Source organism: Ambystoma mexicanum, chromosome 5q (genome assembly GCF_040938575.1).
Source record: "Ambystoma mexicanum isolate Mex_15411 chromosome 5q, UKY_AmexF1_1, whole genome shotgun sequence".
Classification (NCBI taxonomy): Eukaryota; Metazoa; Chordata; class Amphibia; order Caudata; family Ambystomatidae; genus Ambystoma; species Ambystoma mexicanum.
In genome coordinates, this window is record NC_090933.1 from 994,539,281 (window position 1) to 994,808,401 (window position 269,121).

Consider the following 269,121-nt stretch of genomic DNA (forward strand, 5'->3'; position numbering starts at 1 on the left):
CTTGGAGTTAGGAGCAGGAGGAGGGCCAAGAGAGGCTGGCCAGAGAGCTGCAGGGAAGGAGGGAGTGGGTGTGCCGATGAGTAGAATCTCAGTCTTACTGGCATTAAGGCAGAGGTCATTGGCGGCACACCATTCCTGAATAGCAGACAGACAGTCCGAGATGAGAGAAGGAGAGGAGGAGACCGAGGGTAGCCTGAAAATGAGCTAGTGTAACGCTCACCTGACTCCCACGGAGGCGCTGGCCTGGTTCGCGCTGCTGTGACCTCTTCTAAGGTGATGCGCAGGGTTCAGAAGACGGACTGGACCGGGCCCCCAAATCTGGCTTGTCTGGCTCGCAGAAGTATCCTTCTGTAGGCGAAAATAGGGGATTAACTGTCTGCGGGGTAATGCAATCGGCCTCCCACTTTCCCCTCTCACCCTCCTCGAAACTCTTCTGTGATTCCCAGTAGCGTCTCACCTTAGGGTCTGGAAGGACGAGCTCTCCATCCTGCTTCTGATGCAGGGGCGCGTTGGTATCCAGTTACTTCACTGGATTTTCGGATTGGTGAGAACCAAACTTGCTTGGCTTCCAGGTAAGTTTTTTGATAAGAGATTCCCCTTGTGTCCATGCATTAATGTACTAATGCTAGTGTCTTTTTCCCCATAGGGGCCGGGGTACGGAATGCCGGGGAACAGGCACCGACCCGAGACGAGAGGTGAAATCCTTGTAGAAATCAGGTAAGTCTTTAATGAGCGTTTTTTTGGTAATGTCTTTTCATTCGCTCATTAACGCTGATGTCTCTTTTTCCTCTTAGGGGCCGGGGTCCGGGAATGCCAGGATGCTGTGCGGATCCGAAATGAAGAGGGAATGAATCGACAGGTAAGTCTTAACATGGAGATTTAGCTTTCCTTATTCCCTTCTCTCTCTCACCTTTTGTTCTGGTCTTTTTCTCCCTAGGCGCTGGGGCGTGACTGCGAATCCGGATGATCGCTGCTGAACATGGAGGCGCCCAGAATAGGTGAGTGGAATGCAATGCTGCAGCGATCGACGCGAAGAGCTTTTAATTAAAAGTCTTCCTTTTCAGGATTGTCTCCGGGATGAGGATTTAGCAGGTAAGGACTTTTCCTTCTTCTGTTCTCTTCTTCTCTTCCTTTGCAGGTGATCCAGGATGCTGGCAGGCGTGGCAGAAGTCAGGATGCAGGAGCAGACACAGTGAGCGTCCAGCTGCTAGATGCAGAACAACGCGAAGCACGTGTGGCTGTTCGGGTGGGGTTTAAATAGCCTTGGAAGAAGTTCCAGGTATGTATCCTTCCTCCAATCAGGTGTGTATCCTTCCCCGACCACGCCCGGATTGTAAATTAGTCCCACAGGTAAAGTAGTTCCTTTCAGGCCTCAAGGAGGCTGGGATCCTGCAGCATGGTCTGCATCAGGTAAGTATAATACAATAAAGAGTAAGATAACACGTCTTGTTTTACTTACATCCAACCCCCTTTACACAGGAACTCTATAAGGTTTTCCGGCATCACTAGTCCTGAAAAAATGGACCGTCTGCTATGATTGATTAAAAAATGTGTATAACAAATTTTTATTCAAATAATTCGAACTGAATTTAAACATAAAACACTACCCTCACCTAACACAGTGTACTAAACACTAAAAGACAGTTACTAAAACATGAAATACAAAGTTCACTTATTTGCATGACACAAAAGATATCACATAACATAACACAAAAAAATCTCAATGTGTCTCTAAAACAACAACCATCCCAACATGTTTCTGTTCTTCACTGCCCAGTTCGGGCGAACATTCTTCAGGGGAAATTTTTTTAAAAAAAAGCATCCACTAATCTCTTCAACACCGTGCTGAAAGGGTAGATTCAAACTTCTATACAGGCAAAGGAAGGAAAGAACCTCCGAGCCTGTAAGAGTAAAAGGAAAAACTAATGAGTTCCAAAAAGAGGGAAAGGAAGTACTACAAAATGTAGAAAAAGAACATGGCATAGAGGTTATGCCACACTCACACGGGTCCCAACAGGGCACCCACAAATTTACCTTTAAATGGTGAAACTTCAAAGCGCGTCACAGGATGACAAATTCGCTGGTTTCTCGCCAAATGAGAGACCACTACTTCACAAAAGCGTCATAGTCCGCTAAAGTATCGCCACACCTAAATGAGACAGAACCAATACACAGAGACCACATGCTCTGTTATATCCCGAAAGGGGCTTCAAAATGCAATTACACATGAAAACAGGGCTCCAAATATCATAAAATAAATTACCTTCACAGATGTAGGGATCAAGACTGTAACAAGCAAAGCAGCAATCAACGTGTTTGCAAAGGAGAAATCCACACAGTCAAGCCGTAAAGTATCAATCTGGAAAACAATGGATGCATGGCAATGAACACCATATGTCTGGCATCACCCTTCAACATGTACCGATGGGAGTGCTTTTATTTCACCCTCGTGATTAAGACTAAGTGCCCGTACAATATATAGAATGCAGAAAAAACTTCCATGCTGTCCATCCTACACAACGTGGGAAACCCATGGCAAAAGATAACCAAACTACCCCACGCGTACAGGAAGGGAATGTACCGGCAGTGGGAAAATTATCACACACAGAACCACAATGCTAATGACTCACCTGTACACTCAGAGGGATTAAATCACTCTAATGGCAGCTTCCAAACGCACACAGCCAACACTGAATTCAGTGAAACCAAAAACTGCTGCACACTAACAGTACGTCTATGGTCGTGCGGCAACACAAAGAAAGGACTACACTACTCAGTGTAGGAAGGAAAATCCATCAAAAGGAAGGGCCATGTTGGAACGGACCCGGCAACATAGAAAAAGGACTACACTACTCAGTGTTGGAAAAAAAGTCCATCAAAGGGAAGGGCCATATTGGAACGGACCTGAAGCCTACTGGTGTAGAACAGATTAGTGGACACCACGAGCACTAAACAGGTGTTTTTTAAAACAATGATATGCTGGCACCAACACAATATGGTATATGCATCTCACACTGTCAAAAATCATACTTGGCTGACCAAATGCCAATCAATGCTTTCGTTGAGACCTAGCACATTACTCTGTAATTTAAAAATAATTTTTTGCTCTACATTCAATAATTTTCGATCCGTTTCAATTTTGGTATGTCCATGCACCTTTTTCAAAATCAGCCATGTGAAATCATTAAAACCATGTTTCTTTTCAATAAAGTGTTTGACAAGGGGAGCAGTAATCACCTGGTTTTTGAGACAGCTGCATTGCCTATTCGTTTTTCCCACATAATGTAGGCCACACGGGCAAGTGATTAAATATACAACATTGGCTGTGTTACAATTTGTCATTTCACTGAAGACCCACTTTACATCAGGTAGAATTTGCAATACTCTAGTTTCTTTTGTTTGTCCACACATGCTGCAATTCCCACATGGAAAATGTCCTTTCACTTCAGGCATACCCCACAGTCTAGTTTGTCTAACCTGTGGAGTTCGCATTTCTGTCACATCATTTCTGATTAGAATATTCCGTAGATTCTGACTTTTTCTAAACGCCACTAAAGGAGGCAACACTTCTTTACCACAATAGACTTTCTTCCAAGTTTTCATCACAATGGTTTTGATTTTATAGGACAAATTCGAAAAAGTGTTAACAAAAACAGTGCCAATCTTTTTAGTAGTCTTGTTACTTTTCTCCAGCAATGCCTCGCGATTGTTATTGTAGGCTCTTTTTGAAGCATTTCTTATTACTCTAGACGGATAACCCTTGGCCAACAGTTTGTTGGTCAATACATCCGCACTTTGAGCAAAATCATCTTTTAGACTACTGTTACGCTTCAGCCTCAAAAATTGTCTGAATGGCAAATTATTCTTTAAATGTTTGGCATGATGGCTGTTGAAGTGTAATAAAGAGTTCCTATCAGTGGTCTTATTGTAGGGCTTCACTTTCAAAAAACCATTGTGATGAAAAATGGTAATGTCTAAAAAATGGGTCTCCAAATCACATATAGACCCAGTAAATTTCAAAAACCGGTTTTGTTGGTTGAGCCATGTCACAAAACTATCAGCCTCTTCTCTTGAGCCATCCCATACAATCAGTATATCATCTATATACCTCAGCCACTTCCTCAAATGATGGGTAAAGGGGTTGGTGGCTGGGTATATCACTGCTTTTTCAAAATACTCGACGTAGAGATTAGCTAAATTGGGAGCCATGGCAGCACCCATAGCAGTACCCTCAATCTGTTGAAAAAAAGTACCTTGAAATTGAAAAAAGTTTTGGGTCAAGGCAAACTCCGTACACCACAAAATAAATGCATTGCTCACAGGATGACCATCCTCTCTATTCATCAACACTTCTTCAACCACCTCTAGTGTGGCTCTTTGGGGTATCACAGTGTACAAAGATTGAATATCCAAGCCTATCAGTAGAGAATGGCCCGGAATAAACTCTATGCTTTCTATTTTGTTAATAGCATCAGTGGTGTCTCTCAAATAACTTTTCATTTTCAAAACAGATGGTCTTAGATAAAAGTCTGCAAATTTAGACAAGGGTTCCAAAATTGAATTAACACCAGATACTATGGGTCTGCCAGGGGGATCAACAAGTCTCTTATGTACTTTGGGCAAGATGTAAAAAACAGGTACCCTTCCGTGATCCCTAATTAGAAATTCACATTCCTGCTTACTGATCATTTCAGCGTCAAACGCTGAAGTCACCTTTTCTTTGATAATATTCATAAGTTTAGCAGAGGGGTCATTAGCAAGTCTCAAATAGCTCACATTATCTGATAGTAGTCTTTCACATTCTCTTACATAATCACTACGATTCATCAACACAATCGCTCCTCCCTTATCCGCTTGTCTGATAATCAAGTTATTATCTTTTGCTAACTTTAGTGCCGATGCTTTTTGTAGCCTACTAAAGTTAGAGTTGCGAGACTTTTCACTGGATTCTAACTTCTAACTTGAGAACCAACAAAACCGGTTTTTGAAATTTACTGGGTCTATATGTGATTTGGAGACCCATTTTTTAGACATTACCATTTTTCATCACAATGGTTTTTTGAAAGTGAAGCCCTACAATAAGACCACTGATAGGAACTCTTTATTACACTTCAACAGCCATCATGCCAAACATTTAAAGAATAATTTGCCATTCGGACAATTTTTGAGGCTGAAGCGTAACAGTAGTCTAAAAGATGATTTTGCTCAAAGTGCGGATGTATTGACCAACAAACTGTTGGCCAAGGGTTATCCGTCTAGAGTAATAAGAAATGCTTCAAAAAGAGCCTACAATAACAATCGCGAGGCATTGCTGGAGAAAAGTAACAAGACTACTAAAAAGATTGGCACTGTTTTTGTTAACACTTTTTCGAATTTGTCCTTTAAAATCAAAACCATTGTGATGAAAACTTGGAAGAAAGTCTATTGTGGTAAAGAAGTGTTGCCTCCTTTAGTGGCGTTTAGAAAAAGTCAGAATCTACGGAATATTCTAATCAGAAATGATGTGACAGAAATGCGAACTCCACAGGTTAGACAAACTAGACTGTGGGGTATGCCTGAAGTGAAAGGACATTTTCCATGTGGGAATTGCAGCATGTGTGGACAAACAAAAGAAACTAGAGTATTGCAAATTCTACCTGATGTAAAGTGGGTCTTCAGTGAAATGACAAATTGTAACACAGCCAATGTTGTATATTTAATCACTTGCCCGTGTGGCCTACATTATGTGGGAAAAACAAATAGGCAATGTAAAGTTCGAATGGTGGAACATCGCAGCTGTCTCAAAAACCAGGTGATTACTGCTCCCCTTGTCAAACACTTTATTGAAAAGAAACATGGTTTTAATGATTTCACATGGCTGATTTTGAAAAAGGTGCATGGACATACCAAAATTGAAACGGATCGAAAATTATTGAATATAGAGCAAAAAATTATTTTTAAATTACAGAGTAATGTGCTAGGTCTCAACAAAAGCATTGATTGGCATTTGGTCAGCCAAGTATGATTTTTGACAGTGTGAGATGCATATACCATATTGTGTTGGTGCCAGCATATCATTGTTTTAAAAAACACCTGTTTAGTGCTCGTGGTGTCCACTAATCTGTTCTACACCAGTAGGCTTCAGGTCCGTTCCAATATGGCCCTTCCCTTTGATGGACTTTTTTTTCCAACACTGAGTAGTGTAGTCCTTTTTCTATGTTGCCGGGTCCGTTCCAACATGGCCCTTCCTTTTGATGGACTTTCCTTCCTACACTGAGTAGTGTAGTCCTTTCTTTGTGTTGCCGCACGACCATAGACGTACTATTAGTGTGCAGCAGTTTTTGGTTTCACTGAATTCAGTGTTGGCTGTGTGCGTTTGGAAGCTGCCATTAGAGTGATTTAATCCCTCTGAGTGTACAGGTGAGTCATTAGCATTGTGGTTCTGTGTGTGATAATTTTTCCACTGCCGGTACATTCCCTTCCTGTACGCGTGGGGTAGTTTGGTTATCTTTTGCCATGGGTTTCCCACGTTGTGTAGGATGGACAGCATGGAAGTTTTTTCTGCATTCTATATATTGTACGGGCAGTTAGTCTTAATCACGAGGGTGAAATAAAAGCACTCCCATCGGTACATGTTGAAGGGTGATGCCAGACATATGGTGTTCATTGCCATGCATCCATTGTTTTCCAGATTGATACTTTACGGCTTGACTGTGTGGATTTCTCCTTTGCAAACACGTTGATTGCTGCTTTGCTTGTTACAGTCTTGATCCCTACATCTGTGAAGGTAATTTATTTTATGATATTTGGAGCCCTGTTTTCATGTGTAATTGCATTTTGAAGCCCCTTTCGGGATATAACAGAGCATGTGGTCTCTGTGTATTGGTTCTGTCTCATTTAGGTGTGGCGATACTTTAGCGGACTATGACGCTTTTGTGAAGTAGTGGTCTCTCATTTGGCGAGAAACCAGCAAATTTGTCATCCTGTGACGCGCTTTGAAGTTTCACCATTTAAAGGTAAATTTGTGGGTGCCCTGTTGGGACCCGTGTGAGTGTGGCATAACCTCTATGCCATGTTCTTTTTCTACATTTTGTAGTACTTCCTTTCCCTCTTTTTGGAACTCATTAGTTTTTCCTTTTACTCTTACAGGCTCGGAGGTTCTTTCCTTCCTTTGCCTGTATAGAAGTTTGAATCTACCCTTTCAGCACGGTGTTGAAGAGATTAGTGGATGCTTTTTTTAAAAAAAATTTCCCCTGAAGAATGTTCGCCCGAACTGGGCAGTGAAGAACAGAAACATGTTGGGATGGTTGTTGTTTTAGAGACACATTGAGATTTTTTTTGTGTTATGTTATGTGATATCTTTTGTGTCATGCAAATAAGTGAACTTTGTATTTCATGTTTTAGTAACTGTCTTTTAGTGTTTAGTACACTGTGTTAGGTGAGGGTAGTGTTTTATGTTTAAATTCAGTTCGAATTATTTGAATAAAAATTTGTTATACACATTTTTTAATCAATCATAGCAGACGGTCCATTTTTTCAGGACTAGTGATGCCGGAAAACCTTATAGAGTTCCTGTGTAAAGGGGGTTGGATGTAAGTAAAACAAGACGTGTTATCTTACTCTTTATTGTATTATACATATTGATATCCCTGTCAGTAGAGTAGGATGTTATTATAGGGACTGTTTATACCTATTTGAACATACTGCATCAGGTAAGTGCACCCAAGCACTTCCATAATGAGCCTGGCGCCTATGGCGCCAGGACTGATGTCTTTTATGAGCCAGGCGCCATAGGCGCCAGGACACTGTCCAAAGGGCCCCTATATGGGGTTGCTAGGTCCTTCCTTGAGGACTGGATGTCCGCTTTCGGGGACGCAGGGCTTGAACCGGCACCCCGGGAGCGGGCATCATGACAGCTAGGTATCGCCCGCATAGCACTGAAAGTTGGGGCAGAGAGCGGCGATGCGGTGGGCAAGGAGTGCCAGATACTGGTTGAACAGCCAGGGAGAGAGATTAGATCCCTGGGGGACACCACAGGTGGAGAGAAAGATGTCAGAGAGGAAGGACCCCAGTTGGACCTGGGAGGGTCGATTGGAAAGGAAAGAGGTCAGCCACACCAGAGCCTGACCAGTGATACCCTGGTTATCGTGGAGACGGTTGAGCAGGATGGCATGGTTGACAGTGTCAAAGGCAGCAGAGAGATCGAGCAGAATGAGAAGGATAAGTCACGCAGTCCTGTTCTGGATAAATTGAAAAGGGCAGGAGGAGGAGAGAGGCAGATTGAGGAAGAGGCTGTTGCAGTAGTCAAGCCTAGAGAGAATCTGAGCTCTGGAGACACTGAGTTTCTGGGGGGAAGCGAGGAAAGAGAGAATGCCCCTCAGGAGGTGACGCTGAAAGTGAGATTGTTTGACAAGGTCAGCAATGTGAGGTGAGAAGGAGCGAGAGAAATCAAAGATTTAACCCAGGTTTTTTGTCTACAAGAGGATGAGGGGAGGGGGCCCAAGGAGGCTGCCAGATAGTAGGAGGAATGGAGGGGGCAGGAGTCCCAATAAGAAGGATCTCTGTCTTACTGGCATTAAGGCAGAAATCGTTAGAAGCACACCATGCCTGAATAACAGTCAGACAGTCAGGTATGAGAGAGGAAGTAGCGGAGGAAGAGGAGGGAAGCTTAAAGGAGAGCTGAGTGTTGTCAGCCTAGCATTCAAAATGAGGAAAGACTGGAGATCAGGTGGGCGAGAGGGGCAAGGTAAATGTTGAAGAGCCATGGCGAGACGGTAGAACCCTGAGGCGCTGCAGGTGGAGAGTGAGACAGAGGACAGGAGCAAGCCCAATTGAACTTGAGAGGGCCTATCCGAGAGGGAGGCGACCACCAAATTCAGTGCCGGTCAGTGATGTCTAGGGTTTCACAAAGCCAATTTATGATGGTGGAATGATTGACCTGTCGAAAAGGCGGAGGATAGATCGAGGAGGATGAGAACAGAGGGAGAGTTGGAATCAAGGTAAGAGAGCAGGTCATCACGGGTGTTCAGGAGAGCAGTTTCCGTGACTCTGGCTGCTCAGAAGCCATGGTGGTCGTGAAGACAGCCAACAGATTTAGTGTGATGGATTAGTTGGGAGATGACCAGCTTCTCCAGGAGTTTCACCAAGAAAGGGGTAGTGGAGATAGGGCGGTAGTTAGCCAGCCAGCAAGGGTCTGCAGATGGCTTCTCTGGCTATCTCTGGACCCTGACTCCTCCCGGCATAACAGTCAGGGGGCTTCCCATACTTCCGCTCTTCTCCGTGTGCTCGCACTTCTCCTTGGCTCTGTTTGCTCTCCTCTCCCAGCCTCCTCGTCTCCATTATTTCTGTGTCTCGTCTTAAAGAGACATACCCTTCTACTTGTGCATAACAGGTTATTTCAGTTTCACCTTCAGTCAAGTCTTTGGCCCTTGCAATATTTTTCATATCTGATAGTTCCATATATGCCACGATGGTGGAGGGTTTAGGGAATTCCTTACAAGAACGGGAGTCCTTGCCCCCTAAGGGAGAGTCTCTCCTAGTGAGGTCCGATTTGCCCAGACCTCTAGGGAGGGGTTTGCGGAGTGAACTCACCTCCCCAGCCTCAAAGGGGGAGGCTCCCCCTTGGGGAGAAGGTATGAATAACTGTGATTCGTCACACATTATATCAAGTGTTTTATCACATTAATTAAAACAGAGCCTCATTTTGGAGACCTGTCACTTTGTAATCGCATAGCCTTACATGCTCAATTATTCTGACTGCCAACCAATGGAGTTTCAGGATGTGGAGCACATCCACTGTAGCTACCTTGAAAAGGAAAGTACTGCAGCTTCGTGAAAGCTTACATATGATTAGTTCCTAGTACTCTGATCATTTGGAGCTAGCTTGTTTTCGCTCTTGGGTTCCCCCATAGGACAACAAACTGTTGTTACAATAAGGTGATTGATTTTAAACCCATTCACCAATCTGTGGTCCTCAATACGAGTTTGCCGGTATTCCTGCAGTAAATCCGCCAGAATACTGCCAAGTGGAATTACTGTTACTACCACTTGATCTGGCGGATTTACTGCCGGATTACAAGTGGTGGTAAGTGGAGTTAGTACCCATTTTGTGGAGTCCATAGGACTCCATGGGTATTTCTGTGGATTTTGCTGATTTTTCAACAGAAAGTTGTAGGTTTTACCTCCAGCACGATGCTGGACGTAAATCCTACACTCCAAGGCCAAACTTAGTATATTGCAGGGTGGTAAAAGTGGCAGTAATTCCATTACTGCCACTTTTTTACTGCTCCACAATACCCATAATGAGGGCCATATGTCCTTTACATCCTGGTCCTGGAGGACCTAGTTTATGGATGCTGAAGGTTGCCAGCAGACTATGTGTCTATATTTAGGATATCTGGGGAAAACTCTACTCACTCTCGATATACCAGCAAATGGAGCGGATGTTGCCACTGCGTTTTAGAGAAGAACTTCGCCCCTTATGGTGTTCAATGGACTCGTGTTTGTCCCTTGTTTTTCTATTGGACAGGACAGGGATTAAGCTAGAGTTGGGCAGTACCAACCTTTCAGCCATATGAGCATATATGGGTTCAGATTGTCTAATCCTGTTGCTAAGCGATACTTTGATGGTGTTGCTAGTCTGTGCTCACTCTCACAGAAACATCTGATGTGAGATCAAACAAACAAAAACAATTACGTGCCTTAAATCATTTCCAAAAATAGTCATGCTAACAATTTAACAAGGTACATTTTTAAAACATTTGATTTACTTATCATGCGCAGGCGAGTCTTAAGTATCAAAGTGCAGACCTCCAATACATGATGTGAGGCAGCCAAGGACGTCCCCATTTCCTCCTTTCCAATCAATAATATCATATAATACAAGCAATTCCAGTTGCCTATCAAGAGGAATTATGATACTTATTCTAGACCTTAGCCACGCTTGCTGTGACCAGGCTCTACACAAAATCCCACAGGCCACACGCATTGCCAATTTACCTCAATAACTCAGCCGCCTACATAGTAGGTTTCCCCCATATTACTGAGTAGCAGGACCAGTCACGTCTTCCTAAACGAAGAGGAAGAGACTGTGTGATAGTGTGACAATTGCACCACTCCCTCAAAAGCCCTTCTTTGAAACTGTGAAGTGTTGTTAAAACAGAGGCCACTTTCTCCAATGACCTATTTTCAAGAGGCGTCATTCAGGGATGTGATTAAGTTTGTATTAAAAATCAGACATATTGGGAGTATTGACAGAACTCAATGTGACCTTTGCCTGTCCCCAGTGTCTAGTTGACTCCTAATCATGGGATCGAGGGCAATTAGGGGCTGATTTCGTGCTGACCTTCCGCTCACACCAGAATTCTAAAAGGCCAGCTTTCTTCAGGCTATTTCGTATCATAGGCAAGCCATGGAACCTTGCTTGATAGATCTGACTATATTGTTCCTTTCAGAGCTCGATGATTGAGATAAAGTGAAGGCGCAATCTATTCACAGAGCCTAAGCTGTACCTCATCATTAAATGCCCCGAGTACATTTCGAAGGGTTTCCACAGTTAGGCAGTGAAGGATAGGCACATGTTCTTGTGTTGCAATAAGATGGAGAAATCTGCACCTCACATCCCAGCCACATGGATGCCTGGCCCAGTTGAATGAAAAGCTTTTATGAGGCAAACACTACTCCAGGTGGCTCTGTCGTCAGGTCTTAGAGAAAGCAAGATTTAAACTCAGTAGTGCAATGTTTTTTATTGTAATAAAATCCTCTCCCATTACATGTCGAACCTTTTTTTCTCCCAGCACCTGTGGGTTTACATCCGGTCTCTCAATTGGTGTATGTTTTGCAAGGTCTTGCCTAAACTAGCATATTCCTCCAGCCACTCTCCACAGAAACTGTGATTGGAAATGTCACTTTTTGACATTTTATCTTCACAATGTTATTCCTGCATAAAATATTACTGCGCACAGCAACCATATTGCTTCTCTTACTGATGTTGTGTCACTTCACATAACAATCCACTTGCAATTGCATTCTTCTAAACATAGTAGAAATGCTTTTAACTGAGTTAGTTGTAAACGTCTTTGGCAAATACTCGAATCATGTTGCCATCACTGCACCATTTATTGACAGCAATTGCAGCTGTATATATTAAGATCTGAAAAAGTCCCAATTCAGCTTGGCACATGCCAGGGTTGCTGATTCTCTTATCTTCTCTATTTTTCCTCTCTACTCATTCCCCAGCTGATTGCAGACCGAATATTCAACCCTTGTCAACACCGAACACCCAGCTAATAGCATGGACAAAGGAGTTTTATGATACAATTACCATTCTTTAGATCCGGATATCTCACTAAAAGGAGGTGCATTGGTAACGTCAGCTGTTGCCTCTTCGTGCCCGTTTACGAGCTTAATCTTGAAAAGCACATGTCCTCACTGGCAAATTACCGACCTACGAAGCACCCAATCCTCAGAATTTGGTAGGATATTTAGGCATAATGGTATATGCCAACCACAGTGATTGCTAGTTCACGCATTGTTATCCTTTCCGGTGGTAAACTGTCACACAAGTTACTGTGCGCCACCCAATGGCTATGACTGGAAGTTCAACTCCAGTTCAGAGCCACATGAGCAGTGTGGGTATGCAAATTTGCTCAAATGCAAACTTTTCGCTCCAATTTTCTTTTTCATTTAGAGCATTGCTATTTTAAACATAGCATCTTCAACTCGTAATAAACAACTTTCAAAAGTGAACGGCTTATTCCACTTACACATTTCACGTGCAAAGGTTTTATTTCAAACTTTTCTGAAACTTTCTGATGCAAAGTCAAGCACTTTCTGAAAAAACATCAGAACCTCAATCTTTCACTTCGTGGCCAAATTCATTTTATGAAAATGGATATCTCACATTCACTTCTTTAGTTGTTTCAGGCAACTTGCTATAATATTCCCAGTTCTGTTTAGTAAAGTCACATTCTCTAACAGAATGATCACATTTCTTTGAAAGAAACCACCAGTTTTTCAAATGGTTACCATCCATTCATCAATGCGGTGGGGCGATATTTACCTGATTTTCTGTTGTTGCATTGGGCCCTAAGGGGAGCTGAATTGCATGCACACTGAGCCGGGAATGGCAACTAGCATACATATTTTGTTATCTAATAAATGTATTTTAAAAAAATATATATTACTATATGCACAGTCTGAGCTGGCATAATCTCAACATTATAAATAGATTACCTTAAACTAGCCAGAAAGCCGGTATCACAGCAATTAAACTGTTGTTTGTGACAGACAAATGCAATATTTTCAAACTGTCCAATCTATCTTTTGACAGCCAGGTAAAGATTTATTTAAAAATATGCAACTACTCTATTGTGGCCTGGCTTATTCTCCTTAGATTGAACTGAATATTAGTCCAATCCATGATTTTTTCCTACTAATCCTATCCAATTTGTAATTTTTACCATTGTATACTTAATTATACACCACATGATTTAGGCAGTAGTGGTAGCAAATGACCATGCGCCATCTCTCCTTCTTGACTGATAAATAATTATTACTGGTGATCTTTCCAATGCAACCCTACAACGTGCTCTTTACCTTATATGAAATGCCCATGATAATCCTATAATGGAGCTGATAATACTAGCAACAAGTGTAAAGAAAGTGGGGCAGATTTGCCAAATATCATGGCAGCATGTCCAGCACTGGTGATCTATTGGGGGCTAATGTTCTCCATTCTTAGCGTTATTTTTCAGGTTGCAATCACATTGTCTAATCATTTGCTTATTTTGTGATACTCTTCTTGATTGAAGTAAATGTTTCATATATGCATGCTGTATTGTGCCTGGCATAAATGCAGGTGCTTGGTGATGTAAAAGAGAGTGTAGGTGTGTCAGAGAGAATGTTATGTTGTGAGTGAAGGACATCTTTAAGTGAAGGGTATATACTAGGTCAGTTGAAGGGCTTCTGCCTGGGTGATGGTAGTCCGTGGTCATCTCTGGAGTATCTCTGTAACATCTCATGTTACTAACTGAAACTTAATAAAGAACTGGTGCTGGAACCTACTTGAAGTGCTGAGGATCCTACTTTATTTCAATTCCTCTGCTATATTCATTATAATCAGTACTGCTAGACATTTGATCATTAGTGCCCACATAGATGTTAGTGCTTCAATCAATGCTACTAGCTCTGCTAGTTGTGCAGAGTAATGGTTTGGTAGTCGTGTGTGTGTGTGTGAGTACACTATCAATTCCTCCCATTTTTGTATTCCTCGTCCATACCCTACCATGGCACACCCCGAGTCCCTATGCCCTGTGGATTGATCAATCCTGGAACTCCCATCAATGAAAATCATGACCCCCCTTTGATCACTTTTTTCTTAACTCCTGTTATTGCATGCTACACTGTCATGCACATAGTCTCCATCTTCTACATTTTCTGCAATGAACTCTGCTGGGTTTACTGTCCTGCCCCTCACCACTTCTATTGCTGGGTTTGTTACTATTACCTCATACCCTGAAGACCTCTGTGTTGTCAGACTGGATTTAGTTTTTTCCGGTATGGCAAACAATGCATGCTCCATGTACAAATCTACTGGGCACCCTATGGTTATTGTGGAAGCCTTTTCAATAGTGAATGCAGCACAGCAAGTGCCTTCTCACATGGGAAGTGACCCTGAATAACTGCATCCAATGACCCATTGTAATATGCAAGTGGCTTGTGTCCCTGTCCCTCTTTCTGTGTCAGTACTGCAGTCATTACTTTTCCATCTGAGTGTGAAAACAGGTGAAACTTCTCTTTGTAATTGGGAGTTTCTAGCACTGGTGCATGCGATAACTCGTGTTTTAGCTCATCAAAACTTTCTCCCATCCCAGATGTCCATTTTATATGTGTTTTGTTTTTCTGTGCCTTTTTAATACCTGCAACAATGGCCTTGTATATGTAGAGTAGTAAAACACCCATGCTTTGCAATAGTTGCAAAAACCCAAACATTGCTGCATCTCTTTCACTCTTTGTGGTCGTGGGGTCGTGTGTATGGCCTCTAGTCTCTGTGACATTATTTTTCTCCTGTCTGCTAACACAATCTGACTCAAGTACACCACCTCCTTCTGACAGTATTGTAACTTCTCTCTTTCCACTTGTATCCTTTGTCTGTTAATAAAGTCAGTAATGTCACTGAGTCCCCTCAGCACTCCTCTTCTGTCTTGCTGCACGCCAATAAATCATCAACATACTACATTACTGTGCTAGCAACCTGCAAATTGCTCAGATCCATTTGTATCACTCTGTTGAAGATACTAGGCCCTTCGCAGTACCACTGAGACATTCTAGTATGTTCGAACTGCGTCCCACGATACATAAAGAGGTGAGATACCTGTAATCTGGGTATAATGCAACGGAGAAAAGTGTGTTCTTTAAGTCAACCACTATAAAAATGGTGTGCTTCTGTGGGAACACTGAAAACAATTATTGCAAGTTTGGGAACCAATGGATACTCTGCCTCAATAATGGTATTCAGAGGGCGTAAACCCTGTATGAAACACCATGCCCTCTCTTTGCTTTCTTAAACAGATAGAAGGCTGTGTTGCAAGGTGATGCGCACACCTGTGTTATGCCTTGTCGCCATATGGCATGCAGTGTCTCATATATGCCCTCATCTGCTTCTCATGAGAGTGGGTACTGCTTCACTCGTGACAACAGTGATCCCTCTTTTAAATTGATGTCTGCCGCCCCTGCTCATTTAAGTATTCCTACATCATGGGGTCCTGCTGTCCACAGATTCTTGGGCACTTTTTCCAAATCCTCCTGTAAATATTGTGCTTTTGTTATCAGGGTCATCTGGGGGCACTGACCTCTGTTATGTGTACTGGAAAAGGTAGGCTCAGTTCGAACACTGCCTCTCCTCTTCATTGTCTTTTGTTGCAAACTCCTGTAAATGTCAATGTGGGATAGATACATAATATTGAGAACCACTCCATGTTGTTCTCATCAGTGGCAACTAGTATAATCATGTCTTTTCGTGCCACTACTTCCTCCAAGTACAGTAGAGTGTGTATGTCTGAGTTAACTGAGGAGGGACAATGAGGACTGAACAAAAACCCGTTGGACAGTCGAAACACCTTCCGTTCAATCCCTGGCAACCATCCCAACAACACGTGAACTCTGTACACAAACACCCCTATGGGGTTCCATGTATTAATGTCCCCGCAAAAATGTCCCCTGGCAAAAATGTCACCAAATAATTTCTTAGTTTTTTGCAGGGACATTATTACATTTAACATGCGGGGGGACACCCCCGCAACTCATAACCCCTTTTTTTGGTTCAAAGGGAGCGGGGGATACCCATGTAACCCCTTGCCCTCTATATATGGTCACCATATATACTGTTGCCACAGCCTTTTCCTGGTGACATTATTATGGCGACCATATATATGGGGACATTGTTACCTGATACCCTCTATGTGTGTGGGTATCCCTTTGATTGTGCTGTGTGCATAGTATGCCTGAAACAGTACTGCCACCCAAGCTGGATACATCCTGGGTGTGGTACACACCATCCCCTTCTCTGAGAACGAAATTGTGGCATTCAATTTGCTGATTAGATCCATTCCCAGAATATTGATGGGAGTGTATTTTGAATACAGCAGAGGTGCTACAATATGCTGTGTCCCTATCGTCAAGGGTAAATCTTTTGTCAGAGGAACTTTCAAAATTGTCCCCAAAAAGCCTTGTGTGTCCAAACCTTTGTTAGATAATGGAAATCCTTCTTCCTCTATGCACAATCTGGTTGTATCTATAAGAAAGGAAAATTATTTGCTCTGTCCTATCGAAAATGCTACCTCCAATTCCTACTCTGGGTCTTCAGTTACTATTATTTTATCACTCACACTGTGCACTTGGCAGGTCTTAAGACGGACTCAAAGGAGGTTCTGGGGATAACTAAGTTTCACAGAAACATTTCACTCACCCCCTCCCTTCACACACGCCATCCTGCCCCAAGGTCTCCACCCTCGTTTTGAACTATAATTTATCCCTCCCAGCACCTCGCAATACAAATCACATGATTGTCACTTCGCTGATATGCCCTGTGTGTCCTTCTTTGAAAATGTCAGGACTTGTTACTTTGAGGTTGATGGTCAAAGGGCACCTGCTCTCATGAAATTCAGGGGTTTTAGGGTTTAGTGAGTTATATGGGCTATAATTCATGGTCACCCAGGAGTGAGCCAGGTCATGCTTTGGCCAGTGTGAGATAACATGCACACCAGGCACCAGTCTCTGATTGCGGCCTTGTAGGGCACATTCCTCGTGGGTGAAATAACTCATCCTGGCAACACTTTTGGAACAATGAATAGACGTAGTGGCGATTGGGGGTGTGAACTGTCCTTCTGGGAGCTCGGGCATGGCTGGAGATTTCTGTGGTCTCGCGAATTTGGGCCTAGTGCATGCAATGCCGCATTTACTGCGCCGGCCTTCCCTTCTACCTATGATTACTAATAACTACGCAAAATTGCGATGCCGCTCGCCCCTTATACTGTACTATGTAGTTAAACTATATTTAGTTATACTGAAGTAAAGCCCTGTTAAACGGGAAGACGTCCCTCTCACCGTCCCACCATCCCCCTAGCCCATCATGGTGCTTTGAATGCATCACGCCTCACTCTGAAGCTCCTAGGGGGGTGGGATGGGGCTGCCCCCTTCCCAACATTCCCCCCTTACGTTACTTCTACAGTAAACAATTCTTGAATGCTTCTGCGCTCCCCGTCTCTGCATTCACATAGGGCTGAGTCCCCTTCATTGGCAGCCAAGTCCTACAAACTGATCGCAAACTCTCCCCTCTACGCAGTTGTGTGAGAAGGTGGACACCTACCATAGACTACTTTTGTGTCCATACCTGCTGCCTTTGAACACTGACGAGCATTTGCATTCAATTTCATTCATTATTTCTACAACCCGCCAGCCTGGGAGCCTCGGAGCACTGATTGCTCGGCTCTGCGTTTCACGGCTTGCTGCGTGCATGACTGCTGCAGACATAAATAGTCTGCACAGGCGCGAAGCACGTGCAATGTCTGGCAAAGTCCACGAGAGCAGCAGTTGTGCAGTTGTAGCAGAGGTAGCGAGTCGCGGGTCAGATGCTCTACGTTTGACGGGTAAGTGATCTGATTTACACAGTAATCTATGTAATCTGTATACCTGTTGACTGTCTGACCTCATGTCACGCTCATATAATTTAAAAAGTACCACCCTGGGAGATGATTTCAGGGCATCTGAACCTGATGAACCTGCCAGTGGGATAAAAATCCCATTATCATGGAAAGAGCTATATTGAAGCCATATTCGGCCGGCGGCGGCAGGTTTTACCTGCTGAAAAGTATATTCCCCAAATGATAATCAAATACCTATAGGGTCAGGAACTGGGATATCAGAAAAGTGCTCAATCAAGAGTGATAGCAGAATCAACATCCTCACATCAGATGGTTGGAGATACATTAATACCAATACTGGAATACACCGTAATGGCCTCCACAATGAAAAATACAATATCTGTGTTTTTCTCAATGGGAGACGTACTGCGTGAGAAAGACGCTCCATTACGCCAATCTATAGGCCACCACTTGAACCCTAATATGGGTGATCAACACAATATGACCTACGGAATCAACCTCCAGGGGACAGGAGGAGAAGTGGAGAACCTAGAACCCTATCTACTGCTGGACTACTCTTTTGAGCTGAATGCAATCTAGGACCTACTAGACGTGTCCAAGGTAGCAATGGAGCACCGGGCCAAACCAATGCAAAGAGAAATAAGATCTTCCCCTACATCTAACATAGTGGAAACTGACCAGATACAAGGGATCACAACATCAACATTAACAGCCTTTAATTTCATCCTTAGCGCCCTAGTAAGAGTATTTGGAAACCTAAACACAGAGGTGCAACAACATTTGGGCATATTCCTGGAACACACAAAGGATTTAGAGATTAATTAATCTTCATTGGTAGCCTTAAAGTCTGCAGTAAACGACTCATTAGGCGAGACCCTGGCAGAGTTCTGCTCTATGTCCGAGGAACAATCTGGAAAAATGGATCTTCTCATTCAACAATGGGAGGAAACTAAGGAGGAGTTGATAATATTAAACTCAAATTTGGGAGAAGGAGTTAACAGTGTCAATCAGGGTAGATGCCCGCAATGTCTACTACCTTCGGCATCAAATGGTACCAGTGATATTATGGAAGACACTCCTTAATCCGCATCTACACTAGAAGAACATATTCATCTGGCTCAATTGGCTGAGGAAGAGGAATACGTTGTCACTGATACAGGGATGCCAGAGGCGAGACCTGACCAGAAAGAAATGGAAACAATCGATAAGCAAAAAAATCAAATGGGAAAACTAAAAAGAAGAGGAAGAAACGTATCTTGGATGTGAAGGAGGCTCTGTTCAATGCTTCAGGATATCTGAAGGCAACTAATTTCCAGAAACTTAAAAATAAACAAATTTAAAAAATCGGTGTGCTGACACAAATAATTCATTCGAAACCTAAAAGAGGTGGCCCTAGATGAAGTAAATAAAGCCAAGAAGAAGGGGTATACGCTTGCATCAGAATTAAAAAGAAACAATAAAGCGAAGCATTTTAAGGCTAAAATCACGGAGAAAGAGGTTGGTCGACTTGAGCCACTTAAAGTTACAGTGGGGATTTAAACGGAAACCCACCAAGAACCATTAAAGATAGCTCTGAATTTTTTAAGGGGCACACAACGGGCTGAAAGTCAGATTGTGACAGGGATTGTTCCATGGGCAGGGGGGTCACCAAGAAAAAAAATCATCTATTGGATTGACCTCGATCAGCCCACAAGAAATCATATGTCCCAACAGCCTCAATGATCCACCCCATAGACCGTGTCAGATTTCCATTCACTCCAGATACAGACATTGTTGAGCTGGACTTGAACTCAAGATTGGGGGTGGAAGCCATTCTGAGAACTGGTTTGGAATGGTCTAAGAGGGGCTATACAGTTTCCTGTGATCCACCAACCATGTCAAATGTAGGCAATCTGCAGGCAGCTAAACACGACGCGCTGCAAAGCAGGTGAAATGATGGAAAAAAAAAATTACTCCCCAAAATGTATGGGCTATGGTACCAGAGATAGTTTTCCAAATCCTCCTTAACCTGGGATGTCCGGAGCAGCCACTCTAGTTAGGGATACAATTAAAGTGCTATCTTGGAATATGAGGGAGCATACATATTTTTGTGATATAGCCAAGAGGGGCCAGATTATTGATAAATTTGATTTGGTTTTCTTTCAGGAAACATTATTAAAAGCCCCATTTGGGCTAGATGGATTTTTAATGTTTCACCAACTGGCCTTGGGGGAAGGGGTAGAACGGCCAACAGGAGGTTTATGTGTTGCATGTAGAAATGACTTTTTTTTTCCACTCAACCTTGCTGTTCAATGGGGTCCTGGTAATATTGGCTATTAGAGTTGAATCTGGGTTGGGAGGGGACAATCAAAGTAGGATTGTAATAGTACTGGAATCCTCTGAAATGTCCTTTGTTGGACTTCCTCCAGAGGTTGGCAGATTTGCTTCTTCATCTTACCACCCTATTTCCCAGAGATGAAATCTTGATTGTGGGAGACTTTAAACTTCCAATGCATAAAAGGTACCTCTCTAGACTCTGAAATATGCAAGTTTCCCATGAACAATGGTGACACATGGTGTAATTTTCTGGTGGGATGGGACTTATTGATGCTTTATGGAAACCTCAGTGGGGACATTCATCCAGCCCCTACTTGGACAAGGGACGGAAGTCTTTCAACCCTTGATTATATTTTTGTTTCAAAGGGCCTTTTTGATACATGTGTACATTTCTCAGTAAATAATGGGGCTCCAAGTGACCATGCAATCTTGGAAGCCACATTTAACATCAAATTGGGAAAGCGGGTGTACAGATTCACCCAAGAGTTGGTATCAAATAATGCAGGTAATAGATTGGCAAAGTTAAAAAAAGGGGGTTGTGTTCTCGTTAAAGAATTGGAAAAGACCATTGGCCCTATGACTGAGGGGGAATTGTCAGAATTCTGCCAACCAACCCACTTTGTCGAGTTTCTATGGGATCCTAATCTGCCAAATCAGTCCTCCGCCCGTCAAGTGGTCAAACACAAACACCTGTTTGATGCACAGATTTGTGAGAAAAAAAGAAAGAGGAGAAGGATTAGGCAACTAAAAATTGTAAATGAAGATCCAAAAGAGTACAAAAGGTAAGTAAGTCTGGTTAACAATAACTATAGAAATTGGGCCAGATTGCAAAAATTCCTCAGACTCCAAAGAGAGGGGGAAGAGATGCTGAAGGCGGTATGTCAGAAGAATTCCCACAACTCCTGGTCAATAATTTCTTCAATGGAGAGGCCTCTTAATACAGAACAGGATGGGGTCTTCCAGGAGCAAGTTTGGGTTGCCCACTTTTCTAACCTATATGGTGCCACAGGTTCTCCTATCCTAAAATCACAGTAGATTCTGGATGGTCCTTGAATACATCACTAAAAGAGGTGAGCATTTTAAATTTAAAAAGAATCATCCTCACTGAGATCGTCAGGACCAAATGCTCTTAGTAATGAGATACTCAAATTAAATCCTGATCTTTGGGCCGACTTCTAAAATTCCTCTTTGACAGAATAATTGAGGCACAGCAGATCCCAGAATCTTGGAGAAGATTGATTATCATTCCAATATACAAGAGGGGAGATCGTTTGGCTGCAATGAACTATCGCCCGATCTCTCTCTTGGATGCAGATAGTCAAATCTTCACCGGTTAGTGTTGCAGGATCGAGAACTATGTGCAAAAACCAATGGCATCATTCCTAAACAGTAGATAGGCTTTAGGAGAGGCTTTTCGAACCTCCCTTAATGGCCTGGTCATCAGCTGTCTTACCTGTGGCACTTTCTCCAAGGGCAGTATTCTGTTATTTGGGGCATGGGTCGATCTGTCCCAGGCTTTCAATACTATTAACAGGGATTGCCTTTGGGGGAAACTGAAACAATGGAGTCTATCAAATAGTCTCCTAGCTATTCTTATAGAGCTCCAGAATAATTCAGAACTCCTCATTAGAAGGAGTAGATCCAGAGAATTATCTGAAACCATTCGAATAGAAAGAGGAGTCCAACAGGGGTGTCTGGTGGCCCCATTTTTGTTCAATCTTTACTTATCGGACCTGGTCTTATGGCTACAAGAGGTGGCCTTGGCAAGCCCAAAAATAGGAATGACTAAGGTAAATTGGTTGGCATATGCCCATGATATTGTGATGCTGGACCACACGCAAACTGGTCTACAGTGGCTTCTCACTGCACTTCAAGAATACGCCAATTTAAACTATCTCAAAATAAATACTGAGAAGTCGAAAATTGTGATTTTTAAAACACCCTCTAAAGATCACTAAAACATTCACCTGGCATTTGAATGACCAAAAAAATCCCCATTGTTAAGGAGGTTACCTACCGGCACTCGCAAGTCAGAGCATTTCCAACAAAAGGCCTACTAATATCGACACTTGAGGAAAAAATTGTGAATTTGGGTTCGCAAATGAAAAACATTGTAATTAGAATTTGTGTGTAAATTCTCCATTGTCCCAGTCATAAAATTCTACATTGGCAAAGTGAACCCTATCCTGCTTTATGGATTGGATGCTAACTTTCAATTATTTGCTATTGACTGGGACATAATTGAAGGGAAGTTATGGAGGCGAACCCTGTGCCTCCACAGTTGTGTTCCGATTGCTTATGTCCATTATGAACTGGGCCTCACTTTGCTTAGAGCATGGTTGCAGTGGAAATGGATCTCTGTATATAGATCGATCCTTGATCCAACCAAGCCATCCCTATACGAAGACGTGGCAGTCATATTAAAGGGGTACACTAATCTTTTCTTAAATAAGCTGACAGGAAAAATATAGTGATATCTTCATACAGTCGGGTTGTACATTGGAAACATTGATTCAAAATCCCCTAAATGCCAAAGAGTCAGTGAAAAATATGGACTGGATTAGGACCATTGAGAGGATGGGATCTGATAAAATATCTGCATCAATGACTCCGACTGACAAACCAAGGTCTTTTTTACCAATCCATCTAAGGAAGTCTCCAGACCCCATGAGTAGATCTTGGGCAGATATTTTGATGATTATGTATCAAAAAATTCTGAGATCTGGAGTCATTCCTATCTCCTGGAAAACCTCTATAACGATACCCATCTTCAAAAGTGGGAACAGAAATCTTGCAAGCAATTATCGCCTACTGACACTTACGGATGTACTCAGCAAGATTTTCTGTATGCTAACCCTTAAAGAAATCAATGCCTCTGTGGCAAGTAAAAACATTCTTAATAAAGCCCAAACAGGCTTTCAAAAAGGCCACTCCACAATTGACAACATACTTATGGTTAATACACTTATTGAACAGGCAAAAACCTCTAAGGAACTACCACTATATATTTTATATGTAGATTTCTCCTCTACATTTGATATGGTCAATAGACAGGTGTTGTGGGAGAAATGTGAACGAATGAGGATGCCCACACATCTGCTATACATCTATAGACTTATGTATGAGAATAACACCATGGACTGAGTAACATGGGACATATGTCAGACCCCATTGAAGTTAGATTGGGGTTGAGACAGGGATGCTCCCTGGCACCCATGTTCTTCAATCCTTTCTTTGCAGACTTGCTTTGTTGAGGGGATGAATGCCTTCCCATGTTTTGGTACATAGAAGATGGGATGGATCTGTTATGCGGATAACATTGTTATATTTGACAACACATACATTTGCATCTGCAACAGTGCAAAAGCAGTTTCCTCCTATGCTAAAAAGAACAGGCTAATAGTGAACATTAATAAGACAAAATGTATGGCCTTTGGAACAAAAATGTAATAAAACCACTATCCATTGTGATATTGGTGTTATTAGAAGGGTGGACTTGTATAAATACCTAGGCCAGGAGATTGAGTCAAATAAAATTGGGGGGAAGGGACCCCTACAAGCTAATAAGAGAGCTAAGCCTCTATCTACAATGGGAGTTGTCTCCTCTTTCTCTAGAAAAACGGCTGTATACAGCCTATGTGGAATACTAACTATCTACAAGCAGAAACTGGTCGCTGCCTTTTTGTATGGGTTAGAGGCTTCCTATAGAGATTGGACAGTATGGGCTAATAAGATTGAAGGCTGTATCTGGCATAGAATCATGGGACTGAGTAACTACACCCCTATAGAGGCTATCCGGGTGGAAATGGGAATCATTTTCCTTTCCACCTTGATTACCCTCAATAGAGCAAAGCTATATATAAAGATTATTTTCGCTCCTCCTGATTCTTTCCTATCAATATTCAGTACGACCTTGGAAAGTGGGATGAATAGGACCTTGAATAAGTTAAAAGCTATCAATGAATGTTATTTGAAGAATTATGTTGGACCCCTAAATGGGAATATGGTGAAGGCGTGATGCAGAAATCATTGAAAAAGGCTGCAGAGGAATTTGACTGGTGTAAAAGCCACGAGAAGGTGGCTAGAATGAAATCATAGACCACATTTGCTAAAATGCCTTGTAAATACAAAGAAATGGAAGGTTATTTGAATCGTCGCCCGTCATTAATAAGGCAAAGGATTTTTATGGACATTAGACTTAACAGACTTAATGTCCTGGAAATTAGAGGTATGTGGATGGGCATCCCAGTGGGTGAAAGAACATGCCGAATCTGCTGTGATAAATGAGAACTTGAATCGGCTCTACATGTTCTAACTAGCTGTACTGGAATGACCACCATATAGGAACAGCATTACTCTAATTATGTGGAAAATATGTATGAAATCACTAGCGAATCATTTTGGCTTAGATGTTTAGCAGGATATAGTCGTAGTAAGATTGTTGCAATAACACAAGTATGGAGATAGGCTGACAAGAAATTGCGTAATTTTGAGACTGATGTCAGGCTGCCTGAAGAGCTTGATAACAACTGATTCCTCCATATAATTGAGACATCCTACTTCTTCTCCTAATTTAAGATGGTAACACTTTTGTTTCTCCCCTTACTATTGCCTTATCATTATTATGGCTAGATGAACTCTGCCACCTTTCCATTTCTTTTGATCCTTAGTATTTTTTTTTAAAGATTTTATGGATGAATATGAACAACGTGATGTAATATGGAAGATGTATTTATTTAATGTGTAAAAGTTTGTTTGTTTTGTCTTGTTCAAAACTGTCTACACAATACAAAAATAGCTTTTGGAACCCCAATTCATGCCATCATTCTTGTGCTATCAGGTGCCACAGTGGCACAGCATCGAAGGACCCGCTGACAAGTACAGAAAATGACCAGGATGAACACAATGATGGGCATTAACATCTTCATGATTGCTCATAGCCACGACGAGGCCCAGTTAAATGCCACAGTTAGCCAATCACTGTCCTGTATTCCTCCCTCCTCCTTCATGTGAACAACCAGGCCATGAAGAGCTGCAATGATGTAGGATAATGATGCATTCTCTGCATCCTCTGCGTCCTCTGGAGGCACGAATGTACAGCAGGAATCACAAAGGTTTTTGCAAACCCCACCCTCCATCGCTGTTAACATGTCCAGCACGCAGCGATTTTGCATTTTAATAAGTCTCAATGCGTACACCGGCCAGTGACCACTTCGTGGGGTGACAAATGGTGGTCTTTGCTTGGCTGCGTGCATAAACTGAAAAGGGCCAGGGGCAAACATTGCACCTCGTTTTTTCCTCAATGTGGTACACAGTTTGGATAATTTACTTTTAAGGAGCCTAATTATTCTCTCCACAACGCCTGTGGGTGATAAATTGAACACATCGGTGTTTGATGCCAAGTAGTGCTGTAACGTGTTGAAATAATGCATTGAAAAATGCATGCCGTTGTCGGAACTCAACATCCACACACACCGCATTGCGGGAATACGTCCCACACTAAGAACCTCACAGCACACTTGGAATTCGGGTGTGTACATGGCCCTACTTCCACCCACCTAGAGAAAGGACAGACCACCACAATGAGGTATCTAGATCCATTACATCACTCACTTATATCAGCATAATCTATGTGTAATTCATGGAACGGCCCAGTAGGGCGGGGCAAGGTGCACCGTAACATCTGTAGCGTCACCCCTCTGCTGAAACATTGACATGTGGTGCAATGTATGACCATTTCTGTAATACTTTCTTGGATGTTTGGTATAAACCAGTCCTCCTGTAGGTCTGCAGCTATGTGCTGCCTCGAACTGTGGGATGGATAATGTAACTTAACGCACTACTAGGTCCCACCCATCTTCCTGTCTGTTGTGAATCAAAGTGTCTCTCTGGTTATTTGAGCTCTCTGTGAGTCCTGATCAAAGCACGGGTCTCACTGCATCGGTTGCCTACTGAAAACAGTTGTCTCAGACATGACCATTCACTGCCCTTCATACAGAGGGGTGGGAGCAAGATTCAAGTTGACACATTACATATCAAAGAGGTGTTGGTGTTTCCTGTCCCTTGTGTTCTGTGAACAAGTTCCTTCACAGGCCTGCTTCAATTAACTCATCAGTATGCACTGTCACCACACAGAACTACAATAGAGCAGGGCGGATCCATGGAGCCTTTGATATTTTAATTAGCCTAGCCATGGCCGGAGGAAGGTGTTGCCGTCCCCCTTCCTGAGATGCTTTGTTACGGATCTACGTGATCCGAATGTGGCTGAATGTCCTGAGGCTCAAAAGTTCGCATAAGAAAGGTGAAAACTACCAAATGTTTGCACCTTTGTCATGCGAACACACATACATACCCACACCCCCACCCCCACCCACAACACACCCCCATCCACACCCTCAACACACTCCCACCGACACCCCCAACATAAACATACCCCACTTACCTTCTTCTTCACGCTGGGAACCAGCGCCGCAGGGTCCTTTTATTTATTTTCTATTTTTGACATTTTTTTATGCAAGGCTTTAGGGGTTTCCCCCCCCCCGTAACCCCTGCTCACTATACTTTGAAGTATAGTGAGCAGGGCATTTCGGGGGGCACGCCCGCAGCCCCCATTTTATTTTATTATTTTTTTAACGGAAGACTGCGGGGTGTCCCCCTCAACCTCCGATAACTATACTGTAAAGTATAGTGAGCGGGGCGATGCGGGGGACACCCCCACAGCCCCTGTTTTTTGTTTTTTTTTACAATGCTACCACCAAAGGATCGAACTTTTGGTGTTCGAACCTTTGGTGGTAGTATTTTTAAAACTTTTGGTTCATGCAAACTATTATATTTGGTGAAAAGGTACAAACCCTTTGATACACCTGTGGCTGTCACATTCCAGCTAAATGTGACAGGGATGACTGCACCTGTAGGCTGTGTCCCCCTCCCCGGAGTACACATGACTATGTGTTTGTTATGCGGTGAGCAGAGGAAAATGTGTGTGGCTTAACACCACACATTTTCTGAGGTGGATCTTCCATAATTCATTTTCATTACAAAACTACAAAAAAGCCCATGCGAGGGCACGCTCCCCATGTGGATGGTGGAATTCCTCACATGCCCCCCAGCCTCAGCAGGTGAACCGCCACCCTACTGAGGGTCTTGTTCATGATCAAGGCGAAAGTACCGGCTGAGGCCCTCTGCATTTCCATGCTGGGAGCCTGGCTTCTGCAGGATGTCAATATCTGAACCCTGTAGGGATATGGCCCAATGCAAAAGCTTAGGGTTCCCCCCAGCATGGCCATTAGCCATTGCAGAGGCCGGTGGCCTGTTTGGATCGTAAAGTGAGGCCCAAAGATGTAGGGTTTCAACTTCGTTATGGCCCACATGACCATGTACACCTCTTTTTCTACGACAGCCCAGTTCCTTTCCCTTTTTGTTAACCGCCTGCTAATGAAGGCGACAGGTTGCTCTACCCGTTCAGAGTTCAGCTGCATGAACACTGCTCCAATCCCAAAACCACAGGTGTCTGTCTGGATAATGGACACCTGACCATAGTCTGGCACTTTCAGAACTGGGAACCTGCACAATCCACCCTTTAAATCCTGAAAAGTTTGACAGGCGGAAGGCCAAGTTACCTTCTTCGGCATATTCTTGGAAGTTACATCATTCAGGGGCATGGCAATGGGCCCATACCCTTGGATGAACGACCTGTAGTACCCAGTGAGACCTAGAAATGCTCTCACCTGTGTCTGTGTGGTGGGGATGTCCCAATCCTTCACAGCCTGCACCTTTGCTTCGAGAGGTTGTTTCTTACCTCCACCGACCAGGTGGCCTAGGTAAGTCACTGTGTCATGTGCTATCTGGCACTTCGTGGCCTTGATAGTCAGACCTGCATTCTGCAGCACCTGGAGCACTTGTTTTAGGTGGGATAAACTTTCCTCCCAGGTGTGGCTGAAGACAGCAATGTCGTCTAAATAGGCAACACTGACGTTTTACAGGCCCGACAAAACCTGGTTAACCATCTGCTGAAGAGTGGCAGGGGCATTCTTCAATCCAAAGGGCATCACAGTGAACTGATAATGTCCTTCCACGGTTGAGAATGCTGACCTCTCTCTCGCTCCATCTGTCAAGCCGACCTGCCAATAACCTGCAGTGAGGTCAAAGGTACGCCATGTAGTTGGCAGTGCCGAGCTTGTCAATGAGCTCATCTGTCCGTGGAATGGGGTGAGCATCTGTCTTCATGACAGAATTGAGCCTCACACAAAAGCGAACTTCAGTCCTCCCACCACTGGTCTCTTTGGACCTGTACCCCTGGGCTAGACCAGGGGCTATAGGATGGCTCTATCCCCCCCCAAAGGGACAGCATCTTGGAAATATCCTCCTTGATGGTGTCCCTGACCATATCAGACATCCAGTGACTCCTACTCTTCACCGGCTTACTGTCTCCAGTGTTCACATCATGGGTGCACCAATCTGCGTGACCGGGAGTCAGAGAAAACAGACCGGCAAACTGTCCCAGTAAACGGCGACAGTCTGTCAGTTGCAGTTCTGACAGGTCCGTTGTAAGGTTGACACCTTCAACTTACCCATCTGTGGCTTTAGTGTGTAAGAGGTCTGGGAGGGGATCGGTCCCCTCCCCAGTCTCTCCATCAGTCACTAATGGCATGACTAAGTCGTCCCGGCTATAATGGGGTTTTGGCCAGTTGACATGTAAGACCCTACACACCTGTTTAGGTCTTTTCACGTCAATGAGATAATTCACCTCACTGACCTTTTCTAGCACACAGTAAGGCCCGGTTCACTTGTTCTGAAGGGCAATTGGTTTGATAGGCTCCATAATACACAGCCACTGGCCTGCAGAATAGACTGTTACTGTGGCCTTCTGGTCATGCCAGAGCTTCATCAGTTCCTGACTGGCCTCTGGTTCTTTGATGAATGTACTTTGCCATTTTAGCCCAAAGGCCGAGTACATAGTCCACCACATCTCGTGTAGGGGATCAGGGTTTGCTTTCCCATCCCTCTTTCACTAGACTGAGGGGACCTTTTACAGGGTGTCCAAACAGAAGCTCAAAGGGGCTAAACGCTACTCTGTTCTGTGGCACCTCCCTGTAGGCGAACAGAAGGTATGTCAGGAGAATATCCCATTTTCTCTTGAGGTTCTCTTCCAAGTCACCTATCATGCCTTTCAGGGCCTTGTTGAGCCGTTCAACCAGCCCATTTGTTTGTGGATGGAAGGATGTCAAGGGCCTATAGGTCACTCCACACTCTTCCCACATGGCCTTCATATACGCTGATATTCAGTTTCAGAAATTACTTCCTTGGGGAATCCAACATGGGAGAATATCCCAAACAGACCCTTGGCAACCACGGGGGCTTTGATGCTCCTCAGAGGGACCGCCTCAGGGTATCTTGTGGCCTGGTCTTCCACCACCAAGATATATCTGTTCCATGAGCTGGTTTGAGGCTACAAAGGACCCACAATATCCATGCCTATTCTCTCGAGAGGCCACCCAACCATGGGTATTTGACTAAAAGGGGGCTTTTGTGGCACTACCTGACTTGCCAGATGCTTGACAAGTCAGGAAGGACTGGACAAATTCCTTAACCTTTACGCCAAACTGCAGCCAGTAAAACTGCACAGACAAATGGTCTGATGTCTTAGTCACTGCCAAGTGACCCGCTAAAGGAATTTGGTGAGCCAAATCCAAAAGGAACTTTCTGTGGCATTGGGGAATCACCAACCTCCTGGTGCTCTCGCCCTTAGTCTTTTGGCTCCCAGAACACTTTGCCAGGGGCCTCACCCATAGCGTCCTCCTCCTCCTCCTGCTTCTGCCGAACCGCCAGAGTGGGACACTCTTTCTGGGCTGTGAAGAAGTCAGTCTGATCTGGGCCCCCAGCTGATGCAAACTCATCCAGTTTGGACAGGCCCTTCAGATCTGCCTCCACCTGGTCCTCCACCTCAGGTGCCTGCACAGCGCCAGGCAACTCTGAAGTACCTCAGTCCCCTGCTACCAAAGTACATTCCTCAGTGGCTATTAGCCCCTTTCCTGCAGGAGTAGGCGACTCAGTATTCTGTGGAACTGGAGTAGGGGCTACCAACCACGCCGGTCCTTCCAACAAGCCATCTGGAACCACTCCAGGCCGTAAGGCTCTCAGAGTGTTCAATCTGGTGCTCTCATTGGCCCTCAATCGTGTAGCCATTGTGACTATTTTGGGATCAGGAAGATCATAACCCAAAAGACATGGGACAGGAATGGAGTCTCACCGCTACATGGCGCTGGGTCATTTCATCTTGTCAGCTGAACTCTACTATCGCCAAGGGACACTTACTCTTTCTGTAAAATCCACTGACGCACAATCCGGACCATCAATATACTGGCTTGGCTGTTCCCACTGCTGGGTGACAGTAGTGGCGCTAGACATGGTGTCTCAGACAACAGGAGTTTTGTGTCCATTGAAACGAGCCTAGTCGATTCATGGAGACTTTCTCATCCAATGCAATTAGAATGCACCTTTCACTCGCCTCCACATGACACATTCTCAAACCTAGATGACATCTTTTCCTCTAAATCTCTTACTGGTACCATCATAGATTCTACTATCTCTAATATCATTATTTCTGATCATGCCCCAGTTTGCGCCTCCTTTAACTTTGCTGACATTAGAAAGCCGTCGCCTAGATGGAGGTTCAATAACTATTTGCTGCAAGATCAGCAGTTTATCCAATCCGTTCAATCATTTCAACAACAATTCTTTGCTGAAAACCTGGATTGTGACCCTTCAGTGGTCACCAATTGGGATGCTTTTAAAGTTGCGCTCAGGGGCCATATTTTTGCTTACTCGGGCAGAAAAAAGAAACAGCATAAAAAGCATCCCGATGATCTCCATATCCAACTTTCCAACACAGAAAAACAGTTCCATCAAGCCTCCACTGTAACAAATCTTCGTTCAGTCAAGGCCTACTTGAGGAAAAACATCTTCGGTTCCAGAAACTTCTCAAGACCTTCCTCTTCGCCTCTGCCTTTGCCCCCCTCTCCCCTGTTGATCTGTTTCTTCTCATGGCATTGTGCACCTGGCCACCCTCTGTTCTTTCGGGCCCAGGTATCTGCTCACCCTGCCAACCTCCTGCATTGCCTCCAGGCCCCATCTGCACTAGGGTTCTGTATCTGTACCCATACAGTCCCCCTCCCACGTTTCATCTCCACTTATCAGATATACCTTTCTGACTAACTTTCACCTGCCACTTACTGGCTGCACTACCATGTTTTAAAGCCCTTATTTATTATTTATTCTATTTAATATTTATTTATGTTTTCTCTCCTCTGCTTCGCACCTTCCACCCCCCTCCGCGCTCCTCCTTGCACTTTTCCCCCATTTTCCTTTCCCATGCACTGGCGCTTTCTTAAATGTCACTGGGCCTAGTAAGATCGCTGTTTTTTTATGTTTTTTCTCTCCCATGTTCCCCTCCCTTTTTGCCTGGTCGCGTTCTCTGAAACACTTGTGTACGAGCGCGATATAAATAAAATATCATTTCATTTCATAATAATGAGCTCACTGAGTTAGCGGCTGGGACTCTATTAACATATAAAACTAAGATTTACCAGACTTCCAACAAATCTGGGCAGTCGCTTGCCTCTTATCTAAAGACCAAGAAGGAAAAAACATGTATCTCACACATTAAAGACAAATCTGGCGCCTCCCTTAATAATCCTGATGGTATTTTAAATTGTTTTAAACAGTTCTATTCTGACGTATATACTCTCGAAACCACAGTCCCCTCTGCGAACATTGAATCCTTTCTCAGTAGGATCGATAGACATTCTTATCCCCAGATTGATTTTACTTGTTTAGATAGCAATATTTCACTTCCTGAAATCATTTGTGCCATTAAGCGGCTGGGTAAAGGAAAGGCCCCCGGTGCAGATGGTCTTTCTATTGAATTTTGTGATAATTATAGCCTATTCCCTTACCCCCCAGGACTTAAATCGTTATACTCCTACCTTGTCTCCCAGGAATCCTCTTTTTGCTCCTTTTCTGAGGCTTTACTCATCCTATTTCCCAAAGCTGATAAAAATCCTGCTCTTCCCACCAATTATAGACCAATCTCCCTCATTAACGTTGAAAGTAAGAATTTTACTAAAATTCTCGCTAACAGAATCGAATCTTCTCTACCCGCTCTGATCAAACCCGATCAAGTAGGCTATGTTAAGGGTCGGAACATCTCTGCAAATGCTACATTACTGCTTGACACCTTTCATGTAGTTTCTAAGGATAAGAAAGATAAACAGGGCTATGCTGCAGTTGCACTTGATGTGGAGAAAGCCTTCAATCGGGTGAACTGGGACTTTATGTTTCAATCTCTCTGGTGAGCATTTTATCTCCCTTATTAACCTCTTAAATGCCAAGGACGAGCTAGAGGAGGGCTTCAGCACTGAAGCCTGCCAAAGGGCATCGCACAAAGGGACCAAACCTGGTTTGGCATGCAGAGACAAACACTAGAAAGACCTTTCCTAAAAAACAGCGAAAAAAGATGACCAGAGTCTTACAGAGGGGTCATGGGCACCATATTGAAAAACATGGCTGACCCGATTTTTAGCTACCGGTGTTCGCGGTCGGGAAAAATCATGGTAGTTTGTTCTAAAACCACTACCACCAGCCATTTCAAGAGGAAAGGGTAACATTTGACTGTTATAGGAGTGTTTAGACACAGGGGATGCTTAGCAACTCCTCCAGCACAGCAACCCCTCCAACACTAGGAAGATAGTGTGTGCTGGGTCTATGAATTTAAAAGGACTAGTAAAGTCAATATAACTTCACATGCTCTGGGAGATGGTAGTCATTTCCAGAGAAGGTATTTAAACCTTGGGGAGTCTGAAAGACACCCCTGTGCCACTGCACTGAAGGTGCTGGGTGACGCACAAGAAAATGATGATGCCTATGGAGTTTGTCTAAAAACTCCATATCCAAAATAACACAAAAGTAAAACACACATTAAAATACATGAGAGTGGGAAAAGAAGGCTCACACTCTTTCCAGGTATAAATTGAAATCCTAGAAATCCAGCTGGGATTCTCAAAAGGTAAGGGACATTAGCACATTCTTGAGAATTCTCCCGAACAGAAGGATCGCTCGATACGTGCCCAGCAATGCCACTAGACCACCAGGGATCTGTTTCTGAAGTGGGGATACAGTATTGTGCCCATCTGCCCCTAAGGAAGGGGCACAAAGAAGAAGAAATAAACGGGGAAAAAAACGTTTGTTTGGTGGGGGTGGGCCACTACACCACCAGAGATTGAGGGAATGAAAAGGGAGGTGGCCCTCTCCCCCCACCCCAAGTGGATGGGGGACACCTCATGTAGCCCTCCCTGGGGGCATATTTATGCCCCTCGGAAGGGGTACAGGAGATGCCCCCCATCCATTTGGGTCAGGCCACCAGAAATAGTGCCACAGGTCTATCCCAGCATGGGGCAGTACGTTGGGGCAGATGGGCACACTATTGTGCCCATTTTAGGAAAGGGGCAAAAACACAATAATAACTTGTTTTGGGTGGGGGAGACACTAAACCACCAGTGATTATATAGAATGGCTATCTCCCCCCGCCCCAAATGAATGGGGGCATCTCATGTAGCCCTACCGGGCAATATGCCACTAGGAAGGAGTACATGAGATGCCCCCCATCCATTTGGGGTTGGGCGGAAGAAGGCCACCAGAAAACATTGGAATGGCTCCCCAATGCATGGGGCAGTATGCTTTTTCCTTGGTGGCTTTGACACCCTAGGCCCAAATCTGTAGGTTGTCCACATGAGCAAAATCCCACAAAATTTGCTCTGCCGAAAGACTTGGGGTTACTTACCAGTGGCTTAGTATTTTTTCCCTTTGCGCCCAGATAGGTGCTCCCAAACATGTGAGGTACCTTTTTCGTCAGGGCACCTATGGGAACGCGGGAAGGTAGGACATGTGGTGTTGGCAGCGTGTTTTGGTGGGTGGGCAGAGGGAAATCTCTGAAAATTGTGGGTTTTTTTGCCAAATCTTTGACTTTGCCAGGGATTGTGGGTAATACATTCTGGGGCAATTCACACAAGTCAGACCTCTGTGGATTCCCACAGGTGTCTTATTTTAGGAAATGCATGGGGTTCCCCATTTTCCTTGGTGGCTTCGACACCCTAGAAACAAATCTATAGGTTGTCCACATGAGCAAAATCCATCAAAATCTCCTCTTCCGAAAGACTTGGGGTGATCAGTAGTTTAGCCTTTTCCCTTTGTGCCCAGTTAGGTGCACCCAAACATGTGAGGTACCATTTTCGTCATGACATCTGTGGGAACGCGGGAAGGTAGGACATTTGTTGTGTTTGCTTGGTTTTGATAACGTTTCGACACATTTGCTGCTGCACTTTGTCACACAACCCTTTCATTTCTCAAATGTGACCTACATTTAGTCGCGGCTTTAGGCACTATCCACTTTTGTAACCTGCACAAGTCACCTACCCTTCAAAAGGTCTGCCTGTGCTCTTTCAAAAAAAATGTATGCTTGCCCTTGTGTTATCCTTATTTACACATGCTAGGTACATCTGTTTAGGCCATAAGAATAAAACTCCTGTTTACCATGGCTCAGTTTTTGGCTTGTGGTAATGCTTGTTTTGTGAAACATTACAAGCAATGTGTGATTTCCTAACTGTGATTTCCTAACTGGAAGAGTAGGGGGAATGTAGGGGGGTATTGCTTTTCTCAAAATTCACAGAAGCCATTGCCTTAACGGGCCAACCATGTCCACCACATACCTTTTTTTCTGTCATTTTCCCAATTTTTCCCCAAACTATGGAATTGTTCCCTGCATAGTTGTTGCCTGACCTGCTTAAATCACCCCTTCCTAAACTTGGAATGTTGTCTACTTTTCGGAAATGTATGCCTTTCTGTCTTCCCATTCAGCTTTCCTACAGTTCTCTTCAATTTCGCCTACGTATGTCCTATTGGAAAAAAAAGGCAAAAATTTTGATTTCCACTCAACCTGTTCTTGAAAGCCTGGAAAACGGCAAATTTAGCACAGCAAACCATTTGTTCCTAGCTCTTACAAGGAAAAACCACAGGCTTCTTTGTACATCATTCTATTGGCATTTTCTGGAAAAAAACGAAAATGTTCTCCCTTTTTGGTTATTTTCTCTCACCCCCTATAGCAAACTAGGATTCCTGGGTGGCGTTCTGTCCGCCTACATGTGGGAAAAAAAGAGGCCATATTTGGCCGAGATATCTCATGTAACAAAAAAGTCACAAGGAGTTGAACGGCGACATACCGAAATCACCAACAAAGGCCTTGGCACCCTGGGGGGTGGGGGACCCTTTGGCAGTTAAGGGGTTAAACTTCTTTACTCTTGTCCAAAATCATCTTCTAGTATTAATGGCCAATCTCTCATATTCTTTACATTCTCTCTCTAGAACCTCTGTTAGAACTCATCAGATCTAACAGAAACATTCCTGGAATGTCCTATGGGAAATCCAATATTAAAATCGCTGCATAGGCTGATGATATTCTTATCCTTATTAAGAATCCCAAACTTCATCTCCCTCATCTGCTGAATAGACCTCACCAGTTTTCCTTAGTCTCTGTTTATAAGCTCAACAAAGATAAATCTGAGATTTTACCCCTCAACTCTTTTTGTATTAAACTCAGGTTTATTAACCTTAGTGCTGTGGGGAAGTCCCCTCTCTTGACAAAAGACACACAGGACATCCTGGTCCTTCCTTTTACAGTCTCCATGTCAAGATTCATGACTCTGACTAATACCTATCAGGGACTAAATGTTGCCTGCAACAGTATTTTTATTGTTGGGTGGCTACGCTGTGCGCAAGACTTCAAACTGATACAACCGCTTGCCACCAATGTGATGAATCAACTTCCAGGGCACCACACCTCTAGCACACCAAAAGGGATCCCAACAGATTGGAAACACAAGTAAATTATAAACCTCATTGTCCAATTTTGGTAACATGGACGGAACGGCAGGCTTATCTCTGCAAGGTTGTGTATCGTTGGTTAGTTGCAATACAGCGAAAATACATTACCCAATGATAAAAGGGACTGTCCAGTCAAGGTTGTATACAAATATCTACTTTATAATTAGGGTTTCCTGTTTTAGGGGTTTATTTTGTTTTTACTTCCAGGGATATTTTTCCAGTGTTTACCCAAAATTTCAGAAATCTGGGTTTATCAGTGTTTTCCCATTTGCCCCTTTCAAAAAAACACGGATACCTGTCATTTCCGGGGTAAACACAGAAGAACAAGTTACTCTCTTACCTGGTAATGTTCTTTCGATGGGATGGTCCGACAACGTATTCCATATCTATGACAGTAATCACCAAAGCTGTGCTGCTTTGGAAAAATGTTCGGCGTCTGCGTCCTGCGTCTATGACATCGATATGCTGTCCTCAAGGACCTCCTCCGACGGCTGACGTCACCAGATGTTGTAAGGAGGACGAATGACGCCCGTAGCCTCAGTTGTTTTTTTTACCAGAACGTGTGGCACCAATCTTCTGCCAGTATGACCACAGAAAGCTTTGCGGAAACGAAAGCTGCAATCGCATAAGAAATTCTGTAGCGAGGTAGGCAGGGAGGGAGCGATATGGAATACGCCGTCGGACCATCCCAGCGAAAGAACGTTACCAGGTAAGAGAGTAACTTGTTCTTCGAGGGGATTGGGTCCTCCGACGTATTCCATATCTATGACAGACTCCCAAAGGAGTACCAACTTAAGGAGGAGGGAAAAGAATTTAGAATATACAAATTTAGAATGTCCAATCAAATTGCAGAGTAAAGGATCGCCTTGCAAAAGGCCAGATCCTGCCCCCGGATACAATCGAGGGAGTAGTGACATACAAAGTATGGACCGAAGACAAGGTGGCTGCATCACAGATGTTACGAATGGGAACACCCCTCTGCAGGGCACTAGAGGCAGCCATAACCCTGGTAGAATGGGCCCGTAAGCCTACCGGAGGGTCCTTACCCGCCAAGCGGTAACATTCGGAAATTGCCAAGATGATCCATCAAGAAAAAGTCTGCTTAGTAACAGCTAGTCCCAAACGCCTTCCAGCGTAACCAATAAAGAGTTGATTGTCCACTCTGACCCGGGACATGCGTGAAATGTAGAAGCTTAAAGCTCTCATAGGATCCAGTTTATGGAGCCTCTCCTCTTCCTTACCAGGATGTGGAGGAGGATAAAATGCTGGAAGAATAACCTTCTGGCTTAAATGAAATTCCGACACCACCTTCGGAAGAAAGGAAGGACGAACTCTAAGGACACAGTGAAGGGTGGCTTAACCGAAAGTGCTTGTAACTCACTCTGCGAGCGGAAGTAACCGCAACTAAAAACACAGTTTTAAGTGTAAACAGTCTCAAAGGACAAGAAAGCAAAGGCTCAAAGGGAGCACCCATTAGAAACTTGAGAACAAGGTTCAGATCCCAACCGGGCACCTGAAAAGGTGACGGAGGGAACACATTAGTGAGCCCTTTCAGAAACTGAGAAATCAAAAGGGATTTTAAAATAAGAACACTCCTCGGACGAGCGCTTAAATATAGACAGCAGCGCCAGGTAACCTTTAATGGTACCCACTTGCAGGCCCTTGTGGGCCAAAGAAAGCAAAAAAGACAGAACGACAGGAATGTCACATGAAAAAGGATCCACATTCTGAACCTTGCACCAGTCGCAGAACTTCCTCCAACGGCAACGGTACAGGGACTTTGTTGCCGGCCGTCTGGCCAAAAGCAACACCTCCATCACGTCTTCAGGGAGGTCCCAATCCTTATACCTCAACCTTTCAGAAGCCAAGCGTGAAGGTTGAGGGATCTGACCTCTGGATGGAGAACCTGACCCCCCTCCCGTGAGAGCAGATCGTCTCGGTAGGGAAGACGACGTGGAGGGCAGATGGACAAGTCCAGAAGGTCCGGGTACCACGTCCTCCGGGCCCATGCCGGAGCAATGAGGATCATCTGGGAACCGAACCTCCGTAACCTCTGCAGATCTTGCGGAATGACAGGGACTGGAGGAAATGCATACAGCAGCAGGAAGGACCACTCCACCACGAACGCGTCCCCTAAGGCTCTGTTTGGAGGAAATTCAAGCGAGCAGAACCTTTCGCACTTCTGGTTGACGCTGGAGGCAAAGAGATCCACTTGAGGGGTCCCCCAAAGGGAGAAGATCTCCAGGATAATCTCCTGAGCCAGCTCCCACTCTTGAGAGATCGTGCTCTGCCTGCTCAGAGCGTCCGCCGTCTCGTTTTCATCTCCGGCCAGATGAACTGTTGAGATCGAAATTTCCTGCTGGATGGCCCAGAACCAGAGCTGCATCGCCTCCCTGCACAGAGGAAGTGACCCTGCCCCCGCCCCCTTTTTGTTGAGGTAGTGCATGGCCACTGTGTTGTCCCTCAGAATCAGGACATTCTTTCCTCACACAGTCAGCAGAAAAGCCTTCAGGGCAAGCCAACAGATTGATATGGAGTCTGGACTCCGACGGAGACCAACGACCGCTGACTGTCAACTCATTGGCATGAGCTCCCCATCCCGTGAGGGATGCGTCCGTCACGTTCATCACCTCTGGCCAGGGTAGCCAAAAAGATTCAGATTGCCTTCGACAGCCCACCACAGAAGGTCCTGGGCAACCGAGGACGGCACCTGAACAGGGTCCGACATCCTGCCGCAGGACTAAGACCACGGGAGCTTGAGTGCCCATTGCAAAGATCTCATCCGCAACCTGGCCTCTGGCACCAGAAGAATGCAGGATGCCATGAGGCCGGGCAATCTCAAGAACTCGAACGCAGGGAGACTCTGGGCATGTTGGAACTTGTGCACCATCTGCTGAATGTGATGAGCCCTCACCTGGGGAGGAAAACACTGCCCCAGGGACGTGTCGTGCACTGCTCAGATGTACTGGAGCCGCTGAGTTGGTGTCAAGTGGGACTTCTTTAAGTTGAGGGATAAGCCCAGCCTGTGAAGGGAGCGGCAGGTGACGGACCGATGATCCAGGACTTGCTCAGGAGAGCGCGCCCTGATCAACCAATCATCCAGGTAGGGGTAGATGTGAATGCCCCCTTTCCTGAGATACGCTGCCACCACCACCATGAGCTTGGTGAAAACCCTCGGGGCGGAGGTCAATCCGAACGGCAGGACCCGAAACTGAAAATGCGAGTTGCCAACCGCGAACCTCAGGTACTTCTTGTGCTTGGGATGGATCGGCACATGAAAATAAGCGTCCATGAGGTCTAGAGACACCAACCAGTCCTGAAGTTGAAGGGCCTGGAGGACTTGAGAGAGAGTAACCATCTTGAACTTGTCCTTCCTGAGGAGTTTGTTCAAACCGCCCAAGTCCATGATGGGTCTCAATCCCCAGTCCTTCGAAATCAAAAAATAAGGGGAATACCATCCCTTGTTCCTCTCTGCTACAGGCACCAGTTCTATGGCGCCTTTCTCCAGCAGGGATTGAATTTCCTGTGCAAGGAGCGGATCCGGACTCTTCAAAGAGAGATTCCCTGGTGGATTGTCGTGAGGCCTCTGCCGGAAAGGAAGACAGTAGCCGTGGGCTATGATCTCCAGAACCCACACATCTGAAGTAATGGCACTCCATTCGACAAGATGCTGCACCAGCCTTCCTCCAACCGGCGAAGCATGGGCCTCATGACTGAGCAGAAGCGGCTGCGGCGTTGCCTGAGGGCAAAGAGGCAACTGCTCGCACGGCCTTGGCACCTCGAGTACCTTGTTTTTTACCTCTGGCACTCCTACGGTTGCCCCTTCGACTTGCAGCTCCTCTCGCTTTACTAAAAGATGAGTAATAAAGAAAGGAACCTCCCCTCCACTGCTGTCCCCCAGGACGAAAAGGCAGAGGTTGGCGGACTGCAGCGGCCAATGATTTTGCTGCAGCTTTGGAGATCTGCAACCTCTCAAGGCTCTCGTCAGCCTTGCTGCCAAAAAGATGTTCACCATCAATGGGCATGTTGAGGAGCCTGGCTTGCACATCAGGAGCAAACCCCGACTTCCTCAACCACGCAAACCTGCTTATCACGGTGCTCGCCGCCATGGACCGGCTGACACAGTCAGCCATGTCCAAACCCGACTGAACGGACTCACACATGGCATCCTTGCCATCCTGAATAATAGCAAGAAAACCATCCTGTTCGTCCCCTTCGGGAATATGTTCAGCCACTAATTAAATACAGTTCCACAGAGTGTGCGTGAAACGTGACAAGGCACATACGGAGTTGGCCGCCTGAAGAGCCACATCCCCTGAAGAAAACACTTTCTTCGCCTAGCCATAAAAACGTTTGTCGTCCCTATCAGGAGGGATGGTAGGATACGACGCCTGCTTTTCTGGGGCCATAGCCACCTGCACCACCAAATTCTCCAGGGGTGGTGCGTGGTCAAGTTGCAGGGTTCACTACTGGCTGGGTGGTATTTTCACAGCAAAGACTTGCCCGCTGCTGGTAGACTCTCCGGAGCAGTCCAAGCCGCTGCCACCCTTCTTTGCAGAGCCATATGGAATGGCAGTACCGGGTCAGTGGGTGGACCTTGGTCGAGGATATCCGTCAGGTCATCCTGCACAAAATCAACTTAGGGCGCCGACAACCCCAAGTAGTCCGTGAACCTCGACATAAGGCGCCGGTACAATGACTCGGCATGGGTACCAGGCTCAGGCCTACAGAACTCCACCTACGGAGAGGTGTCCAGACCACTGGCATCATGCAGTGACTGACGCAAGTCCTCAATCTGGCTATGACCAGAAAGAATCTCATCTGGTACCGTGTCCGGAACCAACCCATCTTCAGAACCCTCTTCCACCTCGGAAATATACTCCATAGGCTGGAAAGGATGCAAAGAATACGAGAGAAACGCACGTTTTGCCATGGCCAGAGCCTTTCTAGGGGGTTCCCCCGTGCCACGGGGTACCTCCGACACCACAGCCTCGAAATGCGTCAAGTGAAACGGTGTAGACGTCGAGCTCGGCGCCGACAATATCGACGGCTTCAACACTGGCCTCGAGGGCAGAGCCGCCAAGCGTGTCCTTCGACAGCCTGGGCGCCGATGGCGTCGATGACTTCCTCGGAGGCGGAGCCTCGAGAGAGTCTGTCGACGACCTTGGCGCCACCGGCATCAACGTCTTCTACTAAGACTTCACAGGTGCACACGGGCTCGAGCGCGTCGAGGACCGGGACCTGGAACGGGCATGACTGGAACGAGTCCCCTTGTCCGAGCGGGACTTCTCCAAGCGGTGTCTATAGTACGGTCACGACCGACCCCTCTCGGAGGCGTGGACGGACCAGAGCCCTGCGATTCAAGAATCGCCAACATTTTCTTCCCGAAGGAAGCCCATTCCTCCGGAGAGGAACGCTTGGTGGGATAAGAAACCTGCCGACGGGCGGAGTCCTCGGACGAGGACGGGGAAGGCGACTGATGACGGCGCTTCCGGGAGTGCCACGAAAAGGCAGAGGAGTGGCGGGACCCACTCCGGGATCGAGACCCCCGAGACTTATGATGCAGAGAGTCGCCCCTCGAGTCGTCCATCGATAGCCCAGTGGACCTCGCCTTCCGGGGCTTGGACACATTACCGACCGACAGCTTCTTCTTACATTCCCGCAAGGCCTTGGACGTAAGCAACTGGCAGTCAACACAATCATCCATGTCGTGGGCCTCCCCGAGGCACCAGAGGCAGGCGTCGTGCGAGTCCGTCACCTACATCTTGGACCCGCAGTCCCCACACTTCTTGAAGCCCGGACGTGGGGTGGAAGAAGAGGAAGACATCCCGACAATACTTCACAAATGAACAGGTTCGAAGAGCAGAAAGAACAGAAACTCCAAAGAGTCGAGGCGCGCCGGGATCTCCGAAGCGAACACGTTTGCGGAAAAAACATAACTGAGTTTGCGGGCGTCGTGCGTCCTACATATAACATCTGGTGACGTTGGCCGTCAGAGGAGGTCCTCGATGACGGCGTATCGACCTCATCGACGCAGGACGCAGAAAGATTTTCCAAAGCAGCACTGCTGTGGTGATTACTGTCATAGATATGGAATACTTATGGACCCAATCCCCTCGAAATGTTCTTTAATTGTTTAATTGCGCGCATATGTAGGGTAATCACTCAGTGCAAGATGTTCTAATCGCTTTCATGGTAATCCAGTAAGTTGTACAAACCTTTGCCAACCCAAAATCTCCACCCTCGGCATTCAAGCCGCCCCAACCTACATTTCCCCAACAAAGGCCCAGCATGCCACTCCCCCAATTGAAACTACAACCCCCAGCATACACAGCCCAGTGATTCTGTGTAGCCTGCATTCGGAAATCTGGCACCCATCTTTCCCCTCACTCTGTTTACAATGGTAGTATAGGTACGTCTTAGCATACAGGATCATGTAATTTGCTTTGCAAGTACTTACATACTTTAATAAGTCTCTTGAAAGCCCGCACCCGATCATGGAGAAACTTATTCCGAAAAATAATTCCTTTTGTTCATTTCCCATTGTTCCATTTTACTGCTAATGATATATAAACGCATCATCAAATGAATAGTGAACATCATGGGCAGTGTGACATATAATTTGCACTAGTGCAAGCGTTTCTTTCCACTTGTAATGTGCAGACATTGTCCCCCTAAACACCAGTTGTACGTTTTGCCATGCAGTCTTCTGATGATGTCCAAGCAGTGATTGTCGGCGACATGCAGACTCTGTAATATAATATGCTATATTGCACGAACTGGCACGTGAACAACAACACAGTGGGATTCTTACAAGATGCTTGTGGGAAACGTTACAAATGTTACACTTTGAAATTGCAATGTTCACTCTGAAAATAATTTGTGTTTATGTGCTAGGCTTCAAGACAGGCAATTTTCTTGCTTCATTTCATTGTGTAGGACCACCAACATTTATTGGGATGTCCTGCCTCCAACCATCTAGTCCCCACAGCTGTTTCTCTGCCATAATTGTTAGTTTTGCCTCTGAACCAAAGTAAGCACCTGCATTACTTGTCTTTTTGTTCCAATTCGCCTCAAAGTACAGCAGGTTTGAGTGATTGACCAAAATCACGTCAATGCAACCTTCTGCCACAAGGTGGCAATAGTGGATAATGAATGCAGGCTACTACAGTTACAATGTCAATCCCAATAGCAGCTGAAAAGTAGAGCTCAGAAGATAGCTCACCGGCAACGTTTCTGTCTACAACGCCTATCAGTATTTTTCGTTAATCACCGAAAACCGGACCCCCTATTTATAATTATTACAACAGACAGTTCTAGCCCACTACAAAATACTGCCAACCCTGTAAATGAACACAGAGGACAGACAGTTTCACGAAGGAAAGGGATGCACTCTGGGTAGTTGGTTAAGCAATCAGTCTTAACTGTTCAAGGTTATTTGGTTTCAGCAGCAAGGGAGTAAAGGGTCGTATATGTCACTTGGGGCCTTCGGAGAAGGACAAGGCAGACAGAACCACAATGTACTTGGTGCTTGAGATGATCTTGATGCTCGACAGCGTTGAGTCGGTTCCAGGATGCTTTGCAGCTCCTGCGACAGAGTTCAAGATGGGAGACAGCTGCTGGTATCAGGCGGCAGGCAGTTCGGCAAGCAAGGCTGAACGGACGGCTGCAGGCTGGCCGCCACGACGGCGGTCAAGAATTGTTGTCTCTGTGTTGGTTGACGGATCTGAAATGCTGGTTGAGGTGTCTCAGACGGCTTTAGTGGCTGCAGCGTGACAACAGTCAGTTGTGCAGCCGGTCGCGGTTTGAGGGCTCGACTGCCTCGAAAAGGTCCTTAAAAGATGGGCGCTGGTTGATGCTTGTTATGGCACTCTCATTTTAATTCTCAAATTAAGTTTCATTTTCTTTGTCTTCTTTTCAAATCTCTTTACGGTCTTGCTCCCAACTATCATACTGAACTCTTATCTTTCTAAACTCCAATTGGCTCTTCTGCACATTTTAGACTTTTGGTTCCTTGCCAACCCTGACTCAATCTTGTTTCTGATCCTTATGAACTTCTGGCTCCTCTCCATTGGAATGCTCTTCCACTCTCTCTCTGCTCTATTATTGTCTACTCTGTTTTCCGCGCTTCTCTCAAAACGCACTTACTTCTACACCCTTGAGTGATTGTAATCTGACCTCAAAGGTCTACCCATTTTATTGTACTGTATTCTAGTTTTTATTGTACAGCGCTTTGGCTTAAGGCGCTCTATAGAATACAAATACAAAATACACTCCTCCAAGTTTCTTCGCAGGGCTCGTGTTGTCCTTTAAGGAAGACGGCCCAAAGCTGAGGAGAATGTTTGCAGGCAATAGCCTTGTCCTTTGTTCAGAGACTCTCTGGCACTTCCCACCTAGGAAGCTTGCTGGCAAAACATAGCAGGGCACTCTCTGTGCTTGCTGGCTACCAGTTCTAGTGCTGCTGGATGGGTCCTCTAAGTCCAGTATCTCCCTCTGTTCTCTGGGAGATGTTTAGGGGAGGGATCTGGCTTCTCTCTTGGAAATCCTGGCCTTTCATCACTGGCGGAAGCTGTAAGACGACTTTACCTTCAGCCAGGGTCCAAATGAGTCGTCCTTCTTACTCCGTTCGAAGTCATCGGATAATCAGCTAAGTGAGGGGATCAGCCCTCTTTTAAAGTCAAATGGGCCCCAGTGATTGGTGCAGGCTAAGCCTACCTTAATGAACCAATCCCGAGCCCCCACCAACAATCTTCTGTTATATGTGAGTTCATAACCAGAGTGCTTTGCAACAGGAAAGGTAAGGGGTGACAACATGTACTACTAAATCCCACCCATCTTCCTGTCTGTTGTGGATCACAGTGTCTCTCTCTGGTTAATTGAACTCTGACTCCTGATCAAAACGCAGGTCTCTCTGCAGGGGTTGCCTACTGTAAACAGTTGTCTCAGACATGTCATTCACTACCCTTCATACAAAGCAGTGGGAGCTAGCTTCAAGTTGACACATTGCATATCAAAGAGGTTTTGGAATTACCTGTCCCTTGTGTCCTGTGAATAAGCCCCTTCTCAGGCCTGCTTCAATTAACTCTCATCAGTATGCGCTGCCACCACAAAGAACTATAGTAGAACAGGGCCGACCCATGGAGCCTTTGATATTTTAATTAGGCTAGCCATGCCCGGAGGAAGGTGTTGCCGTCCCCCTTCTTGAGACGCTTTGATGTACCCAGGGTGGTCACATTCCAGCTAAATGTGACAAGGAGGACTGCACCTGTAGCCTGTGTGCCCCTGGAATACTCATGATTATGTGTTTGTTATGCGGTGAGCATAGGAAAATGTGTGCATAATTACCCCACACATTTTCTGAGTTTGATCTCCCATCATTAATTTTCATTACAAAACTTCAAAAAAGCCCAGCGTGCACACACTCCCCATGCAGATGGTCAAATTCCTCACAGTCCTTCCATCCCCTGTGCTCTACTACTCTCCCCATTGTACTACTCTCCACTCTACTCCACACCTCCATCTACCACACTCTTCCTTCCTTAACTTTCTCATTCACCTGGTACAACATACACCCCCTTCTCTTGCCCTTAATCACAGTCACTCTTCACTCGTATATGCACTCACACTGAAGTACCACTTTCTCTCACCAACCAATACCTCACCTTGCACAGGCTCCTCCTGCCTCCTCTTTGGCTCTTGTTCTGCCTCCTCCTCCTTTGGCCTCACCCAAACAACACCTCCTGCCTGATTTCCTGTGTCCCCCTTTCGATTCTTCCTTTCATTGATTCTGGAGCCTACCTGGTTCCCCAGGCAAACAGCTATCATGTTTTTCCCTGGGGTCATGTCATACAGTTATGAGGTTTTAAAATTCCTCTGAGGCCCCACTCTCTCCTCGACATTAAAGTAGTCTGCTCAGGGCCTGTTTTGCTACATCAACAGAGCAGTTGCTAGGGCTCAGTGCCTGGAATATCTTGTGTAGCATAGGATAAAGTGAAGATTTTTCATATTTATTTATGCTTGAGAAAACAGTGTTAGAAGATTTGAAGAAGCTACCGTTCAACAATAATTTCTCTAATCGCGTGAGACAGGTCCTCCGTAAATTACTGGACAATGACAGCATTATCTTTAAAGCAGTGGATAAGGGAGGAGCATTGGTCCTCCTGGATAATTCAGACTATCTCCATGAGATGCAGAGACCACTATCGGATTCCGAGACATATAGAGAAATTCCCTGCAACCCAACTGAACAGATTCGAGCACTCATTCACCATGTTCTCGATGAGGCACTTGACAGAGATGTCATCTCGGTGAAAACTTATAGATTTCTGGAAAATAAACACCCTATCACTCTAGTACTGTATATTCTTCCTAAGATACATAAAGGATTAGAGAAACCACCAGGAAGACCTATAATTGCTGCAACAGACAGCATTTTGGAACCACTTGCAAAGTATATGGCCATTTGAGTAGGCCCACGTTAAGAAATCATTTCTTGCTGAAAGCTCATGAGAAAAGAGTTGCATACCCTTGTGTGACAAGCAGAATGTATTTCTTGAACATTCAGCAGAAACAGTGTACTGAAATGTTGCATGGCTGAAGGTTCCTAGGAGAACGCAGCCACAGCGAAGTTATTCTGAAAGATACTTTCGAGGCCATTGAGCTAGACACTGGGGTGCACAAGGAGAATTAGCAGAGAAAGAGAAATGAAATAAAGGTAATTAAACTCCAGCCACGGTGTGGTCAGACTGCACTTGGCAGCAAGGCATGAGAAGGGTGCTGGGGGCCGGAGTATTGGGGTTAGGGCTATGGGGAGCGGGGCAGGGAGCCAATCAGCGGACTAAGGTTTTGGTGTCCCTTGTCCCATTGTACAGTGTCCTCGCTGATGTCTGTGGGGCACACCATTAGTCAGATTCGGTGTGAATGTCTTGCCCCTTGCCAATTTTGGGAAGGGGGTAACCCCGTCCCACCACCCTAAGCACTTTAGAGTAAGGCGAACTGCCTTCGAAGCACTATGATGAGCCAGGGGGAGGGCGGACGGTGGTAGGACCCAACCCCAATATAATGACCCCACATAGTGTAGCGCAGGGCGCGAGCAAGACTGACATTTTGCGTAGAGGTTAGTAACCATAGTTAGGAGAGAAGGCCTCCACGGGAAATACAGCATTTCATGCACTAGGCTCTAATTGCAAGACGGGGGAAACCTCCACCAATGCACGAGCTCCCATGTGGACAACCCATATCCCCAACTGCCATAAAACTCATTCATTGATCCAACAGTTTTGCAAAAGTGTTCTTTTACCCGAAAGAAATGTGCCCTACAAGGCCGCGATCATAGACTGGCGCCTGGTGTGCATGTTATCTCACACTGGCCAGAGCATGACCCGGCTCACCGGTTCCATGTAATGAAGTTGTGTTTTTGTGCAGAGACATTATTGCATTGAACATGTGGGGGGCACCCCTGCAACCCCCAAATTATTATTATTTTCTTTTTTTAATAAGGGTTCAAGGAACATCCCTGAAACCCATCCCCATACATAATGTCACCATATATAATGTTGACAATGGCTTTTCCCGGCGACATTATTTATGCCTTCTATTGGTGACCCAGACATGATCCCAGCTCCCCCCGTATTTGCGGAGGCTTCAAGGCTGCTTCCCCAGAAGGAGTCGCGCCCACCTACAGCCACCTGTCCCAAAAGAAACACGTGTTCCTAGTAGTTTAGCAGGAGCCATTTTAAGAGAAGTCCTCTCTGCTCTTTGAAGCGGGGTGTGGCTCCAAGGAGAGTGAAGGCCGGTGTTGGAACCCTGTGATGGAGGAGTTTGGGTGAGCACGCACATGTGAGTATCTTGTAAGCGATATCAAGTAGGGGACAGATGCATGGGGAAGTGTGAGAGGTATGAACACGTGGAGAGTGAGGTTGTTCATGTGACATGGGTGGGGTTTGTTTTATTTCTTATTGGTGGCTGTATTGTAAAGAGATTATTTTGGTAAGGCATTATAAAGGAGGCAAAAGGAAGGTGGTACCACGATAAAATATATTATTTAAAGGCGGAATGCGGAAATAAAAGTAGTGGTCCTGTGCAAATAGTGGGCCTGGAAAAAGTAGTGGTTGTTATTTTATCTTGTTCTTTTAGTTTATTGTATTTGTGTTTTACTGGATGAAGAACAGGCCCTAGGAGGGGCATTAATTGTGTCTGTCGCGGCGTGGTGTGGCATTGGATGGTTGTGTGAAGTAGTGCGTGGGGGAGGGGGACAGAAAAGGGCAGGGGTTGATTTTCTTTTTATGTCACAAGCAATGGCAGCCTGCACGGCACATCAGCAGGGCTTTGTGGAGTCAGTAAGACACAGACATCACCACCATGGGGGGAGAAACACCAATAGAGTATATGTACAAAGCCCTGCCACTGTATCATGACAGAGTGAAAAAATACCATAAGCAGTGGATCGCGGAGACTGTAGGAGGAGGGATGGGATGCCCTGTCCATGACCATAGCAGTGCTCCCACAATAAGAGCCTCTTGTAACATATGGCCACATCCTTAGTAGCCAAGTTAAAGGGGAAACAGCTACAGAAGAGAAAAGACATTATGTACCTCTGCCGAATGTTTAAGGATATAGAGGACAAAGGGGACGGAGTGGGGGCAGAGACACAGAAGGAAGGAAAGTGTAGTAGGGGAGAAGGAGAGGGTGGGGCCCCATTAGAGCGCAGGGAATTATATTGCTTGACAGCGTGTCCTGCAGAAGGGTACACTAATCCAACCTATGTGCCCACCGTGATAGGGATCCCTTCAGCATCAGTAACTCCACAGGCTACCGCCCCCCCCACCCGCACTTGCACACACGCCTGAAGTATTAGCACACACAGGTGTCAGGCAAAGAGAGTTTGAAGAAATGTTAGAGTTGAACTGGGGTGGGTATCCTCAGGAGAAGTGAGGGGATGTAAGGGTGTCAGAACAGGGATCAGAAAAATGGAAATCAGGGGACTTCTTGCTCAGGATGGATGACAGAATAAGAAATGTATGTATTGAAAAGGAGGGAAAAGAGGGTGAGTGGATACTCTTGGGACAGGAGAATACGGTGTTGGGAAACGATGAGGGGGAGGACGACAATGGACGTTTGATGAGGGACAGGGTGAAGGAGAAGGAAGAGGTGAAGAGGCAGCTAAGAATACCCCGCCCCCCAAGTAGAAGGCTTGTGGGGGGGAAGGTTGAGGAATAGGGTCGGCCGGGTGGTGGTAGCAAGGAAAATGGAATTATGAAGGAGGGTGTGGGAATTGGGGCAAAGATGCAGATGCCCCTCATACATAAGGGGGTAGGGAGGTCACAGTATGTGCTTTGGCCCCAGATGGATACAAACAACTTCATTAAGGCTCTCCCACAGGTCACAGCAGGGGCGATTAAGTGGATATATGAGTTTGAAAAGCAAACAGCAGGGATGCCCCTGAGAGTGGGTGATATCAAAAGCTTGATGGTTGCTATAATTAGGGACCAAATGTGTGGATGAAAGCTGGGTATCTGGAAATTACCCTGGGGGATGAGGCACATGATGGAGCATCGTTCAACTGAATTAAAGCAAAAGGTGTGGGGTGCGCTACGAGGGGCTTTCCCAGAAAAACCCAGATTTACAGTCCCTGATGCAGTGTACAATGGGTGATGATAAGGACCCAGCTAAATGAATTCTTAAAATTACAAGAGATGTGGAGAGCTGAAACGGGAGAGCCATGGGCTCGTTCAACACTGTTTGTCTATTTTATTGTAAAGAGGGGCTTGCCAAAGGAAGTGCAGAAGGCGAAGGTAAGATTGTAAGTATCGAAGCAAAGGAGTGGCCGGATACACAGAGTATAATAGTGCACCAATGCAAAAGAATCAAGGAGCGGGACAGGGAAACAGCCCAAAAGGGGTCAAACGGATGAAGTGAAACTGCTAGAAAAGAAATTGGCAAACGTTGTTGTCCAGGCACCTGTTTGGACGCCAGGACATGTGGAGGGGACAGAGAGCACCCAACAGGTTGCGAGTGCCACTATTGCTGTGCTCTGGCCTGAAGGAGGACAAAGACAGTGGGGCGGAATGCAACAGTATCCTGGCCTTAGGTAACAGTAAGGAGGACCGCAGCGAGGAAGAGAGGGCTTCCGAGGAGCAAGAGGTGGGGGATTTGGACCCAGATGGGGTGGGTTTGGCCCATCACAATGTTGTAATTGTTTGAAGTGGGGGCATTTTTCAAGGGAATGCATGAGCAGGTCCACAATGGGGTATAATTATGGGTCACAGCAGGAGGGCCAGAGGCCACAAGGGCTAGGGTATCCATAACAAGGTCAAGGGTATCGGAATCAAGGGTATCTACAGGGGCAACATCAAACCTATAATGAGCAGTCTCATGCATCTGACATGCAAGTGCAGCACCCACACAGCAACAGCAGGGCAGTGTTGCCCCAATCAACAGGGGTTCGAACAGGACCGCCACCTCCTTTGGCGGAGCAACAGTGATGGGGTAACCCCATCTTGTTCCCGGGAATGAAACACATATCCGGATTACGACAGACCACAGAGAGCACTCGCTTGTCCGGTCTTGTCAACGGCCACCCATCCTGAAGAGGAACCCTTAGTTTGGTGGGAGATAGGAAACAAACACTTCAAATTTCTGGTGGACTCAGTTACAATGAAATCACGCAACATAGAGTGGATTTTGCCATTATCAGGCAAATATCTTGACACGCAGGGATTCTCTGGTGCTATTTCCACAGTTCCATACACTGAGGAGCTGGACATAAAGGTGGGAGGGAAGGTGGTGTGGGCTCCCTTACTATATTCTGAAAGTTCCCTTGTTAATTTGCTGGGCAGGGGCCTGCTCATAAAATGAAACATGACAATTACATTCACAGATCACTGTATAGTTTGCTCCACACCTGCGATGTGCGCAATAAAAGCAATGCGGATAATAAACACAATGACAAGGGAGGTGGTGGTTCACGGGACTCCCGTGGGCCTGGACATGTTCATTTATGGTATTACTGTGCTGGTGGAGGTGGTGCCTTAGATCGCTAAGCAGTGTTGTTGAGTGCCCACAGGTTTCAACTTTCGCCCAGTTGTGTCACCTGAGGTAGTGGCAGGAACAATATTGTCACTGGATTTACAGGGATTGTTGGTCGCTGAAAAGAGGGTTGTCGTACTAGGAATAGACAAGGACGGGTGTGAGTGTCTCACAGTGCTCTATATAGATCCAACAGTACAGTTAAAGGAAGGGACGGATGACAAGCTGTTTGAGAACAATGACAAAAATGTGGAAATAATATTAAAAATGTGTATCCCCTGTGACATAATGGTACAGTACCGAAGTGTGCAGTGCCCCTGCTGGCAGTATTAACTCCACCTCTATTTCATGGTGAAGACTTACAACACGTGCCTGCAATTTCATGTACTACAAATCCACATGATGTGGGACTACTGAACAACGTGATCCCTGTGAGTATAAAACTGAAGCCAGGTGCGGTGCTACCCAGGGTAAAGCAATAGTCATTATCAAGGGAGGCAGAGGAGGGTATCAGAAATACAATACAGGCTTTACTGGACCAGGGGATCATCGTGCCATTCACGTCTCCATGTAATACAGCGATCTACCCTGTTAAGTAATCAACATGGGGCAATTGGAGAATGATTCAGGACTTAGGCCCCCTAAATGATGTGGTACAGAAAGACTTTCTGCTTTTTCCCAATCCCGCGACAATTCTATGCAGTATCCCAAAGAAGCCACATACTTCACTGTAGTGGACTTGGAGAATGCATTCTTCTCGATTCCACTTCTTGATTCAAGGGACCTCACAGCATTTACGCAGGGTCAAATGCATTTGGAGCACACCGTTACCTCAGGGGTAGTGTAAGAGACAAGCATCTTCAACAGAATACTGCACGCTGATTTACAGAACATTCAGGTACCCAGCATGATCATCCAGTATGTGGACAATCAGCTAATGTGTAGTGACAGTGAGCAGCACTGCCAAAGGGATTTGATTATACTCCTACAATTGCTGGTCCATAAGGGGTACAAGGTTGACAAAGCTAAATTGTAATACCTCCAGCAGGACATGCTCTATCTGTGGTTGTTCATATCAGCGAATGGTAAATGAATACTACCATATAGGGCAGCTTCAGTACCTTCCACCCCTAGACCCACCTCAGTTAAAGAAATGCAGAGGTTTTTGGGGCTGTGCAACTACTGTGGGTCATGGAACTTAGATTATGCGGCATACACGAGACCACTTCTGCAGGCCCTCAAGGAAGCACACAAAAAAAAGGATCCTAAGCTACAGTTGTCTGCAGATATGAGCAAACAAGTCAAGGATCTAAAAAAAAAAAGTTTCGTTGAGTACCTGTACTGGCCACCCTAGACCACACACATTAATTTTATCTGTTCTCACATTGAGATGGCCAGCTCATGACCACAGTGTTATGATATGAAATGATTGTTTATTTATATAGCGCCTATACAAAATGTGTTTCAAAGCGCTTCAAGGCAAGAGAGGGAACAAGGGAAAATACAACCACATTCCTACAGGCCATGAACAGTAAGGATGTGAAATTAACTATCGTGCTCGGCTTGACGACATTTCAAATAGTGCAAGAGCTAAGACCTAGATAAGGAAGGGAGGGGGGAAGAGTGGGAAGGAAATGGAAACAGACAGGCGACTACCGTACTAGGCCTGACGACATTTCTGGTAGAGCCGGAGAAAAACAAAAGATGAGGGAGAGGGATGCAGAAAGGGAGGGGAGGAACAAAACAAGCGACTATCATACTAGGCCTGACGACATTTCAGATAGTGCTGGAGGGGTGGTGGGGAGGGAAAAAAACAGTAATGGGAGGGTGGAGGAAACAGACGAGGTTGCTATCATATTTGGTCCAGGGACAATTCTGATAGAGTAAGTGCATAGAAGAAAGTAAGGGAGGAGATAGGAAAAGGGAGAAGGGAAAGGAGGAGAGAACAGAGAGTAAGCAGTCACAAAGAGTGGAGAAGCAAGAGTGGAGAGGGAATACAATTGCAGAGGTCAGTAGTAACACATAGGGCCTCATTACACGGTAAGGGTTTACCGGTACTGGTATTTTACCGGTACCGGTAAACCCTTACCGCCTTACTACAAGGTCCCTTTGCGGGTTGGGGAATTTAACGCCTGCTTTTTGCAGGCGTTAAAAAACTAACCCGCAAAGGGACCTGGGTACTAATTACGGTACCACAATTTGCGGTACCGTAATTAGCGCCTTCCCCATTCCCATTATGCCCTATGGGGCAAAAATGGGAATGGGGAAGGGCAATGGAGGAAGGAGGAATTACTGCCTTCCCAACCTTGGAATAGGGCGGTAATTCCCCTTTCCTCCAAGGCGGTACCGGTAAATTTCCAGCATGAACCATGGCGCTAATAGCGCCATGGTTTACTGCCTACCGTGTAATGAGGCCCATAATGTTGCAAGCCAGGATACAAGATGAAGATGGGAATAGCATGATTCAGGCCCACCATGAGTACAAGATGCAAAGGAAGTCCAGCATGAGAGTTGAGAAAGAGTGACGCACCGTGAATGAATGAAGTCCATAAAAGTCAAATACAGCATTGGCCACAAGACGGTGATAGTGAAGGAAGGCACCAGGTGGGTGTTGCTTGCTAAGTGGTGAAAAGGAGCAGGAAGCAGGAAGGCACCAGGTGGGCGGGGCTTGCTAAGTGGTGAAAAAGAGCGGCAGACAGGAAGGCACCAGGTGCGCGGGGCTTACGCCAGGTGACCTACATCCACTTGCACCTGCTCCCCATCTGCAAAGGAAAAGAAGCTGGAGGGCTCCTTGAGTAGGGAAACAGAGCGGCAAGCAGAAAGGCACCAGGTGGACGTGGCTTGCTAAGTGGTGAAAAAGAGCGGGAAGCAGGAAGGCACCAGGTGGGTGGGGCTTGCTAAGTGGTGAAAAAGAGCAGCAGGCAGGAAGGAAGGCACCAGGTGGGCGGTGCTTGCTAAGTGGTGAAAAAGAGCAGCAAGCAGGAAGGCACAGGTTGGGCGGGGCTTGCTAAGTGGTGAAAAAGAGTGGCAGGCAGGAAGGCACCAGGTGCGCGGGGCTTACGCCAGGTGACCTACATCCACTTGCACCTGCTGCCCATCTGCAAAGGAAAAGAAGCTGGAGGGCTCCTTAAGTAGGGAAACAGAGCGGCAAGCAGGAAGGCACCAGGTGGACGTGGCTTGCTAAGTGGTGAAAAAGAGCGGGAAGCAGGAAGGCACCAGGTGGGTGGGGCTTGCTAAGTGGTGAAAAAGAGCAGCAGGCAGGAAGGAAGGCACCAGGTGGGCGGTGCTTGCTAAGTGGTGAAAAAGAGCAGCAAGCAGGAAGGCACAGGTTGGGCGGGGCTTGCTAAGTGGTGAAAAAGAGTGGCAGGCAGGAAGGCACCAGGTGGGTGGGGCTTAGGCCAGGTGACCTAAATCCACTTGCACCTGCTCCCCATCTGCAAAGGAAAAGAAGCTGGAGGGCTCCTTGGTAGGGAAACAGAGCGGCAAGCAGGAAGGCACAAGGTGGGCGTGGCTTGCTAAGTGGTGAAAAAGAGCAGGAAGCAGGAAAGCACCAGGTGGGCAGGGCTTGCTAAGTGGTTTATTTGTTTGTTTGTTTATTATTTGTAATGCGCTGGAATACCCTAGGGTAACAAGGCGCAGCAGATACAGGAATTTACGAAGCTTAGTTGCAGACAATAAAATATATACATGGCATATGCACAATAATAATAAAAGAAAAGCAAGGAGTATATACATATATACAGTTAATAATTGTGTGTACGGTATGTCCAAATGACAAGAGTGGGAAGCGGAGCATGGCTCAGTATGTTTAGACAACAGCTGCCTTCAGCCAAGACATCATTTTGGAACGGAAATTTTGGTAGGGCAAGTCCATTCTAAGAGTGGGTGGTAGGGAGTTCCACAGTATAGCCGCTTTCACTGGGAAGCTGTTACCTCCTATGGTAGAGCGTTTGTAGTTGGGGACGGAGAGGCAGTCTCTGTATGCTGTCCTTGTCGGTCTCAAGGATGTCAGTCTGTGAAATCTGACGATCAGGTAGATAGGGGCCGCGTTATTGAGGGAATTGTGGGTGGGTGAAGCAGTTTTTAGGGAGTTTTTGTCTGTGATAGGGGTCCAGTTGGTCTGTTCACTGTGTTCTGTGATGTGGTCTCTTCTGGAGATGCCCAGGGCCGCTTTGAGTGCATTATTCTGGAGGATTTGTAATTTGTTGGTGGTGGTTTTGGAGGACCCAAGATAAAGGGCGTTACAGTAGTCCAAGTGTGATAGTATGAGGGCTCTGGCCAGGGTCAGGCAGCTGGTATCGGATAGAAAAGGTTTGGCTGCACAGATCAATTTACACATGTAAGCCGTGGAGAAGGCTAGTGAGTTCACCTGTCTGTGAAAGGAGAAGTTGGAATCCAGGTAGAAGCCCAAAGCTTTGACTTCGTGTCCCACTCTGATAATGTTGCCATTGATCATGAAGGATGAGTAGGCTGGGCTTAATTTCTTTAGGCTGGCAGTGGTACCCAAGGTGATGAGTTCAGTTTTATCATCATTCAGGCATAGTCCATGAGTGGCCATCCATGCCTGGATGATGATGTAAACCCTATTCACCAAGGCCAAATCCTTTCCATAATTTCCTGAAAGCAGAAGGAGGATCTGGGTATCATCTGCATAGTTAGTGTAGGTGATACCGAGATGATCCAGATCATCGAAAAGGGGCTTGGTAAATATGTTACACAGTGTAGGGGAGACACAAGAACCCTGTGGTACGCCACAGGTGATTGGTATGGGGTCTGCAGCATCTGTAGGCGAAAAAACCCTCATGGTTCTGCCATCGAGGAAGGATCTAATCCATGTAATGGCCTCAGGGGAGAAGTGGGCGGCCGTGTGTAGGTGAGTGCATAGAACCGAGTGGTCGACCAGGTCAAATGCTGCAGAGAGGTCGAAGGAGGAGGAGTAAGGCTGCTTGACCATTGTCTCTGAGCCGATCGATCTGTGTTTTAAGGTCGATAAGAGCTGACTCACTCCCATGTTGGGGTCGGAAGCCTGATTGTCTGGCTCCTAACAGGTGGTGTTCTTCCAAGTGCTTCTATATTTGAACATAGGCGACCTTGTCCAGGATTTTTAGGAGGAATGGTACAGTTGTTATGGGTCTGTAATTAGTAGGGGTAGCTGGGTCAAGTGTAGTTTTGTTTAGTAATGGTAATACCCAGGATTGTTTTAGATTAGTTGGGATAGATCCAGTGGTGAAAGAGGCATTGATTAGCTTCTTGATAAATGGGGAGAGGTCGCAGCAGCGTCTTTTATGAGCTGTGCTGGACACAGGTCTCCCTGGCAGTTAGAGGGCTTCAAGGACAGGATCATTTTTTCAACTTCGAGTATGGTTACTTTGGTGAAATTGAATCGGGTATATTCACTTGTAGTCTGCTTCTCCGGTGGCTTGGACAAGACAGGGTTGTTCAAGGATGCATTTTTACAAGAGATTTTATTTTGTAGAGTAGCGATTTTGTTGGCCAAGGCATTTTGGATTTCGGTGCAACAGTTCTTGTCTTTAATGCAAGTGTCCTGTGGTGCTATGGGGGTTTCTACTTCTTTCAGAATAGAGAATAGTTCCTTCATGTTTGAACTGGCTTGGGAGATACGGGAGTCAAAGGAGGTACTTTTTGCTAGGAGGATTTCTTTTTTATACAGGACCGCTAGTTTGGTGAGTTTGATTTTATTAGCTACTGATGGGTCTCTTTTCCAGGTGGTTTCACAGTTTCTTTTTTGTTGTCTTAAGTTTTTGAGGAATCGTGTGTACCATTTGTTCAAGTGTGTTTTCAGCTTGCTTGGCCTGAGTTTGAGAGGGGCGATTAAGTCCAGGGAAGTGGACATAATTTTATTGTATTACTCAACCAGGGTCTCAGGATCCAGGCTGTCAGGGAGTGTGTTGAGTGTGGGGAGTAGGTTGGGGATAAGTCTCTCCACCATGATGCTCTTTTTGTTTCTCGCGAGTGTGGGTGGGGCCCTACTGGACTGCATAGGAGGAGGTCTAGTGGTGGACAGCGAGAACGATACCAGGTGGTGGTCGGTCCAGGCTAGTGGTGAGATGACTGTGATGTTAGCTAAGCAGTTGTAGTCAGCCACCCAGTCAAGTATTCTGCCCTTGTCATGGGTGGGTTTCAGGCTTCTTTGAGTAAATCCTAATTCGGTGAGGGTGTTAAGCGTGGTGATGGCGGCTTGGTCTTCGGGGTCGTTGAAACCCATGTTAAAGTCTCCAATGGCGAGCACCTGTGTGGCGTTTTTTAGGTTAGTGGATAGGATAGTGTTAAGATCCTCATTGAATGTGCCTAATGGGCCTGGAGGGCGATAGATCACATGGATGTTGAGGGTTTGGGCATTGGAAATGGGAACTTTGACAGAGTAGTTCGCACGAAAGGACACTAATGGTGGTAGCTATTCTTATAGGAAGGCTACATTTATGAATGATGGCAACACCACCTCTTCTAGAGTTAGGTCGGTCTTGTCTCAGGATGGTGTAATTATCAGGGACTGCTAACCTAAGAATGGGGCCTGCTGCCGGATGGAGCCAGGTCTCTGTGATAGCAAGGAGATCCAGGTCTTCATTGATAATTAGGTCTGAATTTCAGTTGCATGAGCTACTAGTGATCTAGCGTTGATTAGAGCTCCCTTGATTTGGGGGCTCACTATGGGTGTAGTGGTAGTAGAGGCCGACAATTTCTGTGTGGATTTAGTACTTCTCTGGTTAGTGGGATAGGGTAGAGATTTATTATGGTGGTTCAGAGATAATTTAAGTTTGAGGTTGTTTGGGCTGGTGGGAGTGGAGCTAGGTCTCTTTGTGGTGGGCATGGAACGGGCGAGTGGCTCGTGGATTTTGGCTAGTCTAGCTCTGAGTCTTATGTTCATGTCTATAGTGGGGCAAGGGACGGTAGTCGGTAGCACTAGAGGTGCCTCAATTATCATTAGTGGTGAGCTGTTAGTTGAATTGGAGTTAGGTAAGGTTGCACACATGTTAGTTGGATGTTGAGGCAGCATGTTGGACTGTACTATGGTGATTAAGAGGAGCAGGGAGCAGGCAAGCCAACTACTGAACAGGGGAGACATGCTAGTTAGTTGTAGCAAGGTGTATTCCTAAGGTAGGTGGTCTGGCGCTTAGGAGGGATGTGAGGGCTAGATGTAGGAAAGGAATTTATGTTCAGAACAAGGACAGATGGTAGGCTGAAAGGTGGCAATTGGGATAGTCTAAGGCAGGGTACTATCAGGCGGTATTGACCTCTGATGCCAAGTGGGTATTCATCATAAGCAGTCAGGCTCAGATAGGCAGTTATCTAGCATGTTGTAAGCTAAAACATTATCTAGAGTGAAGCTAGAGTAGTGGTAGATACATAATAGTGGCCTAGTGTAGGTCGAGCAACCTAAGCGCACATTACTAAAACAGGCACGCTCGATGCAAGTTTGCAGGGTGCAGGGAGCAGGCAAGAGTAGGCGGGCTGGAGGCTAGTGGACAGATACAGGCACTTGCAAGTCAGTTACTGTAATAGGCAGGGGTGAGTAATAGCGAGTAGATAAGCGATTAGTCAAAAGAGTTCGCCTAGATTCAGAGTTAACGCAACGGTTAAGGATGGTTGTGTGAACAGATACAATTGAGTAAAGGATTCGCCTAGGTTTAGGGTTCACGCTAAGCTAGAGGAGGCATATACGAGCAGGGTTCACCTAAATACATGATTCACACTAGGGCTAGAAAAGCATGTGCAAACATTGGGGTTCTGTAGTGTAGGGCTACTGGCAATTAGCATATGTGTCAGCGTGAGTCTAGCAATTCTGGTGGAGTCGGATGCATAAGAATCAGGCGCTATACTATGGGCGCTAAGCAGATACCACAGAAGTGTTTGTAGTAGGAGCCAGAAAGGCATTACTTCAAGGTACACAAACAATAGAACACCTAGATTCGAATTGGTACTGAGGAATGAATAAAGTGTAAAGGTACATGTACAACAGAATGCAGAGTGCACAGTTGAGGGTGCATCAGGAGTGAAAAAGAGCAGCAGGCAGGAACGAACAGAAGAGCACTATGGGCCATAGGCCATTGGCCTATTACAGTGGCACACTGAATTCAGTGATGCAAGTGCAGTTCACGTGTGAACAAGCACTAGCAGCTGCTGCATTAGCAATAAAAAAAGTTCTACTATTGTAATGGGGTGCTTGGTTACATTGTATGTAGAACGCTCTCTATTTGCCCTGCTGTAGAGGTCAAAATCCACCCTAACTACACAGAGATCTTCTGCGTACAAGATTATTATTTCAAAGCCCCACATTCATGTTGTAAGATTTCAAACAGTGAGTCCTGCCACCTTCCTAACAGATATGCCCACTGCAGAAGATCTAACTGTACATGACTGTGCCACATACGAGGGGGAGGTGGATGACATCCCAAAAGCAAAGGAGTGCATGTTGACTGAGGGTGAGGTACTGTTCATTGATGGGTCATCCACAATTGACAGAGACTGGACAGAGACATACAGGGGCAGCTGTGGTATGACTTGAGGAAGGGGAGTATGAGATGTGGTTATGAAAAGGATTGCCCATGCATTATTCAATGCATTGAGAGGGTCCCAAAGGTGCCATGTCACAATATATTCAGAGTATGGCACAACAACTGTGCACACCGGTCTGTCCTGCTGGAAGAGGAGGGGTTTTCAGATAGCGGATGGATCTCCAGTACAGCATGCAGCACTGCTAGAAACACTGATAGAAGCATTATTCCAGCTATCTGTTGTGACGTTGTCAAGTGTGTTGCCCACACTAACGGGACAGACGAAATATCAATGGGGAGCGCAGCCCCCAATGCAGCAGCCAAAAAGGTGGCGTATCTGCCAAATAAATTGCCTGCTAAGTACATCGTGTCCACTCCACCAGCAAGTGAACATCCAGTACCTTAGTACCTTACACAGCATTTCCTATCTCCAAGATGATTGAGTTACAAGGAAAGGCACCAGAAAGGGAGAAAGAAGTGTGGCTACGAAGTGGATGCAAGCAATCCCCAACAGATCTATTGTAGAGACAAGAGAGCTCTGGGAAGACATTAATGCCCCAGTAGCTGCCAGCAGCAGCATTTGAACAGTTACACTACCCATCCCACAGTTCGAAGCAGCACATTGCAGCAGACATACAAGAGGACTGGTTCATACCAAACATTCAGGAGAATATCACAGAAATGGTTGTACATTGCACCACATGTCAAAGTTTCAGTACAGGAATGACACTATGGACATTATGGGGCACATTGCCCTGCCCTACAGGGCCAATCCATGAATTATACATAGATTATGCTGACATGGTTGATCGTTGCAATGGCTCCAGGTACCTCATAATAGTGGTATGCCCTTTCTCAAGGTGGGTGGAAGCAGGGCCTTGTGCACATGTGGATGTAAAATGTGCTGCTAGATTCTTGGTATGTGTGATTTTCCTTCGATGTGGCGTGTGCGAGGTTTTGAGGTCAGACAATGGCAAAAATGTTTTCAATGCACTGTTTCAGCACATCACAGCACTACTTGGCACTAGGCACTGGATGTTTTCAATTTATCACCCACAGACCAAGGGCGTTCTGGAGAAGATCAACGGGCTCCTCAAAAGCAAACTGCCCAAACTGTGTACCATGCTGAAAAGGAACTGTGTACACTGCGTACCCCTGGCCCTCTTCAGTTTACCCACATAGCCAAGCAAAGACCACCATGTGTCACCTCACAAAGTGGTCACTGGTCGGCACATGCACACCCTCATATCTCCTGTAAGAAAATCTACAAATGCACATAGAGCAGCAGAAGTGTTAGGGGACAAGTTCAAAGATTATTTGACAAAACTAACATGGGCAATAAATGTGTCTCCCGACAGATTGTGCCTCCCAGAATTGAGACAGCAGACACACCGGATGTAGCAAACACAATGCCGACAGATCCTGAGTGCGTGACCAAACAACCATTTCTGCCTGGTGATTTTGTGTACATTCGCAATTTCGTGCATAGGTGGAACAACCCTAGGTTCCATGGGCAATACACGGTGGTGTTTTGCAGGTAAAGGGCTTGCGATATTGGGTCCACCTCTTATATCCGCAGGGCACCTCCAGACAGCATGTCAGCACTTGAATTATCTTAGAGTAGTGGCAGTAGTACTTGTGCCCTATTTACCTCACCGGCCTGTGTAGGCACAGTAGGTGTGCAGTGTCACACTCCTCCAATGGGCAAAAGCCCAGCTGCTAGTTCTGCATATCTCTCTCTCTCTATGTAAAGTTACCTTTTGTATGTCTCTCTTTGTGCGTAGTTCTGTGAATTCTGCTTCCATTTCAGGAGAGAAGATGATGAACTTCACCAATGTAAATAACAGTTCGTTAAGTAGGGATTCAAAGTGTAGATGCACAAATGATAATATACGGGCCTATGCCTATTTCTGTGGCATGACCGTTATTGCAGGTTTATGTATGATATTGATGGTATTCATAGGGTTTAATTGGAGAGTCTGTTATAGGGGGAGGTCATATAAACGGGGAATGGGACTGCATACTTAAACGGGACAGTACATATAAATGTTAACAATATTAGTGGAATTACATATTAGTAGCAACATGAATGTTAACAATAATAATGGATATACATATAGGAGTATCGATGTCGGTGATGCAAGTATTGGTGATGATTACAGCAGGAACTACATGACAGCGAGCGTGTGTGCACAATTGGCAATTAGGGTAATAGTAAAGCGTTTGTTTCTAGCAATTCAGGGACCGTTTAATAATTCAAAACAATGAGGACATTCTGGATAGCAAAGTTAAGGCTGGCACCCCTGTGAGCGTGTATAGGAGAATGAAAAGAGAAGTATGAAAGTAGTATGATATGTATCAGGGGCTAGGTTTGGATGCGATTGAGGATATACATCACCCAGAGTTTATCAACTGTTGGTATACTGACATGAGTAGCATGGGAAGAAATGTTGCGAATGGAAGCAGTTGTGTGTGTTCTCTCATTCCACACACGTCAAGAGTTACCAAGGTGTTAGCGCTGCAAGAAGTCCCAATTATCGAAGCACAATGCCTAGTTCATATTGCGCTATGCAGAATAAAAGAAACGTTCCAGGCACACAGTCTGCAACTGCAAATGGTGGGTCAAGATCTTGTGAAATGCAACAATGATCCAAAAAACATCAAGTGTGTGGAGCTACCCTATTTGATGGTGAAAAAGCATAAATATGTTAATAACAAATGTCAGGACAACACACAAACTTTCCTGGCAGAAGGACTGGTAGCATATGACAAGGAATGACAGCAGGGGTGGACAATTTCTGTGCACAGATATGGACAGAACACATCATGAAGCGGACGTGGATTGCAACAATGGAAAAGCCAGTGCGAGTGCACAGGGAAGAAGTATATGAACTTTGTTTCCGCAGCGAGGGTACAGTCTTCGTAGGCTCAAACGAACATTGCAATAAGACTCCCGATTTCAGACATGAAGAAGGGAACAGTGGCTGTGATAGATTACTACTGGGTCTGTGGAAAACAAGCTTACTTGCACCTGCCACCATCATGGAAAGGGCTATTGTTTGCTAGCCAAGCTGCACTCAGTGCTACTAGTAATCCCAGAAGAACACTGAAGTGGGGAGCACTGCCTGCCGAGGAGCCAACTTGTCCCCCTGTATTCGAAAAAGAAGAAAAGAACGCGCTGTCCACACAAAACCTCTGCATCCTGCCAGGGAAAGGACAGTTCCAACAACCAAAGAGGAAGAAAAGACAGAATTACATATCCAAAGATTCCTTTGCATTGCTTGCTGAAATCCCACAGGAGTACCGACTCTTCAGCTCAGCAGAATCCTTTTTCACATTTCTACTGTTGCGGGGAGAGTATGCCGCAGTAAATAGCAAAATGGCTGTAGATCATGCGTTGGGAGCTGGTCCAGGTTGCAAATGACAGAACATGTTCAACGTGATCAAGGTTGAGTTGCGTGCATTGAGACTTATGACGATGCAAAGCTGCTACCTGCTGGACATGTTAACAGCAATGGAAGGCAGGGTTTGCAAAATGTTTGGAGATTCCTGCTGCACATTCGTGTATTCGGAGGATGCAGAGAACACGTCATTATCCCACATCATTGCAGCTGTCCATGGCCTGGGTGTTCGCATGAAGGAGGGAGGAGTACAGGAGAGTGACTCGTTCACCCTAGCATTTAACTGGGCCCTGTCTTGGCTCGGAGCGATCATGAAGATGTTGATGTCCATTATCATGTTCACCCTGGGTATCTTCTGCACCTGCCAACTGGGCCTCCGATGTTGTGCCAACGCAGCACCTAATAGTGCAAGAATGATGGTATCAATTGGGTTTCAAAAGCACCTCACGAGACAATAGTTAGTGAAGTACAGATTGATATCCCACAGAGTGAACCCAAATATGAAATGCTCCCCATCCCATATGGAGATGAAGTTGACCGCATCTACCACTATCATTAATCCATCCCTGGATCTAGAGAACTACAGAGGTTTGGGTGGAACTGGCGGGGGACGCGGGATGCACCTTTATGACCTGCTTACCTGAGGAATATGCGCATAAGGGGGAATAGCGTATGAGCAAACAGGTTGAGGATCTAAAAATAAGTTTTGTTGAGCACCTCTACTGGCCACCCTAGACTACACACATGAATTTTACTTGTTCTCGCATTCAGATGGCCAGCTCATGACCGCAGTGTTGACACAGAAGAACACTATAGGCGATAAGCCATTGGCCCATTACAGTGGCACACTGAATTCAGTGATACAAGTGCAGTTCACGTGTGAACTAGTAGCTGCTGCATTTGCAATAAAAAGGTTCTACTATTGTAATGGGGTGCTCGGTTACATTGTATGTGGAACACTTTCTATTTACCATGCTGGAGAGGTCAAACTCCACTCTGACTACACAGAGATCTTCTGCGTACGAGATTATTATTTCAAAGCCCCTCATTCACGTGGTAAGGTTTCAAACAGTGAATCCTGCCACCTTCCTAACAGATATGCCCACTGCCAAAGATCTAACGGTACAGGACTGTGCCACATACAGGGGGAGGAGGATGACAGCGATACAAGTATTGGTGATGATTATAGCAAGAACTACACGACAGCGAGCGTGCATGCACACTTGGCAATGAGGGTAATAGTGAAGAGTTTGTTTCCAGCAATTCAGGGACTGTTTAATAATTCAAAACAATAGGAGGACATTGTCGATAGCAAAGTTAAGGCTGCCACCCCTGAGAGCGTGTATAGGAGAATGAAAAGGGAAGTATGAAAGAAGTATGATATGTATCAGGGGCTAGGTTTGGATGAGATTGAGGATATAAGTCACCCTGAGTTTACCAACAGTTGGTAGACTGGCATGAGTAGCGTGGGAAGAAACGTAGCGAACTATCATTAATCCACCGCCGGATCTAGAGAATGACACAGAGGTTTGGGTGGACCTGGACGGGGGACAGGGGATGCATCTATATGACTTGCTTACCTGAGGAATATACGCATATGGGGGGGGAGAGTTTGCAGTCAGTATGCAGCGCTTGGATGCCAATACGTTCCAGCCGGACGTAGAAGCAGAGAGGAGACAGCGGGAGTTCAGGGGTATTGAGGAATTTGTTACTGCAGAAGTAACGAAAGGGGGGAATGTTGGGAAGGGGGTAACCCTGTCCCACCCCCCCTTAGCGCTTTAGAGTAAGGCAAGTTGCATTCAAAGCACTAGGAGAGGCCAGGGGGGAGGAGGCAGTGGTAGGACCCAACCCCAATATAATCAACCCACATAGACTGCCATTGTGCGTAGATGTTAGTAACCACAGTTAGGAGACAAGGCCTGCACTGCGAATGCAGCATTTCATGCACTAGGCCCGAATTGCGAGACGAGGGAAACCTCCAGCCATGTCCGAGCTCCCATGAGGACAACCCCCAACCACTATGAAGCCAATTCTTTGTTCTAACAGTGTTGCAAAGATTTTTTTTACCCAAAAGGAATGTGCCCTACAAAGCCGTGATCAAAGACCGGCACCTGGTGTGCACGTTATCTCACACTGGCCAAAGCATGACCCGGCCCAACCCCAGGCAACCACGAGTTATAGCCCATATAACTGACTAAACCTCAAGGTCCCTGAATTCCATGGCACCAGTTGACCTTCGACCACCAACATTAAAGTAACACGTCTTAAATGTTCAAAGAGAACAGACATTCCACATCTTTGAGCTACAAGCATATGATTTGTATTGCGAGGTGCTGGGAGGGATACAATATAGTTCAAAACGAGGATGGAGACCTTGGAGCTGGATGGCGTGAAAGGGAGTGAGCGAATTGTGTGTGTTAAGGTCAGAGTGCCCCAGAACCTCCTTTGTGCCAGTAGTCTTAAAGCCTGCCAAGTGCACAGTATAATTAAAAAATATGCATTTTGTTAGGAGTGTAGTTAATTTTTTCTTTGACCTTCATCGGTGAGAAAATGATGATCTCTGCTGTATCCACGTAATGGAAGATGGATGGACTGGGCTAGAACCAATGACCTGGCATCCCTTATGGTGCACGCAGATCCTATATAGGCACACACCAACCAGCCACGCAGGTTATTACTGTAAGATATTGCATCACAATGACGATGTGTCTCCTATCAAGACTCTGCTTGTACCCTTTTTCGGCCGAACGTTCTTGGCAGCAGAGTTCTTTGCTCTTGCTCTCCTTTTTGTGTGAGATAAAAACTTATCCTCCTTACAAGATCGACTTGGGCCTTACTCCCCTAGCGGGTTGTATTTCTTCTGGTGTGACCGTTCAGGGGCGTGCCTTCACCATCTCAAGCTATTTTGAATATTGTCAACCAATGGCAAACAAATGTTTTTTTGACTATTCAGCACAATGACGTAATTGAGGGGTGGTGTGGGAAAGTTGGTGACATCACGAGGGGTGTTAATGCAATTGTGGCCAAAAGTTGTAGCAGCCAATTAGGCTAATTCAACATATATTTGTATATAGGTGACTGATGTAGTCCCACCACTCAGCTTTAGCGACCTGCCTTAAAAATGCAACTAAATTGTTGTATGACAATTTGACAAACTTCATATAAAAAGTACAGCCACAGTGGGCAGCATTGACAGCTCACGCCATTCAGTTCAGCTCCACTGGGATGTCTGAACCGTGCTTCTCAGCTCTTTGGGTCCAATAAATGTGTGTTACTTCCTGCTTGGTGTATGCTCCTTTTTTGGAATACTTTGCCTTTCCTTGGATTAGTTTCGATGGAGGTCCCCTGGTACAAGGGCACAGAGTGTGCAGCAATAAACACTCTAGCACTGGATAAACTCTGATAATTTCCTGCCTATGCACAGGAAATGCTTTCACTTTTTTCCCTTCAGTGACAGGGACATCATTTGGGGGTGACCAGGGGTTGCCAATGCGACCCCTGAGGTCCCCCCTTGCCACCCCTGAAGAAAACAAAATAGTGAGGGTTTAAATGTTAGCTCCTGGGCTGTGGCCAGCAGCATGTGGGTCTTCGTTTCTAGAGAGGCTAGATTTCTTGTTTAGGCCTCTTAAAAAAACACAGGGTTCCACAAGTGTAACATGTATATCCAATTACAGTGATATTGTAACCATATTTCTTTGTAGTGGACAGGAACAATGCTATGTGATACCACTTCCTGTTTTGTCAAGGGGTGAAAGGTCATGTTCGATCGCTTCCTGTGATGTCACTTCAGGGTCGGGTCAAATGACATCACTTCCTGGGATGTGATCAGAGGTCAAGGGTCATGTTATGTCACTTCTGCTACCCCTGGCATTTTGGTGAAATGACGTCCATGCGCAGTGACGAATACCTGGGATCACCAGAAGTGCCAGACCTATTCATTCAACTATTTTTATTTGTGATAAATTGCCATCTGCAAAGGCGTGAAATACCTCATTTTTATAGCAAGAAATAATGCAAATATTCTGTTTCTGAAAAGGTGGTTTGCTAATCAGAGCACCCCTCTTTCATAAAGCTCCATGCCAAAAGCATAGTGCATGCATATGCCTTTTGCAGTGGCAAAGGGCAGGTTCAAAGGTCACACGTGATATCCTGAAACCTGCTGGAACATGAAATTTAAAAATGCAGAGGCGGCTGTGCAATCTTCTGTACCTCCGTTTCCAAATGCAATACTTTTATGCCCTAGTCATTCCGGTGTGTCAGAGTGTCTCCACCACAGCCAATATACTGTCTTTTGATCCTCATACAAGAAAGGGAACAGCTTTCACTGAGGGCCCAGGAACAATCCCCAGAGGATCTCCTGGGAACTAGTGCCTCAAAGGCAACACAGCATAACAAAACCTCATTCGCACCAGGGTGCTAATCACTGGAGTCCTATTGAAGTTAGTAGGCATGGAAAGGAGGTGCAGTTAGACCAGCCAGAAGGGAGAGAAGGGTTAAGAGTGGGGTTCCACTCTCTTGGTTTCTGTAAGGGCTCTCTTTCAACCAATACCTGGCACTCCTTGCCCACCACATCGCTGCTCCCTGCCCCAATTTTCAGTGCTATGCAGAGGATACCGAGCTCATTTTCAGGCTACCCTCGGCCTCCTCCTCTCCTTACCTCATCTCCGACTGACTGACTGCTATCCAGGAGTGGTGTGCCGCCAATGACCTCTGCCTTAATGCCAGTAAGACTGAGATTCTACTCATCGGCACACCCACTCCCTCCTTCCCTGCAGCTCTCTGCCCAGCCTCTCTTGGCCCTCTTCCTGCCCCCATCTGCAAAGCTAAAAACCTCAGGGTCATCTTCAACTCCACACTCTCTTTCTCTCCTCACATCTGGAATGTCTCTAAGAATTCACACTACCAGCTGCACCTCTTGAGAGGTATTCTTCCTTTCCTCTTCTTCCTGCAGAAGCTCAGTCTCCAGAGCCCTGGTTCTCGCTAGGCTGGACTATTGTAACAGCCTCTATCTAAATCTGCCTGCCTCTACTTTCCGCCCTCTGCAAATTATCCAGAACAGGACTGCCCTTGGCCTCAAGCCCAGGAATTGTATCTCTCCAGGACTGAAATCTCTGCACTGGCTCCCAGTGGCAGCGAGGATTAAGTTCAAAACCCTCTGCATTGTACACAAGGGGACCGCAATACCTTCAACTCTCTCTTCCTAAATACCTTCCTCCTCAAGCTCTTCGCTCATCCGCCTCCAACTCCCTCAGGGTCAGTCGCTTCTCCAAGCAACGAGTTGGTGATAGATCTCTCTCTTCGGCAAGGGCCTTCCTCTGGAACAGCCTTCCTGCCTCCCTGAAACTTGAGGAGAACCATCTCCGGTTCCGGAAGCACCTCAAAACATTCCTCTTTGCTTTGGCTTTCTCTCCCCCTCTGCCCTGCTGAATTCCTGGCTTAAACTGGCCACCCTTTCTGATCTCGTGCCCAAGCCCCGCCAGCTGCACACCTGCACTGCCTCCCTGGCAACTCCGGCACCTGGAGACTTTTCTGGATCCCTACAGTCCCCCTACCAGCACTTATGTTTACACTTACCTTGCACTTGCCACCAGCTGGCCGTTTTTATACGTCTTATTTATTCTACTATCTCATGTACTGCACTTTCCCCTATCCCTTCCCCCACACAGACTTTCTCTTTTCCCCCTTCCCATGCACTTGCGTGATCTGAATGACACCTTGGCTAATAGGATCGTTGTCTGGCTTCCCTTTCTTCCCCATCCCTTGCCTCGTCGTGCCTTGAAACACTTGTACATAGACGCGTTATAAATGCCATATCATACCACTGTTTGTCCCCCAATTTCCCACAGAACAAGTCACCCTGGGTGTAGTATCACAATGCAAAGGGAATTTATTGAAAAGGACACGATTGGATCCCTTCAGCAGGGTTGCTTTTGATCAATCACCTGTCACATGTTGCCTTAAGAAGTAGAAAGGACCCTCATTCTATTATTCATCTGTGGATTCTTACGAAGACAAGTAGGATTCACTCGACCCCTACAGTGAGCACAGCATGATCTTGCTGTACTACTGTGAATACAGCACGCCCCAGAAGTGCTTTGCAAGTGCCCGTTGGCCTGGTGAGATGAGGAGCTGCCGTCTATCAACTTTCTATTGGATGTTACATTGTGTGCCTATTGTTGGACATTGTGCTCATTACTGGTCTCTGCAGTCCGGACTCTGCTTGGACTTCGTACCTCATCACTTACTTTGCTTTCTTATTTTAGTGTACGTCACTTTGAAGTCCCGCCTACCTGCTACGAACTTTCCCTACATCAGGCCCCAGAGGTGCCTTGCAAGTGCCTGCTGGCCTGTTCGCTGTATTGCAGGCGGTTAGGGCAGATTGGCGAGAAAGCCATTAAGACGGTAGAAGAGCGAAAGTAGGTCAACATCATAAATTAAATATTGCTCTGCATACGATTTGGTGATGACTTACCTTCAGGCAACTTAAAGTTTATTTGCTATTACTGTAAGGATGTCTGGGCCTAGGAGTTTAAAACTACAAGGGGTGCAGATGTATGACTACATCCTCTCCGCGCCCCTTGCGTTTACTCCTGTAAAGAATACATATAGGATGGCTCTGACAATGCCATTACCGCCATCACCACCACAAATCAGTGACTCTCTTATGTTGGAGCAAGACGTGGGGTGGGGTCTCCAATACTAATTGAATCGGCAGAACCCTAAGACTCCAAATAGCTTATTTCTTTGGGGGAGAAATAGAGGGCGCGGGGGGGGGGTGTCGGTGGTTGATTGAAGGGATCTAGGGAAACAGTCTTTCCTGGACACCCCGCCAGTTTTTCAGGAGGGCAAAGTTACATTGCTAGCCTTGTCACAGTATCCTGCGAGTCAGGTTGAGGGCGAGGACGACTTCTTGCCCTCGACACAGCCTGCGACGCTTGATTCAGTAAACAGGGGGCTCTATTCGCAGGGCAAATTATTATCCCATTTTTTGCTGGAACTGAAACCTCACACCTCATGTATGAAAGATATAATGGTTCATCTAGGGAAATTGTCTAACACTATGAATGTGACGTCTGAGAAGGTAGGGGCTCAGGTGGTGCCATCCACAAACAGAATTTGCATTCCTGGCTGTCTTGTGGTCGATAAGTTGATTCCAAGGGCTGTTTGTAGTGATCTCAAAGGGAATCACAAGGGGGCGGGGTGTTATCTGAAAAATCTGTTGAAATGGAGAGGCCTGAGCAAATACCTGTTTATAAAGCGAATACGAGGAAAAAATCTAAAATAAATTCGAGGAGTCAACTCCCGCTCTTAAATAAGGGTGGTCATAAGCCATCTAGGACAAATTGGCAAGCTCTTGTCAGAGAGGAAGGAGATGAAATATCTTCTTTTAGAGTCGGCTTGGACACAGACTCGGATGTTGAAGTAGTAGTTGATCAGGTAGGGGGTAAACTTGTACTTAACGGTACAAAAGATAATAAAAGGACAGGAAGGAAAATAACAATCGGAAAACATTTACGGTAAGGGACAAAGGAAATCCCTTTCCCTCAATCCAAAATAAGGCAATGCAAACAGAAGGGAAAAGTACGTACCATCTATTTTCTAAAAATGTATGAAATCAATCAGTTCCCCTAACATCTCCTCTTAAGGGTACTGCAATTACCTCGGTCAGTAATATTAACAAAACAACTAAACAAAAGGCAATTCAATCTTTTTCGGAAGTAATCAGAAGGGGCCTGCCCAGGATTTTCCTAGTAGTTACTCCAGAAGGCAATCTCAAAATAAAGGTATGCAGACATCTGTTAGAAGGGGCAGATAAGGACCAGCAAATGTGCCCGACTACCTTCTCGGAGGGGTTTCACAATCTTGTACTGTTAAAAAAAAAAAAAAAAAATGAATGGCAAAAAAAACAAAACGTTGAAACGTGATTTAAGAGAATTCTAATTTTAATGTAAAGACTGACAGTATTCGTCAAGTTGAGATGGAATATTTTTGCATATATTTTATGGAAAGATGTATTAGTTATTAAATAAACTTCTGTAAAGGTTTTTGGTAAGAAACCAAAAAAAATAATAATTAAAAAATTACAGCATGGTCAAAAGGTTCTCTGTCCTAGACAGAAGGCAACCTAGGCAGAGGTATGCTATGTCTCCTAAACATCCACAGGGAACAGTGGGGGTGAACTGCTGTGGGCCAAGGTCTCTCCGCTGATTGCACTGGAACCAGAACCCTGTTGATTGGAGTCAAGGATCCCCTTTAGGTGGCACCCAAGCTCTGTGGAGTGGGAATGCAGAATAGGAGGATTCGCCTTGTGCCGGGGACCCACACTGGGAATCCCAGCAACTTAAATGCCCAGAAGTGAAACCGGAAGCCTGTTTCATCACCACCAGACATGTTCAAGCTGTTTTGACCCACTTGATGCTTTTGGCAAACTTCAAACTGCTGGCTGTATTTCGAGCCATTTCAGATGCTGGCATGATTCATTGAAGGGACGACTCATCTCGACCTGATCCCGGGTTCATGGGAGCAACTACCTGGAGAACCGATTTGACAGCTGGAAGCCATAAACGCACCCGTCTTAAATGCCTACTCGACCCAGTAGAGCATCCTCTCGAAGTAAAATTGACCGCTGCTTCAAATCATACCTGCCAACATTTTGGAGCACATGGGAGGAAGATTTAATCACAGAAAGCAGGAGGCCTGAATACTCCCAATGGATTGCTTTGGAGTTAGAATAATTTTAGAAGGGAGAAAGAAAGATGGTAGGAATATATGCCCCAAACTGTTGGAAGCAATAGTTTTGTGGTCAGGAACACTAACTTGACTCATCAGGAGCACGCACCTTCATACCGACTCATCGTTGACCGCCAGTGGTATTGCATCGACTTGTACGTCTCGAAGCCGGCTCAACCTTGGGAAAAGTAAATAGAAGCCCAGCTCAATATTGTTGAGCGTCAAAGCCAAGAATAAAACGTACTTTGAACATGCCCTGCCACCCGGTCCACTTATTGGGACCATATATATTAAGCTTGTTCTTCAAAGTCATATCATCGAACTACCCAAAGTACTCTTTCACAAAAGTCTAAATTCTCTGTGTTTCTTTTCTAAGGGGGGGCTTTTCCTCATTAGTTGAGATTGCATTTTGTTGTTTGATTAAATTTCTAAAGTTGTATAAAACTTTGATTGGACACTTTTATATCGTACCATTGTACTAAATGTATTTTGGGGGATGCTAATGTTATCAGCTTACACCCCTCCTGAGATATAGCCTGCCCTCGGCAAGCGCTACAGGCTAAGGAGGCATACCTTTAGGATTGTGCCTTTTCACCTATATGATTGGGAGTGCAATATCATACATGCCAGCATTTTTAATTCCGTTTGGGAGATGCTAGTCCACTCCTGGTTTTAACTTTTTAAGCTGGGACCTGGATTTATAACGTGGAAATTCAAGACAAAAAGTCTGAGAATGGGAGTTAAAACCAGGACTGGTCTAGCATTTCCTGAATGGAATCACTCCACCTAGGTGCAAGTACAAAAACACAGTCTTCTAATAAAATTATCTACAATTATCGTATTCTTGATCAGTGCACGATTTTCACCATACAAACAGTAGACCTATCGTTTTTGTTAAAGCTCGATGTTTATTCAAGCCGTCAGTGTCTGTCAATGTCTTAGCGCACCACTCGCACACCGCTTGTCCATATTATATCCTCGCTACCCTCCTCCCTTGGAGCCCCTCCTTCCCCCGGCCGATACCCAAATGAGAGGCAGGACCAGATGACTGAGTGGAAGTAAATATTGCCACAGCAAACTTTATTAACATACTTAAAGTCAGGAGTAAACTTACAGGTGTTCCGTTTTGCCGCTATCCTCAAGGATTCTGCACTGAGAGGTAGCATCCTAAGACCCCCCCCCCTTTTCAGGTCCTTGCGGACCCATCGAGGGCCCCGTCCTCTACCACTGGCCAACATTTTCTTTTCATTTGTTATCGTGCATTTTCATTCCTTTTTGTTTTCTCTTCTTTATCTCCTTTCATTCTATCCATCCACTTATCCTTTGCACCCCATTAATTCATTTCACTCCCCTACCTTCCCTCTACTTCACCCTCTTCTCCTTTCCCCTTGGTCTCCCTTTACCTACCAATTCCTGATCCCCTTGTGTTCTTTCTTTATCCCGCCGTGTTCCCCCCTCCACCCTTTCATCGAACCCAGTGCTGCCCCAACGTCATCCACCTTGGCTGTCCCACCCTCCTCAGGCCCCGCTCCTTCCCCTTTTCGCCATACTGTTCTGTACCGGGCCCCCCCATTTGCTACCTTCCCCTGGAGTCCAATAGTCATACCTTCCCCATCCTCCTCCCCTTACCCATCTCCTAAATGGTCCTCCCCTGATCTCCCACCCTGCTCCTCTTAGCCCACTTCCCTCCACATGCCAAAGACCAACCCTCCCAGGCATTACCGTTATCTCCCTAAGTTGACCCTTGTAAACTCTCCAGTTTTATTCCTATCCCCCCACCCGTAGCCATCCCATCTTCCCAGGTTCCCCTTCCCATCCTCTCCCTGCCACCAATCTTTTTTCCTCATTACTTCCCAGAGCCCCGTTTATCTCCAACTCCTGCCATTCCTTCCCCTCCTCTTGTTGGATTAATTATTACTCTCCTTCTCCATCGATGCACTTCCCACCTTCCCCCACCCACGTTTGGGGTTGGAAGGTCTTCCAAGCCCCCTAGCCCTCCCCTTTATAATGGGCCTCCCCTGAGTCTAATACTCCTGGGTACCATTCATTCTAAGCTGATGGCTGTGCAGTCTCCTTGCAGTATCCGCCAGTACTTTCTAAAGGGAACACCATGTAACATCTGCTGGGCGTGTCTGAAAGAAAAACATAAGCATAAATACCACAAAATGACAAAACAGGTGCAGGAAACACGAGGCCGCCCCCACATGCCGATGCCCTTTTATAAGTGCTCCCAGGCTACTGCGCACTCCTTGGCGGCCTTTGTTGATGCACCCCCCTCCTCTGGGCGGTGTCTTGCGTGGCCGTGCCACTGCCCCCCGACCCCCATTCCCTGCTGTGCCCAGTGAGGGTGTCGGCACTAAGGGAGGCCGCCGCTGATGCCGATTCTCCGAATGGTGCGAGAGCCTTGCGTAACGCCAACACACGCAGTGAGGGCCCGTCTCCAGATGCTGCGCAACACTCACACACCGCTTCCTCACTACCCTCCTCCCTTGGAGCACCACCCCCGCCCCCTGATACCCAAATGAGAGGCAGGACCAGATGGCTGAGTGGAAGTAAATATTGCCACAGCAAACTTTATTAACATACATAAAGTCAGGAGTTAAGTTACAGGTGTTCTGTTTCGCCGCTACCCTCAAGATTCTGTGCTGAGGGGTAGCATCCCAAGACCCCCCCCCTTTCAGGTCCTTGCTGACCCATCAAGTGCCCCATCCCTCTCTAGTCGTCCCTCTCTACCCCATGCCAACATTTTCTTTTCAATTTTTCTTTCATTTTTTATTGTGCATTTTCATTCCCATTTTTGTTTTCTCTTTTCCTTTGTCTCCTTTCATTCTATCCATCCACTTATCCTTTGCACCCCATTAATTCATTTCGCTCCCCTACCTTCCCTCTACTTCACCCCCTTCTCCTTTACCCTTGGTCTCTCTTTACCTACTAATTCCTGATCCCCTTGTGTTCTTTACTTATCCCATTTTGAATCCCCCCCGCCTAAATCGACCAAGTGCTGTCCCAACTTCAACTGCCTTAGCTGTACCCACTCCCCTCAGGCCTGCTCCTTCCCCTTTTCGTAATACTGTTCTCTACCGAGCCCCCCATTAGCTACCTTCCCCCCCAGAGCCCAATAGTCATACCTTCCCCATCCTCCACCCCTTCCCCATCTCCTAAAAGGTCCTCCCCAGATATTCCACCCTGCTCCTCTTAGGCCACTTCCCTCCGCATGTCAAAGACCCCCCTCCCAGGCATTACCATGTTATCTCCCCAAGCTGACCGTTGTAAATTCCCCAGTTTTCTTCCTATCCACCCCCGCCCCCCCAGCCGTCCCATCTTCCAGGTTCCCCTCCCCATCCTCTCCCTACCACCAATCTTTTTCCTCATTACTTCCCAGAGCCCAGTGTATCTCCAACTCCTTCCATTCCTTCCCCTGCCCTTGTTGGATTCATGGTTACTCTCCTTCTCCATCGATGCACTTCCCACTTTCCCCCACCCAATTTTGGGTTTGGAAGGTCTTCCAAGCCCCCTAGCCCTCCCCTTTATAATGGACCTCACCTGAGCCTAATACTCCTGGACACAGTTCATTCTAAGCTGATAGCTGTGCAGTCCCCCTGTGGTATCCGCCAGTACTTTCTAAATGGACCACCATTTAACATCCGCTGGGCGTGTCTGAAAGAAAAATTATATAAGCGACCAGTGACTCTCCCATGACTCTCTGCGGACAACTGGCAGCAGACAGTTCCCCCTCAGGCACCTGGTCGCCAGTACTGCAAAAACCTTGCTAGACCCCATTCCGTGCGCATTCAACACCATTCATTCCTTTTACGCAACCAACAAGCTGGCCTTCCGGACTCGACCTGCGGCGTGATTTGTGCTGGGGATCCCTGTCCCCGACAGTCGCCCCTGTGTGACAGCATTCGTTGAAGATTGCTGCTCCATTAAGTCTGAGCTCCATTGCAGGAGGGCCTACTGTCCAGACAGTGGCGTGCTGTACTGAGGTCTTCCCTTGACCGCATCGTCCCTTTTTGTTGGAGGCCCCCCACCACCAATGGGGGAGGAGCGTGTTGGGCCATGCTCGGCCATTGTGTTCCCTTACAAGAGTGCCCCCGCTTGTAGGCATTGCTGTATTAATCTTCCCCTGTTCCGCCCCTCAATCTTGTCTATTTGCAGCCCACTCCTTCCAACGTGTCCTTTAAATCTGCCAACATCACCCCCACCCGACCTCAGACAAGTGCACTTTGTCAGCCCGAATGCAACCCGGCATATTTAAGGTAATCAGCGTGTGTCTGATCCAGCCCAGACCCCTGCTTCTCAAAAATGTTCCCATTTTTGCAAACTCCTGGACTCCTCCACCGCTTTATGCAAATGCGCCCCCTGCCATGATTGGCTGGGTATGATTTCCGACCACAATAGCTCCGTGCCCCTGAACCCATTCTCCACCTGAGTCCGCGTGGCCCTCATTCTAGCCAGTAACCCCCTTCTCCCCAATGTAACCAAGTCATTTCTCCCTAAGTGGATAACTAGGACATGAGGACGTGCATTGTTCTGCCTGTAATTGTCCAGCACCCTCCACAAATCATCCCATCTCATCTCATGCCTCCTTTAGCGAGCCATGAGATCTGTGTCTTCGAAAAAGCCCATGTGAGCGTCCTTGTACTCCTTTTCTGTTCCCTCTGCTGCCCGGGCCATGAATGAGTGGCCGATGACCCATACTGACTTGCAATCTGTGGAGAGATGAATGGCGTTGTTTGATGAATGACCGGTTCCCTAGCGCTACTCTCATCCTCCCGCACCCCCCATCGCCCGCCCCATGACCAAGATCGACTTGGGCCTTACTCCCCTAGCGGGTTGTATTTCTACTGGTGTGACCGTTCAGGGGCGTGCCTTCACCATCTCAAGCTATTTTGAATATTGTCAACCAATGGCAAACAAATGTTTTTTTGACTATTCAGCACAATGACGTAATTGAGGGGTGGTGTGGGAAAGTTGGTGACATCACGAGGGGTGTTAATGCAATTGTGGCCAAAAGTTGTAGCAGCCAATTAGGCTAATTCAACATATATTTGTATATAGGTGACTGATGTAGTCCCACCACTCAGCTTTAGCGACCTGCCTTAAAAATGCAACTAAATTGTTGTATGACAATTTGACAAACTTCATATAAAAAGTACAGCCACAGTGGGCAGCATTGACAGCTCACGCCATTCAGTTCAGCTCCACTGGGATGTCTGAACCGTGCTTCTCAGCTCTTTGGGTCCAATAAATGTGTGTTACTTCCTGCTTGGTGTATGCTCCTTTTTTGGAATACTTTACCTTTCCTTGGATTAGTTTCGATGGAGGTCCCCTGGTACAAGGGCACAGAGTGTGCAGCAATAAACACTCTAGCACTGGATAAACTCTGATAATTTCCTGCCTATGCACAGGAAAGGCTTTCACTTTTTTCCCTTCAGTGACAGGGACATCATTTGGGGGTGACCAGGGGTTGCCAATGCGACCCCTGAGGTCCCCCCTTGCCACCCCTGAAGAAAACAAAATAGTGAGGGTTTAAATGTTAGCTCCTGGGCTGTGGCCAGCAGCATGTGGGTCTTCGTTTCTAGAGAGGCTGGATTTCTTGTTTAGGCCTCTTAAAAAAACACAGGGTTCCACAAGTGTAACATGTATATCCAATTACAGTGATATTGTAACCATATTTCTTTGTAGTGGACAGGAACAATGCTATGTGATACCACTTCCTGTTTTGTCAAGGGGTGAAAGGTCATGTTCGATCGCTTCCTGTGATGTCACTTCAGGGTCGGGTCAAATGACATCACTTCCTGGGATGTGATCAGAGGTCAAGGGTCATGTTATGTCACTTCTGCTACCCCTGGCATTTTGGTGAAATGACGTCCATGCGCAGTGACGAATACCTGGGATCACCAGAAGTGCCAGACCTATTCATTCAACTATTTTTATTTGTGATAAATTGCCATCTGCAAAGGCGTGAAATACCTCATTTTTATAGCAAGAAATAATGCAAATATTCTGTTTCTGAAAAGGTGGTTTGCTAATCAGAGCACCCCTCTTTCATAAAGCTCCATGCCAAAAGCATAGTGCATGCATATGCCTTTTGCAGTGGCAAAGGGCAGGTTCAAAGGTCACACGTGATATCCTGAAACCTGCTGGAACATGAAATTTAAAAATGCAGAGGCGGCTGTGCAATCTTCTGTACCTCCGTTTCCAAATGCAATACTTTTATGCCCTAGTCATTCCGGTGTGTCAGAGTGTCTCCACCACAGCCAATATACTGTCTTTTGATCCTCATACAAGAAAGGGAACAGCTTTCACTGAGGGCCCAGGAACAATCCCCAGAGGATCTCCTGGGAACTAGTGCCTCAAAGGCAACACAGCATAACAAAACCTCATTCGCACCAGGGTGCTAATCACTGGAGTCCTATTGAAGTTAGTAGGCATGGAAAGGAGGTGCAGTTAGACCAGCCAGAAGGGAGAGAAGGGTTAAGAGTGGGGTTCCACTCTCTTGGTTTCTGTAAGGGCTCTCTTTCAACCAATACCTGGCACTCCTTGCCCACCACATCGCTGCTCCCTGCCCCAATTTTCAGTGCTATGCAGAGGATACCGAGCTCATTTTCAGGCTACCCTCGGCCTCCTCCTCTCCTTACCTCATCTCCGACTGACTGACTGCTATCCAGGAGTGGTGTGCCGCCAATGACCTCTGCCTTAATGCCAGTAAGACTGAGATTCTACTCATCGGCACACCCACTCCCTCCTTCCCTGCAGCTCTCTGCCCAGCCTCTCTTGGCCCTCTTCCTGCCCCCATCTGCAAAGCTAAAAACCTCAGGGTCATCTTCAACTCCACACTCTCTTTCTCTCCTCACATCTGGAATGTCTCTAAGAATTCACACTACCAGCTGCACCTCTTGAGAGGTATTCTTCCTTTCCTCTTCTTCCTGCAGAAGCTCAGTCTCCAGAGCCCTGGTTCTCGCTAGGCTGGACTATTGTAACAGCCTCTATCTAAATCTGCCTGCCTCTACTTTCCGCCCTCTGCAAATTATCCAGAACAGGACTGCCCTTGGCCTCAAGCCCAGGAATTGTATCTCTCCAGGACTGAAATCTCTGCACTGGCTCCCAGTGGCAGCGAGGATTAAGTTCAAAACCCTCTGCATTGTACACAAGGGGACCGCAATACCTTCAACTCTCTCTTCCTAAATACCTTCCTCCTCAAGCTCTTCGCTCATCCGCCTCCAACTCCCTCAGGGTCAGTCGCTTCTCCAAGCAACGAGTTGGTGATAGATCTCTCTCTTCGGCAAGGGCCTTCCTCTGGAACAGCCTTCCTGCCTCCCTGAAACTTGAGGAGAACCATCTCCGGTTCCGGAAGCACCTCAAAACATTCCTCTTTGCTTTGGCTTTCTCTCCCCCTCTGCCCTGCTGAATTCCTGGCTTAAACTGGCCACCCTTTCTGATCTCGTGCCCAAGCCCCGCCAGCTGCACACCTGCACTGCCTCCCTGGCAACTCCGGCACCTGGAGACTTTTCTGGATCCCTACAGTCCCCCTACCAGCACTTATGTTTACACTTACCTTGCACTTGCCACCAGCTGGCCGTTTTTATACGTCTTATTTATTCTACTATCTCATGTACTGCACTTTCCCCTATCCCTTCCCCCACACAGACTTTCTCTTTTCCCCCTTCCCATGCACTTGCGTGATCTGAATGACACCTTGGCTAATAGGATCGTTGTCTGGCTTCCCTTTCTTCCCCATCCCTTGCCTCGTCGTGCCTTGAAACACTTGTACATAGACGCGTTATAAATGCCATATCATACCACTGTTTGTCCCCCAATTTCCCACAGAACAAGTCACCCTGGGTGTAGTATCACAATGCAAAGGGAATTTATTGAAAAGGACACGATTGGATCCCTTCAGCAGGGTTGCTTTTGATCAATCACCTGTCACATGTTGCCTTAAGAAGTAGAAAGGACCCTCATTCTATTATTCATCTGTGGATTCTTACGAAGACAAGTAGGATTCACTCGACCCCTACAGTGAGCACAGCATGATCTTGCTGTACTACTGTGAATACAGCACGCCCCAGAAGTGCTTTGCAAGTGCCCGTTGGCCTGGTGAGATGAGGAGCTGCCGTCTATCAACTTTCTATTGGATGTTACATTGTGTGCCTATTGTTGGACATTGTGCTCATTACTGGTCTCTGCAGTCCGGACTCTGCTTGGACTTTGTACCTCATCACTTACTTTGCTTTCTTATTTTAGTGTACGTCACTTTGAAGTCCCGCCTACCTGCTACGAACTTTCCCTACATCAGGCCCCAGAGGTGCCTTGCAAGTGCCTGCTGGCCTGTTCGCTGTATTGCAGGCGGTTAGGGCAGATTGGCGAGGAAGCCATTAAGACGGTAGAAGAGCGAAAGTAGGTCAACATCATAAATTAAATATTGCTCTGCATACGATTTGGTGATGACTTACCTTCAGGCAACTTAAAGTTTATTTGCTATTACTGTAAGGATGTCTGGGCCTAGGAGTTTAAAACTACAAGGGGTGCAGATGTATGACTACATCCTCTCCGCGCCCCTTGCGTTTACTCCTGTAAAGAATACATATAGGATGGCTCTGACAATGCCATTACCGCCATCACCCCCACAAATCAGTGACTCTCTTATGTTGGAGCAAGACGTGGGGTGGGGTCTCCAATACTAATTGAATCGGCAGAACCCTAAGTCTCCAAATAGCTTATTTCTTTGGGGGAGAAATAGAGGGCGCGGGGGGGGGGGTGTCGGTGGTTGAAGGAAGGGATCTAGGGAAACGGTCTTTCCTGGACACCCCGACAGTTTTTCAGGAGGGCAAAGTTACATTGCTAGCCTTGTCACAGTATCCTGCGAGTCAGGTTGAGGGCGAGGACGACTTCTTGCCCTCGACACAGCCTGCGACGCTTGATTCAGTAAACAGGGGGCTCTATTCGCAGGGCAAATTATTATCCCATTTTTTGCTGGAACTGAAACCTCACACCTCATGTATGAAAGATATAATGGTTCATCTAGGGAAATTGTCTAACACTATGAATGTGACGTCTGAGAAGGTAGGGGCTCAGGTGGTGCCATCCACAAACAGAATTTGCATTCCTGGCTGTCTTGTGGTCGATAAGTTGATTCCAAGGGCTGTTTGTAGTGATCTCAAAGGGAATCACAAGGGGGCGGGGTGTTATCTGAAAAATCTGTTGAAATGGAGAGGCCTGAGCAAATACCTGTTTATAAAGCGAATACGAGGAAAAAATCTAAAATAAATTCGAGGAGTCAACTCCCGCTCTTAAATAAGGGTGGTCATAAGCCATCTAGGACAAATTGGCAAGCTCTTGTCAGAGAGGAAGGAGATGAAATATCTTCTTTTAGAGTCGGCTTGGACACAGACTCGGATGTTGAAGTAGTAGTTGATCAGGTAGGGGGTAAACTTGTACTTAACGGTACAAAAGATAATAAAAGGACAGGAAGGAAAATAACAATCGGAAAACATTTACGGTAAGGGACAAAGGAAATCCCTTTCCCTCAATCCAAAATAAGGCAATGCAAACAGAAGGGAAAAGTACGTACCATCTATTTTCTAAAAATGTATGAAATCAATCAGTTCCCCTAACATCTCCTCTTAAGGGTACTGCAATTACCTCGGTCAGTAATATTAACAAAACAACTAAACAAAAGGCAATTCAATCTTTTTCAGAAGTAATCAGAAGGGGCCTGCCCAGGATTTTCCTAGTAGTTACTCCAGAAGGCAATCTCAAAATAAAGGTATGCAGACATCTGTTAGAAGGGGCAGATAAGGACCAGCAAATGTGCCCGACTACCTTCTCGGAGGGGTTTCACAATCTTGTACTGTTAAAAAAAAATAAAAAAATGAATGGCAAAAAAAACAAAACGTTGAAACGTGATTTAAGAGAATTCTAATTTTAATGTAAAGACTGACAGTATTCGTCAAGTTGAGATGGAATATTTTTGCATATATTTTATGGAAAGATGTATTAGTTATTAAATAAACTTCTGTAAAGGTTTTTGGTAAGAAACCAAAAAAAATAATAATTAAAAAATTACAGCATGGTCAAAAGGTTCTCTGTCCTAGACAGAAGGCAACCTAGGCAGAGGTATGCTATGTCTCCTAAACATCCACAGGGAACAGTGGGGGTGAACTGCTGTGGGCCAAGGTCTCTCCGCTGATTGCACTGGAACCAGAACCCTGTTGATTGGAGTCAAGGATCCCCTTTAGGTGGCACCCAAGCTCTGTGGAGTGGGAATGCAGAATAGGAGGATTCGCCTTGTGCCAGGGACCCACACTGGGAATCCCAGCAACTCAAATGCCCAGAAGTGAAACCGGAAGCCTGTTTCATCACCACCAGACATGTTCAAGCTGTTTTGACCCACTTGATGCCCTTTGAGATGCAATGCTTATTTGGGCACTCTTGCTTTTGGCAAACTTCAAACTGCTGGCTGTATTTCGAGCCATTTCAGATGCTGGCATGATTCATTGAAGGGACCGACTCATCTCGACCTGATCCCGGGTTCATGGGAGCAACTACCTGGAGAACCGATTTGACAGCTGGAAGCCATAAACGCACCCGTCTTAAATGCCTACTCGACCCAGTAGAGCATCCTCTCGAAGTAAAATTGACCGCTGCTTCAAATCATACCTGCCAACATTTTGGAGCACATGGGAGGAAGATTTAATCACAGAAAGCAGGAGGCCTGAATACTCCCAATGGATTGCTTTGGGGTTAGAATAATTTTAGAAGGGAGAAAGAAAGATGGTAGGAATATATGCCCCAAACTGTTGGAAGCAATAGTTTTGTGGTCAGGAACACTAACTTGACTCATCAGGAGCACGCACCTTCATACCGACTCATTGTTGACCGCCAGTGGTATTGCATCGACTTGTACGTCTCGAAGCCGGCTCAACCTTGGGAAAAGTAAATAGAAGCCCAGCTCAATATTGTTGAGCGTCAAAGCCAAGAATAAAACGTACTTTGAACATGCCCTGCCACCCGGTCCACTTATTGGGACCATATATATTAAGCTTGTTCTTCAAAGTCATATCATCGAACTACCCAAAGTACTCTTTCACAAAAGTCTAAATTCTCTGTGTTTCTTTTCTAAGGGGGGGCTTTTCCTCATTAGTTGAGATTGCATTTTGTTGTTTGATTAAATTTCTAAAGTTGTATAAAACTTTGATTGGACACTTTTATATCGTACCATTGTACTAAATGTATTTTGGGGGATGCTAATGTTATCAGCTTACACCCCTCCTGAGATATAGCCTGCCCTCGGCAAGCGCTACAGGCTAAGGAGGCATACCTTTAGGATTGTGCCTTTTCACCTATATGATTGGGAGTGCAATATCATACATGCCAGCATTTTTAATTCCGTTTGGGAGATGCTAGTCCACTCCTGGTTTTAACTTTTTAAGCTGGGACCTGGATTTATAACGTGGAAATTCAAGACAAAAAGTCTGAGAATGGGAGTTAAAACAAGGACTGGTCTAGCATTTCCTGAATGGAATCACTCCACCTAGGTGCAAGTACAAAAACACAGTCTTCTAATAAAATTATCTACAATTATCGTATTCTTGATCAGTGCACGATTTTCACCATACAAACAGTAGACCTATCGTTTTTGTTAAAGCTCGATGTTTATTCAAGCCGTCAGTGTCTGTCAATGTCTTAGCGCACCACTCGCACACCGCTTGTCCATATTATATCCTCGCTACCCTCCTCCCTTGGAGCCCCTCCTTCCCCCGGCCGATACCCAAATGAGAGGCAGGACCAGATGACTGAGTGGAAGTAAATATTGCCACAGCAAACTTTATTAACATACTTAAAGTCAGGAGTAAACTTACAGGTGTTCCGTTTTGCCGCTATCCTCAAGGATTCTGCACTGAGAGGTAGCATCCTAAGACCCCCCCCCCCCTTTTCAGGTCCTTGCGGACCCATCGAGGGCCCCGTCCTCTACCACTGGCCAACATTTTCTTTTCATTTGTTATCGTGCATTTTCATTCCTTTTTGTTTTCTCTTCTTTATCTCCTTTCATTCTATCCATCCACTTATCCTTTGCACCCCATTAATTCATTTCACTCCCCTACCTTCCCTCTACTTCACCCTCTTCTCCTTTCCCCTTGGTCTCCCTTTACCTACCAATTCCTGATCCCCTTGTGTTCTTTCTTTATCCCGCCGTGTTCCCCCCTCCACCCTTTCATCGAACCCAGTGCTGCCCCAACGTCATCCACCTTGGCTGTCCCACCCCCCTCAGGCCCCGCTCCTTCCCCTTTTCGCCATACTGTTCTGTACCGGGCCCCCCCATTTGCTACCTTCCCCTGGAGTCCAATAGTCATACCTTCCCCATCCTCCTCCCCTTACCCATCTCCTAAATGGTCCTCTCCCCTGATCTCCCACCCTGCTCCTCTTAGCCCACTTCCCTCCACATGCCAAAGACCAACCCTCCCAGGCATTACCGTTATCTCCCTAAGTTGACCCTTGTAAACTCTCCAGTTTTATTCCTATCCCCCCACCCGTAGCCATCCCATCTTCCCAGGTTCCCCTTCCCATCCTCTCCCTGCCACCAATCTTTTTTCCTCATTACTTCCCAGAGCCCCGTTTATCTCCAACTCCTGCCATTCCTTCCCCTCCTCTTGTTGGATTAATTATTACTCTCCTTCTCCATCGATGCACTTCCCACCTTCCCCCACCCACGTTTGGGGTTGGAAGGTCTTCCAAGCCCCCTAGCCCTCCCCTTTATAATGGGCCTCCCCTGAGTCTAATACTCCTGGGTACCATTCATTCTAAGCTGATGGCTGTGCAGTCTCCTTGCAGTATCCGCCAGTACTTTCTAAAGGGAACACCATGTAACATCTGCTGGGCGTGTCTGAAAGAAAAACATAAGCATAAATACCACAAAATGACAAAACAGGTGCAGGAAACACGAGGCCGCCCCCACATGCCGATGCCCTTTTATAAGTGCTCCCAGGCTACTGCGCACTCCTTGGCGGCCTTTGTTGATGCACCCCCCTCCTCTGGGCGGTGTCTTGCGTGGCCGTGCCACTGCCCCCCGACCCCCATTCCCTGCTGTGCCCAGTGAGGGCGTCGGCACTAAGGGAGGCCGCCGCTGATGCCGATTCTCCGAATGGTGTGAGAGCCTTGCGTAACGCCAACACACGCAGTGAGGGCCCGTCTCCAGATGCTGCGCAACACTCACACACCGCTTCCTCACTACCCTCCTCCCTTGGAGCACCACCCCCGCCCCCTGATACCCAAATGAGAGGCAGGACCAGATGGCTGAGTGGAAGTAAATATTGCCACAGCAAACTTTATTAACATACATAAAGTCAGGAGTTAAGTTACAGGTGTTCTGTTTCGCCGCTACCCTCAAGATTCTGTGCTGAGGGGTAGCATCCCAAGACCCCCCCCCTTTCAGGTCCTTGCTGACCCATCGAGTGCCCCATCCCTCTCTAGTCGTCCCTCTCTACCCCATGCCAACATTTTCTTTTCAATTTTTCTTTCATTTTTTATTGTGCATTTTCATTCCCATTTTTGTTTTCTCTTTTCCTTTGTCTCCTTTCATTCTATCCATCCACTTATCCTTTGCACCCCATTAATTCATTTCGCTCCCCTACCTTCCCTCTACTTCACCCCCTTCTCCTTTACCCTTGGTCTCTCTTTACCTACTAATTCCTGATCCCCTTGTGTTCTTTACTTATCCCATTTTGAATCCCCCCCGCCTAAATCGGACCAAGTGCTGTCCCAACTTCAACTGCCTTAGCTGTACCCACTCCCCTCAGGCCTGCTCCTTCCCCTTTTCGTAATACTGTTCTCTACCGAGCCCCCCATTAGCTACCTTCCCCCCCAGAGCCCAATAGTCATACCTTCCCCATCCTCCACCCCTTCCCCATCTCCTAAAAGGTCCTCCCCAGATATTCCACCCTGCTCCTCTTAGGCCACTTCCCTCCGCATGTCAAAGACCCCCCTCCCAGGCATTACCATGTTATCTCCCCAAGCTGACCCTTGTAAATTCCCCAGTTTTCTTCCTATCCACCCCCGCCCCCCCAGCCGTCCCATCTTCCAGGTTCCCCTCCCCATCCTCTCCCTACCACCAATCTTTTTTCCTCATTACTTCCCAGAGCCCAGTGTATCTCCAACTCCTTCCATTCCTTCCCCTGCCCTTGTTGGATTCATGGTTACTCTCCTTCTCCATCGATGCACTTCCCACTTTCCCCCACCCAATTTTGGGTTTGGAAGGTCTTCCAAGCCCCCTAGCCCTCCCCTTTATAATGGACCTCACCTGAGCCTAATACTCCTGGACACAGTTCATTCTAAGCTGATAGCTGTGCAGTCCCCCTGTGGTATCCGCCAGTACTTTCTAAATGGACCACCATTTAACATCCGCTGGGCGTGTCTGAAAGAAAAATTATATAAGCGACCAGTGACTCTCCCATGACTCTCTGCGGACAACTGGCAGCAGACAGTTCCCCCTCAGGCACCTGGTCGCCAGTACTGCAAAAACCTTGCTAGACCCCATTCCGTGCGCATTCAACACCATTCATTCCTTTTACGCAACCAACAAGCTGGCCTTCCGGACTCGACCTGCGGCGTGATTTGTGCTGGGGATCCCTGTCCCTGACAGTCGCCCCTGTGTGACAGCATTCGTTGAAGATTGCTGCTCCATTAAGTCTGAGCTCCATTGCAGGAGGGCCTACTGTCCAGACAGTGGCGTGCTGTACTGAGGTCTTCCCTTGACCGCATCGTCCCTTTTTGTTGGAGGCCCCCCACCACCAATGGGGGAGGAGCGTGTTGGGCCATGCTCGGCCATTGTGTTCCCTTACAAGAGTGCCCCCGCTTGTAGGCATTGCTGTATTAATCTTCCCCTGTTCCGCCCCTCAATCTTGTCTATTTGCAGCCCACTCCTTCCAACGTGTCCTTTAAATCTGCCAACATCACCCCCACCCGACCTCAGACAAGTGCACTTTGTCAGCCCGAATGCAACCCGGCATATTTAAGGTAATCAGCGTGTGTCTGATCCAGCCCAGACCCCTGCTTCTCAAAAATGTTCCCATTTTTGCAAACTCCTGGACTCCTCCACCGCTTTATGCAAATGCGCCCCCTGCCATGATTGGCTGGGTATGATTTCCGACCACAATAGCTCCGTGCCCCTGAACCCATTCTCCACCTGAATCCGCGTGGCCCTCATTCTAGCCAGTAACCCCCTTCTCCCCAATGTAACCAAGTCATTTCTCCCTAAGTGGATAACTAGGACATGAGGACGTGCATTGTTCTGCCTGTAATTGTCCAGCACCCTCCACAAATCATCCCATCTCATCTCATGCCTCCTTTAGCGAGCCATGAGATCTGTGTCTTCGAAAAAGCCCATGTGAGCGTCCTTGTACTCCTTTTCTGTTCCCTCTGCTGCCCGGGCCATGAATGAGTGGCCGATGACCCATACTGACTTGCAATCTGTGGAGAGATGAATGGCGTTGTTTGATGAATGACCGGTTCCCTAGCGCTACTCTCATCCTCCCGCACCCCCCATCGCCCGCCCCATGACCATTGACTTATGTAGCATACCCCCTCCACCCCGCCCTGGCCTAATGTACAGCTTGTACTTGTCCGAGTCCCACCTCCCAATTCTCTTTATGACTTCTTCCCCAACCCTTCCTGGGGTGCTGTTGTAGCCACCCCTATGTGGAATAAGTGGGGCGTATAGTGGCCCTGGATACCCATGATGCCGGCTAGCGTTGTAGCCATTACCTTCTTAATTGGAATAGCGTCAGGGGGGAGCCATCTATATGCACAAACAGGTAACCTGGCCCGCATGTCCTGACCCCCAGGAAAGCACTCATGGACGTTACTGGGCACGCACCCAAGGACCAGCGTTCTGCCCTCCCCTTGATCGGTCTTGGAACTCCTTATCTTCAAACACAGGGAGCCCTCTGAAATGCTTATATCTTCCCTCAATAACACCTTGAATTCTCCATCCTGTCTGGAGCATGCGATCAACTCGCTGGGTCGCAGGGCCCCAAAGAATGCCAGTGTGAAGCAGGCTTTAAACAGGAGATACTCTATTACGCTCACCTGGTCTCTGCGTGGAAGTTGGTGCACGGTTGCAGCCCTCCCTGGAGGTGAATTCCCCTAGTCAGGCTTCTTCCCCTGCTCATATGCTGTGGGCTGCGCTGATTGTTGACACTGCTCCTGCGTGGTTATGAGAGATTGTGAGAATGCTGCTAAATGACTGCCGTCTCTCTCAAACCCTTCTTCCTAGAATGTGGTGAGCATGCGCCGACCCATATAGTCTCACCTGTAGATCATGCAAATTAACAAGGGGGTCCTGGTTACGAGAGACTTACCCAGAGTCTTTAGCTCACTATCTTTCACAGAGAAGAAATATCCCAAACATATCAGTCTTTCTCCTGCCCTGGGGCAGTCCAGCACCGAAATGCTAGGCAATTCTTCTCTGAACAAGAGTACCAACAGAAACCCCTGACACGTGTTTCGGTCTGGTTGGACCTCATCAGTAGGGTGGATCTGTGCCTCTCTAAGAATAGTGAGCAAGGGGTCCACGTCTGGATTCCCCTAGTAACTTAGGGTGAGACCCAAAGTTACTTAAATATGCAAATTAACAAGGGGGTCCTGGAAGTCCCTCTGCCAGACATTAGGCAACAGAAACCCCAGTAAGTCTCTCGTAACCAGGACTAGGCTCCCCAGAATGTCACCCTGCATGAAGGTTTGAGAAGCAGGATGGTGCAGGCGACGAGAAACACAGCATGGAAAGGCGCAAAGGCAGTGGTAAATTCCTGTGCCCCGCTGTCATGGTGCAACAATCCAAAACGTTAAATTAATAATGCCTCGCAAAGAGGCAATACAGAAAAAGCGGAAAACCACTAAAGGCTTGCAAGAGGCAAGATAAAAAAAAAGGGAAAGATGAGTAAGCCGTTAGCTAATTAATTACGATAAGGGCAAAAATGGATCCGCCATTTTAAATCACAGAGAAGGACCGCAGACGGGAAAAAGACTGCGGGTAAGTAGAAACATGTGCAATAAACTGCATTTAAAAACGTAGCACTGCAGTCAGTGCCTGCATAAATGATTGCGCTCCTCTTATACAGAGCTGGGGGAAAAGAAATTAATTAGTACTATTTGGGCGGGAATTTTCAAACTGGGTCATGACCATAAATGCCTAGGCTATACTGTTAATGAGGCTGATCGACAGCGGCTAAGTTTCACTAATTAGCTATGCAGTTAAATAGCTCTAGGCAGCAAGCTGCATTACACCATACATTTACCTTAGGTAACAGGCATCCTGGTTGACTAGCATACAGGAGTAAGGGGAAATGCGCTTGCCGGTTTGTGTGCTACAAATGCATTCTCCGTTTAGGCCGTTATACACAATAAGGTGCGGTACATTTCGGTACACACAACACAGGTTACAGGAGAAAAAATATGTGGACAGGGGAAAGCAAAAATGGAGGGATAGTAGGCAAGTCTAACATATGTAGACTGCTGGGCGGCACAGCTCGGCCCTGGAGACCTTTGCGTTTTCACTGCTGGGGGGGAGTCCTTCGCCACTCCTCAATCTATTGTGAAGATGAGTAAGGGGGTTGACATTTAACATGCCCCCCAGGCACCACTAGTACAAGCAAAGCTTGCCTCACACAGCTTTCCATCTTCACGATGGAGGGGGAGAAATGTAGCTCAGGGGCCGCCCCACGACCTTTTGGAAGCAAGTCAGTGGCCCAACACAGGAGCAGATTCCGGACCTACATTCAGAACCAGCCCCCCCCCTGCTGGGGTAAACTAGTTATGAATGGACAAATTAACAAATAATACAAACCACTTACTGCGATGTTGCCAAATAGGCGGGGTACCATCCGGCTGAAGTAAAACCAGCGTTCAGAGCCACAGTCGTATTTTGAATATACGGACGCATGTCCAAGGCATCCAACCTGACACCGGCCATTCACACTCTGTGATGAAGTTACAGTTAACCAGAGTTACTAAGAAAGGAGAAAAAGTTTATGTACAATGCGCCCTGGCCCCCAGGCAAGTGTTTGCGTGAAACACAAACACATCCATCAGATTTAGCCAGTGAGATTATTCAATGGAGGGCATGTTTAAGATATGCACTGATGTCTTTCGAGGTCGCAAAAAAAAAAAAAAAAATTCCTACCGGTCAGAAAGCACAGCAAAGAGAGCACCCGCCTTGACAGCGGTGCAGATTCTGCCGACGCAGTTTCGCACCCTGGCAGGGTCCAACTCAGCCTTTCATTCCTTCTGAGGTCAATAAATGAGTACCACACACCGTGGATAATAAGCAGCTCCCAGATGCTTGAGGTTTCGTAGCACTATATAATGCAAATTATAGTAAGTATTGTGCATGGTTTAAGCTTATATACATGCCCAACAAGTTACCCACCTAAGGCATAAAGGAAGTAGGCTAGTAAGGGCGCAGTGTGACCCTGGAGTTCATGAAGCATAGTGGGCACGGTCACAAGGTTACAATCAAAATAATACCACAGAGGGCAGCAAAAAACAAATCAGATACAAAATCACTTGAACTCCACTCTGTCAAATAATCTCCCTCGCCCCGTTTGCCCGCGCTCCACTTAGGTTGCAATTGGTTACACATTGTTAGGTTAACAATATGGCCATACAGCTTGGCAGGGGTGCAGGTTGAGTAAATGATGTGTTTAGGCCATAGACAGAGTTTTAACTTATATAGTACAGATGCGGAAGTGCACTGCACAACAGGCATCATCAGGCCATCCTTGAAAGTGTCAGGTTGAGAAGGCCCCTAAAAAAAGAAGAGGTACCCGCCCCCAGGGCATAGCAAGGGGGGGTGGTTGGTGGGGGGAACATATCCCGGGACCACACATCAACAGATGATCCCAGGGGGGTCATAGGCGACTTGGCCAAAAAGGCGCTGGCCCAAAAAACAGCTAAAATGTACAAGTGCCGGACTGACTTTGGCAACATTACAAAAGTCACCAACATCAGAAACATTCAGGAGAGCCATGTCAATTATTTTATGGAGTGGGCCGTCAAACAGAACAATAAGAAAGCATTGGCTTCATCCCACTTGGCAGCAGTATCCTAATATACTAGGTTAGGGGGGCCACCGATCCCACACAAGGCGCTTTAACTAGGTATGCACTCAAAGGATGGCCACAAATTTGAAGGGGTGAAGAGACACCAGGCGCCCTCTCAATTTTGCAAAGTTAAAAACCCTGTTAGACACCCTCCCCAAAGTATGCAACAATGCATATGAGACCTCCTTATGTTAAGCAGCATTCACGCTCATCTACTTAAGGGCTTTCAGGATTAGCGAGATAGCTTCCAAAAACACAGGATCCGAGGGAGGGCTGGACGTAGGCGGCATCCACCTGGGGAAGGAGTCCATGGCAGTAAAACTCAACAGATCCAAAACTGACCAACTAGTAAAATGGAGGATTATCAATCTTTACTGCATAGAAGAAACAGAGTACTGACCTATCTGCAATACTTTTCTGAGCAAATGACCCGGCTGGGATGGGAAGGGAAACCCTTTTCACACACAAAAATGTGTCCGCTCTCAGCAGATTTCAATTAAGGTCAATACTCAAAAAGACAATAATTGCAATTGGATGGAACCTCTCCGAATGTGGGTCCCACTCCTTTAGGATAGGAGCAGCCACATCAGCCTGGATGGGGTGTGGGGGGGGGGGGGTTGCAAGAAAAAGCCATAAAGGGTATAGGGGTCTCGAAATCTGGGGCTTATAAAAGATACTGTAGTAAACACCAGCTAACAGTCTTCTCCCTACTGGGGGAATGCTCCCCTCCCCCCGATTTCCTCATCATCCACCTCAGGGGCAATGATTTGCCCCACCTTGGCAGGAAGCTCTTCCTGGCGGAGATCTGCACCTCTCTCAGATCCCTGGCTCACATGTTGAGACTACGGACAGAAGTGATGATGTCGGAAATCATCCCTCGCCAGCACTGTCAGGGCACAGAGTCTAATAAAGCCATGGAAATATCCAGGTCCAAATTGAATAAGGCAGTGGCCTAATTTTGCCTATTTTCAGGCCTCAAAATCATAAAGCATGGGATTTCGGTGCACAACCAGGCCATGTTCTGCAGTGACAGGGTCCACTTGTCCATTGAAGGCATGGACATCTTCACCAGAAATATCTTCTGAACCCAGGGCTGCCAGAGGATGTGCCCAAGTTATGTCATCTATTTTGGGGGGACCTGGGGGCTGCCGGGCAGCACCCCCTCAGGGTGACAGCGGGGATCAGCCTCGAGCAGGCCCCCCGATCACCTGATCCCTCTGTCCCCAAAATGTATTCTTGTTATTCTCTATATGATGTTGTTAGGGTTGGTTTCCTTTCGCACCATGGCTTGTACTAAAATAAAGCTTGTGGCCAAAGTTTTTCCACCTCACATCCTGTTTGGCCTCCCCATTCCTGACGCGGTCATTACTGTCATGTCATACTTGTCACCTGCATGCCACCCCCGCACAAAAACACTTGCAGGTTTATAAACATGGGCCCTCCCGGATGGGAGGCCCGAGGGTGTAAGCTGGGAGGTGGGGGGTTTTGTTGGGAGTCCGGTAGGGCAGCACCTCCAGGTGCTGCCTCTACTTGGCATGCAGGTGCAAGGGCAGGCAGCCGAGTCCCCAGAACAGGAAAGAGGTGGCAGGGGCAGGTGACTACAGGTAGTCCCCGTCACCTCACATCATAGGTCCCCCTCCCATCCGGACGAACGTGGAGCCTTTGATGATCGAAGAGGGGCTGCCTTGGTCTCAGGCAAAACTAGGTCTATAACCAGGGAGGGCAAGATAGCCCCTCTCATTCATTGCCCCTCTCCTGACAGGCTCCAGCAGGCTCCCGGACCTGCGGACAGGAGCAAAAATACCTCCCTCCCACCCTGCAAACAGCCTCTAGGAACCCCACTAACAGGGGACAGGTATATCCTCAATAATAGCGAAAAGTTAATTGTTAAATCATCTTAAACCCAAATAAGTATAAAGAAAGGCTAAAACTCCTGCTTAAAAACAAACACAACCGCCAGGAAGGGCTTTAAACCTGTCAAGGGGAAAAATATTAAGTTATTTAAGACCCAGGCCCACAGAAACCACTGACTAGGAAAACAATGCAATAAAAACCCAGAGGGGGTCCAAACATAGTGGATCATGAGTGGAGAGAAATCCAATTAGGCTCAAAGAACCCACCCCCGACGGGAAACAAGCCAATAAAAGCGCTTAAACACAAGTGGATCATGAGCAGGGAAAAATCCTAGAAAGGCGCTAAGAACCCACCCCTGTGATAAAGCAATCCAATAAAAGCGCCCAGGAGGTTTCAAAACACAATTGGATCATGAGCAGGTTATATTCCTAGCAAGGCTCTAAGAACCCATCCCCATTAAAAAAGAATCCACTAAAAGTACTTGGGGGGGGGGGTTAAAACACAAGTGGATCACATGCGGTGTAGATTCCTAGTAAGGCTCTAAGAACCCACCCCGTTGAAAAAGAATCCAATAAAAGCGCTTCGGGGGTTATTCAAAACAGAAGTGGGTCATGATCAGGGTAGTCCTAGTAATGCTCTAAGAACCCATCCCTGTTGGAGAATAATCAAATAAAAGAGCATAGGGGGTCTCATAACACAAGTAGATCAGGAGCAGGGGAAAGTCCTAGTAAGGCTCCAAGAACCCACCCCAGTTAAAAAACAATTCAATATATGCGCTTATTTTTTTTTTCTTTTTTTTTTAAACACAAGTTGATCAAGAGCTGGGAAAATGCCTCCAAAAACCTGTAAAACACAGGATCATACAAACGCAACGGCTCAGTGAACCCACTCCAAGGAGTATCATATGCAAGAATATTGTGGAAGGGGTTTCAAACATAATTGGATCATGAGCCGCGAGAACAAAGAGAAGTCACCCTGTGAGCATGGACGGGCACAAATCCCAAACCCGGATCAGGTGGGACACATGTGGAAGATCTATAAACCACCTCGGAGGATGGAAAATAATAACACCTTAACAAGCGCATACCTCTCCACCTCACCCGGAAAAGACAAGTGAAAGCAGGGAAGACCTACTGCGAAGCCAAGTATGTAAGAAACAAGACAGCTCACAAGCTAGGTCCACTGAATACACTGACACAGCTCACACAATGGGTCCACCAAATGTCACAAGCATGACTATGAAGGGCGGCGGGGATCAGCCTGAAGCGGGCCCTACATCATAGTAGGCCCCCCCCCCCCTCACCCCTCACCTGATACCTCTGTCCCCAAAATATATTTTTGTTATTCTCTATGTGATGTTGTTATGGTTGGTTTTCTTTCGCACCATGTCTTGTACTAAATAAAGCTTGGGGCTAACGTGTTTCCACCTCACATCCTGTTTGGCCTCTTCGTTCCTGACGCTGTCATTACTGTCATATCATACTTGTCACCTGCATCCGCACCCCCAAACCCCCAAAAACACTTCCAGGCTTATTTGTAAAGACGTCCCCGATCCAGCCAAACCAAAAACACGCTGCCTGTGCGTCTGTTTATTCCGATATCCACCTTTGCTGGCAACAAAGCGGCACAGGGACCACAACATCATGAATATAAACAATTCGATTATGCTGGCTACACAGAGGCATGTCCACCGCACCACCCGCAATTACATCCTGCAAGCACCCCCCATTTAGTTAATACCGCAGCGCGGCCCCCGGCCCCCCCACGCTTCATTAACCAGCTGTGTGCCTGTGCCTCGTCCGCTAACCCTGCGGTCCGGCATATATACTAACCCCATCATGTACCTGCGTGGCAACTGCACGTTCTCCTCATAGCTCCCCTACCATTCATGCGCAAATCCCACCGATCAACACGGTCCTGGTCCCGCCTTAGCCGCCAGCACTAATCATGAACCCCACCCGGCGCACTGTACTCCAAACCCCCCGCCTCCCGATCGGATCGGATTGGATTTGATAACCTCCCTCAGCTCGCACCTTCTCCCTCTCTCTCTTTCCACGACCGACGCTCCGACAGTACTGGAAACCGAGAGAGAAGGCATCCCATTCCAAGATGGCGCAGCAGTTGGTCCTCCTACTCCGTTTGTGCTTCCGGGTGCTGTCCCCCAGCCGGGCCTGCGCTGTTTACACGCTGCTACACCGCGCCATGGCGTCCCCGAGCGGCGGCCTGTGCTGCACCCGCCGAGGATAGGTGGTGGTAGGCTGCAGGGGGAGCACCGCCCCGTTTCAGGTTGGCAGCAGGTAAGGAAGGGCGTTGGAAGAGGTTCTAGTTCTGCACCCATAACGCAGTCGATGTACCCACATCATGCCGACTAGATGACCCTTTATACCATAATGAATCACCGAACTGTCATACTATTACAAGGGTCAGTTGATTTATTCCCCCAACCACACGCTAAATGTGGCCTAGATGCAATGATTCTTTTTCAAAATTACACTACACGCAGACGGTTCAGGTCATTTAACAACAGTCTAGTGTAATTTTAATAAACAATAATGCCTTCACATTTCTTTTTTAGAGTAAGAACACCGCACAACCTTAGATAACCTGATTGTGCAATGCATTCCCAAAACCTTTTTTTGGTAATGCATTGTACAATCATTCTTTTTTTGATCTGTAGACGTGTTTTCATAATTCTGAGAGGACATTTTATGTAATGAATGCAAACTTTGTAAAGTGGTCACCACTTGACGCTAGTCCATTGAATGTGGCGTCCATGGAATATTCATTAAATAATTAGGTTACTAGTTTTACTCTTTTGATCGCACTTGTTAGTAGACACTGTTGTTGCAGGATCACAAGACTTTGGTGAGGCAAGGAAGCTGTAGTGTCCTTAGTGATCACAGGAGACTTGTATAGTGGAAAGGGGTGTTTATTTAGACACCTGACACTTATAGGATAGCGGGATGTTTGAGTCCAGTACAGGGGTTTGGCAGTACTTACAGTTCAGTCCTTCTAGCCCCAGGCAGTTAATTTCACTGTCTGGTGGGAATGTAGAGGTACCAATATCCCCTGCCAGCCTGAGCTCCCAGGAGGCTGTCCTCAGCCAAGGAGTTATGCTCAGGCTGTGTGCAGGGACCTGTAGATCACTCAAGCAGTCTCAGGAGGGCTGATTCCCCTTAATCAGGAGGAGTGCCGAGGCCTGACTGTGTCCTCTGCCTGGCTCTGCTTCTGGCACAAATCCCCGTCTCCTCGCGTGCAAACTCTCGAGATCTCGCGAGGCGAGTCTCCACACTAAGATTGGAATACATGCCTCATGGTCGCAAATTGTAAGTGGTAAGTGTGCTACGCAAGTACGTTGCTAAAATATGATGCACATTCGGTTGCATAATTGCACTGCTCTTCATTCAGAAATGGGGGAAGTGACTTTTGTGAGTAGCAAGCAGCTTTCAACCTGAAATTTTGCACCCTGACCTCCCATGTTGATGGCTTTCTCTCAAGGGAGGCTCAATTATACGCGTTCTACATTACCTCCACGTCCAATCTTCCTCGTCACAGTACTTACTTCATGCCTCCAGCACAGGACCTTCTTCTATTTCTTCTTTTGTATAAACTCCTCCCCTTTTCGTCAACCCTCATTTTAATTTTTACCTATTCTGGGTGCGGGGCACCATGGAGCTCCATTTGCTGGCCCCCTGAAGGGGCTGAGTGGAGGGGCCTTGGTTTCCTGATGGCGCAGTGTGCTCCCAGTTCCCCTGCAGGGTTTGGGCTCTTGAGCATGGTGCTCTCCCATTCGTGTGCAGAGCATCGTGGCTGGTGTGAGGTGTCGCCGCTCCCTGGTCGTTCGGGCCCGGGCCAAGGTAAGGGGCTGCCACTTGGCGAGAAGATTTCCATGCCCTGCTTTATAGTCAAACTCTACCCAGTAAAGGGGAGTGAGAAGTTACTCTTGGACTTTGTTGAAGTTGATGATATGCTCGCTAGTCTGGTGGGTCGCTCCTCTGTCAGCTGAAGAGGCGGCTGTCCGAGACCCGGTGGACCATAGGGCGAGTTCCAAGCTGAAGAAGGTTCATGCTGGTGCGCATCTGGCCCTCAGTGCGAACGTCTACGACTCCTAACAATGCAGAGACGGTACTGGGTGGTTTCAGGAAGTTACGCAAGGCCGTGGAAGGGGGCTCTGACTGTGCCCCGCTACTGGCAGACATGCAGCGACAGGTTGAACTCTTGGGCCCAACCATGGCTGTGGGAGCAGCAGTGTCAGCCCATATGCATGTTCCATTGCAAGATTGGGAATTGGAGGGTTCGCAGAAGGTGGCTGCCCTTAAGCTTCCTTTTGATGGTTCCAAATTGGTGATTTACTTGAGGATAAAGTACATAAAGTGTTTCATGCTGACAAACACGCTGATAAATTACGACAGACTTCTTCCTCGACATTCAAGAAGTATTCTGCTGCGGATGTAAGGGCTGGACAGTTGTTCGCTGGTGCCTCCTCCCTCTCCTTTTGGAGACCGAGGCGGCCGTGGTCCTCCCTGCTCTTCTCCGGAACCGGCTTAGAAGTCCTGACGGTTTGGGCAGGCTGGTTGGCGGACGTCTCTGGCAGTTTATTTCCGATTATGGGACCGGTGGTGCTTGGATTTGTGGGCTCTGGACACTGTCTGAGTGGGGTTATCATGTGAATTTCCTGTCTACCTATTAGGGAGAATTCTCATTAATGTGCTAATTCCCTTCAACTTAGAGACCCCCAGCAACTTTGCTGGATTTTGAGGACTTGATTTTTTTTTACCTGGAAAGAGTGTGAGCCTTTTTCCCCACTCTTTCATGTATTTTGATGTGTGTTTTACTCTTGTGTTCTTTGATTATGGAGTTTTGGGTAACTCCATAGGCATCATCTTTTCATGTGTGTTACACAGCACCTTCAGTGCAGTGACACAGGGATGTCTTTTAGACTTCCAAAAGGTTTAAATACCTCAACTAACATACTGTTTTCCCAGAGGATGTAAGGTTAAATTGACTTAGTGTGTGCTGGGTCTAGGAATTTAAAAAGACAATCTTCCCATAGAGTGCTGGAGGGGTTACCTAGCATACCCTATGTCTAGAAACTCATATAGCAGTGAAATGCTATCCTTTCCTATTGAAATGGCTGGTGGCAGTGGTTTTACAACAAAACTACCATGATTTTTCCCGACCACGAACACGGTAGCTAAAAATCGCGGGAGCCATGTTTTTCAAGATGGCACCTGAGCCCCCTTTGTTTAAACAGGTCCCGGTCTTCTTTTTTCGTTGTTTCTTTTTGGAAAGGTCCTTCTAGAGTTTGTCTCTGCGCACCAAACCAGTTTAGGTGCCTTTGTTCCTACGCCTTTGGCAGGCTTCAGGACTGAAGACCGCCTCTGGCGCCTGAGTGTCTGGGGTGGGCAGGAAGTGAGGGAGGTGCCCGAAACTCCCTGTGCTTAATCTCCTAGGAGACCCAAATGCACTCTGCCGTGGCTGGCTGGCTGGCTGGCTGGGCAGCCAGCCTGCTGGGTGAGTGACAGCTAGGCTGAAATGAAAGGGAGAAAACTGTTTAAAAGGCAAGTCCCTTGGCTTGGAAGGCCGAGTCAACCACTGGAACAAAAGAACCGAAGACGAGCTGGAAGAGGACACCTGCTGCAACTCCTGGACCGTTGGTTTGCCCAGTGAAGCCCTGCTGCAGGTCCGAATTGCCAAGTTCATCTCGACAGAGAAGCCCATTCAAGGACGACTTCTTCCTTTGAGTTGGTGGAACCAGTCAACTCAGCAAATGCCTGGACACCATTCTCAAAGCTGGTTGAGGTTAACCAGGGAGAAGGACACCAGCTTGTGTGCTTGACTACAGCTACTTGAACCAAAGATCTTCCATTTGACAACTTTTTTGACCAGTCCCCGTGCAGTGCAGGAGTCCTCCGACGTCCTCCCTCTTGCCCCACGACTGAGGCTCAGGAACAGGGAGATCTGCAGGAACTGCCAGGAACCAATGTCTTCAGCTGCATCTTTTCTTCATATTAAGGTACTGTGCCAACCAGATTGAGGGAACTTACCTCTCGGAGTGAAAGTTTATGAAACTTTCCCAGCTTGCAGGCCTAATCAGCTTGTGACCCAACATATGATTCTTTTTCCTACAAACTATTTGAGAACTTTGGCAAAGACTTTACCGTTTACCACCAGAACTGCCCTTTCCTATCCAAGACACTAGCCCATTGACTTTGGCGTAGGCCTATTGAATTGAATTGACTTTTTTAGTGAACTAAAACTATTTGCACTGCCTAAGAAACTATTTGTGATCCATTTTATAAACATGTGCCTTTTTACTCCCATTTAACGTGACTGAAATGCCATTTTGCTCCTATTCCCGGGGAGCCTAATTTACTCAGAAAATTATTGGTTTGGTACGTGTTTGTGTATAATCTTTGCCTCCTTCTAGTGAATGTTTCCTAAATGACTGTGTAATAAATTAATAAATGTTTTACCAAGAAACATTGAGTGTAAGTGTCTACTTAAACCACTGTGATTGTAAGACCTCTGTGTACCATCATTTACTGCTCACATTCCCTCTTGAGCTAAGCCTGGCTGCTCAGCTTGCTACCAAAAACTGTGTAGTACAGTCTTATACCAAGGTTGGTTTTGCTTACACCTGTAGTCCTAATTGTGTGTGGTGGTCCCAGAGGGTACTGCATGCAATTCTGCCTAACACTACCCCTGTCCAAGGTTTCACATTTCGGACTGCTGTTCCCAGCTCTCTGCCCCAGAGATTGGCTATGTGAACGGCTCTGTCGGAATTGTTGCTGAAGGTGGCTATAATGCCGGTTCCTCTTCCACAGCTGGGTCTAGAATTTGACTCAAGGGTGTTTCTGGTCCCTAAACCTTTGGGAACATTTCGCCTCATTTTGGACCTCAAGGCTCTGAACTGCTTTGTCCTGAAGGAAAGGGTCAAGATGGAGACTTTGCAAAACATTCTCCCGATGTTGCACAGAGGGGACTGGCTGGCATCCTTGGTTCTCCAAGATGCATAGCTCCACTTTTCTCTCCGCCCCTGATAGTTGAAGTTCTTCGTTTGCTGTGGGGTCTTGGCATTTTCAGTTCTGAGTACTTCCGTTTGAGTTGCGGTCAGTCCCCAGGGTGTTCATCAAACTGGTGGCTCCCCTGGTGGCACATCTCCACCTGGGGGGCATTCAGATTTTTCCCTCCCAGGATGACTGTTTGGTCAAGGCGGCCCTCTGGCAGACAGTCCTGGAACATGTCCAGCTGGTTTGCTAGGTATTCCGGGACTGGGGGTTTCTGGTGTACTGGCAGACGTCTCAACTGGAGCCCTCTCAGGATTTGGTATTCATTGGAGCTCAGATTTGCACCAGGATGTGGAGGGTTTTTCTGTCCCAGGTGAGGGTCCAGCGCCTGCTGTCTGTCCTTGGCAGGGTTCTCGGGCAGCAAAGTTTCGCAGCTCGCCAATTTCTCATGCTTCAGGGACACATGGCCTCTGTGTTTTCCTGGTCCCTTGGGCTTGTCTTCATTTGAGTTTTTCTGGTCTCTTATCTGCTGACCCACTGGCTCCCGGCTTCTCAGGCTTACAAGGCCTTGATCCCGGTGTTGCATGCTCTCAGGGCTGATTTACTGTGCTGATTGCGGGTTCCAAATCTCTGGGCAGGGAAGTCCATGATCCATCCCAGTTTGACCACTCTTACTACAGATGTCAGCGGGAGGGGTTGGGGTGCCACGTTGTGCGTCCTCTGGAGTTCCGGAGGATGTTTGTCACTCATCCAGTTGTAGGGAGTTGTGTGCTATTCTCCGGGCACTGCCCACCAAGTCCCCTCCTCCTCGGAACTGGGTCTGTCGTTTGCAGAGATCTGCCTCAGGTTTGGGCGCCTGGTTCTAGATCTCTTTGCCTCTGCAAAGGTACCTCTCTTCTGCTCCCGGTTTCCGGCCGAAGAGGCTTGGGAGGGTGGATGCCCTGACTGTGGAGTACCCTTGGTGTATCCTTTGTGTTCTCTCGTCAGCCCTTTCTTCCCCCCTGGTTCAGCGCATCAGGGAAAGCAGGGCGACAGTGCTGTTGGTTGCTCCGTTCTGGCCTCGTCTGAGCTGGTTTCCCGCCTTAATGGAACTTCGGTTCCAGGAGCGTTGGTTATTTCCGAGGTGGCCTTGTTCCCTGCAGGCGGGTCTGGGGTTGGGGATCAAGCAGATTCTATGGGCGGTTAGTCTCCCAAGGTTTTCCGGGTCCTGTGGTCGAGTCTTATCCTTAATGCTCAAAGGCCTTCTACTCTGAAGGCATATGACGGGCACTGGGGCCACTTTCGGGCTTGATGTGGGCGGTCTGGGATCCCCTCCCCTATGGTCTGGTCGGGCAGCTGTTCTGCAGTTTCTCCGGGAGGGTTTTGACAAGGGCCTGGCCATCTATACGCTTCGCTCCCCATGGGCCTTCATTCAAATCCTCCTGGTGGACTCTGATGGCCACCTTGAGGGGGTGGTCTTGGTGGGGAAGTTTCTTCGGGGTCTGTTAGGGAGAGAATTCTCAGAAATGTGCTTATTCACTTCACCTTAGAGACCCCCAGCAACTTTGCTGGATTTTGAGGACAGGTTTTTTTCCCTGGAGAGAGTGTGAACCCGCCCCCCCCACCTCCTCCCCAGGTATTTTGATGTGCATTTTACTCTTGTGTTCTTTGGTTATGGAGTTTTAGATAACCCCATAAGCATCATCTTTTTATTGTTGTCACACAGCACCTTTCGTGCATGGCCTTTGGTAAGGCGGTCCTTTATTCTGCCATCTGATTGGGTATTCTAAATTCTTTTCCCTATTCCATTTTCTGGTACTGCTTTGGGAGTCTGTCAAAGATGTGGAATACGTTGATGACACAATCCATTCGAAGAACAAGTTACTTACCAACTCTTAACGTTCTTTCGACTGGATGTTCCTCCAACGTATTCCACATCGCCCTCCCAGCTGCCCCTCTGGAAAATGTCCTATGCTATTGCAGCTTAAGTTCCCTCAAGGCTATGTGCAGTTAAGCAGGCATGGTGTACGAGCATGTCACACGTTATGGAGGAAAAACATAAACGAAGGGTACGGGCGCTGTGCGTCCTATTTATAAAATCCAGTGACGCCGCCCTTGACAGAGGCTTTCGAGGGACATCAACCAGACGCCATCGACGCAGGACGCCCTCTGTATGATCAGTTATTGCAATTTGATTCTTGGAAAAATAGTTAAACAGACACCAATATTACATACAGTCAACATCTGCAATCACTGTTAAAGAAGTGGAGAGCATGTCTGTAAAGATCCACATAAGATTACAGGTAAGTGCTATACATCTAGGTCTTGGTGTATAGCTTTCTGAACCCCAGTGGAGTACAGAAACAACGTCCAGGGATAGGCAAGTAATCCCCAAGTCACTTTAAAAGAATTCCATTGTGCGTAGTTCCCTAGAGTTAAACGGAACAAAGTTGGTTCACCAGTGGGTGCATGGAGAAAATGAAGGAGCATCTCTGTTTTACCCCACAAGTGCAGATTCACCAGAAAACCACCCAAAGGAGTGCTAGAGGAAACCCTGATGAAGGGTTTGAGGTTGGTTCGAAAACCAGGTTCCCTAGAGAAGAAGCAGCAAAGCGGAAAGACCAGTTGGAAATGAGGTAAAGATTAGCACATGAAAGTCTTTTCCTCAGACCCGAGGGCGAGTTTCTCAAACAAGTGCCCACCCCGTGACCTAGAGTAAATGCTCAAGGCAGTAGTTTTGAGGACTAAGAGCAGGTTCCAACGGTCCAGTGTCCAGGGGCTTAAACGCATAACCCGTGGAGACCATGATGACCAAAAGGAAGAACTGGCCTTCCTATGATAGAATCCCTCAAGCCAGCAGTGTAAATACCAGTGAGGAAGAGCAGGGACCCCAGCAATGAATTTTCTGGTGGCTCGGTAGAACAAAGGAGCCTGGCCCAGCCACAGAAGGCAGGCCCCTGGTGAAGACGACTGTGGAGTTGACCTGGCTCAGCCCAAGGAGCAGATGAGGTGGGGGTATTGGTGTACAACCACTCTTCGAGGTGATGGCAGCTACCTGCACCAAGGCGGGCGACCCTGTTATTAAACAGCGTTCGGTGACTGTAAAACAGCCTCAAGGTAGTCCCAGCAGGGAATGCCTGACTCCACACACAAGTGGAATAAGCAGGATGATGCAGGAAAACCCCTAACCAGGATGTGTCAAAGCCACTGAATAGCCAGATGAGGGCCTACAAATGTAACAGTGGTAAATCCTCCAACAGGTAATTAACCCTGCTTCTTCCAAAATCCAGCGACATGAGTGAGCAGATCCTTTAGTATCGCTACTCTTGCCAGCCCACCAATCGCAGGAGGGGAATAGGGACATAGTGGTTAGGTTGGCTGATAGAACTGCCACTCAGCCGAGACCAGCCCCACAGAATGTGAGGCAGAACCCAGAGATTCCTACTGGTCCAAACCAGTAAAACCCAACATGGATTAGACCGGTAAAACCGAACATGGAGACCCCCTGTTGGCTTACTAAAGAGCCCATGTAAGTAGAACCCTAGAACCAAAAACGCCTGAAAATATTAAATGGATGAGAGCAGGATTTAAAATATACTTTGGTACCCCAATGGTACATTGGTCTACCATTGCGGTTGTTAAGACAGCTTTTCTGAAGTTCTACCCAACTTCATCAAAACCATTCAACTGAGACAGTAGAAGACTCCACGCTTCGTATAAGGCTGTACCACCCGAGTTTGTTGGTAGCATAGACAGAGCAGCCGGGCTTATTTTATGAGGGAGAGAGGGCTGTACAATCAGTACAAAAGAAATTGTAATACAACTGGTCCAAAGAAACACTGAAACTCAATGTATTGTAAAAAAATAAATGGTTTATTTAAATGCAAGTAGGCCCAAATAAATCTTGTAATTGCAATTATAAAACTCAACACTATGCTTGAAGCTACACAGACCAAAGCATAAACCTTATTTGGAACACCTAACAGAAGTTCTAGGGAAGTCAAACCTTTTCATACACATCCACTACAGGTCTCACCTATTCTTGGGTAGTAAAAACCAATGGTTACTTTCAGATTACATTCAGTAATTCAAGAGTAGTAAACCCTACCAGTTGTACCGTGACGCTCCGCAACAAATCACATACTCAAGTCAACTGGACAGTAAATGTCTTGTGAATAGTGGAACACTTGTTCTAGGTACAGTAAAAGCCTATAACTACTTTTGTGGTAACACAGTTATGCTAGGTGAGTAAAACCGAAGGATGTAATTTTCAATTACAGGTGCTTTTGAGATCAATGAAACACAGATTGAGATAAGCAGTAACTCTTGTAACATTTTTTAGGATGGCACACAGCTAACACCAGGTATGTAAAACCCATATACCTTTTGTGCCTGTCTAAAACAGACCAGGGAAAGTAAAATCCAATGTTACTCTTTATAAATGACTCTAGGTTATTCTAGTTAGGTAAAACCTAATGCAGACTTACTCTAGACAGGCTAACAGCAAGTCAGGGGAAGCAAGACCCGCTCATACAATTATCATAACAGGAATAATAAAGTGAAACCAACAGCATTAGTTTTGGGAAGAGGTACAACCAAATCACAGGTGAGTAATATATCCTTACATCTATTTTCTATTAGAATGGGGAAACAGTTTCTAAGGAAAGAAAGATGTTACATATACTCTTCAGAATAGTGCAACACATATTCAAGGTAAGTAATAACTTTTGTAACTCTTCACTCTGAGTTAGTTACCAACCGGCTCTTTTACAAGTAAGTAGGCCCAATCCTTTGAAAGTCTTTCACCCCACAACTACACAGGAATCACTTAAGGTAAGTAAATACCCAAGCCAGCAGAGCAGCTTAGCACAGAAGATTTTGCAGCAGGACGACATCAGGATTTGCAGCCAAAAACCCGGTTGGTGAATTCCTTGTCGTGGTGACTCAAAACAGGACCTTGGAAGGGATTTTGGAGCAGGGGTCCATGTGGAAGGCTCTAGGCAAGGTTTTTCCTCACGGCTGGATACGGCTCTGTGGATTTGGTGCCTTTTACAGGAGCACAGAAGAAGACAGAATATCTCCGGCCGGATTCTCGTTACAAAGGTCCAGCACTCTGGTGAGAGCACTTTACGGAATTGATTTGTGTCTCTGGAGAACCAGCAAGATGCCCACAAAGCTTCAGCGAGATTCGGAATTCGGAAGATCGTGCACCACACAGTGGCTCGAGGTCCCAGGGTATTTAGAATAGCAGCCTTGCACGGTTGCAGCATGGCGTGGGATGGGTCAAAATGCAGGTCTTCTTGAGTCTAGTGGGTCTTGCCAGGCACTGGGTCGGGGTTCGAAGTCCCCAGGTCGATTTGGAAGGAAGGGCTACAGCAGGCTCAGATTACACAGCAGACTCTCCGGTCGCTGGAATTTGTCCCAGCTGCTTTTCCATCATGCTCTTCGGTTTTGCTTCCATTGATCGACTTGTCTTCAGCTTCCAGGTTCGGAGTATTTAACAGGAACTACATCATAACTTCTGCATTCTCTCCCTGCATTTTACAAGGAAGGGCGGTCTGGTTGTCCAATCAGGACAGCCAACCCCCCACTGGTATTTGTCCCCATTCAGTCAAGGGGAAAAACAAAGGGCTCTAGAGTTCTGGAGTTCTGGACTCCTCCCTCGCTTCCTGCCTTCACAGACAGACTGGAGCCTGGGCGGGGAGTCCAGGGGACTCCTGCCCAATATAAAAATCACACTAAGGAATTTCCCACCCTGGATGTCAGGGAAAGGAAGAAGAAAGGACAAACGCTAAAATGGCAAAAAAACAAGACACAGGCCATTTTGGTAAAATGAGCATCCTTGGGTGCCTTTACTGCAGCTGTGAACGCAGCCGGCTGTAAAGGTGCACCGAATTAGTAAAAGGCATCGCTGCCACCAGCCATTGAAGATAAGCTTATCCATGTAACAGAATTGTTAGTTTTAGTGTGAATGGGGATACATTGTATCTCCCCAGCACTCCACACAAGGTGGGGTGTGCTGGTTTCACCAAATAAAATGAAAAAGGGATCCAAAGATCCTTTCTACACTTGGGAACTGTAGTTCTCTCATGTTTAGGCAGAGGAATTTAAAAGGGGAGCCCCTAGGGCAACCCTGCAACAACAGGCACTTATTGCTAAAAAGTTGTCAAAGAGGATACCGTTTAAAAAGACCCTATGCCGAGTCTAAAAAATGACACCAATAAAAAGAGTAAAAGATTATGTGGGTGTGGAAAAAGGTTCCCACTGAGAAGTATAAGGAAAAATAATCCACCTGTAAGACAATGTTCTGGGGTTGACGCAGGTCAGGAAGATTTACCATTACTATGAAAATCTTAACTAACGGTAGTAAATGGCTTGCACCCCCAAACCCTGACGCTAGCAGCCTACAGCCTAAAGCTAGTGTGGGGTGGTAGAATCACCCTAGGGCTGAAATAGAGGCTTGGTATCCATCCCTGGGACTGGGAGGACTATAAACTCTAAAAGAGTGAAAAATGGTTGCAGTTTCAAGGGGACTTCAGTAGAACTCCCTCTGACCACCAAAAATCGGTGTGATCCAAAAATAAAAGGGTGGAAAAACCAAGATGTTCGAGTGACCCTAAAAAGGTTTCCCAGAATTCCCCAAAAAACAAGAATTCTGTCTGCCACCCTGCACTCCCATTTCCTTAGTCATCCGTATGGTCCTGCTCAATCGCACCCCCTTGCTGTCCCATCATGTATAATATGGCCGTCTTTGCCTGTCTTCTTGTTCTCCCTCCTCCCCTGGCCTGCCCTCCTCTTCCACCTCCATTCAAGCCGTCCTGCGCTCAGTATTCCGGTACATGGCTGCTAATAGCAATAAGGGCCGGTGGAAGGGAGCGGGTTTGTACTGGATGGCTGTACCCTTTGGCAACGACCAGCCGATCTTCTATTGCCCTTTCTTTACGTGGCCAAAAAAGCAATCCAGTTCTGGCTTTTCCCTTGAATCCATTATTTAATCCTTCACTCTCATGCAAGACTAGATCATGGATAGAAACTCAATAGAACCTTGGACGCTGGAGCACATCTCATCCATCAAGTAACCCAATATAATACGATCACGGTGTCGGAGGTGGCCTCACGCAACGCAGTTCCTTATGCGCTGTATCGAGGTGCGGCTTCCTTCACGGCATCCTGCGCTCGCGTACTCACGCCGCAGGGTCCTTTCCTCGAACTGACCGACCACAGCTCCATCACAGAGCAGATCCAGTCTCTCTCTCTCTCTCTCTCTCTCTCTCTCTCTCTCTCTCTTTCTCTCTCTTTCTCTCTCTTTCTCTCTCTTTCTCTCTCTTTCTCTCTCTTTCTCTCTCTTTCTCTCTCTTTCTCTCTTTCTTTCCCCCCCCCCGTGCCCACGGGAGCTGTCGCCGGTGCTGTGCCACGCAGAGCAGGTGCTGATGTGGCTGAGGACCTGACCTGCGCGGCCCTACGCACGGTCTCTACACAACGGTAGAGCACAGAAATGTGATCCTCTTTTGGGCTGGCTGGGAGTCTGCGGCGGGCCGTGGGAATGCTTTCCTCAGCCGGCTCTTCTTCTGTAGGGGCTGTCTAGCGAAGCCTTGGAGGTGAGTGGGGAGCCGGGAGTGATACCTGCAGGGCATCCCTTCACTCTTTCTGGTTTCCACTCCGAGTTTACTGTGGCCCATTGGCTTTGTGGATTGCTATATTAGCGTAGTGTATAGTTAGATAATACTACATACTGCTGAAGCCCTGGCTTCCCACTGATCCCTTGCTGACTGTAACCTATATTATCTCTGGCTCGCGCTGGAGGATAGTAGGGCTTCGCATCAGCACTACTGTACCATCTTGCTGTACTAGAGCAGGTTGGATACTATTGCCTTTGATATTTAATTTGGTCCCAAGGAGACACGTCCAGGAGACTGTGGGCTTAGGCCTTTGATCCTGGGCGCCCAGACACATCGACTCTAGGTCAACTGACTCAATTGTGTCACCCTTACGGTCTCCGGGTGAGAGGAACTGGTTGGATATCCACTGAGAACTGTGGTTAATTCTCCTCTACCTTTTTGGGATTAAAGGGATCATTAACCCTCTCTTCATAATCCCTGTGCCTACCACTAAATTAAGTAGTGGAGAGCTCCCTCTTGCTGAACAGAGGACCTTGGCTGACCCAGATCTTTACTTTCCAGCTGATATGCAGCAGAGGAAAAGGTCCTCCCATTCGAAATATAACCTGCGGAAAATCAAGACCCAACCCATAAATGAGAACAGAGAGACTTATACGAAGGGTGCCAAACCTAAGAAGTAAGCGAAGTACTCTAAGCCGGTGGACCAAGGCGCTATCACTGAGTTTTTTTTTTCAGTGAATCCACCCCCGGAAATAAACTCGACTACAATCGAGGAAACTGCAGTTCCAGGCCCTAGTGGCAGTATCTTATTGAATTCTACCAATTTTGATACATAGATAACAACTCCCTATTAGACCTGTGTTTAAATATACAGAGAGGGATGTCATCACAAACACCATTGACGGTAGTAAGTGGCACACTACACCATAATGAAAGTAACACGAGTATCCCACATGGTCTACATAACTTCTTTGGAAGCAGTGGACGACTGTCTGCTTACCCTAATTTAGCAATGGCTTCTATGGAGGATGTACTCGACAAAGAGGATGATGACTTTGATTGTCAATACCCTGGCTCAATTGAGTTTGCTGAGCTTCAGTCATCAGTTGCTGCATTACAATTTGCGCTTAAGATCTTACTACAAATGTCAGGCCGTATCTTGACAAACACTAACACCCTCACTATGGCACTAGATCAGAAGGACTCCCTCCGAGAAGAGGCAGAAGTTAATCTATCTGACGCCTTACACATAGTGGAAGGAAGTGAAGAACAGGAAAATACGGAAGAAGCGGAAGTTAATCCATCAGAATCCATTATCAGCGTTGAAGCCAACAGTGCACCCCAGGAAAATGCAGGTGACTGAGACTGAACAAAGCCCCCAAGTTTTCTTCTCACGGAAGCAACGTAGACTGGCGAAGAAGGCACTTAAAATCAAAACATCTAAAATAAGTGCCCCACCCACTATTGCTGTTCCAGGGATAGTGCTGGACACACGCTAAAAAAAGCCTAGAAAAGACCAGCTTGAGCGGAAGCACAGGCTTCAATGACCAAGGGCCGCCTTACCAGCTGGCTGTTGCTGGAAGAGAAACCGATCTGTCCGGTCGAAGACGAGGACCTCTTGGAGGTAATGGACCAGGGGCCAGAACTAAGTTTGCCAGTATGCCCTGAGCAACCTTTAGCATCTGCAGACGAGGGAAACATTCCGGTGTCTACATCGCCTAAACCAGGAAACGATCTTAAGGACATCAATGAGAATCGGATTTGCCTCATTAAGAACTTATATCAGAGTGGCAAAAACAGTTGGCTTGCGAGATCTGAGCTATTAGTCAGACTCCACTGCGTTTCTCCAACTCCGAGTATTGAAATCGGATGACTTCCTGTTTGTTGAACCTCTGAAAGGCCCAAATCCCAATGTCTCTGCCCTACATTGGACTTTTCTGTCGATAGCGCGGATGATTAGGAAATATAAAGAGGAACTTGGGGCAGTTGATGTTGACATCGACGTGGATCTGAATGAGATTGACCCTAGCATCGGCCCAGAAGATATTGTAACTCCAGTTCCCGAACCTAATTATCTTAAGCCAGCCGAAGTAAAAAGTCTTGAACTCGCTTGAGTGCAGCAAGTACTAAAATGGTTGATTGGATTCTCTCCCGGGATCCTTGCACAACCATTGAGCCTTTGCATTTCTTACCTGGAACTGTAGAGGCTTTGCCCATCTATTGAGATCGGAGGGTTCCATCAACCTTTTGGCTAAACACAGCTGTATTTGTTTGCAAGAGACTTGGGCAATGGACACTCTGTTATTGGACGGATTTGTTGTATATCAATCATTTGCATAAAGGGGCACAAGGGGCCGCCCCTGTGGGGGACTACTCATGGGGGTGGTGAACACGGTGGTCTCTCGAAGGATTCATTGTAACTTAGAGGACTACCTCATGGCAGTGGAGGGGGAGTACGGCGAGGAAAGCTGTCCCCTTAGACTCCTCCTTATAAACCTTTATAATCCACCAGGAGCAGTGGTTAGAGAATCCTTACAAGAAGCATTCCAGGATTTAATGTCATCTTGAACAATGAAACCTGGTAATGCAGCAGCAGTTGTTATCGGGGACTTTAACTGCCATATGACAGGCGAGGGGCATATCTTGTCTAACACTAATCTTAACGTAAAATGCCTGATGATCCATGAGAAAAGGGAGGTCGAGGGGGCTTGGGTTGATTACAATTGTTTGATTCCTGGGAACTAGAGATGATTAATGGCCGTACGCCTAGTGATAGGCTGGGGAAACATACCTGGACAAATGGGACAGCTTCCAGCACTTTGGATAGGAAAGTGATTAATAACAACTGGAGTGACCATGCGATACTCCAATGTTCTCTCCATCTACCAAGTAATGCCTTACCTACAATGAATATTGGTAGAATAAACCCTAATAGTGCAGGGGTCAAGAATCATCTGGTCATAAAAGAACATTAGATCAGCTACGGAAGCCCTCGTACCCATTTCCTCTGCTAGCTTTTTTTGGATTTTAACATCATAACCATTAATGCTGTTGACAAATGGATTCAGGCATTTTCCGGCAAACATGCTGCGGCTAAAATGGGCTATATGTTGAGAACAGAGGGCGTTATTCCTCCCTACAATAAAGAAATTAGAGATGCTAAGAGGGTTGAGAGCTGAAATCCATAACATTAAGATCTTGAACCTGCCAGCAGTCCTATACTGCAAGAGAGTAAGAAAAGATAGAAATAGTTATAGAACCAGCATTAAGAATATAAAAAAGGCAGATAGTCTGCTCTATCTGCTCTAGGAACTCTCGCAGTATTTGGTCACTCTTAAACGAGACTAGGGACAATGGTGAAGGACAATTAGCCAACCCTATTAGTGAGGAGGTTTGGGTAAAAATGTTAGAAGGACGTAACTCAGGGGACGTTGAGTCCCTCATTACATCCCTGCATAAGGCCCCCATCTATCCTCCCTTTGAAGTATCCTCTGTGGTTATCCTGAATAAAATAAAAGCCCTTAAGTCTTCGAGAGCCCCTGGCCCAAATGTGCTGGCTAATGTAGTAATTAAGAATTGCCCTGAATTTTGGGCAGATTTATTCTCCGTGCTTTTTGAAAAGATCTTGGCGCAGGGGAGAATCCCCCAATCCTGACAAATGGGAATCCTCATTCCAATTTTTAAAAAGGGCAACCGTTCTGATCCCAATAACTATAGGCTTCTCTCTATGTTGGACATAACAGGAAAATGTTTTGCTTCACTGCTGTTAAGTGAAGTGCAGAAATGGGTAGATGAGGCAAACATACTAAGCAAATTCCAGTGTGGATTTCGGCGGGACTACTCTACTTCACACAACCCCATGGTGATGGACATATTTCGTACGCGGGCGCTTAATAGGGGGTAGCCTCCATTGTATGCTTTATACATTGACTTTAAGGCTGCCTTCGACTCCATCCCTAGAGACAGATTGTGGTCAAAACTTGAAGCTATGGGCTGCCCGGAAGGTCTCTTGTACTATCTGAGACTCTTGCACCAGAACACCACGGCTCGACTCAGACTAAATCAAGAAGGCAATATGACTAAAAAGGTGATTCAAAATGGGGGGGGGGGTGAAACAGGGATGTGTTACCGCACCCCTCATCTACAACCTTTACGTCTGTGACATACCGGCAGTACTAGCAGAAGTAGATAATTGCCCGCAGGAAATTGGTGAGGCCCCTTGTGCAATACTAGCATATGCCGATGACTTGGTAGTGTTTGATAACACCATTAGCAGACTTTGGCATTCCGCTACCACTGTATGGGAATATGCTAGCTCTAATGGTCTTACTATCAATTTAGACAAGACCAAAGTGTTCAGATTCACCGGGAAAAGAGCATCGCGAGTTAACCTGATGGTGGGTAAAATAAATATACCTTATGCACCCTCCTACCGTTACCTCGGAGTAGAAATTGAGCTTAACAGTGTTTATCGCTACTGCAGACAAGGACGCAAAATCAGAGCGGCGCAAGTTACTGCACCGATTTCCACATTTTCAAGTAAGCAGGGTGGCTTCACACTTTGGGGGACATGACATCTATATATCCAAGTGTTTACACCTATGATCACTTACGGTCTTGAGGTCCTTCTCTCTTTTGACTGACTTGGCTCCTGGTGATGGAAGGTACATTTTGGCGTCGGATACTGGGTTTGCCCCAGGGGTGCCGATGGCCTTAATAAGATTAGAACTGGGACTTCCATCACTAAAAGCGACAGTTCTTAAAAAGAGGGCCGGGTTCTACCTTAATATGACTTGTTGCTGTACTAATCCCTTATTGTCCGTGATACACCAGGAAGTGGCCAATAAACATACTACTTCACCCCTATTTAAATCACTGACAAAATTCCTAGCAGACATACTGGACACATAGAGGGGTGGCTTATACGAAGGAAGTTCAAAATGCACTTGGGAAACGGGTGGAGCTTTGGGACTGGCTTGAGAACTTTGCCCATCTGAGTACTTTAAAGAGCTATCAATTTATCAAATATAGACTATACAACTTCATGAAGCCCCAAGCGTATTTGAATCTCTGTCCTACCAAAAGACTCGGGCCCTGATTCATGGATTATTTGCGCCGAAAAAAAACGGGATTTGTGCGCCATTCTGCCCGCAAATCCCCATTTGTTACAAACAGGGATTTGCGGGCAGAATGGCGCACAAATCCCGTTTTTATTTTCGTCGCAAATAATCCATGAATCGGGGCCTCAGACGTTTCATCACCTTGTTTAGACTGGAAGAACTACCTACTTTGATGAATCTGGGAACCAGGGAAAATATTCCTATCCAAGAGCGAGTTTGTCGCCTTTGTAACTTATCTGCATCCTTGGAGACAGCCAAACATCTATTAACGGAATGCCAGATATTGACTAGTACAATTGTATTACATCTTGGCAAATTTGTACATAACCCCGAAACCATCAGCGAAATGTCATTCTGGCTATATTGCACAAACACTAGTAACATGCACTTGTTCATAGCCCTTTATAATATATGGCTAAAAATCGAATCAAGGTTGGGCTCTCTGATTTGAGCAATTTCAGAACTGCAACGCTAAGAAAAACAAACTCCACAGCGGGGCTAATTATTGGTACATTGCGAATCATTTTTACCACATGATCCTGATGTGGGTAGCTTTGGACTCGTGTATATTACTATCTCAAGTGTCTAAGCCTGTACAGAACTTTGGGAAAAGACAGTATTGCTTACTTTTTTTGGGCTATTTTTGAAATATTTTTACGGCCTAAGATTTTATGCATAGTATCATTTTGGTATATTATTATTAGTTTATTTAAAATATTCTCCTTCTTCCCTTAATAATATTTGCTCATTTGTGTCTTTTGAATTAAAATGTACCTAGTTATATTATGTGTAAAGCTTGAATTCTTTCAAACTAAATCACATTAAAGAATAAATAAATAAATATGTTAAAGCTTCACTTGCGTCAACTCTGTGCCCTTGCTCTCATCTTGGAATGACTAACATGGTCTTTGTCCACAAAATAGAGCACAGTGGTGCTTGCTTTAATGCTGCAGTACAAATCTCCCTGAAGAAGAATCCTTAACATTGTTGCTGGTGACACACTTGACCCTAAAACTCTAAGAAAAATATAGTTAGAACATGTTTTGTGGATTAACCTAAAATGTTCCTAAAACCATGTAGGTAACCTGCATACTGCAGCGTTGCTAATGGAGTGGTTAATGGAACAGCACATTGTGCCCTCGTCAATGTGGGGACCATTGCATGCCATCATCGTTCCACCTCTTCCAGTCCATGTTTATCAATATAGTGTAGACTAGCTATATTCATACTGTATAATACTATTGGCTGCGGTAGTGATTCATTTTGTTTGTTTTTAGGTGCAGTCCCTCATCATGGCTATTGCACAGTTTCGTCTTTTTAAAATCTGCACCTGCATTGCATCGCTCTGCTCCTTCTTCAAGAGGTTAATTTGCAGGTGAGTTTTTAATTTACTCGGTCAGCTGATTCTCGGCGTGTGTATAAACGATAAGCCTTTGAGTTTTAATTCAAGCATATCGTTCTCTTAACTGATGCATGACAAATGCACACCTTACTTGAGGGCGTACGTTTCTTTGGCGCCTTGGCCTATGATTTGTTTAATGTGCATTGTGCCCAGATCATGTATTGTTTAAGTTTAGGCAAAGCTAGGGCCAAGGTGCCAGAGCTGCCAGCAATGCGCATTGGACAATGATATAGTTGGTCCTTCGCAGTAGTTGAAACAGTTGAGTTTTAACGAGGGACCTCTGACTTTGAAGTTCTGGTGCAACTAATTATTCATGAGGCACAGGGATAAAACATGTTTACTTTTTCTTTGGATTTTGTTTCATGTTCGTTATACTGCAAACTCCTGCCGATGCATTGCCTAAACTGCTTTGGTGAAGTGCTTAGCGTGGACTAATATGGCAATGTGTGATTTAAAACATCCCAAAAAAAGAAATCCTGACTGCCACAAGATCAATTAATAATATTGGTGTTATTGGAAGCAGAGGAAAGCCCCAATATATGGCCGAACTCGGCCCACAGATACGCTTTATCTTTGCAACTGCGAGACTGTGCTGCGACTCACAACATGCTGCGACATCATGCAGATGGGTTAGAGCTAACAGGGGCTCTGGGTGGTTATGATTGGTCAAGGGGGGGGGCGGAAGAGTGCGAGGACATGTGGTTAAGACTTCACGACCCATAAAGCACTGAACCCCAACCTTTACCCCCAAATACACCTTCAAGCACACCCCCAAATATACACCCTCCATCCCTAGTGCAAATTGCGACAGAGCATTTGCACGCCGCAAGACAGCACTTGATGGCAACAAATGTGGCAACATACGTGGCAAAGGAAATCAATGCAGCATTAGTTTTTAATGTCGACGACCATGGCGACAACGCTTCCACTAACAAAGCTGGAAGCGCCTCGCGGGCTTAGGCGGAGGTCTCGAGCAGCGAGGTTGCTGAGGCAGCTGAGGCTGGCGGCGAATTCAGCATGAAGGGAGACGGCAATACTAAGACACATGCCGACAAAACTACGGATGCAACCTCAAATGTGATTGAAGTCAACATTACTGCCTTTCAGTCTCCATTCGACGTAACCGATACCGAGTTGCTGGAGATAGAAGTGCCTACAATTCACACTGACACAAGACTCCTAAAATTTACTTTTCCAGAGAAAACAAAGGTGGCTAACATAAACCTTGCTAACAGCGTAAATAGCGCTGTCTCACAGCCTTCTGTTACGGGGAAACAGGTTAAAATGCTGACGCAAATAAACATTAACAAAACAAATGCCGTGCTTCCAGAGAGAGGCACGAAAGTCCTACCGGAAAAAACCTTCATCAATGCACAGAGTAATATATATAAAATTACTCCACAGCCGCACACAAAAACAATAACAGTGCAGCCAAGAGAACTAAGCACATACCCTAACGGGCTTGATCTCGCTAGGCGGGAAGCTCACCTCACAGAGCGTCTCAGAGCAGACTTTGAAACAGTGAAGGAGCGTATGTCTGAGAGCTTCGTAAATACCAGTAAAAAAACACTGGGTTTGGTTCCTGAAAAGTCGCAGACGGCAGAAGAACGCAGTCTGTTGCATAATTCAAACTCGGATAATGTAGCACAAGCACAACATGAAGATCTGACCCAATGCGAGGAGTTGGGGGCCGTACGATATCCCGTACAGGGATCAAAGAACAAAACAGTGTACAATCGAGACAACGTGCCCCTTCAAAACATTAAAGATAAAATCTTACCGGCAAGGCCCCCGTCTCATTGCTCTACCCCAAAGAGACAGTCTGATTCGAACGGTCCCGTCCAGCGGTCGCAAGGAGTTGTGGGGCTTGGAGTCCAAGGCGACCACGAACCAATTAACACGAGCAATGAAAATGACTTCATGCATGTTCTCAAAGAGGCATCTGCTGCTCGGAAATCAAACCTGTCGGCAGCTGCTTCCATACAGATCCACAATAATGTACTAGCAGCGACATCGCTGGCGCTAATCCCTTTGTGGGTCAACTAAACGAAAAGTTAACAAAAATGGAAAGCCTGAATACAATACTACAAGGACGTTTGGATAATGAAGCCGCAATCTCAACATTGTGGCACAATAGACTGAACGAAATAGCTGTGAAAGACATTTTGGAAAAAAACACTGATGGACGCCATGATCGAGTGCATGAAACAATTCCAGAGTTTGGGTGCAATGTGGGGGAAACCAATGCCTCCTGCTTTAGCTCTGCGAATGTTGGGGATGCGTAGTTTATTGGCATGGTCAGATCTTTTAGGAGAGGCGAGATGTCTCTGGCAATGGTTTCTGAGAAGTAGGGAGGGGCGGTGAAGTAGAGGCATTTGTGTGTTAAGGTAAGGGTCTTGAAGGTGATTGTTTGGGAAGCCAGTGGGCATCTCGTCTGGCATGTGAGATATGGTCTCTCTTTGGGATTCTGAGGGCACCTCGGAGAGCATTATTATGGACAGTTTGAAGGCGTTTCAAGTTTTTAGAGGAGGTGCCAGCCAAGAGGACATTACAATAGTCTAGTCTTGCCCCAATGGTGGCTCTAGCTAAACGATAAGCAGTTCTGGTTTTTCGAGGAAGGGAGCGACAGCGTTAATGAGTTTGGTGGTGTGAGCAGATGCAGAGGCAATGGCGCTAACTTGCCTGGACATGGAAAGCGTGGAGTCTAGATAGACCCCCAACGTTTTGACTGAGGAAGAGACCTAAATTGCAATGTTGTTGGTTGAGTTTGGCTAGTGTTTCTTTTGGGCCCAGAATGATTCTCCGTTTTGTCTCCGTTAAGGCACAGACCATTGGCCGCCATTCAGGCTTGGATGATGGTTTAGATCCTGGAGAGTGCTGTGGAGTCTTGGTCATAAGAACCTGAGAGAGGCAGGAGTACTTGCGTATCATTGGCATAGTTTGTGTAAGCTATGCCGAAGGAGTCTCATTGGTCAAAAAGAGGCTTGGTGAATAATTTGTCGGGGCTGTGCAAGTGCCTTGTGGGACTCCACAGTGGATGGTGGAGGGTTCTGCGTTAGCTAGGTCAGAGAAGACCTTCATGGCTCTGCCTTCCAGGAAGGAGGTGATCCATGAAGAGGCATTGTGGGAAAAGTGTGCGGCCTCGGTGAGGGGTTTGGTGGGAGTTTTGTGATCTACAAGGTCAAAGGCGGCCGAGAGGTCCTATAGAAGGAGGAGAGCCGGTTTGCCTGTATCCATAATAGTAGTATTTTGGTTTTTAAGGTCTAAGAGGGCTGTTTCCGTGCCATGGCCTTTGCGGAAGCCAGATTGCCTCTTCCCCAGAATGGTGTTGGTTTCTAGGAAGTGCTGGATCTGATTGTGGGCTGCTTTGTCCAAGATTTTTAGGAGGAAAGGGACAGTGGTAATGGCTCTATAATTGTTGGGGGAGGAGGGGTCTAGGATGTATTTTTTAAAAAAAAAAGATTTTAAGAGTGGGCATACCCAAGCTTCTTTGATGCTGGAAGGGATAATGCCTGTCGAGAATTAAGCATCAATGAATGCTGTTAAGAGGAGCTAGAGGTTTGGCGTAGTCCTTGATGATGGCAGGGGGACAGATGTCACCTTTGAAGGTGGAGCATTTAAGGTGGGAAAGGAGATCGCAGACTTCCTTTTCGGTCACGTCATGGAAGGAGAAGGGACTTGGTGTCTGAGTATGGGGGGAGGGAGTATGCTGCACAGGTAGGTTAGGCTTGGGTAGTGCCATAAATTGCAAGTTAATTTTTTGTTGAACCAGTTCGATTTTGCTAAGTAGGGCGGTCTGAATACTGGAGCACCAGGCTTCTATTAACTATCTCGTCCGGGCTTGTGGATGGGGTAATGAGGTCTCACAAGATGGTGAACAGTTCTTTGGGTTGCGAGTTGGCCTTGGAGATCTGTGTGTTAAATGACTTGGATTTGGCCAAGAATATGGCGTGTTTATATTGGGAGGATATATTTTTGAATTCTGTTTTGGTGGAGCCGTTGGGGTTGGATTGCCATTTAGCTAGGGCGGTGCGTTTGCTGGAGTGTAAAGCCAGTAGTTTGTCGGTAAACCAGGAGTTGGTGTGCATATATATATATTTTTTTTTTCTCAATTCGGGCTAGGGCGTTAACAGCCTTGGTGAGGGTGTTTTTATATATGTTGGCGAGAATGTTGGGGTCGCTAGAAAAGGGGGCTTGAGTTCAGCGATGTCAAGGAAGGAAGGGTCTGAGACTGCCCTTGGTTGTTTTTTTTAAGCTTCTGGCTTGGGCTGGGGGAGCATAGGTGAGAATCTTAGTGATGTGTGTGGTTGGGATGGAGAAGTCTGTGCAGTTGTGGTCAGTCCAAAGGAATGCCACGTTAGAGATGTCGGAAATTGAGCAGTTGTGGTCTGCCGCCCAGTCGAGGGTGCAGCCTTTGCAATGTGTAGGGTTGTTTACTTTTTGTGTGAAGCCAAGATCTTTTAGTTCCTTATTTAGGGTGGCAGCTGCTTTGTCTTTGGGGTCACCCAAGCATAGGCTGAGGTCACCAAGCAGAATAAATTTAGTGGAGCTTTTAAGGTTATTGCTAAGTAGGTAAAGGTGTCCTTGGAACTCGGGTGCTGATCCTGGGGGCCTGTATAAGAGGTGAATATTGATGGTGCAGGTAGGTGATATGGTAAGTTTGGCTGATAGGTCTGTGTTCCCTTTCCAGGGGTGATGGCATTGTCTGATGGATATGGGATCTTTGGTGATGATGGCTACACCCCCTCCTTTGGAGAGTAGTCTGTCTGATCGGAGAATGGAGTATCCAGGAGGGAGAGCTAGTGATATGGCATGACCTGAGGCTTTGTGGAGCCATGTTGCCATGTTTCGGTGATGGCTAGTATATCTAGGTTGTGCGTGGAGATGAGGTAATTGATTTCTAGTGCGTGGGCAGTGAGCGAGCAGGCGTTTACGAGCAGGTGCTGGCTTGTTGATGATTTGAGGAGAGGGGGGAGGTAGTGGAGTGGGCGGTGGGGGAGATCTGTGGGGGATTGCGGGTGGGAGGTGTTTTTGGTGTATGGGGGGCGCTTGTGGTGAGGAGTAGGTGAGCCTAGCCCGAGGTTTCTGCTTGCCGTGGTATTAGGTAGGCTATGTATGGGGGCAGGGATAGTGTGTAATCGGAGTCTGGTGAGTCTGGGGTTAGGATGGGCAGGAGGGATGTGTGGGGGGGTAGGACATGTGGTACCTGTATGATTAGCTGGGATAGAGTGCAGATAGTGTGTAGGAGGAGTGTCTGCTATGTTGGAGGTCAGCAAGGGGGGGGGGGGGGGCTTGCCGTAGGGTGTGAAGGTGGCTCGGAGTAAAAGTGAGAGAGCAAAGAGTGTTAGGAGGAGAGTGAGCTGTTGAATGGTAGAGAGAGTGAGCGGATGCATGGTGAGGTAAAACTGGCTGGTGACCGGTAAAGGTCTAGACAAGGCTACAATGGCAGTGACTGGCGACCAGAGGGTCTGTGCAATACAACAATAGCAGTGACTGGCGACCAGAAAGGTATGAACAAGACTACAATGGCAGTGACGGGCGACCAGGGGGTCTATGCAATACAACAATAGCAGTGACTGGCGACCAGAATGGTCTTAACAAGGCTACAATGGCAGTGACTGGCCACCAGGGGGTCTGTACAATACAACAATAGGAGTGACTGGCGACCAGAAAGGTCTGTGCAATACAACAATAGCAGTAACTGGCGACCAGAATGGTCTGAACAAGGCTACAATGGCAGTGACTGGCGACCAGAATGGTCTGAACAAGGCCTCAATGGCAGCGACTGGCGACTTAAGGGTCTATACAGTGCAGCAATGCAAGTGACTGGCGACCAGGGGGTCTGTGCAATACAATAATAGCAGTGACTGGCGACAAGAGGGTCTATACAGTGCAGCAATGGCAGTGATTGGCGAGCAGGGGGTCTGTGCAATACAACAATAGCAGTGACTGGTGACAAGAGGGTCTATACAGTGCAGAAATGGCAGTGACTGGCGATCAGGGGGCTCATTCATGGCAGTTTGCAGAGGTTTGTATGCAGGAGCTTGTGCCGAGTTATGACAGTTCAGGTGGTGGCAGGCATAGAGTCCGCATTTGAAGAGTTAATCTACGCTGGCGTGCAATGGTGGCGTAATGTTCATAGCCAGTGGGCGTATTATCGCATTTGGGAAGTTCAGTGCTGTAGAGATGGGGAACGTGGAGAGAGGGATTCAACTAGCGTTAGTAGTGCACGGTGGGAGGAGAGGAAAGTATTACTCATGGTGCGTCTAGCGGTCCGGATCATAGGAGGGCTGAGCTGGGACGTAAGCCACGGATAGGCAGACGGTCACGTTGTGTGTCTTTTTATGGGTGCCTTTTGGTGGGCCCTGATGCACGGCTCATGCCTTCTGGTCAGTGGCTGGGAAGGATGTAGGGCCAGGCAGACAATCGGGGCCTCGTACACTCAGGGTGGGCTGTTGCCTAGCAACGCCCAAACATAAACAAATCGGCTGCCATTTTGTGATGGATTCTCGTTCCACGCGGTGGAGGCCGTTGTAGGGCGGCCATAATGGACCCTGCTGGGGCTAGAATATTAAAGTTGCAGAAAGGTGGGTCCTCCGGGACGGGCCTGGCGGGCGGGTGAAAGAAGTGAAGCTCTGCTTCTTAGGGGCACGACACCCGGTGGATGCAGGCTCCTGCCCTTGCTCTGCCGCACACTGGTGCGGGCTCTGTTCAGGGGCAGTGAAATCTCACCTACCTACCAATGGTGTGAATGGCACTTTTGATGGGTTGTTTCTCTCTGAGAATGGTATGTTGACTGATTTCTGTTGGCACTGTTTCCTTGATCTGATCTGCTGGGACACTGACGTCTGTGTGGTCTTGAGTTAATAAAAGGCATACTAACGGGTGAATACCTTTTTTTATAAAACACTGTTTCCATATTTAAATAGCTATTTGTGAAATAAATATTTTTTCCACACTTCCCCTTTTGATGAGATTCAATGAAATGTTGCTATGCTGTCTGTATTTGGATATTGTTCTCTAAAAAGTGGGAATGTACCCAATGTAATAAGTCTGTGGATGGAAGTCATCCATAAGATCAAATGGCATGGTTCAAAATTGAGGGTGAGATGGGAGCTATTTAGCTCCTGCTTGTATCCTAGAAGAGCCTAGTTAGCCTGACACCAACGGCTACAAGGAGTTACTCCGGCTCTCCAGGCCAAATTATGCTGAATAAAAACACATACCTGAATTTAATTCTGTGCATTTCGGACAGTCTATAAATACACATTAGGGCACATCAATTAGACATTTTAAAGCCTAAGCGGTCATAAATTTACATCTGTTGTGGAAGTTAGAGTTGCAAAATGTGATGTACTAGCTCCTCATTCCCCAGTAGTGGCTCCTGGCCAATGGTTAATGCAGGATGCCCAGGAGCTGCTTTGTGCTCCTGCTTATCCAATCTTAATTTCCATCCCTCAACTAGCTATGCATGGTAAACTCAATCCCCACACACAGCTCCACAAATCACTCTCGAGATGGGTTCCCATCATAAGAAACGACTGTTACATTCCATGTTCTTTTCAGGTCACGCAAGCGATTGGTAACTTCATTAATGATCTTTCCATCTTTCTCTCCTCAGCAGTAAACTCCTACTCTTATAATGTCCTCCTCAGACACTTCAGTGTCCCGATTCCTAACCAGTAAAACACCTACGTCGCTCCCTATTCTCTCTGACCATTCCATGGGCCTTAAGAAAATGATACTCTTCCTCCATACATGTCGAAGGCCACATTTTCGACCTACTCTTCCCCCTTCTCCCTGCTCCTCTCGTGCTTGGTCCCTCTCCCCCAACCCCCCTCAACTGGACAGACCAAGCTGCAATACCCCATCCCATATTTCACACACAGCAGCCCCACAAAGGCCCGTCTAAAACCACTGTGATTGAGTGCTGCTCTTTTTAAGAATTGCTCACTAAACGCACTACAGGCAACGCTCACAACATTTCCCACTATGCCTCATCCTTTGTGTGGATACTTTTAACCACTTCGGCAAAGAACTAGTGGGGGTCTGCAACCTGGGGCTCTCAAGATGTTTTGGACTAGGACATGATCCTTCACCATTGACTATGCTGGTTAGGGCTGATGGGGAGTAGTAGTCTAAAACATCTGGCAAGCCAAAGGTTGCAGCCAACTGAACTAGTGGATTTCCAAGTGCCAAGCCTAAAGCAAAATAAGAGGTGATGGCTGGAAGGTCTAGAATGAATCTTCACCTCTGACATTGCTCTGGGCAACCATCCAGACCATCATTGTTCGCCTGCCAAGCCATTACAGAAAGGGGAAAGACCATATGCAAATCGGGCTTGGACCACCCCAAAAGGGGCAGTCTAGCCAGAACTTCTAGGTCACATCCCTTCTGCACGGGACCACAAGCATGCTTGGCCTCATTGGGTGTCATCAGTGCGGAGTAGCTGTTGGGTAAGATTTTCGTTTATCAATATTCCTGACCTGTGTAAACCCCAGGACTTTTGCTGCAGTTTGTGATTATTTTTCCCTTATTCCTAGGTGAGTGGGAATCTTTTTTTCCCCCTTCAGAGTCTTTTACTCTTTTTACGTGCAACCTTTTTATGTCTCTCCATAGCGTGTGATTGGACCGACTAAAGTACTATGGCAGCACACAGTATTTTAAATGCAGTGGCTTCCTTTTAATTCCCTTATTATTTCTTGGGTGAACAAATGTTCCCAAGAAGTAAAGTGGGATTCCCATCCCCTTAGCATTGATTTTATTGAGCCAGCACACCCCAACTTATGTGGAGTGCTGGGGGGATGCAATGTATCCCCTTTCTTATTTACCTGCTAAAATTTTTGTTACAATGGCACGGTCACTTGAATGGCTGGTGGCAGTGGTTTTACCTTCATGACTTGATTATTACTCGCAGGCTGTCAAATCAGTCCTAATTAAAATAAACATTGAGGGTAAAAAAAAAGAAAAAAAAAACGGTTTAGAAAGACCGCTCTGTGACTGCACAGAGCAGTCTTTCTAAATTGAACTGTCACAAGTGTGTGCAGGAGCTGACTCGCATGGCAGGACCGGAAAGCAGCCTCAACGGAGAACGGGTAAGATTATGTGTTCGTTATGGTGGGGGCAGAGTCTTGAGGGGAGGGAGGCAGTGGCGTCTGAGTGAGTGGGGTTTGGGGGCTGAAACCAACCCCCCCCCTCGATTTCGAGCAAATGCAGAGTGGGTGGCGGTTGGGGGGTAGAAAAATGTCCTTTTTTCCGATCTGTTTTTAGTTTTATTTATTTTTATTTTTTTTAATAGGCCACATAAATCAGTCAAAAAACATTGGTCTTTACACAAATCGAGAAAATGACAGAACAGTCAAATCAGCCTCAGTAATACAGAGGAGGGCCACCATTCTGCTAGAATAGTGGGCTCCTTCTTATTTGCCATTTCTTGTTTGCTCGTTGTTTGAGGTCTTCTGCCATTCTAGGCAGGAATGACCTCGGTGGAAGTTTTGTCTTCGGCGGGAATCCTTTGTATTCCCCGCAGAGGCTCCAGAGTGTCTGAGAAGGCACAAAGCGAGGGAGGAGTGAGGAGTACAAAACTCTGCAGCCATTTGTCTTTCACCTTGCCTCAAAGGAACCAGTTGGGGGCTGGCTGTCCTGATTGGACAGTAGAAAAAATTGGGGCAAAAACCCTCCTTTAAAAAAAGAAAAATGTATTCATGTCGAGCCTGACACCAGGGGGTAAATAAGTAGCAGAACACAGGGAGGGAGAGTCAAGGCTACCCCTCTATGACACACTAGGGGTGTGAGAAGACCTACCGAAGGCTAGGAATTATTGTAAACCAACCATTTTTTTGGATTACACAAACGGAGTGAAGATAACACTGATAAAACAAAATGTATTTACAATAAAGATACATACTAAAAATAGAGACAGGGGTAGCCTTGACTCTCCGTCTCTGTGTTCTGTCCTGATTGGGCAGCCAGATTTCCCCATTCTATAAACTGCAGGTAAAGTTCTCAGAAGTTGTGCTGTAGTTCCTGATAAAGACTTTGATTCCGGAAGCTGCTGACAAGTCGACCACTAGAGCTGAATCCGAAGAGAGAGGTGAAGAAATGATGGCTGTAACCATTTCCAGCTACCGTAGACCCTGCTGTGGAACCGGAGCCTGATTCCCGAAAACGTCGACTCCTACCAAGAGGCTGGGGGAACCCACTAGAGTCAAGAAGACCTGCATTTTAACTCGACATGCTGGGACCTTGCAGGGCTGCAAACCGCCAATACCCAGGGACCTCGGCCCTGAGTGGCGTGCATGGTCTTCCGAAGTCTGAAACCATCCAAAACTTTGGTGGATTCCTGCTGGACCTCCAGAGACACTATTGGAATCCTTTACGTCCTTGCACCAGAGTGCAGGACTAGATTCGTGAAGAGAATTCGACCAGCGATATTCATTCTTCATCAGGTACCTATAAAAGGACGCCAAATCCACGATGCCGTGAGAAGCCTCGAGTAATCCTTTCTTTGAAAGCCTTTTCTGATGACTGTTGCTGCAAGTTCCCACCCAAGGTCTGTTTCTTTCATCACCAAATCGAGATTCCAGGGACCGGGTCATGAGTTGCTGCACCATGAAGCCATCCATCCAGGAGCTCTTCTTTCCCCCTAAGGGACTCTACTAGTTTGGGTAATACTTACCTTAAGTCTTGTGTGAATCTTTGGAGCTTGCCCATACCATTCGCCCAGGCCTAATGAGGGAACGCATATAGGGTGCCTTCTGCGAAGTGCCTGAACACTTTAAACTAACTCTAAAGCTAATACGTACTAGTTTAAGAGGATATCCTCTGGAACTCTGACTTTCCTGCAACTGAACCGTTCCTGACCTGCCTACAGCTGGCTCCTAGACCACTAAGGTCCCTCTTCTGCCTCGGAGACCACTCATGCTTCGAATACGGAAAGACTACAAAAGATTAGGGCTTCTGTCTTGAAAAGTACAATGGTGTAAAAGTACTTGCTTGTAAATGAGTTAGTGTTGTAACTGTATCCCTGGAAGAGAATAAGTTACAAATGTTACAAAAGTTATTACTTGCCTTTAGGTCGATGGTTGCTCCTTTAAAAAATATATATGTTGCTTTATTTACTTTGAATAGTGTCCACTCTTCTTAAAAGGAATAGTGTTGGCACTGTTGTATTATTCTTAACTGAATGAGTGTAACATCTACCAATAGGGTTTACCTAGCTTGAATATGAATTCTTCTTAAAGTGTACCTTTGGGTTTTGCTTTCCCTGATCTGCCGAGTGCATTTCTAAAACAGTCTAGTAGTTAATACTTAGCTATGAATTGCCCTTCTTAAAGGTAGACTATGTTCCTTACTTACCTTGAAATCCATTGTGTCTTTCTAAATGTGTATAACTGGGATGTGCTTTCCCTGAAATACTTTAGAGCACTTCTAAAATAGTCATACGAGTCCTTGCTTAACTTAGAATGGTATAACACACTCCTGAAAAGTATCATTGGTTAAACTGTCTACTCCTATGCTTAGAAATAGTGTAATAGTTCAGTTATCAGCTATTGGGTTTAAACTATCGGTTGCCCGTTAATTGCCAGTGCAAGCCACTACTACTACTACTTAAGCAGTGGAGCTGTCATTTCTGTCATTTCTGTGTAATAATTGGTGGCACGAGCCACTACTAGCCAAGTTACTCCCTCTGAACTGTGGTTTGTAACTATATCCATTCTTAAAGGAAGAAAGTTACATATGTTACAAGATTAACTTGTTATTCAGTTTAAGAAATCACCCAATTAGACCAACACTTGTGACAAGTTAATCTTGCAACATATGCAACTTTCTTCCCTCACTTCCTAAAATGAACCTGGCTGCTCTGTCTACGCTACCAAATGTTCTCAGGTGGTGCAGCCTTACACTAAGAGTGGAGCTTTGTTCTGCCTCAGATATGGTTTTATGAATCCCTTAGTCGGATTCTATCCACAAAACAAGTTATTGGATAATCTTTCGATATGCTTCTTACACAATTCCTACACCCTGAGGGGACTTCAATCACAATCCATCATGTGGTCTCTGAAAAGGATTGTGATTGAAGTCCCCTCAGGGTGTGGGAATTGTGTAAGGAGCATATCCAAAGATTGTACACTAACTTTTTGATTATGAAAGGTACGTTTAAAGTATATTTACATTGTTACATGAATGCCCTTTTAAAGAACGCTTATTTGAAAATTGATAATTAAATTAATAAGTATTCATAACCGAAACCTTGAGTTTAGTGTTGCTTGGATACTTGTATTTACTAATTTCATTTGTTCAGCTCTACAGCTCACATTTAAACCTCTTGAGAAAGGCTTGGCTGCTCAGTCACACTACCAACTTGTGTAGTACAGACTTATACCAAATGGTGGGTTACCTAATACCAAGCAGTTAAGTGTTGTGTAGTCTCACAAAGAGTGACTACATCAATTCTTACCTAACTGAGGTAGAGGAAGACCAGTAAAATCGAGGAGAGTAGAGGAAGAGTGGTAGGAGACCAGTAAGATCGAGGAGAGCGGAGGTAGAGGAAGAGGAGTATTTGCCAGTAGGTGAGAGCGAGTGGGAGGGACAAAGGAAAGGGTGTGGAGAGAATCTGAAGTCGTTCAGCGGGAAGTGTCCCTTCAAAAAATTCCAGGAGGGAGTTGGAGAAAGCCACAGCCTTTAAGTTATCCATATCAGTTCAGAAATACAGACAGTAGGGATTTCCGTTCATTTGTTGAACATTGGGGACATGTGGATTTGGGGATGCCAGGGGCTGGAGTGGAGTGAACCCACAGGAAGGCGCAACACTTGAAACAGGACAAAGATTATAATCCTGATTGAAATGTAGGGGAAGATCTGGGACCAAGTGGGAATCAGCGACAAGGAACAGCAACAGAGTACATGCCCTAAATTCTGTAGCCCACATGTATGCAGCGCACTCCTGGAATGCGTCTGTCTGGACTAAAACGTTTGATTCCTTTCAAAAAAGTTCTTTGCCAGGCTTGTCCACATTCTTGAAGACTTTATTTTGGAATGTATTTTTCCGTTGCTAACGTATATACATACTTTCAGTGATTGCTTATTAACGCTCATTAAGATGTTTCTTTTTGCAACATTTTTTTTTAGCAAGGCCATAGTAACACTACCCCTATTTTCAAAAATGTCTTTTGTGAGCTATTTACTAAAAATGTTTGCTCTTTTTCAGGTCAGGAAGAGGGAGGAAGCTCAGTGGAGACCAAATAACTCTACCAACTACTGTAGATTTTTCATCTGTTCCCAAACAGGTAGGAATGATTGCAACGGTTAGCATTATTCTTCCATTCCGTTGTATGTAAGCTTACAGTGGTAGCTCAATTGGCAGGAATATGTAATTTTGAACGCTGTAATCTTTGGTATTTCCGTAGTTCCTTAAGAGCTATAAGTTACATATAAGTACATGAGACACCCACTGACTACCTCATTCATTCAGGCTCATCTCCCAAATGACTCAGAACATTTATTAAAATACACTCGCAAAACACCATTCACCAATATTCTAGCCTTAAGTCCGAAATGGCCAGCAGTAAAGGCAGACCACGGCACGATGATGATAATGTGTTATTTATACAGCACTTTCACCAAAGTGCTTTGCATGAAACGTATTTACATGAAATATCACCCAATTGAGTTGGTCTTGCTGGGATTCGGACCTCCGACCTGCAGATCACACAAAGAACGCAACAGCGAGTGCTGAACTCGAGGAGCTATTTTAATAGCATACATCACCGGCACATCTATTTGCCCCTTACACAAACAACGACAAATTCATTCATCCGTTCAATCGACCCCAGGAACAATGCTGCCCTGGCACCAGATAATCCGCACACCGCTAACCAAAAAGGAAATGGGAGACAAAACAACTCACTTATTTCATAGCATATGTAAACCTGATTCCGAAGCTTGAAACACAATGCAGAGGTAGGCTTTAAACACATCATTCATTACTCTCACTGAGTAATGAATGATGAAACCTACACAGACATTCAATTAACTAGAAAACAGGGTAACGAACGGCTACTTGCGACCATCCAGCTCAAATAGTCACCAGTAAGTATCGGACCCTTAATGTATCCATGCTAGAGGAAGGATCTCATGTGCATAATCTCATCTCCCACACTAGGAGGATTGCATGGAAAAGAAGGGTGCTTGCTATCCATTCTAGAGCACAAGTCACTAACAGACGCCCAGAACGCCCTCAAAGAAAGGAGGCTTGAACAACTTATTCTGGATCTGCCATGCCCAGGAAACCATCTGCACCTCTCGCTCCCATGCCTGCCTCACCTAGGTGCACATCCTACACAAGAGACCAGTCGTGTCACCCCACATACTCTCTAGGACAATGCATTTGACCCTGCCACGCTCAGCACCACCTTAATCCCAAAGGAAGGCACTTCTCAAGGATCACCCGCGCTGTAACTGTGCTATGTTAACTGAACCAGAACCCAAGTGAGAATACTCTGAGCCATCCTTCACTGCACTCACACAGCACTGTCTTAAACCCCACACTTTCACACACCAAAACTCGTAAGTACAAAAAACCTTCAGCAAACATGGCTTACAGAGAAGCTGGGTCCGACACTTTGTTCTCAAGTGTATACATATTATTTAGGTCACAACAAGCAGACAAACAATGCGCACAAGGGTACTTCATGACATTACGCCAAGACAGGCATTAAACATCACTCTTCTAACTAAGCATTGACCTTTGATCATAAATTTGAACAATAGAAAAATAGAACTTTCCTGAAAAAAATAAGTAATTTGTCACTCGTACATGAGCCAAGTGAGCATTCTGCGGCACAGTACAGTAGAATGTCACATACCCTCAATGTATCACTAGTTTGTGGTATAGGGCAAATATCACTCAACCATGTATCTGGTCTGATCACTTTATCATATTTCAGGTTCAATTCCAACATCCGACCTTGAACAAAAGAAATCCTCCAAAACGGGTCTTAAAAAAGTAACTATAAAAAAGTTACCACTGAAAATATAAAAAACTCTAAACCTGATAATGAGCAATACCAAGTACGAGATACCCCTTTGACCTTTGTGGACACTTTTTTGCTCCTCTTTCAATCTAATGCTAGACTTAGTGGCCCCTCTCAAAAGTAAACTTGTTAGAGAGAACACCAGACACCAAAAATGGTTCACCCAAGACTTGGGTACAATGAAAAGGCTCAAAAGACAGGCAGAAACAAGATGGCTAAAATGTCCTTCTGAGGCCTCAACATTTATTTGGAAGACCCTAGATGAAGACTACAAAACAGCCATCTGCAATGCAAAGAAGACCTTTCTCAACAGATTCCAAAAACAATAGATTTGTTTAGTTTATTTATATAGCGCACCAAACCCTCGGGTACATAGGCTCATTAGGTGGGTTACATAATTACGGTTACAGAACATAGATGCAGCGTGAGAAGAATAGATACAAGAACACAAATACAATGATATAGATACATAAATTATGTACAATCCTGTGACCGTAAGAAATGGCAAAAGGCAACTCCCATATTCAGTTGAGTTCTATACAACATATGAGCAGGTAAACCAGCGACAGTTCACTGCAAAGATGTCAGTTGGTTGCCGATTAACAAGGCTAAACCACCGTTATGGAATCTCCTGGGTGAGAAGCCAGTTTTTTACTTTTTTTTCTGAAACTCATGAATGAGGGTTCTGCTCTTAGGTCTGTAGGTAGGGAGTTCCACAGTTTCGAGGCTAGGACGGGGATGCTGCTACCCCCTGATTTCTGAAGGTTAAATCTAGGGACTCCAAGGCAATGTTGTTGAGTCGATCTAGTTGGCCGGTCTGATTGGCTTTTTGTAAATCTACATGTCAAGTATTTAGGTTTTAGGTTCTGAATTGGATAGGAATTTGTGAGGCCTAGCGTTTTGAACGAGATTCTGTTCTTGGCAGATGGCCAATGGTAGTTGTGTCTGGCGTCTGAGATGTGATGAGATCTTGGTATATTCAGGCAGATCTAGGCGCATTATTTTGCAATATTTGTCATTTTTAAAAAATTTTCTTAGGTGTTCCTAGATATAATGCATTACAGTAGTCCGTTTCTGAGACAATAAGTGCTCTGGCCAAAGTAGAGCAACTTATTGTAGGTAGGAACGGTCTGCAGGCGTTTATTAGTTTACAGGTGTATGCTGTGGCGGAGGCTGTCACATTCACTTGTCTGTTCATGGTCACGGCTGAGTCGAGGCAAAAGCCCAGTGTTTTGACTTCTTTGGACACCAATATGGTGATGCTGTCTATATTGAAGGCTTTAAACTTGTCAAGTTTATTTAGTATAGATTGGGAACCAATAAGTAGTTGTTCAGTCTTGTCATCGTTCAGGCAAAGGCCATGTGTGGCCATCCATGCCTGGATGACCAGGTGGATTTTATTCAGAAGTTTCAAATCGAGAGCATAGTTCCCAGTGATGGGGATGAGAATTTGGGTGTTATATGCATAGTTAGTGTAAGTAACACCCACATGGTCAAGGTTGTAAAACGAAGCGTTGGTGAAACACAAGACCCCTGAGGTACTTTACAAGTCACCGCAGCTGGATCAGCTGATGCGCTAGGTGCAAAGACCCTCATTGTTCTATGGTCCAAGAATGATTGGATCCACACATTGGCTTTGTCAGCGAAATGAGCTGCAGAAGATAAATGATTGCACAGGACTTCATGATTGACTAAGTCGGATGCAGCAGATAAGTCTAACGGAAGTAAGAGGGATAGGTTTCCTTTGTCTTTTTGGTCGTCCATTTGGGTCTTCAGGTTTATTATGGCAGTTTCAGTACCATATCTAGGTCTAAGCCCTGATTGCTGCAGGTAGTAGATTGTTAGTTTTTAGGTGGGCCTGTATCTGTAATTAGGCAGCCCTGTCTAGCATTTTCAGCAGCAAAGGTATTGTGGTGATAAGTCGGTAGTTTGTGGGGACTTTTTGATCCAAGTTACTTTTTTTCAAAAGAGGGAGTACCCAAGCATATTTTAGATTAGTTGGGACAATACTAGTTTTGAATGATAAAAGGTAGTGATGAAAGGCGCGAGATCTCTCGCTGCCTCTTTAATAATATCTGCAGGGCAAATGTCTCCCTTACAACTGGCTAGTTATTAGGTTTTTGACTTCCTTAACAGAGAGGCATGAATTTGAATTGGCTACAAGGATTTGTGGTGGTAGGCTGGGCTTTGTGTGCCAGTGGCTCGGTGGAGATACTATGTTTTTTTATATTCTATTTTATCTTGACGCATTGATATTTTATAGAGTAGGGGTTCTTGAATCTTGGAACACCAAGTTTTATCTTTAGTATGTGTTTCAATAGGTGGTATAGATGACTCGTGCTCCCTAAGGATGGTAAATAGTTCCCTAGTACCTGATTTGGTGTTGGTGATTCTGTTATATGTATCACTTTTGGTTTTGAGGATAGCTGCTTTTGTAGCAGCTAGCAGCTTTTGAGAGCAAGTCTTTAGGGCGGTAGGGTGGTTTTTCCAAGAGGTTTCTGCATGTCTTTTGGTGTTGCATAGAGTTTTGAGGGTAGCGGTGAACCAAGGGTTTAGGTGAGCATGCAGCTTGGCTTTGCACATCTTCACAGGAGTGATTGTGTCAATAGCTTGGCCGAGAGTTGAATTGTATAAATCAACTAATGTTGTAGGGTCCGTGCTTGTGCTTGAGTGGTTCAGAATAGGTTTTAATAGAGGCAGTACATTCTCTACTGTGACATTATTATTATTTCTGGTAAGGGACGATGGTGCCAGAGCATTGGTGAGGTTGGGTAGAGTGCTAGATTGCAAGTTAAGAGACAATATGGTGGTCCGACCAGGCACATGGTGTATTAGCGAGTATATTGATCTCACAATTCAATTCCGCAATCCAGTCTAGGATTCTACCTTTGTAATGAGTGGGCTTCATGATACAATGGAAGAAACCTAGTTCTGAGGTTGAATTATCTACAGTAGTGGCAGAGTCATCAGTTGTATCTTGGAAGCCTAAGTTGAAGTCTCCAAGTAGCAGGATTTGAGATCCTGGTTTAATGTTGGCGGATAGGAGTAATATCTTCCTCAAAGGTAGAGACAGGGCCCGGGGGCCTATACACAAGATGCATTTTTAAAGTACGTGTAGCAGAGAGAGGGAGCTTCATGGATAAAAGTCCAGCTGAAGGGAAATGGTGATTAGGCGAGGCTCTTAAACCGATATGAGTTTTTAGAAATAACGGCGGCGACTCCACCTTTTGGATGATTCTCTGTCTAATCAGATGATGGTGTAGTTATCTGGAATGGCTAAGGATATAGACTGGCCTGCTGCAGCATGGAGCCATGTCTCTGTAATGGCCAAAATGATGTAATAAGGTCAGCAATGTCTAACGCATGTGCTGTCAAAGACCTTGCATTGATAAGAGCTCCCTTGATGGGGACAATGTTATTCGGTTTGTTTAAAGGTACTATAGTCTTAGTTTGGAGGGTGGGATCGTTTAAGGGCATGCAGAGGTGTGGTTTGAGGGTCTTTTTATTGTTAGATATAGATTTCGTGTTAATTACCTCTAGGATTAGAAGATGGTTATTGTAGTACATGGTTGGTTAGGAACAGGTCTGGGAGCGTAACGCTGGATCCATTGGATGGGCTCAGTGGGTTAGTATAATTTGTTGTACTGGTGGCCAAGGAGTTAAGTATGGTGGGATGTGCTGGCCAAGAAGGCAAGAGTTTTGTCGGTGCTATTGTGTCATGAGGTAGTGAGGTGGACATCATAGGGGAAATACTCTGCTTACTTAGTGTGGTAATGAAGACCTGGGTTGGTTGCAGAGTAACATACTCCTCATTTCTGGCTATAGTGCCTAGGGCGAGGGGGATCATTATGAGTAATAGGGCATCTCTGATTATAAGCCAAGAATACGTAGGAATGGTCTTCTTCATAGGCATGATTAACCGACAATATTTGATGGCTAATGGGCAGTATTTGATACAGGTCGGTAGGCAACAGTGCATCAATTATACTAGGAGCATCAAATGATGCATAGGGCACAGAGGTAGGCAAGATGCAACAGTCAAGCAGGTGCCGTAATTATACTAGGAACATCAACTGAAATACGCGGGTGGAGCAATTGGGCACAGTCTACAATACTAAGAGTATTTCTTTTGTACTGATTCCTGGAAATAAGATGGAATTATTCAGGTTAATTCTGTCCATTACTGTACTTATCCGTACATGAAGCTATTTGGTATGCATATACTAGGGATTTATCACATTGCTTACCCTCTTTGTGCCTTTAACCTGTGAGTTCTTTTAATGTTCTGTAAAACTGGCTGTGCTTAAACAGAGAAAAAAACAGAACTACTCCTAATTGGATCCTCAGAACTCCCTGCCACCCCACCTCAGAGGAATATCCCACCTAGCTTCCGCAAAGCAATCAAAACTATGCTTTAGGTCACAACCTGCCACACGTCCCACCCCTCCCACCTTTACAGGTTACCCATTGGAATTGACTCGTGTAACTAAACCACCTGTAAGTACTGTGCACTGTACCCATGTATCCTAACTTTGCTACACTGATTGTAACCTGTAAGCAAAGCATGTACCTCATAACTCAGACACATTCTTGTAACAGCGCTTTGATGCCTCTGGGCTGCCAGTGCGCTCTATGAATGCAAAAAATAAAAATAAATATATCTATAATATGGTCTTGTTCCTATCGGATTGGTCCTATGTGAAGTAAAGACATTTTTTTGTATAAGAAACAGTACGTGTAATTGCCATTTAACTTGTATTTTTAGTACCAGTTCAAAGCAAACTTAATCAAAACACGGTGTATAGAAATGCTGAGCAGTCATTGCCCCCTCTCTTTCTCACACATAAAAGATAATAACTTTTTGTGTTGCCCCGTGTGATCCCAGACGTTCCAGTCAACTCTTAAGTGTACCTCTGATCTAATGAATAAATAAGTAAAAATACGGGCTCTCTGCCCAATCTCTCACCTTTAGAAAACAGTTCTGTAGTAATCGGGCTCTAGCCCGGGTGCCACGCGTGTGTTGTGCAGGCCAGCGCCATGTTAATTCTTTGTTTATAATTCGTAGCGTGCATGTGACGTCATACGCCTAATGCACGTGAAGTCACTGCTACGTTTGCACTGTCATCAAAATGTGTTCTGGAGGGCCTATGACTGCTCTCCCAGATGACCAATTGTACGGTTTACATTAAATGGCCATTTGCCACTTATCACAAGGCGGTGTAGAAATATTCTGATTTGAATGAATCTGGCCACTTTTAAGATGCGTACTGCACACAACCCTTCTGCTTATGCCAATCACCTATCCCCATACATTGTTAACATGAGAATTCATGATCAGAGTATCGGGTGGGGATTAGGAGTTAAATTAGTCTGGTGTGGTCACCATTGATGAGTGCTTAACTAACCTCATATTGTTGCGAAATGCCGTAGGGCCTTCACTATGCACTTCCCCATATTTAAAATTTCTCGTAATTCACAATTAACATTTGTTGTATTTTGTGATAACAGGGTTTATTCCATCACCTGTTATATATATGCTGAAATTCTATCTGACAAAAGTGAAATGTGTACTTCACAAAAACCTGCTAGTCAATTGTTCATTCGTTTCAATACATTAATGAGGGTGCAAAGTGATTATCGTATATCGTCTCTCAAATGGCACAATAGTTTTTCATCACAAGGGCGGCCTTCGATGAGGACTTGCTGCGGTGGTTGCTGGGAGAAGAAAGTTTGGTGTATCAGTGTAGGGCCAGGAAAGTGACTATGGGGCTCACACCAGAGTCACAGCCCAGGACTTTGAACTTTTTTCTTGTTCATGCTGGGCTCCTCCTGGCTATGTTAAATCATGAACCCGCTCACCTAAATTTTAGAACGCAACTGGCTCTTTGGTCTGCCGCCCTGTTCATCAAGCTCTCGTAATATGAGGTCACTGGTGGCATGTAGAGCTAGGCAAATACAATGGATCCAAGGCCCTCTAAAGAGTAAAATAGGCACACTAAGAAGTGACCCAACTTGTATCATATACAGTGTGTTCACATTTTTTATTGGCCCCTTCATTTATTCTCTGATTTTGTATTGCACTTCAGGGCTTACAAAAGCTACCGGCCCACTAGCATTGTCGAGGAGATTTTATGAAGGGCTAGTACCATTTGCATGGTACCAGACCTTGCGGGTGAGCATGGGGTTGTTGGAAACTTTAGCTTGACATTTACTGAAAACAAACTTTGTTTGCAGCTAATGTTTCACTGTTAATGCCTGGCCTCTGTGTGGCAGCATTGCACTAAATATGTGCTTGTGGTGACGTGCACCTTTTTACATAAAGCACTGGCAAATATTTTGTCAGCCGGTCATCGTGGGGCGAGTGCCTTTCTCTTAGGCATAATATGTAAACTAAGGTGTAGTGAGATTTTTAAGAATTTGCAAGGACTGCGCTTGCATAATTGATTAAACATGCATTATAGTGGAAACCTCACAGCCCAGCCTTGTCCCCTCTTTCATGATCTTGTATCACATTAATAGATTTTGTTGTACAGTGCTCCATCAGTTTCCCCTTGTTTTGGACTATATAAAAAAAACACACATACTCTAGTGAATAGTATGTTAATCCTCCAAAATTAAACTGTGTTTATTTTCTGTACTAAGGCAGAAGTAGAAGAATGGAGCTCCTGGGATGAAGATGCACCTACAAGTGTTAAGGTGGAAGGTGGTAATGGAAATGTGCTGTCACAAATGGATGAAAACGAACCAGACTATTTTAGGGATATGACGCCAACCATAAGGAAAACACAGAAAGTAGGTGCCTGCACTGCCATTTAATGCCATTGGTTTGTCTTGTGACATGAAAATACTTAATTGAAAATGCTGGGATTGCCAAAAACGACCAGCAATATTTTACCTTGCATTCACTAATTTTCCGGACCTGCCGTTGAAAAGTGTACTCTTCAGCAATGTACTTTCTGGATCGAAGACCAATCTAGGTTGCATGTGTGTGCCACCTATACTGACTCTGCATTACCCTACTGCTGCCACCCTTCAAGATGGGGTTGGCCATCATGTTTATGCCACCAGATTTGACTCTGTGTTACTTGCTGCTGCCACTCTCCTAGATGGACTAGGCAACATGTATGTATGTCTGTTCCTCACAAGCACTTATGTAACTAAAGTAAGCCTTCTTAACAGTGCCACGATGCCTGAGTGCAGTTGTGCGTTTTACAAATGCAAATAAATACATTTTCAAAGTATCAAAGCACACAAATCTGAGAATCGTTATCTCCACCAAAATAGGTCTTCATTATACTACCAATATGAGTTCAAATGCATGAGATTTTTTATTTTTTTATTTATTTAAATTTATATAGCGCGCTAGCAGCCCATGGGCTTTGAGGCGCTGTTACTTGCAAGAGCTTAGTTTCAGGAATAGTGGCATTCAATGGTACATTATGAATTCTACAAGGCATAAAACTAATATTTTGGTTGGTACAGTTAGTCATTACAATACAGTTTATGCAGTAGGAACATATGCATATGATATGGATACCACTGGTGCGGCACAACTTATGTGAATAAGATGGTTTTCATGGTTTTGCGGAAGGCACTGAGGGAGGCCTCACCTCGCATTGTGGGAGGTAGGGCGTTCCAGTGGGTGGGTGTGAGATATGGGAAGCTGGATCAGCCCGCTCTAGCTTTTTTTTTTACTAATGGCACAGACAGCATGTTTGTATATGGTGATCTGGTTGGCCTAGTAGAGGAGACGGGGTGGATCCTTTGAGAGAGGTAGTCGGGGGCAGAAAGGTGAATGCACTTGTGGGTCAGTGTCAGAGTCTTGAAGATGATTCTTTGTTTTATTGGGAGGCAGTGGGCTAGTTTTCTGGCCTCTGATATGTGTTCTCTTTTGGCAATGCCTTGGGCTGCCCGGAGAGCACTGTTCTGTATGATTTGTAACCTCTCTAGGTTTTTGTTGGAGGTGCCTACGAAGAGTACATTACAGTAGTCACGCCTAGATCCAGTGATTGCTCTGGCTATGTTTGTGCAGTGTTCTTTGGAGAGAAAGGGCCTGACTGCGTTGATTAGTTTGGCATGATATGCATGATATGCAGCCGCAGAGGCTATAGCGTTGACTTGTCTATCCATGGATAGGTTGGAATCCAAGTAGACTCCAAGGGTTTTGACTGATTCTGAGACAGGTATTTTGATGGAATCTATGGTGAAATGGCTGAATTGGGAGTCTCGGTTTTTCAGCGTGTCGGGTGAGCCTACCAGGAGGAGTTCAGTCTTGTCGGAGTTGAGGCATAGTCCATTGTCTGCATCCAGGCTTGGATGGTGTTGTTGAGGGTCATGGAGTCAGTGTTATAGTCGCCAGTGAGGGTGAGGAGAATCTGTGTGTCGTCGGCGTAGTTAGTATAAGAAATGCCCATGGCGTTGAGGATGAGGAAAAGGGGTTGTGTGAAAATGTTGTAGAGGGTGGGTGGGAGGCAGGAGCCTTGGGGCACACCGTAGAGTATATTTGGTGAGGCGGATGCTAGGTCAGGGAATACTTGCATGGTTCTGTCTTGTAGAAAGGAGGTGATCCATGCTGTGGCTTGAGGGGAGAATTTGGCAGTAGAGGAGAGGTGGTGGCATATGACGTCATGGTCAACGAGGTTGAAAGCCGCGGATAGGTCAAGAAGTAAGAGAAGTGCAGGTTTGCCCATGTCTCTGGCATCGTCCATCTGGATTTTCAGGTCAAGTTAAGGCAGTTTCAGTCCTGTGTCTGGGGCGGAAGCCAGATTGGCGGAGTCCTAGGAGTTTGTTCTCTTCAATGAAGTGTTGAAGCTGCAGGTATGGTGCTTTGTCCAGTATTTTGAGGAGGAACGGGACAGTGGTGATAGGTCTATAGTTGTTGGGGGATGTGGGGTCGAGAGTAGATTTTTTTTTTTGAGAGGGCGGACCCAGGCTTCCTTGAGGGAGGCGGGGACTTTCCCTGTGGCAAATGAGGCATTTACAAAGGCTGCAAGGAAGGGAGCAAGCGCTTCAGTGCAGTCTTTGATAATGGTGGCTGGGCAGGCATCACCTTTGCAGTTGGAAGGTTTGATGTTCCTCATTATGTTGATGTCTTTTTCTAGAATGGGTTTGAATGAAAAAGGTTGGGGGGTCCGGGGCTGGTGGTGGGATGGGGGTGTGGGTGTTGGGTAGGGATTGCTTGGTGGCTAATATTTTGTTTTGGAGCAGGCTCAATTTATTTTTCATGGCTGTTTGTATATCATCACACCAGGCTTTGTCTTTGGTGAAGTTCTGGGGGGCAGGGGTAGGTGTCTCTAGCTCCCTGAAAATGGCAAAGATTTCTTTGGTGCTGGATTGGGCTTCCGAGATTCTGGATTCAAAGGATTTGGCCTTTGCTTGGGTGATTGCTTTTTTATATTTGGTGGAGCAGGATTTAAAGGTCATTTTGTCTTTGTCAGAGTGGGACATTTGCCACTGAGTAAGAGCAGCCTTTTTTTCGTTGCGGAGTGTGAGGAGGTCTGGGGTGAACCAGGAGTTGGAATGGGTGGCGGGTTTAGACTTGTGGGGTTTAAGGGGGGCAATGGAGTTAATAGCTGCTTTGATGGCAACTTCGTAGGCTGTAGCGAGTGTTTCTGGGTCAGTGGAGAAAGGGGGTCTGAAGGCTGGGCCTTGGAGGAAGGACAGTAGCCTTTCCTTAGTGAGCTGGCGGGAGCTTCAGGTGAGGCAGGGTGGCAGTGGTTGGGGTGGGGGTGGTGGAGCAGGTGATGAGGATGCTGAAGGTGATGATGTGGTGGTCGGACCATGGGGTGGGAGTGTTCCCAGTGATGAGTGGGCAGTTATGTTGTGCGATCCAGTCGAGAGTTCTCACCTGGGTGTGGGTTGTGCTAAAGATGGTATTATTGTAGCCCAGAGCCTTGAGGGCTGAGTCAAGGGATCTGGCTGCTGGGTCCTTACTGTCCTGGAGACCTAGGTTAACGTCCCCAAGGAGAATGGCTTTAGATTGTTTTTTGAGGTTGTCGGAGAGAAGGTGGATAAGAGAGGCTTGGAACTCGCCTGTTGGGCCTGGGGGGCGGTAGACAATGTGGATAGCAATGGTACATTGGGGAGAGAGAGAGGTTGATTTTGACTTGGAGGTAGTCACTGTTGTTATGCAAGGATTTCTCTACCTTCCTGATAGAAAAGCAGTCTTTGGCAGTGATTGCTACGCCTCCACCTTTGGATAGACGATCTTGTCTAGTGATGGAGTATCCAGGGGGTAGTGTGAGCGCCGGGCCGGAGGCCCCGTGTAGCCATGTTTCTGAGATCATGATCAGATCGAGATCATGGGTGGTTAGGAGGTCGTGGATGTCTAACGCGTGGGCATTGATGGACCTAGCGTTGATCATAGCGCATTTAAGATGGGGTTCCATAGTGGCTGTAGGGGGTTTCATGGGGAGAGTAAGTGGGGTGGTGTGCACGGGTGCGCTATGGGAGTTGGCGGAATTGCAAACCACAGAGTTTACACTGGGGGCTCATTTTCAGTGGTGGTAGACACAAGTGGTAACACATTTGGCACAGTAGCATTCAAAATGGGGGTAGAAGAATTGCAAACGACAGATTTTACACTGGGGGGCTCATTTTCATTGGTGGTGGACACAAGTGGTAACACATTTTGTTTGGGAGTGGCACCATTGTGGGTGTGGTAGAGTACTTTATTAGCCACCAATTAGTCCGTATTCGTGGTTGCTGTAGGCTTTGGATTAGGGCGGCAGAGTCTAGCCGTGATCATAAGTGGAGAGGGCGGCAAGGTGCGTGAGCTTAGCCGGGCATTGCGGGAGCTCGTGGGGAGGGGCTGGGAGTTGTAGCTAGCCTGTAACGTGCGGGTGCGTAATCTGAGGCACCTGGTAGTAAAGCATGGGTATGAGCGTGCTGAGCCAGCCTGAATGGTAAGGAAGTGTATTCTTATTAGGCACAAATGACAGCTGAGATTTGGAGAGAGTATTCACAATAAGTCACATGGAGTTGTCAGAAACCTCTCTGCCCATTACATAGAAGAGGCAGCTTATATAGAGAGATCGATAATATGAAATCACATTGGCCCGAATTCAGGTGTGCCCTACCAAACAGGTTTGCATTACGGTAACGTTTCCTTGCAACAGATGGCCGGCATTTAGCCTTGTGGTTTCTTGTACCCTTTCGCAACATAGGGTTCAGCCTATCACTTCTATGGAAAAACAACATAACTGCAACAGTATACCAAATGCGGTAATGATGGAGAAAAAGAGATGCCGTGTACTGAAGTGACGTTGGGTTGCTGGGCTATGGAAGAATCTGCCAGGCCGGAAGTGTGTGCAACATGTAAAGCTGATTATACATGGTACTCAGAAAGCAGTTAGGTGTGATACCCCAAAACTCAAAACATTTTAAGAGTGACATCACAAAAAATAGGCAAAAAGAGAGACGCACTGAAAACACATTAAAAGACATAAACCTCACACATTAGAGTATAGTGAGATGGCCATCCATGTCAGTAGCCATGAGGCCGGATATTTCACCCTGCAGAGCCCTTGCTAACTCCTCTGGGTATTTGGTCACCTTGACAATCATCATCCTGATGTCTGGGGGCATGCCAGAGGCTCGCTGAACACGGCAATGTATCAGACGGCTCACCAAGCACCCTACATGGTGAGAGCAACAAGGAGGGCCAGGAAGATCCTACCATGTAATATGGATGAACCAAAAGAGACAAAAACACGCTGGATCCATAAGAAAAGGGACAAGGATGCAGCCCCGTTAGTGGCATGGAGAGTAGACCCAATATCTCTGAGGTGAAGCACAAGTGCAGAAATTAGGAGGAGACCCCAGTACCAGAACATGTATGCAGGAGTACAGGATGCAATGAGATATAAGACACCCACAATAATAACCCATCTGGTACAACAATCAGGGCAGTATCTTCTCCAAAAGGAAGAGTCCATCTGTGTCGCCCCTATGCGATGCAAATATGTGGTGATCTAGAAACAAAAGAATGAGGACCACCAGCATGTAAAGTCACAATGCACTTTGAGGGCAGTGATTGTGAAGGCAAAGTTCTCTATGACAGCTGGTACAATCAATATGGTGTAGAAATTGAACAAATCTGGCAGACGAGACACGATATTGTAGCACAATGGCTGCCAATGTTCCAGTATAGATGGGTGTACCACACCGTGTCAGCTAAGTGAAGGACCACTGCAACGAGTATCGAGGTAAATCAGGTGCGTGTGGCATAAAGAACAGCAGCTGCTGAGGCGCTGGGACCTCTTTGCAAGCCATACATGCCCTCTTAGGCAAGGTGGATGAGGAGGTTCTTTGTCCTGGACCCCTGTAGTTGCCTCAGTCTAGGTTGTGCCGCCTTGATGCACTGGGTGTCGTAAGCTTGTCGGACAGTCAGCCAGCCAATCGCGCCAGAGTGCATTTGGGTCTCCAAGGAGACTAAGCACAGGGAATTTCGGGCACCTCCCTCACTTCCTGCCGACCCTAGACACTCAGTCCTGAAGCCCGCAAAAGGCCCACGAACAAAGGGAGCCACACAGAGACAAACACAGAAAGGACCTTTCCAAAAAGAAATGGTGAAAAAAGAAGACCGTGAGCCGTTTAAACAAAGGGGCTTAAGGCGCCATCATGAAAAACATGGCTCCCGTGATTTTTAGCTACCGGTGTTCGCGGTCGGGGAAAAAATCATGGTAGTTCATTGTAAAACCAGTGCCACCAGCCTTTTCAATAGGAAAGGGTAGCATTTGACTGCTACATGAGAGTTTAGACACAGGTGATACTATGCAACCCCCGCCTCCCCCCAGGACTCCATTGTAAAATGGTGTGTGCTGGGTCTATGAATTTGGAAAATACTAATAAAGTCAATTTCACTTTACATTCTCTGGGAAACAGTAGTTTATCGTAAAGAAGGTATTTAAACCTTTGGAAAGTCTAAAAGACATCCCTGGGTCACTGCACCTAGGGTGCTGTGTAACACACATTAAAAGATGATGCCTATGGAGATATCTAAAGCGCCATAATCGGAGAACACAAATGTAAAACACACATTTAAAATACATGGAAGAGTGGGAAAAAAGGCTCACACTCTTTGCAGGAAAAAAAGTCTTCAAAATCCAGCAAAGTTGCCGGGGGTCTCTAAGGTGAAGGGAATTGGCACATTTCTGAGAATTCTTCCTAACACTCGTCCCCCCCAGACTAAGGGACAGGAGGATTTAATCCACCCCTGGATGAATCTCCTTACTCCAGTTGGTCAAACATTCTGGAGAGACCATAAGCATTTTGGTGATTACACCCTGACCTGTGTTCAATGGTAAAATCAAACCCCTGTAGACTGATTGACCATCTTAACAATTTAGGATTTTCCCCCTTCATCTGCATTAACCATTTCAAGGGTTGGTGGTAAGTCTGAATAACAAAAGTAGATCCATACAAGTATGGTCTAAACTTCTTCAGTGACCACACAATAGCAAAACATTCTCTTTCAATGGTTGCCCACCTTGTTTCTGGTTCCTTCAGCTTCCTGCTGATGAAGCAGATGGGGTGCTCCCTACCTTTCTCACCCAGCTGACTCAGAACTGCTCCTATACCAGTGGTGGGAGCATCTGTTTGCACAATGAAGGTTTGGTTGTAGTCAGGAGCTCTTAAAAATGGAACTTGACAAAGGGCTTTAAGTCCTTCAAATGCCTTAGTGCACTCATCATTCGACCTGACCTTTTTAGGAAATTTGGGTGAGGAGACCACATTTAAGGGAGAAGCTATGGACACATAGTTTTCAATGAAGTTCCTATAATAACCAGTGAGACCTAAGAAGGCTCTCACCTGGGTTTGAGTAGTAGGGGTGGCCCATTCTTGTACAGCTTGTACTTTGCTAGGCAGTGGCCTTATTTCACATCCTCCTACCTGATGTCCAAGGTAGACCACTTTGCTCTGACCAATTTGACATTTACTTGCCTTTATGGTCAGATGGGCCTGCTCAAGAGCCTGCAAAACATATCCTAAGTGGTCAACATGTTCTTTCCAAGTAGGGCAGAACACTGCTATGTCATCCAAGTATGCCAGGCAGAAGTCCTCCATCCCATTCAGAACTCGATTAACCATCCTTTGGAATGTTGCAGGTGCATTCTTTAATCCAAAAGGAATTACCTTAAACTAGTAGAGGCCTGCTGGGTTTGAAAATGCAGTTTTCTCCTTGGCATGGTCTGTCAGGGCTATTTACCAATAGCCTGACGTTGGGTCAAATGTACTGAGGTACTTGGCTGAACTAAGTTTGTCCACCAAATCATCTGTCCTAGGTGAAGGATGGCCATCAGTCTTTGTGACTGCATTTAGAGCTCTATAGTCCACAACTAATCTCAACTCCTTGGATCCTGCCTTTGGCACTAGCACAACTCAATTCCGAAGGAACCACCATTGGTTGCCCGTACAGCAGAGGTTGCTCTTTAAGACCCTCTGTTTGATTTTAAGGGGCATCCAAGGGACTGCTCCAAGATATCTTGTGTCAAAAATGTCTATCACTCAGAATGTTGTCTTCAGTCATCACGGCACCAGTTATTGGTGGTTCTGTATTCAAATTCTGTGACCTGGGGTGATGGACGCTTTTCCTGTGCAGGGCCAAGAGCTTGGAATGCTCTACTCTATGAACTTCTTAACATTGAGTCCCTGCTGGAATTCAGGAAAAAATGAATACCTATCGTTTTGATTAAAATAGAGACAATGCTGGCTTTCTGGTTCTGTGCTGTTATTACATCTACGTCCAGATGAAATCTTTTTTGCCCGGTTCCTTTTGTGGATATGCGCTATATGTGTAAAATACGTAAAACATGCATAGTGCATTGAAAATGCATACAGAAATGATTGTGCTGCATTTGGAAATGAATCTAAAATCAATCTCCCATGCTATTTAATCTTTACCTTGCCGATCTTTGGAGTGAGAGTCAAGAGTGGAAAAGTTATCCACCTAAGTGGAGGGATTTGACTGTGAATATTTTGTCATATGATGATGATTTAGTATTGTTGGATTACACTCGGGGTGGTCTACAGAGAGCATTGGAGGGGGTCAAAAGATATTTGGATAAAAACAAGCTGTCAATGAATACTTTGAAAACTTTTGTTCTCCAGCATGGGGTCTGGCATGAATTCACATGCTCATGAATATTCCCCGTCGTCAGGCTGGGAATCCTCGGGAAAGAAAAAATCTATCATTTTCGTTTCTGTTTTGTCTTTCTTAGTAGTAGCCAATGACTGGTCTCTGGGTCATACTGCCCCCAGCCAATGACTGCCCTCTCCCTAAGCCCCGCCACTGGCAGCCATCCTCAGATTTTTACCGCACGCTCAAGTGTTGGGAGTCCTCGTGCTATAGCTCTCGAGCTTTTACTGTTTTTTGGCTTTTTCAAAGAGATTTATCTCATTTTGTGGTTTAATCGTGGCTCAAGCTCCACCGTTTCTACTTCCGATCAACGGGACCCGTTTCGGATTTATCTACGCCCCTCAAGGGTGAAGTTTTCGTCGAGTAAAGCTTCTTGGAGGATTCCAGAGGTTTCTGAGGCCTACCTCGTTAACGAGAGGAACATGGCCCAGGAGAAGGGAAGCTCGACTCCCGGCAAACTGTGCAGGATCTGCCCTGGATGCAACCTTCAAAATGTGTTCAAGGAGGACGAAATGCCTTTACTGCCTCCACGAGGACAAAACGCACGTGGAGAAGGACTGTGCATTTTGCTTTAACATGACGGATCGGACAATGAGGGATTGCTGGACCCGTCTCTCCAACTGGCTGGAAGGCAAGAGCCCAGCAGGTGAGAAGAAGTCGTCTGGGCGGTCTTTCAAAGTCCTGTAAGGGCGCCCCGGCAACGGGGGCCCAACAGAAGGCAAAGCACTGCGAGTCCGCGGGCACCGGGAGCATCGAACGGTCGGGCTCCTCGCCTGCCAGGCTGGGCGCACCTTCACCGACGCCATCAACCGCGAGCCAACGCTCTGGCTCGGGGAAGAGAAAATCCGAGAACCCGGCTAAGCTTCTGGAGAGGCCCCAGTCGATCTCGGAGGAACCGGCTGAGGGGGAGCGAGGCAGTGACCCTCCCCCTAAGGTGAAGGCCTAAAGCGCGCTCAAGGCGGTTAAGGCCTCGATTCACCCGGCTAAGGCCTCTATCGAGGGAGTCACTGCGGCCCTGGCGAATCCCGAGGAGGGGGACGACGAGAGCGAGGGTGGCAACGACGACGAGGTTCCCGAGCAACCGTCACTCCCAGCACGCCCGTCGCAACCCGAGCCTCAGGACAACTCGGCGGCAATTTTGACGGCAATCCAAGCCTTATGCATGGAGATAAGGACGAGACTGCCCCTACCCCCGACGGACGACCCAGCTGAACCGGGTCCATCGGGAAGCCCTCCGAACAAGAGGAGGAGAATCCATCCAGTTCCCTTTCAGCCCTCACGGCCTTCTCAGCCTTTGTCGCCTTCCCCAATCCGGAGGGACGACACGGGAACACACACGGCCACGACGGGGACGGATGACAACGGCGGTGACGATGGGACTGTCCGCCCTTCACCGATTCCTTGGGCGTACCTGCCCGTTGAAATTGGCTCCTTCCACGCCATGATTGCCAGGGCATTTGAGCTTTTTCAACTCTGCCCTAAGGAGAAGGAAGGCTTCATCTACCAGCGCCGCGAGGCCAAAAGGAAGACGGTCTAAGCGGTGCCGTTGCTGGATGACATCTGGGACGATGGACTTGCCCTCCTCAAGAACCCGTCCACGACACCTGCCAAAAGGGACCGGTACGAGAAGTAGTACCGGGTCCCCGACACCGCCCCGTTGTGCCTTAGGGCGCAGCCGACCCCGGATTCAGTCGTCTCAGCGACGGCCAAGAAGAAAGCTGGGAGTGCATCGGCTTCATCCTCAACTTCGCCACCGGACGGCGAGGGAAAGAAGCTGGATGCCGTGGGACGACGAGTCATCTCATCGGCGGCAACAACGATTAAGGCGGCCAACGCCCTAGCGATTGTGGCCCGCTACGACGGAATTGTGGTATAAGGTCGCCCCCCTGTTGGGCTTCCTCCCGGACGACAAGAGGGCGGAGGCCCTGGCGATCCTACAGGAGGATGAGGTGGCGTCGGACCATGCCATAACTGTGGCCACGGACATTGCCGACACCGGTTTCCGCCAGTTGGGCAACAGTGTTTGCCTTCGACGGCGGGGGGTGGCTCAAAGCGACGTATTTCTGCCAGGACATGCAAGCCAAGGTTTTGGACATGCCCTTCGACGGGAACAATCTGTTTGGAAAGACTGTGGATGAGTCGCTGCAGGCCATCAAGACCGACACGGAGACGGCTCGGGCCTTGGGAGTTCTGCAACAACGGCGGCCGCCCTTTCGGAACTCCGGAGGCAAACAAGGTGCCTCCAAAGGATTCGGCGGTGGCTCCTTGACCTACCGTTAAGCGGCCCGTTCCTCTTCGCAGGAAGCCTACCGGGGAAGAGGCAAGTCCGGTGGATCTCTCCGTCGTTGCCAGGGAGGCCAAGGAGGCAATACTGCTTCCAAACAAGACTGAACCGGCCGTGGCGTCGGGCCCCCAATGAAGCACCTCGGTGAGAGGCCAGCTGGCAAAATTCGTCAGCGTGTGGGAGTCCATCTTCACCGACCGTTGGGTGCTGGATTCCTTGGCCCACGGGCACACTCTGGAAATCCTAAAGAAGTGCCCCCGAATTCCTCCAGTGGCCAGGAAGGAAAACCACGTCCCTCAACTGCTGTTAGAGGTGAGGGCGATGCTCAAGAAAGGAGCCATCGAGCTCGTCCCAAGCAGGCTCCAGGGCTCCGGAGTATACTCAAGATACTTCCTCGTCAGAAAGAAGACAGAAGGTTGGCGTCCCATTCTGGACTTGGATCGGCTGAACAAATACATCAAGGCACAGAAGTTCGGGATGGTCGCCCTCCAGCACGTGCTGGGACAGCTGGAGGAGGGCGACTTCCTAGTGTCGTTGGATCTGGAGGATGCATATTTTCACATCCCTATCTTAAAAAGACACCGAAAGTTTCTCAGGTTCGTAGTCCAAGGGCGGCACTACCAGTTCAAGGCCCTCCCATTTGGATTGAAGTCGGCGCCCAGGGTGTTCACCAAGTGCCTGGCACCAGTGGCGGCGCGGCTGCGCCTGCAGGGGATCCACGTCTACCCATACCTGGATGACTGGCTCATCCGAGCAGGGACAAGGGAACTCGCCGTCAAACACATGGCATAGACCGTACAGCTGCTCACGGACCTGGGATTCTCCCTCAACTTCCCCCAAATCCCACCTGGTTCCGTCGCAGGTCGCGCTGTTTCTGGGAGCCAAACTCGATACAGTAGCGCAGTTGGCCTCATCGTCGGAGGAAAGAACGCAGGCCATCCTGGGCAAGGTACAGCGTCTGCTGGCCACTGACGTGGCCAGAGTGAGGTCCATCAAGTCCCTTCTCGGGATGATGTCCTCTTGCATCTACCTGGTGTGCCTGTGCAGGCTTCGGATGCGTCCTCTGCAGGAGTTCGACGCCCGTTGGACAGAAGCGACGGACAGCTTCGAGGACAAGATCTCGCTCAACGAAGTATTCCGCCAAGCATCTCGCCGCGTGCACAGACTTTCAGACCCCAGCATACCAGGTGACGGTGACGACGGATGCCTCCCTGGAGGGGTGGGGAGCACACATCGGAGATCTTCACGCGAGAAGGGCAAGGTAGTGAGGATTTTCACCGACAACACCACCACGATGTTCTACATCCTGAAGCAGGGAGGAACCAGATCCCCAGCCCTATCCAAGGAAGCCCAGGATCTGTGGCACTGGGCCGTTGCCCAGGGGATGTTTCTGGTGAGTTCATCTAGCAGGGATAAAAACACCATTGCGACTCGCTCAGCAGGGAGCTGCGCTCTTGCCACGAGTGGGAACTACGCCAGGATCAAGTGGATCAACTCTTCCGGCGATGGGGCAAACCCCAAATCGACCTGTTTGTGGCGGCGACGAACTCCAAGTGCCAGAGGTTCGCCAGCAGGTTCCCCCAGCCGAGGAGCATGGGCGATGCTTTCTCGTTTCCCTGGGACGGCCTGTTCCTGCATGCGTTCCCGCCGTTGTTGCTCGGGCTCATCAACCAACTCAAGAGGTCCCGGTGCAGGATGATCCTCTTTGCACCGAGGTGGCCGAGACACATATGGTTCCCGGACCTTCTGGACTTGTCAGCGTCACCACCAGTCAAACTGTCGCCGGACGCAGTTCTTCTCTCCAGAGAAGGGGGAAGGGGGCGCCATTCTTCATCACGACCCGGAGTCCCTGAACTTGCAGGCGTGGCTCCTGCAGCACTAGAGTTTGGAGAGTACGATATCACGGCTGACTGCAGAGAGGTTCTTGCAAAGGCCATGGCGTCCTCAACTAAGTGCTACGGACACAAGTGGAAGAGGTTCTCTGTCTGGTGCCATGCACAGAAGGTTAACCCTCGATGGATTACAGCCCCTCAAGTGCTACCGTATTTACTGTTGCTGGCCAAAGCCGGACTAGCTCACGCTTCCATCAAGATGCATCTGGCAGCGATTTCCCGATACACCAGAACTGTGGGACGGTCGTCCCTGTGGTCTCATCGCCTGGTGAAGGAGTTTATGAAAGGACTGTTCCGATCGTTCCCGCCGGTGAAGGCTCCTGCCCCGGCTTGGGAACTCAACGTGGTGCTGACCAGGCTCATGGGCCCGCCATTCGACCCCTTGCATTCGGCCCCGTTGAAGTTTCTGTCGTGGAAGACAGCATTCCTTATGGCCATCACCTCTGCATGACGTGTGGGAGAGATTCATGCCCTTTCCTGCAAGCCTCCATACTTGACTTTCCACAAGACGAGGGTGGTGCTGAGGACGCACCCCTCCTTCATGCCCAAGGTGCCGTCGGACTTCCATCTTAACGAGCCCTTGGTGTTACCAGTCTTTTTCCCGGCGCCTTCGTCGCCGGCCGAGAGGACTTTGCACACGCTGGATGTAGCTAGAGTGCTGAAGTTCTACGTGGACCGAACGAAGAGTTTTCGGAAGACATCACAGCTGTTTGTGAACTTTGTCTCTCGAAGGCTTCCATTTCCAGATGGCTCTCCGGCTGCATCATGCACTGTCATCGGTTGGCGAACCGACTGTTGCCCGGCCGTCCGAGAGCCCATTCGACCAGAGCGATCGCTGCTACCATGGCGTTCTTGTCTGGTGTGCCCCTGCTGGACATCTGCAGGGATGCTACGTGGAGGTCGAAGCACACCTTCACAACATTCTACTTCATCGACCGGTATTCCAGGGAGGAGCCAGAGTCGCCCAGGCAGTGCTGCGCAACCTGTTCGCTTAAGGTGAGCCTGGTGAGGAGGTAAGAGATGCTTAATGTTGAGTTTTATGTAATGCTTAATGTTGAGCCTTGCCACCTCCCGTGGTTGTGCATGTGTGTACTGCTATGTATTCTTATATTCATGAGCATGTGGATCCATGCCAGACCCTATGCTGGAGAAGGAACAAGTTACTTACCTGTAACTGTTGTTCTCCAGCATGGGTCTGGCATGGATTCACATGCGAACCCTCCCTCCTACCCCTCTGAGGCTCTTCACTTGGTCATACAGCCACTTTACGTGCTACCAAATCTGAGGATGGCTGCCAGGGGCGGGGCTTAGGGAGAGGGCAGTCATTGGCTGGGGGCAGTATGACCCAGAGACCAGGGATTGGCTACTACTAAGAAAGACAGATCGGAAACGAAACTGATGCTGACTTTTTTCTTTACCGAGGATTCCCAGCCTGACGGGGAAGAAATTCATGAGCATGGGAATCCATGCCAGACCCATGCTGGAGAACAACAGTTACAGGTAAGTAACTTGTTTCTTATGACTTTTTCTAAGAAACGCAAAGTCTTATGCCTGGAGACTAAACGATTTACCTGTTACTAGAGTAAACCCTTTAAGTTACTTAGTGGTGTCGGTTTCAATCATCTCCTCTACTCTGCAGCAAAAAGGAAAAATTAGGGAAAAGGTATTGCCATGTATTTCTATGATGAAGGTGGTTAAACCTAAGCTGTGCATGCTCTATTTGCACATCGTATTGAGTTGTATAAACTAAAAGTAACAGCGATGGTATTATATGGCTGTGAATTGACCTAATTTAAAAATCGGAAGTTCCTCGAACGAAAAATCTGGAGTCCGTCTTGGGGCTTCCAAAGACTACTCGAACGTAGTGCATTTCGCCTTGAGCTGGGGTTAATATCGTGGTGGGTCCAGCATATAAAACCTAGCCTGACATTATTTTATAAACTAACCATGGCAGAGGGCACTAGTCTGGGGTCGTACCTGTATGAATGTCTAAAAGATAGGTTGAAATCTGTCCCATTCTTGAGGGTTTGAGGAACGGTGTATGGCATTCGAAGAATTTACCCTGATTAAAATAACTCATTCTGATTGTATAAATAAGAGAACGATTTGGCAATGGCACAAGATTTCGGATATGACAGACATGGATAGACTGAAGCTGTATAGGTGGAGTTATATTACATTCCTAGGTCAACCCCCCGGTCGTATCTCCTCAGGTTTCCGTCTCAGAAACGTAGGGATTGGTACTTTAAATTTCTGTTGAATATTTTACCTACTATGGGGGTTATTCGGCCTAGGGTGAAATTCCCCAGAACCCTGCAGGGCTGTTCAGCCTAGTCACAATAACTGCCATAGTAGGTAAAATATTCAACAGAAATTTTAAAGTACCAATACCTACATTTCTGAGATGGAAACCTGGGGAGGTACGACCGGGGAGGGGGGGGGTGGATGTTATAGGAATGTAATATAATCATCTGGTTCTAAGCTGTACCTCCTTTAGGGAAAGTAGGATTGCTTTACTGTGTCCTTGTATGCACTCCAAGGATCAAGTGATCACAGCTTTGCTATTGAACAGGCTTATGACGACTTCTTTTCAGGGCTTTATACTGGCATTATGTCAACTCTTGGAAAATGTCTTCTTGAAACTGAATCTGATTGTGCAACAGGAGAAGGATTGGTGGGCCATTTGGGATTAACTGTGCCTACCATGGTGTAATTAATGGTGTAATCATTATGATTGGGAAATGAGGACTAGCTTGATTTTTTTTTTTTTTGAGATTTTTTTAAAAAAAATGTATGTTCTGATTTAATTGAGATTTGTAAATAGAAGTGTAAATGTTTAAATGTAAACTAAAAACACTTTTTCTAATAAATATATAAACTATCTTACATGTTTAAACACAAATATCTAGCGATTTTGCAGGCTGCGCCCACGGTCCCATCCGAGATAGCGTAAAGAAATCGTGGTGAAGTGACTGCAATCATGTCGGCGTTCTTTGAGAAAGTGGATCTACATATGTTGTAACAATAATAACATCTTACATAGCAAATATTGTTTACCCATCAGCCATTTTAGTCGTGGAGCTATGCAGCTTGGTTCACATCAGCACTGCAGGCAAGAGGCACCCACTGCCCCACATCACAACCAAAGTAAGATTTTGGCAGTTTCTGTGAAAAAGGTATGCTAAGCATTTAGCTGCTCTTACCTTTGAGTGAAGAAGGAAACTTCTTGGGCCCCACTGTGATGTTGCAATGGAGGATGAGGGTGTCGACGAGCAGTTGTGATGTCCAAGAGATCACAGCATCTGTGGAAAATGTATGTTTGGCAAAAATGACAAGGAAACAATGGTACACACTGAGCCAGCATGAAAGGGAAACCAGTGTATTCTTATTGGGCACAAATGACAGCTCAGATTTGGAGAGAGTATTCACAAGTCACATGGAGTTGTCAAACATTACACAGAAGAGGCAGCTTGTGTAGAGAGATCAATAATATGAAATCACATTGGACCGAACCAGGTTTGTACAACAGTAACGGTTCCTTATGACAGACGGGCCGCAGTTAGCCTTGCAGTTTCTTGTACCCTTTCGTAACATAGGGCTCAACTTGCATAGCTATCACTTCTATGGAATAACATAACAGCACCTGTATACCAAATAAGGTAATGATGGAGAAAGAGAAGCGCAGTGTACCGAAGTGCAACATTGGGTTGCTGGGCTATGGAAGAATCTGCCAGGCCCCGGAGTGTGTGCAACGTGTAAAGATGATTATATATGGTTACTCGGAATGGGCCCAATGAAGGCCAATGATACCATATAGATAATCTGCCACAACAACTTGGTAATTAATGTTCATCAACACGCAGTATCCTCACCTATGTTCAAGGTTTTGTAGCAAGTTTTCAAAGCAAGAAAACTATCATTTGAAACTACACTGCACAATGCCTACCTGGCATTCCTTCTTTTAAAATAAACAAGAAAAAAAAATCCCAAACAAGGAATGTTAACTAAATTAAAGACTGTCCCAGCTCCAAAATCCCACAAGTAGTGCATTGCCCTTAGTTTAGTTTCATTTCACTTTTCTACTGTTTTGGGTAAGGGTCAATGAATGAGGCTTAAAAAGCTCTTTTTCGGCACTTTTCCACTCTTTTATTCTTTTTTATTGGTCAACAACTGTTAGTGTTTTATGGAGGAAAGGCATTTAGTTTATCCTTTTTTACTCTAATTCTCCCCCTCTCTTTAATCATTATTCACTATAGAAACACTTTTTGACAACTGTGCATCCTGTTGGGGGGAGGGGGGGGCAAGAAGTCAGTTTGCCCCATTTGTAAAAAAAAAATTAAAAAAAAAATGGCATCAGGAAATGATGCTTGGGGTAAAGTTAACACCATTCCTGGGCCGTTCCAGAACTCTTCCAGAAGCCACCGCTTCAAGGCCACAGCCCTCGAAAAGGAAACTACGAGGTTTTTACTATTCTTAGACAAGTATGTGGACCGATTGGCACTGTCATTGCTAAATGTTGAGGCTCGCCTGCAACATGTTTGAGATTGAGGTCTTGTTGTCGAGGCTCACCAGAAGGGTTAGACAATGAGACACTCGAGGAATCTTCTTTTATTTTTATATATTTTCTTTTCTTTTCTGCCTACTCCCATTCATTTTACCATATAGAAAAAGGCAGAATTTCTGCGCAGCGCACAGCAAAACCTGCTGGACGTAATTGGAGCGAGTACAAAACAACTTGAGTATGAAGTGTATATTTCCAGGAGGGGTCTGCGGTTGTTCCGTCCAGTAATTGTTTAAATATTTGACGGATAATGGTGCTTTCCATCAGAGGCTTTTCAAGAATGAAAAGAACGCCCTTTTTTTCTTTTCAATGTGAGTGATAACCCAGGGTTATTTATGGGTGTAGCTAAAATTGAAAAGTGGAACAAAAGGGATGAAAGTGCATCAGGCTAGAGATGGGGAGGGCGAAAAGAAGGCGTCATGTGAAATTGTTTGCGGCTAGTGGTGGAGGGCCAGGGGACTGAGGCCAGAGCCCAGACGTTTTCGCATAACCGGGATTATAGCGGGAAGAACCGGGGTTATAGCAGAAAACGGGATTGGAAATGAAAGTGCATCAGACTAATAACCAGGGTTATCTGAAGTGCATTAATATCGGGGTCCGCGGAAGTGTGTCCGCGGAGCGGACATAGATATCACAAATTTTTTTAGCGGTATGCTAAGGTAGCATGCGTTGGAGGACCTAGATATCGCCAAATAAATAAAAGCACGCTTTCGGGACCAAGCCGCCGCTCCTGCCACAAATTTGGTGAAAATCCATCCAGCGGTTTGGGATATAGGTGTGAGCAAAGGTTTCTCCCATTATGTCTATGTAAAAAATAATTTTGGGACCCCACTCACCACTTTGCACCCCCCCCCGCCCCCCCCCCCACCTTGCTTCTTGTGTCACCAAACTTGGCCAAAAGAAAATCAGAGTGGGCCATATACTTATTTTGCAAAGTGTGGTGAGCAAAGTTTTTTACTTTTCTTTTCTGACCAGAGGGGCTTCTACTGATGGCCCCCTATCAGCACAACCTTTATTTATGTGCTCCCTGCATTAGCCTTTATGGCCACCGGCACAGGGTTGCTCTTTAATCACCCCATGTTTGTCCTAGAGTGATTCTCACCCTGAACATGTGTTGAGTGAGCTGGAAGTAGCCTTGGTAAAGTTTTGGCTGCACTAGGGTGGTAGCCACTTTCAGCACTCTGGTTGCACACTGCATCTATATGGTAGCTATTGGTATATTAAGTTATTTTTCTGAGTCCTTTTCCTGGCTATTCTGTTTTTGGCCATTCCTATGTCTGCATGGACCATAAGGCACTGGCAAAATGGAAGTTTTTAATGTTGCTTATCCTGAGTCAACAAAGGTACCCTTGGTGTTGGTTCGAAGTGGTATACTGGTTTAAAGTCCTCCACACTTCCCAGTCTACATCCTTTCTGGAAGTGCCTGTATGATTGGTGGATTTTAGGTATGCCAAAGTCTTTGTGCTGTCTAACGTGTGATTCATGGGCTGGCTTAGACCAGCCTTTGAGTCCATGTGTTATCAGCAAGAGGCCCTGTGCAATCCTCAGAGTTTTATCACAAAACTGCTTGATGATGGGCTGCTGCTAACCATCCTAAGATCAGATGATTAGGATCAAGGTACAACCTATAGTCAAGCATCCTGAATGTCGGCAAACTCAAAGTAAGACACTCATAGCTGTCACTTTTAATTCCTCCAAAAGATTCTTGCTGTGTGATAGAACACAAAAAGCATTTCCTGTCATCTTCCTTCACATCCTTTGTACTCTTTAGTTCATGAATTCTGAGGTGATGCTTTGAACTTCAACTTGGGCCCCATTGGGCCACACTGATGGCCAACAAATTCTAATTTTCCAGTTCAAATATCTCTGCATGCTGCACAATCGGTAACCCTGAATATGCTCCCCTGCTGAGGTGTTATTGCTGCTTTGTGGAGAAAGTCAGCTCTGAGATTAATATAGGTAATACAGCACATTAAAATACTCTACTTTTAGGAATGACTGGGCATGTGATGGTGTTATTGATTTAAAGCATACATTTCTTTGTTTTCATGTTGCAAGCCTCTTTTCACCTTTTTTTTTGTTTTATCTTTGCAGATTATTATTAAAAAAAGAGAACCACTAAGTTTTGCAATACCAGATGGCAATACACTGTTCTCAAGTAGACTTGCAGCACCTACACAAGATATTCCATTTATGAATCAATCAGTAAGTATCCAACATTTTGTTATTTTCTTAAACTATTTCTTTCTTTTGTAAATCGTGATCTTTATATCTAAAACATGGACCAAAAAAAAATCTTGGGGACACGAGTGATAAGGAGCCATATTAAATTATTTTGCTTCACTACAAGAAATAACCTGACCGGATGACGACTTCAGTTTATGGAGTACCAGCAATGCGGGAAACGGCGATACACTGCGGAATGTGAAATGTTACGGTGTGGGTATCTAACACTAGCTCATGTCCGTCGGTTCGTGGGAACCGGCTCTCAGCGGATCTGCCAGAGAGCTGCGGCCACAGGGATAATTGAAACTCTCCAAGGGTGGGGGCCGTGCTGCGGTGCACAGGGCTCAAACCATCTTTATTTCCCAAAATGGTTTCCAGGGCCTAGCTAAATTCAGTAGGTTTGGTCAATGTTGTCAGCCAGTGGCCCACCCACCACCTGGGCCCTGGTGGCAGGGAGGACCCCTGACGAGCCCTGGACTTCACCGGGGGAGAGGATGCAGGGGAGGGGGGCCTCTTGGACCAATCCTCCCATACACCCCGCAACATGTAGGTATTACAGCAGAGAGCTTCCCTCTTGCATCAAGTCTTATTCTTACAGTTGTATTGCTATATAGCAACATTAGAATCTTGGAGTCCTCTGGGAATGTCCCAGGCTTGGAGCTTCAGCCACAGACGATTTCTCAGCACAGTATAAAACGCGGCTGAGAAATCAATCGGGCACAATATGTATTTAAGTTCCTACGTTTGCCTGCATATTCAATGCTAGAGATTAGTACCATAAAATTATGGTTTGTGCAAGCTTTTTCCCTGAAACCAATTTGATTAGGTGGTAAAATGTTCTTTGTTTTAATCCAGGAATTAAGTTCCACTAAAAGTACTCGTGCCAACATTTTAGAAGGGATATCTTGCATTGTCAACAATCTAAAGTTCTTTGGCTCGGCCCAGGAACCTTTCTTATACAGGGTTAGAATGTGGCTTGTGTGCCATGATTCTGGTATTAAGCCGAACTTGCCGATTTCTGTGAACAGTGAAAGGAAGACTTCGGCCCAAAGATGGGGATTAAGTTTAAACAAAAGGTTGCAGGACCCATCTGGACCTGCTGCACGAGAGATTTTGAGATTGGCAATAATTGATGCTATATCTGATATAGTTGATTTGCACTGCCAAATATCCTTTGTATAAAACATCTCTGACTGATAGTTTCAGTACGGCCCAATGTAGATCCAATATAAGAACACCATACTTCCTCCTGATATACGATTAATTGTAATGTCCCTTTTCTTATTTTTCCTGATGACATCCCATATCTTAGCAGATTCATTGGACTGGGCCAACAGTGCAATTTCCTTCCATCTTGCATTTTCCAAACTCTTCTTATAGGCACTGAGCCAAAGACAATACTTCTTCTTGATAAATTTAACTTTTGTAGCGATAGATGATGGTTGAACCCTCGGCACTACTTCGCGTACAGCCATTGCTATCTCACATCTTACCTTCTTTTTTTCATTACTTATATTTTTGTCATAATGTTTGTATTGACCCTTATTGGTTCGTTCAAATGAGGACTTGTATGTAAGAAACTCCCTAACTTCCTTCTGTATTTTTTCGATCATTACAGAGAAATCACTAATTAAACTACTTCCTTCTTTATTTACCACTACCTTCCTTTCTAGTAAAAAGTTGGAAATAAGAGTTTACGCAACTATGTTAGCGCGGGACAGATTATTGGAATGCCATTGTATTGTATTATTACCTGAGTTCACAAAAAGCTGCCCATTACTATCATATTCCGTTAATGGTACCTCTGTGTATGGCATTTTAAGGAGGATACTCAAAAGAAAGTGGTCACTCTCTTCTCGATAAACCAAACCCATATCTACAATTAATTCCATGCCCGCATTGACATAAGCATAGTCTAAAACAGAGGCAGCTTTTCCAACCACCCTTGTAGCCGCCATTGTTTCATCGCCGGGCATATTGCCATTTAGCATGGTAAGCCCATGCTTAATTAACATACTATACCATAATCTCCCCTGCCTGTTTACCACTTTTACGGGGGAGGATTTTTAACTCCTTGAAGGTGTGGTTTGCAATTTTCGCATTAGTCTCCTACCAATATTACCGGAAATGTAGAACTATATTTCATCAAACTATTGTTGACCACATTTATGTTTCTTTTTGATTCCACTGTGTTGGGAGCATCATAGATATTAATTAGAATTACTACATGATTCCAATGGATCACTTTAGCAGCCAACACATTCAACGTTGATTCATCTAGCATAGCCGCCACCCATGGATGTTTTACAGTAATCCCTAAAGTCCCTTTGGTTGCGACCTGATGGACTGTGCTCCGACCATCAAACAACACTTTGTCCATTAACCAAGTTTCTTGTAGGGCTACAAAGGTTACATTTTCAAGGACAGATACAAGACCCTCTTCGGCAAATAGATGACAATGACCCCAAGTATTCCATGACAAAAGACAATCTGATCAACTCAATTCCTTAGAAAAATATTGTTTGAATGTGATTGGTAACCACTGAAAATAACCATTTTCGCAATCGACTGGCTGAGCTCCATCCGATTTCATATTAAACAATTTAGATGGAGACGCAGTCGCCACAAGATGTACCTTTCCACTTTTACCTATAGGTGGTACAGTATTTGCTACTTTACCTATGCTGGGTTCTAGGTTAAGACCAGCCCTTACACTATTATCTTTAGTGCCGTTCACGTTAGAAGTGATTACACGTTTCTTCACTGTTGTCGATATGGTAGTAGTACAGCAGGTATAACCCATGCGCACAAAATCCTCTTCAAATTGCAATACATATGATAGAATGGAGTCACTGTTGAACCATATATTTGATATGTATGTGTTGGGCTTCTCAATTTGATCTACCAATTTGATGTCACTGGCCTTAATAGACCTCAACGGTAGAATACATTGAAATACATTTATTATTGCAGCTCTGTTCAATGGCGCTTGGTCCTTATAGTGCAATATTTTCTGTAATTGCAGTACCTTGACCATATTATCACTATTGTTCTTATCGTTGTTCACTTTTTCACATGCGTGATTATGGGTTGGCGTTGGTGTGTCAATGATAGATTTAGCTTTCCAAATCTCTGCTAAAGTACCTTGTTTATGCTTTGAAGGCTCAGACAAGGCTAATTTTAGTATAGTCGGATGAGATTCTAATTGCGGCATTGATATAGGTTGGGCATTCCCCTCCTGACTGCAGGCAGTAGAATCTGCAGAAGCAACAGCACATGCTAGTACATCAACATCACTAATTAGTGGAACTATTATAGGCTTAATATTCATCTTTAATTTTTGTTGGCCTTTTTTGTTCTTTCTTAGTATGGGTTTATTTCCATACTTAAACGCATGATGTGTTTTATTTTTAGATTTAGGCTTATGGCGACACACGTATTGTATTTTAGCCTTTTCAGAGATTAAGTCATCTATATTCTCTATACCACATACACTAGTACTACGTTCACATAGTACCTTTTCCCGAGCCATCATGCATTTATGTATGATAAGTGCCTGGATATCCATTTTCACACCTCTAAGCGCGTACATTTTGCCACTATATCTGTTAATAAATTCTCAAATGCAATAAACATCATAGACGAAGACATGCTAGTATCACCAATACTTTCATTTCCCACGTCATTCAGGATAGAAGCAATCTGTTATACGAGCTTTAGTAAAATCAGATTGTTTCATCACCTTTTTTGTATCACCAAAGAAGAACCCAACTTTCTCATCACTTTTCTCTCCTACACCACACCCCCAAATTTATTGGCACACATAAGGGCAAACATTCCAATCCTGATGGTGATTTCTTCATATCACATAGAGGAGTGGAATATTCACCAAAGGAAGCTGCCAAATCTTGACCCAAATAAGCCACTTCATCGTCTTCCAAATCATTGAGGCAGATCTAAACACTCCCCTTCAACTATAGTGCATATTACTTTACCCGCTATATATTGCGGGCAATTAGACATAAGACGCTCCTTTCCTGCTTGTAAATCCATTTTGTTTTCCACACCTTCAGCACAAGAAGAGGCAGTTACGGTAGTTGCATCCAATGTAACAAGATGACCCTCATCAATACTATCAACAACTCGGTCAGCGGACTTGGTAATCGAATGCAGTACTTCTCCACATATATCTAGCAATTTGGCACTGAGGCAGCCCAAATCACTCGTTAACTCGGTGGCAAGTTCTTTTGCCGCTACCACATTTTTATGGATGCTATGCCCGATTTCGGGTAAAAATCCATTAGTTGTTTACTCAAAACGTTAGGGTGAGATATTAGCTTGGGCATACAGATACGCCGCCCCCGCAATGTTTTGACACAGCCCAACTCGGGCATTATAGAATCCTTCATTATAAAGCATGCAAGAGGGCATATATCCTAAGAGTTGAGAGTCAGCACTTCTCAAACGCTTTACACTTTTCCACTAACAGCCAGTTCAGAAATACAAATGCACAGTGTAACACAACTTCGTTTTCAGCTAACAAACCTTTGAATTAAACCTGTGACCACTAGATGGTAGTATTTTATAGCATTAACTATATATGTTCTATGTATTTTCTACGCACTTTCAACTCAGCAAGGTTCAGCAAAGATCAGCCTAAACGTATATTCCACCTACACATATGCAAGTGTATTTTGCAAATCGCATTCATTCGCATTCAATCAGATTTAATCTGTCATTTCTTCAGCACAGCTCGGCATTTAAAACAGAAACGCCAGCTGAAACACTATAGTTAAAAGTATATAAAGAACCTGCGAAGCAGTACAAATCCCAGTCTTACCCACACCACGCACACAGCAAACAGCCAACAGCTACTTCACAAGCTACTTGCTTTATAACTTTTGAACCGTTTGACGAATGTGTCCCAAAACCTTCATTCCAGATCTTTCCAGCCAGTCAAAAGTTATCAGCAATAGACTTTTCGGAAAAGTCAGTACTCATTAAATCATTACATTTTAAAATGTTAAACGAAAATGCCTTTTGCTGAACAAAAATGTGTCGGCCCTGTCCCGATTAGATTGACAACCATGAATATGGAGGAAAAGGGGGCTATAGACTAAGAATACAGTAGCCACTAAAGTCATTAACATTTGTCTCTAGAAGAATGTATTTTGTCTGATAACATTGATCATAAGGAGAGCTAGGATTCTCTATAGGTTTGCGATGGTGGGTATAAGTTGGATCACAAAGAAAAGCAATTTAATGCATGTTCTTTATATATTATGCTCTCTTAAGATTACCTTATTGAGATGTTATGTTATATGGACAGCTACAGAAGATCTAAGTAGTTAAAACGTTTTTTTAGTATATTAAAAATTGTTCTAGCATAATGTTCACCTTGATGCCTTGTAAATAAAATCTAAATTGGCCTTCACAATATTTGGAAAGATTCTTGGTGTGCAATTTTAGGTTCAATAATTTCAAGCTAAATAGCATAATACCCTAATGACACAAACGTTAGATGTAATGTTATCAGACAAATGACCTCACTCCAAAACGTTAACCAGTTGCAACCATGTGCCACTGTTTAGATTTGTCGGTGTGATTAACATAGTTTGGGAGTGGCATGTGAACAAAATTGCTGTACATGGACACGTACATTCTCCCTCAAATTCTCCAATGTAAAATGCAAAAAAGAATACTTCAGTTTCTATGCACATTTGGCCATGTCTTAAATATAAAGGTACTTGGACAACTCTGTCATATACACAACTTTGTTTCAGCTTCCCTGCTGTAAATGTTTTCTTCTCATTCACAGCCTGAGTTGGGAGATTTGGAAACGTGGCAGGAAAACACAAATGCCTGGGAGGAAGAGGATGATGCATTTCAAGCTGAGGAAGTGCTACGGTATGTATTGCATACAACTTTGACTAGATCTAATATGGAAGGATCCAAATGTTCCATAGTTTTACATATGTTTAGGATGCCAACCAGCTCCTCCATAGTGAGTAAAGAAAATGAGGATGTTTGAACCACATAGTTGCATCCTTGATTTAGGATTTCTTTGGTATCCAGTGATGTTGCCTGGAAAAAAGTCGCCAGGGAGCAACATTTCCCCAAATTTGCACTCCTAGGAAAATCAAGCACTTTCCCCATATATTCTAGGACTAGAGTTAGAAAGGAAAATGGTGCCTGTCCTTAAATATTCAGGGAAAGGCTTTTAGGGGTACAAGCAAAAACGTCACCTACCTGGCGACATTTTCGCATGGGACATTATCACTTGGAACAGATTAGTTTCCTTTTTCATTCTATCCACAATTGTTGCGATAACTAGACCTCACTACTAGCGTGACTTTTTTGATTGATCATGGAGCCAATGCTGCCTGAAATTTATTTTCCTGGTTTGTTACCAGCGTGTACAGTAGCACAAACCTTGCTGCAGATTTTTCCATCTTTCTTGGGGTTGTTTATGTTTATAGTATTTCTCCCTCCATCCCATCTTTATTTTTCTTCGTAGACTTCAAAGCCTTACCTCCTCCAGCGTGCTTCATAGTTTGAACGACACCTGTTTAACATCGAATTCAACAGTGTTGGTGACGGAACACTTTTCTTTAGTCAAAATAACTCAATGTGAATTTGCCAAAAGAAGTCAACATAACGTATAATTGTGCGAGACTTCAAATGTGCAAGTTGTAAACAAACTGGAAGTCTGGAGCAAACTGTTGTTCATGTGCGCTACCTCACTGTTGGGTAAGAATTTCATAGTAATGATACATCTTCCTAACCTGTGTCAACCCCGGAACGTTTTGCTGGTCTGGTAGATTATTTTTCCTTATACCTCCAGTGAGTGGGAGTCTTACTTTTTTTATGGGCGTCATTAAGACTCTACATAGTGGCTTTTAAAAGTAATCCTCTTTGACAACATTTTGGCAATAAGTGCCTATTGTTGCTGGCTTGGCTTAGGGCTCCCCTTTTAACTTTCTCTGGTTCATGAGAACCATAGTTCCCGAGAGTAGAAAGGATCTTTGGATCCTTTTTACATTTTATTTGGTGAGACCAGCACCCCCCACCTTATGTGGAGTGTTGGGGAGATGCCGAGTATCCCCTTTCTCATTTTAAATGTAACATTAATGTTACAAGTTCAAACTTACCTTTAATGGCTGGTGGCAGAGAACCTTTTTATTAATTCGGTGCACCTTTACCGTGGGATGTTTCCAGAGCCCCGATCAAGACACCAGTCGGTGCTCATTTTACCAAAATAGCCCGGTTGTCTTTTTTCACCATTTTATTGTTCCTTGTCCTTTCTAGTTCCTTCCCCTGACCTCCAGGGTGGGCAATTCCTTTGTGTGATTTTTATCTTCGGCAGGAGTCCTGTGGCCATCTCACCCAGGCTCCAGAATGTCTGTCAAGGCAGGAAGCAAGGGAGGAATCCAAAACACTGCAATTGTTTGTCTTCCTGCCTATGTGTGGGAATCCAGTTCAAACTGGGAGGCTAGCTGTCCTGGAAGGATTGCCAACCCCCCAAGTTTGAATGTTGCAAGGCTGTTTGATTGGCTCGATTCCTGCCTAAAAGTCTTATCCTGGAAGCTGAAGAGGTAGTCAACCACTGGAACCAAAACTGAAAACTCTGAAAATGACGGGCCGACCCAGAGTCTGGTGAGGCCCACTAGACTCAAGAATACCTGCATTTTGAGCCATTCCCCGCCGTGCCGTGACCTTGCAGGGCTGCAATACCCCAATACCCTGGGACCTCGAGCCATTGTGGGGTGCACGGTCTTCCGAATCTCTCTGAAACTTGGTGGGCATCTGTTAGGGAGAATTCTCAAAATGTGCCAATTCCTCTCTACCTTAGAGACCCCCAGCTCGTTTGCTGAACTTTGGGACTCTGTACTTTTTTAATTCTGTTTGTTTTCTGTGTTTATTTTCTTTGGTTGTGGAGTTTTAAGATAACTCCATAGGCATCATCTTTTCAGGTGTGCTACACAGCACCCTCAGTGCAGTGACACTGGGATGTCTTTTAGACTTCCCAAAGGTTTAGCTACTTCCTCTGGGATAAACTACTGTTTCCCAGAGAATGTTAAGTGAAATTGACATTACTAGTCTTTCCAAATTCCTAGACCCAGCACACACCATCTTACAATGGAGTGCTGGAGGGGTTACATAGTATCCCCTGTGTCTAAATACTCATATAGCAGTCAAATGCTACCCTTTCCTATTGAAAAGGCTGGTGGCAGTGGTTTTACAACAAACTATCATGATTTGTCCCGACAGCGAACACCGGTAGCTAAAAATCACGGGAGCCATGTTTTTCAATGCATCTCTCCCTCCCAAGATAAGCCTGGCTTCTCTGTCTACGCTACCCTGAACTCAAGAGGTACCGCCTTCTACTAAGAGTGGAGTCCTGTACTGCCTCAGTTGAATGGTTTTGTAGCGTTTTTAGTAAGCAGGTGTGTGATTTGTGAGAAATAGATGGAAACGGGCAGGAGAAGTCAGAGAATGGTTTGTGAAGGTGGCTTGTCAGTGAGTGGGTGTCGTCTGATAAAGGGCTGCAACATGGGGCTTGAGAAGTATGTGACAGCTGGGGCCAGGTCATAGATGCAGGTTAAGTCTGAAAAAGGTTGCCAGGGAGGAGCACAGGCTACACTACCTAGGACAACTATTCTGTTAAAAAGTGTTAGGATGATGAATGATTAACTGGGGCGAGTGACGAGGGAGCGATTTGACTGGGTTACACCGCTGTAAAGGAAGACTACCAAGTCACACCCTCAAGTAAATGCATGCAATATTAGGTGCTGAATTTATGTGCAGTTATTTTTAAAAAATACTGAGTGTATTGCTCATAGTACAATTTTGATTCTCATGGCATAGAAGATTACTCTTTTGGTCTTGAATATGCTACACTAACACTTTTTTTCCATTGCCAATCGACATAGTTGAAATCTGTGTGTGTGTCGGTCTCTTTTAAATAGATCATTCATTTTTGCGATAGATGATCAGTTCCCATTTTAACAGACAAATGTTATTTCTTTCAACTATTTTCACACATGTGCTTTGTGGACTCATCCAGGAATTTTAGTTCTGTGCGTTTTTTTCCTCCTTGCGATATCTTACAAAACATTTTGCTGTTTGAATGCTTGTTTCCGTTTAACAAAACAACATAAAAATGTTTTAAATAGTTCATCATACTACTTGGTTTATAGTGACTGTTTCGACAGTCAAGTTTCTACATGCAAAGGTTTTGACACAAAAGCATCGAAAACAAAAGTTTTGAATGCATTGTTTAATTTTTTTTTTTTTTTAATGGGGGGGGTTCCCCCTAAACCCTGTTTTCCTTTTAAAACAAACTTTTTTTTCTGTATGAAAAAAAATAAAACCTGTAACATGTACAGGTTTTTCATATAGAAAAAAAGTTTGTTTTAAAAGGAAAACTGGTATTGGGGGAACTCTCCATTAATTTCTTTTTTTTAAATGCATTAGAAACATTTTTTCGATGCTTTTGTGTCGAAACATTTGCATGTAGAAACTATTTTTTTTTTTTTTGAAACTATGACTGGACAGCTACTACTTTTCACTTTTTCTAGTGAGCTCATTAATTTTTCCATTCTTGTGTTCCACCTTTAATCTATATTTTTAATCCCATCATCTAGAGACAATAATTTGACTAAACCAATGCTCAAGTCCCCCACACGTAGGTAGGGCCTTGCCAGAGTCTAAATGGTGGAACCAACATCCCTCTAGATCTGAAACTAGAACCCAGCTACCTGAATTTTAAAAAAGGAACCTGAAAATCTGCTAAAACCACCCCAACCAAAAAGAACCTGCTGCTCAAACAGTTTATAAAGATCCCTACCCAGGTGAGTTGATGGTTTAGCGGGTCGCACCCCAAACCAGTAGTTGCCCGCCCACTGTGCTGAATAGAAGGCACTTCATGGCTGCCCGCCATTCTACATGCTTACCAGGAAGCTGCTCCCCACATGCTGTGAATGGGTATCTGAACTGTTCAATCGCTTTTCTTTTTTCTTCGAGACTGACTGATGTATGCACCTGTGGGATGTAATTGAACACTGTGTTCCTCTCTACCCTGTCCATCTGTAGCTCCATACCCTATTATTGTGCTTGGAAGTGATTCCTCCATGAGTTGGCACATTGCTGAGATGCACACTGCCTTATTTCCTAACTTATTTCGTGCATCTGCAAACTAAGAACTTAATTTTCTAAAATGCACACTGCATCACAAACAACCACTCCCTTCACAGAACTCCAAGTCCCAGAATACCTGATTCACTCAGTAATTATTAACTCACATGACTATTTTAGAGAATATACTGCTCCTCAGTTATCAGTGTGCTGTACTCTGTACTATGTCCTCGTGCACACCCTACTCGGGCAGAATTCCTCCAGGATTACATTATCAAGAATGTTTTTTTCATCACCCACAGAAGACTATTCTGATCAAAGTACGTCGCAGAGTGCATTCTAACACCCTCACGTATTTCACCTCATTAACTTTATTTACGTACCCTTTTAGGTTCTTGCCTCAGATGGGAGGTCTGCAAACAAAGCCCTTCCAGCAGCCAGCTTATGCTAGTTCATTTTCACGCCTGCATGTACTGCACCATAAAGCCAACTACTCACTTGCATGGACGGCACCATAAAGCCAACTACCTCACATATGTTCAGATATAATGTTGGACCGGTACATGCATTAATGTATGCTTCTCAATCATACCAGCCAACTCGCGCGACATTTGTCAGTGTCACCCACCCGTTAACTTGGTTCCCATACACGGTATGCCCAGTACCATCTAGACACCAAATGATCGAACATCCGCCAAAAGAAGTCTCATTTCACCCACCTTTGCAACTCAAAAGGTTGAGAGGCGTGCAGCCTACAGAGATCCCAACACGGCAAGGTGTTCTAGAATGCACGCTTCCTCAACTAGTACACGTAACGTCATGGAAATTCATGTGCTCTCACAAGCCCCTCTGCCTTACTTAGTGTAGCTTTGCACAGAGGACTATTGACACAGAATGTAATACGCCTCGCCCATTATTCATCAAGAAAGAACTACTTGTGTCTGAATCAACTTTGCATTGCCCAGTGTCGACGATCTGCCCACGATCTTACCTGGAAACGGAAGTGTGACTGACACCTGGTCCGAAAAGCTGAACAGAGGACTTGGATATCCCTCTAGTATCAAAGGTCAGGAATTTGCTGCAAGAGTGGCTATTGCTGCACAGTAATACTTTGATATGTGACCGCCCTCCGCAAGTCGTGATTGTGACTCTTTTTCAGCCAACGTGCTTACCACTGTACTTGCATTTTATCGCGACTCATTTGGTGGCTGAGTGACATGCAGGCCCACTACGAACCGAAAGCTATGCAATTCATCTCATTCGTTTAATTTTTCAAGGTGTATTTCGGTAAAACAAAGCATACCTTAAAAACATTTTTTTTAAAAAGAGGCGAGCCTCGTACTCCAATTGCTGGCCAATATATTACCCCAACAAGTGTCCAAAAACAATCACAGGGTTAAATCCCAATCACAGGGTTGATTCCCTTTTTGCACTGTTGTACTCCTCCAAGCGCTTTCGTATCTGCAATACTTATCAGGGAGGCTGAGTTGCCATTCAATTCAGGTGAAACCAATATAAATGCAGTTAGTGTCTAGGAATTATGGTCAATGTAGCAAACCCATTTAAACAATTCAGGTGACCCCAGGGTGATTTAATCCTGTGAATATTTTGGACACTTTGGCATTTAACCCTGTGATTGTTTTTGGATACTTGTTCAGGTAATATATTGGCCAGGAATTGGAGTGCGTGCCTCGCCCCTGCTTTTTTGAACAATTAACTTGTGGAGATCCGGACTCCAGAGGCTGCAGCACCAGGCTTATTTTGCCCTACACTGGAGATCTAACTGATCTTAATAGAGCACTTTTTAAAATCAGTCAATACAGCCCAACCCGCTTGTACAGAATCCACCCGCAGCAAATACAATTTAGGCTTGTAACAATGAACTCAACAATACATGTTTCAGAGTATGTTCTCTAATGATTGGAAAAGATGAATAAAACAAAGTGTTCCAAGTCCTCCTTAGGTGCCCCACAAAGCAAACCAGATTGGTTCACAGCCCCCTGGAGCCTTGCTCCCACCACAGCTCTTAAATGAATACAGTTAAAACGTGCCATAGAAATAAAGATATGTTGAAACGGATGCTGAGCCCAGCTCAAATACTCTGGCAGGCCAGGAGACAAAATGATGAAATGTTTTCTATTGGCAGACTTCATGATCTCCAAAGAGATTCTTGGTCTGAAGAGACCAGAGCACACTGTTTTTTGCAGAGTTTACATCGTTCTTAGAAAGGAGGACTGCTGTAGAAAAACAGTGACCCACACCCGCCTACAAAAACACGGTTTTCACATACCTCAGCAATGAAGTCCTCAAAAGGGGATCCCTGCACACAAGATAACTAACCAATTCCTGGGTTAAGGTAGTTTTGGTGTTACCCCAAATTCTTACCCAATGACTGGCAGGTATACCTGCAATCAGATCAATAAGAAAGCAGCAGCCCAGTTCTTGACAAACTGCGAAATTAGGGGCAGACCCATGTAACTCCAAAGTACTGAAGTGTTCTCGGCCTCCAAACCCCCACAATTCCATGCCATATCTTGCCACAGAAGAAGTTTTGCCCTGAAACACTGAGTACTAGATCAATCTGTTTTATTTTAAATTACCCCAAAGCTCTGGCTATAGCGCCCCCTGCCCTAAATTGCCTGCATAAATCTTAGGATCTGCTTTTCCACATGTGCCTTTGCCCCAAAATTCAATGAGAATCTCACTCTGAGGTAATGAAAATGAGCCACTCTTGGAATTGGCTCCCCTTTACAAAAATTGCTGAAACCCTTGGAGGGGGTTTCCCACTGTGACGGACCATCACAGCGGACCTCTGAGCAGTTAACCTTTTAAATCCATACATTGGGCATAGTCATCAACGAGGCACTGAAGAGTAAAACTGTGTTGTCTGCATAGGCAAGTAAGGGCAAATGCTAGTTGCCCAGCCCAGGAAAGTCAGAGTTAGATTTAAGTAAATGGTCATAAAGACAATTTATATAAAGCCAACAAAGCAAAGGGACCAAAACACAGCCCTGACATACCCCAGTTCATCTCTGCACTTTAGGGTTCTAAAAGCACCCAGAGAAAAGGGGATTAGGGCACAGGTGTGGCACCAAGCTGCAGGAAGAGATTAAGGACTGTTGCAGGATTTTGTGGAAGCAAAGATTCCACCAGCGCACATGCAACATTAGAGAATATGAAAGATGCACAGCCCACTTGGGTGCCTTTGTCATATTTGATCAAACGCTGATAGGCCTTCAACATAGTCGTAACCTTATTTGGTCCTACGATTTGTCTAACTCTTTAGAAATAATGAAAAGTCTAAGGTTATGCAGATTACCGCTGGGTGCAAAACCTTTGCTAAACGTTGTAAATCTCTGAATGACTTTTTGGCGCACGTAGAAGAGATTGTGTACTTGGGTCTGTTGATTACCAATCATAGGTCCCACCAGCATTCTAATTTTAGCACCAAGAATGTGTGCCTATGACTAATATTAAAACATGTTAACATATGTGATCCGATTTATGGTGTGTGCCTATGAACCAGTGATTAAAGTAAATTAGCAGGTGGCCGTTTCTTCCATCCTCTTTGACTCTCAAGCATTGTCCGCCTTTAGCTTTAGTCAACCCAGTCAGCTTCAAACTGACTGGGTTGACTTTGGAAATCTCGGTTGAGTTTGCCCCAATGCATGCCTAAAGAGGCCATAGGGATTAAGTTTGTACTGTTGACTCCAAAAATTGAGGGTATACTGAAAAAGCTCCACATGAACCAAAAACCAGAGACCGAAGGTTATTATGTATATATGCACCATCCTACACTCAGCTTGCATATTGGGCAGTGGTGAAATCCTGTCCTAACTCAAATTATACTGATCTTAGTGTTTTAGACACATGCTTCTGAAAGTAAACCCTACAAATGGGAGAGATTTAAACCATGTTGGGATTTAAGCACTCTGCTGTGTTAATGTGGTAGCTTTTTACCCTGTTTCGGCGCTATACTGAAATATGTAACCCTTTGCCCGTATAAGTTACATGAGGTTTCGGTTTAACCCTTGCAAGACTAACGAGATCCATGGAGCTTGAAAAGCGGCCCTTACTAGAAAATGTCGGCTCTGCAGACTGGCAGTGACGACAGGGGGTCCACTCCCTCGCCCCCCCCCCCCATTTCATGAGGCACACGGATAACAGGGCTGTGTCCCTTCCCTCCCCCCACTGTTGGGGGATGCAGGAAAAGCCTGTGAAATCGGCCTTCAAGCCCGCAAAATCATTGGGGGCACGAAAATGCGGGAACACGGGCTGCAAGCCAGGAAAAGGGGGAGACAAAAGAAAGGGGCGTGAGCCAGCATGAAGCACCAGCAATATAAGGAGCCGGCCGTTGGCAAACAGCAAACATCAGTTTGATGCAGACTAGGGATGCAGAGAAACGTGGATCATTTTCATTTTCTTCATTTAAGTGCCGAATATTCTTTAGGTTGCCGCGCAGGGCAGTCCGTCTGCCTGCAAGGCCGCTGCCAGGGACGTCAAACTGAGTCTCGGTTGGCGAGTTCCTGCATCAGGAGGACAGTGAGAGTGCAGTGGAGGCTGCTGCAACTTCACACAAGGCATTGACATTGTGTACATTTGTGTATAGGCGCGTTATAAATGCCATATCATATAATTGCTGCATGAGTCCTGAGCTCCAGTACGAGGACCCCGGAGTGCCCGGTGCAGGTGGGGCAGTGGCGACCAACCTGAACTGATAACGTGGAGAGGGACGCTCGCCACCGCTCGGTAAGCGTGCTGGCAGTGAGGGACGCAGTGCAGCACAGCACCGGGCACAGTTGTGTTGACGGATGCTTCCTCATGTTGGAAGCGAGGCAACGCAGCGCAATGCATTTGGGAGCCTAAATCTGCACCAACGAAATTGGGGAAACCTAATAGCAGGCAGGTAGCCCCAAAAGGCAGCAAGGATCAACGTAACTGATGAGCGGAACGACACAGGCCAGTTGTAGACTTTGCTAACTACACACAGTAGGATCCAAAAGAAGGCTCTGAACAGTGCGGGATGTGCCAGGGGGAGCTGACTTTACTCCTACTACACACAGTAGGAGCAGAAAGGATCTGAGCAGTGCATGTGCCAACGGAAACTGCAGATTCCCAGAGGCCGCTGCAGGATAATCAAACAAATGGAGACACGTGGCAGAGACCCCAGGAACAAGCAGCGTGGAGAGGGACCTAGAGCAATTCCTCCAAATGGCAATGATGGCCGCGTCCAGGCATGGCCCCAACTGGCTCCTGAAGGTCACAACAGAACTGGAGGGCGGCATAGAAAAGCCTTCATGGGACTGGTCACAGTCAACATTACTGTTCCCAGCATCCACGGAAGAGCAAGTAGTGGAGGAGCTGTTTTCATTGGTGGAAGAGGAGCTGGGTGCCAACAGAAGGAGGACCTTAACAGGAAAAGAAAGGCAATCCGACAGCAAACGGAGGCAGCAAAAAGAAGCGAGAAGCAGCAAAAGCGGGAGGGAAAAAAGCGGAGGGAAGAGGCAGGGACCTATAGCCACCCTGGCGGTGCCTGCCACTGAGGGACCAAGGGAGAGCAGCAGTGAACCCGACAGGCGTGCAGCCTGGCGCAGGGGGACATTTCCCCATCAGCAGCAAGCACTTACATTGGCAGGCAACGGGCAGGGGCAAGGGGACAGTCCAGGAAACCGTACTAGATATGGGAGAGGGATTCCAGGGTTTGCACCATTGCGGGCCAGAGGTAACGCGTTGGTATGGCACATCCCTGTCCACATTAAAGAAAGGTTATGGCAGAAAGAATTCATATATTAAGAAAGGGAAAGCTACACATGTAATTCACATTTAAGGATCACAGTGATATTATATATGATAAGGCATTTGTAACGCGTCTATACACAAGTGTTTCAAGGCGCGACGAGGCAGGGGGAGGGGGGAACAAGGGGAGACAGACAACGATCCTACTAGGCCAGGTGTCATTCAGATCGCGCAAGTGCATGGGTAAGGGGAACGGGAAAAGTGCAAGGGGGAAAGGGAGAGGGGAAAGTGCAGTACAGGGTTAGTAATGAACAAGATAAATAATAAGGGCCAGCTGGTGGCAAGTGCAAGATAAGTGCAGACAAGTGCTGGGAAGGGGGGCTGTAGGGATACAGAGACACTCCCACAGTGCAGGGGTTGCCACGAAAGCAGTGCAGTGGAGAGTGGCTGGGCCAAGGACCGAGATTGGTGAGTGGCCCAGTTGCTGATTGGGTACAGTTTCAGTGATTTGGCAGGGGAGAGGGAGAGAGAAAGCAGAAGCAAAGAGGAAGGTTTTGAGGTGCTTCCGGAACCGGAGATGGTTCTCCTCAAATTTCAGGGGGGCAGGAAGGCTGTCCCAGAGGGAGGCCCCTGCTGCGGAGAGAGATCTCCCCCCAACTCGTTGCTTGGAGAAGCAGCTGACCCTGAGGGAGTTGGAGGCGGAAGAGCGAAGTGCTCGAGAAGTAAGATATTTAGGAAGGGAGAGTTGAAGGTAATTTGGCCCCAGGCCCCAGAAGGCCTTGTGGACAATGCAGGGGGTTTTGAACTTAATCCTCGTTGCCACAGGGAGCCAGTGAAGCGATTTCAGTCCTGGAGAGATACGGTCCCTGGGCTTAAGGCCAAGGACAAGTCTCGCAGTCCTGTTCTGTACCACCTATTCAATTTCTAAAACACATATTTAATATACAAAATAAATGTTTTTCAACATTTAAGCACACACAGACACAATATAATAAATATACAGATAAAATCCATATAGTAGAACAATTAATCTCAGAAAACACATATTAAAACCAATAGTATCATATTGCACTCCTTTGTTTTTAGAAAAAGGAGCAAACTACAAACAGTATGTAATTTTATACTCCTCCTCGAGCCCAAAGAATTCATAGACATTTTTACCCTGCTGGAGTTGGAACAGATGTGCCTCGACATGTGTCAAATATCAGAGAAGGAGAAAAAAGAGAGACAAGGTTAAAAAGGAGAAGACAATTCATAATTGGTTAGCTGGTTTCAGGATGCTGGCATCCATCATGGTAGAAAAATACCCGGATGCTTTATGGGCACATGAGCAGTACATGCACATCGCTTATCCGACATATGGGGGGAGATGCCTGGTTGAATTATGACATGGGTTTCAGGCTTAAAATGCTGATTGCAAACGGCACCCCCCCCAGCCTGTGATCGTCTGCAGGGGCAGGTGGATCACGAACAAGGGTGGTTGGGGGAGCTATGGCCTAGAGTAGAGTTGGTTGGAAATGTGGGGGAAGCAAGAACGAGATGAGGCAGTCGGTTGGTTGCCGCACCAGTAGAACAGTTCCACAAGAGTACTATGACAATCATGTAGTGTTGAAGTGATGAGTGATGTTTGTTATAATAAACCTGCAGCCTTGTCTCCAGCAGTTATGTGATACAAATGTGTACGAAATGGAGATCTGCAAGTGTTCTGGTATAATATGTGGACAAGTGCCCAGGTTATGTTCTTGGCTTGGCCTGTTCAATTTGAAACGTTGTCACGTGGGGGTGTAGGTTGTTCTGTTGCACAGGACCCATGTGAGGGCATGCATGTTTACTTTGGTCACTTCGTTCATAAATCTATGACGAATTCTGGGCCCGATTTAAGCAGGGGTATCGGATTGTATTAATCCTTGCTCTGATCGCTTTTTACAATAAATTCAGATAAATGTTTTATGTTTCTCTTGTTTTAATGCTGGTGTTGTGGTGGGTGTGTGTGTATATATATATATATATATATATATATATATATATATATATATATATATATATATATATATATATATATATATATATATTCAGTAAAAAAAACGTTGTTAAAGGGACGTTATGGTTAAGTTGCGCTGCTAAAAACCTATGAAATTCACTAAAAAAACTTTAACAGGACGTTATGGTTCCAAGTAAAACCGAAAGACCCTTGAAATTCGCCAATTATGGTAAGCTAAGCAAAACAAGTTGTTTTTTATGCCACGCCTGAAATGTACTCCTGGTCGCTCAGCGCCTGAGGGGCACTTATCAGGTAGTATAAGACGTTTGTCAGTGCTGCCCCAGAACCATTAGGGTGTGTTTATAGAATTAGGATATGTGTAAAAATATACGTCCTGGACCCAAGAATGGTTCAAACGAAAGAGCGATTATATACCTTTTCTAGGGGCACATGAATCCAAAGCATCGTCGAGGCAAGGTTTAATTTGTGAAAAATGCGCCACGCCTTCTATCTGTATGTGTGTTTGGAGGAAAACTATTTGTATGTTTTTAAATAATAATTATGCGTAGGCAGGAGGAATACTGTATATATTTAACATTTGTTATCTCTTCGGCTTGTATGGCAAGCAAAAACCTTACGCTAAAATTTCCTACAGATGGAGCAATTGACTCATATTTTGCAAGCAACACCTTTATATATTACATAAGCTTCAGGTTTTGTATTGGTGTTGTTTTCTGTACAGGTCAAGCGATGTAGGGTGCTTGCATAGTAAGAGCACTTTAAAGTGACCCATGCCTACTTAGATGCCACTCTGTGTATTTTGACCTCTAAAGGGTGAAAGGTCAAGTTAGCGTGCCGGGTTTCTTTCTCGTTACCTGTAGGCTATACTGCATATACACGGATCACAAGCCTCCTAAACCGCTGACTTTTTTGCCACTTTGAAACGCAGCGCCTGGTACAGAGCACGTCAGCAAAGCTAGTGGCTGGCTTGAATAGCTCCTACATCCTGTGTTCAATGTCCTTCCTCGAAAGCTAAGCTAAACTCGCCCGGTTTTCTGTGTAACCACTGACGGTGTAAATAACTCGCCTTAAGATCACCTACCTAGTTCTGGAGGAGCAGGGGAGAACCTGCTTGGATGACACTTTAATAGATCAGCCTTGTCTAGAAATGTCATCGGAGTGATCACAGAAAAAGAGGAGAAGAGGAGGGGAGAGGCAGCCAGATGGGGGCTAGTAGGCGAGGAAAAGGGAGGAGAGGACAGGATGTCCTGGGTTTTAGCGGTGAATTGAGGCGCCAGAGCTGTGCAGAGGGCCTGAGAGGGAACAGGAGAGGTGGAGACTGCAACAGGATTCACCAGCTCTTTGCAGAGTGTTGTTAGAGGCGGCAGAGACATGGGCTTGGATGCAGGCTCTCTTCTTGGAAAGAACAGAGTCTGTATTGCCTTTGGAGCAGGCGACCGGCCAGTTTGTCAGAGGATGTGCCCGATGCCCTCCACTTCCTCTCAGCCACCCTACACTTGCGTTTTAGAGTGACTCGGTCGGAGTCGTACCAAGAGTTGCACTTGAGGGTAGGCTTCAGGTGGATTCTCATGACAGGGGCAAGGACATTGATAGTGTTAGTGTTAGAAAGATGCAGGCTAGAGAGGGCTGTGGCAGAATGTGAGTCAGCCGCAGGAGTAGGAGAGAAAGTAGCGGCAAAGGCCTCCACTGACAAATGCTTCATGGGCTGGATGACAGAGAAGGTAGGTGGCAGTGCTTGGATATATGTGTACAAAAAGGGGGGTTGTCCTGACTGGAGAAGTCTAAGCTGGCTGCAGTTTATTCATTGCAGTATGGTTTTAAAGGCAATCTGCTATCTAAGGGTGTCACAATTTATATCGTTACCAAAGATAGCAGTACATGAAAAGAACGGTAATAAACCACTTGTGCTCAATCATTGGATGTCGACAAGGCGTGTCTGAAACACTATCCCTATATTGACGTGCGTTGTACCCACAATCCCTCACGCGTCGAGGTCCCTCTGTTTGTATTTTTCTGCCCTGAGGGAGCCTTCTAGACGTGAGTGAGTACAGAAAGAGAGATATAAAAGGAAGTCTATGTTTCTTCCATCCGAGGGGGGAGAAAGGGTGGGCGCATGTGAATCTAAGCAGATACAACCATCAGAAATGCTTTTACGGTAAGTAATGCATTGTCTTCTGATGTTTGTTAATCTGCTTAGAATCACATGCTATGCATAGGTCCGACAGTATGAAACAAAAAGTAGAGTCAGTACATACAGGCACGTGCTGTGTGTTAACATTGATCCAAAACAAAATGATATTACAAAGGCATGTTTGCCACTAATACATTCTATTTTGCTGTTTTTCTAATTAACAGGTTTTACCCAATGCAACGTGTAACTGGTGTAACCACAATAATCCTAAAAAGATGTAAAGACCCTTGGTTTATTGTGGTTACACCAGTTACACGTTGCATTGGGTAAAACCTGTTATAAATCCTGTTGGGTAGAATCATTCGACAATTAGAAAAACAACAAAATAGAATGTATTAGTGGCAAACATGATGCCTTTGTAATATCATTTTGTTTTGGATCAATGTTAACACACAGCACGTGCCTGTATGTACTGACTCTACTTTTTGTTTCATACTTTGCACCGATACATGTTTGTATTTTGTTGTCATTTGGGTGAAATATGTGCACCCTGATATGATATTTACAATTCTTTCGCAAAATGTTTAAAGAAATAAGGACAGCCACTTAATAAAAGCTGGTCCTTTACAAACCAATGATTGAGCACAAGTGGTTTATTACCGTTCTTTTCATGTACTGCTATCTTTGGTAACTATATAGATTGTGACACCCTTAGATAGCAGATTGTCTTTAAAATCATACTGCAATGAATAAACTGCAGCCAGCTTAGACTTCTCCAGTCAGGACAACCCCCCTTTTTGTACACATTTGTTAACAGCCCTTAGTCCTGAGTCTGGTTCGGGCTCCCCCTCCTGTATACATTGGCAGTGCTTGGATAGGCTTCACTTGGGGAACAGAGAGCATCGGGTGGGAGGAAAGCAGAAAGTGGTCAGTCCAAGAGAGAGGAGTGGTGAGGTAGGCACCATGCTTATATACCTAGAAAAAATTCTCCACCTGTGAGACCAGGCATAATTATATGAGGGAAAAATTTAATTTGGATCCAACTGGGGAAAATATTGGGGCGAGAAAGTATATTCTGAGAGCCTCTCAAACGTGTCGGTTATGTAAGACCTCTAATCTTGAAAGCCTTGGGCATCTGCTGACTCAGTGTAAATAACTAGGCTCCCTTCGTAATAGATACTTGAGGGCATTTGTTATCCAAGAGGTGCGCCTATGATGGATTTTCGCTGTTAGGTAAGCATTAATATAGTAACACTGTGTGAGACTACACAAGACTTATCTGCTTGGTATAGGTCTGTACTACAGAAGTTGGTAGTTTGACTGAGGAGCCAGGCCTATCGCAAGAAGGGTAAATGTGAGCTGTAGCAATGAAATTCGCAAATACAAGTAACCAAGTAGCTTATACTCAAGGTTTCAGTTATAAATAGTTATTTATTCATTTAACATATAAATACGCAGCCTTTAAAAAGGGCAAGATTAACCCTGTAAAAATACTTCAAAATATATTTCAGAATCCAACAAGTTAGCAGATACTCTTTGGGTATGCTTCTTACACACTTCCTAGACCCTGGGGTGATTTCATTCACAAGGACAGTAATGACATTTATATATCACTAGTTATACTAGCAGATTCCGAGGTTGCAGACAGGAAAGGTTTAAGGAAGGAAACGGGTTAAACAGGCTCTCATTATATGTGAGGACAACTAAATCTTCCAATGAAATCTAGACAAGCCTTTTCCATCATTAACAGTCTAAAACAAGTACCTATGAGGGACAAACAATAACAGTCAATGGGCTAGAGGAGTCTGCAGGGAGCAAGGACAGCCAAAATCAATTGGAGCATAGTCTATGGAGCTGAGGAACTTCTTAGATAAAGTCTTGCACAAAGTTAGAGAGTTTGTAGAAAAATCACTTGTCGGGTTACAAGCTTTTAAGCCTGTGAAAAGCAGAGTTGGAATCGACTCTAAGGGTAAGCCACTGCAAATCTCAACTGAGAAAAGCACTGCTCAAAGACACTGAGGTAAGTACCCCAAGTCTAAACAGTACCTCTGGTGTTTGAAAAAGAGTGGTCTAGCTGAGTTCTGTCCTGTTGCAGCGATGCAGACCCTGGGTTCCTGAGACTCAGTCATGGGGACAAGAGGGTGGATGTCTGGAGGGCTCCTGATGCGGCAATTTGAAGGATGTCGCAGATACCGAACTGGCTTCCTTCACTTCTTGGCTCCTGCGCTCTGCTGATGCGACTCTTCCTCTCCTACTGGCCCCCATTTGGCTGCCTCTCCCCTCCTCTTCTCTTTTTCTGTGATCACTCCAATGACATTTCTAGACAAGTCTGATGCGACTCGGGCTCTGGTGGTCCTGCTTCTGGAGGGTCCTTAGGAGACTCATGGAGCATCTGGCCGGATTTCAGACGTTGCACTCGACCACAGATTTCTCGACCGCTGGCACTCGGTTCTTGCAGCAGCGAAGTACAGTCAATCAGGGAAGATGGTCCAGTGGAGTACGTCTCGGGGTTAGTTGGTCCCACTAACCCAAGGAAAGAAGTTGCCTCTTCCGAAAGCTTCTCTGTCGAATTTGAATTGAAAAGGGAGTTTTAATACAGCAGCGGGGCTTCACCAGGCAATTCAAAGGTCTAGGAGGCTGCAGCAAGCCTTGTTGGTTTCTTTGTCGGGTGTCCCAGTGTTTGACTCTGACTCCAGTCCCAAAATCCTCACCTTTTAAGCAGGTTTCTCCCATATTTCTTTTTAATTTTTTTTTTTATTCTTATTTATTCCACTTCCCATGTACGGCACTTTCCCCTCTCCCTTTTCCCCCTTGCACTCTTCCTTTTTTTTCCCCCCCTCCCCATGCACTTGCGTGATCTGAATGACACCTGGCCAAGTAAGATTGTCTGTCCTCCCTTTGTCCCCCCCCCGACCCCTTGCCTCGTCGTGCCTTGAAACACTTGTTTATAGGCACGTTATAAATGCCATATCATATCCCATTCATGCACATCCTAGGCTGTCCATCACATAGCAGGGGGGCTGTCCTAAAAGGACAGCCAGCCAGCCAATCAGAACTGATTGCATTCAGGCATTCCTAGAGACAAAGGACAATACTCTGAACACCGGACACTTTGATACATTTTAGTAGTTTATTCTTTCCCTCCCTTTTCTGTATGAAAAGCCTAATTGGCTGTATTACACAAAGTTTTAAAAAACACAGTAAGACTGAAAGAGTGATGGTTTTGGAAGTCTTTCTAAAATAATGTGTATACCTTCAGTAAATGCTGAAAAATTACGGAATGTGCTGTTAGAGGAATTAAAGACCACAGTTACCAACCTGTTTAGAAACTCAGTTAACCCAGTCAGTTTACTATGTTATCCACCTCTGCGAATCCACGCTCATTCATAACGGATTCTGAAATGCTTACAGGGACACCCGTGTGTCCAAGATGGATGTAGAATGTATGTCACCACCCCTGATAATGGAGGATAAATAGGCAATATAGCAGGTAGTAAACACTGACTGAATGACCACTTGCAGAGATACTATACAGGGACTACCTGACCCGATAGGCCATCATCCTACATATTACTGCTGGTAGATGATGGGTGTTCAGTTCCTATGCATCAGAACCTTGCACAGATGTCCTACAGTAACGGATGTGATGAAAAAAATCATTCAAGGTAATGCCTAAGAGGACATTAAAACTGTACAAGATGCTTCTGACTTCAGAGGGCAGTTAAACAAATATATTTGTCCTCCTTTGAGGATCCCTTCTAAACCGCCAGTGGCCATCAAAGGGCCTATCATCCTTGAGTCCACTAGTTGGGACTCCTTCCTCCCCACGCCTCCTAAAAGGGAACTTGAATGTAGTGGAAGTGGCATCTGTAGTAGGTGGTGCCTGACATCTGGTACTTCTAGAGCATACTCAATATGTCTTATTGCAAGCACTGGTCCTCTCCCACCAGGATGCCAGCAATGACCTGCCTTCTGGATACCACCATAGCACCCCTGAGATGTGTCCTACATGCTGCAGCAAAACTCAACAAAGACTGCAAATTCAAACACATCACCCTGACCCTCCTTGAACTGCACTGACTACCTCTGCAAGTATGCATCTCCTCAAATTCTGCTGAATCATCTACAATGCCATCGCCCTAAAGTCCCCAAGCTACCTCACTGAGAAGCTCGGTCTCTTCCGAGGCCCATTATCCACCAGAAGAACTGCGGCGGTGCAGGAAGGAAAGAACCAGAAGAAAGGTCTTCTCCGTCTATGCCCCCTAGACTCTGGAACCTCCTCGCTGTCAACATAAAGCGCTCCCCCTCACTTCTACATTTCAGGTAGGTGCTGAAGACACTCCTCTTCCTGGAATGGCCCCTCCCTAACATCTAGGTCCACACACCCTCTACTCCCCACCCAACCAGACACTGGGTGATACGTTCACCCCCCGTATCCTCCGCTAGTTGCTTGTAGATCCCTTGCTGCCAAATTGCGTGCCCTCCCCTGTTGTTTGATCCCAGCTGCTTTGTGGATCTGCTTCACTCACTGTACACTCCCCACGACTTGTAAAGTGCTCTGTTGCTTCCTGAAGCTCGGTCCATCCTCAGTAAATGCCCTAATAATAATCTCAGACCCTCCTAGAGCCAAGAGATGAGATTCAGGAAGCCCATAGCCATGATTACTGACTGATCCCCCTCCTCGGAGAAAGGCAAGCCATATTTCCCACACCTCTCTGGGTTTTCAGGAGGAGGCTCCTATGGATAAAAGCTGCCTGTGGCCCAGCGAAGTTCCAAACCAGCAAGCTGCATTTATGGCAGCGTACTCCAAGGGTTAGGGACAAGTTGAAGACACCCTTGCTGAAACTCTTTTGGATTCCGGGAAGCTAGCAGGCAGATTTCCTAGCAGACCTGGTATTTTTCCATTAGTCTTAGTTCATCATGTGCTGGATCACAGCACCTAGCATTCCCCTGGTGGTGTGATGAACGCACTGATGCAAACCTTGTTTGTACCAGTTTTGGCCATTTCACCAGGCATGCTGTGCATTGTCTTCTTTCCTGTGGTAAGTGGGGACTTTGGTCCTCACTCTGTTAGTTAATCATGTATCATTTAGAAGTTCTCGGCCAAAGGCTTTTTAGAGCATTTTTATTTTTTGCCAACATGCTCCCACGTATTTTATACGTGAGCGCAAACCCAAGACTAATAAATTCGGAGAATCTAACCACATCCACCCAGCCTTGAACCTCCCATAAAATGCTTCTGAATACTATTGGGAACAAGAATTGTTTTTTTTAATTCTCCAATAAGAGCCCCTTCTAAGCAAATATTGGATTCCGTGGATGTATAAAGAAATACGACTGTCCATCTAAAACTGCTTTGGAAGAGAAGCCCATTCTAAAGTATACCCTCAATCTTTGCAATTTCCTGGCTAAACTATGGAAAGCCTGAATCTATTCGTACAAACTCAAATTTTAGTACTACTGTACTAATAATCGGAAATAATACAAAACAGCAATGCCTTTAAGCAAAATGGGCATTCTTCCTCTCTTCTATTGAACAAGCAGCAAATTGGCATTCTTCCTAACTTCTATTGAACAAGCAGAAAATTCCACTAAACCCATCTTCTCAATCTTTAGAGAATAAAACTGCAGTTCAGCTTTCATATCCAATCACAATAGATTGATCCCTCTGTTCATGGTGTTGGATACCAAAATTGCAACAATCTGAAGTAACATGGCTTAGTCTACAAAGAGAATTATTGTCTATGCTACATGAGAACACATATCCCAATACTTTAGACGTTGACGCCCCAAAGTTTGATTTCTTGGTCCTCAGAAAGGAGATATGTAGGCCTATATTAAAATCTACGAACGTCACGTCCAAGCACTCACTGCCCTGCCTGTATACCCCAAGATTGCCTAAAAGAATATCTACCCTATGACATGGCTTTTGTAAACAATTCGCTCATCCAGGACTCGTACCAGATAGCATACTTTCGACCTCAAAGTACCAGTGCGTTATCGACCAAAAGAAAATGCCCTTTTCCTGATTGAGGTCCTGGAAAATGTGGTCACATTACCGCTCCTGGATTTCATCAAACATCATAACCTCTTTGAAGGCAGGCACTCTGTATGCTGAACAGATAGAGGTACAGAATTGTCTGTGATAGACGTCCAAGAGAATCCATTATGGAACATTGATGACCATCCATGCATGCTTGTGCTCTAGCTTTTGGCAGCGTTCCACATCCTAGACATGGGGTCTGGAACCTGTGGCTCTATAGATGATTAGGACTACAACTCGCATGATCCGTCACAATTGACTATGCTGGCTAGGGCTGCTGGGAATTGCACTCCAGAACATTTGCAATCCAAAATGTGCAGGCCACTTCTTTAGACCTACAAACTATCTGTAAAATACTTTCAACAGTGGCCAGGGTATCTCACACTGCTAGAGATGGTTCACTTCATCCCTCTTGAATCCCTATTGATGCCTCACTTTAAATTCTCTTAGCACCTAGAAATGTTCAATGCTCCCTTGAGTCCCTATGAATTGATTCTCTCACCATTCATTTAAAGGATAGTTCCGGGACTTTTTTTTTATTGTCCCTACGGTTCGGCCATGTGTTTTTAAGCATATTTTATCGTAAACCAACACCCTGTGTACTGCACACGAACATCGCTTGCCTCAAGACGAACTATTTTGGATCGAGAGCAAATAAAAATGCAAATCGCTGAATATTCTCAAAACATTTGATGTCAAATAAATGTACTTTGCCAAATGTACAATCTTGCCGTTTGCTTTTAAACCACAGTTTCATATTCCGAATTGTGGCGCTGTATTGTGAGATGATCTAAGACCCTGTGTACAGCAAAGGAACATCGCGTGCCTCAAAATGAACTTTTTGGAACGTGAGCAAAAAAAATGCAAATCGCGGAATATTCTCAAAACATTTGATGTCAAATAAATGTACTTTACCAAATTTACAATCTTGCGGTTTAATTTAAAAGTACAGTTTCATATTCCCAATTGTGGCGCGCTGTGTTGTGTGAGCTCATCTGTGTTGATTTCCGGGTTCTGTGTGGAGTAGCGTAGAAGACGCCTGGGCGCGTTTGCCTACGCAGCTCAGTCACGTCACGGATAGAGGCGGGGAATATGAATGTTTTGATAAAGTCTGTTTCAGGGGCGGGGGATTTGATTTAGTGCCGCAAAAGCAGGTGAGCCAGGGCGATGGGGGGAAATGATAGGATTATCAGAAAATGGCGGCTGATTTCGAGTGCGTTAATGGACGAAAAGTCGGGTAAGGTCCATAGGAAAGTTTTCTACGATCTACCGAGTTATGCTTAAAAACACATGGCCGAACCGTAGGGACAATAAAAAAAAAGTCCCGGAACTATCCTTTAATGTATATCTTCAACCACTGTATTAATTCAGGTTACCTTTGTTATGCTAAGATACTCAGTTGTACTTTAAACTCTCACGTACCTATGACCTAGACGAATCCAAACGTCGTACTTCAAATCTCTCATTGAGGTGGACTGGGGGAGTCTCTTGAGGCCAGGTAAAGCCACTAACTACATAATGTGACTCCAGGAGGTGAAACGTGCGTTGGGATCACCCAGAGATATCCTAGTCTACCAACTTGCACCTCTGTGCTTGTGTTCTTGACGAGACCTAGTGTGTCCCACAAGGTGATGTCTTTGATTGGAAGTGGGAAGAGTGTTTAGTTTTGACATTGCATGAGGGGAAAGCAGCCTGACTGGTGAAAACTCAGACGATATAATTCCATGACACCATTGATTGATTTAGCTGCAATAAACTGGCAAGGAGAATCAGGTTCCGACCACAGATCTACTGCTGGAGTACGAGTTGGTAGCACACTCAACTTGGGTGCACAAGCCCCAGTGTGGATCATGGGCAGGAGCCTGATGAATACCATACAGCAACTTTAAAAACTAAACACAATAAAAGCACATGTACAGAGGCTGGAGCGCTTGGCCGCCATGATACACTGACATGACGGACTGGACTTCTAAGATCTCAGACCACAGGGGCGGAGCAAAAGCCGAATTCATTAATTAAAACGGGCATAACACCTGATGTTATGAGAACCTCGGGCGGGGTGGGGGGGGGGGTTTAGACACCTAGGCCGGAGGTGGAACTATTAGGCGTACACCAATCTGGAACAATCACACTAATCGGGCAACAAACACACCAACCAGAGCACTCATTGGGACATTTACTACAAAAGCCCGATTATAAAGAGTTGCAGAAGCCTCCTGACTTTGATGATGTTATGACTGTCACAGAGTGTCTGTTGTTTTGCAGAGAAAGAAGACGAATGCTAGAGAGACATAACCTGATGTGGTGAAGCCAAATAGGCCTTATTGGTGGCTAGGCCAAGTGACCTATAATAGACTTCCTGCTGTGAGTCTGTGCTTGAAGGTTGTCGGGAAGTACGTTTTAATAAGAGCAGCTGGAGAGTAGACTGCAAGGGGCTATAACCATGATAGTGCTGGTAGCAGAAAAGCCACCAGCTCTAAAGAAGTTAGCTTCTTTGGAGACACTCTCGGCTGGGGGTGGTGTAACTACTGACAAATGCATAGGTTGTGATAAAACCTCCTACCCAGAAGAACCATTGGTGCAGGAGGGGAAGTCCAGGATTGGCAGCCAAGAAAAACATTTGTTGGGACTGTGGAGGGTCAGAAGAAGGAGTTGGACACACTTTAGACATCTTAATGATTGTTTAATCAAATTATAGAAAAAAAGGCCTATCTTTCCCTATGGTTAAAGGGGGATTCCATGCCTAACTAAAGGTGTTTATCATCAGGAAGTCCAAAGCAAATATTCTCAGTCCCAACCTTTCTCTATCTGACCTTACCACTAACATGAACAACTCAGCGTCTAGCAGAGTCATTTGGAGTCGAGACTGGAGACGTGGAAGGACTGCTTTTTTGTTCCCCTGTGCTTATGGCTGAGTGTGTTCTCCCTTTCCCTGGCTGGGGGCGTGATTCTTATAAGCTGACTCGCCACGGCGGAGTGGTCGCAGAGTCTAGCAGAGTCATTTGGAGTCAGCAGAAGTCTGTGGAAGTGGAGAAGCTTGGTCTCTTGACCGTGTGTCTAGTCAACCTTGACCAGCAATGAGCTGCAGTGCGCACGGTAAACTTAAAACGGACTCTCCAAAGACACGAGCGCAGCGGAGGCTCGAAACTTCTGAAGCCCACTGCACCCATGCTGGAGCTGGTTTGTCATATCTTCTATCATCAGGCCATCAAGGCCGCCAAGTAAGTGTTCCTGCTAAACACACTACTTAAGCACTTACTGAGGGCCCTCACACGCCTTACCCAATCGCCAACACAGATGCCCCCACTGCTGTCACCCCTGCTGATTCCGCTGCTGGTTCTGTCGATTCTTTTGACCTCTTGACTCGTCGAGCGGACCTCCAATATGTTTCCGCGTAGCTCCCACAAGCCTGCTAATGACAAAGACCAAAAATCAAACCCTCAGTCCGTATGCAACATCCATCCAAATCATCTTTCAGATCACAGTAGTCGAGATGACAATCAGCATAATGAAGTAACATGCTCCTGCACCCAAAGAGAAAAGAGGACCCCTTCAGTTACGGGTAACAAAGAATGGAGGGTTTGAGCAGCACACTTTGTGCGGCCGGTCACGTCCCTCCCTGTGACGTTGGCCCGACTGCAGGATTTACAGGGCTTACTTCGTCCTTAGTTCCTCAGCTTCATGTGTTGGCCTAGAGAGCTTGCAAAGGATGCTCAAGTGCCAACAAAGAAATTCTGGGCAAGGAGCAAAATCTTCTAGAGTGTCACAAAGTACAAGGCACCCAAGATGTGACAATCTTTTTTTTGGAAAGCGAACAACAAAGCACAACCAAAAAATCCCTAAGCGAAATAAAAAAGGAGAAGTCACAATTCTTCAGTGCTTTCACAAATTCTGTGGACTTAAACATGGGCAGTGGGATTGATAACATGCCAATATCAAATGATGACAAGGTTTTTCATTCACCTTTTGGATCCCTTCGGAACTATAACCAAAGGATCAGTTGGTCACCAATGTTCTACACAAGGATCGCCACATGTCTTAAATATAAACAGCGAGAGACGAAACTCTCTAGAAGTCGTGAACAATCTGCTGTTTGACCTGAAGCATATAAACAAAGAACGAAACTCTAAAGGTGCCTTAGGAAACAACCCTGTCATAGGTGAACATAATGCTTCCATTTCAATCAACGCCGTACTTAATACACCACTGAACAAATGGCGAAATGGTCAAGCTAAACGCAGAAGAACTGAGTCTAGTGTCACCCCCAGCATTCGATGTTCTCAGCGAAGAACTATTAAAAAAAATCTTACAAAATCAGGACAAAGGTTCAAATAACGACTGACTCAAAATTAAAACTACTAGTAAAATCTGACACAGGAAGCTCAATAACCTCAGAGTCTTCCACGACTGACTCTTCAATCATGGAACAGGACTGCCCAAAAGTCAGGCGTGGGAAAAACGTTGGTATGCCTCGTTTACAATGCAAAAACGTTGACATATGCTCCCAAATGGAGAACTTTAGTCATGAGATACAGTCGACTATAATGGCATCAATGGCCATCACGATTGATCCATTTGTCAAGTTGTACGAACACTTAAACAACAACATCAAGGATCTGTCAACTCTGATAGCAATAACAATACAAATATACTCAAATTGGAACATAACCACGACCTGAAACTACTTCATTTGGATCTAAACAAAAAAATGGAAGACTCCATAAACATTGTGACAGAACAAACAAAAAATAATAGCCTGGGAAAAAAAACGCTTGGCTGAGGTGGCAAAAGAAGTGCTGGGACTCTTAAAAACAAAAAGTGCAGCTCGGGAGAAGGCCACAAACAGGATTGCAATCTAGATCAGGAGTCGCCAATGAGTGACGTGCCCAATCCTCAGCATTCAGTACACAACAAAGAATGCCATAATCATAAAAAGGAGTCCAACCTACTGGTCATGAAGCGGCCTCGGCCTTGCAACCAACTGACAAAGACTATCAAGTTGTCTTTTTGGCTTGCAAGCACAATGAAGCGAAGTCACCACTACCTGAAAAAGATGAGCCAATTATCTCCTTTTAACATGGCCATCAAAAACAGCTTGGCTCCAGTCAATCCTGCTCTGCTGAATCCTCAAACAGCCACTTCTTCTTCACCAATGCCGGGAAAAACTACTCCTATGATGGAAATTCTAAATCCTGCGGCATCCGAGGCAAGCAATGCAAATGGCATCTATATTCAAAGGAGCCTCTGCTGTAGTTCCTAATACTTCTTCTAAACCAACAATAAAGCACAGACCAATCAAAAAGACTAAGAATCAGACTGCCAAGAAAGCAAGGTGTAACAATAATTCAAGCAAATTCCTTTGCAATATCAAGACAGTCAATGTCACAGTTAATAGCACCAACCAAAGGGAGACTTTACCGCAAAGCAAAAAGAACAATGAGGCGCATCATCAAAAAAAGCTGGTGCCCCAGAAAAAACAAGTTGGTGATGGTGAAATAGTATACATTGACGACATACCTTTAGACCTATTGAACATGTCAACGTACGAAGATGAGGAGGAGGCTGAGAGAAGTGTGTCTTTCACTCCCATCGCTGCAAATGCAGCTGCTGAAAAATCCACCACCGAGGACCGAACTGGGCTGCCTAAACCAGGTAAATCTGGCAGAATCTGTACTTTAGTACAGAGAGAGATACCGTCCAGCTTGGAAGCCCCCGAAGAAAACGTTTACAACTCTAAATGATAAATGAAAACACCTGGCTCAACAAATAGATTTTGGCCATGCTCCGAGGCGGAACGCAGCTTGCAACCTTACCAATTGTTGAAGGTCTTGCGTCTCGGACTATCAACAATGCTGGTCGTGCAGAATCAGCCATGCCCATTAAGGCAGTGGAAAAAGTGAGAAAAACGCAAGGGTGGGCAGCAAAGAAGAACAAAGTCGCTCTCGCCAAATGAACAATAAACGAACCACACAAGGAAAGACTAAAATGCAAGCCCCCCATAGATTGTGGCTCGAACTGATTGACAATAGTGATGACTTAATCCTCAACCGGCACAATGCGCTACGGTTGTTCCATCTCATGCCTAGTCTTAGAACTATTGAATCAGAAGATCTAATGACCATAGAATTCCCAATTGAGGCAAGGAATGATAAAGTAATTGTCCATCTACAGTCCAGAATAATATCTGACATCCTCATCGAAGCTGCCTCAGTCCTCGCGTCCCTGGCATTTGATATACACAAAGCATCATATCAGGAGACAGATAGCCACATGCATGAGCTATCCAATACAAATACAAATTTGCCACAGATGAGCTCGCTTTGTGATAGTGGAAAGGTCTTTGTCAGCAAAGCGAATGCAGCCCGTGACGATTTGAGCGCTGTAGTGGGGCATGGCCTTGAAGTGGAGAAACTAATAATGTCAAAACTACATTCTGAAGACCAAATAAGAATCACCATCGAAGGTAGCAGTGGTGATCAGGCTTTTACAAGTGGAGACCAACGCTTCCCTAAAGACATCCAAGAAAAACCTAATAACTGGTCTTGGCTAGCCTTCACCTTGCATAAAAAATCTGAATCCTAATACCAGAATTCAAGTGATTCCATCCCTTACACTTTTGCAACATTGAACACCAGAGGTTTTATGCACCTGTTTGACACATTGGCTCAATGAGCTAGATTTAGCATATTTACAAGAAACCTGGCTTTCACAATGCCCAATCCTGAACAGATTCGAAATTACAATGACTCCGGCAATAAAAAAGCTGAAGCGAAGACCAATGACAGGTCTCCTAACCTTAGTTAAGAAATCATCTGGCTTCAGGATTGTTAAATCTGAAAACATGTCTACATTTCTTCAAGTCACAACTGTCACGAGATGAAAGAACTCTAGGGGCGAAGTTGAGTTCTTATATATCATCAATTTATACTGGAACCACACTGTAACAGGAACTTCCTGATTTATAGATCAAGTCACGGCGATCTTGGACACAATACTTGAAGAAAATAACTCACCCAACATAATCATTTGTGGTGATCTCAATATTGACTGTGGTAAAGTTGAAAACAATAACGAGACGAGCAGGCATGCCAAAAGACATGTAGCATATCAGTGGTGTCTTGAGATGGACCTCCGAAAGATATTCATGCTAAACGGCAACACAGTCAGTGACATTCCAGCTAACCCGACATGGAGAAGAGCAGATCAAAGGTCAACCCTTGATTTGATCTCTATCTGATGCCCCGCATGCCATGGTGGCCAGTCTTGAAGTTATTCCCATGATCTTAGTGACCACGATATGGTGAAACTAAAGTTAACTTTTTCAGGCGAAAATGGTCTCAAGTCGAATAAGACTAAAACTCACGAATGAGGCAGTGAATGAAATAGCTCGAAAATACCATAATGCAGACGAGGAGATTGAATGCCAGCAATTGTTCTGTCAATTCAAGGAGAAAAACAAGGCCTGAAACATTGCAACCTTGTGCCAAAACACAAATTTGACCTGGAAATCTTTAAGTGCAAATGAACACCTCACAGGATGATCCGATAATCTTTCTGGCAACAAAAAAAAACCTGAACGGAAATATGAAAACTGGATCATAGCGCACAAAGTGGTCATGCTCCAAAATTATGCAGAACTACTGCTATCAAAACTGAAGAAACAAAACTCCTTGGAGTTTCGGAAGCTTATTAACAACAAATCTGCACAACAGGCTGCCTTACAGACAAACATGGTCTCGGAGGCTGCTTGGACCACCTTCTATACTGAACTCTTCGGTAACGCAAGTGAGATGGATGACTTGATTCTACCCACTCTTACACACTGGGGCTTGACATTTGAAAAAGATGACATCCTAATCACTATTAAAAAGGTAAGCCTATCTAGGGCTCCCGGACCAGATGGTATCACAAGCTACACAATCCTGAGAAAGCCCGAAAGATGGGCAGACATTTGTGACATCCTATTTAAGAGAATTACAACCCAATGCACCACCCAAGATCATGCAAAGCTGCTGTTGCCGTGCCAATTTTCAAAAAAGGAAACCGAGCTAACCCTAAGGATTATCGGCCGATAGCGTTGTTAGACGTCTTGGGTAAGGTATACGCAACACTCCTCCAACAAAAACTCCTGAAATGGTCCACAGAAAGTAACCATATTGACATCAGACAAACTGTGTTTGTGAAGGGTGTGGGATGTTGTCTGAATCTCCTAATCCTAAACCTCTTCAAAATGGAAGCACTACAAACCCAAGACACATCTATTTGGCGTTCGTAGACTTTTCACATGCTTTCGATAAAATCGATCGATGTAAATTGAAGATCTGGGAGTGTCCTCCAAGTTTATTGGCGGCCATTAAAGAACTTCACACGAGCACTAGCATCAAACTTTGGCTAGATTCCAAGGGGGCATCATCATCACCAATTAACACCCACAAGGGAGTAAAACAAGGTTGTCCTCTTGCATCCATCATATTCCACCTCTTTATCTCAGATGTAGGCCTGGCAATTAACGAAGCTCATTCCTTCTCACCAAAACGTAATGGCTCTCATGTGAGTTGGCTGATGTATGCAGATGACCTAATTCTACTTGACACGATCCCAATTGGACTCCAACTCAAACTGGATGCAGTCGAAGCATACGCCCAAAACAACAGCCTTCACATCAATAAGGGAATATGTGAAATCAGGTGCTTCCAAAATCCAAGGATGAGAAAAAATAACAACAAAGATGCTTTTGCTTGGCATGTAGGAAAAGAGAGATTGAAGACGACAGCAGAGACAAAATACTTGAGCATGATGGTTAGTGCTAAAATCAATGACGCACCATGGGTGGCAACAGCAAAAAGTAAATTTCGTTCTTTGGCCAGCCAGGCAAGTGTCCTAAACAAACAATACGGCACATTTTCGTTAAAACCAGTCATTAATTTTTACCAACAAAAGGTAGTGCCTACATTAATCTTCAGAGCTGAAAATGCTTTTGGATGTCCACATGAGCTTTGGTCTACTTTGGAAAACATATTTTGGGTTAAAGCTCTTCAACTACCCAAAGGAACCTCAACCGCGTGTCTGCGCTACAAGCTAAGTTTAATATCAATCGATGCTCAAGTGTGTTGGAACTTAAGTCTTTTTCGGAAAACAACGCTGGGAAACCCTTTACCTCAGTTTCAAATACTACACAAGCCTGAAGGTGGTAATCCTAATTCTATATCATCTTCATGGCATGCACAATGCCTTAAAGTATTATAAGAAAATGGAATCGACCGAACTACATCACACGAAAATCCAGAATTGGCAAAAAAGAAACTGTGGTTATTAGACTGGATTCAGACGGGCGAATTAAGGGGAAAATCCAGGCTTATAAAAGATGCAATTTATGAGGCGACAGCACACAGTGAATTGCAAAATTATGTTGCATTGTTTCCCGGTCCGCACTACAGATCCTTATATATGCATTTTCGACTAAATTAATTTCAAACAAAAGAGCGACTAAGCATGTGGTCAAAATTCGAAAAAATAAATCTAACATGCCGATTTTGCACTTCACATAACGTAACGTTAAAACATTTAACACTGTTCAGCCCGAAGCTACGAACCTTAAGAACTAGGTTGCTAGGCCCTGTATTTTTCAAACAAAGAACGGGGAGTGTGGATGACTGGTGGCAGTCAATGTTCGATGGGACTGATCGAAAGCTGATTTTTTTCTTGAAAGACCTAAAAGATCTTTTGGCAGAAACTGGTGATGATTCAGTTTATTATGCAGCCTCAAATGATGGATTGAATTACAAACTGTTAATGAAGAACGACAGAATCATGTTCATATGATGAGTAATTGTGATAATGAGATGACATCAATGTTTTGTCCTTTTCATTTCTGTTTTTAAAGGTTTAAATAAACCAATTAAAAAAAACTCAAAATCGGCCAAAATAATTTCTCTTCTCCTGCCCGTTTCTTTTGTGAATGTCTCTGTTTATAACTACGTTTTCTTATGATCGTCGTTTTTACCCTCTCCTTGGTAGTTCATGAGCTCTTGTAGCTCCTCCCAAATAGCCTGGGGTACTGTACTCTTTAAAAGAATGCTTATTGCGGTTTTCTAAGACACCCTCTAACACTCTTGCCTTTGATTTTATGTCTCTCTGTCTCTCACTTTCTGGAGATCCAGCCTGTTCTGGGTTTTCTATGATGTTATCCATATTTGGAAACCCTCTCTCCTAGATTCTCTCAACTGGATTATTTATCTTAATATTCAAGTCTTAGTTTAAAACACTTAATGCACTTTTCTAGAGAGTGTCCTCTCCCCTCTTCAACCCTGAGTTCCTGGGGCCCTTTCCCTTCTTCCAAGGGTAATTGTTGCCACTTTATTTCAGCTTTCCAAACAACCTTATGTTGCCACTTTCTCATATACCCAGTTATACTTGTTCATAGTTTGTATTTCACCCTTAGGATTATTATGACTCTAGGTACTTGTTTCCCCTTTGCGTCTGCTTTCCAAAGAAACCTTAATCGCCACTTTCGTTGTTGGTTTCTCTTCTCCCCAGTTATACAGACTTCTTGCTCGTATTTCTCTTATTGGGTTTGTACGAGCTTCTTTTTTCATAGCATGCTGCCCCAGCGGCCTCCCGCTTCTCCCGTTCTCCCAAGGACCTTTGCTTCTGCAGGGGAACGTTGTGGGGCTTGGCACTCGCTCAGCTAATCGACCTTGCCTTCTTCCATCTCGTTCTTGGACCGCGCTGGAATCCCGTTCTCAGCCTCGCTGCAGGATGTGGCCGTTTATGGGTGCGGGTGGTTGGGAGTTGTCGGCGCTCCTTGCTGCTGTGGTCTCGGCACCGTTAGACTGACGTATTTCCCAATACGCTATGACCGTGGTCACACCACCACTTTGGATCGATATTCTCACCCCATTCATCCTGCGGTTTACCGTTGCTGGTATCGCCGGCCCTCAGGTGTCTTGGCTTGACATTCTTCGCCTCTCCGAAAGTCACAGGCTCTGCAGCTTAGTTCTGCTTCGCTTTCCCAAGGCGTGATCATGTCAGGGGGCTCCCCTACACACGTACTCTCTCACGCTTTGCTTTACTCGTCCCATTTGTATGCAGATCTCTTCTAAAACGGGTATCTTTTCTTTTGTATGGTTGGTTTGAGTCAACGTCTGAATGCAAATAGGAGGATCCATCATTCTTCATGGAAGACAGTGCCATATATGCAGGCAGGATGTTTGCATTGCCCCTAAGCGGGTAGTCCCTCCCAGTGAGGCCCAAGTTGCCCAGACCTCTAGGGAGGGGCTTGCGAAGCGGTTTCACCTCCCTAGCCTCAAAGGGGTTAGCTGCCCTATGGGGAAAAGTGACAAACACTCTTAATTCATCCCAGGACACTTAAAACAACCCTGCGATTGTGATTTATTCAAATGTCATTTTCCTAATTGCTGTGCAAGCTTGTGTTTTAACTTGGGACTGGACATTGCTTGCAGGACACCACATTCTCTTAAAATTGGTCCTTCACTAGATTTAAGCTAAGGCCTAAATCAGAACGGAACCCTTTTTCCAATAGATGTCTCACTCCTTTGGTGATTTAGCTTTTCTTCCAGGTCTTTTAGGAGTTTATCGCCATGCCCTAACCCTAGCACATGTTTAGGAGAACTACAAGAGTTGGCTGTCACGCCAGTAGTAACCAATGCTCCACAAACTAGTCACAGTGGAGATCTATTCATAATGACTCATGAGATTGGCTATCCAGATCCAAACTAGTTTTATGGTTCGCCCTTTTGGTTTGCAGAACCTGTTGTTAATGCCCCTCAACGCTGCAAAGTAGACAGTTTGTTAATGGCAACCTTGTTTTCCCTGCTAGACTTCCTCCCCCGTGGGATTTAATTTCCCTCATAATAAACCTTATGTGGCCTCATTTCGAGGGTGTAAAAGTGTTTTTTCTCTCTCCTTGTTGCAACATAGTATCCCAGTACTTACAGATGAAGTCCAGACATGTTTGTTGACATTAGAGGAATCAATCATGGGCATTAAGGAAGCAGATGACATACAGTTTAGGAGATTCTTGTAGCTGTTACAGCACTAAATGTGGGGAAACTCGCCCAGGATAGATGGACTTGGGTCTGAGTTATGTAAAGGGTTTTCAGAAATATTAGCTGCAAAATTTAGCAAGCTATATAATGATGCAATTAAGTTGGGCCCACTGCTGCCTTCGATGATGGTAAAAGTAACAGTACTTCTAAAATACAGTAAATCCCCAAACAATTGTAACTCATCTATACAAATTGCAAAATACTAGTGAAAGTGATGCCACAGGTTATTGCCTTAAAAGACTAAAATAATTTTTGCTGATTGTTCAGATAGGATTTTCAGGATCAACCCTGGGGTGCATTCTGAGAAGCCAACCTAGTGTGGTTAACAGGAAAGACACTGATGTCTAGCCAAACTCAAATACCCCACATCCACCCTTACTCATATTTCTTCAGGAGTTCTGAATTCGCTGGGCCATCTTATGTGATTTGTTCGGTCAAGAGTGAGGTCAGGGGCTGTGGGTGCAGAGGTCACTTTCGGTCTCCGATTGGGTCTGGCTATCACATGGTACAAGCTCTAGTTATGCATTCTGGAAGACTGGACACCCTTGGCACGACAGGATGAAGACCTCCACAGAACACGCGACCTCAGGAGACCACCGCCAGCACACAATCAAGACTATTTGTTCCTGAGAGTCACTGCATTCAGGTTGTGACAGGCAATCCTTGTGGAGGACCAGGCCCTGCACGGCTTCACTGCGGTCAGGAAAACAAACTGCATAAGAAGCGCCTTATTACACATGTGCAGGATCCACAAAGTTCCCAGGATGCACTCGGGAAGGCGACTGCTGGAGGGAGGTAGCCCAGGTGAGAGCTGGTCAGTCTACCGGTTGCTGCAGGGATACTTGTCGAGGCTCGTCAGGCAAGGATCCTTGAGCAGCGATAGGTTGTTCCCACTAGTCAAAGCACCGACCTGGGCCTGAAGATCAGGAGAAACGAGCAGGGCGTCCACCGGGACTTCGCTGGAGACCATGCAGTCAGCTACAATGGTTATCCTCATATCTTCAGTAAGGCTACATTTCTTCATCAGGGTCCTGGCTCCAATGATCTGTCAGATGGCTGCAGGAGTACTCCTTTTATCCAGGATTTGTTATTTTATTTCTATCGCGCTCATACACGTGTTTCAGAGCGCGACCAGAGGTACCACCAAGTCTACCAATGGTAACGTAATGGAATGGTTCTATTCAAACTGGCAGGGGCTGTCCAAACATGGACAGCCTCTAGCCAACATATCTGCCCCGCAAAAGACACTCTGGCTCGGTTGAGGAGAGGATCCAGACAAACCCAGCCTCCATATCCGGCCACAAACACAGGCCCCTGCTTTTCGAATAGATTGTGTCCTCCAACGTATTCCTCATCTATGACATTTAATGTCCACAGCTGTGATGCTTTGGAAATTTTTTCTGCAGAGGGGCACCCTTGCCTCGATTGCGTCGGGTCGATTCCCTCGAAGGCCTCCGTTGAGGGTGACGTCATCGCATGTTATAAGTAGGACGCATGGCGCCCGTAGCCTCAGTTCTGTTTTTTCCACAAACATGTTTGCTTTGAGAACTCGTCGCACCTCGTGTCTTCTACTTCGTATCGTGCTATTATGGCTTATTCTTCCACCCCGACAAACCCACGATCTGGCTAAAAGAAATGTCGGACCTGCGGGTCCAAGATGTCCATCACGGACCTGCACCGCATCTGCTTGTGGTGCCTGCGTGAGGCCCACGCCACGGACAACTGCTGGAAGTGTCAGTGGTTGACTGCCAAGACCTTGCTGGAGCGTAAGGGGAAATTGAAGGTAGGCCGTGTTTCCCAAACCCGTAAAACAAATTCGACTGACGAGTCGAGAGGGGACTCTCCTCGTCGGCAAGTCGAGGAGATGTAGGTCCCGGAGTGGCGCAAACCGCTCTTCCTCAAGACGGTCTTGGAAGCGACATCACCGTTCCCCCTTCCTCGTCCGATGACTACCCAAAGAAGGTGGCCTGCCCCACTTAATCCTCTACCCCTGAGGAATGGGAGTCTTTTCGGGGAGCAAATGTTTCAGATTTTCCAATCTCGGCACAGTTCCGTCTGCGCCTTCTGTTAAATTAAAGCCGGCAGGGAACGGTCTCAGTCCGATACTCGTGTGCCCTCGGGTCTGGGTACTCGGCGCGATAAGCACCGGGAGCCGTCGAGGCCCCATTCGGACTAGGCATCGGGGGATCGCCAGAGACGTGCCAGGTCCAGGTTGCGGTCCTTGTCTCCAGCAAACCGTCGAAGTCTGTGAAGTTGAAGACCGTGTCGACACCATCGGCGCTGTGTCAGTCGAGTGAGTCTGTTGGGTCTTTACCCCCGGTCTGGCCTTCGAAACCTTCGATGCTATCGGCGACGTCAGCGCCTATTGGCCAGAATTTGCCAATGGAAGCTCCTGTGGCTGTTGATCCTCCAAGGAAGGCTCTATTTAAATCTATAAAGCCTATCCCTGATAAGAGGTGTACGCCTCTCCCTAAGAAGGAGTTCTTTCAGTCTCTCCAGAATATTTTTGAAGAGGAGAGGTCTGAGGAGGAGGATGCCCCTTTTGGTCTTCCTTATGGGACGCCTGGTGTTCCAGAATGTCTAATTTCCGTGGAAAGTCAGATTGAGGATTTGCGTCAATCATTTCATGATGTCAGTGGCCTAGACACATCTGCTGATGTGGAATTTGGTAAGTCCGAGCCTTGTGATAATGCGGATTCTTATCACAGACTGATGTTGAAAGTTGAGTACCTGGGTTGGTCCAGGCCTGCGGCCGCTTCTTATGATCAGGATGACCTTACCGACATCTTGGATCGGGGTCCGTCCACTGACCTGGTGTTGGCATTTCATGTGGCTTTGCAAAAGAGGGTGGCTGCTACTTGGTCTTCCCCCGAATCCATTCCGGCGGTCAACAAGGCATTGTCAAGGAAATACCGGCCATCCAGTAGTGACCTTGGCTACCTCTCCACAGAACCCACTCCCCAGAGTTTGGTGGTCCAGGTGGATACATCCACCTCGAAGCAGGCAGCGTACCCTACCATCCCTCCTGGTAGGGATGATCAACGCTTGGATGGATGGGCGCGCAAGGCATTTTCTGCTGGGAGTACGGCGCTGAAATCGGCCAACTCCATCTGTGCCTTGGTAAAATTTTCGCACTCTGTGGAATTGTATTTTGCTTGCGGCTCAGCATATTCCCGAAAGGAATAGCTTTCTAGCTATTGTGCAGGATGGCAAGGATGCCATGTGTGAATCCCTTCAGTCCGGGTTGGACACTGCGGATAGTGTGGCAAGGTCCATGGCTACGAGCACCGTGATGCGCAGATTTGCGTGGTTGCTGAAGTCCAGTTCTGCACCCGATGTGCAGGCCTGTCTCCTCAACATGCTCTTTGATGGGTTGCATCTTTTTGGCAGCAAGGCTGACGAGAGCCTTGAAAAGTTGCAGACCTCCAAGGCAGCTGCCAAATCTTTGGGCGTGGCTGTCAGACAACCTCTAACTTTTCGTCCTAGGGGACAGCAATGGAGGGGTGATTCCTTTCGCTACTACTCCTCATTTGGAAAGGTCGAAGGGGATGGCCTGTCAAAGGGACCAACGTAGGTTCACTCGTGGTGGACAAGGTTGAGGTGCCAAAGCCACTCGGGCAGCTGCATCTTTGCCATCAGGCACTGCCACTGCTAAACAGCTTTGAGGCCAGGTCTCATTGTTATCCGGTGGGGAGCAGGCTGTCGCAGCATCTCAAAGAATGGCGAGCCATTACTTCAGATGCGTGGGCTCTGGATACAATAGCCCTCGGGTACTTCTTTCCTTTTCTCCAACGGCCTCACGACAATCCACCAGGGAAACACTCTTTGAAGGTTCTGGATCCGCTCCTTGTGCAGGAGATTTTAGCCCTGCTGGAGAAAGGCGCTATAGAACCAGTGCCTGTGGCGGAGTGGAACAGGGGTTGGTATTCGCCTTATTTTTTGATACCCAAGAGGGGCGGAGGATTGAGATCCATCTTGGACTTTAGTTACTTGAACAAGTTCCTCAGGAAGGACAAGTTCAAGATGGCCCCTTTCTCAGATTCTTCGGGCCCTCCAACTTCAGGATTGGTTGGTGTCATTGGACCTGCATGATGCTTATTTTCATGTGCTGAATCATCTCAAGCACAGGAAATACCTCAGATTCGCAGTTGGCGGATCCCACTATCAGATTCGGGTCCTGCCTTTCGGGCTCACCTCCGCCCCAACGGTTTTCACCAAGCTCATGGTGATGGTGGCAGCGCATCTCAGGCGAGGGGGGATTCAGGTATACCCCTACCTGGACGATTGGCTGATCAGGGCGCGTTCTCCCGAACAAGCCTTGGATCATCTCGGCATCACCTGCCACTCTCTTCACAAGCTGGGCTTCTCCCTCAACTTCAAGAAGTCGCATATGGCATCACCCCAACGGCTCCAGTACATAGGGGCAGTTTTGGACATGTCCTTGATGTTGTGCTCGCCACCCAAGGTGAGGGCTCATCACATTCTTCAGATGGTCACAAAATTTCGGCAAGCCCAGAGTCTTGAGGCTTTCGAATTCTTAAGGTTGCTAGGCCTCATGGCATCCTGCGTTTGTCTGATGCCGGAGGCCCACTGAGATCCCTTCAGTGGGCTCTACGGACTCCATGGTCCTGGTTCTCAGGCAGGATGTTGGATCATCTTCATGTCCCACTCTCGGTCTCGCAGGGCCTTCTGTGGTGGGCCGACGAGGAGAATCTCATGAGAAGGGAGACTTTTTGGCAACCATGTCCAGATGTCACGGTAGTGACGGATGCTTCCCTGACAGAGTGGGGAGCACATGCCGACGGTCTGTCCATCAGCAGTCGTTGGTCTCCATTGGAGTCCAAGCTTCACATCAATCTTTTGGAGCTGTGAGCCATCAGACTGACGCTGAAGGCTTTCCTACCGTCTGTACGGGGGAGGAATGTCCTGATAATGATGGACAACACAGTGGCAATGCATTACCTCAACAAGAGAGGTGGTGTAGGGTCACTGTCTCTGTGCAGGAAGACAATGCAGCTCTGGTTCTGGGCGATAAGCGAGGGAATGTCCCTACCATGCAGTTAATCTAGCCGGCAAGGACAATATGGTGGCCGACGGTCTGAGCAGGCAGAGCGCAATCTTCCACGAGTGGGAGCTAGCTCAGGAAGTCCTTCAGGCGATCTTCGCCCTTTGGGAACCCCACAGTTGGACCTGTTCACAGCTGGTGCCAACCGGAAGTGCGAAAGGTACTGCGCGAGGGAATTTCCTCTGAGAGGAGCTCTAGGAGACGCGTTCATCATGGAATGGCTCTTCCCGCTATTATACGCGTTTCCTCCAATCCCTGTCATGCCTCAAGTTCTCAGGAGGCTGAGAAGGTTCAGGTCCGCATGATCCTCATTGCCCCGGATTGGGCCAGGAGAGCGTGGTACCCGGACCTTCTAAACATGTCCATCTGTCCTCCAATTTGTCTGGCCCCCAGAGAGGATCTTCTCTAGCGAGAGGAAAGTCGGGTTCTCCATCCGGAGGTCAAGACTCTCAACCTTCATGCATGGCTTCTTGAGGTTGAGATATAGAGATTGGGACCTTCTGGATGACGTAATGGAGGTGTTGCTTTCGGCTAGATGGCTGGCAACGAAGTCCCTGTACTGTTGTTGTTGGCGTAAGTTTTGCGACTGGTGCAGAGGAAGGAATGTGGATCCTTTTCAGTGCTCGATTCCGGAGGTTCTCTTTCTTGCTTTCCTTGGCCCACAGGAGTCGTCAGGTGTGCACCATTAAAGGTTACTTGGCAGCGCTGTCTATATTTAAGCGCGTGTCAGAGGAATGCTCTTATTTTAAAATTCCATGATCACTCTGCTTTTGAAAGGGCTCACGAATGTGTTCCCGCCTTCGCCGTTTCAGCTGCCAGTTAGGGACCTTAATTTAGTTTAGAAATTTCTGATGGGTGCTCCTTTTGAACCTTTGCACTCTTGCCCTTTGAGGCTATTGACATTTAAAACTGTTTTCTTGGTTGCAGTTACGTCTGCTAGAAGAGTGAGCGAGTTGCAGGCTCTTTCTTCTAAGCCACCCTTTACTTTGTTCCACAAGGACAGGGTCGTACAGAGTTTGTCCGTCCTTTTTGCCTAAAGTTGTGTCAGAATATAATTTGAGTCCGAAGGTGGTACTCCCCGCTTTCTATCCTCTTCCTCATCCTATTAAGGATGAGGAATGGCTCCATAGGTTGGATCCTAGGAGAGCCTTGAGCTTTTATATCTCCAAAATGGCCAAGCTCAGAGTGGACAACCAGCTCTTTGTGGGATATACTGGACACCGTTTGGGACAGGCTTTTTCTAAGCAGACCGTGACTAGGTCCTCACTATTTTGGAATTGTATTGTTTATGATTTATATTGCGCACCCCACCCTGAGGTATCTGGGCGCAGTACAAGAATATGCATGTTCATGGTTACAGAATAGATAGTACATACAGTACAAATAGAAAGGGACAAAGTATACACAAAATACAATGATTACATACATATATGCGGTTTACACACAGAGATTACATACAGGGCATGTGGTAAGAGTACAATGCCACACTTAAACAATAGGTACAGTATATACATTTTGTAGCAACATGCTACGGTAAAATGGCTGCAAGGGTGAGTATATACAAGTGGGTGTGATGTATTTTTGGTGATCAGCCAGAGTTTGGTGTCTTTTCTGAATTTGTGGAAGGGTTGTTCAGTGTGTAGTGTCTGGGGGGAGGGAGTTCGAAAGTTGGGCGGCCAACACTGGGAAGCTAGGCACCCTAAGGAGGCCAGAGTTTGTAGACCTGATAGGCCTGGAAGGGTTGTATTTGACAAATATTTCTGCCAGGTATTGGGGGACAGCGTTGTTAAGGCATTTATAGTTAAGCGAGGCTGTTTTAAATTGGATCTTTTCTTGGATAGAGAGCCAGTTGTTGTTCCGTCTAGTTGTAGAGATTTGTTGCCGCGTGAGGATGCTCTATGTTGTTCTGAGGGCATTGTTCTGCAAGATGTGGAGATTTTTGGTAATGGATTTGTTGGTTCCTAGGTAAAGGGCATTGCAGTAGTCTATTTTGGATAAAGCGAGCGCCCAAGCTAGGGTCATACAGCCATCTGAGGATAAGAAGGTTTGCAAGAGTGGATACACTTACAAATGTAGGCGGTGGATGTGGCGGTAGCACTAACTTATCTGTGCAGACTCAGGGAGGAGTCTAGGTAGAAACCCAGTGTTTTAACCTAGTTAGCCACCATTATGTCATTACCATCTATGTTGAAAGAGCGGTAAAGGTTGCTCAATTTCTTCATGTTGGTAGGGGAGGCTAGTAAGAGTAACTCAGTCTTCTCATCATTCAGCCAGAGTCCATGCGTGGCCGTCCAAGCCTGAATGATGAGGTAGATTTTGTTGACAAGGGCTAGGTCTGTATCATAGTCTCTTGCAGAGGCAGGAGGATCTGGGTGTCATCTGCATAGTTGGTGTAGGTGACACCCAGATGGTCCAGATCATCAAACAGATGTTGGGTAAACACATTGTACATGGTTGGAGAAACATGTGTACCTTGCGGAACACCACAGGTAATGGGGTCAGCTGCAGCAGAGCCAGAGAAGACTCATCGTACGGTGGTTAGGGAATGATTGGATCCAGGCTGTTGCTTCTGTTGAAAAGTGAACAGCAGAAAGTGTCTAGTACCTTATCAACCAGATCAAGAGTGGATTTCCCTTTGTCCTTCAGGTCATAGATTTGGATCTTAAGGTCGATCAGGGCAGTTTCTGTCCCATGTTGGGGCCTTAATCCCGATTGTCTAAATCGGAGTAACTTGTGGTTCCCAAGGTAGGTTTGAATTCGGTTATAGGCTGCCTTGTCAATGATTTTGAGAAGAAAAGGTACCGTGGTGATGGGTCGGAAATTAGTGGGGATGCTAGGGTCGAGTCGTTTTTTTTTTTAGTAAACTGAGTACCCATGAGTTCTTCAAATTAGTGGGGACTGTGCCTGTGCGGAATGAGTCATTGATGAGGGTGGTTATAAAAGGGCCCAGTTATTTAGCTGTGTCTTTGATGAGTGAGGCTGGATAAGCGTCACCATGGCAGTTTGAGGGTTTCAACCAGGCAATGATGTTCATTACTTCTAGGGTGGATACTGGGGCAAATTTGAATCGTTGAGTAGGTTCGGCAGGATAGGAGTGGGTTTGATCGAGGTCTGCTGAGGCGTCAACTGCTGTTTTTTAGCTGCTATTTTCTTTTGAAGCAGAGAGATTTTGTTAGTTAAGGCTTCTTGAATTTTGGTGCACCAGATCTCGTCTTTGGTGCAGTTATCCGTCAAGGGTATAGGAGATTCGAGCTCTCTTAAGATGGTGAATAATTCTCTCGAGCTTGAACTAGTATTTTCAATCCTGTTATAAGTTTCTCTTTTGGCTGACAGAATTTCCTCTTTATATTTGGTAGAGATCTTAAGCAATGTGTCTTTATTGACCTGTGAGGGGTTATTTCTCCAGGACGTTTCGCATTTTCTTTTTTTTTTTCTCGTTTCTAAGGGCTTTCAGTTATGCTGTAAACCACGAGTTAAGATGTGCTTTAGGTTTGTTTTGCACATTTTTAAGGGGGCAATTTTGTCTAGTGCTTTAGTCAAGGTTGCCTTGTAGAGGTCCACCAAGTCAGAGGGGTCGGATGAGGTGCGGGATTGGGGGGGCACAAGTAGTGGTTGGAGAAGAGGTAGAAGGTTGTCTACAGTAATGTTCTTTTTGTTTCTGGTCGTTATGAGTGGGGCAATGAGGTGGTCGGTATTGGGAGGGGTGTGATCCTGAAGTTTAAATATGAGGAGGGAGTGGTCTGTCCAACGTTGAGGCTCGATGGAGGTGATGGTTGCAGTACAATTAATATCTGCTATCCAATCAAGGATTCAGCCTTTATTATGGGTCGAGAGAAGGACTCTTTGAGTGAGACCAAATTCCTCTAGTGTGTTGCCGATGGAAGTGGCCTAGGTGTCAGAAGAGTTGTTGAAGCCTATGTTAAGGTCACCTAGCATGGAGCTTTGAGAGTTGGGCTTGGGCTTTGTGTTGGTGGACAGGAGTGCATTAATTTCTCCCTCAAAGGAGCCCAGCGGTCCGGGAGGTCCGTAAATTAGATGCATTGTTATGGTTCTGGAATTTGTAAGGGGGAGTTTAGCTGTCACTAGTTCACATGACTTAGTAGGGATGTGTGCGGCAATTCTCAGACCCAGTGTGGTTTTGGCTATAAATGCCCCCCCACCTCCTCTTGCTGAGTCGGTCTGTTATAAGGACTGTCGTTATTAGGATAGAAGGAGGGATGGACCAGCTGCTGCATGTAACCATGTCTCGGTAATGGCGCGGAAGTCCTGATTCTAATCTAGGATAAGGTCAGCGATATCAACTGCATAGGTGACTAGGGACCTGGCATTGATCAGGGCACCTAATATGGAATTAGGGTTGTTGGTATGGACAGGAGGTGATGGTGTGACGTGGCTGGTCTAGTCTTCCTTGGGGATTTAGGTTTGGTTTTGGGAGCGTGTGGTGGACAATTGTTAGTTGACAGGGGCACAGAAGGTATTTTGTAGGATTCCCCAAGTCTTTTGCCAAGTCTACTGTTTTGAAACATGGAGTCGCAGGGATGACTGGTAATCGGTGCAGTAACAGTTTGGGAAGGAAGGCTAGGTGTCTTAGTGGGTTGGGGTGGAACCAACCGACAGTGGGTTCTGGGTTACCACTGAGGGCAGAACGAGGGGTCTAGACCTAGGATTGGACTTCATTATTTTCAGCGGTGGCAGGAAAGAGGTTGGTTTGATAGGCGTTGGTAAGTTCAAGGGAGGCAGGAAGTAGGTGGGTTTAACTTGTTTTTTGAGATTAGGGTGTGTGGCCATGTTTGTGTGTCTCCTGAGCAAGTCGGGTTGTAGAATGTTGCTGGTGAGTGGGAGTGAGGGAAGGATAATGCTCATACTGATGAGGGAGATCCAGGTGAGAATGCACGCCAAGGCTGGGTTTCTAGTGAGGGCATGCATAGTCATGGGTGGCCACAGAGTGGTCATATGCTGTATGGACGGCGTCGGGAGGTCTGTTAGACTTTTCGGTAGGTTTTGCTGAGGTAGGTCTCAGTGAGGTACTATTGGTAAGCTGTCCTAGTCATACAGTTTGTACAATGTCCTAAATCAGTGTCATCAGAGCACTAGTCTGTATGTCTGGTAAAGTCAATATAAGCCGTAGCAGAGGTAGTGGTCAAAAGTATAAAATGTACAGTTTGGTACTGATTAGAGCAAATGCATTTAGGTAGTATTTCAGATGGAAAAATATATTAGTGATAGATAGTTAGCAACCATCGGTGGTAGGCAATGCAAGATTGGTTGGGTGATAACATAGGACTACGCAATTTAGAGGCATTTAAAATAATACTTGTGTGGCATAAGATGAACATGTTAAGAGAATGACACTTGTAATTGTATAGACGTATTAGACTGTGCCTATACCATGATATAAACTGTCTGAAGGACTGGTATACAACTGGATGCAAGCAGGAGAATACAAAGTGTTACAATAGGAGTACTTTAGACATAGGATAGTTCTGTGCGTTAGTACATAATAACGCGTACCAATCGGTTAGCTGGTAAGGACCCTCCTGAGGGTTTGCGGGCCCACTGCACCAGGGTCATCGCTACTTCGACAGCACTCCAGAGGGGTGTACTGGTTAAAAATATCTGTGATGTTGCAACATGGTCTTCTATACACATGCTTGTTAAGCATTACTCTCTGGATACGTCCCATGCTCAGGATGGGGCCTTTGGTAAGGCAGTGCTGTACTCTGCCATTTGATTTGGGTAAGTCAAAATCTTTTTCCCTCCTCCACTTATCTTACTGTTTTGGGAGTCTGTCATAGATGAGGAATACGTTGGAGGACACAATCCATTCGAAGAGCAAGTTATTTACCAAACTGGTAACGTTCTTTCGACTGGATGTTCCTCCAACGTATTCCTCATCGCCCTCCCAGCCTACCCCTCAAGAATTTCCTATGCCATTACAGCTTATGTCCCGCAAGGCTAAGTGCAGTCGATTTGGTACTCTAGGCATGTGTGCCACACGTTGTGAGAGGCAAAAAACATGGGCTACGGGTACCGTGCGTCCTACTCATAACATCCGATGACGTCACCCGGAGACCTTCGAGGGACATCGACCAGACGCAATGGCGCCATCTGCAGAAACAATTTCCGAAGTAGCACACCTGTGGACATTACATGGAGGAACATCCAGTCGAAAGAACGTTACCAGTTTGGTGAGTAACTTGTTCTCCTCTGGAAAGTGCTTTTTCATATATGGCAATTCTGAACCCAAGAGGGCAGGAAGAAGGACAAGGCACAAAATGGCCAAAGGTAAGGCGAAAATCTTGTGGCACAACCATTTTAGATTATATGGGGCTCTGAATGGCATTAGGCTGTAAAATGCATGAGTAAAAACTTAAAGCCAGGGTGGACAAATATCCACTGCCACCTGCCCATCCATGTTTGTAACCACAACGTTAAAAAAGAAAGGTTTTCAGACATAAATTATTAAAGTATCCTAACTGCACTTCGCAGAAGGTGACGTCTGCTTTAAAAATACACAAATTCTGTGAAAGTGAGCAAAACAGAAGGAAGTAAATATGGGGGCTCTCCTTACCTCCAGAAGGTCGCGTCAGGAAACAGACCATAGCAAACAAGATAAGCTGTCCCAGAGACCTCTTTGGGAAGAAAGCCGCAACAAGAGATTTGTCCTAACGCTGATTAAGCTTTAATCCCTACTAGCAACATGTTCTGATATACGAAGGCTGGCTGATGTGCCTAGCGAAAAAGGGGCAACTTTGGTGTTGATGAAAATAATGTAACTTGTAACCTGGGGTTTGGGCTTGGGCTCTTAAAGAGGATGTGATTGGAAGCCACATTATAAAAGAAATTACATTATTATGCCCCACGCCGTGGTTCAAACAAACCTGAAACCAGTGGCAAGTATTATGGATAGTAAGCGTGGCAGGGGGATGAGGGGTGTTCAGTGGAAACCATTGTATCCTAAGCAAATGACGTGTTACTGCACTTGTGGTGAACTCTGGCCAACGTGTGGGTAATGTGCTCTACATTGTGGATCCGTTTTGGGATCTGTCCAAGTTGAAAATGAACTGTAATAATTCAGAGTTATATCATACAAAAGAAAGAAACTAGTTCTCCGGTATTGACAGCCTGCACATGCTAGCCCATGACTTTTATTAAATAGTTGGGGGATATATATATATATTTCTGAGGCTTGTGGAATCTGCTTAGATCACATGCTGTGCATAGGCCGACATCTAGTGGAAGCTGCGGAGTATTACAGTTTGTTTTTCAAAACTCGAAAATGGGCATCGACACAGGGCGTGCCAGTAATACTATCCCTAGTGTGACGTCCACTGTACCCATGATCCCTCACGCGGGTAGGACCCTCAGATTGTTTTTTTCCGCCATACTTGACGGAAGCATTACGCGGAGTTCCCTGGCTTTCAGCCATATTTTGTTAAAAATCAATAATATCCCGTTTCTTCCCCTCCCACGTCGAATCATCGAGATTCGAAGTTCGTTGCTGGCCCAGAGAAGAAACAACCGTCAAGAGCTGCATGATGGACTTTGGGCCTCGAAGGCCGCCGGCCTCGGCCCTGCAAGTAGGGAGAGTGGGGGGGGTGGTAACATACTCTACACTCATATATATTTTCCTACACACACTACCCCGCTGCCACAGGGTGCGTATGGAGGGTGCCCCTTTCAAATTCTGCCCCAAGTGCAACTGCAAGTATCCTTGGGTTGACAAACACGCCACCTGTAACCTCTGCTTGCCAAGGGACCACCCTGAGGCGAACTGCAGAGCGTGTAGCCAGTTCAAGGCTAAGACACTTAAGGACCGCTCGACCAAACGTTGGGCCCACCACGCCAGACAACGCGAGGCCATGGAAGCGGAGGGCACCTTCAGTGATGGTAGCGACGCCAACTTTCGGACGGCGAGGGCAAAGAGGTGTCGGAAGACGCCCAAGCGCAAGTCCCCGACCTCGGAAGATTGTCCGGCAGGGCAGTTATGGGGAGCTCACCCGGCAACACAAGCGCTACCCACACCACTTCTACACCTAAACATTCAAAGTCCAACCGAGACTCGACGTGCGTGTCAAGTTCTCGGAAAGAGGCACGCAGAGAGCGGTCCACCGATTCGGTGTCCTCTGGGCGGTCTTGGTCAAGATCGCCGCACGACACCAGGCAACCATCCACAGTTGCCAAAGGTGCCTCACTCACCAAAGTCATGGAGGCACACTTGTCAGAAGACAAATCCGACCTCCAGCCCGCACACCAGAAGTCGGCTCCGGCAGCCCATTCGGCGTCTGCCTCCAAGTCCCGATGTGCACACTCTAAAGAAATAGACAGTACCCCTGAATCTCGACGCCAGGCGTCGGTTAGCTCAGAGAAGGTGAAAACACCAGGGAAACACTCTTCTACTCATGGGGAAGGAGGATAAACAGCAGAAGAAGCCATCTCTCTCTTCTTCTGCACCACAGACACTTAAGGACAGCCAAAAGTCTTCAGATAAGCAAAAATCCAAGACCTATGTCCCTGCCCCTAAGTCCAAACGGTTCCTCCTCCTCCTCACGATATGGGAATAAAAGGGGAACCCTCTCATGGAATTGTCATTCCCAGCTCCAGAAAATGGAGCAGTGAAGATCTAGACAGGGTACTGACGAGAATGTCTTCCCTGGCTGACTTCTATTCCAAGAACCCAGAACACTTCCTCACCTATACCCCCTGACGGTGCTACTCCCTCAGGATCTAGGGACCCGCAGCCCTGTGGTAAGAAACCTCGGTTTGAGACTCCAACGCAAGGTCCATCTTCAGGCCCTTTTTACATCCAGCCTTACACCCAGTATAGTGAGGATCCACTACAGGATGAGGATCCAGACTTGGTAACGTTGGAGACGACCAAACTGGGGGGGGACTATTATGGGACGACGAGGACCAAGATGAGGAGGAAGATGACCCAGAAGTCTACAGAATAGACTCCCCTGTAAGCAAAGAACCTCAAGTTACCGACTCTCCAGTCAACAACCAGCCCGTCCTAAATGAGGTCTTGACTAGAGCGGCAGAGCACTTCCGCATAGACACTCGGGGAGCACAGGGGGAGAGGGACTTTGCTGAGGAACTATTGGGAGAAGAGAAACCCATTGCCCAAGCCATTCCAATTCTCAAGTCCATCCAACAGAGAATTGACCCTTCCCTTCTCACTCCTAACCTCACCAGGGCAGTAAACCCCAGAATCGAGAAATTGTTCAGGGCAGCCCAATCAGACCCCCTTTACATAAGGGGTCAACTGAAGCCTGACTCCCTGGTCGTTACTAACACCCGGAAGAGGGCGGGGACATCTCTATCATCATCATCTGAGGCTCCCCCTGACAAGGAGAGCAAGAAAATGTACGGGTTGGAAAGGAAGGTAGCCTCCACTTCCGCTTACCAGGCAAGGATTGCTAACTCCACCACTCTGCTGGCTAGTTGCAACTGCCACCAGTGGGAGCAGGTAGCTGCCCTCATTGACTCCGCACTGGAACCATTAAAGGGGCCAGTTGGTCGCATCAGAGGGGAGAGGCATGTCTGGTTGCATCCTTAAGGCAACTTTTGATGCTGCAGATAACGCGGGCAGGCTAATAGCAGAGAGCACCGTCATTAAGAGGCATGCTTGGTTAAGACAGTCAGGGTTTAAACCCGAGATATAAACATCCCTAATCGACATGCCGGTGGAGCCTAATCTACTGTTTGGCAAAGCGGTAGAGGACGCATTAAAGAATGCCAAAGATGAGTATTAGACTTGGAAATCCCTGGGACAGTTGACCAACAAGCCCGACGGAAAGGATAGGGATGTTAGATGGGGGCATGAATGAGAGGCCTGCTTTGTGTGAACTTCTCCGTTCTGCATCTTATGGGGTTTCAACTTATCTGAAGTTGATGGCGGCGGAGGAACCAGATTGTGAGGGCATGGGACAAGCTTCGTCAAACCTGGGCAGATGATCTTGGTGTGGATATCTCGGTTCGGGAATGGATGTATTTACTACATGTGGGTGTGCAGGCAAAGATGGAGTTGCAACTACATTATATTAGGCAAAGGGTCCTCTTTAGACTGTATTGGACTCCATCCAAGATGGCCAGATTGGGACTTTTGGACACCGATTCATGTTGGGGTTGTGGATGTAGTGAGGGGTCTTTGATACATATGTTGTGGACATGTCCGAGAGTTTCCGATTTCTGGACTGGGGTATTGGATAGACTGGATCTTGTATTGGAAGAGAAACTTCCTCGCTCTTTCCTACCAATCATTTTGTTATCCAACAGGGGTAGAGGGGACAGAGCTAGAGACTGTGCAGAATGGATTAACAGAGGGTTGGTTTTGCCGATGAAACAAATTTTACGGGTCTGGAAGTCGAGGAAGAAACCGGGTGTGGAAGGGTGGTTATCAGATATGCAGGTCTTGGCGAACTTTGATAAAGCTATGCTCATTCGACAAGGTAGAGAAGAGTGCTATTCTCGGCTTTGGGGACCTTTTAATGACCTATACGGCTAATGGCCGGGCTCCAACCCTTGGTGGATAATCCCTCACATGGGTTGGGGATACCTTCTGGTGATGGGGAGCTGTTTGTGTGTTTTTGTTTCTTGTTGTTTTGTCTTATTGTTTGAGAGTCAGGGTTCTTTGTTCAAATTGTAATTGTTATTCACAAATATCATTGATATTCAGGTGTTCTGTATTTTTGATTTATCTCTGAGGTTCTTATAGATATTGCAATTTGAACTTGATGCGATGTACAGAAGATTGCTATTTGTTTTGTTAAAATTTTAACTAAAGTGATAAAAAAAAAGAAAAATTCACAAAGAGGCTCCAACTATTCACAGGAACAGGGTACTTCATGGGGTAACAACCAGCAGTCTACCCAGACTTACAGCAGAAGAAACAAGAGGGGCCGTGATAAGGGTAGAGGCAGCCCCAGAAGAGGCGGCACGCCTCCGCAAAACAGTGACACCGCGTTCAGGGTACCGTCTCACGCATCCCCAGTAGGGGAACGCATTACCAACTTCACCGAAGCTTGAGAAGGCATCACATCAGACAGATGGGTGCTGTCCACAGTGTCCGCAGGATATTGCATAGAACTACTCGAGCGTCCCTGAAACCACCCTCCACGTCAACAAATACATTCCTCAGACCACCAGAAGATCCTCCTCGAGGAGATTGTCAATCTTCTAGCAAAGGACGCGATAGAACTCATCCCGGGCAACCAGGTAAACATGGGTATTTATTCAACTTACTTCCTTGTGCCAAAAAAAGATCTGACAATGCGCCCAGTATTAGGCTTGCGCCCTGCAAACAAGTATGTCAAGCCCCAAAAGTTTCACATGACTACTCTCTAAGAGGTAATCCCCCTCCTAAAAAAGGAGATTACATGGCAACATTGGACATGAAAGATGCCTATTTTTATATTTCCATGTTCCCAGCGCACAGAAGATTCTTGCGCTTCAAGGTGGACAGTCAGCACTACCAGTTCAAGGTGCTGCCCTTCGGTATAGCCTCGGCTCCAAGGGTATTCACCAAGGTACTGGCGGTTGCGGCGGCACACCTACGCAGGGAGGCAATCCCAGTGTACCCTTAAATGGACGACTGGCCCATCACGGGGGAGACCCCTGTAATTTGCAGATCAAACTTTCAAAGAAAGATCGACCTCCTCTTCGAATTGGGTTTCTCCATAAACGAGAAAAAATCAAGCCTGGTGTCAAGCACCTCCAAACAGTTCCTAGTAGCTGTCCTAAACACTCAAGAGGGGTTGGCCTTTCCATCAGAGGGAAGAATTCGGAATCTACTACTGCAAATTCCTCTTTACCAGCCCGTTCGCCAGATAAGGGTGCGCAAAGCGATGCGTTTGCTAGGCATGATGGCGTCATGTTATTTACCTGGTCCCCCAGGCGTGCCTGCGCATGCGACCCATGCAAGAATGGTTGGCGAAACAGTGGTCTCAGTCAAGTGGTCAGTGGGACCATCTAGTGGTCGTTTCGCCAACACTTGTACAAAGTCTTCACTGGTGAACAAGAGAGAACCTGTCACAGGGGAAACCCTTTTACGATCCAGAGGTACAGGCTGTAGTCACTACGGACGCATCCCTGTCAGGGTGGGGAGCAAACCTCCTTCACCACACAGCTCAAGGTCTCTGGTCTCACACAGTGGCCAAGAATCATATCAATCTGTTAGAGCTTCTGGCAGTATTCAGAGTGCTTCAAGCGTTCGAGCCCCACCTGTTGAACCTGTCAGTGCAGATCCTGACCGACAGCACAACAGCAATGTTTTACCTAAACAAACAGGGAGGGACTTGTTCGCCAAATCTGTCCAAGCTTGCCCAGAAAATCTGGAAATGGGCACTCAGACGGAACATTTACCTGTCATTTCAACATGTTCCAGGGGATCTCAATTCGCTAGCGGACACTTTGAGCAGAGATCCCCTCCCAAGAGAATTCGAATGGTGTCTACTCTGAGAAGTCGTAGAAGACATCTTCACACAGTGGGGTTTCCCCACTACAGACCTTTTCGCCACAAGCGAAAACGGGCAATGCCCTGGATTTGCATCCAGGTTCCCCCAGCCAGACTCCAAGGGGAACGCCCTGTGGATGTACTGGTCAGGAATGTTTGCCTATGCTTTTCCACCATCCCCTCTCATGAGGAAGGTGGTCAACAAGATGCACAGGGAATCGATGACGCTTATCCTAGTTGCTCCCATGTGGGCGAGGCAACCGTGGTTCCCACACCTATGCAGACTAGCAGTGTGCAAACCCATCTGACTCCCGTGCTGGTACAACCTACTGTCCCAGCACCAAGGTCAAACAGTGCATCCTCAACCCAGCTCAATGAACCTGGCAGCATGGCTCCTGAAGTCAGAGCTTGGACATCTCAACTTACCACAGAGATGTATGGACATCCTAAAGGAATCTAGGAAACCTAGCACGAGGCACTGTTACTTTGATAAATGGAAAAGATTTGTTATCTGCTGCCAGAATAAGCAAATCAACCCAGTTGATTGCACTCCTTCCAATATTGTCACTTACATGCTCCACCTGCTGGATGCAGACCTGGTATTTAACTCACTAAAGGTACATCTGGCAGCGCTTTCAGTCTACACCACTTCCCACAACAAGGTTTTGTGGTGGAAATATACCAGTGGTTAAAGCCTTCATGGAAGGGGTAAAGAGACTCCACCCTCCAATTTCAAATCCACCACCTGGTTGGGGCCTTAATGTGGTGCTTGCTAAGCTCATGGGCCCACCATTTGAACCCATGCATAAAGCCAGTCTCAAACACCTGACCTATAAAAGTGCCTTCTTAGTAGCCATTACATCCATAAGAAGGATCAGTGAAATGCAGGTTCTGTCAGTGCAGGATCCTTTCTATACTGTTCCTAAGGATAAACTGGTTCTACGAACACACCCTAGGTTCTCACCTAAGATTATTTCTAAATTCCACGTTAACCAGTCCATCGAGCTTCCGGCCTTCTTCCAAGAACCCAAAAGCTCTGCTGAGGTGAAACTACACACTCTAGATGTGCTAAGAGCGGTCCTCTACTATGTAGACCAGACCAGACCGCTAAGGAAAACAGACCAACTGTTTGTCTCCGTAGCTATAGGCAGAGAAGGAAATTGCGTCTCTAAAGGTGCCATCTGCAAATGGATAGTCAATTGTATCCAACTATGTTACTCCCTTTCTGAAAAGACTCTGCCTTTTACGCCAAGAGCCCACTCTACAAAAGGCATTGGGGCCACTCTGGCTTTCATTGCAAATGTACCCCTTGACACCATTTGCAAAGCAGCTACTTGGAGCTCTATTCACACTTTTACTCAGCATTACTGCATTGACACTCATTCCAAGACAGATACTCAAGTGGGACAAGCGGTTCTAAGACATCTGTTTGCTCAGGACCCTTCTCACATCCCACCTCCTTCTAACACTGCTTGCTAATCTATGCACAGCATGTGATCTAAGCAGATTCCACAAGCCTGCGAAGGGATACATTACTCACCGTAATCGTATTTCTGATGCTTGGATCTGCTTAGATTCATATGCGACCTGCCCTTCCTCCCCTCTGAGAGAAGGTGCATGGATGCTTGTAGTCTTATCTTTCTATCTATCTGCTTGGATAATCTGTACTCGCGCTACTCCTCATGCTACCTCATGTCAGAAAAAATACAATCTGAGGGTCCTACACGCATGAGGGATCATGGGTACAGTGTACGTCACACTAGGGATAGTATTACTGGCACGCCCTGTGTCGACGCCCATTTTCGAGTTTCGAAAAACAAACTGTAATACTCCGCAGCTTCCACTAGATGTTGGCCTATGCACAGCATGTGAATCTAAGAAGATACAAGCATCAGAAATACGATTACGGTGAGTAATGTATCCCATATACACACAGCAATATGCCTGATAGTATTAATCATGGTCTAGAAGTGGTACTTGGAATCTTTGAGCGGAAGATAGACCAACTGCTCCAATTGATAATAACACTGACTAGGCAGACTGTGCTACCTCTGGTAATGGTGCCACAACTACTACAGGTTTATCAACATGCTATTTGTACCCAGTGCAAGACTTTTTAAAGTGATACAAAGCTGCAGGCACTAGACATGTGTGGGCAGGCAAAACCGGGGTCAACAGAACAAAGTTCGGACTGCAGAATTGAGCTCAAAGGAACAACATTGTTAGGAGGACAAACTCGAAGACCACCACAATAGTTCAGGCGAGGTTAGACAATTTGGTCAAGTATCTTGGTGTAGGCAAAATTTAGTAGATGCCGAATTTTTCTAATATTACTGATGAAACATACGAGTGTACAAAGGAAACGATGTGAGGTTGCAGTGAAAAGGAAGAATCGAAGAAGAAGCCAAAAAAAGCTTGTCTCCTTTTGGATTAAGACAGAGAAACTGAGAAGACATTCATGATTCAACAGCATGGACAGGAAGAGAGATGTTGATAAATAGAATCATTGAATGAAGGGAAAGAGATGAAAATCAGTGTCATCGGCATGCCAGTAATATAGCTCAGCGGTTTGAGCGCTCGCTACGATTTGTGTGTGATTCGTAGATTCGATTCCCGTCGTTGCCAACTCAGCCTTTCATCCTTCCGAGGTCGATAGAGGAGTACCTCCGGTTAGGATGACGATGTATATAAATATTTTCTAAGTACAGGCTTAGGCATAAGCGATATGTAAATAACTAATCATTAACATATAAATGAACCTGGGAACCAAAGTCAAGAATCGGAAAGGACAAAGGTGATATATAGAGGGAAAATACAAGACAACCTGATACAGCTACCTCCCTGACGACGACAATTCTGTCCACGGAAAGCAAAACAGCATTGGCGGCAGCACAAAAGGTACATGGAAAGTCACCAACACCTTTCCTGTCTGTGTCGTCAACGGGTGAGGTGGGGGGGCAAAAGAGAAAATTAGGGTGTGCCGATCTACGGCCATGCAGAAAATATCAAAAATAATGAAAACTGAAGGCAAATTAGAAAAACAAAAGCATGTATGGAGACAAACGTATGCCAAATAAAAAGGAACAAGAGCCAATAGAGGACTCTGCAACCATACAGCAAGGCCCAATATTTCTTAAACTGCCCATCAGGCCCTTGCACTCGCCTAACGTCATGGAAGACCAGGCCGTAGGGGCAGAAATTGGGGAACCGTCTTCAACTCAGTCACCCACTGATTACCCTATAGCGTCCAAAGGTCCAGCACTGTCTCCTGTCTCGTCAATTCTTCAAGACCAGATACTGGAGCACCACATTGATTGATTGAGTTTGAGCAGGGGCACTCACCCCAGTTATCAGAAGTAGACCAATAATAACCATGGAAAACACCAGTGGAACCAAAGGTACAGGAATTACTGCAGCTGACATTACCAAGCCCGGCCGCCCCTCCACAACCCACAAAATCTTTACTCAACTCAGTCCCTGTTCATAACAGGTACTATCTACTCTTCAGACCCTACTTCAGCAACTGGATACTAGGTTACCAGTGAACCAACCCCACCCACAAACACCCAAAAAGGCGCTAGGCCCTTCGTGGAAACCCTGCAGGCCTGCCAAAACAGCAACCAGAAACAGAGTGACGATACACCCACCAGGTGTGTACCCTCACTGCAAAGAGAACCGTCTATCAAGCCTATGAGGCACAGACGACCAAACAGGACCAGCAGCCCCCCATTAGGACACAGGGTCGGGGGGGGCGCTTCCCCCCCTACCCCCAAGGCCACAACATTCCTCGTACAGTTGAGGCAAGTGAGCACTCCAATCCTCTATCACGGACGATGAGGTAGGTAACAGGGACACTGATACCTCTACCTCAAAATCTGTGCATCCAGATAACTGGGAGGACACAGGACTTGGCTCTGAACCACCATTGTGTCAGTCTCCACCTGGTGAAATAACAACATTTCACAATACTGTACGAAAGGCTTGTGGGGAATTTGGCCTTATACCATCTCAAAAGAAAAAGGTTGTTTGCTTCCTTTTGGATTTAATGCACAAGCGCAGGAAGGCAGTAATGTCTCCCATCTTAGACCATGTTTTGGAAGAAGTGCTGTTACTCATGAGAAAACCCTTCTCGGAACCAGCATTAAAAGGCTGTTTGGGGTGGCCACCAGGGGGCGCACGGATGGCAAGCTCATCCGTGTGAGCTCCACATCGAGGTCCACCAAAGTGGTATGAGCCCCCACTATTGGACCCCCCCCCCCGGGTAGTTGATCGATTGGAACGATGCCCCAAGATCCACTGCACCCCCCGAGAATAAATCCGACGAAAAACGGAGGTGTTATCGCCGAGATATTGACTTGTGGAGTTGAGAGGGGAACATGCGCAGCTGAATTTAAACTGGGCCTGCCGTTGCCGCTTCCCGCCGTGTGACAGTGATCCCCCTCCAACATCCTGTCTACGAGCGGCGTGCCTGGCTCACATGAACACATCCACGGCCTCGGAAGAACAAGCCACCCTACCTTTTCGCCATCCTGTACAAGGAGCGCTTTTCACGGACGACAGGCGCGAGGCTACCACTGTAGCACGCTGCGGCCTGGACCCCCCCGCCCCAGGCACCCAAAGGCATCCGCAGTCAGCCCGAGGGAGGAACGGACTGAGCGGAGCGCTGCCAGCGGGAGGCCCCCCTCTGCTCATTACTATCATCAGGGTCCCCTGCCGTAGCGCGCCCCTCCACCTCGGAGCCCTTCTCCAATACGCTGCATCCTATTCCCACCTGCATGGCCGGGCCCCTCCGCCTTGGAGCCCTTCTTCCATATGCTGCATCCTGATCCCGCCTGCACGCCTGGGCCCTGGGCTCGGCGGCGCCCCTGACGTGCACCACTTATCCCTGTGGCGCGGAGGCACTAGCCCAGACCCCTCTGGAGGGCAATCACGCGCAGGCCCATCACGGGAGAGTGCTTCCTGGGCCTGACCTGCGCATCTCACATGGCCCAGTGATCCATCTCAACGGTGGGACCAACACCCCGCAAACGGACTCTCAAAACAACACCCACAGGGTACCCTGTTGTGGTCTGGGGGGGTGACGACTACGGAAAGTTCACACCACCTCCCCCCCTCTCAGAGGACCACGGCAGACCATGGTGGGAGCAAGGAACCTGAGCCGGACAGGTCCCCGGGGACTGCAAGCGGAGGCAACGTCATTAAGCAGGCGCCCTTGATTGCGCCCCGAAGCCCGCCATTTAGGGTAACGCATAAAGCGCTCCTGCACCATGGAAGCTGCGCAAGCATCGGAGGCGACGCAACAGACAAAGACTGAGAGGCCAGCAATCCTCAAGATTGGGAGCAAACAGCAGACCAGAATCCACACCAAGCTGGGCATCGCTGGAGAGTGTTGGGTCCACCCCATGAGGATAAGACTCACCACTCGAAAAGGTCCCGCTGAGAGCTGGGCCCCTGCACTGCAGGGCGTGTACCCTTCTCAGATCCACCACTCTTACTACGCTCCATCTATCAAACAGTGGGGTGAGCCCCTGCAAGGCACAGAGTGTGCCCTCCGAGAAATCAATGTGCAACATAAGCCCCGTCCCCTCAACACTCTGGGCTCCTCAAGCGAACAATACCCTTTAACCGGTGAGCCACATCCAACAGGGTGGTCTTGGCATCAGGGACGGACCCCACCACCCATCCTCCACCCAAATCCCAAAAGGGCCCAATTACCACATAAACCAGCCATATGAACTTCAAAGAGAGATTGGCTCCATACCAGTTCTCACCATCACAAGACAGCTATCGCTCACCTGAGGCCGCGACAATGATGTCCCAGAAATCCGATGCAGCCTCGACCAAAGCGCCCAGAGGATAGATAAAATAGAGGATAGACTTGAAGAAGAGGTTGAGCATAATCGGTCATCCCTGAACACTCTAGAGACCCAAATGGACGTACGCATTGCTGAACTTGAAGCCAGAGAGGAAGAGTTTTGCCTAAAGATTGATGACCTAGAAAATAGGGAGCGGCGCAATAATATACGCATTTTTGGCATTCCAGAGAATGAAGGCGAGACTGAGACAGACCTGAGGAGAACTCTGCACACCATAATGAAATCGTTATTCAATGATGACTTGGTTGACAAGCCCAAAATTGACCGTGTCCACAGAGCCAGTGGAAAGCCAGGAGGTCCAAGAATGGTGCTCGCCCGATTTCATAACTATGCAGACAAAGGTCCTGGAAAAGGCTAGATATACCCCACAAGTCATGCTGGGCACGGCAAATGTCTCCATCTATCAGGGCCTATCCTCCCTCACATTGGCAATGAGGAGAACATGTCTCCCACTCACCAAAATGCTAAAGGAAAAAGATGAGATACCGCTGGGGATGCCCCTTCTCGCTCACCTTAGAGTGGGAGGGCAACACCATAAAACTGATCTCCGAAAAGGACATTCGGAGCTCTATCGCCGACCTGCTGGGGACCCATGAAGAGGAACCAACCCAGAGCAGGAAAAGGCCAGAGGCTAAGGAATGGCACACTAAGTGCCCACAGAGAAAGAAGATGCTCGGCTCTAGGAAATATAGGCTGATGAAAACCTCCCCCGACGCCGAACACTAAACTCGCCTTTATCCTCCAGTTTTTTTCTCCATGTGTATACCCAAAGATGGATACTTGGCTGACTGAAGGTCACTGACAACTATGAATGAACACTCACCAAATGGCAATAGACGAAGGTGAAACTGGCATCACCCTTACCCTGCTTCAACCAATGCAGATAACGCACCCAAGAACTGGTCAAGGGTTAGGTCACACCTGCACGATAAAAGACAATGCACTTCAATTGGCATCTAGGATGGGGGGGGGGGGGGGGGAGACCGGGGACTGCAGACCATCTGGGGAAGGAGGGACAAGGAAAGTGATGAAAACTAACAGTACCAACGGTCGCCCATGTGGCGACTTAACGAGAGCCAGATTTCGGGCTCGCACAACCAAGAACCCAAGTTCGAAACCTAGTTCAGTTCATTAGCATGTTCTTGAAATGCAGAGGGGGAGTTGGGGGCTCATTGTTAAGTTATATTAACATATAGTTGGGACCGTTCGATGTACGGTTCCCGTTGCTGGTCCGAGAACGACCGGGTGAATATAACACAGCCGAATCGGACGCCGTGTGGTTTTGGGGGGTGGGAAGGGTGGGGAAGTGCAACCCAAAAGGAGAAATGGGACAGAACTGTACGAGGGGAGGAGGGTGAAAGAGGCATCTTTGAAATTGTTGACCGCAGAGCAGCGGGAATGTGTAGCAGCCCTACCAGGGCCATACAAGATCCGGCGCATTCGCAAGAAAGCAGACACACAGCTGGAATCCAGAGCAAAGATATTGAGGCAGACGCACTTATTGGACTATTCTACACCTGAAAATAGCAATGGCGACAACACTTAGAAGTCACAAATTACATATATGCACACTCAATGTGAAAGGCCTAAATTCCCCCACAAAACGCTCTATGGTGGCGAGAGAACTTAAGAGGTCCAATATCGATATCATGTTCCTACAGGAAACGAAATACCAGAAACGGGACGAGAGAGGGATCCCCAGCAGCCTGGTGGGACACACTTTCTGGAGCTCGGGTGTTCATAAAAAGGCCGGGGTTGGGATCCTGATCCGAAAGAGCCTCCGCATGAAGATCCTAAATTTCTGGTCCGACACAGAGGATAGAGCTCTGGCAGTAGTGGGACCCTTCAAGGACACAGTTATAACCCTAGCCACAATTTATGCACCTAACCAAGGTCAAAAGAGATTCTTCCTCAAAATACTGAATGGTTGTTTAACAGATCACAAGGTCACACGATACGTTGGGGCGATTTCAACACATGGATGAATAACACCATGGATAGGTAAACCGCACCTGACTCCTCCCAATCTCCTCAGACACAAGGGCACGCAGACATCAAAACGACCCTTGCCCTATACGGTCTTTCAGATAGCTGGCGCCACCTACATCCAGCGGACAAAGGATTCACCTTCCGCTCCATCCCCCATGATACGCTTACACGGATAGATTATGTATTCCTCTCTGAAGGCCTAATGAAAATACTCAAGACCCCAGACATACACCCCATTGCATGGTCTGACCATGATATGGTCGTGGTGGACCTGGACTGGGACGGCCTTACCCCTCGCAACACAAAGTGGAGATGCAATGAATCGCTATGGTCTGACTTGGCTCTCAAGGAGGAACTCGAAAATGAAATCAAACAATTCTTCATAACCAATGACACAGGTGAAGTCACAAAAGTGAATGTATGGGAAGCGGCAAAGGCCACTTGGCAAGGGATTCTTATCAGAGAAGGTGCCAGGAAAGAGAGAACGCAATTTAATAGAAACCAACATCAGAATGAAACTTGACATACCGGAGAGCCTAGCACAGACATCCCCACAAAGTAGATCTATACACCTCGCTGAAGCCAGGGAACTTAGGGAGGAGCTCAAAGCGCTGGAGATAGGTAAGGTGGCCCAGACCCTACAATACCGGAAACAGAAATATTACGAGAAGGGAGACCAAGCAGAAGCCCTTCTTGCGGCTAGGCTTCGTGCGCAGAGGGCAGAAAAATGGGTAGACACGATAGAGAAGATAGATGGTACCCTTAAAGATACAATAGAAACCTCCTCAGAAGGGATACAGGAGACATTTGCCTTCTTCTATGAAGACATATACACCAGTCACCCCCCTCCCCCACCAGGGAGTGTTGATGCTTATCTCAAAGAAATGGGTCTCCCTGCTCTGTCGCACTCCAAGGCTGAGGCCCTTGACGCGCTGGTTACCGGAGACAAAGTCTCCAACACCGTCAGACGTCTCAAGAAAGGAAAGGCACCAGGGGACTATGGCTTCACCCCCGGTTTCTACAAAACATTCACTGCGTTTCTCACCTCCTTCCTGTTGACCCTATTCAACGGTATCTTTGAGACGGGCCGGGCGCCCTCATCATATACGCAGGCCCTTCTCACGGTCATCCCAAAAGAAGGTAGAGACCCAAAACACTGCGGGTCGGATGCCCCATCTCACTCCTCAACATAGACGGCAAAATATATGCAATAGTAATCGCGGTCAGACTAGAGACACATCTACCAAAGTTAATACACACAGACCAATGGGAAGACAGGGAGCAGACACGATGAGGAAAACATTACATTTGATACATGAGGCACTGGGGAGAAGCGACGACCCAACTCTTGTCGCTAGATGCTGAAAAGGCTTTCGACAGTCGATTGGGAGTTCCTGGAGAGGGTTTTAGTCTAGATAGGTCTTAAACCTAAACTTCAATGCTCCATCAAAGGGAGATATTCAGCCCCCAAGACCTCTGTGGCAGTGAACGGTGGCTATTCAAGGTGGTTTGCACTGGAGAGGGGGACAAGGCAGGGCTGATCCCTATCCGCCATACTATTTGTTTTGTCCCTCGAACCGCTGGCACAGAAACTGCGGCTCGACAAAAGGGTAGAGGGAATTAAAGTAGGAGACCAGGAATACAGATTAGGCCTATATGCTGACAACATTCTCCTGCACACAACTAACCCCATAAATTCAATTCCAGCAGCTATGGATATAATTGAAGAATATGGCCAATTGGCGGGCCTGAAGATTAACACAGGCAAATCGGTTTTCCTCCTGAACGATAAGAGCAGGGACATTGAAGTGGGGCGATTCGCACCCATAGGTATGAAGGTCAGCCTCACCGCGCTGCGGTACTTGGGAATCAATGTGACTCGAGATCTAGGTGACCGATATGAAGCCAACTTCCCCCTTATATTACATAGAATTCGAAACGATATCGAAAGATGGCCGAGGCTCACCATCTCATGGATGGGCCGCTTGAACACCATAAAAATGGTAATCCTGCCGAAGTTGCTCTACCTATTCCAGATGCTACCTATCCAACTACCCAAGGAATTCTTTGTAAGCATTAAAAGAGCCCTACACACTTTTTTATGGCAGAACAAAAAAACCCAGGGTCCCTGGTGCTTTACTTCACCTGTGGAAAGACAATGGTGGGGTAGGCCTCCCAGACATAGAGCTCTACTATAGGGGCAGCTCAACTGGGAGTGCTAATTCCACACGTTAGACAGCAAAAAGATCCCCAATGGATAGGTCTAGAGAACTACCATCTCTGACCGTTTACCGTGGGAGAATGGTTATGCGTACCGGGACCCCTCTTACGGAATAGCATCAAGAACCATCCCATTCTCGGGACTATATGGGCCATATGGAAACCAAATAAAGGAATGAAAGGGATTACGACATGGCCCTCCCCCCTATCACATTTATGGATACCCGGGGTTTGGGATGACATCCCCGACCCAGGCGGTTTCCAATCATGGTACGAGGCAGAGCTTGAAAGGGCAAGGCAACTATGAAGAAACCAGACATTCATCACCATCCAAGAACTTGAGGAGGCCCTAGGCGTGGGCCCACTCTGTGTTCCAGTACTTCAAGTTGAAAGGTGTCATGACCCGAGAGGTCTGGAAGGAAGCCCTACAAAGAGACCTCACTCCGTTTGAAACAATTGTAGACATTCGCTTAGGCTCCAAGGGCCTCATAAGTGCAATGTACACAGCAGTAGTTGAAATCGACACAACCCCCTCAGCCACGCTGAAACATAAATGGGAAGCGGACCTCGGGAGACACCTCTCCCCAAAGACATGGCTTAAGATATGCAGAAGGACTTCGAAAACCTCCATCTCCTGTCAGTACAAGTTACATGAGATTAAGCTATTATATAGAAGGCAGTATGACCCACTTAGATTAGCTAAAATGTATGAGGGTGTAAGCCCATTCTGTTGGCGGGGCTGTGGCCAGAAAGCAGATTACTGGCATATGTGGTGGGGATGTAGGGCGGTCCAAGCGTATTGGGATGAAGTTCTCAGCTGGATCAAAGAACTGGAACGAGAGGAAACCACTCTTGATCCTATTTAGCCTGGTAGAGACAGAAGAAGGAACACCTAAGGTACCCAAAATGATACATGGGCTCCTGCTGGCGGTGAGGGTCTGCCTCACAACTGTGTGGAAAAGAACAACTCTACCAACAAAAACCGAATGGATCAATGTCTCCCGCAATATTTTCAATATGGACAAACTAACAGCAGCCATTCACGGCAACCGCACCTCCATTGATAACGAATGGACTGAGTTTCGAGCCAAGTACATCACATAACACACCAAGTGTGCAACAATGCCATTCCAATGAACTGCCCACAATGTTAATGCTAAACTTGAACATCATATGCAGTGCCGTTGTCTTAACTAACTATTTTGCCTAAGAACTCCTTTGCCGGAATATGAAAATCTGAGGCTGTCACTAGACGGGAGGGTTACGGGGTGGGGGGAGAGGGGTGTGGGACAAGTTGGGGATATTTGATATTTTGAATAACCATAATGCAACATATCTTTTCAGTTGACCTATATTAAGAATCTTGATCAAAATTCTTTCTTCTTTCACCCTTTTTCCTTTTTCTTTCTACTCTTCTCATTTTCCTCTTTTCCTTTTCCCGTCTTCCCTTTCCCTTTCCACTTTGCAGTTGTCAAGTTGCCTTATTATGTCTGTACTGAAAACTGTAATATCGCTTTTGAAAATCAATAAAACCAATTTTAAAAAAAAGGCTGTTTGGGGAAGAAATTTAAGGCACTAGAGGTATCCCCTAAAGGCTTTACATCCCAGCCAATCATTGACTGTGGTAGCAGCAGCAGCGTGCAGAAAGTGAAACATGCAGGATCAAAAATGCACAGTACCACCGGACGGCAGCAGGAAACACGTTTTTGGTAAAAAAAAAAGTCCTGGCCACAGGAGCCACAACGACAAAAGCGGATAATTCACTGGCAATAATCTCGCGATACAACACAAGATGTGGAACCGGATAACACCAATATTAGAGTACCTGCTGGAAGATAAAAGAAAGCAGGCCCTGGGCATCCTACGAGAATGGGGAAGATGCCTCAAATCATGCGATCAACATCGAATTCGACATAACGGAAACAGGGTTTAAACAAATTAGTAATGGGATCGTACTAAAGAGACGGACATGGTTAAGATGCACAGATTTCAGAGCAAATGTTCAATCAAAGGTACTAGACATGCCTTTTGAGGGAGACCAACTCTTTGGTCCCGAAATTGACATCGTCTGGAAAACGATAAAAACGGACACCAATATGGCAAGATTGCTCACCACACTGACAGTGAGAAGCACATTTTGTTCCTTCCGAGGGGCCTTGGGTCGTTCTACAGTGACAAAGGTAAAAAGGCATACCAGAGTGGATCCTCATATTCTCACACATACTACCAGGGGTCCCGGATGTACCCATACAAACAAAAAGACTACAAGCAAGCTCCAAGAAGGCCACAAACATCTGCCACTAGGGGCAGGCAGCAAACACAAGCCTGACTCCAATCAAGCACATACACCCGCGGACCAACTGCAGTAAGTAGGGGGCAACTGCAATACCATCTACAACAGTGGCAACAATTAACCTCAGACAAGTGGGTATGAAGACATCATACAAAAAGGACACACCATAGAATTCCAAGGAACCCCTTCCCCCCCTCTAATGCCCCCAATATTTCAACACCAGACACACTTAAACATCTTAAAGGACAAAGTGGAGAAACTACTCATGAAGAAGTCCCACAACATTAAAGGGGTCATGGCGACCATTTCTGGACCTAAGTCTGAACAAATTTGTCAAGAAACAGAAGTTCAAAATGGTCACCTTTAGAAGATGTCATAAAGTCAATAAGGGAAGGTGTCTTCCTTGCGCCTCTAGATCTAAAAAAAAAAAAAAAATACATCACATCTCCATCCGCAAAAGTCACAGGGAGTTCCTATAATTTGTAATGGACACAAATCACTATCAATTCAAAGTCTCCTCCCGTTTGGGCTTCACTCAGCCCCAAGAACATTCTCAAAATGCCTGGCCCCAATAATGCATCATTCAGGAAAAAAGGATACCATTCTAGCCATATCTCGGCGATTGGTTAGTATGAATACCATCACACCAGGTGGCGGAAAGAGCGATCCGGCAGGTGTCCCAACACCCTCTTACACCTCAGCTTCGCAATAAATTCAAGCAAGAACTGCTTCAAGCCATCAAACACGCTAGTGTTCCTAGGGGCACAGTACAACACCAACGAGGGCTGAGTACGTCCCTCGGTAGAGATGGCAGCGTCAATACCCCCATCTAATCATGAAGTTCTGCCCGGCCGCCAGGATCAGTCAGAACAGTCAAGCAACTCTTAGGGACCATGTCGTCCTGCGTACCCCTAATACAGCATTGCAGGTTACAAATGAGACCGAAACAAGAATTCTTAGTGGATCAGTGGTCCCTGCTAACAGGAACATGGAATGACAAGTTGACAGTAACAAAGTCGCTTGCAGTGGTGGCTCAAGCCATCTCACATCACCAAAGAAAGCCTAATCACAGATGCCTCACTAACAGGATGTGGCACGCGCACACCAACTGTCAGTAAAGGACAGCTGGTCCCCCGACCGAGACATCACATCAACATACTGGAGCAGAAGACAGTGGCTCACGCCCTCCGCTCATTCCAACTGGTGCTCAAAGGCAAAGTGGTACGAGTGTTCACGGACAACACAACCACAATGTATTATGTGCGAAAACAGGAGGGGCACGAGATAAAGGGTGCTCTCTAGAGCCCAATGGCTTTGGTGCTGGGCCATCGAAAACAACATGCAACTACAAGCATTTCACTTTCCAGGGAAAGAAAACGAAACTGCAGATCAACTGAGCAGGGCCAATGACCAGTCACACGAATGGCAAGTGGCGGACAGGAAACTCCTGCAGATCTTCAACAGATGGGGAGCACCGACCATCGATTGATTTGCCACCTGGGAGAACAAGAAATGCTCTCTGTTAGCACATATCCGCACCGTCAATCACTAGGCAATGCATTTGCATTGTCATGGGAAGGAATCTTCGCCTATGCGTTCCCTCTGATGCCAGTCATGCGCAAGGTCCTCCAAATGATTACGAGATACAAGTGCACGTTCATTCTAGTAAACCCCCTCCCCCCTGATTATACCTCCATCCTGATAGATGGCACCCCCATTATCATGTCACTCAGTCAAAACCTTAGGAGTCCACCTCGACTCTAACCGCTCTATGAAAAACCATATTAGCGCTCTTGCCTCCTCCATTGCATACACAGCCAAACTCATTACCTTTTAAGAAAACCCTTCCTCTCCACCGAAAACAGCCTGACACTCGCCAGAGCCCTAATCCTCACAAAGCTAGACTATTGCAATATTTTACTGCTAGGCACTTAAAAAAACATAACCAAACTACAGCTTCTGCAAAACAAAGCCCTTAAGCTGCCCTGGGTATTAACAGAAGAAAACACATCTCCCAACCCAGAAGAGATGCACACTGGCTACCCATACAAGCAAGAATCCTCCACAAAACACTTACCATTACACATAAATGCATCTCTGACACAGCACCCACCTACCTTAATCAAACCATATCCCGCAAAGCCACAACGAGATCCCTCAGATCCAGTAACAATACACACCTCCACATCCCACGCTTCACCACTACCATAGCAGGCAACTCCAGCTTCCCCATAGCAGACCCGTGCATTTTGAACTCACTCCCCACCCACCTAACCGAGACCTTCTTCCAAAAGTTCAAGAAACAATTAAAAACATGGCTATTCAATAAATACTAGCCACACAAGCGAACTCGAACACAACTACAAAACCACACTGTTCGTAACATGACTATGCAACCCTATATGTATTAATATGAAATAAATAACCATGCTAATGCAACCAAAATCTTTACGATGACAATATCCATGAAGTACTATTAAGATGTATGTAGGCCGTGATACCGAAGGGTTTGGGCGTGTAATCAAATGCAATAAATAAATAAAAATAAAATAAAATTCTCACAGCGCTGGCATGGCAAGACAAACAGGGTTTTCAGAGTTTGTTCACCTGTCCCAGTACTGTCCAATCCCTCTGGGTCAGGACCCTGACCTGCTGACAATGTGCAACCAACCGGTGCAATACCACAACCCAGGGGTGCTCAACTTAAAGGCCTGGCTCCTGATTTCGAGTTTGGACAAGTCCCACTCACGCAGGATTGCAGAAACATCCTAAAGGCTGCCAGGGCGGATTCCACAAACAAATCATATGCATACAAGTGGAATTGATTTTGCAGTTGGTGTTTGCAAAAACAATTAGATCCGTCAGGTGTGGAACATCACCAAATCCTACCATAGCTGTTCAAATTAGCAAAAGATGGTTTATCGCACTGATCATCAAAGTACATTTAGCAGCGATTTCTAGATACACCAGAAATCAAGGACATTTTCCAATTTTCGGAGCCGCATTGTAGAACACTTCATGAGTGGCCTATTCCGCACCTACCCCCCTCAGAAGAAAGTACCACCTCAGTGAAGCTTAAACACTGTTCTGTCCACCCTAATGAAACCTCAGTTCGAACCAATGGAAGACAAAGTTTGGGTCCTGGAAGACTGCTTTTCTAGTAGCAGTCATGTCTTTCCGACGGATGTCAGAAATGCATGCACTATTTGTTAAACCTCCATATCTCCGGTTTGAAAAGAACAAGGTCATCCTGAAAATAAACCCTATGTTCGTTCCCAAGGTGTGCCCTTTCGACATGCAGACTGAGGTCACCCTACCATTTTTCTTGCACATCCATCCACACCAGCGGAACAGGTTCTACACGGTAGACAGTCGAAGAGTCATAAAGTTCTACATAGAGAGAACCAACAATTCAGACAAACGTCTCAACTGTTTGCGGCTTTTGGGCCCCCTAACAAAGGTCGGGCTATTTCAAAGCAGGGTATTGCCAGATCGATTTCCACTGCAATTTTCATGGGGCACACCCAGGCCAATCGGCTGCTACAAGCACCCGTTCATGCTCATTCCGGTAGGGCAGTGGGCTAGGAGCACATTTAGTGCAGCCTCCAACTGAAGTCATCAGAGTTTCCAGAGAGGAAGGGCCTAAAAGGATATTGGAGTCAGCCGTACTGAGAGACCAAGTTTTTTGTAGCTCATTGTCTGAAGAAGGGGAAAACAGGATGTCGTGGTCCAATAAAGAGCAACCTGAATCAGTTGAGCTGACTCACTGATGGCTTTCCAGTACATCTGGTGAAGCAAAGGGATGAGAGGAAAGGCATACAGCAACTCCCTGGGCCATAGCGTTGAAAGGGCATCCACTATCCGAACCCTAGCCAAGGATCAAGGTCTGTGCAACAGAAAAGAAGATAAATCTTTCATGTGGAAAAGAAATCTAATCTATGGCAACCCCACTTATTACCTGGTAAAAGATTTTCGGACATAGAGCTGAATTCGGCTCAGTCGGTATGCCTGGTTCAATTTGCCTGAAAGATATGCTGCCTTTAGGCCTTGCAGGTGGAGTTCTGCCCAGGAAAATCTCTTGTCTGCAATGTAATAGGACTTGCACTCGGGCTCCTTCTGCCTGTTCACATATAGTTTGGTTACATCCTCACCAGAACCAGTTTCCTATCCACCATAGGCAAAAATGGCAGTTGGTTCTCTCCAATTCAAAGACTTATGGGCCTCTGCTCGTGACGAGAGATTGGGCGGTTTTTTCTCCCATCATCGCTTCTGAACCTCTGCTGCTGTCATCAGTGTAAAAAAAAAAAAGAAGTCTGTGAATGCTTGCTGTTGCTTCACCAGGACAACTATCTCCTTATGTTTTCAGTGACTGGGACTGACCCCTCATGCTCCCCTGAAGCTGGTGTCCACATACCCTTCAGATGGCATGGGAGGATTTCAGCTGAAACCATGCCCATGGAGCAGACTTTTCAGGCTGCCATATCCCCCGGAAGACGCTGCCACGTCTGTACGTATATTGAGTCGGATCTGCAACAAGGTATCCAAATGTCGGTGGAGAATCCTTACTCTTGCCAGTGGAAACAAAGCTTTCCCCAGATCCTTCTGGAACCTCACACCAATGAATTTGAGGTCCTGCAAGGGGGCCAGGGAGGTGGTCTTCCAATTTATTTTTAATCGATGATCTTGCAAAACCATACAAACTCTGGTGTAGAGAAAGCACTGTTCCTATGAATGAGCCTGGATCCGCCAATCTTCAATATAAGGAAAGATGGACATTCTTTATTTAGCAACCCTACAACAGAGGCTCAGACTTTCGTGAATACCCTGAGAGCTGAAGCCACACCAAACTGGAGTACTTGAAATGTATATACCTTGCTACCCACTGCGAATCAGAGGTAGTTTTGATGTAAACTTTAGGATCAGGATATGGAGATGGTTTGTCTTTCAGGTGCAAAGATGTAAACCAGTCACCTGGCATGACAGCTGCACTAACCTGCTATGGAGTTCCCATCCGAAAAGGGCATTATAAAATAAACTAGTACAGATTTGTCAGGTCTAGGACTAGTCTGTATTTGCCTGATGGATTTATTTATTAGTTTTTGTATAGCGCGCAGCATCCCGAGGGCATCGTGGCGCTTGTTACAGAGAAAAGGCTTAGTTGCAGGACATACATTGCATACGTTTTTTTTTTTACAGACATGAATACAAAACAGTACAGTGGAAAACCGGCGGGGAGGAAGCTAGTTGAAGAGTGGTTTTTAGATTTTTGCGGAATGTAACAAGGGAGGTCTCTGCTCTGAGCGCGGTGGGGAGCCTATTCCTGGGGTTCTTGTCCAGAAACAATAGGTAAAAGAAGCCTGCCTTTATCCCTTCTGGAACTTCCACACTTGCTCTCTTTCCAGGAAGGAGACTAATTCCTGATAGCAAGGCAAGCTTGGTCACATCATTATTTGGTATTGGGGTTAGCACTTTCCTACCCTAGGGTGTGGAGTGAGGAGGAAGCTGTGTTGGAGGAAAGGTGGGGGGGGGGGAATCTAACCTAACTCCAAATCGTGTCCCCTTTGTACTACCTCCAGAAACCATGCATCTTGTGCATCCTCCCATGCCGTGTAGAATTGTAACATACACCCACACCTGCGTGAACATCTTTCTTCAACCCGCCCCCCCCCAGTAGCAGGGAGCGTGGGCATCATACATCCCGCCCACAACTGCGCAACGTATGTCAATATGCTGCCTTTGCTCTCTCACCCGTTAACATGGCCACATGAGCCAACCCTAGTCACCGCGCCCCACTCCGTACCGAAAGCAGTGCGTTGTCCTTAAGCCTACCGCTGCACCAGCACTGCCCCTAATGCATGGAAGGCTTGGACCCCCGCCCCCAGGCAGAGCGCAGCCCGCCGTATGTTCGATACACCTGCAACAGTGTGGCTAATGGTAAGAAAAAAGGAACACATTTTCTTGTGGGCGCTGGTCTGCATTTGTACATCTGTTAATTCCTTGAACATACCTTATTTCATGCCGGCTCACTGCAACTGCCATTCTCCAGCTCCTGTGAGGTCTCCATCGGAGGTAAAGGATAGCCCCTACAGGGATCTTGCGTGGAAAGTTTTTGTTATCTTGACCTGTGAGGTATCTATCTGGGAAGGCAGTCGGCCTTCCTTTCGTAAGGACTGTGATGATGATGAGGAGAGTTCTGGAGGTAATGACAGGAAAAGGTATTATTGCAAACTGTCCTGCCCCCAACTGTTGACATTTAGGAACTGTACAGATTATACATGCAGTACATGGAAATATGTTAGCGGCTGCCCTGGAGGGGCAAACACAGGGGACTCAGAGGCAATATACGGAGTTTGAGGGAAGGATGTTTAGGTGCTTGTGGTGGATTGCAGTGCACCACCAGGTTGATGGAAGCGTTAGTATTGTACATTATTTTAAATTGTGTTTCTGAAGGATATGTGTAATATTATTCTGGGATTAGAATCAATGTATAAAAAAGGGTAGATGAGGTCTATTGGGTAGCTGGTTTACTCTGTCTCAATAAGACCCAGAGTTTAGTTCAGGTTACCCCACTAGACTCTATTGTGCGTTCCTGGTTGTCTCCCCCTGTGCCACCATCCCCTTGCATCTCTACACAGAGCAGATGTGTTTCCAAAATTAGAAGTGGTGTTTTAGAGTATACATAATTCACAAGCTATGTTTAGAAAAAGGTATGGTTTGTCTACTTCATTTTGCCTTTCGTAAAGAATTGATTATACCTAATCTCCTTTCATATAGTTTATATTCCTACATAAGTAATGACCACAAAGACCTCTACTATTGCAACATTATATGTAACCTGTTTCGGTCGGCCTGCTTACCTGTTCTAACCTTCCAAAAAGATGTTTTACTCTGTATGTTTTCCTGTTTTAACTGATTTGAGTATATAGTAAATAAATCTTTTCTCTGTGTTTGTAACCTCAGGCAGCAGAAAATAGCAGACAGAGAGAAACGAACAGCTGAACAACAAAGGAAGAAAATGGAAAAAGAAGTTCAAAGGCTAATGAAAAAAGATCAGAACAAAATTGGTGTGAAACTATCATAAACTATGTCGCAATGCTACAGCTGTATCATCCTGAAGGGAACAAAACTCAACTTCACAAAAAATAAAGCATCTTTTTATATTAATTTAAAAGTGTTCTCAGAAGCCGGATGCTCGGGTTGGTTGTATCAAATCAACACCTTAAAGTATATTGGACAATTGGTAGATTGGATTATGCCACATTCGGAAATCCTCCTCTCTGACCATGTTCGAGTGTCATCCTGGCATCTCTGTGTTAGAAAAATCACAGTTGCCACAGAGACTATTGTGATGGTGAAATAGCTCTGCTGAGTGGTGTTTGGAACTCCAGTAAAATATGGGTGTAAATATTTACTTGATGGAAAATCTACTGTTCTGCCTAATATGCTTTCCAGGAATATGTGGACTACTTAAATAAAGACAAACAACTTTGCTTTCTTTATGCTCTACAAAATGAGGCTAGAATGCAAAAAGTTGTTGAAATGCATTGGTACGATTACTGGTTGCCAGTTAGACTTTATCATTGTGGGATCTTTGTTAAACGTCATACAGTATTCCCATGTATATTACATCAGAAAAATCTTTTCAGGCTAGACCAATTTGTTTACCTGGCATCGCTGTGTTTATTTTGTTTGCTTTATCCGTTTGACCACAAAAAGCACACTTGTGCTATTTTATAACTTTGTCCCAGCGTTTGGTAAAAGAAAAGGTAAAGCAGTCAGATAGGCATGTGTGTTAAAAATAGAACTAGCCAAATTTCTCCTGACTCACTGATGGGCTTCAACAACGCCCAAGTCAGGTGGTGTTTTTGCTCTGTGAGCAAAGGATCTCAGAATGCTTGATCTGCTTCACAGCTTACAAATCTGTTTACTTTACTTTATGGATCTGGATGACATTTTTTCTTCATTTGTTTTTTACTCCGTTTTTCATAAGTGTTTTACGTTGGTGGCAAGGTATATTAACCCGTTCATCAGTTCCACCTTTTCTTCTTTGCTTTTTTTGTTTGTTGTGTAACCGCTTTTCATTGACATTTTGTATTAATCAACATTTTCCAGTTGAACAAGGCCATATTTCTGACCTCTGCTCATTATTGAAATAATAATGCCCCTGCCCCACCTCCCTCCTTACCACCCCTGGGTACCTTCCATCTCATTCACTACAATTCTGGATCTTTCTTAAGAGATCTCCTTTACTTTACATCAAAATGCATACATGTATTTCTCCCTGAATGCAGTCCAAGCTATCTCAATGTCATTTGTGTTATCATGTAGCAGCCTTGTGAGTCTCTCCATTTTGTAGATGTCCTGTCCCTTTCAGGCCTACTCCAAGGGTAAATGCTCTATTCCTGTAAATTGCCAAACATGCTCTCACTGTCAATAACGGGAAATGCATCAAATGCAGCACCAATACTGGGTCTAGTGTCCTACAGAACCCATCCAGGTCTTTGATCCAACCTAGCACCTCTTTCCAATATCCCTGCACTTTTTCACATCACCACCCCATGTGCTAAAATGATATTTGCTCCAGCACAGCAGGCACAAAGCCGGACACATCTTGGACAAGGGTACATGATCGCATTGTCATCTGTGCAATAATTTCTGGCCATGTAATTTATATTGACATGAGGTGGATGTCTTGTAAGCATTTCTACAAAGCATGGACCACCCTCCATCCAGCAACTTATTCTGGAGGTATTGCCCCACCATCAGCCCTAGATATCCTCTGTATCTCATCTGTCTACCTAGTATTTTCTCAAACTCGGTGAGGTCCTGCTCTATCTCCTTTGTCCATCTCCTGTCAGTCAGGATCCCCTTGATGAGCGCCGCAATCACCCTAAGTAATCTTGGCGCTAAAAGCAAACAGAAGAGTACTACCAGATGCATTTAAAACCGGTAGGTTTTCAAAGACCGCTTGAATAACAGGTGATCCTTCATGGTGCGAAGAGGCAATGGAAGAGATTTCCACAGCTTGGCGGCCACGATAGAGAAACCTCGACTCCCAATGCATGCAAACCTGGCATGCCGGATCACAACCAGAGCGCAGAGCCTGAGCAGGAACAGGAGGACAGAATTTCAACTGTAAATATTCTGCGTCTATACCATAAAAGGCCCAATGCACCAAAGAGACTTAAAATGGATGTGCCTGGCCACAGGAAGGCAGTGCAGGCAACGGAGCACCCAAAGTAGCCACTCTGGCTACAGAATTCTGTAAGATGTGAAGCCGATGATTAAGATAGGCAGGCTGACCCAGAAACAGAACATTACAGTAGTCCAAAGCAGATAGCGTGAGGAAGGCAACTACCAAAGTCCTGAATTGCATGGATATAAAAGGAAGGATTTATAGCAGAAGTGGCCAATTTGACACACCGCACTGATCTGATTTTCAGCCAACGGAGTAGTAGAGTTATTATTTTTTTTTTTTAAACTTCCAGATTATTCACAACCAATGCAGGAATAGGAAAAGGGCCAAGGTTAGAAGGCCAGAAAAGCGTAGTCCAGAGAGTGGCGGCAGAAGGAGGGCCCACCACTAGCACCTCAGACTTGTGACCATTGAGTTTGAGACAATTTGTACCCCACTTGGGCCGTATCGGAGAGTTACAGTAAGACTGTGTCCATTCTTTACCCCAATACCCATGTACAAAATGTTGCATCAGCATTCAGGAAGAAGATTGGCCTGCAGGAGGCACACTCAAGGGGATCTCAACTCCCCCCCCTTTATGTATTACTTTAATGAGGCCCTTCCTAAAGGATTCCCTTTTCCATGATACAGTTGAATACTTTGGGCTAGGCAAGTTGATATGGTTTCCATATAGTGCTTGTAGAATGAGACAGTAAACCCATCCTCCCCAGGCACTTTTCCTGACCTCATCCCCTTAATTGCTTCCACTATCTCCTTGCTTGCTATCGTTGCATCTGTTTCGTCAGAGCTTTCCTTCTCTAATGCCTGAATGTCTGATCCTGCCAAATAGTTTCTTGTTTCTTCCTGAGTTGTCATCGATCTTCACAATATAGCAATTGGCAAAAACTTAAACAGTCTGATATTTCCTGTAGAATACTAATCTGAGTCCCTGACTTAGCCTTTATATTACCTATCCTTCAATGTATCCTCTGGGCCCTCAAGCCAGCAAAGGGCTTGCCTTAGCTCATTTCTCGTACTAGTTATTCGAGGGGATTGGGTCCTCCGATGTATTCCATATCTATGACATGTAATCACCAGAGCTGTGCTGCTTTGGAAAATCTTCAGCGTCTGCGTCGATGACTCGATACGCCGCCCTCTAGGACCTCCAGCAACGTCACTGGATGTTATAAGTAGGACGCATGATGCCTGTAGCCTCAGTTCCGTTTTTTCCGCGAATGTGTTCGCTTTGGAGATCTCGGCGCACCTCGACTCTTTGGAGTTTCTGTTCTTTCTCGGTTCTTCGAACCTGTACGTATTGTGAAGTATATTCTTCGTGAAGATGTCTACCTCGTCTTCCACCCCGCGTCTGGGCTTTAAGAAGTGCGGGGACTGTGGGTCCAAGATTTCAGTGACGGACTCACACGACGCCTGCCTCTGGTGCCTCGTGGAGGCCCATGACACGGATAACTGTGTTGACTGCCAGTCGCTCACGTCCAAAGCCTTGCGGGAGCGCAAGAAGTTGTCGGTAGGTAAGGTGTCCAAGCCACGGAAGTCGAGGTCTGCGGGGTTTTCGAGGGGCAACTCTGCGCATCGGCGTCGGAAGTCCAGTGGGTGTCGGTCCCGCCACTCCTCTGCCTCTTCGGGGCACTCCTGGAAGCGCCGTCATCAGTCGCCTTCCCCGTCCTCATCCGAGGACTCCACCCGTCGGCGGGTCGCTTATCCCACCAAGCATGCGACGCCGGAGGAATGGGCTTCCTTCGGGAAGAAAACGTTAGCGATTCTCCAATCGCAGGGCACTGGTCCGTCCGCGCCTCCGAGTGGGGTCGGTCGTGATCGATCGAGAGACACTGCTCACATGCCTTCAGGCTCGGGTGGTCAGCACGATTCGCGGGAGCGGTCCCGCTCGGACAAGGGGAATCGTTCTCGTCATGCCCGATCCAGGTCCCGGTCCTCGACGCGCTCCAGACCGTGTGCACCTGTGGTGTCTTCGAGAAAGACGTCGATGCCAAGGTCGTCGACTGACTCTTTCGAGGCCCCGCCTCCGAAGAAGTCGGCGCCCAGGCTGTCGACGGACACGCTCAGGGCTCCGGCCTTGAGGCCTGTGTCGACACCATCGGTACTGTCAGCGCCACGTTCGACGTTGACTCAGATTCACTCGACGCCTTTCGAGGCTGTTTCGACAGGGGGTACCCCGGGGATCGGTGGAACCTCTAGAAAGGCTCTGGCCAAGGTCAAGCATGACTTTGTTCCACATTCTGTGCCTTATTACCGCCATCTTGAGTTTATTTCAGAGGTGGATGAGAGCTCTGATGATGGCATGGTTCCTGATACGGTGCCAGACGAGATTCTCTCGGGCCATAGCCAGATTTGAGGACCTGTGGCAGTCTCTGCACGATGCCAGTGGTCTGGGCACCCCTGGAGGTGGAGTTTTGTAGGCCTGAGCCTGGCACTCATGCCGACTCCTCGTACCGGCGCCTTATGTCTAGGGTCACCGAGTACTTGGGATGGTCTGCTCCCCCAGGGGATTTTCTTCAGGATGACCTTAAGGATATCCTCAACCAAGGTCCAACAACGACCCGGTACTGCCATTCCATATGGCTCTACAGAGGAGGGTGGCGGCGGCTTGGACTGCTCCGGAGAGTCTCCCGGCAGTGGGCAAGTCTTTGCCGTGAAAATACCACCCAGCCAGTAGCAACCCTGCTACTTGACCAAGCACCCCACTCCGGAGAGTTTGGTGGTGCAGGTGGCTACAGCCCCGGCAAAGCAGGCGTCGTATCCTATCATCCCTCCTGATAGCGACGACAAGCGTTTTGACAGCTGGGCGAAGGTGTTTTCTTCAGGGGGTATGGCGCTTCAGGCGGCCAACTCTGTATGTGCCTTGTCATGTTTCACGCTCACTGTGGAACTGTTTCCTTAGCGGCTGAACATATTCCCGAAGGGGACGAACGCGATGGTTTCCTTGCTGTGGTTCAGGATGGCAAGGATGCCATGTGTGAGGCCGTTCAGTCGGGTTTGGACATGGCAGATTGCGTCAGCCGGTCCATGCGGCGAGCACCGTGATACGCAGGTTTGCGTGGTTGTGGAAGTCTGGTTTTGCTCCTGATGTGCAGGCCCAGCTCCTCAACATGCCCTTTGACGGGGAACATCTTTTTTGGCAGCAAGGCTGACTCGAAAGCCTTGAGAGGTTGCAGACCTCCAAAGCTGCAGCAAAGTCGTTGGGCGCTGCAGTTCGCCAACCTCCGCCTTTTCATCCTAGGGGACAGCAATGGAGGGGAGGTTCCTTTCGTTATTACTCATCCTTTGGTAAAGCGAGAGGAGCTGCCAGTCAAAGGGGCACTGTAGGAGTGCCACAGGTGGAAAACAAGGTACTTGAGGTGCCAAGGCCACTTGGGCTGTTGCCTCTTTGCCCTCAGGCAACGCCGCTTCAGCTCAGTCATGAGGCCATGTCCCATGGTTCGCCAGTTGGGGAAGGCTGGCGCAGCATCTTGCAGAGTGGCGCGCCATTACTTCAGATGTGTGGGTTCTAGAGATCATAACCCACGGCTACTGTCTTCCTTTCCGGCAGAGGCCTCAAGACAATCCACTGGGGAATCTCTCTTTGAAGAGTCCGGAATCCGCTCCTTGCACAGGAAATTCAATCCCTGCTGGAGAAAGGCGCCATAGAACTGATGCCTGTAGCGGAGAGGAACAAGGGATGGTATTCCCCTTATTTTTTGATTTCCAAGAAAGACAGGGCTTTGAGACCCATCATGGACTTGTGCGGTTTGAACAAACCCCTCAGGAAGGACAAGTTCAAGATGGTTACTCTCTCTCAAGTCCTCCAGGCCCTTCAACTTCAGGAGTGGTTGGTGTCTCTCAATTTCAATGACGCTTATTTTCATGTGCCGGTACATCCAAAGCACAAGAAGTACCTGAGGTTCGCGGTTGCCGACTTGCGCATTCAGTTTCGGGTCCTGCCGTTCGGATTGACCTCCGCCCCGAGGGTCTTCGTCAAGCACATGGTAGTGGTGGCAGTGCACCTCAGGAAAGGCAGGATTCATGTCTACACCTACCTGGATGATTGGTTGATCAGGGCACGCTCTCCCAAGCAAGTCCTGGATCATCTGTCAGTCACCTGCCACTCCCTCCACAAGCTGGGCTTCTCCCTCAACTTCAAAAAGTCCCATTTGACACCAACTCAGAGGCTCCAGTACATCAGAGCTGTGCTCGACACGTCCCTGGGGCAGTGTTTTCCTCCCCAGGTGAGGACTCATCACGTTCAGCAGATGGTACACAAGTTTCAGCTTGCCCAGAGTCTCCCAGTGTTCGAGTTATTGAGATTGCTCGGCCTCATGGCATCCTGAATTCTTCTGGTGCCAGAGGCCAGGTTGCGGATGAGATCTTTGCAATGGGCAGTCAAGCTCCAGTGGTCTGTCCTCTGGCAGGTTGTCGGACCCTGTTCAGGTGCCGTCCACGGTCACCCAGGACCTTCTGTGGTGGGCTGTCGAAGACAATCTGATGAAGGGGGCTTCATTTTGGCTACCCTGGCCGGAGGTGACTATCGTGATGGACGCATCCCCCACGGGATGGGGAGCTCATGCCAAGGAGTTGACAGTCAGCGGTCGTTGGTCTCCGTCGGAGTCCAGACTCCATATCAATCTGTTGGAGCTGAGGGCCGTTAGGCTAGCCCTGAAGGCTTTTCTGCCGACTGTGTGAGGGAAGAATGTCCTGATCCTGACAGACAACACGGTGGGCATGCACTACCTCAACAAAAAGGGGGGGGGGCAGTGTCACTTCCTCTGTGCAGGGAGACGATGCAGCTCTGGTTCTGGGCAATCCAGCAGGAAGTTTCGATCTCAGCAGTTCATCTGGCCGGAGACGAAAAAGAGACGGCGGACGCTCTGAGCAGGCAGAGCGCGATCTCTCACAAGTGGTAGTTGGCTCAGGAGATTCTCCTGGAGATCTTCGCCCTTTGCGCAACCCCTCAAGTGGATCTCTTCGCCTCCAGTGTCAACCGGAAGTGCGAGAGGTTATGCTTGTGGGAATTTCCTCCAAAAGGAGCCTTAGGAGACGCGTTTGTAGTGGAGTGGTCATTCCCACTGCTGTACGCGTTTCCTCCAGTCCCCCTCATCCGCAAGTACTGCGGAGGTTACGGAGGTTCGGTTCCCAGATGATCCTCATTGCTCCGGCGTGGGCCCGGAGGACGTGGTACCCGGGCCTTCTCGACTTGTCCATCTGCCCTCCACGTCATCTTCCCATCCGAGACGATCTACTCTCATGGGAGGGGCGGGGGTCAGGTTCCTCAACCTTCACGCTTGGTTTCTGAAAGGTTGAGGTATAAGGATTGGGACCTCCCTGAAGACGTGATGGAGGTGTTGCTCTCGGCCAGACGGCCCGCAACAAAGTCCCTGTACCGTTGGCTTAAGTTCTGCGACTGGCGCAGGGTTAAGAATGTGGATCCTTTTGCATCTGACGTTCCCATGGTTCTGTTTTTTTTGCTTTCTTTGGCCCACAGGGGCTTGCAAGTGGGTACCGTTAAAGGTTACCTGCCGGCGCTGTCCATATTTAAGTGCTCATCTGAAGAGTGTTCCCATTTTAAAATTCTTTTAATTTCTCAGTTTCTGAAAGGGCTCACTAATGTGTTTCCTCCGTCACCTTTCTAGGTGTCCGGTTGAGATTTGAACCTTGTTCTCAAGTTTCTGATGGATTCTCTGTTTGAGCCTTTGCATTCATGCCTTTGAGACTGTTAACTCTTAAAACTGTATTTTTGGTTGCGGTAACTTCCGCTCGCAGAGCGAGTGAGTTACAGGCACTTTCAGTTAAGCCACCCTTCACTGTGTTTCACAAGGACAGGGTTGTCCTTAGAGTTCGTCCTTCCTTTCTTCCGAAGGTGGTGTCGGAATTTCATTTAGGCCAGAAGGTTGTTCTTCCAGCATTTTGTCCTCCTCCACATCCTGGTAAGGAAGATGAGCGGCTCCATAGGCTTGATCCCAGGAGAGCGTTAAGCTTTTATATTTCACGCATGTCCGGGGTCAGAGTGGACGATCAACTCTTCATTGGTTACACTGGAAAGCGTTTGGGACAAGCTGTGATGAAACAGACTTTGTCTCGCTGGATTATTTTGGCTATCTCTGAGTGTTACCGCTTGGCAGGTAAGGACCCACCGGTCGGCTTGCAGGCCCCTTCTACCAGGGGTATGGCTGCTTTTACTGCCCTACAGAGGGGTGTTCCTATTCGTAACATCTGTGATGCAGCCACCTGGGCTTCGGTACATACTTTTGTACGTCCTACTCCCTCGGATCTGGCTTTGGCAAGGCAGTCCTTTACTCCGCAATTTGATTGGGCATTCTAAATTTTTGTTCTCTAAATTCTTTTCCCACCTCCTTGCATTGGTATTGCTTTGGGAGTCTGTCATAGATATGGAATACGTCGGAGGACCCAATCCCCTCGAAGAACAAGTTACTCTCTTATCTGGTAACGTTCTTTCGATGGGATGGTCCGACGTATTCCATATCGCTCCCTCCCTACCTTCCCCGCTACAGAATTTCTTTAGTGATTGCAGCTTATGTTTCTGCAAGGCTTTGTGTGTCAGACTGGCAGAAGACTGGTGCCACACGTTCTGGGAAAAAAATACAACTGTGGCTACGTGCGTCCTACTTATAACATCCAGTGACGTCGGCTGTCGGAGGAGGTCCTCGAGGGCAGCGTATCGACGTCATGGACGCAGACGCTGAAGATTTTCCAAAGCAGCACAGCTGTGGTGATTACATGTCATAGATATGAAATACGTCGTTGGACCATCCCATCGAAAGAACATTACCAGGTAAGAGAGTAACTTGTTCTACTCGCATAGTTTACAAAATACCTCTTCCCATAACCAACGTCAATTCTCACCACCCCCGATCTTTCAACATAATTTCCTTTAGCTGTAAACTCCTTTAAATTACCCTCTCCTCTAGTTCTCTGATATTTCCTTAGTGTTTTCTCTATCAAGATTCTTTCTTGTTTTCTCCTGTACCCTTCTTTTGTCAGTAATCCCTGTATTGTTGTTTTGCAGCCTCCCAGACCACATGGCTTTTCATATCCTGCCTATCAATCTCATTAAAGTATAGCTCTATTTCGTGTTTTAATTCATTCTTAAATATCACATTTTTTAATAGAAACTCATTACACCTCCAGAAGTAATACCCCACTTCCCATCTCCCCCATGTCCAGCTGTACTGTTACCATTTTGTGCTCCATCCAAGCAACTTCCACCAGATCACGCTCAAGAGCTCTGTAGTCCTGCCCTCGTTCTAATAAGATATAATCAATCCTCCTAAAGGGTGTTGTGGGGTATGGCGAAGAATGAGAAATCGCTCAGCTCTAGGTTCAAAGCTCTCCAGATATCGCACAAGAGATGTTTGTCAAGGATAGGTTTGAGGCTTCCCAGTATGGCCCTGCTACTGTGCCTATCCATTTCTTTAGTGGCTCTTCTATCCCAGGAGCAGTCTGCCTACATGTTGAAGACCCCTCTCCCCCAATAATCAATAACCCCTCAAATATGTCTATGGGTTTCCCTCTCCAAAAGAACACTAACCCAGATTTGGACAATATATGGAGGTTAATGTTCTGTTCACAGAAATCAGCTTTCCCTTGATGGCTATCCATCTCCCCTCGTAACCCCCTGTGATCCTTTGTATCTTCTAAACACAACGTCTTTCTCAGAAGAAGTCCCACTCCCCCTTCTTGCACTACCCTGATGCCTAGAAAGTGTACCCAATATTTTTACGAGGGATTTTACACTATTTCCCATGTATCAATCTTGTCTCCTTATTGCAGGCCACTGCATGAGTTCTATGTTCACTACCACTCCCCTGCTCAATAATTCTCACCCTCCCATCTCTGTATGAAAACATCTAAATCTAGTTATTTCTCCAGTCAAGTATTCTATTCTGTGGTCATCTGCACGCCCCTCTGCCTTCCTTGTATCCCCTGGGACTCCAAGTTCAAATAAGCTCATCTCTTTACCAGCAAGGGGCGATTAATCTTCCTGAACTTTCCTGCTCCAGGTATTCTTTTTTTTTTTGTGATCTCAAATCTTCTGGTCTGCCCTCCAATAGGCTCCCCACTCTCCATAATAGATGCCTGTGCTCATGGTTCTATTTCAACGAAATGCTTGAGGGATTGACTGACTTCCTTGGCAATGGTGCTTCTAAAATCATCTCCCCCTGAGCTCAAATATCAGAGCAAATGGGAAATTCCACTTAAATCGTGCTCATTTCAAGTTCAGCCATTTTGTAAGTTGTCTGCACTGCCTCCTCCTAGTCAACGTCCGGTTCGAGAGTTCATGATAGATTCACTCTAGGGAACCTTCATAGTCTCCACTTTTCAGGCCTTAACAATGCCTCTGTATTTTGTTCGTTGCACAGACACTTATCTACAATTGATCTCAGGCCTCTCGCTCTGCTTTCTCCCCTGTGAGCTCTCTATTTGTATTTACCCTCAGCCCCTTTGAAAAGCATGTTTATATTTCCTTTCGACATCTATTGGAGTCTCTTGTTCTGCTTCCTTCAACCCCCGATCCCCAGGTTGTTTCTCCTTTCCCTATTTTGAAGGCTGTCCACCTTCATCTCCAATGCTGACTCTCATCTCCAGATCAAGTATCCTGGCATCCAGCTTAATTTCTACTATATACCTGTAGATCTGATTGTTTTAAAGTCCCTCCCGCCTCTCCTTTATCGTAGCCACTCTTTCACAAAGTTCGGAGATGGATGCCTTGATTTCATGTAGCATACTCTAGATGTCTCCTTTTGTTGCCCCTTCTTTCCCTGTCCTAGATGTCCCCTGCAGCTGTTTTCCCTTTTTGTGGTGGTGGGTTCCTCAGGTCTGTGGAACCTCTGGAGTGCTGGAATGCCTGCGAGGGAGGGCCCCCTCCGATCTTGGTCTTCTGTGATAAGAGTTGCCAGGCTAGTGTCCCAAGTTACGGTATCTTGCAATATTGTTGCCTGTCTTGTTTCACCTCGCTCTGTGGTGTGTGCTGCGGTGCCTTCACCTGGCACTGAGAGAAATCTCATATTTTGTGCCCCCCACGTCCAAGTGCGATTTCCTCCCTCTGCCTGCCACACCCCCCCCCCACCCCTTTGTTCTGGGATCCCCATTCTGAGGTCCATTCCTGTGTGTAAGGGGCATCCTTAGCGTTCAACTGCCTCAATCATAGGTGCCCTTGAAGTCTTCTCTGTAGCTGCCTCTCTCCACCTCTGGTACTCCTCACCCGGGCCACGCTTCTCATGTGACTACTGGGCTGCACTACTAGCAGAAGTCCTACACCCACGATTGCGGAACCTTCTCATTTTCACCCCTCTGCTCTTGCGGGGTGGGTGGGCACGCCTTGCATACATCTGCTGTGAGTATCCCTGCCATGTACTGGCCAGCCGAAACTCTTGTCTTCTGTGACGCCTTTTGGCTCTTGCCCTTAATTGGGTGGGGCAGCCAGCTCTTCTTTCTTACCAGGGACTCTCTCAGCTCTGAGAGCCTGCTACCAGCACTACTGAACAAGGCCTATGGTGATCTGCCACCCCTACTAGAGGGCCTTCGTATCAAGTTTGCTTGGTCTGCTCTCTTGTTGTCTCCTCTTTCCCAGCGCTACCAGTGGAGTGGCCAGGCCGTCATCTTCTACATGCCCCTGCATACATTGCCCTGGTTTTGCAAGTGTCGAGCTTCACCTGGGCCTTGCTGGCTTTGCTTTAAATGTGGGGGTATTTTCACGCTTCTCTTCTGTTGAACATCGTAACCCTGTGGTTGTGTGGGTGCACAGAGTCCCCTAGTTCCACCACCTTGCTTTTGCAGGGGTCCCTCCTCACTTGCGTCTCCTGTCTTGAGTTTCTTCCCCGTGTGTTGCCGATCCAGGACTCCAAACTTCTCCAGCATGGGGTCTGGCATGGATTCACATGCCCATGAATATTCCGTCATCAGGCTGGGAATCCTCTGTAAAAGAAAAAAAACGGTTCAATTTAACTTCAAAACTGTATTTCTCCTCTAAACCAATTGCTGTCCTCTGGGTCATACTGCCCCCATCCAATGACAGACCTTTCCCTAGGCCAGCCTCTGGCAGCCATCTTCAGATTTGTACTGCACGCTTCAGTGTTGGGAGTCCTCGAGTTGCTCTCCGAGCTATTATGTACTTTTTTTCCCCATGTTTTTCACAGAAAAGTTCTGTTTTTGTTCCAGCAGAGCCCCTATGCTCCTATCTTCATTGGCCAGCAACATGGATCTGTTGTCTGAAGTTGCGCAGTTGTTTGTCAAAGTTCCTGGAAGGCCATCTGGGACCTACTTTGCACCCTCCAACCAGTATAACAGGCTGGCGGCATGGCTCAAGTCGAGCAAGGCCTCTGACCCATGCTCCGAGCAGGGTCATGCCTCACCCAGGGCCGGTCAGTCCAAGGAGCAGTCTCCCTGTCGGAGGAGGTCGAAGTCCTTTGAGGAAGCACCATCCGTGGGGGTCCAAGATAAGGCCAAGAACTGCAAGGCCAATTTCGTCGGGTTCGCCGCTGATCTGGGTCCCAAATCGGATAGATGGCCATCGCCGTCCGCCTCCTCAGCCAGCCTTCCATCGGGTTCCTCCACCCCAGCCATGTTATGGGACAAATCGGAGAAACAAAGGCCGGAGGAAGAGTCGGCCTCACAGCAGGCTCACCAGGTGCAGCCAAAGATGCCATCGACTGCTTTGTCAACATCCTCTGGGGTGACAGCTACGACGGGTGATACTGAACTGACTAGGGTGGTCCCTACAGCGCAGAGAGTATCCCTGCATCCCAGGTGGGACATGGCTGCTGAGGCAGCAGCGAAGGCTGTAGGCAACCCCGGGGGTGGGGCACTACTGGTTCAAGTCCTTCTGCATGCCCTCAAGAGGGGAAAAGGGGGGCAGGAGGCCCCAAAGCAGCCCTCCAAGGTTTACGAGCAGCCAATGGACATCACAGACAATGACTAAGCGTCTGTCCGTACAGTTCACGAGGGGGACAGCTCTGCAGGGCCTAGCACTCCATTCCCTCCTCAGCTGAGGGACATATCCATGGACATCCTTTCAACTCTCCACACCCTGGTGACGGAGATCCAGCAAAGGTTGCCTCCAACACCGGCAGCTGTTGTACTGCAAGCCCCTGCCCAGCCTCCATGTAAAAATAGGACGCATCATCCGACGCTGCTGCATAGGCCGACTCCATCAGTGGCCCCGGATATACACAGACACGACGGCCATGGGAACCGATGAAGATGAGGGCTTTGTCCCGGCAGATGACGAATCACGCACCTGATAGAGGCCCTCTACCAGATGAGGTGGGATCATTCCACTCGATCTCCAGGACCTTTGAGCTGTTACAGCTGGTGCTCGAGGAAACCAAAAGGAGGGCTTTCTCTATCAGCGACGGGAGTTCAAGAGGAAGACTATCATGGCTGTACCAATTTTGGTAGACATTTAGGAGGAAGGCCTGGCCCTCAGGAAGAATCCATGCATGGCTCTAACCAAACGAGACAGGTTGGAGAAGAAATACGGGGTGCCGGACTCCGTAACCAAGTGCTTGAGGACACAATCGTCGCCGGGCTTGGTATTGTTGGCTGCCGCAAGAAAACATTCAGCCAACCTCTGCATCATCAGTCCGTCCCGGACAATGAGGGGAAGAAGTTGGACGCCATGGGAAAGAGAGTCATCTATACGGCGGCATCCACGATCAAAGCGGCTAATGCTTTGGCTATCTTTTCCCGATACGACCGGGAACTTTGGTATAAGCTGGGCCCTATTCTGCAATTCTTGCCCGACGACAAGAAGACTGCGGCTCTAGCCGTCTTCCACGAAGGGGAGGTGGCGTCAGATCAGGCCATTGTGGTGGCGTTAGTTTGTTTATATGGCGTGCCAAACCCAAAGGTATCAGGGCGCAAGTGTACATGTTACATACAAAGGTTACATTCCAGAAAGACTGGTTGAAGATTTACATTACAGTTAACAATGATTACATCTAGTAAGAGTTAAGTAGATTCACATCTTAGTAATGCAGTTAATGCAAATAGTAGTAAGGTTGGCATGTTCTTGAGTTACATATACTTGATGGTGCAATGTATATGCTGAAGGTGACCAGTGGCATAGCCAAGGAGACATCGCGATGTGGTAGGCTAGGCAAAGGGTTGCAGATTTGAGCAGGTCATGGTGTCAGCAAGACTTACTTCGAATCGATTGTGTCCTCCAACGTATTCGGAAACTTTTTTGGCTGAGGGCGTCCTGCGTTGATGTCCCTCGAAGGACTCCGTTGAGGGCGACGTCACCGGATGTTATAAATAGGACGCATGGTGCCTGTAGCCTCAGTTCTGTTTTTTCTGCAAACGTGTTTTCTTGTGAGACACGGCGCGCCTCGTGTATTCCTTGTGAATATGTCTTCTCTGACTCCGCAGTCTGGCTTTAAGACTTGCCGGGACTGCAAGTCCAAGATGTTGATTACGGACCTGCATTGCATTTGTTTGTGGTGCCTGGGCGAGAGTCATGACACCGAGGACTGTTCCAAATGCCATTCGCTGACAGCTAAGGCCTTGCGGGAGCGTAAGGGGAAGTTACAGGTAGGTAGGGGTTCTAAAACCAGTAAGTCTCGTAAAACATCTAAGGGGATGTCCACTGACGATTCGAGGGGTGACTCTCCACGTCGGAAGGAGTCCCGGGGATCTCGGTCCCGGAGTGGTTCCTGCCATTCGTTCTCGGTATTCCAGGAAGTGCTGTCACCGGTCGCCTTCCCCATCCTCCTCAGAGGATGGTGCCACGAGGAAAGTGGCTTGTCCTACTAAGTCTTCGACTCTGGAGGAATGGGCAGCCTTCATGGAGCAGATGCTAGTGATTTTCCAATCCCAGGGCACAGTTTTGTCTGCGCCTTTCGGAAGAAGCCGGCAGGGAATGGTCTCGGTCCGTGGCTTGTGCGCCTTCGGGCTCGGGTTCTCGGTGCGATTCTCATCGGGAACCTTCAAGGTCCCGTTCGGACAAGGTTCAGGATAATCGCAAGAGACGTGCTTCCAGGTCTTGGTCTTCATTTTGGCGAGACTGCAGAAATCTGGTAAGGGCTCAAGGTCGGCGTCAACTCCATCAGCAATGTGTCCGTCAGATACGGATGTCGAGGCTTTGCCTTCGCACCAGCCCTCAGCACCATTCTCGACGCCTTCGGGGCCTTTTGGACGGGATTTGCCGATGGAGGTCCTGGGCACTGTGGATCCTCCAAGGAAGACTATTTCCAAGTCTTTGAGGCCTGTTAAGGTTTCCAGACCCTCTTCTGTCCCGAGGCAGGAGTTTTTCCTCCCTCTGGATGCAATCTATGAGGAGAGGTCAGATTTGGAATTTGACCCTGTTGGGCCTGATGTGGCTCCTGTCTTTTCTGGGGACAGTCAGTTGGAAGAGTTACGGCAATCTCTTCATGATGCCAGTGGCTTGGACACTTCTCCTGAGGTGGAGTTTGGCAGGCATGAGCCTGGGGCTCATGCTGAGTTGTCCCACAGGAGACTGATGGCTATGGTCACAACGGATATTTTGGATCAAGGTCTGTCCTCTGACCTGGTGTTACCTTTTCATTTGATGTTGCAGAAAAGGGTGGCGGTTGCTTGGCAGACACCAGAATCTCTTCCGGCAGTTAACAAATCATTAACTAAAAAATACTGCCCTTCCGGTAGCGACCCCAGCTACCTTTCATCTCATCCCACTCCGGCGAATTTTATGGTTCAGGCGGCTACGGCCACCTCGAGGCCGGCGGCGTACCCTACCATCCCTCCATATAGGGACGACAAACGCTTCGACGATTGGGCACGCAAGGTGTTTTCTGCAGGGAGTATGGCACTGAAGTCAGCCAACTCCACTTGTGCCTTAGCAAGATTTTCACACACTCTGTGGAATTGTTTCTCTAGCGCCTGAGCATATTCCTGAGGGGGAAGAAGGGGATGGGTTCCTTGCTCTCATGCAGGACGGTAAGGATGGCAAGGATGCCATGTGTGAATCCCTTCCGTCGGATTTGGACACGGCCGACGGTGTTAGCTGGTCCATGGCTGTGAGCACCGTTCTATTCAGATTTGCGTGGTTGCGGAGTTGCGGAAGTTGGGTTTTGCTCCGGATGTGCAAGCCTGTTTGAGACCCATCTTGGACTTGCGTTGGTTGAACAAACTTCTCAGGAAGGACAAGTTTAAGATGGTCACTCTTTCTCAGGTCCTCCAGGCCCTTCGACTTCAGGATTGGTTGGTGTCTCTGGACCTACAGGATGCTTACTTTTATGTGCCGATTCATCTGAAGCACAGAGTACCTGAGGTTTGCGGCTGCCGACTCGCTCTTTCAGTTTCGGATCCTGTCATTCGGATTGACCTCCGCCCGAGGGTCTTCACCAAGCTAATGGTTGTGGTGGCCGCGTATCTCAGGTGAGGGGGGATTCACGTCTACTCCTACCTGGTCGACTGGCTGATCCGTGCGCATTCTCCCGAGACAAACGATGGATCATCTCAGTCTCAACTGCCGCCCTGTCCACAAGCTGGGCTTCTCACTCAATTTCAAGAAGTCCCATCTGACACCTTCCCAACAGCTCCAGTACATCAGGGCTGTGTTGGGCATGTCCTTGGGGAAGTGATCGCCTCCAAAGGTGAAGGCTCATCACATTGTGCAGATAGTGGACAAGTTTCAACATGCCCAGCATCTCCCGGCTTTCAAATTCTTAAGGTTGCTCGGCCTCATGGCATCCTGTATTTTTCTGGTTCCAGAGGCCAGACTGCGGATGAGATCCCTGCAATGGGTCCTCAAGATGCAGTGGTCACAATTTTCAGGCAAGATGTCGAATCCCATTCAGATTCCACTCTCGGTCTCACAGGATCTGCTGTGGTGGGCGGACGAGGGGAACATGATGAAGGGGGAGACGTTTTGGCAACCGTGGCTGCAGGTGACGGTAGTGATGGACGCTTCCCTCACAGGATGGGGAACTCATGCAGAAGATTTGACCGCCAGCGGTCGTTGGTCTCCTTCAGAGTCCAAGCTCCACATCAACCTGTTAGAGATGAGGGCCATCAGGCTGGCCCTGAAGGCTTTTCTGCCGTCTGTGTGGGGGAAGTGTGTCATGATCATGACGGACAATGCAGTGGCCATGCATTACCTCAACAAAAGGGAAGGGTGGGGGGGAGTAGGAGGGTCACTCCCATTCTGCGAGAGAGGCGATGTAGCTCTGGTTCTGGGCAATGCAGCAGGGAATATCACACTCGGCCGTTCATCTGGCCGGAGAGGAGAATGTGGCGAAGGACGCTCTGAGCAGGCAGAGCACAATCTCTCACGAGTTGGCGCAGAAGTCCTGGATATCTTTGCCCCATCGGAAACCTCGCAAGTGGATCTCTTCGCGACCAGTGCAGATTCTGCTCAAAGGAATTTCCTCTGAGAGAGGAGCCTTAGGAGATGCCTTCGTAGTGGATTGGTCATTCCCACTTCTGTACGTGTTTCCTCCGGTCCCGTCATTCCTCAAGCGTTAAGGAGGTTACAGAGGTTCGGATTCCACATGATCCTCATTGCTCTGGATTGGGCGAGGAGAGCGTGGTACCCGGACCTTCTAGAAATGTCCATCTGCCCTCCACACCGAGAGGATCGGATCTCGTGCAAGGTGGGTCGGGTTCTCCATTGAGAGGTCAAGACTCTCAACCTTCACGCTTGGTATCTGAAAGGTTGAGGTATAAGGATTGGGACCTCCAGGATGACATGATGGAGGTGTTGCTTTTGGCCAGGAGGCCAGCAACTAAATCCCTATACCATTGCTGGAAGTTTTGTGACTGATGCAGAGGACAAAATGTTGATCTTTTTCAGTGTTCCATTCCCATGGTTCTATCTTTCTTGCTTTCTTTGGCCCACAGGGTCCTTAAAGTAGGTACCATTAAAGGTTACCTGGCGGCACTGTCTATCTTCAAGCGCTCGTCTGAAGAATGTTCTTACTTTAAGATTCCTTTGATTTCCCAATTTCTTAAAGGGCTCACTAATGTGTCTCCGCTGTCCCAGTTCCAGGTGCCGGTTTGGAATCTGAATTTGGTCTTGAAATTCTTGATGGGTGCTCCATCTGAACATTTGCACACTTGTCCTTTGAGACTGTTGTGTTTCAAGACGGTATTCTTGGTTGCGGTTACATCTGCTCGCAGATTGAGTGAATTGCAGGCACTTTCATCTAAGCCGCCCTTTACTGTGTTCCAAAAGGATAGGGTTGTACTGTGGGTACGTCCTTTCTTTATACCTAAGGTAGTGTCTAAATTTCATTTGAGTCAAAGTGGTTCTTCCGTCTTTCTATCCTCCACCTCCTCATCCTGGTAAGGAAGAGGAGTGACTCCATAGGTTGGACCCTAGGAGAGCTCTGAGCTTTTATATTTCCAGGATGTCCAGGGTCAGAGTGGACGTTCAACTGCTTGTGGGGTATGCTGGACACCGATTGGGCCAGGCTGTTACCAAACAGACCTTGTCCAGGTGGATTATCCTCACCATTTGTGAATGTTACTGATTGGCAGGCAAGGACCCTCCTGAAGGGTTGCAAGCTCATTCTACTAGGGGCGTGGCTACTTCCACAGCCCTGCAGCGGGGTGTTCCTATTAGGAATATTTGTGATGCAGCCACATGGGCTTCCATCCACACCTTTGTCAAACATTAATCCCTGGATACGCTCCATGGTCAAGGTATGGTATTTTGGTAAGGCGGTTCTTTTTTTCTGCCATCTGATTGGGTATTCTAAATTCTTTTCCCTCCTCCATTTTCTGGTACTGCTTTGGGAGTCTGTCAAAGATGCGGAATATGTTGGAGGACACAATCCATTCGAAGAACAAGTTACTTACCAACTGGTAACGTTCTTTTGACTGGATGTTCCTCCAACGTATTCCACATCACCCTCCCAGCCTGCCCCTCAGAAGAATTTCCTATGCTATTGCAGCTTGCGTTACCACAAGGCTATGTGCAGTCAAGCAGGCATTGGTTATGTGCATGTCACACGTTATGGAAGAAAAAACAAGCTGAGGCTACATTATAACATCCGGCGATGTTGCCCTCGACAGAGGCCTTCGAGGGACATTGACCCGACGTCATCGGCGCAGGATGCCCTCTGCCGAAAAAGTTTCCGAAGTTCACAGCTGGGAAATTACATGTCAAAGATGTGGAATACGTTGGAGGAACATCCAGTCGAAAGAACGTTACCAGTTGGTAAGTAACTTGTTCGTCTGAGGCGTCGTTAGTTCTTGCTCAGTTAGCCAGGATCTTAGTTTCTTACAAAAGGGTAGGTAGGCTGCCTCTGTTCTGATGTCAGAGGGCACTGCGTTCCACATTTTAGCTGCCAGGACTGGGAAACTGCCACCCCGCTCCCCTGATTTTTCTAGTTTGTATCTTGGGATGGAGAGTTGATTAATTTGGGCAGGATCTGTCAGTGTTTTTTTGCAAAATTACTGTTGAGGTATATCGGGGCAGAATAAGCTAGGCATTTGTTAGTCGAGGATAAGGTTTTGTAATGTATTCTGTCTTTTATAGGCAGCCAATGGATGCTTTATCATATGGCAGAAATATGGTTGGTTTTTAGGAATGTTCAGGGCTGCTCTAATGGCATTATTTTATAATACTTGAAGTTTATTAAGGTTTTGCAGACTGGTTCTGTTGTAGAGGGTGTTGCAGTAGTCAAGCTTGGATAGGATAAGTGCTCTGGCAAAGATGATGCAACTGTTGGGTGAGAGGAACGGCCTACAGGCAGTTATTAGTTTAGCTGTGTAGGCCACTGAGGAGGCCGTGGTGTTGATTTGTTTGGTGAGGTTGAGATAAGAATCAAGATATAGTCTGATTGACTGCTTTGGCGACTTGAATGATATTGTTGTCGATGGTGAAGTATTTGAACTCGGAGGGCAGTTTGTTTGGCCGGTTTTGTGCACTGATCAGGAGTTTCGTTTTGTCGTCATTCAAGCAGAGACCATAAGTGGCCATCCATGCTTGAATGACTTGGTAGATTTTGTTTAAAAGTGTGGAGTCTGAGTGGTACGATCCTTAGAGGGGGATGAGAATTTGGGTATCATCTGCATATTTGGTGTAGGTGTTAGGGAGAATTCTCTCTTTAGGCTGAATTTCCTAACCTAGTGAGTCCCCCAGCAGCTTTGCTGGATTTTGTTTTTTTTCTCCTGCCAAGAGTGAGACTCTTTTTTTTCTCCCACTCTTGGACATGATTTATGGTGTTCCTTTGACTGTTAATGTGTTTTATGGGCTATGGGGTCCTTTACTCCATAGGGTCTCATGTGTTTTTACTATGTGTGTTGCACAGCACCCTCTGTGCAGTGACACAGGGGTGTCATAGTGACACCCCACCATAGACTTTATACCCTGGGACTGACTACTGTCTCCCAGGGCATGTAAAGTTACCATTGGCTTTACTAGTCCCAAATTATTAACAGAAACCAGTACAAACCATCATATTGTGGATGTACTGGTCGGGGCAATTCGATTGCCCCGGGGTCTGTTAGTCGAGGGGGCACGTCTCCGTCCCCCCTGATCGAGTTTTGTCTGGTGGCAGTGGATACTACTTTTTATATTCGACCGCGAATATATCCCTATGGGATTTTCCCATTGTTCGAGTTACCAACTTTCATTATTTAATTCTCATAGCCTCCAACATACCGCCGGTTTATTTATTTAATATTAATACGCCAGTTGGTATTTTTTGCCAGGACTGGATTCTAAAATGGCGTTTGTGTTCTCTTCTGTGACTCCAACCCAAGTCAAGCCCTTTGTTCCACTTTTTGGCAGGCTTCTCCACAGAAGCCTCCAAAAGTGGTGCCACTCTGTCTGGGTACCGCAGGGGTTGTGGGAGGGGGTTTAGGCACCCTGGACTGAGTTACCTTGGTAACTCAAGTCGCACTCTTGTGTGATTGGCCTCTTGTTTGATTGACAGCTAGGCTGAGTGAATGGGGGTGTGCTGCATAAAAGCAGGTCTTTGGGGACTGGAACTTCAGAAGTCGCCACAGGACCTGAGAATCTGACGAGGGAGAAGCTGAGCCGACCTACCACAACGACACCACCGGTGGAGCCCTGCGGAACCAACTCACCACTTCCCGACGACAGAAGATCTCCCGACTGGAGAGGCTTCTTCCCCTGACTGGTGGGCACAACCAGTTTACCTTCTTCTCACCCCAGACTGGCTTGTGGTCGAATTGCCTGTGCCAAGCACCCCGGCAACCGGATAGCCACTTACCACTGGACCGCAAATCAAAGGACCGCTCCTTTTACATGAGAAACGCCGCGGCTGGTTTCTCCCCTGGCAGTGCAACGGACTCCTGTCTTCCTTCCCGACGAGATCCTGTAACGCTCACCTGATTCCCGTAGAGGCGCCGGTCTTGACTGGACGTATACCGTATCTTCAAAGGTGATGTGTAACACACGGCTGGCTCTTTGGGCTGGACCTCTGTGCACTGTATGTCTGACTTGAAGGGTAAGATGTCTGCAGATAGAAAATATGGGATTAAGGAACTGGGTTATTGAATGTCTCTCTCTTCTTCCCTTTCTCTTCTCCTGTAGAACCCCAAAGGTTAACGCTCTCACCTTAGGTAAGTGAACGCCGTGCTCGCCATCTGCCTCGGGGCAGGGTGCTGTAACCAGTTTCTTCACTGGATAAGGGGAGCAGGCCTCTTGACTTCAGAGGACTGCTGTCCGTCGTTTACTGCACGAACGGTAAGTTTCGAGTAATTCTAATGTCTTTAAAGTCTTTAGTAATGATGTTTCTTGTTTTGCAGGGTTCCGGCGATGGCGGATGACGGGCTGAAGTGAGTTGAAGATGGAGCCCGTGTGATGAATAGAAGCGCCTGGAAGCACGTAAGTAAGCGCTTGTTGCATGCTTCAAGATGCGCTCTAACTGTCTCTTTATTTTGCAGGTACAAGTTCGGAGCGGCTGCAGGGTGCCGGAATACCCACTGGGTTAGATGTGGAAAGGAGTAATGGCACGTGAGTATTAAAGTTCCCCAATGTCTTTAAACGCACCTTGTTTTGTCTTTCAGATGCGGGATGCAGCGCTGAAGGCCTCCGGAGCGTGCGAAGAGTTGGTAAGCTTTTGTCTTTCAGATGCCGGAATGCAGTGCGAGGCGTTGGTGACAGCCGATGGACCAGGTAAGTGAAGAGCTGTCACTGAAGACCGTAATGCTAACCTGTTCTTTCTTGTCTTTATAGGTGGTGCTTAAGACTGGATTCAGGATGGTAAGCCTTTTTCCTTAGGCCCAGGATCAGATGCAGAAGACACGATGACCGTTCTGCTGCAGAGGATGCAGAATGACGCAAAGCAAGATTCATCCATCGGGTGTGGTTTAAATAGCCTCCTGTAGTGCTTAGGTGTCTCCTTCCACAGCCACGCCTAGGTAAGAAAAGAGTTCCTGCTTTCCAGAAGAGTTCCAGTGTTCTGAATCTAGGGAGTGGCTCCTGCCCCACCCAACAGGAAAAGTAGTTCCAAACAGAAGAGGATCAGAGGCTCAACTGGCAGGCAAGTAAGCAGCATGGTCTGCTGCAGGTAAGTCCACCCAAGCATTATGAGCCCGGCGCTTCCAGCGCTGGGACTGGGCATATTTATGAGCCTGGTGCCACTGGCGCCAGGACTGGGTCCAAAAGGTCCCAATTGGGACTGGTTGGCACTCGGAACCTGGGTTATGGATCTGCTTCCAAGGGAGTTGGGAAAACCCTGACCTTTTGGAAGCAGAGATCATGACAGTACCCCCCCTCAAGGCCCCTCCCAAACCGGGCTCCTCCGGGGTTTTGGCTTGTCAGGAAATGTTCGGTGAAATCTTTTGATTAGGCGAGGAGCGTGGACATATTCAGCAGGTTCCCAGGATCTCTCTTGGGGGCCGTAGCCTTTCCAGTCAATTAGGTAAAATAGTTTAGATTTGGAGATCTTGGAGTCCAGAATGCTTTTGACTTCAAACTCGAGTTCTCCATCAACTAGGATAGGTTTTGGAGATTTAGTTAGTCGGGTTTGAGGTTGCACGGGTTTTAATAGAGAGACGTGGAAGACCGGATGTATCTTCATGTGCGGGGGCAAGTCCAACTTGACCGCTACTGGGTTTACTATGGTAGGGATGGAATAGGGACCAAGGTATCTTGGGTTGAATGTGCGTGGCCCTTTTAGAGGTAGATATTTGGTGGATAACCAGACTTGATCCCCTACTTGATATTGAGGGGCTTCCTTCCGATGTTGATCTGCTCCTTTCTTGTATTGTTCTTTAGCCCTTTGAAGGTGAGAAACAGCTTCCTTAAAGGCTTGGGTGATTGTAGAATGCAGGTAGTCTACTGCTGGTGTTTCAAGATCTTGGAGGGGATCCAACTCCGAGGTTCGAGGGTGACTGCCGTACAAAAGAAAAAACAGGGTTTTCCCAGTTCCCGAATGGACAGAGTTATTGTAGGCATATTCGGCTATCCAAAGGATGTCTTTCCAAGTTTTTTCAGTTTGTTGCAGCATGCAGCGTAAATACTGTTCCAGAGTTTGATTGGTCCTCTCGGTTTGTCCGTTGGTCTGAGGGTGGTGACTGGTCGATAGTCTCACATCAATTTGAGCCAACCAACAGCAACTTCGCCAAAAATGAGAAATAAATTGACTACCTCGATCCGAAATTAGAACCGAAGGAAAACCGTGCAGTCGGACGATGTTTTCGAGAAATTCTCGGGCCAGAGTTGCTGCTGTTGGCAAGCCTTTGAGCGGAATGAAATGCGCCATCTTGGAGAATAAGTCCACGATTACTAGAATCGTATTGTATCCGGAGCATGGAGGTAGATCGGTGATGAAGTCCATAGAAAGCGTATGCCAAGGGCGAGGTGGGATGTCAATAGGGCGTAAGAGGCCTGCTGGTCTTTCCTTTTGACTCTTGTTTTGGGCGCATACTCCACAGGACATTATAAAGTCTCTGATATATTTTTTCCAAGACGGCCACCAGAAGTAGCGCTTGATCTTTTCTGAGGTCTTGGCCATACCGGGATGTCCTTCCATTAAAGAATCGTGATAACAAGAGATTACTTTTTTCTGTAAATCTGTGCTGGGTAGGTATAATCGTTCTTGGAAATACAATAAGTTGTCCTTTACTGCAAAGTCCTTTCCCTGCAGATGCCAATTCTGTATGTCTGCTGGAGTTACAAGTTGCCTGGCTTTATCCTTAACTTCCTCTATGGATTCTGTGGCGATTACACCCAGAATTCTTTGTTCGGGAATGATTGGTACAGGTTTAGGGTTGATCAAGTGTTCTTCCACTCCCATCCGAGAAAGGGCATCAGCTTTACCGTTCTTTGTACCAGGTCGATAGGTAATTATGAAGTTAAACTCGGCAAAGAATAATGCCCAACGGAGTTGTCTAGAGGATTGGGCTTTTGCGGTTTTCAAATATTGCAGGTTTCGGTGATCCGTAATCACAGTAACGGTGTGTCGGGCCCCCAGCAGATAATGCCGCCAAGCCTTAAAGGCAGACTTGATAGCCAGAAGTTCCTTGTCAGTAATCGTGTAATTGATTTCAGGAGGCGAGAATTTGCGGGACCAAAATGCTACGGGATGCAACTGATTGGTTACCAGGTCCTTTTGTGATAGAACTGCCCCCATGGCAAGGCTTGAAGCATCAGTTTCCACGATGTAGGGGAGTTCGGGGCGAGGGTGTTTTAAGATTGGTGCAGAGATAAATTTAGTCTTCAAATCCTGGAAAGCTTGTTCCGCCTCGGTAGACCATTCAAAACGTTTGTTTTTCTTTAACAAGGCAGTGATGGGCTGGACTATTCGAGAGAATTCGGGGATAAACCTGCGGTAAAAGTTAGCGAAGCCTAACATGCTTTGCACACCTTTTACGGAGGATGGTGATGGCCATTTGAGAACTGCATCGACCTTCTTTGAATCCATACGCACTCCGCCAGGTGATAATATGAATCCCAAGAATTCAACTTCAGTCACGTTGAAAACACATTTTTCCAACTTAGCGAAAAGTTTGTGTTGACGCAATCTTTCGAGGACCATTTTCACGTGTTTCTGATGTTCAGATTCCGATGAAGAATAAACGAGGATGTGGTCAATGTAAACAACAACACACACATCTATGAGCTCTCTGAGGACATCGTTCATAAAATATTGAAAGGCGGCCGGGGCATTGCAAAGTCCGAAGGGCATGACCTGATATTCAAATAGCCCATACTTGGTGCGGAAGGCCGTCTTCCATTCATCGCCCTCTTTTACTCGTACCAAGTGGTAAGCTCCTCTAAGATCCAGCTTTGTATATATGCATGCTTTTCTGACTTGGTCCAGGAGTTCAGGGATCAAAGGTAACCGATATCTATTCTTAACGGTGATCTGGTTCAGGGAGCGATAATCTATACAAGTTCTAAGGTCTCCTTCCTTTTTTGGAACGAAGAACAAAGCTGAAGAAGCAGGGGACTTGGAAGGACGAATAAACCCATTTGCCAGGTATTGATCCAGGTATTGTCGAAGGTGAAGGTTCTCAGGCTCGGTGAGGGCATAAATTCTACCACAAGGAGGAGTAGATCCAGGTATCAGGTCTATCTGGCAGTCATAAGACCTATGAGGAGGTAGAGAGTTAGCCTGATCCTTCCGGAAAACATCTTGGTATTCTAGGTATTCGGGAGGTAACTGGGGAGTCTCTGAAAAAATTGCTGCCAGTGCAACACCAGGTGGAGGGTGACAAGTAGAGACACATTCTGGAAACTGGACCGTTCTTGCTCGCCAATCGATCAGAGGATTGTGTTTCTCTAACCAAGGTATTCCTAGAATAATCTGAAACTGAGGGGCCATGATCACATCGAACACGATCTTCTCATGGTGTCCATCTTGACTTACTAGAGTCACCTCTTGATTGGTATGCGTTACTGGCCCGGAGGCTACCTCCGTACCATCCACCGTAGTAATGAATTCCTTTACAGCCTTGGGACAAAGAGTTAGATTCATCCTCAAAACCATTTCATGATCCACATAATTGCCGATGGCACCGCTGTCGACGTAAGCTTCAATTGCATGTAATCGATCCGAATTATCAGGGCTAATGAGGACCATAGGTATCACGAAATGCGAGGTCACGGAACTGGTTTTCACGCTCGGCAAGAGGACCTCTATTCTTGTCGGGCGAGGTCGTTTCCCTGCTCAGAGTTTGTAACTTTGGTAACTGCAGCTCCTACTGCCTTCTTGGCAGGTTTCACCGGACAGTCTCGAAGAAAGTGCCCTGAGTTTCCGCAATAGAGGCATAATTGCAACTGTTTTCTCCTTTCCCGCTCCTTTTGTGTTAGAGGACCTTTCAGACCCCCTATTTGCATGGGTTCCCCGGAGTCTACTCCTTTGGAAGGAGTTGGCGGTTTGGAAAATACTCGAGCATCAAACTTGGAATGATCGGCCTTCCTGTTCTGCAGTCTGTGATCTATTTGAACGACTAAGTCTATATAGTCCGAACAATCTTGTGGGGGATTCACTACTTGGGCTAACACATCTTTGAGCTCTCCACGTAGACCTCTATAAAATAGCGTAATCCTTTTGTCCTCAGGCCATTGAGTTTCCACTATCAGTCTGTTGAAAGACGCAATATAAGCCAAAAGGTCTTGATTACCTTGTCGCAACGAAAGAAGCTCATTGTCCAAGGCCTGCCCCTGTGAATGTCTTGCGAACAGTTTTTCCATACTGAGCTGAAAAGCTTGAAAATCATGGAGGACCGGATCATCTTGATTTACTAGAGGGATCGATCAGTCTGCCGCATTGCCACGAAGGTACGAAAGCACGAAAGCTACTTTAGCTTGATCAGTTGGAAAGGCTGCTGGCCGGCATAAGAAATGCAACCGGCACTGATTGATAACTACTGCAAACCACTTTGGGTCACCAGAAAATCGTTCGGGCGGAGCCAGAGGTACATTCCCAGGTAGGTTGATCGGCACTGGATTCATAGAGGATGTAGAAGGAAGATTTCCCCCAGATGCGGGTAACGGGGTCTGTCCGGCTTGTGACTGTAGCAATTGTCTAGCGAGATCATCTGTTCGCTCCTTGGAAATAATCAGTTCCCTTCTTAGAGCGTTCGTTTCCTGGCGGGCTGCATGCACTTCTGCCCTTAGTTCCCCAAGTAACTGGGCTAGCTGGTCGGTATCCGAGGTTTCCATAGCGCCTGGACGGGAGTTTTGTGGTAGGCTTTGTGTTCTGTAACGTTCACCTGATTCCCGTAGAGGCGCCGGTCTTGACTGGGCGTATACCGTATCTTCAAAGGTGATGTGTAACACACGGCTGGCTCTTTGGGCTGGACCTCTGTGCACTGTATGTCTGACTTGAAGGGTAAGATGTCTGCAGATAGAAAATATGGGATTAAGGAACTGGGTTATTGAATGTCTCTCCCTTCTTCCCTTTCTCTTCTCCTGTAGAACCCCAAAGGTTAACGCTCTCACCTTAGGTAAGTGAACGCCGTGCTCTCCATCTGCCTCGGGGCAGGGTGCTGTAACCAGTTTCTTCACTGGATAAGGGGAGCAGGCCTCTTGACTTCAGAGGACTGCTGTCCGTCGTTTACTGCACGAACGGTAAGTTTCGAGTAATTCTAATGTCTTTAAAGTCTTTAGTAATGATGTTTCTTGTTTTGCAGGGTTCCGGCGATGGCGGATGACGGGCTGAAGTGAGTTGAAGATGGAGCCCGTGTGATGAATAGAAGCGCCTGGAAGCACGTAAGTAAGCGCTTGTTGCCTGCTTCAAGATGCGCTCTAACTGTCTCTTTATTTTGCAGGTACAAGTTCGCAGCGGCTGCAGGGTGCCGGAATACCCACTGGGTTAGATGTGGAAAGGAGTAATGGCACGTGAGTATTAAAGTTCCCCAATGTCTTTAAACGCACCTTGTTTTGTCTTTCAGATGCGGGATGCAGCGCCGAAGGCCTCCGGAGCGTGCAAAGAGTTGGTAAGCTTTTGTCTTTCAGATGCCGGAATGCAGCGCGAGGCGTTGGTGACAGCCGATGGACCAGGTAAGTGAAGAGCTGTCACTGAAGACCGTAATGCTAACCTGTTCTTTCTTGTCTTTATAGGTGTTGCTGAAGACTGGATTCAGGATGGTAAGCCTTTTTCCTTAGGCCCAGGATCAGATGCAGAAGACACGATGAGCGTTCTGCTGCAGAGGATGCAGAATAACGCAAAGCAAGATTCATCCATCGGGTGTGGTTTAAATAGCCTCCTGTAGTGCTTAGGTGTCTCCTTCCACAGCCACGCCTAGGTAAGAAAAGAGTTCCTGCTTTCCAGAAGAGTTCCAGTGTTCTGAATCTAGGGAGTGGCTCCTGCCCCTCCCAACAGGAAAAGTAGTTCCAAACAGAAGAGGATCAGAGGCTCAACTGGCAGGCAAGTAAGCAGCATGGTCTGCTGCAGGTAAGTCCACCCAAGCATTATGAGCCCGGCGCTTCCAGCGCTGGGACTGGGCATATTTATGAGCCTGGTGCCACTGGCGCCAGGACTGGGTCCAAAAGGTCCCAATTGGGACTGGTTGGGACTCAGAACCTGGGTTATGGATCTGCTTCCAAGGGAGTTGGGAAAACCCTGACCTTTTGGAAGCAGAGATCATGACAGATCCTCTCTTCCCTGAAGCACCGACTTGCATCCGCTGCCAGGAACAACTGGCCCCGCTGGAGGATTCTCACCACTTTAAGGTACCATATCCGACAGGCCTCCCTTTCAAAAGATTGCTACAAGGTAATAATAACCCCTTAACCTTCTGGACAGGGCTGGCCGCATTGACCTTCTAACTGGTCCCTTTCTTTGGTCCAACTCTTTTTGAACCTTTTCAAGACTTTTTGTGCACTGCAACCGTTTGACCTTGGACACATTTCGTTTGATCCTCTTAAAGTGGATCCAGCCTACTGAACTCTTAACTTCACGGTTTTACTTTGCCTTCCTCCCTTGTTGTGTTCTTGTAAAAGTGTTGGGACCTGTTTCAATTTATTCTCTGCTTTTCTCTCCCTTTTAAAACGAATTATTAGAGTGCCATCTGCGTTAAGCACTTGCTGCTGTCTGAAAATAAGTGGGGCTTTACTTAAGACTTGTCTAATATTCTTCTAAGGGAGTGTATATCTTTTAGTGACTGTGTTTTTGAATTGCTTACTATTAGTGCCTGTGTGTTTTTCTAGATGTGGTTTTAAATAAATGATTATATCTCTTTTACACCAAGCCCTGGTCAGTGTTTACTTGTTCTACTGTGTTCTTTTGACCAATTGTGAATACTCTGTATACTGCCTAACTCTTCTTGAGGGAAGTCTGACTGCTCAGCCACAGCTACCAAGTGAATCTGTGTGGTACAGACTGCTACCAAGTGGATTTACTGCCAATCACCTGTAGTCTTAAATCTTTTGCAGTGGTCCCAGAGGGAACTGCACAGGTTTCTGCCTAACAGTAGGTGATACCCAAACTAAGTGATTGAACAGGGGCTTTGTAAAGATGTTATACAAAGTAGGGGAGACACAGGGCCCTTGTGGAATGCTGGCTGGGTCGGCTTCCATGAATCGAGGGTGGTGCTGCGTACGCACCCCACTTTCATGCCGAAGGTTCCATCAGAATTCCACCACTAGAAGCCTTTGGTGTTGCCTGTTTTCTTCCTGAATCCTTTGTCGCCGGCAGAGAGGACCTTGCATTCGTTGGACGTTGCTCGTGCCATCTGCGTGGCATTCATGAAGTTTTTGGAAGAGTTCTCAATTGTTTGTGAACTTTGGACCTGTGAATCATGGGAAGGCCTTGTCCAAGGCTTCCATCTCAAGATGGCTCTCCGGCTGCATCATGCACTGTCATCTGCTGGCTAACTGGCCTCTGCTGGGCCGTCCGAGAGCCCAGTCTGCCAGAGCGATCGCTGCAACGACAGTGTTCCTGTCTGGAGTGACCCTGTTCGACATCAGCAGGGCTGCAACGTGGAGGTCCACGCATACCTTCACAAAGTTCTACTGCGTTGACAGGGATTCCAGGGAGGAGTCCAGAGTTGGCCAGGCAGTGCTACGCAACCTGTTTCAATTGAGGTGAGTCTGTTCCCGGGGTGTTCATTGCTTCTGTTGAGCATTGCCATCGCATGTGGTTGTGTAATGTGTACTGCTGTATATTCGTTATTCATGAGCATGTAAATCCATGCCAGACCCCATGCTGGGGAAAGTTTAAGTTAATTACCTGTAACTATTGTTCTCTTTCATGGATTCACATGCGAACCCTCCCTCCGGCCCCTCTGCGGCTCTTCTTGGTCATATTGCTACTTTACGTGCTTACCAAATCTGAAGATGGCTGCCAGAGGTGGGGCTTAGGGAATGGACAGGGGCAGTATTATCCAGAGGACAGTGTCTCCTTTTTTCTGAGTTATGCATATGCCCCAGGTTCTGTGCAATCGCAGCAGGCAAGGGTTAAACAGAACCCAGCGACTGGGGCTGACCAGACCTATGTGATTCAACCGACCATTCCAGCACAGGCACTGGTACAGACATGGGAGAAAAATCCTTTACCCCAAGAAGCAGTCACTCACTAAAATGGAGCAAGTGTATTTGGATGGAATCCTTTCCTGATCCACGGTGCAAATATGTACCAAGATTAGGACAGCTCCCAGGGATCTCTGATGTGTCCAGTCCTGTCTGTTATCACCGATCCAGAAGAGGAGCCTCGGATAGGTGTGCAGGTAGGTGACTGCACGTTTTCATTCCTGATCGATACAGGGACGAAGACCTCTTTCATCAAGGAAGGTTAGTTCCTCTGGTCAGGCAAAACAATGGACACACAGGGATTCTCTGAGGACTAGCCTGTCGGTTCCTTACACTGAAGATCTATGTATTAAGGTAGGTAGACAAAATGTATCTGCTCCTTTGTTGTATTGCACAGATACTGCAGTGAACCTCTTGGGCAGAGATCTCCTCAGTCGACTCCACATGTCATTTGCTTTCATGGAGGAAGGTATATTATGCTCGATTCCAGGTTTGTATCCAGTAAGGGAAGTGCCTTGTTTGCATGCATACTGTAGTGACAGCACGATAAGGGGATGGTGTAACTGTACATTCGACTTTGTTTGCTTATGGAGTAATGGGAATCAGAGACCAGATACAGCGCACACTGATTGAGTTTTTGTTTCAGCCTGCTGTGCTGCCAGAGCTCACACCGGGCATAATTGTTCCAATTCTCCTAGAAGCAATAGTCATCAAGAAGAACAGGGTGGATCACTCAGGTACCGACTAAGGGATGTGTCAGACGAGCAATTGTTCCAAGACACTGAAAACACAGGAGAGATGATTTTTGCGATTGGGGATGCCTTGCCAGATAGCAATAGATTAAAGGGAAATACCACAGACCATGCTCATCGTTAGAAATATATCGCCATATTGGAAGGAAGATTTGGAGAAAGTGCAAGACCATTTATGGACCAGTAATCCTCATGATGTGGGTCTGTTTAAGAGTGTTGGAGCAGTGCAGATAAAATTGAAACCATGAGTTAAGCAGTACCCCATGTCTAGAGTGGCAGACAAAAGGATTTATGAGACTATTATGGTGCTGTTGAAGCAAGGCATAATACAACCTTGTGTGTCCCCTATGTAACACAGCCATCTACGCTGTGAAGAAAAAAGTTGGTGGATGGTCCAGGATTTGTGCCCCCTCAATATTGTTGAGGCAGAATTCCCAGTGGTACAGAGTCCTGCTACCATTCACTGTAATATCCCTGCTGGGTCGACCCACTTCACAGTGATTGATTTAAAGACGGCATTTTTCTCAGTCCCCTCACCCCCTGATTCTCAGTACCTCACTCCATCTACATATTGTCAGAGATTCAAGAACATGAGTTTGCACCAGGGGTACTGTGAATCGTGGTTCAAATGGATTTGCGGAATTACATGTGTCCAGTACAGTAATTCAGTAAGTGGGCGACTTATTTGTTTGTAGCACTTCAAAAGAGATGTGTTGAGGAGATTCAATAACGGTCCTCACCCTGCTTGCAGAGAAGGGGGTACAAAGGGGACAAAGAAAAATTGCAATACTGCCAGAGAGAGGTAGTATATTTGGGGCAAGTAACATTGCACGCAGGAAGGAAGATAATGCCAGAGAGAGTCACTGCAGTTCAGAATACGTCTCAGTCAGTCACAGTGACGCAAATGCAGCTGTATTTTTAGCACTCTGTAATTATTGTAGATCATGGATTTTTGACTACTCTAGGATCTGATAGAATGGTCTGAGGAAATGGTGACTCAAGGCAGCGATCAGCAATACTGTGGTCTTGGCAACCCTGAATTACAAGAAACAATTGTTTCTGTTTTCTCACTCATACAGGCAGGTGATGGCAGCGGTCCCAGCCCAGCAAACATCACTATGCCATAAACCTTTACCATACTATAGTGGACTCTTAGACCCAGTGATGCAGGGACAGTTCCCTTGTGAGCAAGCTTTAGCGGCAGCAGCAGCTTTTGCAATTCAAAAGTCTTCAACCATTATTATGGGTTGCACAGTGACATTGTACGTGGAGCATGCAGTCTTTGTGATCTTGGAAAGATCCAAGATGACTTTGATGACCCAAAGAATTTCAGGGTATAAGTTTATTCTATCGAATGCATCCATACATCTTGTCTGGTATTCACCTAGTCAATCCTGCGACATTTGTGGCCGAACCAGTGAAACCGGATGATATTGTCCACGATTGTGCAATGTATGAGGGAGAAGAGGAGGATGCCTTGGAGGGAGGTAGGTACCTTATGTTGACCGGTCCTAGGCAATCAATCAGGACATTGGTGAGAGGCATACAGGCGCAGCTGTTGTGGGCATTGTGGATGGGAAATATCAGGTCATACTGAAGAAATGGTTGCCTTTGCATTACTCTGAGGAAGCAGCGGAACTATGGCACTTATAGAGGTGCTAGGGGAAGGCAGTCACTATTTATTTTGACCCTGCGTATGTAACCTCCACTGTGCATTCAGGCTTGTCAAGGTGGCAGAGAAGAGAGTAGAGGAGATCTGAGAGGCCATCTTGTCCAGCATGCTGTGTCATTGTCCAGATTAATCAAAGCACTAACACTATCCACATAGTTAGGGATTGTTAAGTGCACTGTGCATACTAATTGTACTAACTCAATAGCACTTGGAAATGAGGCCACAGACAGGATGGCGAAAAGCCACATATTTGCCGTTCCCAGATCCCCAGAAAATGGAAACCGTGTCCCAGCAGGTACAGTTGCCAGCTCCGTACACTGCAGTCCCTTGTCGCCTCAGAAGGAACAGGAGCTTTGGGCAAAGAGGATATGCCCTCTCACCCACAGACAGGAGCTTATGGGGAAGGTAGTAATGTCTGTAGAATTGCTTTTTGTGGCTCTAGAGCAACTACATTACCTGTTGCACACTTCTCAGCCACAAATTGCAGCAGAGCGCCAGTAGGAATGGTTCATACCAAACCTCCAGGAACAGGTAAGTAGATGTGTAGAGAACTGCATAGTTTGTAGGGAATTCAATCCTGGAAACACCATGAGATCAGTAAGGGGAGTTTTGCTGAGGCCCTATGGGCCATTTCGGCAACTCCATATTGATTTTGTCGACATGGTTGTTAAATGTAATAGTTATCGTTACCGCATAGTTGTTGTTTACCCATTTTCCTGATGGCTTGAGGTTGGTCCCTGCATGCACCCTGATGCGAAGTCTGCAGCAAAGTTTTTGGTGAAGGAGGTATTGCCATGGTGGGCAATTTGTGAGGACCTGAAGTCTGACAATGCAACCCACTTCTTTAATGCCTTGTTGTCAGAAATATCTTCGCTCTTGGGGGATCAAGCAGAGGTTGTGTAAGTGTACCACCCACAGGCCAATGGAGTCGTAGAGCGGCTCAATGGGTTTCTTAAGGTTTGGTTAGCCAAAATGTGTAGTGATTTACTTAAGAACTGGATGTATTGTTTGCCACTTGTTTTATTTGTAAAATCAGCCTTGGAAAGATCACCACCTTAGCGCTCATGAGAATGTGACTGAGCGTACGTTACACAAACTGCTCTCACCTGCACACACAGCATCAGATGCATATAAATCATCAGAGGTCCGGGGTGAGGAGGTTAAGGAGTACCTTAGGCCCTTAACCAAAAGTGTCAGAATTATAGCTTTACAGGTTGTGTCTTCTCACCACAGCCTACAGGAGAAAGTGGCAAAGAATCCGATTATCTGCACCAGCAACAAATATTCCATGGGGACCAAGTTTTCATCCACTCTTTTGTGCAACGCTAGGATGAGTGGTGTTTCCATGAGCCGCACTGCTTGATTTTCACAACTCTGACTGTGAAGGTGGAGGGCAGCAAGAGCTGAGTCCACATCAGCGACGTACAAAGGGATACAGGACCCCTCCACCGGCACAGGAGCAGGCTCAAAGTTTAGTATGCCCTAAGGATTCACAGTTCATTCCAGTGGAAAGGGGGGAGGGCAAATGAAAACCAGTAATTGTTATTTTCCAAAAATAAGAAAAAGCTTTGGATTTACAATGTATATTAGAATGATTTTATGACTGGCATGACGCGCTCTACCCGCTGATTATGCGCAAATCTTAATTGCTAATTAGATGACTTTCAAAGTTCAAATGCAGCTGGTATACACATTTTTTCAATGTCTTTATTGGAAAAGAATGTCAGCCGACACGTGTTTCGACATACATTGTTTTCAAGGCTGGCAAAATCATCCGATTGTAAACAGAATTAACAACGATATCAGTTATGTTCCATAAGAAACAATTAATGAAAGTAAATTGGACAAATAGTTGTTGGTTTTTGCAATAAAATAATTATGAATAATTAAACAAAATTATTAAATACCCCATAGTTAGTTTCAATCGTATATGTAGCATTGGGGGTTGGAGGAAGAACAAAACAAGAAAAAACACATAGCCTAGTAAGCTGCTGTAACTTGATTGTCAGTGATTAGAACACAATTAGATTAGTGTGCAGTGAAGACGCAAAGTGATAGTCCTGTGAGTGTGGCTCATGGCAACCCCATTATTGGATGGGAACCACCAAAGAGTGAAGTGTGATTAGGCAATGAATGTACATATACATTTTACCAAATTGTTCTAATCTGGAAGTTGTGCAGAGGTCAGGGATTTCCTTCCAATTATCTATAACACATGCCTATGAAATAGTGCCACATGGCGGTTACCTGGGTGTATATAACATAAATGTTATTAGCTCACCAATTGTCCAGTTTTCATAGGGATTTATTTGATGATATATGTTCGCCACACTAGATTCACAGGCAGTGATAGCTCCACTTTAATGAAGATTCTGTAAACAAGTAGTAATGCTGATCTTTTATATAGAGTCTAAAACTGTTTATGCCTATGCATGTTAAGGTTCGGTGGATAATCGCCAAACACTCAACATTGTTCTTCATAGGCATCCCTAACTGGTGCAAGGAAGTAAGATTCTTGTAGTAAATCTTGCAGTAATCCAGAAACGTAATTGGATTCATAAAGTGAAAACCTGCTGGCCAAATACATATAGAACCCCAAGTAAGTTTGTGCAAAATGATGTCCACTTGCCCTAAGGTTGTCCCATGTAATAACTCTTACCCGATGGTTTAGAAGCATTATAGGGCTTGATGCCTGTGCGTGCGTGTTTAGGCTCCGAATAAATTTGGAGCACTGTTATGAATCATTGGGGCGGTGCATGTGATGCGCGGCATACTATACTGTGACGTGCGTCACATGCAGCGCGCGCATGTCAGGAGAACACTCGTGTCTCTGCATGTGCTGAAAACCCTGCGATGTTGTTGATCAACATCTAAAAGTGAAAGTAAACTGTGTTTACGGCCATAAGAAACTGTATCCTGCTAACAATTTGTATACTCCAAGGTTGTTTACGTGATTAAGTCCATGCATGACTTGCCCATAATATGTGGGTCATCATGCTGACAAAAATTATGTGTGTGATTTGGGCATTCAAAAATATACATTATGTATGAAAGGTACATTTGGACATGTACCTCCTATGTGAATCAAAGCCTGTAACTTGCGCAATTTGAAAATTACATGAGAAAATAAACAATAGAGTTGAGATGGTAATAGTGTGTTCGAATATAGTATGATAACATATTAGAATGGGTGAGTACATTGTATTTATTCTGCGCCTTTTAACTTGTAGGTGCTTATGGGTGTACCTACGCCCTGACTTTGGTGACGCAGTCTTGACCCAATTTAAAGATACAGTGGACATAGCACACACCCCGAGGTCCCTAACCCATATAACTTTACACACTCCAGAATGATTGTACCTATGTCTTTCTCGTTTCTCTTGCCATCATGTTCAGAGATGGCAAACAGTATGGATGTGTATGGTCTAAACATATCTAGCATTGTACATTTTGATGACATACAATTGAGGTCACAAAGGAATATTGATGGTGATTTCCTGTGCAATGGGGACAATGTAAATGTACACCTGATAGATGCACATGGTTTTGCCACAGATAATGTATGGTATAGCCATATAAGGACAGTGGGGAGAGAGAGATCTGTGCGCGGCCCGTTGTCTGCCTCTCTGCTTCCTGATCCCGGACTTATCCCCTCCTCCCTTCCCGCCCCCCTGCCAGGATTGGCCCAGTGGTCCTCTAAACGCACGCTTCCAGGACAGCCCTCTGCGGCTAAGGGCCCCAAGATAAAGGGCAGCTCCTACAGTAGCGGCTCCAGACAGTGTCTGCAGGTGTCAGCAGGGGAGGCGAGGGCCAGCTGTCAACCAGCAGCAACTACCAAGGTTGTCAGGGCATGAGTGCATGTGGTTTGGGTGGGGGGTGGACTCAAGGAGCATATGTAGGGGCCACCAAACTAAAGAAACAAAAGAAGCACACAAAGCAATGAGAAAGGAAAACATTTAAGCCTTATAAAAGGCTTCTCTGCCCTTATTGCAGGAAACAGACACTCCAGACTACATATCCCAGCAGCCTTGGGGCCGGGAATTACATTATACAGGCCACATTGGGAGTGGCACGTTCGCCCGCATGCGCAAAGACAAGAGCATGGGGCTTGTGCTCAGGAATCCGACCTGAGCAATAAATAACACAACAAGATAATGCTGCAAAGCAAGAAACAAATCACTCAGCACCTTTCCTAGTGTGCTGAATTGGTGTAGTGCCTTTCAGTAATTGGGAATTTTTCTTGTATCAAAACCCACCCCTAATTACAACCATATTCATGCATGGTGAAATATATAGAAAACAAGATGACCACATGTACCACAACATTTCCAGTGTATAATGTATACTGTTTTAATGCTGTAAAAAGTTGCAAACAAAGATTACCATGTGTTGAATAACAGAATTAAAAAAACCCAACAATTATACATCGAATCGTAAACATGGAGAGGGGAGATGAAACAATTATTTACATCATTCATCAAACATATGGTTACACATAACCAAGGTTAAAGAATAAACGAAACGGATGCTGATAAGTGCAAGTGTGAACAAATGAAAAACCCAGTGCTCAGAATAAGGGGAAAGAACAAGAGAGGAAAAGCTCCTCTGATTTAAAAAAAGGGAAAGGAAAGGATAAATGAAACAGTTTCATAGTGACAGTTTCATGTATTCTAATTTGAGCAACAATCTAAACAAATCAAATAGAGGTTGGAAATCCCTCAAATATATCTAGTATTAGTATACAATTTATTTCCAAATGAGTCTAAAGGTTTTTTTAGAATTTTTTTTCTCAGAGATCTTCTCATAAGACTCATATAAGGGAAACCCCCACTGGGTAAAGAAACAAAAGAAGCACACAAAGCAATGACAAAGGAAAACATTTAAGCCTTATAAAAGGCTTCTCTGCCCTCATTGCAGGAAACAGACACTCCAGACTACATATCCCAGCAGCCTTGGGGCCGGGAATTACATTATACAGGCCACATTGGGAGTGGCACGTTTGCCCGCATGCGTGAAGACAAGAGCATGGGGCTTGTGCTCAGGAATCCGACCTGAGCAGTCACATCCAGAAGAGCTCAGGTCACAGGGATGATCGCGAGGGGCCACGCCCCAAGGAATCTACATTCCGGCCCCGCGCATACCACAGATAAGTAACCCTGGCACTGAGGGGGAAGAGGAGCATTCGGGGAACATGTGCAGGGGCATAAACCGTGTTGAAAAGTCCCCCCGTCTACAAGAAAGTTAAGTGCAGCATGCAACCTTTTGCTTGTAGCAAATCCCTCCCTGCATGAATCACGCATCGGCAATTCACATTAGACAGTCACCGGACAACTCACACACTGCGCCGCATGCATAATTAGCCACATGCGGCCCAGATGCATTTATAGCCACGTGCGGCTAGCCTTTTAAAAACCGCATGTTTATAGCCACGTGTTGCTAATCTTTTGAAAACTGCACGTTCATAGTCACGTGCGGCTAGCCTTTAATAGGTGCATGTTTACAGCCACCTGCGGCCAGCAAACAAATCTGCATTTTGAAAGTCATGTGCGGCTAACTGTAGAACGCTGTATGTTTACTGTTACAGGCAGCCAGGAAAATGCCTACGCTTGCATGCAAAAAAGGCCACAGGAAACTCCCGCATTGCATTAATGTCCATCCCAGGCAGTTACCCAGTCATAGCTGCATGAACTCATATGAGCCACGCACGGCATTACCGTGCAAAAACTAATGTAAGCTCTCTTTGCAGCATTGAACTGCTCCTGTTTACCGGACCTGAGAGTGCGCAGGCAGGAGGCCAGCGCTCACAACCAGTGCTAAGT

The 269,121-nt window shown here is 46.4% G+C and overlaps 1 protein-coding gene and 1 long non-coding RNA gene across 2 annotated transcripts; one reads left to right on the top strand and one right to left on the bottom strand.

Annotated features, from left to right (window-relative positions):
• Positions 1 to 83,862: 83,862 nt before the first annotated feature.
• Positions 83,863 to 94,583, bottom strand: LOC138497832 (uncharacterized). The gene is made up of 2 exons (XR_011278651.1): positions 86,363 to 94,583; positions 83,863 to 84,949 (listed from the first exon to the last, which is right to left on the bottom strand). It is a non-coding gene; the product is annotated as an uncharacterized lncRNA (long non-coding RNA).
• EBAG9 (estrogen receptor binding site associated antigen 9) lies at positions 94,548 to 230,790 on the top strand. Its single transcript, XM_069621515.1, has 7 exons — positions 94,548 to 95,311; positions 114,020 to 114,117; positions 127,355 to 127,433; positions 135,822 to 135,971; positions 155,150 to 155,260; positions 161,100 to 161,188; positions 230,256 to 230,790. Exons 2-7 carry the CDS (start codon positions 114,035 to 114,037, stop codon positions 230,374 to 230,376), a joined length of 633 nt encoding a protein of 210 aa, XP_069477616.1. The 5' UTR covers positions 94,548 to 95,311; positions 114,020 to 114,034; the 3' UTR covers positions 230,377 to 230,790.
• The last annotated feature ends 38,331 nt before the right edge of the window (positions 230,791 to 269,121 follow it).

Coding starts and splice junctions, on each gene's coding strand:
- EBAG9 (XM_069621515.1), top strand. CDS start 114,035: ATGGCTATTGCACAGTTTCGTCTTTTTAAAATCTGCACCTGCATTGCA. Junction 114,118..127,354: donor TTCAAGAGGTTAATTTGCAG/GTGAGTTTTTAA, acceptor GCTCTTTTTCAG/GTCAGGAAGAGGGAGGAAGC. Junction 161,189..230,255: donor CAAGCTGAGGAAGTGCTACG/GTATGTATTGCA, acceptor TTGTAACCTCAG/GCAGCAGAAAATAGCAGACA.